Source organism: Neovison vison, chromosome 1, assembly GCF_020171115.1.
Source record: "Neovison vison isolate M4711 chromosome 1, ASM_NN_V1, whole genome shotgun sequence".
NCBI classification, from domain to species: Eukaryota; Metazoa; Chordata; class Mammalia; order Carnivora; family Mustelidae; genus Neogale; species Neogale vison.
The window spans coordinates 18543135-18808169 of NC_058091.1; the positions used below are offsets into that span (position 1 = coordinate 18543135).

At 40.2% G+C, this 265035-nt stretch overlaps 1 protein-coding gene across 1 annotated transcript; it reads left to right on the forward strand.

The window, feature by feature from the left end:
* Window positions 1–47494: 47494 nt before the first annotated feature.
* HS3ST5 (heparan sulfate-glucosamine 3-sulfotransferase 5) lies at window positions 47495–211467 on the forward strand. The gene is made up of 5 exons (XM_044244223.1): window positions 47495–47617; window positions 57218–57408; window positions 106772–106884; window positions 204976–205114; window positions 208849–211467. The coding sequence occupies exons 4-5, from the start codon at window positions 205008–205010 to the stop codon at window positions 209777–209779; spliced, it is 1038 nt and encodes a 345-aa protein (XP_044100158.1). The 5' UTR covers window positions 47495–47617; window positions 57218–57408; window positions 106772–106884; window positions 204976–205007; the 3' UTR covers window positions 209780–211467.
* The last annotated feature ends 53568 nt before the right edge of the window (window positions 211468–265035 follow it).

Sequence of the window (265035 nt, forward strand, 5' to 3'; positions counted from 1 at the left end):
GAAAGTTTGGAAAATTGAAATTATGTAGCTTGGAGCTACATAAATGCTTAGTGCAATTACCCTTTAAGTCCTTAGATGTGCTGCCTCAGTAGCAGTATAAATACAAAACACAAACTCTCTTGGGAGCTTGGAGGGTTCCCTCCTGGGAAATGTACACAGTTGGCTCCCTGTTTTAATCAGCCTGCTACCTGCTCCAAAGAAGAGATATTTCCTTCTTTCATAGGAAGAAAGTTTGGAAAATTGAAAGTAGACCTTGTTTACTCTTTCTGATTTCAGTTCTGTCCTTCTCTTAGGTAATGATACAAAGTATACAATTTGTACTTGTAGAACATGTTTGCAGGGCAAGTGTTAGAAAGTATTGCTCTCCAGGGTCTTCCTGAGAATGAGATACATGACAAGTATAAATGTCCTCAGCTGACAAACTGAAACAAGGTTATGAATGACTCAAGGTTTCATCATCTACAGATTTATAAGGAAACCAGCCTCCTGGAGTAGTTTCTCTACCACTTACCTAAGAGGGAAACAAGATGCCACAAGCAGAGGAGAATTGTGGTGAATTAACTGCATCAGTGCCTACTTACTTGCGGCCGTTTAAAAATAGTAAGAGAGGAGTAGGGAATTTGGGTAAATTGGAAGGGGAGGTGAACCATGAGAGACTATGGACTCTGAAAAACAATCTGAGGGGTTTGAAGTGGCGGGGTGGGGGGGGTGGGAGGTTGGGGTACCAGGTGGTGGGTATTATAGAGGGCACGGCTTGCATGGAGCACTGGGTGTGGTGAAAAAATAATGAATAATGTTTTTCTGAAAATAAATAAATTGAAAAAAAATAGTAAGAGGAAGGGGTGCCTGGCTGACTCAGTCCATAGGGCGTGTAACACTTGATTTCAGGGTTGTAAATTCAAGACCCATGTAGGGTACACTTGAAAATAAAATCTTTAAAAAAAATTGCTCAAAAAATACTAAGAAGATAATTGATTAGTATCTTTCAATTTTAGGTCTTCAATTTTTAAAATAAATACCCAGAGTTAGTTGTTCTTATAGACAGATAATATTTTCGTGTTTCTTGGACTTACTGTCTACTTTGCTAATTTAGAAGCAGTTGCAGCATATTTTCCTACTCAAGGAAGAATTTATAAATAGTACTGATGGGTATCCAATGTGTGTTATTTCTTTAAATGGTGACTGAATTGTCTTTATACATAAAGTATATTTTTAGTGTAAAAACTACAATGCTGTATTATGATACTTTCCATGAAGTAAATTTTAAAATGTGCATATTCCAGGCTGAAACATACAATATAACATGAAACAACGAAACTCAGTCAGTGGTTAAACATACTCATTCATCCATCCAAATGTTCTACCAACTAACATTTAACAAGGACCTAGTGTGTGTCAGGTACTGTTCCAATAAAGATGTATTGAACATCTTCTCTGTCCCAGGAACCATTCTAGGCATCTGGGCTATAAAGTTCACAAAGTACAGCCTGTGTTCTTAGGGAACTATGGATCTGTGAGGAGATTAATTAGTAGCTGACAAGGTCAGGGAAAAAAGCCCCAGGGTTAGGGCAATGATCTCCATCACTGGACAAAATTACTTTTATTTAAATCTGTGGGCACAGACTACATCTAATATCCCAATTATTTGGGGGGGGGGGACAACCAAAAACAAGTGAAAGATTCTGGAGAAGCATGGGGTTAGAAATAGTATAGGTGCCTTCTTCTCCATGAAGTCTTTAGCAGTCTGTCCTGGCAAAGATCATTTATTCACTTGAATCCACAAAGCTCTTAGGTCTTTTGTCATATGTCTCTGTATCTATATCTGTATATCCTTCTATCTGTCTGTCTGCCTGTCTCTGCAGGGCAGCTCAGGGCTTGAAGAGCAAGTGTGTCAAGAGATAGGAAGTGGATGATACCAGTTAGTCTCTTATGTCCTTTTTCATTAGAGAAAGACAAGGTTTCAAAGAAGAATTTTTTTTGTTAAGCCCTTAAATGTTGCTGTCTGCCTGCCTACCATGCCAATATACTTAGTGATATTTTTAGAACCATATTAAATTCTAAATATAATATAGTATGGGTGGTTGATGGGACTTTCAGTATATATAAAACAAAATAAAATATAGTATTGCATTGATTTTCTGATTTGCACTGTGGAGAAACACACCCAAGGAATTTTGCCACTCAGTAATTGCCCTTTGGTTACCTCCCTTAAGGAGTCTGTTTTTAGGGGTACCTAGGTGGCTCAATCTGTTTAGTGCTAACTCTTGATTTCAGCTCAGGTCATGATCTCAGGGTTGTGAAATCATGCCCCATTGGCTCTGCACCAGGGTGGAGCCTGCTTAAGATTCTCTCTTTCCCTCTGACTCCCTTTGAACTCCCCCTTCTCCTCTCTTGGGGGGGCGGGGAATATATATATATATTTCTACAGCACATTGTTAATGGAGGAAAGGATTATTTCATTGAATGCTTTTTACCTGTTGCTTTCACTGGTGTTATGCATTACCTGCAGATATTTTCTTATAATTGTGATGGATTAACTATGTATGTGCACTTGGTATATTATGTGTTTATAGAAATAGGTACAATAATTTCGGAATTTTTTTAAGCTACCCAGGAATAACTCATTTCTTCATATTTATAGTGCATATGTAAGTGTATATGTGTGTGTTAAAATAACAGCATCACACATGACTAGTTTGAATAGGATAAAATTTCAAGGACTATTCCCTCTAAAGCTTTAAGGTGGGAGAAGATGAGAAACTGGGCGAAGGGGGAGTTTTCATCTTACTGCAGTGTGTCACACAATTAGGTACTTTATGGGGGATTTTATGTCTCCTACTAAAATAGTCAGCATTGGACATTTTCAGAAATAGGATATTGGACTGATCAGATCATTGGTCAGTTTTGCTATGGTAATTTTTGTTTGCCTAAAGAGGGTGATGTTTGCTTGATTTGAATACATATCAGAAAAGAGAGAGCATCCTTTGTTTGGGCTAGCAACAGACATACTACAATATTTCTTACTTGTCAGTATGCTTCTTTCCTACATGCCCTGGTAGGTGATACTTAATGATGTGAGAAGAGGTTCGTAGTATGTTACATGGACAAAAAGCAGATTATAAAACAGTATATATAAATTCCGGTTTCTTTTTATACACACAGAGAAAAGCTCTATGTAGCAGAATTGTGGCTATGATCACAGTCTTTGGCATAGTTCAGAGGGAGGGCCCTTTTCCACTTCTCCACTTTTCAAACATGAGACCTTTGACCCTGAGCAAATTATTAAACATCTCTGTGCCTTAATTTCCTCATTTGCAAAATGGAGATACTGATTTTATATAATCTGTTCTAAATTATATATTTCATTATGTATTTATAATTTTATATGAATTATATATTTTGTATTTAATTAAATTATATATTATACTTCATAATATATAATATATATTTAAACATTTTTATTTTATATATATAAGACTGATATAGAGTAAGTATACAGTATAGTTAAAAATATATTATTAATGTATAATATTAATAGTGCTTATCTCTGGATAGTTGGGCTTAAACAGTTTTTATTTCTTCATTGTAATTGTATTCTCTAAATTCTCTAAAATGCATGAACAAAGGCTAAATATGTGATTTAAATGAGAGTTAAAAAAAGGCTAGTACAATAATTTATATTAGAAATCTTTAAGCATGACTCCAGTCATCTTTAATATCTTCTAAACAGACACTACTGTTTCAGGCTAGTTGTTATTTCCTTTTTATCTTCTTCTTAGTGCATTAAAATTGGAATATCACTAAGTTACTAAGATTTTAACAGCTCTATAGAAATAAAGGTATTAGACAAAATGTAAGTAGTTTTTCTTCTCAATGTGTTATTTATAATAAATATTAAGACAGACTTTTAATCATTTGTTATAACTTTTTAGGTTTCTTTCCAAAATTATATTTTTCATTGAAAGTGAATCACAAGAAAATATGTAAAACAAAATTATATACTTGAGGGAAAAGAGTTTAGTAAGTCACTGTTTGAAATTCCGGGTTAGTCTATAAAAAGGAAGGGTGGAAATTAACAATTTATCTTAGACATTTAATTGGGAAGAGAAACAAGCTTCTTAGCAGAACTTAACATGCCCATTTTGCTCTCTTTTTATTTTATTATACAAATTAATCAATAGAGTATGATATACTTGGCTAATAACCAAGCCAATCTCTCCTTTGTTGTAAAACTGGTATATGTATGAAAATGATGCGCAAATAGAATATTCTAGCACTTTAGAGAATGAGTCATGTAATAGCATATATAGTTTAACTTGAGCTGCAGACCAATTTTGAATTTTTGACCTACGGGCATTTTCTCTCTCTTTTACCTCTTAATTTAATTTGATAAAATTTAGTAATTTTTCCCTCAACTCTGCTGTTTGAGTGTGTCTGTGAATAGCATGTATGTGCACATCACAGAAAAACACCTTGAAGATTTACTTTTTACTTCTACAAAAGAAGTTTACTCAGGCTGTAAACTTTTAGTATGGAATTTTGCTTTCCACCATTTATTATGGAAAGTGTTACAGTTTTGTAACACTAATATTAAAGGAACTTTCAGCTCTTTTTTTCTCTTCCTCCAGTAGTAATAGCCCCAGACTTTTAGGAGCTGAAAAATTCAGTGCCCCTTGGGTAATTGTTGAGGAGGTAACACAGTAGAAAGTGATCACAGAATTTTCTGCTTCTAAGTTATGACTGAGACTAGATGTCTTGGCTCAGGCTAGCTTTTCAACACTTAGCACAGTTCTTTGGTAATGAATGATTTCACAACTGGTTTCTCACCATAAAAAAGGACACACTTAAAGAAGAGAAAACATTAAAAATATATGACTTGCAACAACTCTGCAATTAGCACCCAAAATACTGCCTTTGTAAAGTAATGGCTCAACATAGCATAAAGCCTCCAGGAGTATAACATTGTGAATGGATTTGTCAATGGAGAATTCATTGTTAATGTGACAAATGGAGTTGATATAGATTTGGTGTTAAACTTTAAAATTAATGAATTTTAAGTTTCTCTTACATGGTGGGCCCAGCATTTTCTAGATAATGTTGTATGAGCACAGAATCATTTGTTATCACCTTTAAGGGTGGGTTTACACTTTTTGTTTTGCTTTGTTTTTCTTGGCCTTGAGTGTTTAAGACCAGATTCCTGGTCAGTACCAAGGCAGACAATAATTAACTTCCAGGACTTAGACGTGCTAAGAGAGCGATCATCCCCAAAGGCAGAATTGGTTGGGTCCTCATCAGCTTTTCCAATCCCAGGGACACATGCAGTATTATTTTAAGTAAGTTCTTAATGTCTGTGTTTTCTGCCTAAATATTCCACCTGCTGCTGAAAACAATTGGGGCATCTTTTTGAAGAGATAATCTTTTTTTTTTTTTCCCCTTAAATCCCGAAACAGTTTCGGAGGCCATTTCTCAGGATAGGCAACAGCTTTCACACACTCTCTGGCTCATTCACTAGAGGACTTGTGAAGCTCCTTAGGAATTTTCAGGGAATGTATTTTTCTTCACTACCTTCTTTTCTTTTTCCCTTAAAAACAGACTCAGTGTGTACAAAAGGGAGAGAATCCCATGATTCTGCATCGTAAACCCAGTAACTTCTTTTTGTGAGCAGACATAGGAGAAAGGCTTCTAAAACATATTCAGCTGAATGAGTCGAAGTATAAACCAAAGCTGGTGTTTCTCACATGACATGAAAAACATAATAGCAAAGACATCTTAATTTACATATTACTTAAGAGTTTTGGAGAGAAAAAAAAAAAACTTTCCTGAATATAATCCTATTTAATTTTTAAGTTTCTCAATAGTGTTTATATTGTGATTCTTATTTCATAGATGAGAAAATTAAGCCTCCAAGAGGACTTGCAGGTGGTGGATGATGAACCAAACCTGGAAATCACCCTTAATCCAAGGATACCATATATCTAATCTTGATGCTGACTCTGTTTACAAAGAAGTCACAGTGACAACTCAAATCTGGACTAAAATTTAGAAGAGAGGAAAATTAGGGTTGGTATTTTAATAAGCAAAACCAAAAAACATGAATCAAAGTCTGGATCTAGAATTTGGTGTCAGAACAGCATTCGCATATATTAACTCGTAGCTTCAACAGGAAAGATCAAGAATTCGCCTATTGCTTCTATCCTAGGAGTAAAACCACATTAACAGCTTAATTTGAGGAGAAGTATATTTAAAAGTCCTGGAATTCTGGCTAACATATTACATAAAACGTATCCCTCTTTCTAAAAGAGGGTTCAGGAACAAAGCTTTATCCTCGTGAAGTTTTCGCAGAGAGATTCTTTTTCTTGTGACTTCACATGAGCGGTCTGTAAGAGATTAGCTGTAGCAAGTTCCATGAGTCACTCAGTGCTAAGCGTTCCCTGGTTCTTGCCTTTCATGATGGAAGCAAAGGGAATGAAAAAAGGGGAGGAAAAGGAGGGAGGAAAGGAGAGAGAGGGGGAAAGCGGGCAAGCAAATCTGTAAGGAGAGAACATTTCCAGGTGCGTCTCAGTGGGCCAAACCAAGCATTCAGTACAGTGTATTAACATGGGCTTGAATAATTCAAATTTTGAGACCACAGGAAGAGGCTTTCCAGTGGGAGGGAAAGGCACCATAATTAAAGCTTCCCTGGCACATGGAGGCAGCTGTATCTTCCGGCAGACTGAGAAAATTGGACATGGCCTAATAGCCTAAGAGAACAGGGAGGCTGTGGTGCAGCATTGTTTGCGAAGTGTTAGGTTTATTTTGGTGTTCTCCAATTATAAAGTCAATTCTCTGGATACCAGCGTCTTTTACATATTAATGGCCTAACCCTTGGCATATGGCAAGAATGCAGGATTCAACTCTTGAGACTGCTTGAAAAAGGAAGGGTGAGTTCAAAGATGCCAGTGGCCCCGTATTACATTTTTGAAAGCTGAGCTTTCAAAATAAACAGAAGGTGGGATTTTTTTTTTTTAATCAATATGCAATTCATTTTAGAAAGAGTATTTCTACACTTCATGTCTTCACATAAGGTGCTCAGGGGTTTCAAAATATTTGATACACACACACACACACACATACACAAGCGTATGGTTGCTGAATATGCTGTTTTAAAAATAAAGATTATTTCTGTTATATACATTCCTTCCCATAACAAATCTAAACTTCCACCTCAACTCACTCGTTTAAAGCATTCAAGAATTTGAATGTTGATTTTAATTTATCCAAATGCCATGCTTCATCAGCACGCCTTGTCTGTTTTTTTTTGTTGTGTTGTGTTGTGTTGTGTTGTGTTTGTGGAAGGGCCCATTTTTCCCCTCTAATGCACTTCCTATTTATAATTTCCTGTCCTCTCCCAGTGTCTTCAGCAAAGGAGGCTAATGCTTGTTTTCTGGGGGTTGAATGCTGCACAGGGCCTATCTGAAATAAACAATTCAGTGTATTCCTGGAGGCCTTGCCAGACTGAGAAAAGCTAACATATTGTGGCATTCCCTTGGGGACTTCACACCACATCTAGGCTAAAGAAGGTGGAAAAAAGAGGGGAGCGGAGACATCTTCCGTTTCCTCTTTCCCTCGCTGACAGCAGAGTTAAAAGCTTACCTTTTCCTTCACATTTGATTTCCCACTCCCCCACTCTCCTGACCGTCAGTGCACCTGAGAGCTCTTCTCCAGGTGGCTACAGGGGATTGGAAAACAGAAATGAAAAGCAAGGAAGCTGAAGTCCACTGCTCCAGGGAGAAAAGAAGTTTATTTCTATCAAGCAATGTAAAAGCTGGCCAGAAAGCTTCTGTGGCCTTTCAGAGAAGCTTTTCATTACTTTCAGGACAACTTAAAACTTCCGTGATAAAACTGCACTGTTCAGGACTATTATTCTGAGAATTGGATCCAACACCATAGGACTCTATTAGCATACTTTGTAAAGTATAGCTTCTATTTTCATTGAGGGGCCGTGGTATCCCTGTTAGTAGCTGTCTCGGTTTTACTACTGACTGAAGATGATGTAGGATAAAAGTAAGTGAAACACCGAGCTGCATTGGAAGTAGGGCCATTGCAGTGGCGATGTGATTGTTACTTGGAGAAATGGTCTGCCCTATCTTCGCATACATTTCCCAGTCTGAATTTCCAAATGAGATGATACCTGAACTCTCATTTTCATGCTGAAAGTCTGTTCCTAAGAAGAACTTTGCCAAACCGGTGAGACGACTGCCTTCCTGTGATCAGCAGAAACGGCCTCGGCACGTGACCACAGACCCATTGACCTGAAACTCTCACATTTACAGATTGCATTGTTAGTCTGGTGATGATGAGATGTTTTCTGATTTAATACTTACCAGTTTTTATGATTCCTAAAGGCTCTGTTTACAGCCAGGTGTCCTATTTTCCTTTTAGAGCTGAATTGTGAATAAGGAGGTCAGATCGGCTTCAAAGACATACAAATGGAAATCAGATCTCTGAAGGCTCATCCTAAAGGCACGAGATGGAGTGTAATATTTACTGCCTTCAAAAATATCATACTTTGTACTTTTTGCAAATAATTGTAATGAAGTCAACTTTAAGTACGCCATTTACAATGTGGAAGACAGAAGATGCAGTCAGAAATAATTTAATAATTTAACGTTCAGAAAGCAACATGACAGTGCAACTCGAAATGAGTCTGATTTGAGTCCAGTTTTACTAAATGGATTTGGATAACATCCCCTGGCCCTGACTCCCCTTCCCGGTAATGCATCCTGGGTCCCCCTCCCTCTTCCTGGTGTAAGGGCAGCTAGCTCCCAAAAGTCAGCTGTGGCCGGAAGTCTCCTTGGATCTGTTGAAATGCTCCATAATACGGAGCCAGACTCTCCTTTCAGACTCAACTCACTATATCTCTGTTCAATCTTCCCGACTCCCTTGGCTGCCTAATGTTGACCTGCATCATTACCTATATCCTGGAGGATGGCATCCCGTTGCCCTCAGGAACAACAGAAGAATCCTTAGCTTGAGCGTTATAAGGCCCTTCCTGGGCTGGCCTCCGCTTGGTTTGCCTCAACTTTCTACCCTCCCTGCTCCATTTGCCTCAAACAACTTTCCCCTTGCCCTGTCTTCATGACCTCTTTCCTTCTGTGTGGAATACATTCTCCAACATCTAGCTCTTCCTCTGTCTCTCATGCACACACACATTTTTTTTTTTTTTTCCCCTACAGAACGACCACTCTCCTCAGGGCTCTCATAAATATCATTTGCCTGAGAAGCCCTCTTGGACCAGTTGGGCTGCCCTTCTGTACACTTTTCTAGTTTCAGGGCCGTGCGGTTCTACTTGGGTCCTGCTTATCGTTCTGAATTATCATTGCCTGTCCTTCCTTGTACAGTGTGGGAACTCTGCCCTAGCTACTCCCTAATCTACCTGAGACTAAGGACCAGGATTTATTCACCATGGTGTACCTACCACTTTCCCCAGTGTCTGGTACATAGTAATTTCTCAGTAAACACTGGTTGAATGAATGAGAAAACCGGCGTCCGCTTGTGGCGGCTGTCTCCCAGCTGAAAAGGAGCTCCCTCTCCCACCAGACCACTGCCCCACCTCAGGAGACATTTCCTATTCCTGAATCCTGCTCTGTCCCATCCCCTCCAGGTACATTCTGCCACACCAGGCTATGCCCTGCCCATCACGAGGAGGTTCTCAGAAAGCAATGAAATGAGGACAGTCTTCAGGAGCTAATAATCTAAGATTAAGGATCTAAGAATAATTGAGGAGCACATGTAAACTGCCCAAAATGGAGACCACCCCCTTTTGGTGTTTTTATCATTTAAATCTATCTGCAATTGCAACAAAAATCTGGGACAGCTTCGTTACACTCCATCACTGATAGTCTACATTTAGAACCTTGTATAACACACAAGCACAGAGTCCACCTATTTTTTCCCTAAATAGAAAGAACAGGTTACAAAGTTGAAATTGTGCTTCTGTTGTATTACCTCATATCACAATTTGCTGCTCCTTCTTTTTCCATGTTCCATGTTAAAAACAAGCACGACTTTCAGGCCATTTCCTGAACCCATACTTCCACATTTTAAAATCACTGGATATATACGCCCGCTTTTAGTTCAACACTGATACACACCCAGCACACACATCTCAATATTGACATAAGTGCTGATTTTTCTTGCTAAGAAATATGGACTTGGAATAATCCTTACTTAAGTAGCTCCAGATTTCTTTGTCAAATTATGAAACTAAAGAAATAGATGATTTCTTGTCATTAGAATCTGTCTGGTGTTGATTTCCCATCCTATGGTGCACTGCCTGTTTCTCTAAATGGAATTGATGCAGTAAAGTAGAAACAGAATGAAAAGAGGTTATTCTTATTGTTGGGCTCCAGTCTTTATTAAGCTTTGGAGGTTTTCCTGAGTGCTGAATTCTTGATAAACTGATCTTGTTAGCTGCATTCTGTCATTTGATGTGGAGAACACATTTCCATCTGGTTTTCAAAAGGAACCCTCTGAGATCTGCGTGTGTGCATGAAATTTTATGCAAAGAGAAAAGTATGTTTTTCTAGCCTTTGTCCTTTAAATGTAGATTCACTCAGAGGTTCTTATCCCTGCCTGTCTGTCTCATCTCTACCTCTACTATGTGTTTTTTCTGCCCTCTCTACCAATAGCCTTCAACCTTCCAGTGAAAACTGGTACTCAGGAATCTGAATACAGCTGATGAACAATTAAAATGTTGGCCATTTGTTATAAGAGTTTATGGTCTCATACTTTATGGGATTTTTTTTAAAGAATACTGAAATAGTGGTATTTTTTAAATGAATATAAAAAGGCCTCACATTCCTCCCAAATAGCTAAATTCACCTCAATTTTTATTTGAGTTTGTTTTATTTTACTGTATATCAAGGAGTGATTTTTTTCCGTTCACTTTGGCTCAAACCTTGTAAGGCTGTTGAATTCGTAAGCAAAATTATGCAGAAAAGGCAACCCTTAGGCAGAGAAATTAGTAATAATGACAAGAAAAAGAATAATGCTTTAAATTGCCTACATTCAAATTCAAGAAGTAGAACTGAACAGCAAGGATTGCTATTGATTTTGATGTATTTTTTTATTACAGCACGGTGTGCATTTATGGAGCTATATAAATCTCCTAAGAATAATTGAGGAGCACATGTAAACCTGCCCCCTTTCCCCTCTGGGTCTCCTCCCTCCTGACTTAACCCCAGAGTCAGGAAGCAGCTGTCAGTCATGGGTCCCTGTGTTTGATCATCTTTTGTTTTTCCTGCTAACCTGCCTGCCTCCGAGCCTATCCCCGGTGGCCTTCACCAAAAGTAAGAAATGAGAGCCTCGATGCTCTCTCATCACTGATAATTAGGGTGACCTTTTCATGTTTGGGGGATTTAAAAATATATTTTAAAACATGAGAGCAAAAAAAAAAGTCATCAGTTTGTTCTTCTGTAATTAAAACTGTTACCTGGGCACAGCAGCCCTTGACGAAAGCTTCTTTGCCCTGGCAGGGATATAGAAATAAACTCCTGAAACTAACCCTTTTAAAACATCCTTGAATAATATCTGCATTTGGCTTTTCCTGAAGTCAGTGAAATTTCCACATACGTACTCAAGCATGGAGCAGTTTGGAATGAATTCCCTTATCAAGAACTGTTCCCTCGTTCCTTTGCCTATGAGACATTTTGTGCAGCTAACATCCTAACCCAGGAATGTATCCGTTTATTCAGCAGATAGAAATGATAAAATTGCAACACCAAAAAGGAAAGGGAAATTAAAAAAAAAACCCCTGAGATTTGCATTTATACAAAAAGGGTTTTATTATTGTTCTAATTACTGTTACTGTTTCTATAACTGCTGGTGTAAGCAGCTGGGTATTTCCTATTGGAAAGAAGCAAAAGAAACATAATTCATTTCTCCCTTTTTCCTAGATCTGTTTATTACTTATCTACTGTTGACAGTCGTTACTCTATTGATAATGGAATCCAGGAGAGCCATCTGGGTTACAGAATTTTTTAAAAGATTAAAATCAAGAATTAGAAATTGATTATGTATCATCCTTATTAGGGATGGAAGGAATTCTGCAAATATTTGCAACTTCAAGTTGAAAAACTGTGAATCTTGTGGATTTCTTTATATCTTTCTACTCGGTCTTAAAACAAAATGGAACACCAAAACCATTCTATCTACTTCCCCTTGACATAAAGGAAAATCAAATTGGGGAAAAAATAAAGCCCAAATAGGTCTCTCTGATGTTCATTCCTTGCCAAATGGGCCCCTCCCTTTAGAGGGTAGCTCCTTTAACTGGAGATTTGTCCTAATGCAGCCAAAGGATCATAATGTCTTCCAACAATGTCTAAACCAACCCATACTGAACATCAATCCATTCCATTACTTCCTTATCTAAATAGAGGGACAGACAGAGAACAAGTGCTTTCTCGAAGTGAGCTAAGTGCATCAACTCAGAAGGAGGGAACAAGTGCATGCACTTAGAAAATAGGCCTTTTTGTGCCCATTAGACCCCAATCTTAGCTGTGGAAATTGCCCTATATTTTATGAAATTTGGGCTAAGTAGAAGAAACTTGAAAAAGTAGTGCTTGGGTGCCTGGGTGGCTCAGTGGGTTAAGCCTCTGCCTTTGGCTCAGGTCATGATCTCAGGGTCTTGGGATTGAGCCCCGTTGTGGGCTCTCTTGCTTCCTCCTCTCTCTCTGCCTACTTGCGATCTCTCTCTCTCTGTCAAATAAATAAAATCTTTAAAAAAAAAAAAAAGAAAAGAAAAGTAGTGCTGAGGTCATTTGATGTGTTTCACCCGGGATATGTTTTCTTCCCTCTTTACTCTCACAGCTTTTGAAGATTTAGCTGTGGCAGATCATGGGCTCATTTACCCAAATGGAATTCTTTCTAATACAGAAACAGTGCTTTTTGCCCTTCAATGGATCCCCAGAAGAGCACCCTTGTCTTGCGTAAATGCATGAGTTACCCATCCATTAAAATGTTACCGTACCCTTATTGTGTCACTGTGCCAATATTTAAACATTAATTCATTCAACTAATAAATACATATGGAACATTCTACATGTGGGGCATTAATTGTTAACATGAGCTGCATCACATCGTACCATAGGATGGCCAAGGAAATGAGGACCCAGTAGGTCTAGAGTTCTGATCCCAGCTCTGTCACTTTTGAGATGGGTAGTTTTAAGAAAATTGCTTAATTTCTCTAACTTTTGGTTTTGTAAGGTACTGCAGTAACCGTGATAGGATGGAGGGTCTCCAGTCCCTCAGTCTGCCCTCTCTGCTACCTTTTCTTTCTTTTTGGTGATCTACCTTCCTAACCCTGTGAATTTTTGACTAGTCAGTACACAATTCTCAGAAAATAGTTTTCAGTTGGTTATGGCATTATAACAATGACCCCAAAGCAAGGGCCATGGAAACAGGAAAGAGACCCAACCTGAGCTCCCACTGACGTTGAAAACTGATATCTAACCCAAAACCACAAAGACTCTTCTTAGCCCAGACGTCAGCAAACTATGGTCTTTGGGTCAGAGACCCGGGACCAGGTTTTATACAACCATTTTTCTTTTAAATAGTTGAAAAAAAATCAAAAGAAAAAGAACATATTGTGACACATGAAAACTATATGAAATTCAAATTTCAGTGTGTATAATAAGTAAAGATTTGTTGGAACACAGCCATACGTGTTTGTTCACGTAGGGGCTGTGACTGCTTCCGTGCTACAATGGCGGAGGTGACTAGAAGCTACAGAGTCCAGACAGTGACAAAACCTGAAGTGTTTACTGTCTGGCCTTTTACAGAAAACTACCGTACTCTGTCAAAACCCTGACCTTGCTTCAGTTGGGAGCCACCTGGTTGTCATGGGCTCCGCATGTCCATGTGCTGACGAAAGCGTTCTCCTCCATGTGCGTCAGTGAAATCATTCTCCTCCGTTTCTGTGACGTGTTGTAAGCATCAGGTATCTGCAAGAGGGTGTTAAGGGTTAGTAGCATTATACAAGGCACTTGAGAGAACACCAGGCACATAGAGACAATGTAAACCTCAAATCCTTGCTGTGACTTGCAAGACTCCTCTCACCCCTCTCCAACTCCTGGTCAGTCTCTGTACCCTCTCAACTCTTAGTTCATGCCACCTTACAAGTCCTAAAATTCACATTGTAAGGCTTTTGCACTCGGTGTTTCCTGTAACTGGAATGTTCTTCCCACAGGTATCTAAATGCCCTGCTCCTTCTCTTTATTTGGCTTGTTGATCATATGTCATTCTTGTAATTGCACAATCCTATGGATTCTCCCAAGGGAGTCCCAGAGGTCTCTGTGGAAGTCTTACACGGATCCGTGGCTGAGAGCCAGGCTCAGGGTGAAACCTCCTGAGACTTAGCAGTGAGTGACTGTGGGGTAGGGTAGGGAATGGAGCAGCACTGCAGAGACTTTGATTTTCCATTCTATCCATGTTAATACCTTCTTCACATCCTGTTAACATCCTCAACATCTGAAGCAAGACTAGAAAGGCCATACTTTTGTATTTAAGATCATACCCTGCTCTTCAAAGCTTAAAAGCAGACGTGATAAGATTCAGAAGGAAGATGCTTCAAAGTTAAGTCTTGTCCAGATACAGGGCATAGAAAAACACCTTGAGTTTTCTACAGATCAGCTGTACACAGTGCCAAGGTGATCAGCCAATAATTTAACTGCCTGCTAGAACAAGATCAACACTCCTCGGAGAGAGAAAACAGCCTCTAGAACTTTTATTTTTTATCATTGTCCTATGTTTAGTAAACCAAAATTACTATGTGTTAGGAAACAGGCAAATGTGTGTTAAACCAAACAAAAACAAGAACAAGTCAATAGAAACTAACTCCTAGATGACCCAGATGTAGACTTTATCAGACAAAGACTTAAGAACCTATGGTAGGGGGGCGCCTGGGTGGCTCAGTGGGTTAAGCCGCTGCCTTCAGCTCAGGTCATGATCCCAGGGTCTTGGGATCAAGTCCCGCATTGGGCTCTCTGCTGAGCGGAGAGCCTGCTTTCCTCTCTCTCTCTCTCTCTCTCTCATTGCCTGCCTCTCTGCCTACTTGTGATCTCTCTCTGTCTAATAAATAAATAAAATCTTTAAAAAAAAAAAAAGAACCTATGGTAGGGCACCTGGGTGGTTCAGCTAGTTAAGCAGCCTGCTCTTAAGAGCTTCTTTAGCTCAGGTCATGATCTCTGTCTTCTGGGATCAAGTGCCCTGCATCATTCTCAGTGCTCAGAGGGGAGACCTCTTGAGGATTCTAACATCCCTCTCCTTCTGCCCCTACCCCTGAGTGTGCTCTCTCTCTCTCTCTCTTTCTGTCCCCCAAATAAATAAATAAATCTTAAAAAAAAAGAAGCTATGATAAATATGTTCAAAAAATTATAACATATTCAAGAAATAGGGTATTAGTATGCATTCAAAATATGATTGGTTCAGTGGCTCACCAGAATTATCTTTGATCTAACACTCTGAAAATTTCTTGCTTTTTTTAATATGTTGGGAACCTATTCATAGGTCACCAGGAAAGGTGGGAGATTTAGGAAAGGGAGAGCGTAACAGAGCAACATCTTCTTATGGGCAGGTGGGAATCAGTTGGAGAGTGGAAAAGTGTAGGATTCATCTTAGAAGGTGAGTAGTGAATTCTTCCTCTGAAGTGGGAGACAAAGAGGAAAATGACAAAAGATGTCTCTGAAGATAAATGTTCAGTTTAAGGTAGAAGACTGCTTTGGACCTCGTATTGAATATGTACATTGCCTCCTGTTCTAGAGGAGGATATTATCTGTAGACAATGAAGGGGCAAAATTTAGTGAAACTGAAAAAGAAAATTAGAATATAACTTAAGGAAAAGAGATAATGAGTCAGCAATATGTTAATTAGATTTTTGCTTTAATTTAAAGTTATAATTGGTTTTTTAAATATAAAATATATGCATGTTAAAGTTAAGCCTCCCAAAGACCTGGATTAATTATATTTATAATTTAGATTATCTGTTCATCCAGGGAAATTATATTAAGAGCTATTTTACTTCTGTAGCTCTTTACCAGTTTAGCTACTAATTTATTCTCTATATGCATCATCTCCTGTATTTTATTTTAAGAGCTCTAAAAATTATAGAAGAAGGGCACCAAGAAATGACAGGCACTGGTGAGGAAATTTCCACTGTGAATTGTATTGAGTGATAACCTCTGAGGTTCCTTTCTGATTCTAATATTCTTCAATAAATTGTTTTAATAAGGCTACTTGAAACTCTTTTTCCTTAAATGCAGTATCTCAACTAAAATATATTCAGTTTTTCTAATCCCCACTTTCTTTGTGATCATTGTTAATTCTTAACAACTCATTCTTGTTCATCTAGTTTAGATGTCATTTATATGGTTAACTCTTTGTCCCATCTAATGAGCATAAGCTTCTTAACTTCCTATTTAAGGACAAAAATGTTATGATAGAATCAAAGTTAAAATCTGAGAGCAGGGGCAAGCCTTAAAAATCAAACAGACTTCAACATTTTTCAGGAAGAAAAACTAAGACACAGACAGGCTAAGTAATTTGCCCAAGCCCCCACTGTATAGAACTTCCCTGGTCCCCATCTCTGTTGTGCATAAGGTCTCTTGCCTGTTTGTTAATTTAAGTGATTTTTTCTGCATCTGTTTATTTCAAATATCTGATTTATTTTAGTACCGCAGGGACTGTGTCAGATGACCAAGAGCATGCATCAAATTGAACCAAAGGGAAATTTTATAATTCAGTCTAGAAATTCAATTTATTTTAGCAGTTTCTTCTGAACACAAAGTCTAACGATTTTTAAATAGACTTAAAAAAAGTTTCTTAGATTTTTACTGAAAAAGTAATCAGTAGAATCATAATGCTTTCAAATATTGGTGTAGATAAAATGTTTTCATTTGCAACAGACTAATTAACTCACTGATTTTATCATTATGACTTGACTTATATTAGCAAAATTGCCACAGTCGGCCTCGTTAAGTTGCATTTGAGAAGTGCATCTTGTTTTTTGGTTTTGGTTTTGGTTTACTAATTTAGAATACAAGAGTCTTCAGCCTCATGTCAACTTTTCCTGACACTTGTCTGCAGAGCACACTGGTGCCAGACAGCTGCGGTGCCACCATAGCAAATCTGATTAGAACTCAGAAACTAAATAGTATTTGGTTATGCTGGATCAATATTAGAACTGGAAGGGACAATTTGAGCATGAGCCCAGGATTTTCTCCTTTCCTTGATTGACCATGGAAGTACAGATGATGGCCCAAAGTGACCGGCTGCCAGGTAAATGTTAAGTTCATTATCAGGCCAATGAAAGGTTATGTGGCAACGTATGAGTCACTGTAGCCCTCTGGGTCTTGGTTTTGTCATCTGTAAACTGAGGGAATCGGATTCTATGATTTCTAAGGATCTCCCAGTCTAAAATTGTATTAATGAACCTATAGTAGCCCCCGGGGTGTACTGATAACCAGAAATTATATGGAAAGCCGACAAACAGCACACATAGCTAAATGGATTCTCATATATTTCATTATTATTTAATCTTCTTCTTTCTAAGGTTTCCAGCCTTGTTCTAATCACTGGAGAAAATTGAGTATGTTGGGAATGAGCTCGGGATGCCATATGGTGGAACTGAAAGGGAATATGGCTGTTACTTTCTAAACTCATTGAGTGCAATGGTTTTTCTAATTTTATGGCTTAACCTTTGGGGATTCAATGAGAATTCTAAACTGTCCTTCCAAGAAACCACATAACCACTTGAATTTTGCATTACCAGAAGCTCATGGACCCCTCCAGAGCCATCCATGTCTTCTTCCTTTGATATGTCCCTGTTTTGATGAGTAGTATAAAATAATGGAATTTTTAGAGCAGTATCATGATGTGATAGAGCTTGAGCTTTGGAATTGGACTTCCAAGCTCTGTTCCACAGAGCTGTGAGATACTAGATAAGATGGTTAATTACAGCAAATCTATTTTCACCTATAAAATAGGAGGATAACTCCTTCTTCACAGGATTTGAGTTATAGAAGATAATAATAACATTGCCTAACACCATGCTTGAAACACATGCCTGTGTTTCTACCCTCATTGCCTTACTCCTTCCTTAAATTATTCGAGCTAAAGTGTTAACAGTGGAGAATAAAATAATCCTTATCACACTAATAACTTTAACTACTGCCTTCAGTACTTGTTACCCAAAGGAATGACTGCAGTTGACCACTGAATAATACAGAGCTTAAGGGCATCAACCCCCATGCAGTCAAAATTCCACTCATAACTCTTGACTCCCCTATAACTTAACTCCTAATAGCCTACTGATGACCAGAAGTCAAACTGGAAACATAAACAGTTGGTTAACTGTATATTCTGTATATTATATGTATTATATATAATGTTCTTGAAATAAACTAGAGAAAAGAAAACATTAAGAAAATCCTAAGTAAGAGAAGATACACTTGCAGTACTGTATTTTTTGAAAATAGTTTGCATACACGTGGACATGCATAGTTCAAATCTGTGTTATTCTAGGTTCAACCATAATTGCATGCAATGGCCTAATCTCCAATTTCTAAATTGTCATGTGACAAACAACTACCTGTGGCCACCCCTTAGTTTATACTTTGGGAAAAGGAAAATAATTGGTCAGAACAAAGCTCATGTTGTTTCAAGACAAGTTTCTTTTTGTTTTTGTGTTAGAATGAAATTTGGGGCAGGGCGGTGGCGGGGGGGGATTGACAAAGGGTGAGAGAGAATCTTAAACAGGCTCCGCGGCCAGTGTGGAACCTGACTTGGGGCTCGATCTCACAACCCTGAGATCATAATCTGAGCCAAAATCAAGAGTCAGACTCTTAACTGACTGAGCCTGCCAGGCACCCCTACAATGAAATGTTTTTTTAAAAAGCTTTGAAGTGTTGTTTATAAAAATGTTAGGGAATTCATACTGTTTCCAACCTTCTTATTTATTTTCTATTCCCCGAGCATTGAGAAAGACCAGCAAGGGCAGAAAGAAGCTGGGGCTGATCCGAGCAGTCTTCCCTCTTTATCCTTTTCTCTATGAGTACTTCTCACTCCGAGAATAAGAACATATTCTGTGTCAAATCCTTGCCTAGAGAGTTGAGTGAGCCCACACATCTGGTTTGTGGGGGAGTGGAAAGCTGCATACAATGGCATAGGCTACCTGAGAACTTGGAGGTGGTGTAAGTATCTGAACCATCCACAGACAACACACAAGGTCAAAGAAGCAGGAGACCTCTTTCTCTCCCCCCAAATATAGTGACTGTGATTGAGGAAAGTGGACATTCATGATTGTCTGGTAGAAAACTCAGGACCTGTATGTGTTTGCAAACTTAATGCTGTGTGTCTGTACAGAAGGAGAGATGATGAAGTTCTGTGAAGTAGATATTTTTTTCCCTATTCGTTAAATAAATGTGTCTGTAGAGACATGTATCATGAGAACTGGAGAAGGGGTGGCAAGTAATACACATAGTTCCAGGAGAGATGTCCAAGAAAGCCACATTTTCTGGAACTCATGAAGGAATACACTGACATGGACCCTGACCAGAAGAGAAATTGCTTGTTCTGTCCAGCTTCTGTTTCCCACCATGCTACCTCCCAAGTCCTTGGGAATCCTCTGGTCTAAAGGCAGCTTGGCCTAATTGGCTATTTGGTCGGTCCTGTTGGTTCTCTAGATTGCGCAATTTGTTCCTTTGGCCAAACCCCTCCCTAATAAAAATAAATAAGTAATATCCTCGCTCTAGAAGCTAGAATTACATCTGCTGCCCTGTTTCTAGGAAGGGGGGTCTCTCCCTTGTCTTCTGTAGGTTTCAATCTCTGCTCTGTCCTATGGGATTGGGTGTCTGCTTTACTCTCCCTCACCTCAAGACCCCCAGAGTCCCACCCTGAACACAGTGCTTTCCGGACACTCTATTCTCAATATCCTGTATAAGGGTGGGTAGTAAATACATCTTAACTCTAGCTGTACATTACCCTTTGTTCTTTGGTGCTTATTGTCATGGAAAAGTATAGCTAACCCCATCTCAAGTTTTTAATCTTCCTAACAAAGCTGCAAATTTATCCCCTTGAAAAATAGTGCCAGTGCCTTTCTTACTGAGGTAGATAGCTGGCTCGTTATTGTAAGAATGACTTCATCATACTCATTTTTATCGCTTCCATTCTTATAATTATTAAATTATCCACCAATAAATCTTCAGTTATTTAATTTTTTTCATTCTGCATCACACTTGCCAGTTTTAAGATTTTGTGTCAAGATACACATGACTGTGACTTTGGACCCAGGCTGCCATTTTTGTGTAGAGGCAAGACAATGAAAATGAAAATAAGATTTGGGAGACAGTGTCTTCTATAGACATGAGAACAATGGGTACCAAAAAGTACATCTAGTAGGCAACTAGACATGTTTTTTGCAATTGAAACTGAATTTTCCCAGTTTATTTTAACTTTGAACTGATATTTGAGTACTGGGTATGGACGAGAAGCTTAGCTTGACCAAATACTTTAATAATTTCAAATACAGATTTTTTTGTGTGTGTATCCTTTTGATAGCTTTTGATTGAAAAGTTTGGAGCAAACATTTTCTTTGAGGAAAGCTAGTACTTGTGACCCATCAAATGTTCTTGGTGATGTGTCTATGATGCAGAAAATACTGGACATGAATATTGACAAATTGTTGTTCTCAAGCCTGAATGATAAGTATTAATGTGGTTTTCTATTCTTCATAATTTGATGTACTTATGAGAATTTTTGGAAAAGAAACCCACACATTGCATTGTTAAGTGAAAATGACAAACAGTAATTGTTTTTCTTGCCTCTCTCATGAACATATACATTGACTTGTATATAGTTAGCTAATGCTTCTCCATTTAACTTAGGAAAATTTTGACTTTGTTTATTTTCAAAAAATAACCATTAAACTTTTTTAGGTTCAAATTCTTGCTAACCATTTTCTAATTTATGAACCTTATCTCTGAATTCAAGCATTTTTCCTTTAGGCAAAGTTAGGGCATCAACAAACATGAGAGAAGGGATATTTCAGGCAAGTAAATTCAAGGATACCTGAGGTATTAAACTACTTGCCTTTCCAATAGATAGCCCTGGTGCCACCTCTGAGCTTGCTTTCTGCCTTCAAGATTGACAACAACTGTGGAATAAGGCAGAGTCCAAAGACTACAATTGGTTTCATCTCTAATCCATCCTCACAAAGTTTCCAGTGAACTTTAGAGACTATGAGATGAAAATGTGCATTTTTTATTTTGTTACTAATGTCAGGATAATATCAATAAGCTGTCTCTTTATTCATTGGTCCCAACATAATATCAACATGGTCAGCCCTATTATATTTTTCTACATAGCTCTCTTTTCAGTCTCCTTGACAATATTAAACCTGCACGTACCCCAGCCATCACATCCCAAACGTGTTTTTCATCACTCTCTATGTAGACAACCTTATTTATTCAAAAAGAAAGTCAATTCTCCTTTATCTCCTTTATCTTCAACCCTTTCCTCCTCAAATCAACAGTTTAATATGGTTAAACCTTATTTGTGAGTAGAGAGGGAGAGAAAGGATTAGGATATGACCAAGGTATGTGGCTATGGCAGCTAGTAGTTGACAATAGCATTAACTTAGAGAACAGAAGATAGAAAGCAAATCTGAAAATGAAGTGAGTGTGATGAGTTCGGATAGGGATCCTTAAGTACCTGTGGGATATGTAGGTGAAGGTACCCATCAAGTGATTGGATATAAAGTCTATTTGCCAAACTTAGAATTAGGTTGAATGCATGTGCCATTGACTTATAAATAATAGTTTGCCCATAAGATGAAAAGAAATCACTTAGGGAGAGGATATTAAATGAGAAGAAATATGAAACGGAGATGGTATCCTGAAGTACACAAAGAATAGGAGGGCAGGGAAGAGATGTCCCCAAAAAAGTTTAGAAGATACACTCAGGATAGATAAGAACCAGGAGAGGCAGGTATCACGAAAGTTGAGGAGCAAAGGGAATAAGTGGTCCATCATGTTAACTGTATCTAGTATGATGAGAATTGGTCTGAAGGACATTGGTGACCTTGGCCAGAGATATGGCCAAGACTTTGCCAGAAAAGTCAATCCTTTTGCTAGAACCCATTACCTTTTACTTCCTTAAAGAAAAAAAATCACCTCCTTTGTCTTTCTCATCACTCTCCTTCAATTCAACTTTTCCTCTACTAGATCATCTCTGTCAACATGAGCTGACATCTCCAAACTTGACTCATACTATCCCTCCAGCGACTTCCCAGTCTCTCTGTTCCACTCTTACAATCTTACTACTTGAAAAAAGTGTTTATGCATGCTGCATCCACCATTTGCAATCCAGTTCACTTATTAACCCACTCCAGGTTGAATTCTGCAACATTACCACCCCAGCCTTCTACTTGAAAGAACTGCTTTGGTTGAGGTCCCTGGTGGTCTTCAGACAGCCAAAACCTATGGACATTTTTTAGGCCTCTCAACAGAGTTACATGTCATCAACACTTTCTCCATTTTCTCCATTTTTTTATTGTGACACTACGTTCTTTCTGCATTCTTCCTGCCTTAATAACAGTTTTTGCCTTGTTATTCTTTTTCTCCCTTTGCCCAACTTTCCAGTGTTACATTTCCCCCAGATTCTATGCTGGACCCATTTCTCCTTGTTTTCTAAACTCTCCTCATAGGCACTCCCTTCTGTTCCTGAACTTTAAATACCTCTCCTGGACTGCACCTCTCAGATTGAGATCACCAGCCCATGCTTATCACTGAACATCTGATAACACACCTACTAAATGGAATGAAAAACATGAAAAACTCTTACAGTAGTAAAGTAGTAAAAAGAAGGAAGAAAAAAAAATACCACATTAGGAAATTGGGAGACAGAAAAATGTAAAAATGGCCAATAAATACATGAAAATATGTTCAACCTCATTAGTAGTAAAAATCAAGTTAAAACTTGATTCCATAGAGCAAATGAAAGTGAGTTATAATAGGTATTATTATAATAAGTAATGATGAAATGGACATTTTCATATAACATGGATGAGGAATAATATGGTACATTTAGAAATGCAGTTTATAAATATGCATCAAAATGCAGATTATTCATGTCCTTTGATACAACATTACCACTTCTAGAAATGCTTCCTGAAAAAATTCCACAAATGCGTGATGTATAGACAGCGTTCTTCATCACAGAGTTTATAAGAGCAAAGGCCTGGAAGCAATCTAAATACCAATCAATAAAGAATGAGTTAAGTAAATTATGTATTATCTGTATGTGAGATGGCCATATAATAATATGGCTCTTTTTATTTTTAGAAGAAGAGCAATAGTATATTAAGTAAAAAGCAGTTTTCAAAATAATATTAGTATTATGATTCTTTTTAAAGAATATTTGTTTAGACATCCCTAGAAGAATCTGGAAAGAGACCCAACATAATATTGATAGTCTTTTTGGGTTGTGTTATTAAGAAAACTCTTTATATTCTTCTTTATGTGTTTCAGATATTTTTGCACAATAGAAAGTACTAACTAAAACCATGTTATTAGCTTTTACCTCCTTAATTATAAAAATCTATCTCCCTGCAAATGAATATGGGTGTTACTCTTTAGTTCTTAAATTACTGTTTTTTTTTTTTTTTTTTTTTTTTTACATTTCGGCTTTATTGAGGTATAATTAACATATAAAATTGTAAGATATTAGAATGTATATCATTGTGGTTTCCTGTATGTATACATTGTGAAAGAATTCCCCCATCTATTTAATTAATACCTCCATCACCAGATAGATGATAGAGATATTTAATTCTACTCTCTCAGCAAGTTTTAGTTATGCAATACAGTGTTATCAACTGTAGTTACCACATTGTATATTAGACCTTCAGACGTTATTTATCTTAGAAAGGAAAGTTTGTTCCCTTTTACCAACCTCTCTGTATTTTTCCCACCCTGCCAGCTCTGGCAACCACTTTTCTACTCTCCGTAGGAGTTTGGTTTTGTTGTTGTTGTTGTTTGTTTGTTTGTTTTTTAAGATTCCATGTACAGGTGATACTGCCCAGTATTTTTCCCTCTCTTCTGGCTTATTTCACTTAGTTGATTACTTTTGACACTTGATGTCTATGGGGTGGAAAGGAGACTATCTCTCCATAATCCATGTTCTCCTATGACCAGTTTTGCAAGTTGGCTAGGTGTGTTGTACCCCACACTCCATTAGTCCATCCCGGATGCTGTCAGGGTGGTGTCGGTTTTGTGGCCCAATAAACACACGACTTCATTTTGAGACTTTCGTTATCAGCAAGTTTTTTCACTTTTCTTTTTCTGTTTGAAACCAGTGGTAGACACTTTAAAAGAAATGAGATTCCATCTAAAACAAGGTTGGCAGAAAGCTACCTGAAAATAACAAATCCCAAAGCTTTGAAGATTAGGAGATACGTTAGAAGTTCAAATAGCTTTTTTCTTATCTGGAGAATTGGTAATTCACTGTTTAACTAGCTAAGAAGAATTTTTTTAAACTAGATTTAATGAGAAAAAGAGAGTGTATAAAATATGAGTTCAAAGCATACTGAAAATCTTTTTCTTTCCAAGTCTTTTTTTATCTGTTTTTGACTATTAAGATGGAGGTAATAGTTGTCTGAATTAAAGTGATTAATAAAGATCTTAACATATTTTACTAAAAATTATGTCTAATAGACCCAAAGTCCTGAAAAATGATTCTAATTTAGATATTGTTAAATACTTATCTACTAGAAAAAATATATATATTGTTCGAATATTTTGTAAAAATCTCAGTCACCTACGGTCCAACAGAAATATCCATTTTTCATTCTTTAATTCCATACCTCCACTGGTGATAATTAAAAGAAAGCAAACTTCCATAAGGTATTTACTGAAAACAATAACAACCTGATACCATTTAATGTTCATTTGCTCTCCTACACTCTCTACATTTTCAGCAATGCTACAAATAATATTCTGGTTATATTCATAGGCATAGTAAAATCTTTAATTATCAAAGGAAGATTCCCTTATATTTAGCATATTTTGAAAGGAGAAAGGTATTTATTTACTTATTTATTTTCAGCATAACAGTATTCGTTGTTTTTGCACCATACCCAGTGCTCCATGTAATCCATGCCCTAATACCCACCATCTGGTTCCCCCAACCTCCAACCCCCCACCTCAGCCCCCCACCACTTCAAACCCCTCAGATTGTTTTTCAGAGTCCATAGTCTCTCATGGTTCACCTCCCCTTCCAATTTCCCCCAACTCCCTTCTCCTCTCTAACTCCCCATGTCCTCCATGCTATTTGTTATGCTCCACAAATAAATGAAACCTATGATAATTGACTCTCTCTGCTTGACTTATTTCACTCAGCAAAATCTCTTCCAGTCCCGTCCATGTTGCTACAAAAGTTGGGTATTCATCCTTTCTGATGGAGGCATAATACTCCACAGTGTATATGGATCATATCTTCCTTATCTATTCGTCCATTGAAGGGCATCTTGGTTCTTTCCACAGTTTGGCGACCATGGCCATTGCTGCTATAAACATTGGGGTACAGATGGCCCTTCTTTTCACTACATCTGTGTCTTTGGGGTAAATACCCAGTAGTGCAATGGCAGGGACATAGGGAAGCTCTATTTTTAATTTCTTGAAGAATCTCCACACTGTTCTCCAAAGTGGCTGCACCAACTTGCATTCCCACCAACAGTGTAAGAGGGTTCCCCTTTCTCCACATCCCCTCCAACATATGTTGTTTCCTGTCTTGCTCATTTTGGCCATTCTAACTGGTGTAAGGTGATATCTCAATGTGGTTTTAATTTGAATCTCCCTGATGGCTAGTGATGATGAACATTTTTTCATGTGTCTGATAGCCATTCACTAAGGAAATGTTGAAAAACAAAAATAAAACTGGGGGCATCACATTACCTGATTTCAAGCTTTACTACAAAGCTGTGATCACCAAGCCAGCATGGTACTGGCATAAAAACAGACACATAGACCAGTAGAACAGAGTAGAGAGCCTAGATATGGACCCTCAACTCTATGGTCAAATAATCTTCGACAAAACAGGAAAAAATATACATTGGGAAAAAGACAGTCTCTTCAATAAGTGGTGCTGGGAAAACTGGACAGCTATATGTAGAAGAATGAAACTCGACCATTCTCTTACACCGTACACAAAGATAAACTCAAAATGGATAAAAGACCTCAACGTGAGACAGGAATCCATCAGAATCCTAGAGGAGAATATAGGCAGTTATCTCTTCGATATCAGCCACAGCAACTTCTTTCAAGATATGTGTCCAAAGACAAAGGAAACAAAAGTGAAAATAAACTTTTGGGACTTCATCAAAATCAAAAGCTTCTGCACAGCAAAGGAAACAGTCAAGAACACAAAGAGTCAACCCACGGAATGGGAGAAGATATTTGCAAATGACAGTACAGACAAAAGGTTGATATCCAGGATCTATAAAGAACTCCTCAAACTCAACACACACAAAACAGGCAAACATATCAAAAAATGGGCAGAAGATATGAACAGACACTTCTCCAATGAAGACATACAAATGGCTATCAGAGGAAGGTATTTTTGATAACATTTACCCAACAAAAACTTACAGACAAAAAGAGATTTCTGAATCACTGTCAACCTGAAAATATAATAGTTTACAATCTTCTATGCATTCCAAGTATTGGAGTTTTCATATTCCTTGACTTTCATCCTTATTGTCAAGTAACTGCTGTTTTGCTCTTTCAGTCATTTTTAAGGTGGATTATATGTATATGTTATGAATAAATTAATTGCATTTGAAATATTAAAATACCTTTGCTTTTCACTTTAAAAGTGAGAGGAAATGTATTGGCACAACTTAATCAAAAATATGTGTTATGGGATAGTTTTAGAAGACATGATAGTAGACGGCTCCAGACACAAGAGACAGAGTTATTGAGTCTTAGAGAAGAGTTTTGTAGTTTGATTCATATTGAGCCTTAGAGAAGAGATTTATAGTTTGAAGAGTTTTGTAGTTTGATTCACATCTCATGGAAAGATTCTGTATGTGATCTGTGACCCAATGTTCTTTGAAATAATCTACAAAACAGGATGGTGTAAAACAGACATTTTAAGTCTTTGCTTTCTTGTACGGATCAGAACTACATTATATCCACTTAGTGGAATTTTATTAAAAACAATATTCATTTTCTAGAGAAAGAAATTTCTGATAGGGAAATAATTGTATGAGGAGAGAATGTATAATAAACAATAAGCTCTATGAGGATGAAAAGTGTCTTCTCATTTTAAAATCATCCCTATACTACAGTTCTCACCAGCTGCCGGTTCAGTGAATGAATGTCGAGGCAGAAATACTTTCCTGCAGCGTTTGGACAAGGTTAGGAACCCTGGGAAAGGGAGAGGGAAGCTTTATCTTCTCCTTTACTTGAAAAGACCAGTTGGTTAACAGATTTTATTTGAATTCCTGCCATGTGCAAAACAGGAGGGTCTGTGGGGGCACAAAACTCCGAGAGATACGCTTTGGCCTCATGGAGTTAGTAGTCTGTGAGAGGAGATGTGAGGCATATTTATAAAAAGCTGGCATTACAATGATGCCACGTGAGTATTAAAAGAATTATGTAAGTAGTCATTAAATTTACTGTATAGAAGTAAAGATTGATGGAAAAAGCAACCATGTTACCAATTATAGATACAGAGACACCTTCCCAAAAATGCTGCATGAGATGATTAATTGCTCATGTTTTTACTGCCTCTAGGAAATGATTCTTACGTTACCTAGAACTGATGGCTAATTAGTCAATAACATATAGTCAATCTGTGAAGGATACTGAGGAGAATCTGGGAAGACACAGACTAATTTAAAGGTCCAAAGCAATGATAACAATAACAGTAATATTAATAGTTAATGTCATCCTGCCTACGGATAGACACTGTGATGTGGCCCGTGCACAGGTTACACACTGAGAACATACCCTTACTGTCTCCGGATGAGATTCTGAGCCATAAAGGAATGAAGTTTCTTGCCTATAGCCTTGCTGTCAATATTTGTTTCCCACATCATCTCCACTTTAGACCTTGTGCCTTTATTAGTTTTATTGTCTCTATGATTTCAGATAACAAGGACCCGGCGATTCGTTTGGAATCAAAGAGAAATCAACGTAGAACAGATCAGAGGCAGGAAGATCAAAAGTAGGGACCCCAGGCAGTTAAAGGAATATAGCAAGAGGTCACGACAGCCAACAGCTTTTAAATTGGGGAAAATTGGGGCCCCTGGGTGGCTCAGTGGGTTAAAGCCTCTGCCTTCAGCTCAGGTGATGATCTCAGGGTCCTGGGTTCAAGCCCCTCATCGGGCTCTCTGCTCGGCAGGGAGCCTGCTTTCCCCTCTCTTTCTGCCTGCCTCTCTGCCTACTTGTGATCTCTGTCTGTCAAATAAATAAATCTTAAAAATAATAATAATAATAAATTGGGGAAGACTGTCTGCCAGCAAGGACTGGGAGCCAGGGCAAGGAAACTGGGCAAACAGGGCTTCAATTACAGTCATAGGGCACTGTAAGGGTTCCCTGTCCCTAGATGTCCCCCTACTGCCAAGGCTTGAGGACAAAACCCTACAGCTCACCCCTATGCCCATGGCACAGCTACAACACCTTCCTCATTTTCCCTTCTTCCCTTTGACCTTCGCCTCCTCTCAAACTCTTCCTACAGCATTGGGCTGCCCTGCTAGCGTTTGTCCCGTGCTGCCAATTGTGCTGCCAGTGACGGTGGGGAGTTGGTTCTTTAAATGGAAACTTTTTTTTTTTTTCTTTTTAATCAATTCAGATTTTTGTGGAACTGGTTGGCACCCAGGATTTCAGCAGGGAATCTTGAGTCTTAAAGGTCTGAATCAGGAGAGGAATCTTGATACACTGCCCCAGGGTCAAATCAGCTCTGCAAAGGAGGCTACGTGTGGGTGAAGACAGTCATCCCAGACACCATCTTTTACTTGTGGATAAGGAAAGGCGGCTGGGAGCCTCTCCATTTAATGAGCTCATTGTTACATTTGTTGGAGGACAGACTCAAGAACGTTGTGTTTGGATTTGAAGTTCATAGTAACTTCAAATTACTTCAAATTACTTCACATTTATTTATTTATTACTTTATAAATTACTTCAAATTTATTTATTTATTTATTTATTTGACAGAGCAAGACAGAGCCAGAGAGGGAACACAAGCTGAGGGAGCAGTAGAGGAAGAAGCAGGCTTCCCGCTGAGCCGGGAGCCCGATGTGGGGCTCGATCGCAGACACTTAAGGACTGAGCTGCCCAGGCGCCCCTGAAGTTATAATAACTTATTGAAAAGAAATTCGTATGTAAGACCTATACCAATAAAGAGGTTAAAGACAAGCACAGAGCATGGACACAAGTTACTTAGTACCCAAGGGCTTGATAACAGAGATACAGGTTGCCTCAACCATGGTATTCCTGTAAGTTTCCTGTCAGTTTTCATCCATTCCTGAGTTTCATGTAGCCTGTTACCTGACAGAAGCGGAGGTGTGTGAGCCACACTGTAAACCCGGAATCCCTGGGTTCAAATCCTCCCTCTACCCTTTCCAAGCTACTTGACCTCCTTAAGACTCAGGGTCATCATATGTAAATAGGGATGATAATAATAATACCTACACCAAAGGGGTATTCTATGGAGTAAATGAGTTATTTGTCAAGAGCTTAGAATAGGACCTAGCATTACCTAGCATTTTTTTTTCAAAAATTTTTCTATTTTCTTAGGTCAAAAACCCGTGATATGCCTTGACTTCTAACTTTCCTCAGCCCACTGCCTCCATTCAACAGTCTCTGTCAATTCTACCCACTGAACAGAACCCGACACGGTCTGCTTCTCTCTCTAGAAGAGATGCTCCACTACTCAACATCGCTTGCCTTACGATGGCTTTCTCCCTGGGCTCTGTCACCTCAGCCTAGCACCCCTGCCAGTCTAAATGCCAATCGACAAACTCAGGTGTGCATTAGAGATTACACAGTTTTCCACAGCCCAGTCTAATTACTGTTCTGAAACCATATTGAGCCTGCCAGCATGGTAAGAAATGGAAACGTACTCATTTGGGAGGTCCGGGGTCTTCCGCGGTGTCCTATCATCTGGTAGGGGAGGAACAAATGGGGATTGTGTCCCTGCGCCACAATGACGGCCATAAGGCACCTACTACAGTGGTGAGTGTTGTTCTGCAGGCTCTGCTTCGTCCTTGCCACACCTGGGCATAGAAATCTTTCCCAACCTGCCTGTCCTGCCCATCCATCTTCTCGAAGCAGACATTCTTTTTGTGGGGTATTGCCTCTTCCCTAGGTAGTCTTGTGAAGAGGACCTGTTTTCCACGAAGCGGACCTCAAACCCTGTCTTCTCACTCTGGTTCACCTTTTTCTGTCTTCTCTCCTTCTCGTCCACGGGACTGCCCTTCTTCACATTTGTATTCAAAACATTTTCCCTGCGCCTCCGCGTTCTCTTCCTGTGACCTGTGTCACACGCTCTCCCAACTGCCCCAAGGCAATTTTGGATCAGAAGAACCGAAGAGAACATTTCTGTTTCTCACCTTACCATATGCCTCCCCTAAGGCAATGAGTAGAGGGTCTGCTCTCTGCTTACATGGAGAGAGAGAAAAAGAACTCCAGGGAGCGCAAATAGGTGGATACTTCAAATATCATCTCACTACGCATTGCATATGCTGAGGCCACGGAGACTGGCTGCGAGACCCAAAACACGAATTCAGTCATGTCATTACCGTGTAGGAACATGCCCAGTGGCTTCTAATTGTGTGGTGTTTTATGCCTAAACTTACAGACCTCGCTTTCCAGTTTGGACAAGTTTGCACACGCTGGCTGCCTCTTCTTTTCTGTCACTGCCTTCCTCTTCCCCAGGGTGGGCCCATATTAAACTTTTATCCCTTGTGAGAAGAGATATGCCAGCTCCTTAGATTTAAACTACAGCATTTGAATGGGAAAGTCTACCCACCCCAGACAAAATGGAACAAAACTCAGAAGGAGACGACTATTCTCTGGGTGTTTGTTGAGCCATACAAGTATATGTGGCTATTGAATGCTGGAAATATGCTACAGTCTGGGGGCACCTGGTTGGCTCAGTGGGTTAAAGCCTCTGCTTTGGCTCAGGTCATAGTCCCAGGGTCCTGGGATGGAGCCCCGCATCGTCGGGCTCTCTGCTCAGCAGGGAGACTGCTTCCCTTCCTCTCTCTCTACCTCTCTGCCTGCCTCTCTGCCTACTTGTGATCTCTGTCTGTCAAATAAATAAATAAAATCTTTAAAAAAAAAAAAAAGAAAGAAATAAAAAAAGAAATATGCTACAGTCTGAATGGAAATGTGCTCTTATTTCAGGTTCCCAAGACATAGTACCTAAAAAATCCAAAATATCTCATGAGTAACTTTTTTTTTTTTTTAAAGATTTTATTTAGTTATTTGGGGTGCTTGGGTGGCTCAGTGGGTTAAGCCTCTGCCTTCGGCTCAGGTCATGATCTCAGGGTCCTGGGATCAAGTCCCGCATCGGGTTCTCTGCTTGGCAGGGAGCCTGCTTCCTCCTCTCTCTCTCTCTCTGCCTGCCTCTCTGCCTGCTTGGTCTCTCTCTGTCAAATAAATAAAATCTTTAAAAAAAAAAGATTTTATTTAGTTATTGGACAGAGAGAGAGATCACAAGGAGGCAGAGAGGCAGGCAGAGAGAGAGGAGGAAGCAAGCTTCCTGCTGAGCAGAGAGCCCAATGCGGGGCTCAATCCCAGCACCCTGGAATCATGACCTGAGCTGAAGGCAGAGGCAGAGGCTTAACCCATTGAGCCACCCAGGTGCCCCAATGAGTAACGTTTTATGCTGAGCACAAGTTGAAATGATGGTATTTTGGATATATTGGGTTAAATAAAATAGATTATTAAAATTAGTTTCACCTGTTTCTTTTTACTTGTTTTTAATCTAGCTGTTGGAAAATTTAAAATTGCATCTGTGGCTCAATTGCATTCTATTTCTCTTGACTCTGCCCTAGACTGTGACGTGATGGAGAACAGCCTAGAATACGGAAGCTTATAAAGAGAGGATAGAGATTCTGCTCCCATCTTATCTGCTGATGATCCAAAGACAATGGTGCTTTGACACACCTCAAACAGGGTTAACCTTAAGTTGGAATGACTTTATAGGTGGTTTACATTCTTTCCAAAAGAAAGCCCTCCTCTCCATTTCTAAATACATTCAGCTCACAAACTCACAGCATTTTAAAATTTTGATTAAGAATTCTATGTGTCCCTGCAATTACCATCAAAAAATACAGTTTTCTCTTGCAGTCATCTAGAACTTATACTCGTTCCCCTCCACAGATGTTCAGGAAACTCGTAAGGAAATAGTAATAACCCAGCTTTGACTCCCATGAATTCTATGCTCCTAGTCTCCGATGTATGGCTTCCCTTCTGTGGGTCACTATAATTTCACACTCAGGCAGTCAGCTGAGGGAGGAACAGGACCACCTTAACCGACAGCTAATGAAAAATCCTCAGGGCTAAACTTGCACAAAATTGAATCAATGTATTAACTCTCAAACCTCTGCAAGTTGGCCAAGAAGCAAATATATAAGAAATAATATGCACAAAGGCACAGAGAGACTCCTAGTATTGGAGCAGAGATGGATTTTCCAGAAACAATCTGAGCAACCCTTTGTCTTACAAATAAAGGATGTAAGATCTGGGGTAGTTAAATGAATTGTCAGTTAGGGGCGAAACCGGAATTAGGTGCTAGGTATTCTTCTAGGTACTGAGATACAGCAGATAGCAGTTACAGTGTTTTCCTGTTAAAACAACCCAATAGAAAGTTGGTTTAAAGAATGAAGGAAGGGCGTCAGGCTCACTCAGTCCGCAGAGTGTGTGACTCTTGATCTCGGGGCTGTAGGTTCAAGTCTCGCGTTGGGTGTAGAGTTTACTCAAAAATAAAATCTTAAAAAAAAAAGAATAAAGGAAGTTCACTGTCGTGTAATGAGAATTCAGGCTGGCTTCAGGCAACTCTTGACTCATCTGAATTCCCTGGCATCATTGTCTCTCATTCTCCGGGCCACTTCCTTCATTGTTGGCTCCATTTTGGGAGCCTTTTCCATTACTGTCACAATGTAACAATCAGCAGTTTCTGAGGTTATGTGCTTTTGGGTACAAATCCAGCACCAAAGAGAGTCCACTTTGCTTTTAAGATTAAAAACAGAAACAACTGAAAAATAAGGACCAGCCACTTGGAATTGATTCTCACAGCTCTGATTACCCAAGTTGGATCCTGTACTCAACCCTGATTCAATTAGTGTGGCCTGGAGATGGGATACTCTGACTGGCTTGAGCCAAGCAGGGACTACTTCCAGAGTCAAGAATGGTGTCCAATCCATCCAAAATACATGCTGAGAATTTCAAGGTACTGTTAGGAAGAGGAAATGGGAAAACGATGCTGGGAAGCAACACAGAATTTTAATAATCTGTTCCCTCAAGTGCTCGCAGTGGAGAGTTTTCTGATACCCCAGTTGGTTTTTACACTCTGCTCCGTAGAGCCTTGGGAGTGCTATAGCGGTATCTCAGGGTGTGCGGGGCATCTACACCACTAAAATCCCCAGCCCTTTCCCTCTGACTGCAAGCAGAGTTAGTCCTCTTTTTGCCAGTTGTACATCTTGGGCTCACATACGAGATTTCATTTGAAGAAAGTGCTTCGCTACTGAAATGCAGTTTTAAAACCACTTTCCCACATTAATGCTACAGCAGTGGCAAAGTTACTCCCTTTTATACTTTTTGTACATTACTCTTCTCTGATTCAAGAACTTATCCCTATTGCCATCATCCTCTTCCAGTGCTAACAGAATGGAATCAGAATGTCATGAAGGCATTTCTTGGAACCTTGGTCTTAATGCTGAAAATTCCATTTAACAGGCTCTCATCTTGTGCTTCTGATATTTTGCTGATAGTCGTCATTTCATAGACATTCTTTGCATACCCTGCTCCACCTAGGTTAAGAGCTCTCATGATAACCCGGGGTCTGTGTTGTGGGTCCTCCCAGTTGTCCTAAATTGAGGAAGGGCCTTGGCCTTTGTATTCCATGTTGACCAGTCACTGGATATAAACCAACTCTTGGGGAGGAACCATACCTTCGGTAGGGCATTTGCCTTTAGTCAAGAGAAATACCCGGAGAGGGGTGCACCTGTGAGCTGCCTACAGTCAATACTCTTAGAAATTGGGGTAATGAAGACTTTAGTTCTGAAGGAGGCATTCACTTACTCTATAGTGCCCTCACCTTCATTGCCAAAAAGGAGCTTTAAGGAGTAGAACAACAAGAATATATTTAAAGAGTGACAAGGACTTCTGTTGCCATTTTATACCTCGTTCACCACTCAAACAAATTATTTCTTGTCACTTTGAATGCATGATTGAATAAAGTAAAAGGCGTTTGTTGATACAATGAAAGAACAAGTAATAGATGGTTGATAGAAGAAGAAAAACGTGTAAGAGTTTCCCTTGGGCCTCAAAGGTTAATTATTGATTAGCATGTATGTGCTAAAAGAATATTAATAAAAAAGCATAGGCACAAGGCAGTAAATTTCTAGAAGTTGACTTTTTTTTGATATGTAATATATTTCTTAGGTAGGGAGGAAAGAGAGTAAATCACAAGGAAATTATTTCATGCATTTCACTGATTAAATGGGCTAGTCTTGACAAGACTCTGAAAAGCTGGGCAGGGCTCTTACTATCAGCAGGGACCACCAAAAGGAACACAGATGTGCTCACACAGCATATACACAGAAAAACATTAAAAAACAAATCAGAGTAGATGTAAGATCGAATAAGCAATACCTTCAGTGAAAAACTTCTGTTTTTGGACAGAAACAGCTGGTAGTATGCTGCAGGCAATCCTTGCTTTGCACAGAACCGTTTTAACTGAAATTTGTACATATCAGAGCTGTGGAAAGTAAGGATTGTCATTAGCTGTGTTATTATTCGGTTATTGCAATTTTTATTTTCCTACAAATTTGGCTCTTTTTAAAACTGTTTGAAAATTTAAAAAAAAAAAAAAAGCTTTTCAAAAGTTTATTTATTTAATTTATGATCCCTGCACCCCGTGTGGGCCTCAAACCCACAGACCCTAGATCAAGAGTTTCATGCTCTTCCTACTGAGCCAGTCAGGTCCCCCAAAATATTTTTAAACTGTCTGAATCATTAGACATTAGCTTCATGAAAGAAGAGGCTTTTATTTTATCCCTATTTTTTATCCCTATTTACTGTATTATTTTACCCCTATTTACCCACTATTTTATCTGCATAGCCTAACACAGTTCCTGGCCCCATAGCAGGTATTTGATGAATGCATGAACCATCAACCAGATGAAATAGTGCATAGCAATCTAGTGACCATGCAGTCTTTCCTGGGCTGTCTGGTAAATATCTGAGTCATTTGCTGGGTGAATCTTGAAGAGCCAACAGAACTTTCTATAGTAAACTCTTAGTGCTTGCTTGCTTGCTTTTTTTTTTTAAGATTTTATTCATTTATTTGACAGATATAAATCACAAGTAGGCAGAGAGGCAGGCAGACAGAGAGAGGAGGAAGCAGGCTCCCTGCCGAGCAGAGAGCTGGATGCGGGGCTCGATCCCAGGACCCTGGGATCATGACCTGAGCTGAAGGCAGAGGCTTTAACCCACTGAGCCACCCAGGCGCCCCAGTGCTTGCTTTCTTATGTAGAGATTCAGTTTTCATAGCAACCATTCATACTGTGGTATTCTAACCAAAGATTAGTTGCCCTTTCATTTTCAACTATTCACTCTACATCTGGTTCCTAAAAATGTTAGCATCTATATAAATATGTAATCGGTAAGACCCTTAGTAACTATTTCATATATGATTGTTTGTGAATACAACAAACTTGGAGTTTGAATTTTTTGGTTTTTTTGCTTTTAATTTAAGTAAACTCTACGCCCAACAAGGTGCTCAAACTCATGACCCCGAGATCAAGAGTTGCACACTCCTTCAGGTGAACCATCCAGGCACCCCAAGGTTAGTCTTTTAAGTTCAGGTAGGAAAATAATTTTCTGTTGACTTCAAAAGCAAATAATAAAAATTAAAGTTTCTAACTCAGCTTCATGCTCATAGGCCATGCAATCCAGTATACAAAATAGAAAAAAATATAGGGGCGCCTGGGTGGCTCAGTGGGTTAAGCTGCTGCCTTCGGCTCAGGTCATGATCCCGGAGTCCTGGGATCGAGTCCCACATGGGGCTCTCTGCTCAGCGGGGAGCCTGCTTCCCTCTGTCTCTCTCTGCCTGCCTCTCTGTCTACTTGTGATCTCTGTCTGTCAAATAAACAAAATCTTTAAAAAAAAAAAGAAAAAATATAGATATTACATAAAGGATAGAAGTACAAAATGGGATGGAGTTCAAGGACACTGGATAAACTGAATAATGATTAGAAAACAAAGTTTCTTCAATTTATTTTTAACTATCAAAATTTTAAACACGGGACAGCTTCTTTACAGAATATGTTCCAATATTTTGGAATCACCAAATTTGTATATTATAAACTGTTTGTAGAAACGTTCGGGCTTTCTTCAAAACTATACTTCTGTCCGTCACTCATTTTTCAGACTCAAATCAAACCTCAAGTTTCCTGCTTTTCTTGGATGTATCTCTTGTTCTTTGTTTTTCTCCCTCTCATTTATTTTTATTTATTTTTTAAAGATCTTATTTATTTGACAGACAGAGATCACAAGTGGGCAGAGAAGCAGGCAGAGAGAGGAGGAAGCAGGCTCCCTGCTGAGCAGAGAGCCTGATGTGGGGCTCAATCCCAGGACCCTGGGATCATGACCTGAGCTGAAGGCCGAGGCTTTAACCCACCGAGCCACCCAGATGCCCTTCTCTCTCTCATTTCTGATGAAGGTACACAGTTTTGTTTCCATCACTAAGGAACGAGTAGGAAACAGCCCAATAACATCGGTGGCTACTGGGGTAACTCTCTCATTGCATGAGTTGCTGGTACTCTCGATTCAAACTGACACCACTACAAAAAGACAGAGCACTCTCCCCAAGGTTCTATATGCTAAATTCATGACCATGGAAAAACTACTGTATTGAAACAAGACTAACAATAGTAGAATGTTACCCTTTGGGTGGTATTTGGGAAGAAGAGGAAATAATAACTCACAGTTGTGTGAATTCTGCATTGGAGGCCTAGAAATAAAAGAACACATGACTTTATTTTAGGTAGGAACTCTGATTAAAAAGAAAAGAAAATGAGAAAAGACAATGTTGTTGAATCTGTCCTTACCACTCTTATTCCCGTGATAACAATAAATGAAAGCAGGCTGTAGCAGAGGATTGGAATTCACTTTTTGATTCAGAGTTACTGGTGATTTTTTTTGTTTTGTTTTAGTTTTCCCTGGGGATTTTTGTCTATGTAAATAAAAAATTGAGCTAAGAAAAGGGATCTTTGGGGCGCCTGGGTGGCTCAGTAGGTTAAAGCCTCTGCCTTCGGCTCAGGTCATGATCCCAGGGTCCTGGGATCGAGCCCCGCGTCGGGCTCTCTGCTCCGTGGAGAGCCTGCTTCCTCCTGTCTCTCTGCCTGTCTCTCTGCCTGCCTCTCTGCCTACTTGTCATCTCTGTCTATCAAATAAATAAATAAAATCTTTAAAAAAAAAAAAAAGAAAAGGGATCTTTTCTCTTTGAAGGTGCTCCTTGTCTGAGAGTAGAACAGATACCACCTATGTGCTCTTCAGTGACTCTCAATTAGTGAGCCTTATACTGGGGACGCGTGTAAAGTCTAAACAGACACACCGATGGAAAACTTGATTGTGGGTGGGAAGATGGCTTTCCTTAGGGCTATTAAGGCAGCTCGAGGAGGAGAATTTGTTCCTTTTCTCTCTTAAATAGTAGTACTGCTATACAAATGCAGCTGAAGCTGTCATTAAAGCAGCTTGGTATTTGCCTTAGCTTAAGTGACTGGCAGACTAGCTATATTCTTTTTTTTTTTTTTCCAAATTTATTTATTTTCAGAAAAACAGTATTCATTATTTTTTCACCACACCCAGTGCTCCATGCAAGCTGTGCCCTCTATAATAACCACCACCTGGTACCCCAACCTCCCACCCCCCCGCCACTTCAAACCCCTCAGATTGTTTTTCAGAGTCCATAGTCTCTCATGGTTCATCTCCCCTTCCAATTTACCCCAAAGCACATACCCTCCCCAATGTCCATAACCCTACTCCCCTTCTCCCAACCCCCCTCCCCCCAGCAACCCACAGTTTGTTTCATGAGATTAAGAGTCACTTATGGTTTGTCTCCCTCCCTATCCCATCTTGTTTCATGGATTCTTTTCCTACCCACTTAAGCCCCCATGTTGCATCACCACTCCCTCATAGACTAGCTATATTCTCATCTGTTAAACCTGGGAGGAGTAGAAGAGCAAATTATATGAGGTCTGCTTTGAACACTGTTGCTGAAGCCTTCTTGATTATACTTTAAGGCCTACAATATATGTCTATAGAGCTCGATGGATTACACAGCATCCTTGTATCTATTATCCCTTTCGATCTGCACAAAAACACTGTGACTTAAGCAGGGATGTGGACACTTCACAAAAGTCACGCGGCTCGGCCATGCCTGCCGGTTTTCAGTCATTCCCCCTGGTCATTTAGTTCAGGGAATATTGCTGTGTGACATCTTTCCCTTGGCCTGTCATTGTGGAAATAAGTGAATGCTGGACAAGCACGATTCCTACAAATTTCTGCGAAGACATTTTATTAACAGAGAGTGTAATACAGCACCTCTATCAAGCATTGTGTGTTTTAGACTGCCGTTCACTGTCGATAGCCCCTGAGAAGTCTCCGGCGAGGCCCGTCCATCAAAATCCTTATTTTGTTCACCGGCACAAGAAGCCTGAAGGTGTGTACTGCTGCATCATTGAAGCCACAGTCATGAGACTTGACTGGTCTATCTTCCCTGGACCCTTTCCCCAAAGCTTTGACCTTTCTATCACTACAAAGCACGGACTCTTTTCCAGGACATTTAGCTCTAACGTAACGGACCAGGCTGGGACGTCCTCTGTATGCAGCCTTCCTTTCCCTCCTGCATGCGCAAACGATTTCTTGGTCGTGGCTTCTGCGGCTACGGACAGAGCCCGGGATTCTGAGAGTCTGCTCTTCGTGCCAGGTCCGCTTGGTATTTGTCTTGGAAACGGGGCCACTCTCCCCGATGGCTGTGTGTCAGAGCAATCTGTCAGGTACTCTTCCTTCACAGCAGTCCCCTGCTGTCCACGGTGTACCTTGAAATTGGGCTTCAATGTCCTTGCAAGCCCGTATCTGTCCCCACAGCTTGTGGCTGTCCGCGCCGCAGCTCACCAAACCTCCTCTGCATAGTTATCCTGTTGTCATCTGTCCTTCTCACCGGTGGGGCTCTGGTGGGACAATCTGTCCTGGTGGGCTGGCTGCCTCCCAGCACATTATTGTTGATGATGATCCCGACTCACCATTTACTGCTAAGCATTATTCACAAGTGTGCAAGGAGGGCCAGGTGGGTTTTTGTAATTCCTCTCTGTCTCGCAGCTGTGGGTGAGGTCGCACGTCAGTACTTCTGTTCTCTCTAAACCCTCCCTTTGTAAGGTCAGAAGCACGATCCTGTCTTAGTGTTTTCCAGTTTCCAGAAGAGCATATTTTTCTTCTTCACCTAAATTATTCTTATATGCATTCATTGCAACCTTGGGCAAGATGCTGCCTACAGCCATCAATTCTGTATTGTAATTTGAAACCATACATTGCCCATGCCTTTTCTATAGGGCTCTGTAGAGCTAATGCAGAGCAGTGTCTAAAACCTAGATACCGCCTTGGGATTCACTGGTAGTATTGCTAAGGAAAACTAGAATTCTGTCCGACCAGCGTCATTTCCCCTGCAGTAACACTCTAGTTTTCACGTTTCACTTCTGGAAACAATATGCGACACAACTTTGGTCAAGGGTAAGCCTCTTTTCTCTTCTCCACAAAACAACTTTGGGGAGTAATGGAAGAGCATATCAGGTGATTTTTCAAAATTTAAAAAGTCCCCATAAGGGGTGCCTGGGTGGCGCAGTCGGTTAAGCTTCTGACTCTTGGTTTTGGCTCAGGTCCTGATCTCAGGGTCGTGAGATCGAGCCCCAAGACAGGCTCTGCACTCAGTGCAGAGTCTGCTTAAGATTATCTCTTCCTCTGCCCCCATGCCCTAACCCCCCCCACGTTTGCTCTCTCTCTCTAAAATAAAAATAAATAATTCTTTTAAAACAAACAAACAAACAAACAAACAAGAAGTCCTCCTAAGTGCTCATTTTATTGGTTACGCTTCCTAGCATTTCAGTCTGCTCCACCTTGGGAAAGCCTTATCAGTTATGGCTGGCAAGAAGCATAGTTCCTTTGGCCTCCCACAAAAGTAATTGTAAAGAAAACAAAGCTGTCTTTGTCAGCTGCTGCTACTGCCTTTGGAGCACAGTTCGGTGATACAGGTCAACTTTTACAGTAACTATAAGCCAAACTTTGAATTTTCACAAAGAAAATACTGTGCTCAACATATCAACTAACATTTATGTCTAAGCAATGTGATAGACATTTTAATATTCACTGTCTTATTTAATCTTGAAGACAGCCTATGGACTATATTATGGAATATATTATTATCTCTATGGTATAAGTCAAGTAAATGAGTTTTGAAATGGTCCAGCTAGGCAGCTAGTAAGCAATATGGGAAGCGACTATTGCTGTAGGTCTGATGTGTTCTTCTACTCTCTCTGCCGTGTTATGACTCCATTCTATGTTTAGCTTTTTGTACGAGATCATCGCTGGCAGAAGTTGTGATCCTCAGAAGCCAGTTTCAGAAAAGTGGTATTATTTTTTAAAAACTAATTAATTGACTTGGGTTTTCTACTTACATTGTCAAATCATGGAAGCAACAAAACCTGTAGGATCAGTTGTTAAAATTTCCTTTCCTTTTCTAACCATGGTCCCTTAAACCTTACTTTCTCTGAGTCCTCCCAGTTAAAACTTCATAAAACCTTCTGCCATTCCTGATCTTCTGCAGCTTTTTGTCTTTAAGTAAAAGACACAGTTATCCTAATCTTTCCCTTCTATATTTCTCCCCATAATTTCAATTCTCTGCCACTGTCAACATTCTTACTGAGCATCACAGAAGCCCAAAGAACCCAAGAACCCATCACACACTAGCTAGTAGGACCTTCCCAGGAGCATGTTGAGGGGAGGGTATGAGTGATTCGAGTGGGCAGCCTGTACCAACTTCAATAAGCAGTGAGACAGAACAAAGCTAGGAGTACTCATATATTAACAGCTTTTTCCCTAAAAAAAACAAAAAAAAAAAACAAAAAACAAAAAAAACCCTGGGAACAACCATAGGTGGGACCTCTTTAACAAATCCACTATTTTCTTGGAAAAATAAGAATTATGTTGTACTATTCAATTCCACTTTCCTTGATAACCAGTGAGTTATACCTCTGGAATGAATTTGTCCAGCTTCTTCTAGAATGTCTTCTCTAGTTCTCATACTTGCTATCATGGCCAAAAATATTTTATCTGAGAATTTAAAGAGGGGGAATTTCAAATATGACCTTAAGGTTTCCAGTATGAATTATCATATTAAAAAATGAAAGAACTGAGCTTTTATGAAGATTACAATTCTGCAGCAGTTGGGTATTTCAGAAGGGGCTGGATAAAACCACAAGATCATGGCAGCATATATTAAAAAAAAAAAATAAGATAAGCACGTACCTATCTCATGAGTCTGTGAGTCATTTGGAGTTGGCTGATCTAGGTCAGGCTGGGCTGGGTGGCTGTGATGATCTCAGCTGTTTGCTCCCGTGGCTTGGAATCAGCTGGGGATTAGCCCAGGCTCTACTGGGGCAGCTTAGTTCTGTTCTCCATGCCTCCCATCCTCTTCCTGCCTGGGCAAGTCCTCACCGCAGTAGCGAAGCACCAAAAAGCAAAGTCAAGAGAGCGAGCATTGTTCAAGCCTTTGGTCACATCATGCTCTCTAATGTTCCATTGATCGAAACAAGTCAAACGACCAAACCCAAAGACAGGGAGTAGGGAGAGACATTCTATGTCCTTATCAGGAGATATTACAAAGGCACATAGCAATGCACATGGATGCTGGAAGAGGTGAAGGGTTGGTGACATTGATCAAGTCTATTTATCTATTTATAAAAACTTATTTTTCTTGAGTATCATTCTATCAAAAGCTAGGTAGTGTTCATTCTGGTAGTGTTAGCTCTTGATGAAGGCACCTTTCATTCATTCAAACATGCATTTACTCATTGTTCAGTAACATGTAACACAGAGTTCTTTACATACGTGCTATCTAGTAGAAATATATTGTGGTCAATTTTCTAGTACCCACCTTTAACTAGGTAAGAATAAGCAGGCAAAAATATATTTAATAATATATTTTAGTAAAATATATCTAAAATATAAACATTTGACATGTAATCACCGTTGAAGTTAAGATATTTTATGTTCTTTTCCTTTTCCACAAAATCCTCAAAATCCAGTGTGTGTTTCTTACAGTACATCTCAGTTTGGACCAGTTTTATTTCAAGTACTAAAGCCGCAAGTGACTAGTAAAGCTACAGACTATGTAATGAACTTGGTGCTGAGGATACAAGACAGCTGCCCCATGGATCTTTCAATCTAGAAAGGAGAATTAATCTAAATGATGTCACCATTTTCTGTCTTTCTGAGAAGCTCACATTTTTAACTGACTGTTTTGGAAAAATGACTATGTTTATACCCCTTGGATCTGGTCATGCCTCTGTGTGGCAGTTTTTTTCCCTATTCTAATAGTTCTCTATTCCACATCCTCAAACAATCTCCTTAGCCTAGTTTAGTTGGAAATATTTCAACATGCCTTTTTAAAATCTCCTATGAAAAGTCATCATTGTGCTTCAAAGTCTGGCCAAAAAAAAAATAAATAAAAGATGTGGCTTTTTGCAAAATCAATATAGTGAAGGGATATTACCTGAGATCTTATTACTAGGAGGATAAATTTCCACATTATGACTCTGCCTGATAAGAGCTGAGAATCCTTCATGATAGAAAAGTTGAATGGAAAAGTTATCTTTCTCAGTGGATATCTGCTTTAAAAAAATTAATAAGAAAAACTGGGTGGTTGTAGAGAGAATGTATAATAAAAGTAGATAAAAAAGGAAAACATTGCTTCAGAAGTAGTACAAGAAATAACAGAGGCAGAGCCTGGAGAAAATGAGAAGGAAAGAAAAAGGAAAAATTAATAGTGTTTATCTGTTCTTGACCCGATTAAGTATGTAACTGCCTATAAGAATGTTTTGACTTTTCCATACTAAACTGTCCAAGCAAAGTTTATCAAAGAGGGTAATTTTTAGAAAGCAGTTATTGTCTTTTGAAGTTGTAGATAAAGGGCCTGGCAAGAATAGGGAGATAAGATACTTTCTTCGTAGTCTACAACAATCTGATGTTTCTTTAAATATTTAGGCATAATTCAAAGAACTAAAAGAGGTCTCTTTCAACTGCTACAGATCACCTTGTGATTTCTTTTTTCTTTTTTTCTTTTTTAATCCTGTTCTGCTTATTGCATGTCTTTTCAATGATGATTCATGACTTTGATTATGTAACCCATTGATATGAAAACCATTCTGGGTAGATGCCCTCACGCCTCTTTTTTCCTCTGGCAACATTGCAGGCCCTAGTGATGGTACTTGGCATAATGTTCTTGGGCAACCCAGGGCACTTTGACTTTTATCAGTGATGTAATCAATACTTGTGTCCAAAAAGCAAGTGTCTTGGGTAGTTTGGGGTGATGATGAAGGCATCTTAAGCTCTGGGATGCTCTTTTCATAAGATATTACTGAAAACTACAGTATGGTCTGTGTTTTCATACTAGACACTTTAGAAAATGACTATAATTACATAGAGAAGGGAGTCCAGATTACATGGTGGGCTTTTTTTACACTTTAAATTACAAAAATATATTTGTGAGTCTGCTCCCGTTTTTTGTGAAGCATTTAAATCAGGACAACAACATTGTCTTATGTTTAGTGACAAAGGATGATTTCAATAATTGCAAGAAATACTTTTCACCACCAGTAGATGTCTACCGATATATCCTCTCCCCATTCCCCCCACATCTGACACTCTTGCTCTTAACATTGAAATATTGTGTGTCATTTCTTTTCATTGTGATATTTTCAGATGGGAATTAAAAATAAATTGAAAAAAGTAATGCTTAGTAAACTTAGATGGCAAATTAGTGATTTATAAATTGGTGATTTATCAATGAGGGGAAAAGAGGGCAACTCTAATGAGATGTACATCATAAGGTGGGAAGCCTTCCTCCCCCAGGGTCAGAAAGTATGCAGGAGCTTTGATTAGAGTGAAGGAATAGAAAGCTGGCATCAGAGACATCATCATTAATTCAAACACAGAATGGAAGAGCTCCTAAGGTCACTTTAGTAAAGAATTTTTTTTTAAAAAGTTGTGGTAGAATGGGGAGTAAAGTAGGACGTGGGTGTGTGTATGTGTATGTGTAAAATCTTGATAATTGACTTGAAACAGTTTAATGAGTTCAGAAAATAAGTTTGTCTGCTTGCAAATTAAGAATATTTATATTCTCATGGCTTAAAACAAAGAAGGCACACCATAACATTTATTAGATGAACAAATGAATGTCATTCACTTAAATACATTTTAGTGACTGTGGTTTTACTTTTTTCTGGATATTAAACCCCGACACCCAGAAAAGAGGATCTAAGAATTGGATGCCTTTCAGATATGACCGGTAGCATTCTGTCCCTACTGTCATTTCTCAGACAGGAAGGAGTCCCACCAACAGCAGAAATAGAGGCCTGAGGCGAATATAGGTGGCAAAATAGGGCCATGGTTCTCCTATCCTGGTTTCAAACCATAATTCCAGCCCTTTAACTGTGGCCTGAGAAGTACAAATGAGAGGCGACAAAGGTCTAATTCAGATTACCCTTATTATTTATACCATATATCCCTCCCTCCTAACGAAATCCCATGCCAGTTTTAGGTTCAGAGACATTCTGGATCTTCCTTTAGCAAACCCAAGCCACTGACATTTTCCTAGGAAAGATCTTTTCCAATCATCAGATAAACACAAGGTCTACATTTAAGATGTGGGAGAGTTTTACTCATCCAGTAAATAATCATCAAGCATCTTCTTTCTTGAAATAGATTTGTCTCCTTTAATTAGACCAGTCCTCAGTATTTCTGTAGCAGTGAACTTTGTTTCCTCTATCATGATTATCTTTCTGTAGTTGCTAAGATATGCTCAGAGTGGAAAAATTATAAAAAGCTTAGAATTCTTAAGTCTGTATATGATTCTGTATGTATATGTATTCTATGATAAGCTGGCACAATATTAGAAAGTTTGTATTCTGATAGCACTTAGGTTTTATTTCTCTGCTTCTCTTTCCTGTAACTACCTTCCCTGTTAATTAATACTTTATCTGATTTGCATGCAGGGTATTAGTTGAAAATCTAGTGCTCAATAATGTAGTTGAAAATCTAGAGCTCACTAATGTAGAAAACTACCATCAGACTAGAAATGAGAGTTCAGATTGATGAACAAATTTCCAAGTGTGTGCATGTGTTCGTATGTGCACACACACGTGCACCTGCATATTTAAAAAGGACTCTCCCAGAAATCCCAGAATAATAAACTTTGGGCACTGGAGTTGCTTAGAAAGTATACATTCAGTGATTCTCAACTGAGGTTGCATATTACAATCCCCTGAGGACTTTACAAGACTCCTTTTTCCTAAGGCAGAACAATTGACCCAGCTTCTTGAGGATGGGCCCTGCACATGGGTATTTTTTTTAAATCCATGTATATTCTAATATGAAGCCAAGGTTTAAAAACCCCTGGTTTGGTCAGACCTCTTTTCATGTGGATAGACAAAATAAAAACCCTTTAGGTAGGAACTGGGTATGTCAGGTCATTAGAGACCGGATTAAAAGCCACATAACCAATGCCCATTTCAGAGCGATTTCCATAATAATCCAGCATTAATATCTTGTTAGTTTTGACTTGTTTGAACTTTCCCTTGAGAACATTAACAGAAGGAATCATGCTTCTTAATTTCTTTTCCCCCAAATACACTTGAGAAAAAAACCCACCATGCTGTGCAGTAGTATAAATTAACACATGAATTTCCTTTATTTCTCAGTGTCATTGACCTTGCCTTCCACCAAAAATATGTTAGTCTTTGATTGCTGTGAAGAATTTTTGGAACACATTTATAACTTCCATTTTTTTACAAGGCCAGAAGATATCTCAAATCATTTTATCATAGGTAGACCCATTTTTAAACTTATCATATAAAGTATGTGTAGTTCACTTCCCAAGAAACATTCTAAGAAAACAGCACTGATAACATGGCCCATAGTTAGCAGGGTTAAGATAGAGATAGTTAAACATTTTCCGGTTCTTTGACATCTATCTTTTCTGTATGGATATATCTGTTGAGCCCATCAAAGTCTAAAATATTTCAATTTCGCACAAAATTGCAGTACCAATTGTTATATGGCATATATTTTATATTGTGGAGAGATGGAAAAGCATATCTAAATGCATCATGCCTCTACTCAGAAGTAATGCAAATCTTCTGTCTTGCCAGTTCTAGAAATAAATGAAAATGATAGTAGATAAAGACTAGATACATTTTTCTCTTCTGCACTCCTGCAAAATCTTATGTGCTGTGATCATCATCATGCATTAAGCATCTGCTGTAAGCCAGACATTCTACTATGGGCAGAGGAATGTTGACGGCATCGTCTATGCCCTCAACTCTTATCAATCAAAAGCAAGTAAATAAATACAGTTTAAAGTAGGAGGGAGGAAAGAATAAACATTTGAGTAAGAAAAAACTTGTAAGTACAAAGATATTCTACAAATTATGAGTAGAGCTATGTGCATTCACACAATTTTCAACTTATTATAAGTCTCCAATATTTACCTAATTAGATAGTTAGACTGAACATGTATGTCTGTGTCTTTTGTGAATTGTGTATGATTTATACTAATTATCACCATAGTACAAGGAATTCATGAATAACAGGTTTTTTAATGATCATGTTTTTAAAAGACCTGAAAAATGCCCATGACAGAGGCGCAGACTAAAGAAGATGGGTGTATTAGAAGCAGTGGAACCGATGGCGGCCTATCATGAACCCCAGAATGCACTTGTGCATTTACCACCACTCACAATCTGAATTTCCTCATTATCAGCCTGAGAGTTAAACTCAGGGAGATGACACCATTCTGGTCAGACTTCCAGGGGAATGAACTACCTGAACCGCTCCACTTCTGTGTCCAAAATATTGGTGTCCTTCATGCTTTTCTTCTACAGTGCCTCTTTCTGACCTGGAAGTCATAGGGGGAGCTCACCAGTCAACATGGATGGTTGTGAGAGAGATGTAATTCAGATCAAATGGAAGTCTGAGGAATCTTCTAAGTAAATGACTTCTCCGGCTGCAAGGAGATCAGGGTGAGATCTTGAGCAACACTAGCAAATTTTGTTTTTAATAATTTTTTTATTGTGTTAATCACCATACAGTACATCATTAGTTTTTGATGTAGTGTTCCATGATTCATTGTTTGTGTATAATACCCAGTGCTCCAGGCAATACGTGCCCTCCTTAATACCCATCACCAGGCTCACCCATCTCCCGACACCCTCACCTCTAAAACCCTCAGTTTGATTTCTGGAATTCGTAGTCTCTCATGGTTCACTTCCTGCTCTGATAACCCCCCTCGATTTTACCCCTTCCTTCTCCTAATGTCCTTCATGCTATTCCTTATGTTCCACAAATAAGTGAAACCATATGTTGTCCTTCCATGTTTGGCTTATTTCACTCAGCATAATCTCTTCCAGTTCCATCCATGTTGGTGCAAATGTTGGGTATTCATCCTGATTGCTGAATAATATTCCATTTTATATATGGACGACATCTTCTTTATCCATTTGTCTTTTGAAGGGCATCACAGCTCCTTCCACAGATTAGCTCTTGCGGACATTGCGGCTTCATTCATTGTGTACATGTATACTCGAGTACATAGGTCCTTCTTTTCACTACATCTGTATCTTTGGAGTAGTGCAATTGCTGGGTCATAGGGTAATTCTATTTTTAACTTTTTAAGGAACCTCCACACTGTTTTCCAAAGTGACTGTACCAACTTGCATTCCCACCAACAGTGTGAGAGTGTTCCCCTTTCTCTACAACCTCTCCAACATTTGTTGTTTCTTGTCTTGTCAGTTTTTGCCATTTAACTTGTGTAAGGTAGTATCTCAAATGTGGTTTTGATTTGAATTTCCCTTATGGCTAATGATGTTGAACAATTTTTCATGTGTCTGTTAGCCATTTGTCTTTTTTTTTTTTTTTTTTGGAAGATTTTATTTATTTATTTGACACAGAGATAGAGAGGACAAGTAGGCAGAGTGGCGAACAGAAGGAGAGGGAGAAGCAGGCTGTCCACTGAGCAGGGAGCCTGATGTCGGGCTCGATCCCAGAACCTGGGATCATGACCTGAGCCAAAGGCAGCCGCTTAACCAACTGAGCCAACCAGGTGCCCCAGCCATTTGCCTGCTTTGGAGAAGTGCCTGTTAATGTGTTCTGCCCATTTTTTGACTTGATTGTTTTTCAGGTGTTGAGTTTGAGAAGTTCTTTACAGATCGTGGATACCAGCCCTTTATCTGTCGTGTCATTTGCAAGTATCTTCTCCCATTCCATGGGTTGTCTCTTTGTTTTTTTGACTATTTCCCTTGCTGTGCAGAAGATTTTTATCTTGATGAAGTCCCAAAAGTTCATTTTTGCATTTGTTTCCCTTGCCTTTGGAGATGTGTTTTGAAAGAAGTTGCTGTGGCCAATGTCAAAAAGGTTGCTGCATATGTTATCCTCTCAGTTTTTGATGGATTCTTGTCTCACTCATCCATTTAGAGTTTATCTTTGTGTATGGTTTAAGAGAATGGTCAATTTCATTCTTCTATATGTAGCTTTCCAGTTTTCCCAGCACCAGTTATTGAGGAGACTGTTTTTTCCATTGAATATTTTTTTCCTCATTTGTCAAAGATTATTTGACCATAGAGTTGAGGGTCCCTATCTGAGCTCTCTTTTCTGTTCCATTGATCTATGTGTCTGTTTTTATGCCAGTACAATGTTTCTTAGTGATCACAGATTTGTAATATAGCTTGAAATCAGGCAACATGATACCTCCAGCTTTGTTTTTCTTTTCAACATCTCCTTGGGGATTAGTGGTCTTTTCTCATTCCATAGAAATTTTAGGATTGTTTGTTTTAGCACTTTGAAAAATGTCATTTGTATTTTGATTGTGTGTGAAGTATAGATTGCTCTGGGCAGCATAGACATTTTAGCAATGTTTATTTTTCCAATCCATGAACATGGGATGTTTTTCCATCTTTTTGTGTCTTTTTCAATTTCCTTCGTAAGTGTTCTGTAGTTTCTAGAGTATAGATCCTTTACCTCTTTGGTTAGGTTTATTCCAAGGTATCTTAGATCATCTGAGCAGAAAATCAACAAAGAAAGAAGAGCTTTGAATGACACACTGAACCAGCTGGACCTCATAGATACATATAGAATTTTGCACCCTAAAACAACAAACACACATGGAACTTTCTCCAGAATAGACCACATACTGGGTCAGAAATCAGGTCCAACTGATATCAAAAGATTGAGATTATTCCCTGTATATTCTCAGACCATAATGCTTTGAAACTGGAAGTCAACCACAAGAAAAAATTTGGAAGAAATTCAAACATTTGGAAACTGAAGACCATCCTGCTTAAGAATGTTTGGGTTAACAGGGAAATCAAAGAACTTTAACAATTCATGGAAACCAATGAGAATGAAAACACATCAGTCCAAAATCTATTGGATACTGCAAAGGTGGTCCTAAGGGGGAAATACATAGCCATCCAACCCTCACTCAAAAAAATAGAAAAGTCCTGAATATACAAATTAACTTTACATCCTAAAGAACTGGAGAAAGAACAACAAATAAAGCCTAATCCAGGCATAAGAAGAGAAAAATTAAGATTAGAGCAAAGATCAATGAATTAGAAACTAGAAATACAGAAGAACAGATCAACAAACTAGAAGCTGGTTCTTTGAAAGAATCAATAAGATTGATAAACCACTGGCCGGACTTATCCAAACGAAAAGAGAAAGGACCCAAATTAATAAAATTATGAATGAAAAATGAGAGATCATGACTAACACTATGAAAATAGAAACAATTATTAGAAATTATTATCAACAACTATATGCCAATAAGTTAAGCAACCTGGAAGAAATGGATGCCTTCCTGGAAACCTATAAACTAACAAGACTGAAACAGGAAGAAATTAACAACCTGAATAGACCAATAACTAGTAATGAGATTGAAGTAGTGGTCAAAAAGCTCCCCCAAAACTGGAGTTCAGGACCCGATGGATTCCCTGGGGAATTCTACCAAACATTCAAAGAAGAAGTAATACCTATTCTCCTGAAGCCGTTTAAAAAAATAGAAACGGAAGGAAAACTTCCAAACTCATTCTATAAGACCAGCATTGCCTTGATCCCCAAACCAGGCAAAGAACCCATCAAAAAAGAGAATTACAGACAAATATCCCTGATGAATATGGATGCAAAAATTCTCAACAAGACCCTAACTGATATGATCAAACAGTATGTCAGAAGGATTATCCATCATGACCAGGTGGGATGTATCCCTGACATCCACGGGTAGTTCAACATTCACAAATGAATCAATGTGATAGAACACATAAATAAGAGAAGAGACAAGAAACACATGGTCTTCCCAGTTGATCCAGAAAGAGCATTTGACAAAATATAACATCCTTTCCTGATTAAAACTCTTCAGAGTATAGGGATAGAGGGACTATTCCTCAATTTCATAAAGACCATCTATGAAAGGCCCACAGCAAATATAATTCTCATTAAGGAAAAGCTGAGAGCCTTTCCCGTAAGATCAGGAAATGACAAGGATGCCCATTCTCGCCCTGTTGTTCAACATAGTACTAGAAGTCCTAGCAACAGCAATCAGACAACAAGAAATAAAATGTATTCAAATTGGCAAAGAAGAAGTCAAACTCTCTCTTTTCATGGATGACATGCTACTTTATGTGGAAAACCCAAGAGACTCCACCCCCAAACTACTGGAACTCATTGCAATTCAGTATTGTGGCAGGATACAAAATCAATGCACAGAAATCAGTTGCTTTCCTGTAACTAACAGTGTGACTGTAGAAAGAGAAATTAAGGGATCAATTCCATTTATAATAGCACCAAAAACCTTGATCAACACTGGCAACTTCTGATTCCTGAATTTTCTCTCCTTTACTCTCAAAGCTAGTGATGCCCAAACCATATTCCACAAAACTCTAGCGTGCTGTGTAAGAATTGTTTTATGGGAGATGAATCTTCTCAAAAAGAAAACATTTTAACTACTGTCATCTAGCCATCCCCTCCCTATTATAATACAATTTTAGCTTCTCTGATCATATTACAGTTCTGTCTCCTTATAATGTCATTATTTTCAGATCTCCTTAGTGGAGGATTAGGAGTTTCCAAACTCTTTAGTCACTCCTATTGAGAATATCACAGGAGGTTGATCATCTTGGGATAATCATGGATGTCTTATATGTGGCTTTTACTTGTTTAATTTTCATTGCTGTTAAAGGGGGTTCTAATCTTTGAGCTAGACGTAGGTAAATAAACCTTTTTGCATTTTCATGCAAGATTGAGAGGAAAACCTACATAAAATATGCATAAATGGGCACTCTCATATTCTTTATTTTAGCACTCTAACAAACATCTTTATTTCATGTGTTTTTAAAAATTACACTACAGTAGTATAGAAAGACAATGACATCATCTCATACTCTTAACAGAAGAATCAATTTTAAAAAAAATACAAAAGACTTGTACTATAATTTTAGAACAAGTATCAATTTTCATGCAAAAGGACAAATCTAGTCAATCAATAAAGAAATGAACAAATAAGATGGAAATGTTTCTCAAGTGAAATACTTCACAGTTGAAAATCATTATTCCTTTATACAAGAAAGCAGCATATGTAAAGAAGAAGAACATAAGGTTCTGTCTTTCCATCATGTAGTTAAGCTCACCTTTTATTTATTAAAGAGAAGCAAAAATAAACAGTGCCACCTCAGCCTATCCCTTGGGACTTAGGTTACAGAAAAAAAAAAAAAAATCATGTCTATACCCTGGTAGCATTTCTTATTTTGCTTGAAAAGCAGTAAAATATTAAATCATGTATCACTGCTTTCCTAAAATATCTTTTAATACCCTAAAGGAAAAACTGTAAACTGTCCTGCTCTCTGATTTTTAGGACAACTATTTGTAGTCATTCTCAAAATGCATTCCATGAAAAAAAGTTGCTTTTCTCTTATTTCTTTCCTTTTTAAAATAATTTTTACAAACTCCCTAATAGATTCAATATCCTGAGAAAACTGGAAGATACATATAACTGAACAACAGGCCTATAGAAACCCAAAGGCAATTATCTCTTGTATAAATATCCCTTAGGCAAACTTCAACTGATTTTTAGGAAACAGGTCAATTCTGCTCAAGAATTTTTTTCAGGTAGAAAATTCACATTGTCTACTCTTTTATGTCCTGGACTTTCCTCCTTCTAGGTCCCCTCAATCCTAATTTCGTTTATCATTCTCCAACTTGGAAAACATCATCTAGCCACAGCGAATAGATCAGAAGCTTTTGAGAAGCATGCCTCCCTGTCTTCCTGTTTCATTGCTTTTGGGTTGCTCATGTGTGTTCCCATTTTAGGCTACCCTGAGAAATATTTCTCTTATTTTGGTTATTATCAGTTTATAGCATAGTCTAAAATTTCACACCTATCTTTGAATCTCTTAAATTATTTTTGCATTTTCACATAAATATCCAATAACTAAGAATTAATGTATACTTGTGGTAACTATTTTTCAAAATTAGTCTCTACCCAAAAAGACTTCAGTTGTTAATTATTTAAAGTATTGAATTTTTGCTTTTATTTTTCAAAGGTAAAGACTTCTGAAGAAACCTAGAAAACATTTGACAAAATGACAGTGAAAGTTGCAAACACGATGTTTGAATGCTTGTCCACATAACTCAGGGCTTATGTGAAGATTTTCCAAGTGATGCAGAAGAACAGGTCCTTTCTAATTAACCTGTGCAAATTCCATAGAATCGTGATCAGAAATAAGTTTTCTATTTTTCACTTCCATTATTTGCACATAACAAATTTCCCCTTATTCATTTTTAATCTTATAGAAAAGTGATAACTATCCATTTTGTGGGAGGATAAACTTCAACCTTTTTAAAAGGAATCAGTAGAAATATCTATAGCAATGTAATTGAATACCTTCTGAACCTCTCCTACTCACATAGCATTCTGCTGTAGGTTATAGAGAAACATGACACTTCTTATCGTCAGTGTACTTACAAGTAATACAGAAAATAAAATATACAAGAAAAAATAACAGTGTGGTTCATGGTTTAAGAGTTACGCAAAGCAATTATCCATTTAACAAATATTTATTGTTGTGCCAAACACTCTGCTAAATGTTGGGTTTTTAAAAACATGAGTGTATTTAAAAACAGAAATGGTCATTGTCTTCCAGGGATATGAGGCTAGAGAGTTAGGTAGGGATTGGGTGATGTGGCCTTGTTCTTTACCCTAAGAACAGTGGGAAGGCATTGAAGGTTTTTAAACAAGGGATTGATATTCCACTGTGTAATTTTAAAAGATCACTCTAAGTACCCCAAAGAGAAAATATTGGAGGGAAACAAAATGTGAGATGGAAGAAAGAAAAAAATCTAAGCAGCATTCCAGGCAACAATATCTTCGTGGTGGTGGTGATGGCGGTGGAGCAAGAGAGAGAATTTGGAGGTGATATAAAAAGAAAATGGACAGAGTAGGTAGATTTGAGAACTAGGAAATAAATCAAAAGGGCTTGATGATCAAATCCTGGGGCTGGAGGATAAAAGAAGAATCAAATCTACTCTGAGTCTGTTTTAAAATGTTAAAGATCTTGGTTTTTGGCTTCTCTAACTGATGTTGATGCTGCTATTTAAAAAAAAAATAGGGAAACTAGAGGAAATCTGTTCTTGAGAGTAAGGTTTTTATTGGATTTGGTTATGGATGGATTCAGTTTGCAGAGCCTTCAAGACATCCAAGTTGAGATGTCATCTAGTCAGAAGTAAAAGTCTGGAGATAAAGAGGGGAAAATATGTGAAGCTAAAGATTTGAGAGTCATAAAGAAATGATAGCATCATATATCTTGGTGAGTGCTCTTTTTAGTACATACAGTGAAAAATAAAGTGGTTTACAGTAGGGTTCTCTCACTATGAATTAGAAAAATCTGGAAATGTATCATGGGGGAAGAGGGTTTGATCTACTTAAAGAAAGAATAGAAAAAAGAGAGAAGTAGATATGACTGAAATGGCAGAGCCGCAAAAACATAAATATACTGCAAAGTTCTTTTTGGTTGTGCGTAACAGGGGATACCAACCCAGATTGGCTTAATAATAATAACTTTTTAAGAAGAGTCTATAAATTTACACATAGCTGAGAAGTTCAGAGTATTCTACCCACAAGCAAAACTCTGTCCAGGGGGGAAACAACATGCTCTGACCCAGCTCCTCTTTTTCTATTTCTCATCTGTTTCTTTGGTGTTGACTTAAGTTCTGGCAAGTTCTCTCATGATCCCAAGATGGTTGCCAGTAGTTCCAAATGTTCCATGATCACATGTTTATGTCCAGCAAGAAAAGCAAAAGTTGTTTTTTACATAATAGGTCAAAGAAGACCCCAGAATGAAGATCATTAACCTCTGAAGGTCATGTGCTTATTCCCAATATTGTTGGTAAAGATTGAGATACACAGATTATCTTAAGCTCACCTCTTTAAGGTGCACCTCTGCAGTGAAGACATATTTTCCTACTGAACTATGTGGAGTGTTAGGGAAGGAAGGTAGGAAATCTAGAAGAATCTATATTTTAGTATTAATTTTATCTATATTATGGGGAGACTTAAATGCCAATTTAAGGAGCTTGGACTTAATCCAGTAGACCAAAAGGAGCTCTTAGATTTTGAATGGAAGAGGGATCTGAAGAAATGTTTTAAGGAGCTAAATCTTAAAGTAATTATAGGACATCCTGGAATGTTTAAGAATAAAAAAGAAGAGGAGAATCTGTTAAAGAATCTACAGCAATAGTCTAAGAAAGAGATAGTAAAAGCTCAGGCTGCGACTGAGTAAGAAATATTGATGAAAAGAAGTAATGAAGTGTTGGATGAAACAGTATTTCAAACAAAGAATCCATAGGACGTCACAAGATTATAAGAATGAATTTTTTGATGGAATTTCAAACTCTTCCACTGAGATTTCAACTAGTGTGATAGCTTCGGCACTGAAGCAAAGATGAGATCTTTTTATTATCCATGATACTGGACCCTCTACCTCCAAACCCAGCTCTAGACTAGGCATTCCATTTCATTTTGGTCTAATTAGTTACCATCATCCTCTGACCCATTATTCCCCACATATACAGCTTTCCTAGAAGTAAAAAAGGAGGCAACTTCCAGCCTTAACCAGCCTAATGAAGGCCGTCCTTGACTCCACAGAATGAGAAATTGCAGATAATCATGTAAAAAGATAGATACCACTTCCATTATAGCAGTGGCATTTACTTTTTAACAAATGTTTTTTTTCAACACTTTGTCAAGCAACGATTCTGTTAGCAAGCAACGGAAAACCCAGTAGTGTAAAACAAATAGAATTCCAGAAGAAACAGTAGTGTGGGTTCAGCTGCTCATCAACAGAAGACTTAAATCTTTGCATTTTTCTGGGCTTTCATTGTGGTTTACATCATAATGGTAAGATGACTGCTCCGCCTTCAAATATCACAACCTTATCATTCAGGGCAAGCAGTTATGTGAAATAGAGAGGAGGGACAGGAATCTCTCATCAGTAAAGCAAATTTTTTAAATTTAAATTCAGTTAGCTAACATTAGTCATTAGTTTCAGATGTAGAGTTCAGCAATTCATCAGTTGCATATACCACCAATGCATGTGCTCTCCTTATGCCCATCCCCCAATTACCCCATCCCTCCACCCACTTCCTCCCCAGCAGCCCTTGCTTTGTTTCCTATAGTTAAGAATCTTAATTCTTAGCAGTAGGGGGACTGGAAAAGTGAGCATTTTATTTGATTTTCTGTTCTCTATTTGTGAAGTATAGCGAGAAGGAAGAAAGTTGGGAAGGGTGTCTGGGTGGCCAAACATTAATGTCTTCTATGAAAAACTTGTTTTGTAGTGTACTCTATGCTTACATGTGTATTACGCTCTTGTCAGTGCGTATTTGACTTTGTATTTATCTGTATATGTTGCTTTCTCGACTCTCTAGGAGAATATTTGCACTGTCAATTACCAGTTTTAAAAACGAGATGTTTTAGTCTCTTTTTCCATTAGCCCCTACCAATGTCTGCTTAACTTATTCAGCAAACTGCTAGAATTTTGGTTTCCCTGAGGAGGCAACACATATTGACGAGAAAGATATTATTTTTGTTTATGTCTAATTATCCTGGCAAGCATTACGCATGAGAGAAAATATAGCAAAAGTACCAGATGATTCCATTGGGATTTTGTAATAGTATCATCACATTTTATCTTTTATGGGGGTGGGAGAGAGGCTCACATGAGGATGTATTTCCAAGAGAACTCATCAACCTTGACTTAGAAAGAAATTCAGCACCAAAATCTAGCATCTGCATATCAAAAATAAAATTAGTAATACCACTTGATGCAATGTTTAGAAGAAATAGTCAATTAAAGTCACGTGAATTCAACCGGCGTCCTCTGCAGGCAGAGCATCATGCAATTCTGCCTTCACAATGACGTGAAATTTTAAATGACAACTGTGCTAAATCAGGGAGCAGCAAACCCAGGCCAAGTTTAAATTTAGTAACACTGCCAGTTTACTGAAAATAACCTTCTCCATAGCAGATTCTCTATGAATTTCAGGTGACTGACTACTTATGTTTCTTTTCTGTTCAGAGATAATCAGGTGCCCAGAGGCTCCGGTATTGGTGTCTTACCTTCTCCATGGCATTTCTGGTGTCTTCTCCTGGGGTCTCGTTGGCCAGCCTTGAAATACATGGAAATTAGAGAATCCACTGCATATAGTCTTCTTGGAAATTTCCATCGTATCTGCTCAGAACTTTCTGAATAAGCATACAGATTTGAAGGTAAGTGAATTTTGGAAGGAAATCGCATTGCTATGTACTCTTAATTATATCAAAAGTGAATATTTAATATATTTTATAAAATATACAAAAGTTAAAAGCAGTTACTGAATATGGGGAAAATAGCCATCTATGTGTAGTTCTGCAGCAAGAAGGGAAAATAAAATATAAATTTTAAAAGTTGTTACATGTCATATCAGTGTAATTATAAGCAGGGTTCAGTGGTCAACTTTGATAACTGATCATCAGTTTCACACAAAAAGTCATGGTAATCGCAGTGGCTCTCAAATAGTAATGTGAGTGACAGTCACATGGTTCGGGGAGAGGGTCTGTAAAATTCTGATTTCCTGGGCGTATTTCACAGAGAGTTAGATGAACTGCACCTCAGATGTGACCCAGCAACCTGCATTTTATTTACGCACCCCAAAGGATCCTGAAGAAGGTGGGTTTGGTCCTTTGGGAAATGCTGAAGTTGACATTCAAAACGATATCTTCTAATTGTCCAAACTTTATACTCAATGGGGTTTTATGTTTGTTTCCTTCAGCTACAAGAATAAATAAGGAAGGCCATTTAGCACAGAGGTGCTAAATTAGTGCTCCAATTTTGATCCCCCGAACTGAATGGTTCATGCTCTCTGTACAGCTTTTTCAAGTTCAGTGTGATGGGCTACGTCCCAGGAGTCCCTGTCTTGCTTTCAGAGCGAGCATGTGCTCTCTGCGGTCTTTAGCTGGTTCTCTATTTTCTGTAATGTTTTAATTTATTCAGATGTTTATACTTATTGGATCAATTCTAAGAACTTTCTAAGAAGACAGAAATAATGAGCGAATTACCAGGGTTGGCTAAGCATTTTTTCATTTTTGAAGGTTTTTTTTTTTTTCTTTTTTTCTTCATTTGGAAAACTCCGCATTAGATTTTCAAGAGAACAAATCTGCCTAACACACCATTAGCTACTTATTGTCCTTTGCGGATAAAAACTTCTAAATCATGTGATATCTTTATAGTAGGTTATATGCACATTGCTTGAATATCACCTTATTATATTTCCTTATCTCATTTAGCAATTTCATCGTTATTATGTGCAGTTTAAAGTTTATGTCAAGTTTGCTTTTTTGCTCCAGTGGTAAAAATGATTAGTAGAGGCAGATGCAGAACTGAAATTGTGATGGTTCCTTAAAGGTACAACATTCTCACTCTTAGTGAAGAGTGGGATTTTTAATTAAAATCCTCTGATTGAATTTCAGGCTTATAGACATTTTATTTTCTCTCAATTTTTGTGTGCATGTGTTCATATTGTAAAGGGTTTCTTGTCAATAAAATATCAAATGGCAAAAATAAATCCTTAATAAAAAAAAGTATATCCCCATAGTGGCAATTAGCTACACATATTAGTTATTAATATTACACAAAGAAAATGAATATAGACATGCATAAAACAAGGTAGCACTTTCTTCAAGTAATCTAGACAATTACAGAATTAGATTAACTGTAATAATGAATTTTCACATCCATTTGTTGTCAGTATTGTTCTCAATAGACAATGCTCTCACTGCCACATCTGATGATAAAATCCTAAAATTGGTAGCACCCAAACTGTAAAATCCTCAAGTAGGTACCATACAAGTTTATGATTCAAAGAAGTTCTCAAGTAAGATTTAATAAAGCTTTTAGTGCAAATCTTCTGTAATACTTTTATTTCAGAGAAACATAGAAAAATACTCTTCTGCCTTTTTTTTTCTTTTCCTTTTTCCTTTGCAGAGGAGCAGGTGGAAAGAGAATGAAATAGTGTCCTCAAGTGAGTCACGTTCATTATCACAGGCATATTTTTCTGAAGTTGTGACTCCCTAAAGAAAACTTACTGTGCAGTTTCAGGGAACCTGAGTGAGACAGGCTCCATACTCAGGAGGCAAATATACAACAAAAGAATAAATTATAGAAACTTTGTTAAAGAATAGAAGCATAAAGTTTTAGAGCAGAAATGGACCATTAAGTTCTTCCTAGTCTGGTCCCCTCATATATAATCACATGTTTTTCTCTTGCAAGCTTGCTGTGTGAAAGGTTAATACAAAGAGCAGTCCACATCTGTCTGGCAAGGTGTGACTCTTTAACAAGGCAAACCTAGCAAATGTTTTTCAATAATGATTTTTTGGGTAAGGAAGGCCGAAAGGAAATTGTCATCCAAGATGAAGGTTGAAGAAATGAAGAGAGTACCTGAGTTCTTATTAATGTAATTCAACTTAAAATTGTTAATTACTTTCATTGTCAGGAGATAATCTTTCATGTCATTAATCTAAAAATGAAAACAGCCAAGTTAGGTCTACTTTAGTTTTTTTTTTTAATTTATTTTTAAATTATTTTCAACATAACAGTATTCATTATTTTTGTACCACACCCAGTGCTCCATGCAATCTGTGCCCTCTATAATACCCACCACCTGGTACCCCGACCTCCCACCGCCCCCCGCCACTTCAAACCCCTCAGATTGTTTTTCAGAGTCCATAGTCTCTCATGGTTCACCTCCCCTTTGGTCAGCTTTATATGGAACTCTGATATCAAAGGAGGAAAAGAGCTAAAGTCAGATACAGCTTTAGAACAGTAGAGCCATCTGGGGCCATTTCATACAGGAGAAAGATTTACTGTGTAACAATCTCTGGAGAGTGTTAGCGTTATTATGAAACAGTCTAATAATGATATTTGTGAGATACCTGAAAAGATTAAAATGTGTTTGTTGTTCTCAATTTAAGAAGTTGCTAAGTCATTAAAATTTATGTAGTAAAAGTATAATTATTGATGTGGGTGAAATACTCATAATACACTGTAAATGAAAGCAACAAGTTACAGACCATGTTTCGATGTAGTCCCATTTTTATTAAAAAAGCACCAGATGCATAGGAAGAAAATTGGAATGATATATAGCAAAATACTATTAATGGTTATGTTCAACTGATAAATTATGTTTGATTCTTACTGCTTTTCAGGGTATGTAAAACTTTTTCTAAATTATGTATTATTAATGTAATTTTAAAATATTTTTCAAGGGTTGGGAAAATATTCAGTTACCTGGGAAATTTACTTTTATAGAACTATAAGGTAGTCCTGATAACCTTTGTTTAAAATAGCCATAAAGCAAAGCTCTTGCATCTTGTAGTTTAAACTGATTTAAATGTGAGGATAGTACTTCCAATAAGAGAAAATGATTCTTAGATATAACCCTTCATTTGTAGATATTGCAAGACACTAAAATTTTCAAGTTTCTCTCTTCATTAAATACTGATAACTTACAATTATGACAATTAATTCCTTAGAATTATCCTTTATTTCATGTATCAGATAATTCCAATGTGCTTTCAAGAATTTTTCCACTATAATAGCTTTCTCCATTTAGAGGATAATTTTATATGTTTGGTTACATTAGTGTTAATACGTCTTTGTTCTTTAAATCTCCAGTGTAACATACGGTTAGTCTCACCATTATTACCACCAGCTGCGGTTGGCCTATGATTTTGTTCATTCTGTCTGAATCCAAAGTAATTAGCTCTTTAGTTTAATGACAATATTTGTTAATGGGTTTTTAGGGCCAAATTCTGCTGTTAGAGAGTGGGTGGTGTATTTGAAGATAGAATCTGGCCCTTATGTTTTAAGCATAAACTGTGTAATTTGATTTCAAAATGATGGTTTAGAGAGTTTGGTGAAAGAAAACTAAATCTACATTTATCTGAAGTTCCTCAATTTCAAGAAACAGAAAATGAAAGTGACAATTTATATAATTATGTAATGTAAATGAACAATAAACCCACTGAAAATTCTCTAGTACAGCTATCCTGCATGAGTCACTCCATACATAGTTAGAATGAGACATGAAATAATAATTTTCAACCAGACATTAGGTAGATTTTTGTATGTCATGGGACGTACATTAAATTCTTTAGGTGCAATGAAACAATTTTGATCATTGTATCTTGTTTAGCTTTATTTAGAGATACTTGATATATAACATTATGTCCATTTAAGGTATACAACATGATGATTTGGTACACATATATACTGCAAAATGATTACCACAGTAAGATTAGTTAACATATCCATCAGCTCACATAAGAGAGAAGAACTTAAATGTTCTCACCACACCCAAAAATTGATCATTGTATTTTTGGAGGAGTTGGTGAAAGGAAAAGAACCCTTGCCTGGCATTCTCTGGGGTTCAAGTTCAGGCTCAGCTTCCTGGCAATGGCATGACCTTAGAGAACTCTCTCTACCTTTCCTTGGGCTTCAGTTTCTTCATCCTAAAATAAGACCTTTGCAGTAGATGATCCCAGAGGTCCCTTTTATCTCTGAAAGGATTACTCTAACTTGCTTTATTTTTTTAAAGAAGTTTTTTTTTAATTTAATTTAATTTATTTATTTGAAAGAGAGAGAGAGAGAGAGCTCAAGCAGGGGAAGAAACAGAGGGAGAGGGAGAAGCAAGCTCCCTGCTGTGCTGGGAGCCTGATGTGGGGCTTGATCCCAGGACCCCGAGATCATGACCTGAGGTGAAGGCAGATGCTTAACCCACTGAGTCACCCAGGCCCCCTATAACTTGCTTTTTAAAAGAGCACTTGGGTACGGCACAAGGAGGAGGGCAAAGGAAGATGTAATTCGTTACTGAGTAACAAATCATTGAGTCTACTAAAAAGGCTTTTTGGAGACATTTTGGCCTTTAGAACTCTCCTTCAATGACTTGGTACTTTTAGCCTAGATTGGGGATTTATGTGGCAGGGATGACAGGCTGCTCCTTTGGAGGTTATCAAGGAGACCAATTTTCACAGAAGTTACAAAAAGAAACAAAACTCACCTGGTTACAGTTGAGATATCTAACAATGAAATAAAATGCCTTGGGAGATCATGAATTTACTGTCATCATAGGAAAGAAGTGGGTCCCAAGGCATATATGACCAGCCAGATTACTGTTCAAGTGTAAAAGCAAATATTCTGAGCATAGAGGAACTCAGGAACTGCTCTTATCAGTGAGCCCTCCTGGGGACCACTGTTGGAGGACAGAGTCCATCAAACCAAGAGGTGACTGCAGAATAACCAATCCAATCATGAGCATTAAACCTATGTCACCGTAAAACTAAATTTGAATTACGTATGTAGATGAGGGGGACAGAGCATACAAGTATAATGTCCTGCAGAACTAAAGCAACCAACAAAAATTAGGAGGGTGCAACAGCGATAAGTTGGTGCATGCAATAAGTTGGCTTATTGCTTTATTCTCGATATCTAGGCATCAGTGGATATCCTTTAAACCTGACAAATCAAGTTATAGAAGTATTTAAGAGTCCAAAAAAAAAAAAATAAAGACACTGAGAAGTCATGCTGTTGTCCAACCCGGGCCAAAAAGAATGGGGAGAAGAAAGAAGAAAAGAACTTCTCTGTTCTCCTCATAGGGAATGAAAAATATTCTAAAGATGTAGAAGATCAAGGTTATTACGTGAAGTTACAAACTCCGTATGTTGGTTATTACGTGAACTTACAAAGTTATAAATTAGAAGAAAATATGCACCCTATTAAATGTGCTCAAGAAACTATATATAAATAGTAAACAAGGCAAACAGACCATATAATGATTTTCAAAACCTTTAACAGAACACGTAAAATCTTATGAAAAAATATCCTGTCATATCCTTCATATTAATACATGGAAATACATTTATTTCTTTCAAAGAAATTATTATTTTCAATTAGATCACAGCATAGAACTAAATTCTCAGCTTGCATACAAGGATGGGTCCAAAACAAAGTTATTCAAAAATTTGAAAATGAAGGTAGGCAAATGCAATCTAAAGACATTAGGAGTTAGAATCTTAATATGAGAAAAGGTGATATTTAGAAGACTCTGGCTGGCTCAGTGAGTAAAGAATGTGACTCTTGGGCTTGTGGGTTCAAACTCCATGTTGGGTTTAGAGATTACTGAAAAACAAAATCTTTGAAAAAAATATTTAGAAAAGCCAAGGTGAAATTTAGGGCCAAAAAGCATTAACTAAGACAAAAGAGGAACTTTGTAGTGAATGATCATATAATGAACATATACAATTGCAAATAAATAATAGTTTTCAGGGCTACCATAGGAGTTTGTTCAGCAAATAGCCCTAACTTCTAAAAACGTCCCAAGAAGTAGCTGTAGTTCACATTTTAGGTGTTGGACTAAGTCCACAAAGTCATCTTCCCTGTTATAAAGCAAAACACTTACATTGAAATTTAGTTTCAAGAGAAAATATATTTTTTAACGATTTTATTTATTTATTTGACAGAAATCACAAGTAGGCAGAGAGGCAGGCAGGGGGGGGGGAAGCAGGCTCCCTGCTGAGCAGAGAGCCCGATGCGGGGCTCGATTCCAGGACCCTGAGATCATGACCTGAGCCGAAGGCAGAGGCTTTAACCCACTGAGCCACCCAGGCGCCCCAAGAGAAAATATTTCCGTGTCAAAGACAAAACCACCTACTAACCAAAAATTAAGTACTTGCTTATGACAATAATTTTTTTCATTATCAACATAAGGGAGTTTCAAGTTGCTTGTCTTTGGGAGACAAACAAACCAACTATAGCTCCCACTAAGACTGTACATGTGTACGTTAAACTTATTTGATTTGAAGAACAGTGGACTGTTCCTCTTCTCGCCCCCAACAGGTATTCTTAACAGCAGGATATAATTTCAGAGTCTTTGCCGTCGAGAGGTTTCTGCTGAGCAAAAATTTTCATTCCATTTAGGAATGCAGATTATAACAGCTTCCCATCCTCCTCGAAGCAGGTTTCCTGCCCTCGTTCTGCAGACTCCTGAGTCCAGTAGGGCACGTCTAGGTAACTCCAGTGCCAGGTTAACACGGCCTCCAAGCATCATGCCAGCAACACAACTTAGTTACCATGCAAAGCCGCGTAGCCTCACAAGTGAAATGGAATACAGTTCAATAGCGTTTCTAATGCAATCCCTATTTATAATAAATGCAGAGTGGTTTATGATGGCAAACTTTGTAGAGCATGAAAAATTATGGAGGGGGAAAAAAAAGCTTATTTTTTCTGACCTAAAATTGTGAAGAAATGTCATGTATGCAGCAGGTGACACTCCTATTAAAATAAAAAGAGAAAAACACTCAAAAATAAAAATGTAATACAGTGGCCTTTACGATATATTAGTTCAGCAAAAGGATTTAAATGAAATGATTATATTTCAGAATACCATTTTATTCCTAAAGAGCAGAGTTGTTGTTTTTTTTTTTCTAATTTACATAATTTCTTTCTCTCCTACTAAGCCTCAACTATGTGGGCCAAAATTTTTTTACTTTTGTTTGAGAAAGTAAAGATTGCTCAGTTCTCGTCTTTTGTCTGCTGATATCAGAATAACCACCTCTGTAATAAATGCAAGTTGAACTATGGAAACCACACATTACTAAGGTATTGGTCTTCTCCTTTGAATAAGAACATTCTAGATGGCAGTTCCATCAAGTTGGCTAAAACCAAACAGAGGAGAGGAGTGTCTGAGCCGATATTTTACAACCACAAACTGTCCTACCTCCATGCTCGTGCCCAGGTAATTCACTCTGCTCTTCTACTCTTTGTTCTTCTTTCGTGAGTAAGGTATATAAACACGAGGCCGTGACCACTGTATTTTCCTCGTGTCTGGTCAACACTGCCAACTTTAAGGACTAATTTTTAATAAAAAGGGAAGTAAATGTCCAGCCAAGCCCAGTATGAAATTTAGAAACTACACTGGCTTGGAAAGTATTTGTTTTTTAAGCATAGTACAGTGATTCCAGTGAGAAGGACGCCCTGTAGCTGGACAGGTTATAATTAATCCAATGCAAACTTCCTTTCTTCTTCTATTCAATGAGTCTTTGGTTAATCACTACTAAGTACCAGGCTGTTTTAGGACTTAAGATGCAATAGTGAACAAAATGTGGCATTTTGGGAGGGGAGGGACATGCAGACAACACTAATGAATTGTAACAAGTAAGTGAATTATGTCATAGCAGAAAGACTCCACAAAGGCCTGAAAGGAAGAAAAGAAAAAGTAAGACAGGCAGGGGGGTAATGGCAGAACAGAGTGCATATGGCAGTGGGACCACATCTGATACTTCTGTATTAGGACCAGCTCTTCAGGAGATGTTTCTCTATGTTCAGTCCGGCTGACTTAAAATCAGAGTATGTGGATTAGACGTGGAGGGTAGAATCATTCTTCGATGACTCTTCCAAATGTTCTTACGTTAATGACAGGCCTCCATGCGTTGGCACTCACACTTGAGAGCTTTACCTTAGAGTTTAGCCAAACTAAAGCAGTCAACCTTATGTGTTACCTAAGTGTTAGCACTGGAGTTCTTTGCCCTGTTTTGTTACAGGCGATCTAATCAACAAATGCCCTCCAAGTAATGCCATGGAATTTCTAGGGTCCAAATGATGAAGACTACAAAATGACATTAAATTTAATTTTTTGGTCTCTTGTCCTGAAAGCTTATGATTTATGGAGTGATTTTAAATTATGGCATCACTGTAACCATAATTCTTGTCAGGGATGTTAAGCAATGCCACATTAGTTCAAAAAGATCCAAACATCAGGTAAAAATATATTAACTTTTAGAATTAATCTGGATTTTTGGAAATATCTAGTTATGGACACTTGAGATAAGATTCTTACTTGAGTCTCAGAAAAATGAGGATTGAACTCTAAATTTGAGTGCATATTTAAATGAAATAACCTATACGGGTGCCTGAGTGGCTCGGTCAGTTAAGAATTGGCCTGTGGCTCAGGTCATGAGCCTGGGGTCCTGGAATCGAGTCCTGCATTGGGCTCCCTACTCAGAGGGGAATCTGCATCTCCCTCTGCCTTTCCTCCAACCCCCCAACTTGTACTCTTGCTCTCTCTCTGTCTTAAATAATTAAAAATCTTAAAAATAAATAAATTAATAAAAATCTCAAAAATTAAAGAAATAACCTCTAGTCATTTTTCATTTATTCATATTGTGATCCCACTTTAAGAATTATTTTCATGTTGATTCTCATATACTATCAGTGCTAACTACCAGTGCTCTCGCATCACAGCCTGTTTGAGCTGGAAGGGATCCCAGAAATTGTATTCCAACTGCTTACACTTTGCAGGTGTGGAAACGGAGTCCCAAAGAGGGACTTCATTTGTGCGGGCTAGATGGTATGTCCAAGAAGCCACTTAGTGGGAGAACAGGGATCAGAATCCTTTCTTTAAAATCCAAATCAAGTATGTTTCCAGGTACATCGCTCTACCTGAGATTTTCCAGTGCTTATTACTCAAATAATGTTTCCTTTAAAATGAGGAACACTGACCAACCATACCTTTGAATTCCACAAAGTCATCTTACCTGTAAGTGTGCCTGAGCTCCCAGAATGGCCTCCTATATTTGATAACCGCTATACCACTACCAGAGGTGACTTAAAAAAAAATCAGAGTAATCTTTAGAGAGTTTTTCTTTAAAAAAATAAGTGAAATTATTTATAAAGTCTTGAAATTACTTACCTATTCATCAGTATATAGAGCACAAATGAAATACAACTGTATTATTTTTCCGTGAATTGTGGAAGGAGAAAGTTATAAATAGTAAAATGCTGAGTTTAGAAAACAGTATAAGTAGCATCTGGGCCCGAGGTCCCTTGGTGTCTCCAGGAAATGATACAGAGTCATGTGCAAACTCGATGAACCCTCAGAAGGGAAAAATTATGTAACTGATTGAAAAATAATTCCAGTAGATTTAATAGAGCAGGGCGGCAGTATATTCAAAACACAACAAAAAAGCATTAAAAATTCTTTCTGTTAAGCCCAGGGAGTTTCATATGCCAAAAAAAAAAAAAAAACAAAAACAAACAATTAGAGCAGTATCAGTTAATTTTCTAAGACAGCTTCTACTTTAAGCATTATAATACATCTTAAATGTTGTACATTTGGTTCTTGTAAGTTGATTCTAAATTTGCTTGAAATGAAAAGATATAACCATGACTTTATATAATGACAAAATTGGGGTTTCTCAAGGCACAGAATAGAGTTTTCATAGGCATTTCCAGGCATATCATTTATTAAACCAATATAATTTAAATCTTAAGTAAATTAAAAAGTATGTAAAGCAGTAGGTACAAGAATCTAAATGATTGATGATGATGATGATTATGAAAAACAGCTGTAAATACCTAGGGTCCAGCAGGCTTAATGAGTACTTGTGAACTTATCAAGGTCTTGATGGTTTTGTCTGATAGAGAATGAAGTGAACTGTACAGTTTACCCAGTTTTTACTTGTTACTGAACACTTGTAAATCCTGTAAGTCTAAAAAGCTAAAATCTGGATCTTCTATCTGTTCTGATATTCAGAACACAATTCAGTTAAAGTTTTCTCTAATAGGTAAAGTTAATTGGAAATTATAATTTAAAACTACCTCTGGTTCTTATTAATGTGATGGCTGATTATTAGTATTCAAGCATTAAGCCTTTTAGACTAATTGTTTAATATTTTCAACAATGACAGAAAAGGATGTTTAAGAAAACACAAAGCTAATATATTTCAGATTACCAAAGAGGGAAGAAACTGTGAAAATAACTGATTTATGCTTATTTTTGATTGATTGGATTCATTTTGTCTGAAGCCTTTACTGATGTCCTTGGAAATGTCTATCCCTTTTTTCCTCTCCCCCTTCCATGAATATTTATGTGATTTAGAAGGCTCCACGTTTTTTGCATATTCTTTTCCCAAAGGAATGTGGGGTTTTTTTTTCCATTTTTAATCACTTCTTAGATGAATTGTTCTCTGATAACCAAAGGAGTTAGCGGACCAGCTTTCCCTTCTATGTATGCTTAGGTGATCAGAGTATCTTAGTTTGCCTCTTAAGGTGAATAAAATTGAATGCACCTTTGCCTTTCATTGTCTTTTCACACATTATGTAAATTGGTAAAAATAAAGTAATATGATTGAAAGTATGGTTTGACAGACAATATCGTGTAATATAATATTCAAATACTTATAAGCTAGAAATAGTGCCTCAAGGCACCACATTTATTGTGAATGAGCATTTGCATTTACCCATTTTTGTCTAGATTTCAGACTTGCATAATAAATCACTTACTGTGGAAAGTAGAATTGTTTTCCAAAGGGTAACAAAGAAATACCGAATGCAGTTTCCTCCCACAAAGAGCTTTCAATCTAATTGGGGAAGTAAAAACACAGAGGCAAACGAAGTCAGATTACACCGAATTAATAATAATTAGGAATTCTATATGGATTGAGATGACCATTATAAATTCTCTTTCTGTATTTTATATGTAAATAGTTCGGTGCATACAAAAGCTTATGCCCAAAGTTGCATTCATGTGTATTTCCTAGTGATTTGAACTCAACACAGGCAAGTTAGGTGTTGATTCCGAACAGGGATCAAATAATGTCATCTCGGGATGCCTGGGTGGCTCAGTTGGTTGAGCAGCTGCCTTTGGCTCAGGTTATGATCCCGGGGTCCTGGGATCGAGTCCCACAGCGGGCTCCTTGCTCAGCAGGGAGCCTGCCTCTCCCTCTGCCTCTGCCTGCCTCTCTGTCTGCCTGTGCTCGCTCTCTCTCCCTCTCTGATAAATAAATAAAATCTTAAAAAAAAAAATAATGTCATCTCAGGCTAGGCCTAATCAAGGTATCCATTTCCCATTTCTTCATGGTGTTCTGTGTGAATCCCAGTCCACTCCCAGCACATCAGGAGATGACATCATTCTTTCAAAAACTTAATACCTACTGAAAGACTCCAAACCCTTTCAACCAAGATTTCCTCTTTTCCAAAAGTATCAAAATTTTCAACACTGGGGTTTCGAGTATTATTTCTTTTCTGAAGGAAATTATTCAAACCAATATATATCTGAGTAAATGTCAAGGACATTTGTCACTGAAGCTAGAGCTGCTTACTTATTCAGGTAATAAAATGAAAATATTCTTTCTGATTTTGTTGTCCACCTTGGCATTGAAAACCTTCTCATTTTAACTGGGGGTGGGGTGGGGGTTTTCCCATGTTGTCCCTGGTGAGTGGTGGGAGCCATCTCTGAGTGGATTAAGAATATGGGAACTCTGGAATCAGACTGCCTAAATTTAAATCCCTAGTTCTGCTACTCACTCTCTGTGTGACCTTGGACACCTTCAATTTGCTAAGTCCCAATTTCCTCTACGTAAAGTGCAGACGGTAATGTTGCCAGCATCAGAGAGCGACTGCGGCTAAAGGGGCTGAGTCATGGAAGTACTGTGTAAGGCTCGATCGCTATCAACTAGTCACATTTCTACTATCCCACATGGTTTCTCGTCTCAAAAATAAAATCTTGAAATGCAGCACTTTGAACCCTGACCGCTCCTTCATTTTCATTGTTTCCATAAACTTGGAAATGAAGAAACTATAAATATATAACTTTATATCATCCTACAGCTGTCTACATATTATGTACATATATATATAAGCATCCAGGAATTGTGAAAAGATTCCATAAGATTGTTTAATGGGATATTTTTGCTCTCAGGATAGTGGTTGCTTTAAATCTGCAGCTTTGGAGCAGGATTTAAATGGCAACTCAATGACTTTGTCATCATAACCACATAAAAGGTCTGGCAAGATGCGTAAATCCGTGCATATGGGCATGGTTGGCAAGCCCTCTGAGTTGAAATCGAACCCACCCAACAAGTTGTTTCATCAGACGGTGCCTGGAAATGTTTGCGTTGTGCTGCATGGCCGTTGGCTTTCCAGCTAAACCCGTGAGTGGTGAATGTGCCCCGTCAGAGTGTGGGGCAGGAGACTGTGTCCCTCCAGATTGTTGAGCAGCTGGAGTGAGTCATGCTTAACTGACACTTGACAGCTGTCCATCAGCTTTTAATCATGAGACGAGCTTGGTGAGGCGGCAGCTGCCTCCAGCACCGGAGAACCAAAAGAGAAATCCAACTGCCTGAAGTACCATAGCTTCCCCCCAACCCCCCACTGCTACGGGTGGGCAGGAGCGGGAGAGGGCTTTCACTGACTCAGGAATCTCTCTCTGGCTAAAAAACAGCAACCTTCGGAATCCAGGGGAAGAGCTCTTCGGAGCACTGCACTTTCTTTCCTTTTTTTCATTTTCGTTTCATTTCCTTTCCTTTTCCCCTTCCCTTTCCCTTGTCCTTTTCCCTTTCCTTTCCTTTCCTTTCCTTCTTTTTCTTTCTTCTTTTTTTAAAATGGAGGATGTTTCTTTTCTCTGCTTCTGGACGCCCCTGAAGGTTTTCTGGGTCTGTTAAAGAGTTCATCAGTGACCATTTTGGCTGAATAGACTAGCCTGTGTGCACTCATTAGCCCATTCTCTAGCTCCCTGTTTGTAGATAATGAGACAAAGGATATGAGATGGGGAGGCTAAACCTGTGCCTCCTGTCGGGTAGATATGCTGAGGAGTGGTACCTTCCTTTTAGCAAAGATTAAATGTATCAGTGGAATGCCTCCTGATCAACATCGGTGAAGGTATGCTTACAATTTGGGGCCCACAGAGTGTGGGGGAAAAAAAAAAATTGACAGTCTGCATCATAACCAGAGGATGCTGGTTTCATTTGTGCCTCGTTTCACTGGGCTGTGCCAGATATTGTGAAGAGACCACGGCAAGTTAACAAGTCGCATGGCTGCATGCGTGATTTGATTTACTCCAGGGTCTAGCCAGTGCATTCAGCTTTATTTGTTAACCTAGCAGAACATTATTTATTAATGAGTTCTTCATGCTTTATTAAGCCTAATGTCAAAACACCTCTGTGGGACCCTACTAGGCATGTTTTCCCTTTGTGCTAAGACCTTCCAAAGAAAAATGAAAAATTATGCAGCAGTGCTCCAGTTAAAACCCAACAGATATCAGTTCAATTTCTCTTGAACCTGTCAGAGGCCATTTCTGGATCTTTGTGAAAGATCTGAAGCTAATGCAGGGTAGAACTGAAATTAAGGAATTTCAGCTGTCAGTAATTAGAGTCCCTTCAAAACAAAGCAAAGCTTCTGTGGCCCCAGGAGATGAGTGGACTCTTTGGCAGGCAGAAGCTAACAAGTGCAGTGGGGTGGGGGGTGGAGGGGGACACAGATCCAGTCTCTACAGTACTAATGAGAAAGTGTCAATTTGGGCAGATACCACAATAATTTGAAATGAGTAACAAAGTGAAATAACGGCGTATCTGAGTCATAAGGGGAATGGGTACGATTCTGAAATATGCTAGGACTCTTGCAGTAGGAACTGGTAGGAAAGGAGAAGAAGCCTTCATGACCAAGGAGGGCAACCATAGGGTATGACAGCATGAAAAATAGCACTGACTTGTCCGCTTAGCCTTGTCGTGGTTTCTTAGAGGAGTGGTCACAGTAGAGCCAGATAGGTTATCACACTCGGGAAATCCAGGGAACTGGGGGTAGCAAAGAGTAGGTGAATTGTGGTATCATGGTATGCGGCCTTAAGGACATACTATCAGTCACTTGTAGGGAGAACCAGATAAGAAGCCAGCTGGGATTCAGGGTTCCAGGCAAGAAGATTGGTGTTTTCTGTCCTGAGTCTCTTAACAGAAAGCTACAGGACAGAAACCCAGGTGTTAAGAGAGGCAAGGAGGAATTACTTGAGCTCAGTGATCTGTGCACAGTACAAAGGACAGATGAGGTCTGTTTTTCGTGAGATCCGACAACAGTTTTGCTAGATGCTGAGATTGAAGCTGCATCTGCCCTTCGGGCTGGCCACCAGGGATCCCTGCGCCATGATGAGCTCCAGTGATTTCTGCTCTTGGCACCTGGGGAAGATGGGCTCAGATACAGTATCTGCAAAGAGAGTTCTGTGTCTTACAATTTTGCCGTCTTGCCCTCTAACTTTTATAATAACTTGAAGTTAGCATAGCACACAGCTCACTATTTCATTACATAGATTTTGTTACTATTCTTTCTAATCCTTTCTGGCCCATAGTTAAGTAGTAATTATTGAGTTCTCATCATGTGCTACTGGGAATAAATACATGTCTCAGTGACACATCCTTTCAGGAAACTTAGGGTAGAGTGAGGGAATACACATGTACAAATGTGATGATTTTATATGGTAAAAAGCTGTTAAGGTCATAAAGGGTAAGGACAGGCTGAGGAATTGTCACAGTTTGGAGGAAGCTAAGTAGTAGGACAGCTCCATGCAATGTGGGATCCTGAAATGGATCCTGGACCAGAAAAAGTACATTACTAGAAAAACTGATGATACCCAAATAAACTCTAGGATTTAACCATTTAAGTATCATAGCAGTCTTAATTCCTTCATTTGCCAGTATGGTTACGTGAGAGATTCACATTCGAAGAATCTGATTAAAGGATATACTGGGAACTCCAGACTTTCTATAAGCCTAAATTCATTTCAAATTAGAAGCTTAAAAATGGATACATCCTATAGGGAAGGAGTAGATTAATACATTCAGATGTTCCGAGAAGGAAGAAAGTTACTTCCAGTTGACAAGATAAATGTTCATAAAGGGGCACCTGGACATCCAAGGATAAGATAAGGACATGTCCAGGGAGAGAAAAACAGGATGGTGGGGCAAGACATAAGAATAGGAAGAGTCCTGGGAAAAAGATAGATAAATAAATAAATAAATGCACTGCTATCAGTAAAATGAAGAGCAGTACAGCCCATGAGGAAGGCTTGGGATTTAGTTACAAGCAAAGAAAGAGGCAGTCAAGCTGATAAAACTGGGAAGAAGCTCAGTGGGCCACTTGACGGGGTTGAGTTCACCACATGGAAACTGAGGTTGTGAGGGAGGGACAGAGGTGGATTGGGAGGTCAGCGAGGTAAAATTGTGAAGGATTTTGCATGCCAACCCAGGGTTTTGGCCTGATTCTCCTAGGCCACAAAGGAGCCCTGTGTTTCAGCTCGTGCCCCTGGAGACCGTAAGTCCTTTACAACTGGAAGGGTATCTTCTCCTGAGATATCTGGGGACAAGCATGTAGAGGAAATAGCCCAGACTGGCACGTTATGAAGGAAAGGGAGGACGCTGCTGAGAAGGCCAGCATCTGCAGGCCGGAGGACAGATGCCTCGGAGAGGAGCTGGAAGAACAGAACAGCTCACAGAGGGCTTAATGGGCTGACTGTGGTGGGCAAGCGAAGGGAGTTAAAAACTCCAGGCAATGTATTGCTTAAATGTTCAGAGATAGAGAAAATCGAGAGTTCTTCAATCAAATTGCAAAAGTAAACATGTCTAATTAGAAGCCCCCCAAAATGTTGAAACATATTGAAAATGATGTGTAAACGAGTTTGATCCAGTTCATGTACTTGTTAATAAGAAATTATAAACCTCCACTGCCACTTTTGTTTTTCCCACCAGAACTTAGAGCATGTGAAGTTGGTGTCGTGATCTTAGGGTTCAAGAGGAGGAGTGATAGATTAGAGGGGTACCCATCGCTCTGGTAGTGTCAGTGAGAAAAGAGCACAAAAACATCAACAACACCATGTACGTCCCTCCCCCTGCATATCCTATAACCCAATGCCGGAAGCTCCCCCTAGGGAAGACCCAGCAGAAGTTTGGACTATCCACTGTGACCATGATAATGATTTTGCAGAAGACCAGGCCTGCTGTCCTTGGAAGCAGCTCTGTGGCTCCTGGAGGGGAGACTCCTATTAATTTGATGTGCAACTCCTGTTAAGCCCCAGGTAAGCAAACAGCTTACCAGTTCATGAAGAGAACCTCCCTTGATACAGATAGATTTGATCTGGGATTAGTGAGAGGCAGTTATAGACCATACCCGCAGCCAGGCCTAAAATATTGAATTCCAGTTGCCAGTTCTCACATAAAATCACTCCAGAGTGTGACAGTATGTCTTTCTAACGTATTTCCCTTAAGACTGCAAAATAATGTGGGGAACATAACCTGTGCACATGTCACAGGAGGGTATCTTTTTCTCCCGTTCATTATGTCTTAGATATTAGCAATCCCTTTACATGATCTTTCAACTATTTCAAAGCCTCTGAGCACTTTGAGTCTAACTTGGATTCTGTTTGATTCTTCTAGCTTCGTCTGTTACGCCAAGTATTTTCTGTACCACAACAGTGTCATAAATGGAAATAACTTTTTGGTCCTTCTGTGTAATCCAGAAACAAAAGCTGGTTTTTAACACATTTCCTACTGACGTATATAAAGTTAAACACTTGTCTTGGTAAATGAAGTCTTTCTTTTGTAGCATAATATTAATAAATACATTCATAAAACTCATTAAAAAAAGCTTCTGAAGTTAATAGAAAACTTAGATGGGGATCATATAAAATGTTTGTGTAATTTATCTTTTTTTTTAAGATTGTATTTATTTATTTGAGAGAGTGAGCGAGAGAGAGATCATGAGATGGGGAAGGGCCAGAGGGAGAAGCAGACTCCCCGCTGAGCATGTCACCTGATGTGGGACTCGATCCCAGGACCCTGGGATCATGACCTGAGCCAAAGGCAGAAGCTTAATTAATTGAGCAACCAGGTGTCCCTGTATAATTTATCTTTAATTTTACTATGTGAAAGTGATTCTAGAATGGGTCTTAGGAGCCAATGGCATCCTGGAAATCATATTTGCATATGGCATAAAAAACTGAGGAGTAACTCCTACCATGGAAGTTAGCATCGAGGCTGAGGAAGATCTCTATTGGCTATAACACTGGGCCAAATCTGGGGAAATAACATGAAATGAAGATAACTGAAAAGTTCCATTTTCCCGTCAAAAGAAAAATAAATAAGCAAAGTGCCTTGGGAGGAACTTGAAAACACACATGAAAGATTCTAGCGTTCATTTAATTATTAAAAGTATGAGTTAGAGAGATGATATAATTGCCTCCCAAAAGCTCATATGACCTTGGATTCAATTTGTAGTAGGAGTATTTGCAGAGCAAAGCAGATGACAGCCTCTCCTCTTCGAGGCTGCACACACGCAGAGCCATGCCTGAGAGACGGCATGGCGCTTGGAGAGCTCTACTCTAACTGGACCAGAGACAGTGTGCATTCAGAGCAGGGCACCCGGGACTGGGAGAGGCCAAGAAGTGCGCTGAAGGGGGTTGAGAACATTTATCTGGAAGGAAATAAAGTACAGTGGAGGACCAAAAACAGTCTTGAGTATTTGCAGGCTGCATGGGGAATGTGGAGTAGAAGCATAGGACAGAACAAGGGGAAAAAGGTAGAAGACACATGTCAGTCTTTTCTCAGTTTAAGTGCAAATTTTGTAATTATTGCAGCTGAGATGCCTTCAGGTGACACGTTAGCTCTGGATTGGTGGAAGCCCATCCTGGCTCACCATGAGAGCTGAGGGAGCTGCACCTAAATGGCGCCTGCCTGTGTGTGTGGTCAGGGCTCCTGGTCTCTCTGAAGGGCCACAGCTCTTGGTACCTCCGAAACTGCAATCGGAATGACACAGAAATGGCCCAAGCCATTTGGTTCATCTTCTTAGGAATACATCAGGGGGTCCATTTGCCTTCTGGAAATGTAATGGAACATCAGTCTAACTTCTACAGTAAGCTGTTCAACGCAGCCCCTCGTGAACCACTTCTGTCACATAGTTGGTGTTCCCCTTGCCACCGCGTTAGCTGGAGAGGTGTTGGTGGTTTTCTTGTCCATCATATTCTCAGCAACAAACGTAGCCGCTCTGATGGCTAAAATAAGCTAAAATCCCTTAAGACATGAATTGTGATCACAGAATTTTTTTGTGCATTTTGTTGTTCATTTTATTGAAGGCCCAAGACGACAACAGGCTCTTGCTTTCCTATTAGGCGATGAAAATGTGGGACACACAGAGGACTGGAGCTACGGAATCACTTCTGCTCCCATAGAACTTTTGTTTCCTAATTTCAGCTTGTAATTACTACTCGTAATGAATATTTTATCTAAGCATTTTAGCAACCTTTCTATTTTATTCCATCTGGTCTCCTCACAACACCATCTTGACATTTTTGCCACGGCTAATGTATCCATTTTGCCACCTAGGTCTTTGACAGAAAATTCAGAGACCATCAACCACCTGGGCGTGATGACGAAATTCTATGAGAATGATAGGTTCTGTGGATTTTAAAGATAGGTCAAAAACTCTCTTTATGCTATTCCTTGAGAATTACCTTGAAAGGAGGAAAAATCTTGAATTTCCTGCTGCTGCTCTCCAACACAGTCACTCACCTTTGTTCCTACTTTCTCTTTTCCCCCTTCTTCCCTTTCTTTTGCTTTTCCCCTCCTGATGCCCCATCGGTCAGTATTTGGAGTTCTATTCTTCAGTGGATATTTCTAACCAACTTAAAATCAAACTTGCACTCCAGTTCCCAGCATAAAGGATTTCAGAATAAAAACTGGAACAGGAACAATATCTTTTCCTCATCTGGGTGAACAGCTTTCTTTTCATTACAATGAGTACCCAGAATTTGAATCCCAAATTATTGATTCCAGGATCACTTAGTGGGTTGGTGAAAAGAAAGACAATACTCCGTAGAAAGGCTGAGAATGCACAGGGAGAGAAAATGTAGGAAGGGGAAACAAAAAGGAAAAAATTGGCTCAGAAGAAAAAAACGTTTGAGAATTATATGTGGGGAACATATTTTAAAAAGAAAGTTATGAAAGAGAAGATAGACAAGTTTTTTTTCTTCCGTAATTATAAAGGGAACTAGGAATGCATATTTTTTAAATATTTGAAATACATAGTTAATAATTCTCAAAGCAAAACAGTGCCCAAATTTAGTGTATGTTTTTAAAAAGTTGGTTTAATTGAATTGACTCCACTGCAGAGAATGTATGGTTTCACAGAAAATCAGAATGAAAGAAGGAAACATGATACAGATTTCAATTTGGCAATAATGACGTGATTCTGAAAATCTGCCTGCATGATCTCCCTGCCCACGGTTCCAAATTACTGTAATGGGCTAATTGATGAGCTCTCTTGTGGGTTTTAACTCCATCGTCCCTGTTTGCCCTTAGCTAAATCCATTGTATTCATTGCCCAGGAATATTTATTGAGCTTAGTGTAGGCCAGTAACCACCAAGTATAAACCTGGCACTCCTAACCTAAAGTTGGTGATTAGCAGAATTTATCAGCTGACCCCAGGGCAGCGCTCGCTCGGAAACTTCCTGCAAATGCGTATACAATATTGGGGTACCCCCAGTTTTCAGAAAGAACACATTATCAGTGCCTTGACAGTGCACGTTTAAGGTAGGGAGGTTTTCATTTGCTATAATTCCTTATTATACTAAGTCACCATTATCTATATTGTTCATTATGCGCTGATTGGTTAACTCTGAAGTGTTCAGTGATCCCTACTTTTATGAATAGTATGTTTGGCCTATAACTCACAGTAGCTATACATTAAGACATGTTATATGTTGCAGTTCAAAGATGGGTCATTCCAGCAACCTCTTGCTAAAGTAGATATTTGCACAAACTCCCCTTCAGAAATTACGTAGTATAGTATAGTACAGCATAGCATATATAGTATAGCATGGTAAGCTATAAATGTAATAATACTATACTGCTAGTATAATTTATTATACTCTATAGTAATTATAATTACTATATTATAATTTTAATTACTATATTATAATTATAGCATTATAGAATAGTACAATGTAGTATAGTAATAACATCATAGAATGTGGTATGGTATAGGATTGTTATCACCAAGAGTATTTTTTCCATTAGGAAGTGGTAACAGGTGACCTAGGTGAATGATGGGGTCTTTTCTTCCTCCCAAAAGGGCTGCCTAAAACAGAGCTGGTTTAAAATAAATAAATCAATAAATAAAATAAGAGCCACTGAGTTATAGTACAGCATAACTTGAGCAGATCTCAGGAGCCTGGACTTACTCAGAATGGTTGGCATAAAGCAGAGGGAGTGAGCTATCCTCACTATTACTGTCCTTAGGGGAGCCCACTAGGCTGTTCTAATGCAGCTCTTTGTGCCTCTGTATTTCTAATGAAGTGTTTTGAGACCCTATAGCAGAGATAATATTATTTTTATTTTAATATCAACTGTTACCTTTTGTCTACAAGGCAAAGTGTTTCATCTGTAATATTTATTATCACCTAGTCTCTGGTTTTGTTGTTGAAAACTACCTGAGTAGGTTTTTTTTTTTCCCCCACCACTTTTGATTAAGAAAATATTAGGAAGGAAGCAATAATACGAAATTGCAGAATTATAAAAAGGAAGCTCTTACAGCTAAACTTTAAGATACTCTGAGGGGCTAAAAAAAAAAAAAAAAAAAAAAGCGACCAATGCTGGGTAAGAAAAATGTGTGACAATGGAAGTATGCAATGTGATTTACTTGGCTGGCCACTGTGTAGGAGAATAAATTCTATAATCTTGCCAAAACCTGAGGGAAATGGGAATTGAATAGCAATAAATAACCTTATTGGGAAGAGTTGAATGTGATAAACTGTATCCTCCAGCCTTTATGCAGGAAAATTTCCCATTGATTAGAGCATCAGACCCAAAGTGCACTGAAGACGAGATAATTTTTAATATACTTCGCAATGTCCTTTCTGCTCCAATGCCACAGCCTCCTCAAACTTTATGAGTTGGGGACGGGGGTTGGATGGACTATGTATGCAACTCCAAAATCTTCAGCCTTTTTCAGGATTAAATAAATTCTATAGCCAATTTTTTTCTATGTCTTTTCATTAACATTCTTGTTCCGTTCCGAAGTCAGTCTTATACGTTTATTAATGTTCTATATTTAGTAACATCTTAATTACTTTTATTTGACCAGTGTTTTAAAGTTACAAGCACTTTTGTGCATCAACTTATTTGACCCTTACACTACTGCTGTGTTTTTAGAGAGGGTTTTATTTTTCATTCAGAATTAGAGCAGTTATGTGACTTGCCCAGTCACATATAGTGAGTAGTGGCCAGTCTGGGGCTCAGCATCAGGGTTTCTGCCTGCCAATATTTAGTTGATAACAATTTTGTCATATGAATTATTATAATTTATATGATAGTTTCATTTCTGCTGAAATGTCTAGTTCCATCCTATTTGTATTACTGAGCCATATTGTAGACTACTAAAAGTGCAACTTGCTTGCTTCATTCAAGCAGTTGCTCTTTCATTAAAAATTTGTGAGTATTTGAGCTTTGTGTATTGTGGGGGGAGAAAAACAGACATTAGAAATTGCCCCCAGCGAGTACACAGTCCACAGGAAAAGCAGATAAACACATAGGCTCACTATAATACCAAAACCATTTGTAGTACAATAAAAAATATATTTAATCTTTGTTACCCCTTCTGACCATTCTGGAACAAACTCTTAAAACTGTTGGCATTTTCTGGGTGACAGGACTGTCTCTGTGTCTGCTAACGATGACTAAGGGGGGAACAGGGAGCTAGAAAAACTAACCAAGTGATTCAGTAGTTAGAATTTTCACCCCACCCTCCCAATGCCAAGGGAGGGGAGAAGGCCTGTGGTTTAACTAACAATGCCTATGTATGAAATCTCAATTAAAACCTGAAACAAAGCTAAGAGAGCTTCAGGGTTGGTGAACACAGTGATATACTGGGAGGGGCAGCACAATGGGAGAGAGCAACCCCCTACCTCATCACCCTCCCATTTCGTGTCTTATACATGTCTTCCATCTTGTTGTTCCTAAGTTGTGTAACAAGTCGTCCTGAGTTCTGTGAGTCACTGTAGTGAATACTGAACCTGGGGTGAGGGAACCCTTGAATTTGAAACCAAGTCAGACAGAAATGTGGGTAGGTTGGAGACCCAGGACTAGAGACATGCATTTGAAGTGAGGGCAGTCTTGTGGGACCAAACCCTTAACCTGGGGCGGGGTTGCGGTGGTGGTTGGGGGGTGGGTGTCTGTGCTAACTCTGGGTACTAACGCCAAAATTGAGTTGAATTGTAGGATACCTAGTTGGTATCAGATAACTGAAGAATTGATGATTGTTTGCAAAAACCAAACACCAGTGCTCCCCATGTCTTCTATAAAATAACCCAGTGTGCCTCGGGCACTTCAGAGTGTCCATGGGCAATACCGTCATCTCCATATCACTTTGCATGTTTGTTCGCACCATTTGTGCTGTGTACTTACCAGTAACTGCTAGTGTTTGCCCCCAAATTGTTTGTGCTAATCATATTCTATATACTTAAATATTTTCATTGAATATTTAGTAATCTTAGGAATATAAATGTGAAGTTCAAAAGTAGTTTCTGTGAGAGGCATTGGGGTGGCTCAGTTGCTTAAGCATCTGACTCTTGATTTCCGCTCATGTCATGATCTCTGGGTCATAAGATTGAGCCCTGCTTCAGTGCAGAGCCTGCTTGTCCCTCTCCTTCTGTTCTTCCCCTCACTTACATACACATTCTCTCTCTCTCTCCCTCTCTAAAATAAATAAATAAATTTTAAGAATGTAGTTTCTGTGAAAACTTAGATGAACTCTTTTTTTTTTTTTTAAAGATTTTATTTATTTATTTGACAGACAGAGATCACAAGTAGGCAGAGAGGCAGGCAAAGAGAGAGAGGAGGAAGCAGGCTCCCTGCAGAGCAGAGAGCCCGATGCGGCGGCTTCATCCCAGGACCCTGGGATCATGACCTGAGCCGAAGGCAGAGGCTTTAACCCACTGAGCCACCCAGGCGCCCCTTAGATGAACTCTTTAGGAAGATTCACTAAAGGTGAGTTGCAGAAAATTCTACTGAAGTGGACATGAGCAAAACAACTCTAAAAGACTGAAGAAAAAATTAAAATCTTAAAAAAAATCGAAATATAACAATTCCTAGAATATAAAATTACCCAAGAAATTATTCCAGAATATACATATAAAATCACTTTTAAAAAGCTAATTATGTAAGTATGAGTTGTAGTAGAAAAACTAAATTTAAAAAATTAATCAGAAGACATCTCCAGTCAAAATTCCTCACAAGTGTCTTCAAGGGTTTACCTTAAAGCAATGAAATGAATTTGTAGATGAGATCTGGGTTGTGACCTACCGAGGAAGAAAATAAAGAACACCAGTCACTAGACCCACATTCAGAAGGCCATTATCCTCCTTTAAAAGATGATTTATGCATCTTCAGTTAAAATGAAGTGTGTAAAGTGTGCTTTAATTGTCAAATCCATACCTTAGCCAAATAATCAACCAACCATCAGTTTGTATTATAAAATGGGAGAATTGAGCGTACCTCAGCTTCATAACTCAAGTCTTCCCTTCTGTTTTGGGTTAAGAAATTGAAGTTATCACCTGTGAGCCTTGCATGTAGTGAGCCTTGGATGTAGTGTCAACATTTAAATTATTTGCAACACCACTTTGTCAGTAGGGATTTATGACCCCAGTTTTTGTTCAGGAGGAGTTAATAAGCTCCTACTCAGTAGATTACTCTCAGGTTGACTTTCAAAAAAGAGCATAACCCTCAAGTTTTTTCCTTCCCTTACCCTCCCTAAAATAATTTATAAAATAGTAGAGCTGTCTGAATCCACCAAAGTGAGCTTCATTACCCTGCCTCCAGGCTAGCTTCTCCTCATTGTGCTAGACTGTTTAGAAATGTACTCTAAATGTATGATTTCCTAGGAGATGATTTTGTGATTTTGCTCATTAACCTATAAATGAACCTGACAACCAGCCTATTGAGATTTCTTTCTGTCTGTGCATCCGATCGTCATCTCACCTACTGCTGGCTTTAAACTCTAATTTTTTTAATTTGTTCAAATATTCACTGACTACCTCCTATGTGCCAGGAGCTCTGTAGGCACTTGGAATATAATGGTCTTTACCTTCATGGTACTTAAATATTAGAGCTGGGAGGAGAGTCAGAAAATACCAATAAACATAAAGGATAAGTACATTACCTAGTGTATTAGAAGTAAGTAAGTACTATGGGTAGGGGGGATGGGATAAGACACAGCAGGAGAATGGGGATCGGGAACACCACAAATTGGGAAATGAGTTTCAATTTTAAGTAACGTGGTCAAGGTACATTCATTGAGAAGGTGATGTTTGGGTGAAAAGATTTGAAGGTGAGGAATGTGGCCATGCCAAAGAAAATTCCAAGCAGAGGGAGAGGTCGTTGCAGAGACTCAGGTGGGAGGTACCTAGCATGTTTGAATAGCAAGAAAGAAAGTGCCTGGATGTGTTCAGAGATAACTTATTGAAAGGACTGCCAGTCTAGTTACATGCTGAGAATAACTGGGCAGCAGAGAGGCCAGTGGTAAAAACAGAGAGACTAGTAAGAGGCTATTGGAATAACCAGGCAAGAGATCATGGTTTCTCACTCCTAAGAGATGTAGGACAGACCGTGAGGAGTGGCCAGTTCTAGACATATTTAGAAGGTAGAACCCATAAGATTCTCTTAGCACAAGTGGAAGAAAGAAGTCTAGGATGACTCCAAGGTTTTTTTGACCAAACAACTAGGAAATGAAAAAATTACCATCAACTGAAACAGAACAACTGTTTTGAGGAACAGGATGTGGATGAAAGATAACGTCTCGTACTAGACATATTGAGTTGAGATGCTTATTAGACATCTAAATAGCAATGTCAAGTTAGGAATTGCCTTATGGATCAAAAGTTTGGAGGAAGAGTCATCAGCATGTAAATTGCTCTGCTCTTAGAGGAGGTGAAGATGAGCCGGCCTTTCTCAACTAGAGGTTCACAAAAGAAGGAAGCCTTCATACCTTAAAGATCCCTTGTATGTAAATAAATTAAGTTCTGTCCTGTGTATCAGAAATGGTACTGGCTACATAGCATTCATGAGAAAGGTTGCTTGGGACACCTGAGCAAATTTAAGTTCTTTGTTTCTTTTACAAGCAAATTTTCTTAATTCTCTTTCTTTTTTTTTTAAAGATTTATTTAGAGAGAGAGTGAGAGAGGAAAAAAAGAGCTAGAGGAGGGATGGAGGAAGAGAAAGAGAAATAGACTCCCCGCTGAGCTCAGAGCCAGACACAGGACTGGCGCTCAGGGCCCTGAGATCATGGCCTGAGCCAAAACCAAGGATCAGATGCTCAACCAACTGAGCCACACAGGTGCCCTTCTTAATTCTCATTCTTAAAATAATCAGGATCTTAAGATATTTGAGTCATTTTACAAAACTATAAATAGAATAGTATCAACCAGTCCTTCCTAAAATGTGTCCAGTTTTAAACTGGTGTTCATAGAAAGTGTGTGTGTTGTGGGAGTGGGGGGTGGATGGGGGTAGGGATGATAGCTCAGATATGTATGGTGTTGAGGAAAATTAATTAAAACAAAATCTTTCTAACAACCCAGAAATCCTCTCCAGAAGGGTAGTAGAAGAAGAAAACATGTTTGTTTCTAAATAAGCATTAAACCAAAATGTGATATGCACCACTGGCAATCCACTGAGAGATTGCAAAGACAAAAAGGAATTGTATACCCCCTTATGTAGGCGAGCAGATACAACCCATTACACACATGTTTTTAAAAATAAATTGGTCCTCAAATCAGAGGACTTGACAGCACTGTTTTTCACACATAGTTTATCCTACCTTTAGCATCTGTGATTTTCGCCTCCGGTCATGATCTCAGGGTTGTGAGATCAAGCTCTGCATCAAATTACTTGAGATTCTCTCTCTCCTTCTCCCTCTGACGTTCCCCCGCCACATTCATTCTCTCTCTTTCTTTCTCTCTCAAATAAATAAATGCATCTTCTAAAAAATAAAATAAAGTGAGAAGAAATGACAATTATAAATTTTCTAAAGTAAACGCTCTTTGGGAAAAAAAAAGGATGGGAAGAAGTCGGTTTGCTAATTGTCAACAGGAGAATTAAACCTCTTGTTTTTTATTTTTATTTGTCCTTATAATGGTGAGCTCTTGGTATAAACCGAAAATAAACAATCCTTTACTATAGGACTTCTCAGGGCTTTTAATTTGCTCGCATGCATTATAAAATTCCGAGGGAAAAACATTTTGCAATATTTCACAATGTCAATTTCTCTATGGTCAAATATACTTGACCATAGAACTTTTTTTTTTTTTTTTTTTTTAAATGAAGTATCTCATGGGACCAGTATTCTTCAGATTAACACACTGGAAAACGCCATGCTGACCTAATACAAACCTGACCAATTCCAGAAAGAGTGGGTGTATGTATTGTGTCATAATACCTGGCCCTTATTGCCAAACTTACGTTAGTTTTGCACTTGCATTTTTTTTTTTTAGATTTTTATTTTATTTATTTGACAGAGATAGATCACAAGTAGGCAGAGAGGCAGGCAGAGAGAGAGAGAGAGAGGAGGAAGCAGGCTCCCTGCTGAGCAGAGAGCCCGATGCGGGACTCCATCCCAGGACCCTGAGATCATGACCTGAGCTGACGGCAGCGGCTTAACCCACTGAGCCACCCAGGCACCCCTGCACTTGCATTTTTAATTCGTTGCTTGTTCTCCGCGTTTATTTTGGTGTATGCTATGTTGCTCTTGTCCCTATCTTTGTGCATGCTATGATATTTTATGTTCCTATGTATGTGTTAGGCTAAAATATAAACATTCTATATTCCTCTTTTGCCACTGTGGTAATAATGGCATTAATATTTTATTATTTTAATATTTTTTTACCCCACCAGTATTTCCTCAATTCCACTCTGGACAGTTACTTTGTATCTTAGAAGCACCCAGGCATCTATCTGAAATCACACCTGATGTTTTAAGTCCATAAAATATTTGTTAGTCTAAAAGCAAGCCTTTATAGGCCAGTTCACTGCTTGAGGGTACTAAGCCTTACTGCTCCTGGAGATAGGAGGCACAACTGTACTTGTCATAGACAGGGTTTTTGGTGTCCTCGGGCATAGGGCACCATGAGAATTAGGTATACAACCCATAATTACCTCATTAATGCATTTCTTTTCTTTAAAATAAGAATTGTACCAAGTAGCTATTTTCATTAATCTCTAATTTCTACTAAATCTTTCTAAATCCGCATGATTAGCAAAGCAAAGTCCACAATAAATAGAGAATGCTTCCAAGTAAACTCAGTCATTTCTGTAATTTACTTAATTTTGCACTGAATTTTTTGTGCATTTTTAGAGCTATCCCTGGATTTCTTCATACAGCCCGACCAGTCACTTGTCATGTTAGCCTTGCTGGTGTTGCGGGGGGGGGGGGGGGGAAGGTGTGCTAATTACCCCTTAAAATAACCTCCTGCCTATCTCCATTAACTCTGAGTGTCCCATAGAATGGAGAAGTCCCAATTCATTTCATCCCAAACTAGCTGGTTCCTGGCCAGCTGGTTGGAGCCCTGGGGCTTCCCTGCTGTCTCCTGTAGCTAAAATTATCTTGTCTTTTCAAGGCCACAACCACCAAAAAAAGAACCTTACACCTTTACTACTTTGCCCTTCAAAAAAACTTTTCCTCCCTTAGTCCTTCCTTACCTCTTGTTAAATATTTCTTTTTCATTTACAAATTTGCGGGGACTTTACTCTCTCCTTTCTATTGATACCAAATCCCCTCCTTTGAAAAAAAAAAACCAAAAAACTATCTTTCAGAACACCATTAAACAGGCAACTTCAAAAAAATACTCACATAGTAGTGTACTATCAGCACACATACTAAAACCTGTCCCTAGGTTGAAAGTGGCCACTTTATAGACAGATACTCAATTCCATGGAATTTGGGATCTTTTTGTGGTGTCTCAGCCTAGCTAAAAGGTGCTAGGAAAGATGCTAGTATTTGAGCTGTAGGCCAGAAAGGGAGATTTTCTAAAGGGCCACTCACTACTTCTTTGGCTTTGTCATTGCAATTTGGGCAGTATGTTTTCTATTTGCCATTTTAGAGTAAAAAGTTAACACAAAGAAAGAATACAGTAAAAGAAGTTACTTAAAGGATGTACTGTCTTATTCTGTCACAAAAGCCCCGCTCAGTGGAAGGACAGATGGAGGCAAGATATTTATACTCCTTTGTTCACCCCCCCTTAACCCCAACTCACAAGCTAAACATAGGAGATCCTAAAAACAAATTGGCCTGGTCTAGGGACTAGAAAAGATCTCCTAACTATGGAACTCGATTCTGCTAAATTTTGGCTCTAGAGGAATTAGGTCCAATTAAACCTGTTCATGTCATCCGAACAGCCATTCCTGAGTGGCTTTCTAAACTTAAAATGACTTAAAACTTTCACATGGAAAGCAATGAAATATGGAATCTAAATGTAAATGTTGTGTATCCTGCTAACTTTTCCTGTGTCTCTCAGTAATGTCTCTTGAAGTGATCATGATCATTTAATATGATTAAGGTAGAAGGAGCAGTTTTTAGAAAATAAATTTTGTCAAGTCTTTCTCCCATTCAAATGCCAAAATTTAGTCATCTAAGATGTCTAAATCAATTAAAATTAGAGGATTGATTTCTGAGTTATTTGGCTTAAATGAGAACTTGTTCTTCTCAACATGATTCATCTCCCCAAAGACCTTACATGTCTCAACAAATACATAAATAGGTTTCTCTTTCTAAAATATATACATGGAGTATTTAGGGACAGTATGAGTTTCTTGCATTTGTGTGTGTGTGTGTGTGTGTGTGTGTGTGTGCCCATTCATCATTTGACTTCATAAATTAGATCTGAATGCCTGCGTGATCTATGACCTAGCCGTGCAGGCACCACTCACAATTCCTGAGTTGGGAAGCTGCCTTCCAGGAGTAGCTTTCTAATTGAGAGAAGGGAGGACCTGTCCAAGGGAATCTATAAGCATAATCTAATATTGCTTATTGTTTGCATGAGGACACATGTGGAGGAAATTTCACCTTAATAGTGATATCAATTACTTAAGGATTAGTTGTTTCTTTGGGGTAGTAATAATAATAATAATAATATGAGTGTTTACTGTGTGCCAGGAACTTACTAAGGGCTTTATAATACTACCTCATTAACCCCCAAAACACTATTTAGGTATTGCTATTTACCCTGTTATCTATAAAGATAAAGAAATCACGGCACAGAAAAGTTAATAAGGAACTTGCTCAAGGTCAGCACTGGGTTCACGTCCAGCGGAGCGATGACAGTCTGCCTTCCTAGCTCCATGTGACGCTACCTCACACACATGCTTATTTCCCAGCTACTGCAGTCCCCCGGCCCCGAAGTTTGTCATGTAGACCTTGTGTAAGAAATAACGTAATGAATATTAGCTAATTCTTGGGTTTCATGAGATTTTCCCTTTATCAATAACACCTTTGCTCACCAGGACCATCTTGTGACTTGCTATTTATGCTTCAAAATAGGATTCATATATCACCTCGTCTCTGAGGACTTCCCTGACTTTTCCACAGAGAGTAGTTTTCCTTCCTTATCAAAGCTTCTGTGACTCATACATGCACACATACATGTTCTCCCCCCCACCCCGCCACCACGTATTTTAGCCTGCGCCATACTACACAGGCATTGTTCGTTTATATGTCTCTCCTCTAACAAAGCTGATTACATCGGGAAGTGGGTACCTTTGATCTCCGCTCTCCCACACATTAGTGATTCATAGGAGCTTGCTGATTCAGTGTGTTTCATGGTGGGCAAGCAGGCCATTAGCCACTTAGTCCTGGTTCCATTAATACTGCTGTGATGCTGGCAGATAGAATCTGGGGAATAAAAAAAGAAAAGAAAGAAAAAGAAGAGATATATCCATTCTATCAGGTTAATTTTTTTTTTTAAAGGGAAGAGAAAACAACTTAATATATAATAATCTTCTATGGAAACTATAGATATGGACAAAAAATAATCAGATCATCTTCGTGGCATAGAAGCTCATGATATAACCTTTTTAAAAAGATTTTAGTTATTTATTAGAGAGAGAGAGAGCAGGATTGGAGCAGAGGGAGAGGGACAAGCAGACTCCGTGCTCAGCGTGGAGCCCCACGCAGGGGTACATCCTGATACCCATGAGATCATGGCCTGAGCCCAAATCCAGTTAGCTGCTTAACTGGCTGAACCACCTAGGCGCCCTTTGTGATATAACTTGTTAAAGAAGAACTGTGATAGCATGTATGTTTTATTGACATTGGAGTGATTTATTCATCGTTACTCTGTAATCCTAGGGTAAAAGCTATAACCCTAGGCCCAATTTTTCCCAAATTATAGAAATCTGAGGTTTCTAGCTGAATCACCTGTGGCCCTCCCTCCGAGCCTAGAGGCAGTCTCCTAAACCTTCAGAAATGGAATGTCACCCTTGCTGCTGCATATTGTTCTTTTCATTGGCACTTTATAATTCCAAGCTTGTAGGCTCTGGCCTTGGAGTTTAATTTTGAATTTATCACTCTTCAACTTCTTCCCCCCCACCCCCCCAAAAAAAAAAAATCCTAGCCGAAAGAAGTAAAGAAGTGATATGCTTTTTGTTTTCTTCTTTTTAAAGAGTAGGCCCAAATGAGTGGAGTGTATCTTAGATAGACAGATGTTCGCCTTGTGTTCTTGCCACGTTGCAGTGGAATGTGGGGCGAGATGTTTGCCTGTCTGAGATAGTTCCCTCTTCTGTAGAATGGGATGATAAGAGGCGTCTAGCTCTTACAGGTACTGGGAGGATTAAATTAGCTCATGTATGTAATTGCTTAGAACAGTGTCTGGCATGGGATCAGTACTTAAGGAGTATTTACAGTCCTCACCAGCAGGCCATGGAGAAATCCATGTGAATACATGAGATCGCAACAGAAGTTCCTTCCACAATTGTTATAATACTGTGCCCTGCCCTTTCTGAAGGTGAAAACATTTCTCTAAGTTTTAAAACCAATATCCAAAATAATATCCATTGTGTTATTTAATACTCAATGTGTTATTTCTTATGCAAGGATGACATGACAAACTTTGGTTTTGAATTTAGCACCCGAAACCTGTTTTCTCTCTTGAAGAACAGATTATCATTTCTAGAAGATAATGAAAATTATACGCCACCTTTTGCTTTGGAGAAGAATTTGCCTGCAGAAGGCAAGGTTTCGAGACCTTTGGAAGGAACTTAAATTTAAGTGCCTATTGCAAAGATACATGTGCTCTTATGATAACCAAATGGAAACAGAATTATATTTTGCTCACAGAAATTAAGGGGTGTATTCAGAGAGCGTGACTCAAAGATGGTCACAGGGGTCTAGGAGGGAGATGAGTTGGGGAACCACAGTGGGCAGGACCAAGCTTTTCCTCCAAAAATAGTCCCCACCACACACATCCCAGAATAACTGTGAAACCCCAGGTTTTGATTGCCACAGGTCCTGGAGTGAGTGGGGGTTCAACAGATGATTGCCATGGGTCCTGGAGCGAGTGGGCGTTTGATGGAGCAGGGTTGAGCGCTGAGAATTCCCCACACTCTACCTAGCGCTGGCATGAAAGTGGAGATAAAGGCTCAGCCGTGAGCCAGCATCCATTGCTTTATTTTCACAGCCTCGCAGTTACTCAAGACTGATTCTCATTGGATGTGGTTCTCATGTTGTCTTGCTCTGTCCCTAACGTGACATTTATTTCAGCGGGAATAAATGCAGTTCGAGGTGGCCTGTTCGGAGATCACTCTAACAAAAACAAGACACCTATTGTCATAGGGGTGGTATGCGTGTTAATAACCAACAAAGCAGGATTGAAGGACAGTAATAATCAATTTTCAGGATATTTTCACCTTATCATAATTATTGCTTTGTAACTGAAAATAACATACAGAGGGGGAGCCAAAGAGAGACCACGTCAGAGTGTTTGTGGAATATACATTTTGAAAAACTTCTTTTTGGGGGAAGAAAATGTGTCAGGTTGTATGCACTGGGATCCTTTTGTAAGTCCATGTTTTCCTTTGTCCCATATTTTCTATATTTAATGAGATTAGACCACCAGTAGGTCTGGACCAAGAGCATTTGTCAACAGTTGAAGTCATTTTCTCTTTGGCCACAGCTGCAGTTGGGGGTTATTCATGATGACCCCGTACTCAAAGGGCAGCAATAAAGTGACCTTTACCATCCAAGAATCTACTCAAACAACTAATATACATGTTAAGTGGAAAGGGGACAGATGGCAATATCAGCCCCAGAGTTCTTTGTCTTTGTTGGAGACTGGTATTCAGTTCTAGTCTAGATGATGCATTAGCTCCCCAAAAAGAAGTATCTTCACCTCAACAATGAATGTTCTAGGAGACCAAAGAGCTCCATACGTGGTTTCATGTTAGAACAGCAACGGATATTTAATATCTCAAAATATTTGGAGACCTCTATATGGAACAAATACAGAAAATTTGTTCAATTGGTAGGGCCTCATTTATATGAGGAGGATGAAAAGAATCACGTGTGGTGATGATTCCTTCACTTAGTTGGCAAATATTTGTGAGGGGCTTTCTAAGTGCCAAGCACTGTCCTCGCTGATGAGGATGCCATGGGGACCATAGTAGTGATGGTGTATTAACTACCTTCCAAACCCTAATGAAACAACTGGAAAAGAATTAGTTTAAAGGCACACAAGTATAAGGACAAAAGCAAGGAATATGAGACACTAGAATAAATCATTTAAGTTGGAAAGTCATATAGAACTTAAGCTGGAAAGTCATATAGTCGTAGAAACTGATTTAGCAAGACCAAAAATGCTGAATCCTAAAACCAGCAGTGGGCAGAGGCTAAAAGTGATGCAGTTTCCACCAAAGCCCTCCCAAAGGCTCAGGAAATGGCCTCTGTCTGTAAATCTGGAATTGGGACGTGAACATGAGCTTCATAGAGGAAGATCACTAAGAGCAACACTGGACACCCGCCGGATCCCTTCACTCATCCATGCAGTCGGAACCCTGAAGTTTTTTCCATGATTAAAGCAAAATAGAGAGTCAGTGGACTTGGGAACATTAGGGAGGAGAGAGAACAGTAGTACCACACCAAAAATAATGGACTTAAGTGGGGTTCCATATATGGAATGTTGAGATCCGCAGCCTTTGTCCCTGGACTCATGGAACCCTGGCAATCAGAATCCTCCAAGGAAGTTTGATGAGTCTTTGGGGAAGGGATTGCTTAAGGAAATAGCCCAGCCAGGTCACCCTGGAGTAATGAGCGTGACTGACCAATTTCTGTATGCTCAAAAGCTCTTCACTCATGTTTGTGAGTAGACAACAATACATCAACACATGTTTTATGGAAGGCATCTAATTTGTCATACAGACCAAAAAACAAACAGTAATACCTTCCAGAGAACAGAGATTATATGAAGAGATAAGACAAGATTTGGCCTCATTTTAATGAGAAGAGTGTTCTTATAGAACAGGCACTTTCAGAGAACAACTGAAAAAACATGCCTGGAAGTCAAAATTATAATCGCAGATATGAAAAACTAAAATAAAGGATTAGAAGGTGACACTGAGGCATTTTCCCAGCAAATAGAGCAAAAAGATTAAAGAGATGGACAATGTGAGAGAAGATTTTTTTTTAAATTAGTCTAAGGATTCTACTTCTGAATACTAAGAATTTCTCAGTATGAGAAAAAAATTTAAATGAAGGGGGAAAATCATCAAAGGAAAATTCTCAGAATTAACATGAGTTTCCCCACTGAGAGGGCCATGGAGTGCCCAGCACAGTGAATAAAAATAAACCACATTCATTGAGATGTTTTATAACACTGAAGACAAAAGAAACCTAAGAAATTCCAAAGCAAAAATACAGATTTCATAGATTGGCTAAAGTATCCTTATATTATCAGACCTCTCAACAGCAATATTGGGTAGCTAGAAGACACTAACTGCCTTCAAAAATTAGAAGAAGAATCATTTCTAATCTAGGATCTATACCAAGCGGCACTATTGATTATTTGTGAGGATAGATATATGTCACAATATTATACTTTTAAATATACAAGATTCAGGAAACTCTACCTTACATGTACCTTTTTGTAAAAAGCCTTTGGAGGATGTACTTCACCAAAGAAGGAAAAAAGTATGATACAAGGGGTTTACACAATCAGGAAACACAAGTAATGATCCAAAACGGAACTTTGGAAATTCCAGGATATATCTGTGCAGCAACTTGTTTAGAATGAAACCAGACAGAAGGCTCTAGAAGATTTCTCCAAAAGAGGAACATTGACAGAATTCCTAATATACTTAAACACATGGAGAGATTTGCACAATTAGAAAAAGTTAGGATTAAAAGAATCAAACTATTGAAAACAAACTAAAGTTTAGTTTACTCAGTCAGAGTCAGGATTTGTATGAAGGGGGGCACAAAAATAGTATACTCCATGACTCAGCTGAGAATCCATAATAATCCATAATAGTAACTCATGATAAAACTCAATAATCACGGTTGGTCTGCATTAGGAGAATGGGCTCACAGACTGTGTGGTAGGAGTTCGTGTGGGCCATGTGGCAGGACAGTGTGAAGGAGAACTAAAGTCTTCTCTTCCAAGAGGGAACTCATTACTCAATGTTTTAAAACTTAAAACTCAAGAGAAAGTAATATAAGCATGATATTTACAAAACTAGTCCAAAAACACCAAACTATTCAGCTGGAAGAATTGAAAGTAGCTGTTGCAGAGGTGAAAATGGCATTGGAGTACGTAGAGAGAGGATGTCTTTCCTAACAAGCTCCATACACCTGTTTCTTTAAGATATGTTCATTTGACACCTTGAAAAAATAAAGACCAAATTTTAAAAAAGAAAAAAAAAAAAAAAACAGCCTAGTCTTAGTTGTCTTGGAATTTACACCCTAAAGAGGCATAGGTACAATTACATAGATGTGTAACTATAACTACTAATTGTGCTAAATGCTATAACCTAAATTTCTTGTTTATCTTATATGAACCCTGAAAGAATGGGAAGGTGCCCTTCTAATGAGGTCTGTGCCAACCCCAATAGCTGGTGAAAGGTCATTATGAGTAATGAATTTCAGGGAGGAGTAAGGAACCATCCAATGTGGCATCTGTTGGGCTAGAGTCACTAACTGTGAGAGCATTCTGTTTAATAATGGCAAGGCTAGCCGCTGTGACCACGTAAAAGATAGCTCTCACCTGGAGTAACCTTGACTATTTTCTCTGTTCATGGAGGTTAACTTTATTGGCTCTAGTAACAGAACAGCTACCTGGAGCCACCAAGAGAACCTGTTAGGCGCTCTCTGGCGAAAGTTCAGCTATTCTTACCTTAGCCCTTCCCCTTGCAGCCAGGAAAACGCAGGCTCCAGAAGGTTTCCCAGTCTGCCCCAGGTCTCAAAACTGTTTAATGCCAGAGCTAAAGCAGGAACTCAGATCTCCAAGTTTTCTCATCTAGAACTCTTCTCTGTAATTGTAGAAAAGTGTATAGCTTGGCCTGATAGAGAAGCTGAAATTAAATTAAACAAATTAAAGTAATTATCATGGTGTTGCCCAACAATAGAAAACTTCATTTTCTTTGTTCAATGGTAGAAGAAAGTATTGCAAAAAATAATTACTTTTTCTATTTGAATTTTGTAGTATTGTCTAAATTTAGTACCTGATACCTGCTTAGGGATGATCAGTCTCTTATTTATAAAATAAATAATTTAAATTTTATATTCATCAGTGATTATGTGAAAATCTAATGATGATAACTTATTACAATATTTCCAAGGAATGCTTATAAATACTACAATATATATTTGACTTACACACATTCTCATCCTGTTTTAAATCATGACTTTGCTTTTACTGTGGATACTTATATTTTAATAGTTTCGATCATACATAGAAAACATACTATTGTGTCTGATGCTAATGAAACATTATATAAAGAAGTATATGCTAATGAAACATATAAAGAAGTATCTTCCCTCCAGAGGAACCTTGTAATTTAAGACAGCATGTACATATCACACACACACACACATACAGACACACACACACACACACACACACACACACAATCAGACCCCTGAATTCCCTGAAAAAAGAATGCTTGTTTTATCAAACCAAGAAAGTTCTATTTTTTTTTGATGTTCACACTGCTGCACCAGGACTCACGTGTTAGTCATGTCTACTGTAGTCAGATCTACAACAGTATTTTGAAATCTTGCTGGGGTCCTGAAACCACGTTCTTGTACTCTTCTACGGGATTCACAACCACCCCAAGAGAAGCCTACTACAAATTCAAAGAACAAGGCTATTGTTACCAAGAGAGACTGTGGAAGTCTTCTTTTTTTTCCCCCCCCCTGTCGTAAGGAAACTTTGTAATAATTAGGTTAGAATAGGCTTTCTGACTCTGAGGTCTCATTAGAAAATTCCAAGAATTAGTCAGGATATCCCAAGGAACATTTAAGGCTGTATTGACCCTGTGGTCATTGTCCACTCAGAACAGATTCTCAGTGCTACAAAGGAAAATAGCACATTGTTACGATGAGCATTAGACACAATTTAGGTCACGTGGTATCTATGAAATTTCCCTTTGGGAAGCAGGAAGGATCTATGATTTGGTAGATTTAGACAAACAATATTTTCGAATATATATTTTTGTGAATTTTACCATGTTCTCTCTGTCAATCAGCTAGAAGGAGGGTTGGCACTCAAGTGTATGACCCTATGTCTGTGTTTACCTCCATAATGCTCTGGAAAACTCTGGAAAGATCTGGGAGCCCCCTGATGGATTACTGTTGGAAGATTGCGTGACTTGAATTTGAACAGTTCTTCAAATCCAATCCATATTTGATTGAAATATGTATATTTAATCTCTAGATTACTGAGGTAAACATAGCAAGGACAGAAAAGGTAACAAAAGAGGATGACAGTGAAGTATGACAGTGAATCATGTGGTTCAAAGCAAGGAAATGGAGTGTATTTGGTGTTACTGTTCCAGATAGTTTAGCTCAGGACAGTTGCTATGGACTGGATTATATCCCTCAAAAATTCATAATTTGAAACCGTAGTCCCCGGTGTGATGGTATTTGGAGGTAGAACTTCTAGGAAGTAATTAAAGTTAAGCAAGGTCATAAGGATTGCGGTCCTAATCCAGTAGGATCGGTGTCCTTCCAAGGAGAGAGAAAGTTCTCTCTCTTTACATGTGCATGCGCCCAGGAAAGACCATGTGGGCACACAGTAAGGAGATAGCTGTCGGCGACATCACCAGAACCTGACTGCTAGCATCATGATCTCAGACTTTCAGCACCCAGAACTGTGCTACAACAAATTGCTTAAGCTACTCAGTCTATGGGATTTTGTTGTGGCATCATCCCAAGCTAAGACAACACCACAGTAGTGGACTGGGGAGGTTGGAATGTTGAAGCAAAGCCTGTATCAGGCCCAATGCAGGATCCTAAGACCAGAGGTAGAGCAGAGTTTAGATAAGAGCAGGGATCAGAATAAAGACAAGACTAAGACTGTGTCGGGGACAGAGTCATCAACCAAGGAACACTGAACCAGGATTTGGCATAGTGAGTAAGAGCTTTGGCTTTGGACTTAGCTAGGTTAACTTTTTGCTCTACCTTCTACAAGTTGCAAGACTGTAAGCAAGTTACTTAACTGCCTCACTCTAATTCCAGTACCTCACTACACATCCTATAATGAAGATAATAATGCTTCTATCACATAGCTACTGTGAGAATTAAATGATTAGTATTTGGCACAGTGTCTAGTACAGGCTAACATCTTCTTGAATTGGTAACTATGTGTAGTAGCCAATGCCAGAGAATTTGAGGTCTAATCTGGCCTACATTCATCTGTTCATACTCCAAATATTGACTCCATACATACTATCTTCCAGGCAAGATTATAGGTACGAGAGATGTAGCAGTGAGCAAAATGGACAAAACAAAACAAGCAAACAAAAAACCCTCCACTCTCGTGGAGCTCACGTCCTAGGGCATTAATGAGTCTAATTGCAAGAACCTGAGCTTGAGTCCCCAGCCATGTCCCACATACAAAAAGGTCTTGTTCTGGGCAACTCACACAGTTTCTGGTAATGGATAAATACATGTAAAAAGAGACAAAGGAAACATAGGCTGCCAAATAGCTTGTCACAGGTATGATAAATATTGCTCATTTCTTTTTCAAAAATGCATGAAGGACCCTTATTAACATGGCATCTTGCAAAAAGCTATTGTCACTCTTATTCTCTAAAAGCTTTTCTTCTCCTTCATCTCTCCCCTCTGGAAAGACAGGCTTTATATAAAGACAGCATTCTTGTCCTAGAAAGAGGTATACCTTGATCTTTCCATTGTCCCATAATGTTTCATTTGCTTTCCTGAATCTTATTTCTGGGGGAAAAAAAAAAAAAAAAAACCCACCTCAGCCTGGCAAGAAGGAAAACAGATTTTTAAACAATTTGTGAAATTAAAGCTTCACAATGATACTTTTGGAAAGGGGTCCCTTTGTGTTGCCAGCTCCCCTTCTCAACATTTGTGGAAATCTGTAGAAGACAGTTTGGGGAACCTCCTTAGTCTCGGGGTGTATGTGTGATCTCCTTTTTATATACATCTTTCCCTCTTGATTCAGAAGGCAAGCTAAAATGTGGAGACCTTGGCTACATAAATAATTGCAGAATGGATTTTGTTTTGTTTAGTGGCCATTTACCATGCTATTTGTTGTGTTTTTCATTCTTTTGTCATTGGGATGATTGGAAAATGGATTTGGTTACGATTCATAAGCCATTTCTCAGATCTAAAAACCCATTATCCAAGACACTTCACAGTAACAGCGTAGTAAAACAAGTTGTTTCTTTGTTGCTTTGGAAATATACCTTATTTTCCTTTATTATTTTGAGGCACCCTGAGTTCATGTATACGCAATCCAAAATCAAAATAGCTAAGGGAAGTGTTGAGATAAGCTACCCATCGTTTCTGCCTAAATAAAAGAAAGGGAAAAGTAAGAGTAAGTGTTTTTGCAAAACTTCAACGAATACACAATTTCAGTCAATAAAGAACCACTAGAAACAATGCCAAAAACAAATTGGACTTGGTCCAAAATTCTTTTCATGTTTAAAAAAGTTTAGGATTTCTTTTCTTCTTCCCATGTAAATGCGTACGTGTACCAGTTTTGCCCATGACAGAAAAGTAATGTTATTTTAGTTAAGTCTCCTTTGTTTGGTTTATCACCTGGATCATGGGAAGGTATGATTTTAGAGTTTGTTGTTTCAATGCACACTTACAAATTAACAGGGCCAAATAAAGATAACCCTTCAAATAGCAAATAAGAGAAATTCCTTTTTTATAAAACTAGAACACCTCTCACAGGACTAGGTCCTTTGTTAGTAAGATAAATTCTAGAAATGGATTTCAGAGTAAAGACCTCAGTATTTGTTTTTATTCTTGTGAGACCAATACAGTGTTGATAAAGAGTACTGTCAGGTGTCACCATAGTGAGAAATAAAGCACATTTAAGAGTGTTCATTATTGTTTTTTGAGGGTTGGGTATTGCTGTCCTTAGCCATGCTACCATTTTACAAAACAGCACTAGGATGGTTAGATTCACCTGAGCCCCATCTGAATCTTATAAACACTCTTTAAAAATGTCAAACCTTTAGGAATATTAGAATGATTATAATATACCATCATTATGTTCCCATAGGTTTAAGTCTGAAATACACTGACTCTAAGAGTAAAAGGATGTATTTTTCCATTGCCCTTCATACCTTTATTATTTCCTAGAAAATAGCAACCCCATGTCAGAAGACTTAGCTATTTCAAGTGTTTTTTTTGTTTTGTTTGTTTGTTTGTTTGTTTTAAGATAAGAAATGTAAACACTATTTTGATACACAGACTTGTTTCTTTAAATCTGGATGTTAGGGCACCTGGGTGGCTCAGTGGGTTAAGCCTCTGCCTTCGGCTCAGGTCATGTTCTCGGGGTCCTGGGATCGAGTCCCGCATCGGGCTCTCTGCTTGGCAGGGTGCCTGCTTTTTCCTCTCTCTCTCTGCCTGCCTAGCTACCTACTTGTGATCTCTCTCTGTCAAATAAATAAATAAAATCTTAAAAAAAAAAATCTGGATGTTAAAATGTGTAATACCTCCTGTTCGAAACACAGTAAATTTGTGTTGCAAGTTCTGAGCACAGAAGGTGGGATGGAATAGGAAAATATAACGTTCAAGCCCTGGTGAAGGGATTACTCGTTAGAGAGGGAGAAGCAGATGCACACAGGTGACTGCAACGAAAATGGGAAATTGCCAAGCAGAAGGCATAAGAGCAGGATTCTCAACTCTGGCCGCACAACAGAATCACCTGGGAGCCACCAGTTCTTGACAGTAACCAGCATGCAAGTTCAGACCACAGAAGAGAGTTGGTATGTAGAAATAAAGAGTAGATTTAAAACCCAGAGCTGCTCTCTGAGCTTTAAAAAAAAAAAAAAAAAAAAAATCTGTACATATTCAACAATTACCCCTTTCTTTGTTTTGGTGGGAGGTGGGGGTAATGGGTAGACGTTTTATTATTTACCCTGGGTAAGCATTCGGGAAATGCTTTGTTACCAGTCTGCCTCCCATTTCCAGCCGCAACCCTGCGGCGTTTAGTTGAGTAGTGTCTATACCTAAGAGTAGGCATGCATGTATATATAATGCTCTGGGTGAATGAAAAGCAAAATTAGTTCTTTCAGAAATGTTCTCTTGGTTCTGATTAACGATAAAAATAAAAGCTGTAAGTTTCCACAAATGCTACAAGTGGCTTTTTCTTGCAATGTACCCATTTATATTTTCAGCAGCATTGGTTCATCTCTCTTGAAAAAGTCCTTCATTCAAGGAGCACCTTGCGACCATAGATCATTTATGGATAATTTGGTAGATGATAGACATTCGAAATTGCTGTGACAGGTGTTTTCACATTGTTTTTGCTGATCTGATAAAAAGCATATTGCCAGAAAAGAGTGTGAAGAACTTAAATTCCTCAGAATGAATGTGAAGCACCCTTTTGAAATGAGAATTGCTATAAAGAAGCATTTTGGAAAGGGATGAAGGTGGGGGGTGGGGCGAAGTCCTTGAGATGAAAATACAGTTCAGTAAAACAAACGTAACTCTTTGATGGGAACTATATGCACGGAGCTTTAATTTATTCATCATTGTTATTGTCCTTGAAATTGTTTGCTGCTTACCATCCACATGATGGCCCCGGGAAGCCCCGAAGGGAGCAGATGAAAACAACTCCATGTTTATTCCTGGTAAACTATTACAATATTATTGCAGAGTAAGAAATAAGAATTTACTAAAGAAACACATAATGAAGGCTGAAGGCTAAAAAATACAGAGAGAGACTCTTTTTTGTATAAGATGGCCGGTCAGTGCCAACATTAATCTATAAAGCCAGTGGCACCTGTGTTAAGTAATTTGTATGGGAATAAAAATTGTTTTATATAACTTTTGCTATGGAAACTAATATTCCATAAGCTCATTGAATTTTTAATCTTGACTTAAGAAAAGTGCTCCTGTGACAGTTTAAAAAAATAAGAGTTCCACTTATCTCTTTGTAAGAGCTCCTTCTCTTCATTCTGTGTCCTTCCCCTCATACCCGCCGGCCCACACCCAACTCCATCCATCCACCCTCTTAGCCAAAGGCCTTTGTGAAATATGGAAGCACTTATGTCATGCTGTTACTTGGTTGGGGTATTCTTTATAAATGCCTCCTGTGTTTCAGAGGTGGTTTGAGGAGGTCAGCTAATGCAATTTCACTTTGATTACTTATTTGAATTTTGGATGCAAAGAACCCTGAACCAATTCCCTGGATTTGTCATAATCATAATTTAGTTATCCACAGCTGCTTCATTAGATTTAAGGTCCTTTCAAAAGAATATTGATTATTACAGCTCCTGATTATCTAATAACAATATTCATAAGATGGACCTCTTCCTCCGGCTCCATTCCCCTGCCTGACTAATAGGTCCTGATTTTAACTATTCTCCTTTTCCAGTCACAGCACCCCACCCCCATCCCCCCCACGGAAGTTACCACATCGTAATGACACAGCGATACAAAGCAAGACTTTCTGTTCTTTCAGATGTTATACATTATTCTCCATAAATCCTTTCTGTCCCCTTTCAGTTTACTGTTATGGTTGCCATCAGATGTCTGTTATCTTATCGCAAATCCTAGCGTGGCATTCCAGAGTCTAACACTCTTCTGTGGCTCCTGTTACCCACTTTGTACTTTCTGTATAGAGAGAAGTGGTATAAGAAAACCCTTGGACCCAAGTGTGAAACTTGTTTTTCCAGCTTGATGACATAATCAAATGGGAACATTAACGTTAACACACGCCAATTCAAATAAATTAATATATTTTTAAAAGTAGTTATATTTAATGATGTGTGTTACCACCAAAAGGGAAAATGTGTATATTGTCTTATATGAACTTTTCACTCAAAGGAGTCATTAAACTGTTTAAAAAGTGTTTGAGAACATCTAGAATATTCCAAGCACTTGTCTAAGCAGCTAGAGATTCAACCACAAACGAGATAGGCATGGTCTTAGCCTTCATGGAGCTTCTACTCTGTTGGCCATCCAGGGAGATAAGGAGGCAGTGACATCACTGTATGACAAGGACTTAGTCTGGAGAGAACAGGAGTCTACAAGAGCTAAAGAAAAGACACCGAGAGAGAGAGAGTTGTCAGGGAAATCTTCATGAGGAAAGTTATCTCTAAGCTGAGTTCAAAAAGAAGAGGAGAAATTAGCTGAGCTGATTGTTATAGAGCAAGAACCTGACCTACTCAGGGAATTAAAAGAAGCTCTAGATGAATGAATGAGCAAGGGTGTAGGAGAGACAGAAGAGGCCAGAAAGCAGTCATGCAGGGTCACAGAGGGACACAGGATGAAGGGCGGGTTGTTGCCTTGAGGTACATTGGGTATCAAAGAGAAGTTTTCATTAGGCAGAGCCTGCGTTGCCAAAAAACCAAGGATGATTTGATTTTGAAATCTATGATCTGGCAAGGAAACTCTAAGTTTAATTAAGAGGTAGCTAAATTTCTTGAGATTGCTTGACCAGTTTTCTAGAAAATTCTTTGACTTAGCTCCTGTTACATATTTATAATTAGCTGACTACTGTTTCTGTAGCTCTTTTTCTCAACACATTTTAGATTGTATGCTTAAAACGTATTTTACTGATGACTTAAAAGTTTCCTATTCTAATTACACACCTTTAATTTATGGGTTTTTTTTTAACCAGAAATTAATATAATTAAAAATGTTGCGGTCTGCGAGGAAGAAGTACAAAATAGAAAATGTAACAGGCTATGGCATTACACTTTGAGTCAATTCTGTGCAAGTTTAATTCCCTACGCTTGTCAAAAGTTGTTAAAACATTGCTTGCCTTTTTTGAATATAAAATGTGGGCAGACATGTACTAATATATCAAAAAATGACACTTTGTCAAAGAGGGCTTTCATGGGAGAATGTTCTGAATAAAATGTTTTCTTTTACAAAGAACCCGACCTGTTTAACATTCCAAAGCAAACACAAAAGAACACAAAATGCCTGAACTTACTGCCAGTCACAACCGTCAGTTTCATTTACCCTTTCATACTTTTTTTTTTATGTTCCAAAAATTGTTCCCCCAAAGAATTATCAGTTTTATTCCATGATAACCCTTATTTGAAGCAAAATAAAAGTAGCTTAGACCCTCCTCAAAACGGATGCCTTTCAGACTTACCAGCACTTCTGATAGCATGAAGATGATATGGTTGGCTGTGTCTACCGTTAGACTCAGTGTAATTTTGTGTGAAGCAACAACTCCCTTATCTATTAGGAACACTTGCTGAGGCTAACTGTAGTTCACTCTTTGGCAGATGAAATACAGAATTAAAATCTCAAACTAGTTTTCAAGGTTTTTTTCCACAGTCGTTGGAAAATCTTTTGACCTAGGGAAAGATGGTAGCCAGAAAAGAATGGAAAACAGATGGCATTTAAAGGCCTTAGCAAGACTGACAAAGCAGATGTGCCTGTATGTCTCCCTCTCCTCATTCCTCACATAGTACTTCCCCGTTATGATTAATCTGTGATGACTCCAATGCTTTGGATCTTCTGGGGATTTCCAGAATTAGGATAATGGTGGATAGTTTGAATGTCAAACTGAAAATCAATAGTTCATTGGTTTTGATCACAAACTCATATCATCTTACTGAAATAGGAGGGGTATCTCTATGTGTCATCCACATCCTTGGCAGAGAGCGCACTAAGTCTAACTCTCCAGTGGGGATATCGTTCATTGTTTAGGGTACCAGGGAGAAGGGCTGAAAGAAATAGAAACAGATGGCAGTTGAGGTAATTGAGATACGGTATAGCTTAAGGCATCCTGGAATGCCACATAATTGTACTAGTGTGAAAAGAAGAGAAACAGTCTATGGGACTTCATTTCACGTGGAAGCTGAGCCTGCCCAGAATTAAAATTCCTCAAGGGTGGGAGGGGATGCAAAAGTTTTGAGCTGATATCAGAGAACGGCAGGAGCAGATTCCGCCACTAGGAGGGTTCATTGGAGAGTAGGAGACCCAGACCAGGTTTTAATTAAATACCAGAAAATTCTGTGTAGATTGATATGAGAGAAGACTGATATTGGGAGCACCAGATTTTAAATCCTAATAGCTGAGTCAAATGTGGTGCCTTCGTCTTTTAATTGAGTCGCACTATGATTGCAGGGGAGAGGTATTTTGCTGTGGTAGCAGGGGTGGTGGTAAGCATCTCACAACTGAAAATGCTTCCGTTGGAGCTCTGAGCTGGTGAGCTGGGACAGTGAGACTCAGAGCTGTGGAGCGCGATTTTGCATCCGCCCCCATCACCACTAATTACACGGCCCTTGGCAGGTGCCTTAGACTCCCGAGGCCTCACTTTGTTCACCTGTAAAATGGGCCTAATGAAACCGGCTCATGAGGCATTTAGGTCAGTGTCAACACCTATTTAGTAACTAATAAATGACAGCAATATCATTAATAGACAAATTTGCACAGCTTAGCGCAGCACCCCAAGGAGTAGGCTGCGCATGGATGCTGTTCCTCATTGCACCAGGAAACCCACTTCAGTCGTTCTTGTGGGAGGTTAGAATTTCCTCCTATTCTGTAAAACAGGGAAAACTGGTCCTGTGTTACCACCTGTTCTCTCTGGGTTCCTTAGGTATATAAACTATGCTGTGTGTTTAAATAGAAGTTAAGGTCAGAACACTTCCTTGAAAACACATTCTGGTTCCATGATCAGACTGACTCAAAGATTTTTTTTTTTTTTTTAACACCAGTTGTTGCATACTTAGGAATCGTTTGCTAAAAACAGTGATTCCTCCTAAATGTATAAAAGCCGGAATTAGTTTCTAAAATTTAGATCCCTTTAAAGTTAAAACAGTCATATCCTTGATGATATAAACTTTTATTACCTAAGAGGTTAAAGTACATATCATGTGTAACAAAGAAAATGGCAGTGACATGTCAATATTGGGTTCTACTACATATTAGCCATTCTGGATACCCTGCGGTCATACCTACCACCAATGGCTCATTATGAGTTACAACTGAAACCAACACAAAATGCAGAGGAACCCTGATTTATCTTAATATTAAAATTTTACAGCACTTTTTGAGCTATTTTATAAATTAATTAATTTCAAAATGGATGAAGCAGTAACATTGAGGTTCAGCTAATTATCTGTAAATTAAATATAAGCATTTAAAATAACCATTTTAATTAAATACAAGACTCAGGCAACTAATCATTAAAAGTGGAATTGGTGACTTGAGATTTATCATTCTGAAACTACTTGTACCACACTTCTAATGAATTCTTTCCTCTACTTAAATGAAAGACAAAATGTATCTCCCCAATGTGGCAGATAACCCTTTCTTGGGTCATTGTTGTTAATTTGAAATTGACTCAGAGCAAAAAAATTTGCTTTGCTACATTCTCTTAGATACAAAACTGTAGTTACTCTTTGCTAAACCATTTCCAACATGGCATTTTTAGTTCTTTAAACTAAAGAATTTTAAACTTTAAACTAAGGACATGAATTTTAGTTCTTTAAAAATCTAAGAAAAACCCTAGTAATTATAATAGTGTTTATTAGTGCAAAAAAATAGGAATATTTTGTAAGAAAAAAAATATACTTTTCATAGAGGAGCCTCAGAGGAAGAAAAATCTGAATAACTTGTGATTTAATTTTTTAACTAAAATAATCTTTTACAACTTCAAGGATAATGAGGAATAATGCTTTGTATAGCTTCATTTTATATATAGTAACAATATACTTCAAACTTTATATTTGTCAGAATGTAAAAATATATTGCTATGTTCAGATTTCTCTATGGAATTGGTATATGTTTAAAAAAAAATAACCATTGACTAGTTTTATAGTGCAATGTAACTATCACTTAGCATGAACCATGATGCATGGTTAAGTGCTTAATAAACATTTGTAGGCTGAGTAAATGTATCGATAAGTTTTATAAAGTATCTTTTTTTATATAAACATATAATACATTTTTATCCCCAGGAGGTAAAGTATCTTTTAAAAGATTCTCTTTTGAAACTATTTATTGTTATATGATACCTTCTACTTTATTCCAAATAGTGAATAAAGCCAAAGTGCATCTCCTTAGCACTTTGAAGGCGGGATGTTGTTCTGCTCTCCTGCCAAATACTGCTTTTCTGTGTCCTGGAATTAGTATAGACGTTAAAAATCCAAAAGAGAGCAGTGCCCCTGCTGGCTGAGAGTGATGTAAAAGCAAGTTAGCTTGTTTTGTTCTTGGTGCTAAATACCTGCAATTACTGATTGTCACATTTTTCTTCTGTTGTAAAAACTGAACTAATTGAAGGTACTACCCTTAGGGGATGAGTTCTGCGATGTAACGAATGTTGAGTGCCCTCTTGAGTTTAGCATTTTAATTATTCATAATTATAATGATTTCTGTTTATATGGGAACTTTAGAAATAATCCTAGCTTCTCAAACAAATTGAGAAGCAGAGTGGTTGAGGCTTTGTTTTCCTCTGTCTCACATTGAGGTCAGCAGCCTATGAGCACGTGAGAGGTTCTCACAAGCAATGGATCTGGTTTTCTGGCTAGAAAATAGCCACTACCAATGTGTGCCATGTCCTGAAAAAACCTAATGTACTTTTTTTCTGCTAGTTCTCTGGTTTCTCTGGAACTGTTTGGGCAGGGCTGGGATAGTGAGGTGGAGAATGGGATTCAAGTGGAAGAACTAGATATATGAAAATGTGTTAATCAGAGAAGAGATACAAGAGATTTGGTAGCTGGCAATTAGCCAAGTGTATACAATTTTAAAGTCTTTTTCTTGAAAAAAGATGTGGGTGCGGGGTGCCTGGGTGGTGTAGTTGGTTAAGCATCTGCCATTTGATCTCAACTCAGGTCATGATCTCAGGGGCCTGGGATCGAGTCCCACATTGGGCTCCATACTCCGTGTGGGGTCTTCCTAGGATTCCCTCTTCTTATCCCTCTGCCCCTCCCCACACACGCTCTTGCTCTCGCTCTCACTTTTTTTTTTTTTTTAAGATTTTATTTATTTATTGACAGAGAGAGCACACACAAGCTCAGGGAGCAACAGAGGGAAAGGAAGAAGTGGGCTCCCCACTGAGCAGGGAGCCTGATGCCGGGCTCAGTCCCAAGACCCTGGGATCCTGACCTGAGCTGAAGGCAGATGCTTAACCAACTGAGTTACCCAGGTGCCTCTCTTGCTCTGTCTCTAAAATAAATACATAAATTTTTTTTTAAGAAAACAAAATTTTAATAAAAAGTATGTGTGTGTAAAAGATGAATATTCTGGCCATTTGGGACCAGAATAATCTTTATATCTACTATTAAATATTTATTAGTGATAATGATGTATTGGGACTGGTCCTGCAATCTATTTAGAGGTCATATATACTCTTAATAATAGCCTGAGAAAAAAAATAATGAAATATTCCTTTAAAAAAAAGTTTGGCATTGCAAACCTGTTTCATTGCAGTCTGTCTCATTTTCTCATCTCCTTCTTTCTTTCTTTTTTTAATCTAATACAACACTCTAGTTTCAGGGCCAAACATGGACTCTGCAGCTAGAGAATTACTCAGGTCTCTTAGTGTTCTATATTCAACTTAGGAAGAAGCAGCAAGTGCTTAATATATTCAAGTAGTAGGAAAGAAAGGTAAAAATGATTGTATGGATAATCATCATACATACATAAAAGATGGTCTGGAGATACACAATGTGGGCATCTTTAAGGAGCGTACGTTTAACCTCTCTCACCTAAAAACTTCAATTGCAGAAAAAAGGTTCTGTTGCAGAAACATTATCTGAAAGTGCATGTGGGCAGTCCCCAATTTACAAATCCATCTCTAATCCAAGGGAATTAAGGGTTCCGTATTCCAGGGTTAGGCTCCAATGTAAGCTCTGCTATTCATCTGCAAATTGTTTAATAAACGCCCTGGAAACACCCTTTAAAAAAGAAAGAAATAAGGAAATCTGATCACCCAAAATATACTTCTTCCCATAACATATTTTTTTACCCACTGCTACTGAGGAACAGCAACAACAACAACAACAACCACAAAAATTAAATTAAATTAAAAAATAAAAAATAAAAGACTAACTGGAAAATCACTTTTTCTCCGTCTCTACCCGCAGGTGCTAACAAGCAGGGAACAAGCCGAAAGGACCGGAGGTAGGTGAGAAGAGGCCATGGAACATCCACCGAGCAGATAATCATCGCGGGACCCTTGCGAAGTGTCTGAATGTAGGTATGTGTCCCGAGGACTAACACGCTCTCGGTGATGGAACTTTCGGTCCTCCCACCCCATGGGTTACACATCTGCCGTCTCATCAGCCTTTGGAAAAGCCCTACTTGGCATGACATGGCACCGTCCGTGCAAATACTCCGCCTTTCAGAAACCCCCGGTGGCTCTTCCATGAGTGGTCCTTTCTCCTCTCTGGGCTTCTCAAATGTTCTAAAAAGTGACTTTAAAGTGCCTGCTGCTCTCCAGTCTCAGTGATCCCATGTAGAAACCTTCCCACTGACACCAAGCCTTATATCCCGAACACAGAGCGTCTCTGCCCTTGCTGTCTCGGCTACTTGAAATAACTTTCCCAAATACTCCTTCCTGGTTTTAGTTCTGCCTTTCGTCTAAGACCTAAGTCACGTTCCATCTACATCACAAAAAGCGTGCCTGCCGATTTTCCATCCCGGTTATGTCCTTCCTTCGAACCCGCCATAGAACTTGTAGTTACACTGCGCTCTGACGTTTGACAGCTTGTGTTGAGTATGACTTTGTCTCTCCCTGTGCATGTGCCCTGCATCCTCGGTGTAACTATTTATTTCTGGAAAGGTGGGAACTGTTGAATTTTTTATACCAGAATCCAGGGTGAGGCGTAGTGGGCAGGTAATGAGCTGCTCTGCCAGCAAGGGGACGAAGCAAGACGGTGAGAACACAGATCCGCAGCTAGACTGCCTGATCCTGAGCTCAAGCTCCCACTCAGCCAGCTAGTAACTGGCCGAGGCAAGGTTCTTCAAAAAACTCTCTGTTTTCTTATCTCTAAAATGGGAATAATTAATACATTCATCCCCTGGAGTTATGGTAAAGTTTAAACCAGTTATATAAAAAGTGCTTTGAATAGTCTGATATGTATTCGACGCTCAAAAATTGTTACCGAGTAATTACTGTGCGTACATGTAATAGTCCATCTCAGTTAAGGTTTTCAATGATGTCATAAGGTAGATTGCATTATTCCCATTCAAAAAGGAGGAAATCTGTGGCTCTGAGAGGTCTGGTCATGGCCTAAAATCACAAGAAGAGGCAGAATGAGAGCCAACTCGTCTGACCTTAAACGCTGCATTGTTTCACACTGCACATTGCCTCATACATGACTTACTGTTGCTAACGATGCAATGTATAGCAAACAAAATTATGCTGAGATTTCACTAGCCTGGACCTTGAAAAATCTTTTCAATGTGCCATGGTTTAGTTGCCTATAAATACTTTTCTTATGGGCTAATCCAAATGTGGTGAAATTATAATTACCTTTTTTTGGGTTGTCTGTCTGGTTTGACTCAGAGGCTAAAATTCATCTCAACAAATATTTCTGTTCCCAGGCACTCAAGGAGAAAGATAGAGAAAATACCAAATGGATAGTTTTGCCCTAGGGTATTTAATAATCTAGGTGACTCAAGTCATGGAAACAAAGCAAAACACGTCACACATTTTTAAGCTTTTCTTTCCTAGGTCCCTTTGAGACTGGCTCTTCCACGCTCCTTTCCTCACCCCGTGTCATAATATGGTCTGAACACAGTACCACTGCCTATAAAAAGAACACTTTGGGGTTTGGCTGAATGTGCCATTCAAAAGTAAACTCTAATATGTATAAGCTTTTAAATCATTTTATTCTATTTGAAATTATTTGGGAGAATTTTCAAAAAGTCCTGTTAAACTTGGCAGACTAGCCCCTCTTGGAGTATCTTTATTTTCTAGAAAATCAAGTCTGGTTCTTGTCAGTGCCAAAAGTCCTTGGCTGCTGCTACTTCTTTGTGCATCTGTAGTACTTAGCACTGTGCTGGGATATAGCAGATGACTGATAAATCCTTGGTTCAATGAAGTGTTGCCATCCTAGTGATACAGTAATATACTCAGCTCTCCTGGCCCACTACTGGTTTACAGAGTAACTTCAGAGGTCCTCTGTAGACCTAAAGGAGCTCGCTTTAGGTGAAGACTCAACAAGAAGGGATTGGAAGGACTAACATTTTTAAGCACTTGCCTTATTCTAGAATTTTTATTTTACATATACCATTTCATTTAACCATCAAAGTAACTCTATGAATTAGGTATTGTTATCCCCCATTTACCAACAAGGAAGCTATAATTCAGGATCTAACCAATATATGTAAAAATCACACAACTAGTGAAAAGAATTTCCCACGTAAGTCCAATCCAAAGACCAACAGACGGCGCAGTGCGATGGGGGTGAAGTGAGCCCAAATTCAGAGTCAGGACGGCAGTGCCCTATTTGGACACTAGCTTCAAGTGACTCAGGCACATCAGATAACTTCTTCATGCCTGTTTCCTCATCTCATGTCACTTTATCATGAAGATCAAAACATTTGGTTTGTAAAATAGCCTTGAAATTATCATTGATGCTATAAACACAAGCTCTAGTTAATGGGTCTGGTAAAAATAGACACTGAAAGAGTTTAGAAGACCCCCGAGTGGTTTGATTGATAGGTCAGGCAGTGAAAGAAAGCAAAGGCTCAAAACAAACAAATGCCGTGCCTTTTTAAGGATTTTGGAGGCAGACCTAGGAAGGACTGCTCTAGCACTAATGGCAGTCCGATGCTGTCAGTCATCAGTCACTAAGTGGCGGTTTCCCATATTATGTGTCACCTCATGTTTTAAAATGTAAGTATAATGGCCACAATTACTAAACTGAACAGAGGGTAAACGGACCGAATAGAGGATAAGACGGTGGAACCGAGGGCTGTTGCATCAGGAGCTGCATACCTTGCGTAAAGAACGGCTGTTGTTAGGCTGCTCATCGGAAGGATTAAGAGCAATGCTGTCCTAGGGGGGCCTGGGTGGCTCCGTAAGTTAAGCCTCTGCCTTCAGCTCAGGTCCTGATCCCAGGGTCCTGGGATCCAGCCCCACATCAGGCTCCCTGCAAGGCGGGGGGGCTGCTTCTCTCTCTCCTCCCCACTTGTGCTCTCTCTCTCTCTCTCAAATAAATAAGTAAATAAATAAAATCTTCAAAACCAAACAAACAACAACAAAAAAAAAAAACATAGTAACGCTTGGTTCTCAAAGTACACATGTGTATGGAACACCCCAGGGGTCTTAGTGGGAACCAGCCTGTTGCTTCTTGAAGCAATCTATCCAAAAGTTGTTCAGAGCAACTCAGTACACTTCAGGTTGTGGCTGATGTCTGATTTTGACCTTGTAAACATTGAGGGAAGTAATGTATTTGGTGAGTTTAAAGCATGTGCTTCAGTTAAGTTACTATGCTGGTAGAAACAACTTCATCTTATGATCTATAAAGTGCTTTCTATTCTTGAGCATTTTTTTTAAAGATTTTATTTATTTGCCAGAGAGAGAGAACAAGCGAGTACACACAAACAGGCAGAGAGGCAGGCAGAGGCAGCGACAGAAGCAGGTTCCCTGCCGAGCAAGGAGCCTGATGCAGGACTTGATCCGATGACCCTGGGATCATAACCTGAGCCAAAGGCAGTGGCTTAACTCACCGAGCCACCCATGTGTCCCTATTCTTGAGCATTTAATTGCATGTCTTCTGAGTTTAGATAAGTAGTCATTAATCTCAGCGTCTGATCTAATCCATGATATAAGAAAGTTACCCATATTTTTACTTTTCATTTGTTTACATAATAAGTTCCAGAAACTACCTACCAGATTTTTTTTAACTGTATTTTAACCTCAGTGACAACAGTGGCATACCTAACTGATACTTTAAACAATATTCAAGAAGTCAAAGAGAAATTAAGAAAGCACTTCTGGAAGTGTCTCTTGTTAAAGCCTGACTAGAAAAGGCTTCCACTGCTGAGATGGCGAATCTGTAACCACTCAGTTTCATCTAACCAATTTCAGCTGCCAAGGATTTCTAAAAACATAGGCCTATGACATAACACATTTAACTTTTAAGTAGCTGCCTTAATATTTGAAGTTTATCATTATTATTTGTAATTAAACATCTTGATGGTAGAATGGGTTGCCAGAATAATGATTGGAGTAACCCCAGCAAAGAGTGGTTAATTTGGGGAACACTTTTAGAGCATTGTCTCAAGTTATAAAGGTGTTCTTTTTTTTTTAAGATTTTATTTATTTATTTGACAGACAGAGATCACAAGTAGGCAGAGAGACAAGCAGAGAGAGAGAGAGAGAGAGAGGAGGAAGCAGGCTCCCTGCTGAGCAGAGAGCCCGATGCGGGGCTCGATCCCAGGACCCTGGGATCATGACCTGAGCTGAAGGCAGAGGCTTTAACCCACTGAGCCACCCAGGTGCCCCTGTAAAGGTCTTTTGTACACTATAAGTCATTATACAAATATTATTTATAAGAATAACATTTATGATATCAAGTTATGCTTTTCTGCAAAGATGTGAAATACAATGGAGGAAAATTTTCCTACTTTCACTTAAAAAATACTCATAAACATAGGTTCTTTAACACAGGGCAGAGTAGCACTGAGAGAAGACTTCTAATAAGAATTATCATATGTTCTGTAACAGAGTGCTTGTTCTGTGCTAGACACTTTAAAATATATCACTTTGAATTTTTAGAGTGTCCCTGCAAGATTTCGTTTTCTTCATATACCCACCTATACAACTGGGGCTCAGATCCATTAGTAAATAGATTAAGAAACTAGCAAATGGTAGTTCCCCAAGTTCAAGATGTTTTAGACTGCTCTACTCATACTCTTTAACGATTGGGGAAGCCATCTTCCTCCAGAGGCAAGAGGAAGTAAGAAGTCAAAAGAAAAGCTCTCAAAACAAAAATGATAATCGTAGCTACCATTTATTAATGTGCCAGATGTGCGGGTAGGTGCCACAGGTGCCCTTGAATTCATTAGCCTCATTAACAGCTCAAAAGGAGTTCATTCATCTCAGGTTTTTCAAGTGAATTGGATATTAATATTTTCTCTTGCCTTGTGAGAATTGTAGAGTTCAAAGGCACTGAGTCACAGATCCAAGATGACATGCCCAGTAAGCAGCAGAACAGAGTTACCAAGTCAGGTCTTGATGAGTTTCAAAATCCATATTCTTTCAGCAGAATATTATAAACTAAAATACATTTCTGATTTATAAAATAAAGATTCTGCACTGCTGCATACTGTTTTTTCTCTACTGTTTTTTCTCTAAATTTATTCTAAGAATGATTTTAGTTTTGTTTAGAAGTTACTGAGCTTTCTGTGGCTAAGGAATTTTCAGAAAATGAGTATTAATTCAATGAATATGCACTACTTTGTGTTTATCCTAATGGTGCCCAAGTTTACATTGAAGTCATATGGTAACATTATAAAATCTCATGTGATCGACTTATATTTCATAATCTAGAATTTCACTAAGAACTTAAATATGAAAACAGATTTATTAAGCTCACATACAGAAATTGCTGCTCGGGAATTCCACAAGTTACCAGCACAACTGAGTAGCTTTCATGCTAATCTTGCAGGAAGCCTAGAGAGGCATTTTGCATTCATTCATTAAACAAGTGTCTACTGATTGCTAACTATTTTCATAACTTCAGGCTAGGGAGATTGGCAAATAATAAGAACACAAACACCACTACCCTTTAAAGAGTTTTACAAATTAATTAAAGAGAAAAGACTAGGAAACCATTAAGCAATGACAACTGAAGTTAAGCCATGTTGCAACAGCGAAATAAATCATTTTAATACCAAAACAAAAAACCAAACAGGGGCGCCTGGGTGGCTCAGTTGGTTAAGCCACTGCCTTCAGCTCAAGTCATGATCCCAGAGTCCTGGGATCGAGTCCCGCATCAGGCTCCTTGCTCAGTGGGAGTCTGTTTCTCTCTCTGCCTCTGCCTGCCGCTCTGCCTGCTTATGTTCTCTCTCTCTCTCTCTCTCTGACAAATAAATAAATAAATAAAATCTTTTAAAAAACAAATAAATAAAACAGTGGATGTTCCCTTTTCATGGCTAGAGGTGCTGACTATGGGTTGAAGTAGTGAAAAAGGCTTCGTAGAAGGAAGGCAGCTGGCTCGGCAGAGAGGATGGATGGTACCTGCCCGACAGGAGCTGTGGTAGAAGTGGCCGAGCAGCAGGGGCATTTACTATCCCGTAGCTTTGTGCAGGGGAACTAGAAAAGACGAGATGAGAAAAGGAGGTGAAGCCGGATAGTCAAAGGCTCTGATTCTAGCTAAAGACTCTGACCTTTGGCCTCCAGGTGGTGCGAACTCATTGAAAATGTTTGAGCAGAAGAATGACATCATTAAAAGAGTGCTCTAAAAAAGATGAATTTGCCAGGAGTCGGCAGGATGGGTTGGTAGAGATCGGGAGCAGAGAAACCACCACCGTAATTCAGTTCTCCGGTGATGAGGTTGTAGACAGAAGTGACAATGGGATAGAAGGAAAGAGTAAGCGCAAGAGACAGAGCAAAGAAGGACAGGAGAGAAGGTGACGACGGTATGTGGGAGAGAAAGACACAACATATACCAAGTTTACCTTCTGTTCGGGAACTTTTATATTTCACAAAGCATATAGAGTTCACCGACATTATACACACCGTTCATGGTCTGAGGTGCCACTGGGTGCCAGGAACATCTCGCTTTTATTCCCTGTAGCATTTCTTTTAGCAAAATCTGCAGTGAAGTTCTGATTTCCGAGAGATAATCAATACGATTATAAAAATGCCTGGGAGAGTAATTGTAGCTTTGTGTTGTGTTAGTCCTGCTAATGGTAACGGCTGCAGCTCTAGGATGGAAGCATAATTAGCTGCGTAATGAAACTCAACGAAACAATCACGTTAACTTACCCCCAAAATTTCAATTTCGTAGTTCGCCTGTTGTTGGTTTTGTTTTTTTGTTGTGGTGTTTTGTTTTGTTTTGTTTTACCAAATTGACTTTCAAAAAGTCATTAATTGATTGTCTGGAGTACATTATTTTCACAAATATATTAATATGACTCTCTAACAGTTTAGAGCTTATTCAGTGCTTTCCTGCTAGGACTAATTCCATGGTCTTCGTGATGTCCATGTATAGTAATTGTTGTACTTTACAAATGGAAAAACTGAGCCATAAAGTGAATTAATGATTGATCCCAAATACTGTGACAGCTCAAGAACCAATCTTACCTGTGGGCCCGCTGGACTAGAGGGATCAAAATAAAACTAGGAAGACATCGATAATCTTAGTGAAATACCCAGTTTAGTGAAATACCCAGTGCCACGCAAATGTAGTCTTCTTACCTAGAACACACACACACATGCATAAACATGTACATACACACACACACACACACACATGCATGCTCATGTACATACACACACACACACACACACACACACTCTCTCTCTCTCTCTCCATTGCATTACAATGATATATCTTAGTTACTTCAAAAAGCAAGTGTCATTTTAATATTACTTAGATCCTGTTTTTAATGCCTCGAGTAAAACATATTGTAGCTTCTAATATTAATTCATTCCCCACTTAGAATTGTTAAAAATATTTATGATCTGGTATAGAGCAAAGCATTTTGTTATCCATTTTCTCCAGCTTTGATATAAAAGCATTCTTCAGCTGTTTTCTAGGGACGGATGTTGTCAAAGTTTGATGATAATTTATGTTGTCAGTCCATTAAGTTGATTTTATGGCAACCAACACAACTATTGTCCATTTATGAGAAACCCGAGGACCACTCCGGGTCTCCACGAAGGCCGTTTGATACCTGCCCTCTCATATGGCTGACCTTGAGGGGAGTTGACTTTGGTAATTTATGGCAAACACCATCTAGGAAGACCTATTTGCAAGATTCACTGTCATTTAGTGCTAAATGATCATTGCTGAGTCCAGAGACAATCTGAGCTCCTGACAGAGCAATCCCATAAAAAATATTGCCTACCCACCCAGGTGTCCTTTCCAATTATCTGGAGTAGAAATTAATACTTTTAAAAGCTGCTAGTTTTTGAAAGGTTATTACAATTTATTCCAGCGGTTTCTTTTCCACATTATGATGAATTAGTTTATTACACCATTATTTTCCGTGTCAGCTTTTTAGAAGATTGAACCATAATGTTGAAACATTAGTGTGAATGGCAAACATACTACTTTACAGCTGAGTAATATATTTCTTTGAGAAAAATGTGCTCAGTTTTTAATAACAGGTAATTTTATGTTTATGTTCCCTAATGCTGTTGTCAGGTGTTATTTATTTCTGTTTGGTAAGAACTGGAGAACTTTCTTTTAAAATGTTAATGGGGAGTTTGGACAGATTTTAGAGTCACAGTAAGAATATACTACTTAAAAGTAGAAAATATAAATTCAAGTGGGTTTTTTTTCCTGAAAGCTAATCTTTTCTAAGGTTTTCTTGACACCAATTTAATGTATGAAGACTTCCAGGGAGAGTGATACTACTTTCAATTTTTTCCTTAAATTCAGTTGGCGGGAGATTTTTTTGGTTCATTTTTCTAAGGTCTTAATGACTTCCGAGTTTTTCTTTAATAAAACTTCTTTATCTTAAATGATATCTTTCTTCATAAATAATTTAGTGATATTCTGTCATTTACAGGTGTTTTATAAATAATACTAATTAGGACTATGATGGAGATTTATTTTTTCAGTCATTATTCTCTATTATATATTAACTAAAATAGTAAAGAAGTATGGATAATTTCCTCTTTACCAGGTATTTTAAAAATACTCATTGTACCTGTCTGTGACAAAGATTGATGAGAAACATTCTACCGAGTGCCCAGTGTAGTGTACCTTTATTCATAGAGCAAATATATTTTTAATGCTTATTGTACGCCAAACATTACACAGCTGTTCATAGTTGGGACACGGCCAGAGCAACAGTTTAGAAATCCAGTCTTTTTTATTTCTGTTACAATTATTTTTATCCCTATAGTTTAAAAAAAAAAATACAACTCCGCAAAAATTCTGACTCTTGAGTAAACTGAGCAAATAAGCAAATTCAGTAACAACTTGGAAGTTTTACATTTGCTCCCTCCAATCCAACAAATGCTTGCCAAAGGAAATACTGTTTTTTGTTTTCTCATCAAACACATTTGTTTCTTTAGCAAATGTTTTCAATATTGAAGTATTTATTTTTGTTGACATGACTGAAGCAAATGTTAGTTCTAGCAGAATTAAGATTCACAGCATTCTTAAGTTTCTCCCATGTGCCTGAGAATTTCTTGATAATGGAGGAGATGGATAACGGGAAGTGCCAAAGTTTCTCCTTTTGGGGGGAAAGGGGTATGATTTTGCTGACGTATAACAGACATGCAGTAAAAAAGATGCACATATAATAAGCATACAGCTCAGTGGTTGTTGTGAAGTGAACATACTTAGTAATCGACACTCAAAGCAAGAGACAGGGGCGTCTGGTTGACTCAGTGGGTTAAGCATCTGCTTTCGGCTCAGGTCATGATCCCAGGGTCCTGGGATAGAGCCCCATATCGGGCTCTCTGCTCAGTGGGGAGCCTGCTTCCCCCTCTCTCTCTGCCTCCTTGTGATCTCTGTGAAATAAATAAATAAAATCTTTAAAAAAAAAACCAAGAGACAGACATCACCACCGTCAACATTTCCTCTCCCTCCTCATCACTCCCCAGCCCTCCCCTTCCGTTCTTCCTACTGTTGACATCATACATTAGGCTAGACAGTTTTTTGAAATTTGTATAAACAAAGTCATGATAAAATTATGACTTCTTTTGTTCAACATTGTGGTTTTGAGATTAATCCGCATGGTTTGCACGTGATCGTAGTTTGTTTTCATCGCTACGTGGTTTAGTTCATGTGTTTATTTGCCCAGTCTACTATTGATATTCACTGGATTGATTCCAGTATGGGGTCGTTGCAAAAAACAAAAACAAAACTGCTGTGTTAGCATTTCCATCTGTGTCATTTGGTGAAAAATAAAAGCATCTCTGTTGGGTATATTTCTTGGAGTGTTGGGCCGGGACTCAGGGTAGGTAGAGGTTCAGGTTTCGTAGATACGGCCACCCAGTTTTCCTGGGTCCTGGCAATCTCTTACACTTACTAGTTATTTTCCTTTGGACCTTAAGCTTAAAAATACTTGGGAGGACCGGGGTAAGTAATTTCTAGGTTTCTATCAGGCCTGGAATACTGTAATTCAGTGCTTGTTTACAAAAGAGAACATTGGCATGGATTTGCACAAAAGGCAGATAATGAGAATCTGCTATTTGGTTTTCCATTATATTTCTCGATTTGCATTTGCATCTGGATTTGACTGTTAATGAACCTAAGCATTCACATGTGGTGCTAAGTAATGAAATTACAGTATCTGGTACAGAGAAGCTGGAGAGTTTTCTGGTTCACCCAGTCATATTCTTCCATGTATGGAACGTATTTCTTGCCAGGCTGATGGTAGTAACTGGCCAAATGCAAAACAGCGCCACTCTTCCCCATTCCTGGTTATTTTCACTGGAGAAGAGTAGCGCAGAGGTTGTGCTGATACATCTATTGTGGCATTTTACACAAAACAAGTATTCAGTACATTTTGTTGAATGCATCCATTTTATTGGATGGGGTTTCTTTGGTGGGGGGGCACTTCGGGGTTTCATGTAATCTTGGTTCTGCCAACTGACTTTGGCCAAATTGTTTATCTCTCTTAGCATCATTTTCTCCATCTGTAATTGGAGAAAATAATGGCCCTACCTCATAGGTCACTGTGAGGACAAAAGAACAGCACAGGTGAAGCTCTGCGCACAGTGCCTGCACAAGAGACTCGGGAGCTGTTGGGTGGTGGTGTAGTTTGTTTGTTTCTCTTTCTTCTTCTCTTTTAATTTTTTTTATTATGTTCTGTTTGTTTGTCTTTTAATTTTATGATGGGTGTTCTTCCAATCTCTGTCTAAAGATAACGATTCTGTTGCTCATGCTTCTAGACAGTAGGCAGACGTGCTATAAAGTCAATTGGAACTTGACCACTAGCTTTTATCCTTTCTTGTATTAACGTTGCCACAAATACTTTTGAGTCAAAAATATTTGACTCAATTGCTCCACCACAAACAGATCAGACACCAGCCCTGGGCACACAAAGCTGACATGACTTGCAAGTCCTTGGGCAGTTCAGGTGCAGTGGGACACAGTGTAAATGGGAGGTTCAGACAGTACCAGCTGCAGAGCAGGGCACTTCACTCCAGGAAGGCTTTCTGGAGGAAGTGATATTCCATTCACAGTTGACAGATGCACAGGAACTGACCAGGGAAGAGAGGAATAAGAATGTTGGGACAAAAACATACCAGGCAGTGGAAACAACATTAGAGAGATGAAGATTTTCAGAAAGACTGAAGCTGAGAAGTCTAAGTTGGAGAGGGGAGGTGCGGGGCGGGGGGGTGGGGGTGGCGGGGAAGTGTCAGGAAGAAAGAGGGAAGGCTAAAAAGGCAAGGAGGAACCAGTCCATTAAGGCCACATGAACTGGTCTTTGGACCTTGGACATTAGCCTGAGGGTAACAAAAAGCTACTGAATGGTTTTAAATTTGAGTGTCAGACCAGACTTTGAATTTGAGTTTCAAGATCCCATTTGTATATTGGAAACACCATTGTTGGTGCACAGTGAAGAATGGATTGGATGGACAGGAGCCAAGTAGAAGGTAAAGAGAGTGAACAAGGTAGAGGATGACCGTGGTCTGAGGTCTCCACAGTAGGAAGGAGAGAAGAAAAATGATAAAAAGCATCATACTTAGAAATCTAGGATCATGCACATACGCTTAGTTTGGACCATGGGATGGATAGTCATGGCGGTCACTGAAGAAAGCAGTGCAGAAGGAAGAGAAAGTGGAGGTGAAAGATGGACGTATTCCTCTGGGGCCTGTGAAGAGTGAAGCGCCTGTGTTCTATTAAGTGCCAAAGCCAGTAAGTACTGAATAACTAGCTCTGCGTTCAGGAGAGAAATCTTAAATGAAGGTGGAACTAGCATGGGTAATTGCAGCAGCCGGGCACGTAAGGCTGCTTCAACAGAGTGTAGAGAGAAGAGAGGGCCCTAGACCAGAGACCTGAGGAAAAGCCGTTCTGTAAGACAGAGATGGAAGGAGAGGAACCTCAAGGGACACTGAGAAAGAAAAGCCACAGAAGTGGTGGGAAAATCTGAAGAGTGTGGTATCATGATCACCAACAGGATAAAATGTTTCCGGGAAGGGAGTGAACGGCCATTAGATACTGCCAACGATGTGAACTAAGCTGAGTACTGAGAAGTGTAACCACCTGATTTCATAGTAAGGGGATCTGTGGAGACTTCCCCTAAGAAGAGGCTGGTTTTGAGCCAGTTAGGGTCCAAATAATAAATGGAAACATAACTAAAAGTTGAGGGAATTCCAGATGAATATGTTACTAAATAGCATGTTACGTGGCTGTATTAGTCAGACAGTTGCACTAAGACCTATTAAATATATACTTTAAGACTTAAAAACCAGATCTACAAAGTACAACAACTACAAAGTACATACCACTTTTGATCCTGCTTTTTTTTTTCTTCATAGGTGTGCATCACAGGTTGGACATTCACCTTTGCATTATAAAAATGTTCTGTAGAAGGATATGAATTTTATGCCCTAATAGAATTGTTCGAAATTTGCCTTTTAATGAAACTCAGCTGCAAATTCCAAAGAACGGGAATGAACAGGGTGAGGAAGAAATTCTCTTTGAATAAGTTCGTTTTGAACCCTTTCTGTTCATGCTGGAAAGGGTAGCATAGACGAATTCCAAATGGAAAAACAGTTCCTGTCCTCGCGTGTGCATATATGCAGAGTCAAACTCAGAGAGAGGATAAACTCCAGGAGGAGAAGTCGGTGATTCATTATTGTGAGTTAAGAGGGGACATGTTATAAATCACAAGCAGGAAAAGCACAGTTCTGTTTTCCCTGGTCTGTTCCACTGTTGAAAATTAATTTTCCTCAGGACTTTTTTTTTTCCTGGTGGCTGTTATTTACAGTATTGTCCACCCAGACCAGCTCATTCATTTACACAGGCGGTTCCTGTTGGGGCAGCAGGGTAAAGCATAGCAAAGTCGTTTAGGGGATTGTAGGAACTCTAGGTAGAAGCATTGCTTGCAGTTCGACCTGTAAATGTAGGGTGTGTTTATCCTCACAATTTCACACCAAGCCCGAGCCCAGTTTAATACGTGAGATTCGTGTTTAAAGAGCTTTGGGAAGGATAGTGTTCGGGGAATTTTCCTTTAAAAATACCTAAGGTCACTTAGGCGTGTGATATAATCGGCCCTTTCATAGGCAAGGCACCTTCTCACGGTGGCTCTGTCGCTTAGAGGGTAGAGCTCAGGAGCCGGCTGTCTTGCAGAGCCTTGAAGGGCACCCTTCACCCCTGTCTCCCACCTCCCCGTGAATGTCTCCCTCTCCAGTCTGAGCCCATGGAGCAGGCAGGCACTGGACTGAGGGCCTCGGTACCCTGGGGTCTCATTTATTCACCATTTATTAGCCAGCACCGCGAGGGAACACTAGAATAATGTCCACCTTACCAAGAGGAAAGTCAGAACCTGAGAAATGAAGTAATTTGCCTGAGTATACAATGAATGGAACTAATACAAACTAATGGAATGAAAGAGTAGTATTTTTGTTTGGTGTGGTTTGGTTGTTTGTTTTTTGCTCTTGTTGTTTTGGTTTTTTGTTTTTTGTTTTTTCCCAAGTTGTTGAATAGAGTCCACTGCCTCGATTAGCAGAAGACGCATTATTTTGTCTTCTAATCCCACCACAAGCTTCACTTTGCTACCCTATCCTTTTTTTTTTATTATTTCTTTTCAGCATAACAGTATTCATTGTTTTTCCACCACACCCAGTGCTCCATGCAATCCGTGCCCTCTCTAATACCCACCACCTGGTACCCCGACCTCCCACCCCCCGCCCCTTCAAAACCCTCAGATTGTTTTTCAGAGTCCATAGTCTCTCATGGTTCACCTCCCCTTCCAATTTCCCTCAACTCCCTTCTCCTCTCCATCTCCCCTTGTCCTCCTTTTTTTCTCTATTTTTTATATATATTTATATCTTAATTCTATCATGTGGGCCGCGTATCATTGAACAGAGGATGATGAGGAGATACTTTATTAAGTCGCACAGTAAAGCAGTATTAAAATTTAGTATCCTAACAAAAAAAAGCATAATAAATAAAGTCAAATATATTAGGGCTGAGCACGAGAGATATCATTCCACGAGATAATTAGCATAAACTCATTCAACAAATACTTCTTGAGCACCTACTACTCTCTAGGGGCTCCCCCATGTGCTGGGTCAACAACAGTGAACAAAGCAGACAGCCTGCCCTCCTGGAGCTCTCATTCTAGGTGGGGATGGGGGGTTAGGGAGCAGACAGTTGCATGTGTAACAAGGGCAGCGGGGAAAGAGAAAGCAAAGGTAAGTGGGTAGGGGGTGCCAAGGGGATGCGCAGAAAAGGGTGTGTTCTTATGAACACAGTCAGGGGAGACTTTTCAGGTGAGATCATGTTTGACAGAGGCCACAGGGAGCAAACCCTGGCCACCTATGGGTGAAGGGCATCTTAGGATGAGGAATCCTGACCAACAACTGCCTAAGAACTCACGTAGTATTTATGTGTCCCTACCCCTGCTTTCCTCCAAGGAAGGAGACCAGTGTAGCTGGAAGAGAGTAGGACAGGGGAAGGGAAAATGGCAAGCTCCTAAGTCAGATAGGCAGGGTAATGGGACAGGGTGGTCTGTTTTATAGGGCACTGTAAGTCACTTCAGTAAGATTCAAATGCAGGAAGCAACTCACCTTTACAAGTAATATTGCTTCAATACATCCAATCCAAACTTTACCGGTTTGCCCCTCTTTTGTGTTTCTTTTTAGTTATAAATAGTTCCAATTGGATTATTTGTCCTGAATCCAAAAAGAGCAGATTAGAAATTAAGCTGTCTCTCCCTTCTCGTCCCCCTGGGCAGGAAGCAGTAATTGATCATAGAGTTCTCTAGTCTGCTCTGAAGGTCAGAGCCGTCCAAGAGATGAACCATTCCAGATATAGCCCTTAATATGTGGATCCTTCTACCCCCACTTCATTAATAGACTAAGGTCTAAGACCCGTGCCTCCAGCAGCTGGATTTGCCTTTGTTTCAGGCCAGTTTCCCGAGCCAGAAATTAAAGTGCCCTGAGAACCTTCCTGACCCTGTGTGCACTCCCTCCCTGTGGGTCCCCTGGGTAATTCCTCATTGCTCACCATCGCCCATTTGAAGGGACCTGAACAGCAAAGAGCTAGAGGCAGAATAATCTTGACCTTTCCAGGTCTTAGCTTTCTCATTTGCAAAATGAGTCTGATCTTGCCCTGCCCGCAGGACTGTTGTGAGTATGATGTAGTAGCTGTTAATTAAGTGATGATGGCTAACTCCAGTGGAGTCCTTGATCTGATAGAGGAGAAAGAGAGAAGGAAAGTGGGTCCCAGAAACTTGAAATAGAAGAAAGAGAGGTGAAAATGACTTGGGTCTTGTACTAGCCTTGTAGTTTTAGTGTATTGCTGCTTCTGTCCTATGTGGCTGAGCACAGAAGAGTTAACTAGAGTGAACTGAGATGGAATATACAGTCCAGGACAGAAGCTTGATGTCTCCATCAATATCATACGATGAGAGTCTGCCCAGTTGAGAACATGAACGTGAACGTGAACACCAGAGAATTCCTGCCATCAAGAGGGGGCAGAGTTTTCAACTGGTTGGTGAGAAGGATGAGTGTATCAGTGAAAATATAGAGACAGACAACATTTGGAAAATGAGGAAGTACAACAGAATTCCAATAGAATATATAAGTATTCAACCTGTCATCACTTAATGGGGGATTGTTGAACATTATCCAGTGGCTGTGCTAAAGCAGGGCAAAGGCTGGGGCCTGGCACCCCCCACCACCAGAGAACATACTCGAGAAGGTGCATATCAGCTGTAAGTACTCTGACAAAGTGTAGTCTAGGAGCCTGGTATCTGGACAACAGTAGTCACCATGTTGCCACTACCATAAACCCTGGGCAATGAGGTATGTTCTGATGGACGGGTCAGATAGAGCAACTGGAAATATTCAAGCAAATGCGTAGGACTCAACCATTGTCTGGCAGGTCGGAGGCAAGACTTGCACACCTTGTAAAGTGGAACAAGAGGGGTGTAGAGGAGGCTAGAATAACATGCAGCAAACTAAGGGGCCTGGAAATTATAAGGCAGTTTCGGGCAAATTTAGTTAGTAAAACTGTGATCCAGTAAATCAAGACCAGGCAGAAACTGTGGAATCACAATCAGAAACCCAGGCCAAAGTGCTTAGCAGGAAAGGGGCACCTGATCCCTCCAGGCTGAGAGGGGGACACACTGATCAAGGGGCAAGCTCCTTGCGAGTCCATTGCATTTGGGAGTTGGGTCACCTGAAGAAAGTGGGTCGAAGCAGAGAAGGGAGCTAGCGCTAGGCCCCCTCACCTGACAGAGACCAAAAAATCCATTGTGCTGCAAGATGAAATTCAGAGAAGGAATATGAGGAACGTAAATCTGTAAGTCGCTTGCTTGTGAGTTTCAAGCGCTTCCTTCTTTCTAAAAATCACATGTAGCCCATGTAGTTACCGAATTATTTTTCATTATCTAAAACTTCAACTCTAACTGGGCTTCAGTGAAGAATGATGCCCTTAGAAACTCAAAATTCTGGAGTTGAAAGTAGACATTAAGACTCTGGGTGTTTTAATCACAGTTCCTGAAGTCTTAGAGTGCTGTGTGCCGGGTAGATATGTACACTAAGAGACACACAATTGGGCACTTGCAAAGACGATTCTTTTTCTTTAAAAATAGAAACTTGTGTGCTAATATTGACAACTGAGACCAAAGTTTCTTTTTGGATAAATTAAGGAACATAAATTTGAACTTGCCAGGATACAGCTAACCCAGCCACAGAGAATAGGATCTAAAAGTGGAACAGAATGTGTTGAATCGGAAAAGAATGACCTTATAAACACTGGCACGAGAACTTATGTTTTTCTATTTTAATTTACAGTTTGCAAAGTGTTGATATAATTTTATACATTTTACATAATTTGATTGTAAGTGTCTTCTTGCAAAGGGGCTTTGAGTATATTGGAATTTATTGGGCAAATGCTTATTCAGGAGTAAATGGTTATTCATCTACTTATTGGCTTCCAGAGAGAGGTTGTGCTGGTTCATTTAGGTGACTGGAATCCTGTCCACAAGAAAGCTAATCAACAAGATGGCCAGTTACATTCATGAGTATTTCTTTTAGAGGCATTTTATTTCAATCCCACAGATGGTGGCTGCAGCCCATTAGTTTGCGAGCCAAGCTTTTCCGTGTCCTATTGTACTTAGCAAAATTGCTATTGCAGCAACATGATTATTCCAAATTCAGTGAGACTCAGCAGGGCTAAAACAAAGCGATGTCATAACAATTTAATCCCAGCTCACCTTCCCCTTTACTGGATAAACAACCAAACACCTGCTGAATTCCGTTCCCCATAATGAGAACATCTGAGCAACAGAGATCAAAGAACACTGACATCTGATCTTAAAACCAATCCAGTGGAACCTCTTTTTGGAAAAGATTTTTATTACATGGTTTCAGATAGCTATTCTGTGGGTCAAATTATAGTACCCAGAATAAACAAGACCAAAAAATCCTGACTGGACATGGTTAATTTGTAAGGCCTATACCTCATCACCGTTTTTAGGTGCTTCATGCTCTCTAAATCAGCCTCCATTTGAATGACTTGAAAAATGGTCATTTAAAATTTATAAGGGGCAAGAGAATATGTGTTTTCTGATTTTAAAAAGGCAGTAAAAAACACAAGCTGAAAAGCTATTAAATATGTTTATCTTCCCAGTTACACTAGATTTTCCACTTTCAAAATCAAGTAAAATACTCTGAGCTTTGAAAATATCCCACACACAAGTTTTCCTTTTCCAATGTAATTCACCCAAGACACCTCGAGTGTCCCTCCTGGGTTTTTTTTTCTCCATACTTATAATGAATAAATAAATATGGCCACAAATAACAGTGCTTTCTTCCAGGTTTTTTTTTCTTTTAAAGATTTATTTATTGCTTCAAGAGAGGGAGAGAGAGTGTGTGCACATGTGCAGGGAGAGAGACAGAAGGAGAGTGAGGAGGGAAGCAGACTCCCCACTGAGCAGTGAGCCCTAAGCTGGGCTCCATCTCACGACCTTGAGATGATGACCTTATCCAAAACCAGGAGGCATACGCTTAACTAACCGGCTGATCCACCTGGCACCCCTCTTCCAGGGTTTTAATGTAATTACTGAATATGTCTCTCACCCTCAAATGTTCTCTTCTTCTGCGGGTCTTTTTTTTTTTAATTGCACTGTACATGGTAGAATGCAGGTCCCCTTATCTTCTTCTAGTGAACCCAAATGTGTGTAAACTCCCATATTTTTTATAAAAACTTTCCCAAATGAACCTGAAGTGGACTTTCTACTCCACACCTCCATCTAGGTCCAGTTACAGCTTTCCCTGCACAGGTTCTCTACTCTGTAAAGTGTCCTTATTTAATTTCTTATATATGAAGTGAGTACCTATTTTGAGGTACTCAGTTGGAAGGGCTCCTAGATCTCCACACATTTGCTTATGAAACTGCCTGTGTTAGAAAACTTTAGGAAGGCAAACACAGAACAACAGTCACACTGTCCCTAGAGCCTAATGGAGCTGAATGTTGTTTTTATGTTAATGGTTGTGTGGACTGGGCTATGTAACATCTAGATCTGTGTGAGTCCTCCAGTGTGTGTAGACATCTGAAACAGCTCATTGTATTGGAATTATCATTAAATTCTATTTACCTAATAATGATGAGCAAAAGGCTAGTTTTCAACAAGAGTAATTGATGGCAGCCGAGAAAAACATAGTTAGCCATTCCCTACTCCCTGAAGAATATAAATTCTAGTCTCCAAAATAACCCGGGCGCACAGTACCAGAACATTCTCCTGGCACTAGACGTCTCCTTTCTCTTCTAGCCAACGTATTCCTCTAGCCAGCAAAGGAGAACTGTATTTTAACCCTGTCTCTGTTTGATACTGGAGGGTGCAGAAGTACCAGGATTTTGAAGAATGCTTTATCTCCTTTGGGACTACCTTTGAATAGTTGATAAAATGGAACTTTTTTTACATGGAATTTCAGGATGGTGATACACCCCAGATACTAAACTCCTCACGACCTAAGAATTGATGTCTGGGAAAAATGACTTTGTGGTACCTAGAACTAAAATTCCAAATTCAAATCACTCTAGAAGCGATGTCTATATTTGTTTTTACATAAAATCATTCTGAATTTATGATATCATGCACTGGCTGCGACAAAGAGAACCCAAGCAACAGAAGCTTAGATACACTACAACGAGGTTTATTTCTCACCATCCTAACAATCTGGAGTGACCAGTCCAGGTTAGTAGGGTGACTGTGTTCCCACAGGTCATTCCAAGACCCAGGTTCAAAACTTCATGTTGTTTTCAACCATCTTCATCTTCATAATTGAAGCTGCTGGGACTCCCGCCCATGGAGGAGCAAAATGAAGTGTAAGCAACTTTCTTTCAAGTGAGTTATTTGGAAGTGGCATCCATCACTTCCATCCTCATTCTCTTCAGAAGATTCCAGTCATATGACCACATCTAGTGGCAAGGAAGGTTGGAAAACATAGTCTGTGGAGTCCTCACCCAACTTCGGGTCTCTGGATAGCCAAATCTCCATGTGCTTTCAAAGTACCCCCCCACCCCGGTCTTTGATCCAGCAAAGTTGTGCACGACTTTTTCCATTAGGACCAGAGATATTTGTCATTTGCTGGTGACCTATAAACAAGTTGTCTGGCTTTACCCACAAACCCTCTGTATATGGTGTTGATGTAGGAATGGGACAGCTCCAGTGAAGTCTCCCACTCAGAAAAGAAATAAGGCATCCCTGGTCCACACAAGGGCCCAAATGCCAAGGGAGGGACTTCAGAGACTCCCTGCCCTACTAAACTGGTCCCCTTGCGTAGACCCTGGAGGGCTCACTTGATCATCAACCTCCATGGCCTCTGACATTTGCCTCTGGGTGGTCCTCCCTTATCCATGATTCTCCTTAGCCACATCTGAGCTGAGATGGAATATCTTCTTTGGGGTCCAGTTTAGGGATCCAATGACCCCAGTCCTTCTTCTTTCTCTAATAATATGATTCTCTCAAAATTTAGTCAGGTTAGGCCAGTCTCTGCCATAAGAGAAGGACAAAGTTGGTTACTTTTTCGTTCTGTTTTGTTTCCAACAGTAGTCACTCTCACACAGTGCTCGCAGTTTGCTCTCTCAAATATCCTACTTGGCCATCTTTGTCTCGGTCCTGAGGATAAGGCTGTACTATCAAGGAATGCTTCTTGTAGAACTATGGTTTAAAGAGAAGAATTCTAAGCAGGAGCAGCTGGATTAGGAAATTTTTGTTATTTCTAATGGAAATGCTGTGGGTAATCTTATTTCCAGATCAGACATTCCTTCTACTGAAGATAATGGAGGCTTTGTACCCATTTTGTTAGCCAGGGTCTAGTAACGGTTCACTTCAGCGCAACCTGAAGAAGGTGTACCTTCCCTTCCGTTGTCCTTCGGTTTAAAGGTGATGAGGCATAATAATAACTCAGTTAAGACCACCTTCTACAAATTCTCTAAATTCAGCTATGGTTGAGTGTGACACTGTTGTCAGAATGGTCAAGCCCAGCGCAGAGGGCTGTGACTAGAGGCACTAATCCTGCATCTGCTGTAGAAAGCCAGGGCCCTCCCATGGCACACCCAGACGAGCATTTCCTCACACGTGCAATTTCCCAGGCAGCAGAGGACTGACCTCTCACTTCTGCATCTGCCGTCATCATTTGCTTTGGTGTCCTCAACCCTGCCTGCTGCCCTTAATGGGCGCATCCCATTCGACCTCAGCTCTTTGGGCAGCCGTCGTTTCCTATCCGTATAAGCCACCCTGGCCGCGCTCTCCAGTCTCCCTCCTAATCGAGCAGGCTCCAGGTCTCCCTGTGGGCATTCTCATCTTTCTTATTCTCTGATTTGGGAATCTGCCTTTCCAAACCTACTACTGTTATTTGCTCTCAGCCTTGCCTAAACCAGGGTCCACGTAGGCCAGGGCTGCAGCAGGAGCCACTGCCCACAGCACTGGAGATGAGACTAGAAGCACACTAAGCCATTTTTGAGAAAGTATCTTCCATTATAAAGAAACTCTATTCCTGGAAGAATGGTGAAAGGTCAATATGAAGTGTCGTTTTGTGTCGTATTGTGTTATTTTGCTTTGTTTTGTATTGTTTGGTTAAAGTGAGACAGTCTTTGGACTGTGTGTGAGCCAGGACTGGAAGGTTCCATCAGGAACAACCTAGAAGTACAAAGCCAAACTCTGGGTCAGAACTTAAAGGAATATGGGCAGAATACCGGAACCAGAACATAGTTAGTATAGAAGGTGTGAGATCAGATTCAGAGGCAAGAGTCTCAGGGTAAACAATGAGGGATGCCAGAAAGTGAAGGGCAAGTCAGAGACAAAGACCGAGAGGAAGAGGAGCTGGGATGAGGAAGAGGGGAGCAGAGAGAGCAATGTCCATGGGCACCAGCAGAGCGTGTTGGAAGGGCACAGACTGGATGGGCACAGGTGAGACACCACCTGCTGAAGGCTCACACTCTTCAGTTCAGGTCCTGACTCACAACAGGGTGGTGAGCCGGGGAGACTCAGATCTACTGGACAACTGTTGTATGTCAGGCACGGTCATAGGAGCTATTGCAAGGTTGCTCATTTGATTCTTTTTAACCCTTTGGGTCCTTTTGACACCACTTTGAAGCAAATGTCAACTTAGCATTTTCTAGGTGAGGAGACTAAAGCATGGGTCAGATCCCACAGCCAGGAAGAACCCAGGCTGAGATCATGGCCCAGATCTACCCAAGGACAACGGTGTTGGATTTGCCACTGAGCAGGGCTTGGAACATATTTAAAACAGTCCATGGATTTTCTGAGCCTGCCAGATTCAGTTCCATTTCTCCACTTGCATACTGTAGATGTGTTGAAGTGAGGACGATCTTCTGGTCAGGGAGTTCTCTTGTCATGAAATGGTCATGTTTGGTCAGACCGTAGGAATTCTCAGAGTTTAATGTTCAGTCTGTGTCCCATTCTCATTTTATCAAAGACAGTCCAAGGTCGAAACAGATTTCTTTCTTTGTGATGTAAGAAAGAAGGCCTTTGTCTGGCTTCGATTTTGTTTGTGAAATTGCAGCCCCTGACCAATGCGTAATGGAAAATCACATTAATAATGTCATCATCTCATTAAATATATTGGTCTAAGGTCACCCAAAAATGGTGAGAGGTCTTCAGTTGTACGCTGCTGGTGTTTGGGAACACTGCAGGCTTGTCTTTGCATAGTCCAAAACAGAATGAACATCTTACAGGCTAAGAATACAGGACAGCAGCCTTCCTGATGCTCGAATCACCCAGCTTGTCGGGAGCCATTATGTGCCCGTCAGCTCAGGCCACAGAGTGGAGGGGGCAGACGCATTGCCCCTGGGAACACTTCCAATACATCTACATTGTCTGCCAAACTCTGGCCTTAGAACAGCAACAACACTATACCTCGAATCACCTCCTCTTCTGTCTTAGACATGGAAACAGTTCCTAAGAGAAACACAAATCTTGAAGAGAAGCGAGGCGATGACTATCCCCAGTGATCTCCCCCTGAAAGCAGCGTATGTGTTGTAACAACGATAACCACTGTTTGGCCGTCAGACATTTATGGACTCTTTATTACATGCTGGCTATCATTGTAGGCACTGCATGGACCCTAACTCATTTAATCTTTCCAACAGTCTGAGGAAGTAGGTCCTGTTGTTATGCCACCATCAAGGGTGAGAGACTAAGGCATAGATCCAGTGAGTAACTTGCCCAAGACCACACACCTGGTTTTCACGTTTTAGCCCCTTTTCACTGGCTACTAAAATGACAGCTACTTTAGAATGAGCACATGGAGAAGAGTGATCTGGGGATAGTCACACGCCTAGCCCGCAAGGGTTAAGTCCCTACGCTCCTGCCTGTGGCCACCGACCCCCCCCCCCCCCGCATGTCTCCTGCTCCAAAAGCCTGACAGTTTTTCTCTGTGAATATATTTAGGAGATGAATCTGTGATAACGAGGCAGGGAATGATGAGTGATATGGGAGGATTACTTTTACCTAAAAACAGTTCAAAGGAAATGATACTGTTCTCTGCAGCCCTCAGCCGTCCTGCTTCCTTGTCCCCAGCAAACAGATAGCTGGGAAAGCTTGACTTGGGATGACTCTTTGCATGGAGTTCCTAAGATGAGATCACTTAAATGCCATTATTTTAGCCCCTTTTCTGAGACTTTGAAATAGTTTTATTATACAGAAGACATTTCCATAATGGCATTTACCGAGATGTGATTTCACATGCAAGGGCAAAAAAAAGTTTTATCAAGCTTATTGGTGATATAATTATTCATCTTGACAAATGTTTTTCAAAAACGGCCACATTGAAATTCCCTTTGCCTCCCAAGGGGCGTGTTACCTTCACCACCCGCAGCTCCTGCCCCTCCCCCCTGCCAGCGCCCCTCTCGCCCCTGACACGTGACCACGTTCAGTGCTTGCGCGTGGAGTGGATTCTACAGAAAGAAGGTCAATGGCATTCCTTCCTGATGTTATTCCGTATGACCAATTCCTTCCATTGGTGGCCAGTCCTAAACTTTTTTGGTTTTTTAATTCCTAATGGCAACTGCGCCATGGCTGTACATGGCACGTTCTTACATCCTCTGGGTGGGAGGTGGGAGGTTCCTCCGCCTTGAAATAACCAGGCAGCGATGCTCGAAGAGAAAAGCTTAAGCAATAGGAATGGTGAAAAGAGCAAGGCGGCGCATGGCTTGAAGCACTGAAGGGGAGGGCATTACGTTGTGAGAGAGAAAAGAAAGACAACGTGGAAACCAAGAAATCTCACGAGCATCACAGACAGCTGGCTCTAGATAATGAAGATTAAAAACGCGGGATCAAAAAATGAAGCTGGGACATATTCATCTTTTTCAGATAATGTAAGGATCTGAGAGCCAATAGCATAGTCTGGCAGTCATTAGCATGACAAGCCCGCAACATGTGAAGGACCATCTCAGGTCGATGGGAGGTGGCCGAGGGGTGGGGCCGGGCACGGGGAGCACAGGCGGTTCCTAACCAGTGGTGACCGGGCAGGAGCTCACGGGCAGGAAGGTCAAGCTCACCTTCCCAGCTTCACCTTCCAAATATCCTCTGCTTCCTTGGTACAATCCAGCTGAGTTTCGTGCGTTCGATATTGTACATAGTGTTAAAATGAAAATTAAAGTTGTCTTCCTGGGGTGGCTGGTGCACATTTATAATTTATCACTTTCCTTTATAGTTAAAAAGAACAACCAGGGAAATGCAGCTTATCCCTCACTCACAAACTCTCGGCACTGCATAAAGCATGCTTGGGCCTCGTAGGACAGATATACTGCACACATTTAGCATATTTATTTCTCCCCTTATGGAACTTCTTCTTATCCCGGGTATGCTTAGCTTTAAATATATTCAGAGGCTATAAATATTACATGGAATTTTGAGATCTGAAAAATAACTTCTTCATCACTGATTTACTGATATGCTGCAGAACAAGTTTAGTATCTATATTTACATGATAAAAATTTTCAGTTAATACACGGGCTGTTTTTAGCCATCCATGGCAGTGCTATGATTACATTTCAATCCTTGAGTGAAAAGGGAGGAAAAGGAATCAGTTGGGAATGATCCCAGGTTTCTGTCCTTGGTTCGTGAGTAAATGGCGAGTCTCTAAGTTTGGGGAGGCAGGAAGAGACACGGGCTTCCGTGGTAGAGTCGGTGAGTACACTTTAATGAGGAAGTAAATTCCCTGTCCTTCTGATATTAGAATCATGTACCTCATGTATTTTCAAAATGCCATTTTGGTTCCCATGTGACTAAAAATAATAGCTACCATTTATTACCCAATCTTTTGCAGGCATTGCAACACTTCATGTCACTTAATCCTTATAACAAACCTGGTGGGCATTTTTCTCCATTTTACAAATGAGGGAATTGAAACAGGGACGCTAGGTAACTTGCTAAAAATCATGCAGTTAATAAATGCAAAGAGCTACCAGGCTCTAAGCCCTGCGCCTTCAGCTCTGCCCAACACAGCTTCCCATCTGGGAACTAGCAAATGTGCCATTTTTCACAGAAGAGTCACCCATCTTTCTGGTGGCTGAATCCCAGAGCAACCCTCTCCATCCTCCTCATTGTGCTACCCTGTCCACAGTGCTCTTGCAGACCGCCCTGGGAGCAGATGTGAACATGATCCCAGTGCCCTTTGTGAGGTCCACAGCCAAGGAGGGGGGGGGTGCCTTGCTTTCTAAATCTGCATTTGCCTTACAAAGGAATCTTAGAACATTGTAACAACCAAGCGTAGGCAGACCTTAGAGGTTTTCTAATTCAACTCAAACATCTAATGTGTCTCAGATTTCAGCCAGTCATATTGACCCACCACTTTCATAATTATTTCATATACCATTTAAATAAACATTTTTACCTTAAACGTATTTTTTATGAAAGGAATTTTGACATCACTGTTATAAATGGAAAACTAGTATCACTTTCCACAAATTGAAGTTAATCATAAAAATACAGACAAAGCAAAAAAAAAAAAAATAATAATACAGACAAAGCAAAGTAATGTTATTAAATCCTAGCCTGATATTGCCCAAACTCTGAAATTGATAGCAGGGTCTTTTTTCTTGGTGCATCTTAGAAATTGTTTGAGAGATACTGAAGACATTGTAGCATCACATGGAGACTTTTCTCCTTGAGGAAACAGGAGGATGAGAAAGAGGATTTAGAAGGAAATAACCATTTTCTCCAGAGAGTTCAGTGTTCCTTAACTCTGTGTCGGTGCATTACTTACAGTTATCTCTAGCATAACCAGTGGTTTTGTGTTCATCATTTGGAACACTCTGGTCTTGTCTATTCCCCACATTTTCCCAAAGAAGAAACTAAGATCCAGAAAGGTGAGCTGGTATGCTCACGTATCCAGCACCCGGCCTTTAGTAATGTCAGCACATGAAGGAATGAGCTATTTGGAGGTATGTGGACTTTGGAATCGAATGTGGATTCTAATCCTGTCACTTATTGCCAGCACAATCCAAACCCAGCTGGTCTCTTGACCCCAGCACTGTTCTTGTTGATGCCACCTCACCGGCTGACGATGACACGTAACAAAGTTATAAAAAGTTGTAAAGACACATAAAGTTAAAAGAGCTGGATGCAGATCCAAGTTCTGCCAGGGAAGACCTAGCCTGGTGTTGAGAATCCTAGGGTTAGTAAATAAGTAACAGAATATGAGTTGGAGTGGATGGGAGTCTTGTATCCTTCATTCTGAATTCATCAATTAAATTCAGCTGCAGTTTAGGGGGCATCTTCTCTATTTACCCATATAGATCAGAATTAAAGATAAATGGGGGGCGCCTGGGTGGCTCCGTTGGTTGAGCATCCCGACTCTTGGTGATCTCAGGGTCCTGAAACGAAACCCCATGTTGGGCTCTGTGCTCTCCCTCTGTCCCTTCCCCCACTCGCATGATCTCTCTCCCTCTCTCTCTCTCTCAAAATAAATAAATGAAATCTTAAAAAAAAAAAAACAACAGTTAAATAAGATTACTCATGCTGGATTAGCACCCAGATGATGAAGCGACCTCCGGAAGTCTGCTCTGCCTGCCTCACCCTTTTTCCCCGCTTTGTGCCCCATGCCACTGGCCATTGGGAAGAGTTTTGAATCCAAATTCTTCACACACCTTTCCAACTGCTTTTCCTACTTCCTTCAATATCTTCATCCACATTCGTCCAAGAGCAACCATCATAAGCTATTACATCAATTCATTCCCAATGGCCTCGTGGTTCAACACAAAGCTCAGGGGCAATTGGAAACTAAACATTTCAGTCACTGCAGCAAAGCACAAAAGGCGTGCTTCTCAGAAAAGAGCGGGGAGAAGACGCAGGCAGTGGGGCAAAACTTTTGCTGTTGGGCTGGATTGTGGTGCTCCTGGGAGGGTCCTCTCCCCACTGCCCTCGTTGGTGGCCCGCACAGCCTGGCTCTGCATTTTAAGAGTGGAGCCCGCAAGTTTTCCTTTAAATTCCTACTCTGGATGTTCATCAGAAGAGCCACATAGGTGCGTCACCGAAGGACTGTGAATTGTGGGATTTCCAGCCCTTCAACCTCATGAGTGTGGGGCAGGTGAGGCGGGGGGAATGCTAGGAAAGAAATTAAAGTGTATATAGAATATCCCCAAATGGTTACTTGCTTATTCCAACCCAGTTTGTCCTAACCCTGGCTTCTACTTTTATTTATTTTTTTGTGTGAAAGATTTTATTTATTTATTTGACAGCAAAAGAGAGCGACAGCAGGAACAGGAGCACGGGGAGTGGGAGAGGGAAAGCAGGCTTCCCGCCAAGCAGGGAGCCTGATAAGGGGCTCGATCCCAGGACGCTGGGATCATGACCTGAGCCGAAGGCAAATACTTAACGACCGAGCCACCCAGGTGCCCCCAGGTTTCTGCTTTTAAATTTATCTGACCTCTCCCAATGTCAAGACCCTCAGCCCTCTCCAGCATTCCATCATTTTAACCAGGAGTTTCCCTAACAGCGATTACAGACAAGACCTTATTAACCCAAATACCTTCTGCTTCTAACTGTGCTGATACTATGCAAGTCCACCCCCCCAACTTTTTTTTTTTTTTTTGAAGAACAAAGGAAATCGGAAAAGTGAATTTGTGGAAAGAATAATTTTTAAGTTTACTTCAGTAGCTGAGGGCAATATGCCCTTCATTTTATCAGGTCAATGACTGTCCTGTCCCCCATACATTGAATCTGCTCTGGGTCATAATAGATGTTCAATAGGTACTTGTCAAATGAATGAATGCACATTTGAGCATATAATGAGCTTAGGAATCAGATGGGAATGTTTGCTGTCTTTCTTACTGCCACTTACTACTGGTATGACTTTAACCAATGTACCCAGCTCTCTGCACCCCCATTTTCTCATCTATAAAATATGAGTGGTACTTTTCAGATTAGGGATAACATGTGTAGAGCATCTATCCCAGTATTTGGCCCAAAGGAGGAATGTAATAAATGGTAGCTAAGTGCATCTGTGCTGTGTGCTTATTTGGGAGTTTTAAGGAAGTCTAAAAATGCCTTTTCCTTAAAGATTCAACTATTTTTAGTCAGTGCTACCAATAGGACATAGTATTGGATGCCAAAGGGAGTCATAAGCAGTGGGAAATGAGAGAAGAGGGAGAGATGTCATAGGAATAAAAGAATCCGATATAAAAGGCAGACAAATATAAAAGGCAGGAACAGAGTGACCGGCCAACAATGCATGCCTCGTTAGCACTTGGGACAGAAGGACTTACCTCTCTGACTTCTCCTTAGAGCATCCACTCCCACTCGATTACAGGAGAAATGAAACTTGGGGATTTTGAATGGGCAGCAAGAAAAAGTCTTATTTCTTGCCACTGTTTCGTGTTTCACTCTTTGGTATGACCAACTTACTGTTTGTTTAGTGTATCAATTTAGCAGACATTTGTGAAGCAATACAAAGTCCAAAATGTAGTAGTTGGCGCTCTAGTAATGAGACACTCAACATTTTTAACGAGGACTACAGACAGTCTTATCTCTGAGACATCCATTGGTGTGCACTTCTATCGCTTTAACAAAAATAAGTGGCTTTCTCATATGCAATGATAATTTTCTCATATCCAAGAGTTAAAGCCAGCATGCTGTGACTTTCATACTTTGAAATTTTTAATGGGATATATGAGAAGAAAGGGAGAAATAGGAATTGTTTTCATTAAAAGAGAAAGTATCTTTTCGAGATAACCTACTGAAGAAGAGCTCATTCTCCGGCTTCTACTTTGGAAATGCCATTATCCAGAAAGCCACTGAAATCAGATTGCTATGATGCATTATATTGTCATACCCACATAGCCAGTTAGGAGAAAAAAATACTTTGGTAACAGGTCCTCAGCAGAATATATTATGTTCTCTGAATGAATATGGTTGAGAAGGCAAAGTATTGAAGAATGACATTCTCTTCAAAAGTAATTCTTCATGAAAAAAACAGGACTTTTGGCACTCCATAAATACCATTTTTGTAACTATTATCATTAAAAGAAGGAAAATGAGGCCAGAAAAATGTGGAGCTCGATATGAAAAATACCCCCATATCTTACTCCATGAAAATGTCCAGAATGAATTTGAGTACTTGGATTATGCAAATGAAATGAGGCATTTTCTACAGTGACCTCCTTTTGAACTAAACAAGGCTTTTAAATTGCCATAAATTCCTTGAATTGTATTTTCAAGTGAGTGAGTCAGTCAGTGCCAAAACCATATAACAAGGACAATACGTCACAGTAGCCAACGGCCACACAATGTGGTTCCTTAAGGTGGAGCTGAGGATTTCAAATTAAGGCCCAGTTCAGTTTGATACAACAGATACAGGTGAACTCTTGTGTATGCGGTGTGGTGAGAGAGATGAGGCGGATACAGAACAGTTCCTGGTCTTCGAGGTCTGTAGACAATCGTAGTGCGAGGCAGGATTCAGTCATTCATTCAGACAGTAGTCCCTAGACGCTGACTACATGTCAGTCTCTACTCTGGATGCTTCAGATAAAGCAAAGACAAGTGTCCCTGCCCTTGTATGAGACTAACATATAGAACGCTAGAATAACCAAGACTAACGTGGAGAAAAATAAAGCAGAGAAGGGAAACAGTGTTGGCTTCCGTGATAAATAAGGTCTCCAGGGAAGTCTTCGTGGAGAAGATGGCATTTGAATAAAGACAGACGAGGAAGAGGAGTGAATTTCTGGAATATTTGGGGAAGATTATTCCAGGCAGGGAAAGAACAAGGGCAAAGGAAAGAGTGTGGGTGCCAGGTGGACGTGCAGAGGGCTCACGTGAGCAGGGAGCAGAGGGAGAAGGTGCCAGCAGGTAGGTTTTCTGGTATCTGACCCTTCTGTTCCAGCTCAGGTGCCGTGGATTATTGGTGTTCATTACCTCATAAAAAGCTCCTTGCTGCTGCTCTCCGCCCTTAGCCTCCTATCCATCTCTTGGTTTTCCTCCACCTGGGAAGTGCTGTGGTCATGCTGCCCGTGGCTCTGGGACACAATCCCTCCCCCCCAAATCATCCATCCATTTTCTCACCTGACTTAATTTTTCTGACATCCCCCCACCCCCCCCCCAAAAAAGGTCAAATGAAAGGGCTTGGGGGAGAGGGACAAGATCGGAGGGTTGGCTGGAGATTAAGTTGACCAAAGCATAATGTAGATAAGAACAAGGAGGACAGGACAGGAAAAATGGCATTAATACACACAGTCTTCTTAGCCCACGGTTCTTCTTCTTAGAACACCTCCCAGAACAAAGTCAAAACTCTAGTCCTCCCAAGGTTCGCTGGTTTGAAAGGGAGCCTGAGCCTCAGGTGGTAAATGGGACAGGAGCCAAAAGTCCAGCATTTAGCTCGTCTTTCAGAACTAGCAAACCTAGCCCTGGTTCACAGTTGGTATACAGGCATACTTTGGTGCAGACCTTATTTAATATTTACAGAGCCTGTAGCCATTTACAAATCCGCCTTTTCTCCTTGGACCTGGCCAAAAGTCTTGTTTAAATTGGGCCAGACTGTCTCCATTGCTTCGGGCCATAACACTGCTCTGTTTCCTGTTGCTCTTATATTATAGGTGGACAGCTTGGAAAATGCTCTGTTTGTGACCACTAGCACATTCTTAGAAAATGCCTGGTATTTGGCTGAATTTTGAATAGCTCTCTTTCTAACTACCTTGGCTAGCCAGCTACTGTGAGAATGAGAGGGTGATCTTTGTTCATTTCCAGCAATTACATGGCATAATAAAATATGTCAAACTTAACAGTAAGCCTTGTGTATAGATTGGCATCAAAAATTGATGTGTTGGGTGTCTGAAAACAGAAATCACATTTGCCAATAAATTTTAGTTCAAGAGCAAGAGATTAAATGAAGGGCATTTTTGCAAAGTTTTGCTGGGATTTCATAAAATCATGCAACAACAGTAGTTACAGAACAACGATCTATACCATGTCATACACATAGATGGTCACTCCCCAGTCCTTGTGCTCATTTTCTCTTGGCATTAGCTAGTGGACCAATGTTGGAGAAGTTCTGCCTTGGGATAGGAAGGTATGAGAATATTGAGAAGTGACTCATTAGTATGCAGAAGAAAATTTAAAAGCTAGGGTACAAATAAGATAAAGGCTCAAAACACTTATAAAGTAAAAGTATAGAAAAATTAAGCTGAAGGGGGAAAAAAAACCACGAAATGGTAGTGGAAGAAATTTCCACATGGAAGCCACACCACTCACTCCCTTGGCCTTGGTGAAAGGGCGCATGTTGGAATATCAAATATTCACAGGATTGAGGCCAGAGCTCATGGTGAGCCCTGGTAATAAATTTTAGTAGTCAGAAAGAACAACATAGAGGAAAAAATGGCAGAGTAATTTTGCAGAAGTGAAATTTATGGATTTTGATGCATGGAAAGAAACTGAATTGGACAAAGATATTTGGTATCTTTCTGACTTCTTAGGCTTCCAAGCAAACTTTAAAGTAGAATGTTAAAGTCTTTCAAAAGTCAGCTCCTGAAAGATTAAAAAAATTTTTAATCTCATATTATTCCCCCCAGTTTCCAATCATCATGTAAAAATTATGTTCCCTAAGAACTTTAAGAACCATTTTCTCTCCATTCGACATACTCTTTTAAACTACATCTCTCAAGAACTAATATCTTACGCATTTTTATACTTGGAAAATTATTTCCAAAAGTGGGAAAATGCTTTATAATTTTTTCCTTCCTAAATGTATAGGGAAAGTCACTAATTTTTTCAAAGTTCATCTCTGCAACATTTTAAGAACAAAATGTGTATTTTCTACTTTGTTTCCTATTTAAGAAATTCTCTCTTCAAATATGGTCTACTTAAATTTCATTTACCCCCTTCTTTTCCTCTTGATCACCTGTGTGGTAGATATTTGCATTAGATTGCTCCTGAAATATATGGCAATTGGAACATTAAAGTGGTTTCCACCCCATTTCCAAAATTGCATGTGCAACTTTGATGCATCTGGAAAACTATGCATTCTTTGATGATGCCTGCCCAGTTTTTCCTGTGAAACATCTGTGTGCTGGGGTAGATTTTCCTATGGGCTAGCAATTACATAGGTAATTTTAGAAGTGCATTTGGAAAATTTGGTCATGACCTTAAACTCTTCATTCATTGTGAAATGCTTTTAATAGTGAATAAAAGTTGTTTATCTCGGGGCACCTGAGTGACTCAGTGGGTTAAGCCGCTGCCTTCGGCTTAGGTCATGATCTCAGGGTCTTGGGATCGAGTCCCGCATCGGGCTCTCGGCTCAGCGGGGAGCCTGCTTCCCTTCCTCTCTCTCTGCCTGTCTCTCTGCCTACTTGTGATCTCTCTCTGTCAAATAAATAAATAAAATCTTTAAAAAAAAAGTTGTTTATCTCTCTCACTGCAGAAAACTAACACAGCTGTCTAATAGAATGTTTGGGGATGGTGAAAATATCTTTATATATGCTGTCTGATATGAAAGCTTACTCGTCATATTGAGCACTTGAAATGTCCTTAGGTCAGCTGAGGAACTGAATGTTTGATTTTATTTGATCATCATTATTTTAAATTTCAATAGCCACAGGTGGCTAGTGGGCACAGCCGTTGGACAGCACAGAACAATCAGGTGTAGATTGTTGCCCATAGACCTCATTCCACTGAGACTGAACCTGTGTTTGTGTTTTCACTTGACTTTGTGTGCACCTTGATTTTTTCATTAATAGAATGAGTGTGTAGACTACGTGATCTCTAATGTTCTCTGTACCTCAAACTTGTCTCATGTGCATCTCAAAATATCATACTCTTTGCACCCAGCTTTACTTTTATCAGAACCGTAACATCAAATGTAATAATATGAGCCTTTATATAGCATCAGGGAGAATGACTGTATACATGAGTTTCATGCACAGCTTCAGTGATCAACGTTATCACAACCACTTTTTACACAGATGGCAGAAAGTATTCTTTTCTGAACAGCCTTGGAACAATTGCAGTTACATCAAAAGCCAGCCCTGGTGAAACCTTGTCCTGCAAGACTCACCTGATTCTCCCTACCCCCTTCCCTCCCCTGTGGAGAGCTCCCCTTCAGTGACATCTCTGATCCCTACAACAGCAATTAGAAGGCTTTACTTGTTTGGCATCCCTCCCTGGGCTAGAAGTCAGAGTCTTGTTGCAGGGGTGTGTCTCTATTGTCTTTGTATCCCCAGCTCCTGAAGGGGTGCCTGGCCAATGGTGAGACCAAAGTACCAGTGAAGATACTCAGCATTTCCTGAGAGTTTCCCATGACCAGACATTGTGCTGTAAGATTTATATCTTCATTTGTCCTCATAAAATCTATGTGGTACACACTGCAGTCTCTCCTTAATAAATTTCACATTTATTAAGGGACAAAGAAGCCAGAAACTTAGCTTCTCCTTTTCTTGGAGTTTACCTTGCCCGTTGCAAGAGAAAAAAATGATAATAATAATTCGTCAGCAGCCTTTTCTACAAGGACAAGACCTTAGCAGCCGTTTTTCTTCACTGCAGAGCATATGTGACTACCTGACATCTGTAGCAACTAAATGTTGAAAGAGCAATGCTGGAGATCTGTAAAGAGTGCGGGTTCCCTCGTGACATCCACCCTGGACTAGAGCTAATGACTGACTCATTTTCCTGTGCTTTTTAACCCGAGAATTGTCTTCATCACTCCGGGATGCTGCTAATCTTGGTTCAGCACTCTCAACTCAATTGTACGATAAAAATACAAGTAGTTAACAGCTACACGTTTTGTTTTCTTTTTTCTTTTTTAATCTACTCTCAGTCGAATGTGCTGCCGAAAACCTGTATTCAGGGTATAGGCATAATGGTCTTCTTTCCAAGGCGCCCCCTGCTGGAATGTAAGCTCTATGAGGGCAGGTGTTTGGTCTGCTTTGTTCATCTCTACATATATCTGCAGTCCTTACAACACTGCCTGACATCATCCTTTAGATGAATGACGACCAAAGTTCAAAGTATTTATTTAGCTGTCCTTTGTTCCTCTACCCAATATTTCTTGGAGGGTGGTGATTTTGCCTCCTTTTAATCATGTTTTATTATTATATAAAATACTCAGAAACATGAAATAAAAAGGCATGCACCTAAAATGTGATGGGTTTTAAAATTCTTCAAATGTTAATTATTGAGCTAGACTTAGATGTGATTACAGCACATTTCCATTGCTTGACCAGGGGTGTGTATCAGAATTACCTGGAAGAGCTTTTTAAATTAACTCCATAGGCTCAGGTCTGAACCCTAGAGATTCTGACTCAATAAATCCAGGGTGGGATTGGAGAATGTTTGTTTTCATAGAGAAGTCTAGGTATTTTTTTTTTCTTTTAAAATCATCTTTTTGGGTACATTAGTCAGGGTTCTCCAGAGAACCAATGAGAGATACAGAGAGAGATGTATTTTAAGGGATTGGCTCACAAATCTGTGGGGCTGGCAAGTCTGAAATCTGCAGGGTTGGCCAGCAGACTGGAAATTTCAGCTAAAGTTAATGCTGCTGTCTCAGTCCAGTCTGGAGGCAGAATTCCTTTCTCTTCCTCTTCAGGACCTCAGTCTTTTCTGTTAAGGCCTTCGACTGATTGTATGAGGCCCACCCATATTACTGGGTAATCTGCTCTACTCAGAGTCTACTGACTTAAATGTTAATCACATCTATAAAATGCCTTCACAACAACATCGGGTGTCTGAACAAACAACTGGGTACTATAGCCCGGTCAATGCCATACATAAAATTAACCAACACATAGAGGGTATTGTGCTTAGCGAAATAAGTCAGTCAGAGAAAAACAACTATCATATGATCTCCCTGCTATGAGGAAGTGGAGATGCAACATGGGGGGTTAAGGGGGTAGGAAAAGAATAAATGAAACAAGATGGGATCGGGAGGGAGACAAACCATAAGTGACTCTTAATCTCACAAAACAAACTGACGGTTGCTGGGTAGGGAGAGGGGGGTGGGGTTATGGACATTGGGGAGGGTATGTGCTATGGTGAGTGCTGTGAAGTGTGTAAACCTGGCAATTCATAGACCTGTACCCCTGGGGCTAATAATACATTGTATTTTAATTTAAAAAATTTTTAAAAATTAACTAGCACAGTGAAGTAAAATTTACGTATAATAAAATGTATCCATATTAAGTATACAGTTAGATGAGTTTTGAAAATGTATATTCCCTATACCTGCCACCGCATTAAAGATATAGGGCATTCCCTTCCCTCTAGAAAGTTATCACCTAGACCTTTTCAACCACTATCTGCTTTCCATCACCACGGATGAAGTTTGTCCATTCTAGAATTTTCCATAAGTTGAGCCCTATAGTATGTACTATTTGTGCCTGGCTTCTTTTTCTTTTGTATTGTCGTAGAATATATATAACATAAAACTTATCATTTTCACTGTTTTTAAGTATACAGTTCTGTAGCATTAAGTACATTCACACTGTGGAGCACTATCCCCGCGGTCACCTGCAGAAATTCTCCATCTTCTCCTGCTGAAACTCTGTAGCCATTAAACACCAGCTGCCTGTTTTCTCCTCTCTCTAGTCCCCAGCAAACACCATTTACCTTCTATCTCTATGGATTTGACTACTTTAGGTACTTCATGTGGGTGGAATTCTACAGTATTGACTGACTGACTTCACTTAGCGTAATGTCTTCCAGGTCCATCCATGTTGTGTGTGTCAGAATTTCCTTCCTTTTTAAGGCAAGTGATATTCCTCTGCATATATAAGTCACAGTTTGCTGTCTGTTCACCCATCCATGCACACTGGTGTGCCCGGCTTCTTTCACTCAGCATACTGCTTTGAGATGCATGCATTTCATTGCTTATAGCTTGGTTGTCTCCCCATGTAATTTTGATGGTTCTCAAATTCTGCTAACCAAATGAAGGCTAGAACATGTGGGGATTTTTTTTTTTTTTCTCTTTAGCCAGTCAGATTTTTAAGTGTCTCAATGTTAAGAAATTTCTATGACTCAGGGCATGTTCGATGGCGGGGACACAGACTGGACTGTGGTAATAATTTACGCTGTGTAGCCCTGACCACTAACAGCACTGAGTTTCATGCCTTGTGTCTCGAATTCCTCTTAATGAACCCTGTGCTAGATCACGATCCCCACCTTACCAAAGAGCAAGCCTCTGTCATAAAGGATTAAGTCACGTTGTGCCGAAGGTCACACATCTGGCAAGGGGCAGAACCGTCACCTGAACCTAATTCTCCTGATCCAGGTTCAGAGCTCACAGCTGCCTGAGCACGTATCCGAGGGGCACAAGGCAGGCTCCCAGACAAAAATGAGCCCATCCACCAGCCTATCAAGATGCCTCAAATTCCTCGAGTAAATGGGCATCTTTGAGCCCTGAGAATTCTGAAATCCTCTAGAAATGCCTTTTCGGATGAAACGCCCTGGGAGAGCTACAGTTACGTCAACTTTGCCTGGTAGGAATCCTTTCACAAAATCAAAAAAGCAGCTGCCATTTTTTTTTAAAGATTTTTATTTATTTATTTGACAAACAGATCACAGAGGCAGAGAGGCAGGCAGAGAGAGAGGAGGAAGCAGCCTCCCTGCTGAGCAGAGAGCCTGATGCGGGGCTCGATCCCAGGACCCTGGGATCATGACCTGAGCCGAAGGCAGAGGCTTTAACGCACTGAGCCACCCAGGCGCCCCCAAAGCTGCCATTTTTTGAACCTGTCCCACTCCCCCGCTCTGTGCCAGGATCCTACACTCAAGCTAAGGAGACCCTGAGCAGCCGGCAGGAGCGAGACAGGCAGGAGCGCGGGGGGCAAGGAGCCAGAAACAGGAGTCCAGTTGGACTTTTTGCCTACGTCTGTCAGGAGCTGCCTTGAATTACTACTTATGAATGATTTGTTCTAAAAAAAAAAACTTAAAAATGCCCTCTCTGTTTTCTTTTCCTCTCCCTCCACACTCGATTCTTTCCTTGCGCAGAATGTGTACTCGGCACGTTATTCTGGAAGTATCCAGGGAGTGTTTTTGCAATGTTCTCTCTTACCGAGTGCCCTAAGGATCTGCTGATATTAATCGTGGTGAAGAAAGAACAAGAATATAAGATTCATGCTGCTCTTTGATTAAAGCTTCTTCGATGGGCTTGTACCTCAGAGCTGTGTTGTTTTAATGGCCTCCAACCGGTATGTTTGCTGAGAGGTCTCTAAGGGCTGTTTCCTCTTCCTCCTGGCAGAGCCCAGCAGCTTGCCTTATACTTCAAAGGAGCGCCAGGGTAATTTGCCTATTTCTGCATTGGAGAGCCAGTCAAACAATAGCAACGGGGCTCTCCTGTGTTGACAAGACGTCAGCAGGAAAGGCCAGTCAGCTAGTCATCAAGTTGATGTATTTGAGACTCTGGGCAGCCACTGCAGCTTGGCTTCCCTAACTGCTCTCCCCATAGCCTGCGAATCAATGAATCCGGAGGAGTTCAATTTAGGTCCCCCACATGCCATTTATTGTGTTAGACCCTTCAACGGGAATATGGGATATAAGGGTCCATTACCGAAATAAAATCCTACCTAATGACCAGTTTCCTCAGCATCCCCTGTGATCTAGATGATGCCAGAAACGGAGTGTCTTCTGATCTTGCTAAATATTTAACAACTTTCATGAAGTGAGAGAACACTGGTTTTCTAGAATGTAATGATTCTTTTTTTGTCAAACTAAAATCAAGTTTTGTATCCTTAAAACTATTTTTGATAGATTGCCCTACGTTTTAGAGCTGTTTTTTTCAGAACACTCATTTTTAAATGACCTTTAGAATGCGCCTTTTAAATTGTAGGCATGGGTAAGGGAATTTCTACCAAGAAACGTGAAGTTTCCAAATGGTATGTACTATTCTTAGTTGAAAGGGACGTGTTAGTTGCTCTTGACTTATGATACTGGAAAAGCTAAAACGCTAATTCTTTCTAAAGATATTTCACCTTTAGTAGTGTTTTATTTAAAAAAAAAAAAAAGAAAAAGAAAATCATATAATTTATTGACCATATTCCATTTTGCATATTTTAGTAGAATATCATGTCTTCCAGAGAAAAATCAATTTGCCTTTTATTTACTTTCCCCAGACTGACTTTAATGCCAATCTGAGATAAATAAACCTATATCTTGGCTGCCCATCTTAAGAAATTTCCAGCAAATTGCTTACACCACACAGCTGGAATCACCCTGTGGATCACGCTTTGAAATACTGCATCTTACTTGCTCATTTTATAGAACATTTTACTTACCACCATCAAGCAAGTTGCTGGAGAGAAATGCACTAAATGACCCCAAAACAATGTAAATCTGAAAATCGATAGTTGATTTTTAATAATATGGTTCCTTTCTTTGTCTTTGTCTTCTGAAAGAGGAGAGACATCTCAGTTACGCTGTTTCAAATGTACCGAGAAAGAAGGATGATAAACTTAACTCCTTTGTGTTGTTCTTTTTGCCATTATCGGGGTGTATTTTTCATCAACTGGTACATTTAGATTTTTTTTTAAAGGTTAATCTTGGGCAAATTTGCTTACCAAACAACTGAGCCATAAAGGTAGAAAAGTATAAGCTGGGACACCTGGGTGGCTCAGTTGGTTAAGCCGCTGCCTTTGGCTCTGGTCATGATCCTAGGGTCCTGGGATCGAGTCCCGAGTGGGGCTCCTTGCTCGGCAGGGAGCCTGCTTCTCTCGCTGCCTCTGCCTGCCACTCTGTCTGTTTCTCTCTCTCTCTCTGACAAATAAATAGAAAAAAATCTTTTAAAAAAGAAAGAAAGAAAAGTATAAGCCAAAACCTTCTCAAAACTCATTTACATAAATCAAAATATCAGTCTGATATAGGAACACAGAAACAGACGAACAAAAAAAAAAAAAAAACCAACCTAACCCATTCTTTTAACCTCATATGTGGGTGGGCACTAGTGGGTTTGGTTAGTTCAAGCTTTTACAGAGTGAGGACAGTACAAACTTTTTGACTCAACCCCAAGGCAGATTGCCTGGCCCGACCGGTATAACCTGCATTCCCAGTTTCCTCATTCCCTCTGGGCAGAAGGCAGTCTATCCTGCTCGCACAATTTGGAGCTGGCATTGAAAGGGATAGCAGCTCTAAACCTCCTGGGTAGTACCAAGAGGATAAGAGTCTGAAGTATTAGGTCCACAGTGGCAAACCCAGTCATGGAACCAGACAAAAAAGCAGGATAGCAGTTGGAAAAAATCAAAGCTGGGGAGTTCAGAAAGCCTTGCGGGGGTGACTTGAAGCCATGGGAGGAAGTTATAGGCAGCAGCTTCATCTGGGTGCAAGGGAGCTGTTAAGGCCAGCTCTGACCACCTTAGAGAATAGATGTGATGGTGACCGTGTAAAGAGCAGAAGGGAGGCAGCTGGTATCCTTGTGTAATGCTCGAAAAAGAAACCCAGACGGCAGCAACAAATTCTCCCTGGTGCATTCTAGCAAGTTGTAAAAAAAAAAAAAAAATGGGGGGTGGGGACAAAGCATTTGGAGACATCAAATGTCAACATATGCAAAGAGATATTACATTTCTAAAGTAGCATTTTGTACTTGCAAGTAAACGTGTCCCTCACAGAGTACATGTGAACCAAGGATCCGTGGCCAAAGAAAGACCCCTTTGTCTAGGGAAAACGAGGGCTGGATTTCTGAGGGAGGAGTGAGGAAGGGTGAGGCCATGGATTAGCCCACTGAGTGCTATGATGTATCTATGTGCTTCTGCTAAGATGTTAATTGTGTTTGGGGTGCCTGGGTGACTCATTGGGCGTCTGCCTTCAGCTCAGGTCATGATCCTGGGCTCCCGAGATCAAACCCCACCTTCCCCCGAATGGGGCTCCCTGCTCTGCGGGAAGGCTGCTTCTCCCTCTCCCTCTCCCCTAGCTTGTGTTCCCTCTCTCACTGTGTCTCTGTCAAATAAATAAAATCTTTTTTAAAAATGTTAATCGTGTTCCAAAATTGACAATTTGGCTGGAGAGAAGAACATGTGTTGGTAGAACGAGGAAATGGACCTTGAATGTCAAGCTAAAGAATTTGGATTTGATTTAATTGGACAGCTATTAATTAATCTTTATTTTCATTTCTTTGATACTTTTTGAAAAATTTTTCTCTTGGATATAGACCTTGCTCTTTCACTTTTTTAAGGCAAACTTCAAATTGCTTGTGGATATCCTAACTCTGAAATCAAGGAAGCTCAAGCCATTTAACCTTGGCTGGTGTTCCTCATTTCCACAATGAAAGTCTTGGGCTAGAATAGTTCTTAGATCTCTTTCAATTTACAATTGTGAGTCTAAACAGTGTTTTTAAAAAAACAAAAATAACTCTACGGGCACCTGGGTGGCTCAGTGGGTTAAAGCCTCTGCCTTCGGCTCAGGTCATGATCCCTGGGTCCTGGGATCGAGCCCCACATTGGGCTTTCTGCTTGGCTGTGAGCCGCTTCCCTTCCTCTCTCTCTGCCTCCTTGTGATCTTTGTCTGTCAAATAAATAAATAAAATCTTAAAAAAAAAAAAACTGTATATACTTGACACTGAAATAGGAAAAAAGTTATTTTCACCCACTTAATGATTTAATTTCTAAAAATAGCTATCTGCAGATTGGAGTTTGGTGGACTAAATGTTACAATCTTGTGTAAAGGAGGATAATATGACCCATGAGTCATCCCTTTTTCTTTGTTTCTGTGCCCCACACTTTACTGTTCAACACACACTCTTCCAAAGGCGGTGGGGGGGGGGGGCGTGTACAGTTGGTGGAGGCCCAGTTGGCTGTATGTATGCTAATGTATTTGTAACATATGTTAGCTAAAGTATAGTTTCAATATCCTAGGTGATTTATTTTCTTCCAAGCTTATGTTAACAAGGATTGTCATGAATTTAAAGGGAAAACCTTAGAAATAAAGCACATGGGGCTAAAGATATTAGAAATAGCTGATGCCACAATCATTCCAGACTAAACAAAACCTACCACCCTATTGAAGATGAAGATGAATTCCAGAGAGGATTTTCCAACAGGAGCAATAAAGGTGCTTGCTCTCTGCCTCTCTCTGTCTCTGTCTCTCTCCCTCTCTTCTCATAATTCCCCAGAACTTCCGAAACATGGACCCACTCCATGGAGGTGGAGATTGTGTTATTCACAACTATATCCCCAACCTCAGACAATCTTCTGAAAAGTAGGGGCTCACTAAATTGTGTGATGGGTGAAAGGAAGAAATGCTGTGAAATGTGAAATGCTGAAATGTTTAAGCGCGACCCCAAAAGTCAGCCTCAATGGAAGGCATGGATCCTGCCAAGGGGACTCCTGAGGGATCCAGGCAGTCGAGGCATGATTCCAAGAGCTCATCATACATTCTGGAAGCGGTCAGTCGCAAGCTTGGCTAAGCAGAGGGGCAGAAGATCCCAGCTGGACCTTTCTTTCAGCATTACACAAACCAGGCTTATCCCCAGGGACAGGGCTGGGCTAGGGAAGAACCGTAATTCCCAGAGGGAAGGAAAGACATAAAAGGCAGTGAACCTGGGCATCTAGCACTCAGGCTGGCCTGGGACAGGACTTAACAGCAGGTAGAAGGTAGGATAAGTTCCCAGACTAAGATCTAACACTAAGTCCTTAGTCATTGCCCATAACTGTATTCCCACCTCCTAAAGGTTATTTTTAACATGCACTTAACATAAACAAATGTACTGATACATAAATAAGTAAATAGATAAATAACAATTTCTTAAAAAATAAACATTCAATTTTTTCCCCAAAGACTGTGGCAAATATCTTTAAGGAATGATATTATGATAATCCAGTAGTAGAGACAACCTTAGATGCAAACCCAGTGATTGGCTTAAAAAAAATATGGGATAATTATGCACTACATAAAATGACTTATAAATATTCTTTTATCATGTTATTAAGTGAAAAATAAAGTAATAAATAATTAGTATCTTTTTTTTAATAAGAAGGAAATTTAATTTGACTACAAAGCAAAGAATTTAGGAAGATTTAAGCCAAGATATTATTAGTGTTTTTTGTTCCGTAACAGGATTACATTTTTTGTTTATCTGGAATTCTGAATTTTTATACAGTGCCCATGTATGACTTCTAAAATTTTCAAAAGAGCAACAAAAATTTGTAAAAACTTAATGTGCAGGAAATTTGTCCTTGATGCACCAGATTACAGAAAGTCATCGGAGTGGACTGTCGTATGTCTTTACAAGTCCTAAGAAATGGGCCGGCACTCAGCTGTGTGTGTCTTTGTTTTCGGGAGTGAGCATTACCACAGACGCCTCCAGCATAAATGTTTCCATCTCTGTTACATCTGAAGAACTTAGAACATTATTATGTGGCATATAAACTGTTAGTCAAAGCAGTAATACAAAAATATTAAGAGTAGTTTTGCTTCAAGAAATCCAACTTAATTTAAAGTGACTGAATTCCAATTTATAAGCCTGAGGTCCATTAGAGTTTGAATGCTTTTTGTTTCCTTTCAAATATACATTAATATCTGGCTCAATGCTCATAGCAAAGCTATTCAGCACCAAAGGTGCAATTTTTCTTCCAGAATGCTAAAATCAATTTAGCTGTTTGGCTTGTACTAAACGGTGAGCTGTAGTCTCCAATGCCAAATTTCCCTCCAATTATAGGTGTACATTACTGGGACTTCTGGGAAAAAAATATTAAAACCTCCCTTTTTTAATTCTTAGAATTCAGGTCCCCCTCAAAAAGAACTAATCACTCAGAGAAGAAAATTATGACCTCCAGCTATAAATTTGTAAAACCAGTTGGATCACTGCTTGTCTTTTTTAGAGAAGATTTTATTACTTTATCTAAGAATATCCTTTTTTCTATATAAAGTATGATTTCTAGACTCTTTGCTGAAAAGCAACTTAGCATTTTGCATGTGACTGACTAAAAAGATTCTCAAAATATAGCTTATAAATCATTAATGTCCCAGGAGTTTCTAAAACCATCTTCCAGTTCAACTAAAAAAAGTAAGTAAAATAACCAAAATGTAATCACATAGAAAGGTTGGGTTTTTTTTGTTGTTTTGTTCAATAAATCTATCGTCCATTTAAAGCACCCATGTGTACACACACATACAGGCACGATAACGTTTCAAAAGCATTTTTAAAAATCACATAAGCTTGGGGCACCTGGGTAGCTCAGTGGGTTAAGCATCAACTCTTGGTTCCGGCTCAGGTCATGATTTCAGGGTCCTGAGAACCAGCACTGCATCAGGCACTGTTCTTGGCATGAGTCTGCTTGAGATTCTCTCTCTCTCCTTCTCCATCTGCCCCTCCCCCTGCTTGCTCGCTCTCTCTCCCTCTGGAATAAATAAATAAAATCTTTTGAAAAAAAAAATCACAAAATCTTAGATACGAAAGGCATCAGGGTTAAAAGAACACTGATGCTGAAATCACAGAAAACTGATTTCAAGTCCCAGTTTAGTCAATTTCTATATGAATATAATAAGGCCAAATTACTTCATCTCTCTAAGCTTCAGTAAATAACCCCTACACAGCAAGCTTGTAAAACTTAGGGGAAAAAAATTATGTAAAGACCATGTCATAATCACTAACAAATACTAAGTATTTAATAAATGCTAATTGGAGCCTTATTGGTTTATTATCTGTTTGTTTGACGATACTGCAAGCTCTTTGAGGGCAAGAACTATATCCTCTTTGGACCCTCAACATTTTAGCACAATTTCTAACTCCTAGCAATTACTCAATAAACATTTATTGACTAAATTAATGGAACAATATAGTATCCTTCAAGGACTGAGTTTCCTCACTAAGATTATTTGTGACTTTATCATAACATATTAGATCTTGCCAGATTTCCAGTCCCTTTTAAATGTTATAATTTCAACATCATGAATATCTTTTTTCTAAGCCTTTTGGATTCATTTTTCTCTAAGCTGGAGTACATTTTTGATGTCTAGTGTTCCCTCTTTGGGTTGCTGTGTAATCTCCCAAGTTTTTCATTACTTCCTTAATGTTAAGTGGCTCCTTACTGAGCCAACTTAATTCCCATTTACAGTTCTCCTGACTGCCTCCCCAGCTTTGGAAAATCCCATGGTGCTGCTTTTGAAAGATAGCTGTATTTTCTGGATAAGTCAGGAATCTATCAGATTCTGTCATTTTATCAGAACAATATTTTTAATATACATCCAGTGGTTACAATCTCCCAGTGGTGGTGGTCTGAGCACAAAGCCAGTTTCACCATCTGTGTTAGGAAAACATTTGGCTGATGAATCCCTACGAAGTCACTTCTCTACGGGTCCATTTATCTTCAATCAGACCCTTTGCATTCTACCTTTCTTTTTCGGTTTCTGGGTATCCATTCATTGTATACCTGTTCATGTGCTTTGTTAATCTCTTACTCCCTTTAGTGTATCTGTTCCTTTTGAATAAGATGAACTTATCAGTTATGACTTTTCATTAAATGAACTTTTCATTAAAAACAACTCACAAATCTAAATGGTTTAATTTTTTTTTTCCCCTTGCAACCCACCACAGATTCGAATGCTCTTCTGTTCCATTTGGCCTCCATTTAGTACCAGGCAAACAGACGAGCTACTATCTGGAACACGAACTCTAGGCACCGTGGCAGAGGGGGAAAAACCGGTGGCACATAAGCTCTTAAAGCTTCACCTCTAGAGGCAACGTATGAATTTCTGCTCATATTTCAATAGCATGAGTGAGCCCCATACCATGCCTGTCTTAAAAGCGAGGGGGCAGGAGCCTCCTACCACCAGTCTAAAAGAAAAACCAGAAATAACTGGTGAAGAGATTACTACCTGAGACATAGAACTTTCTACCAATGCATTCTGTTTTGGAGTCTTTTCCCACCCACCAGAGCTCATATTTACTTACACATTTTAAAATCTCCAGTTCACTGATTTATTAACCAGAATAGGAAGTTTTCTTGAATAGAAAAATGGAAACCAGCAGCCAAGATAATGGTAGTAACCCCATGTAATTGTCTGATTATATGCAGATTGTTTTTAATACAGTTAATCCTCATCCTTAAGAAATGAGTGGTTTGAGAATCACGAGTCTACTGGAGAGACATCAAACTCTGAAGACAAAACATGAGTTGCCATCCTGTTTCTTCTTTGTATTTCCTGCCTAACTATACATCAGTTTCTTTCTATATATCATTTTTCCACTGAAAATTAGGCCTGCCTCCTGTGACATGTGGGAATGACTAAGCCAGCAAGAATTGTATACTTGGCCCATCAAACCCTCAACGGTATCACAAAATCACCTGCTTAAAAGACTGGTAAATCTGGTCATATACAGAAAACCCATAACTAGAGGAATAAAGGACTCCCCTTGCCACCAAGAGAAGGCCCTGTGAATGTTAACTTCAGCTCTAATTCCCTCTATGACCCGAGGCAAATCACTGAGTTGCTAGCTGTCCTCCTTTTCTGGTCCAAGAGTAATATTAACATACTTCTCTAGCACCTTGTGAGGCATAATATATAGAATTGGTAGCAAAGGCGTTTTTCAGAATTTGAGACACTGTAGACATTTAATGTACTCTGGATTCCCAACAGTGCTGCTGTTGGAGGAGAATGTCTGGCCAGAGAGAGAAATGTCTGAAGCAAGGGGTATGTCTATAGGGCAGAGATGTCTGTTGCTGAATTCCCAGTTAAGCAGAGTCATTTATCTATGTTGTGGATTATATCTGGGCTGCTTGATGTACTGATCTAGTCTTCCTACTTTCTTTAGGCATTTTTCTGGTTACTCTCCTAACCAGTTGGCAGAGAAGATAAAATTCAAATTAGTCCTTTTGGCCCAGTGGAGTAACTTCAAGAAAAAGTTGGTTTGGAGAGCTGGTTATAAATAATACTGATGCTTTGGGTTTAGAGGTAGAGTAATGACATATCTGTTTAGCATTTAACTCTTTGCAAAGTGCATTCACAGCACACATAATCTTATTTTAGCTTTACTGTTACTCTGTAAATTGGGCATCATCCTAATTTACAGAGGAGGAGACCGAGGTCTAAAGGATTCAGTATGTTGCCGAAGCTGCCACATTATGAAATGACAAACTCAGTCCCAGATTTTCTGATTGTGCACAGAGTAATCTTTTGTTTCATTGTTCTAGGATGCCTCGATTTTCTGGCTGAGACAGGTGCCACCCAGCTTTAAACCATAATCAGCTAGAACCAACGTAGAGTAGGAAAGGAGGAAGTTGATTGAAGAAACAGAAAGGAACTAATCATTTGAAGCCAAATTTAAGATTCTTCTGCTTAGGAAGTTAAAGGAACTAACCATTGCCTCAAGACTAATTTTACTTTTATCAGTTATGTCATTCTACTGAGATAAAATTAATCTGGTTAATTAATCAGTTATTCTTCCCCAGAACATTCAGCCAGAATGGGGAGGGAGAGACATTTTTAATTCCCAGTAAAAATGATGACTTGATTTTTTTTTATTATATTCAGTTAGCCACTGTATAGTACATTAGGTTTTGATGTAGTGTTCAATGATACATTAGTTGCATATAGCACCCAGCACTCATCACAACACATACCTTCCTTAATACCCATCACCCTGTTACATCCCCCAATCCTGCTCCCCTCTGAAACCCTCAGTTTGTTTCCCAGAGTCCATAGTCTCTCTTGGTTCCTCTCCCTCTCTGATTTCTCCCCCTTCAAATTTCCCTCCCTTCCCCTATGGTCCTCCGTGCTATTGCTTATGATCCACATACAGGTGAAACCATATGATAATTGTCTTTCCCTGCTTGACTTACTTCACCTAGCATAATCCCCTCCAGTTCCGTCCATGTCAATGCAAATGGTGGGTATTTATCCTTTCTGATGGCTGAGTAATACTCCATTGTAGATATGGACCACATCTTCTGTATCCATTCATCTGTTGAAGGGCATCTTGGCTCCTTCCACAGTTTAGCTACTGTGGACATTGCTGCTATGAACATTGGGGTACAGTGCTTCTTCTTTTCACTACGTCTGTATCTTTGGGGTAAATACCTACTAATGCACTTGTTGGGTGGTAGGGTAGCTAACATCTTGAGGAGCCTTTATACTGCTTTCCAGAGTGGCCGTACTAACTTAAATTCCCAACAACAGTGTAAGAGGGTTCCCCTCTCTCCACATCCTCGCCAACATCTATTGTTTCCTGTTTTGTTAATTTTTGCCCATTCTAATGGGTGTAAGGTGTTATTCCATTGTGGTTTTGATTTGTATTTCCCTATTGGCTAGGGATGTTGAGCACTTTTTCATGTGTTTGTTATCCACCTGTTTGTTTTCTTTGGAGAAATGTCTGTTCATGTCTTCTGCCCATTTTTTTGGGTGGGTGGTTTTTTGAGTGTTGAATTTGAGAAGTTCTCTATAGATCTTGGATATCAGCCCTTTATCTGTAATGTCATTTGTAAATATCATCTCCCATTCTGTGGGTTGCCTCTTTGTTTTGTTGACTGTTTCCTTTGCTGTGCAGAAGCTTTTTATCTCAATGAAGTCCCAAAAGTTGATTTTTGCTTTTGTTTCCCTTGCCTTTGGAGACGTTTCTTGAAAGAAGTTGCTGTGGCCCATGTCGAAGAAGTTACTGCCTTTGTTCTTCTCCATGATTTTGAGGGATTCCTGTCTCACATTGAGGTCTTTCATCCATTTAGAGTTTATCTTTGTGTATGATATAAGAGAATGGTCAATTTCATTCTTCTCTATGTAGCTGTCCAATTTCCCCAGCAACCAGTTATTGAAGAGACTTTCTTTTTTCTATTGGATATTTTTTCCTGATTTGTCAAAGACTAGTTGACCATAGAGTTGAGGGTCCATATCTGGGCCCTCTATTCTGTTCCATTGGTCTATGTGTCTGTTTTTATGACAATATAAGGCTGTCTCAATGATCACAGCTTTGTAATATAGCTTAAAGTCAGGCAATGTGATGCTCCCAGCTATGTTTTTCTTTTCAACATTCCCTTGGCAATTCAGGGTCTTTTCTGGTTCCACACAAATTTTAGGATTGTTTGTTCCAGTTCCTTGGAAAATGCCAGTGGTATTTTAATAGGGACGGCATTGAAAGTGTAGATTGTTCTGGGCAAGATAAACATTTCAACAATGTTTATTCTTCCAGTCCATGAGAATGGAATGTTTTTCCATCTTTTTGTGTCTTCCTGAATTTCTTTCATAAGTGTTCTGTAGTTTCTGGAGTATAGATCCTTTAGCTCTTCGGTTAGGTTTATTCCTAGGTATCTAATGACTTGATTTCTTAATGATTCTATCAGCCAGTGACTAACTCCATTCCCCAACCCTCCTCACCCCAAAATCATAGCAACAAGGAGAGTTGATTTTCATTCATTAATTATGCATTGATTTAATACTATTTGCCAAGAAGTTTTCATGTAACAAGTGGAGGGAGGAGGAAACAGATAAGTAAATGGATTCTTATAGTAAGTGCTATCATATAACAAAGGATGGTACCAAACCCAGAAGGAAAGGTGAAGAAAACTTCTTGGAAAAGGCAGCCAGTAAGTTGAATTAAGCCATTGCTTAATCTCATGAAGTGAGAGTTACTTGGATCAATGGTGGGGGAAATGGAGCTCTGGAAAGGAGCTCAAATGACTCTGCGTGGTAGGAGAATGGGAAAGAAGTTGGAAAGTGAAGGGGGATGGGCCAAAGAGGTAAGCATGGATTAGGCCTTGAAAAAGCTGGTATAGCCTGCTAAAAATTATACATTTTATTCTTAATGCTGTTGGAGACACTGATGATCTGACCAAATTAGAATGATGTGTGGGGCAAGTGGATTTGAGCGCCTCGTAGTAGGTCTTTGGGCTGACTCAGAAACATTCGAGCAGGTGGTTCTTGAAATTCAAGCAAGAAACGGCCAGTGAAAAGAGATTATGGTCTTCACTGAATGGCATTTACTTCATACCGGAGCAAAGCAGAAGCTAGAACTCAGCTTTTCTAATTCCTTGGCTGGTGATTTTTTCTCTCATCCCACAATGCCTTTGCTTCTCTTTGGCATTTTCTTTCTTTAGAGAACTCTTTTCCTTCATGGAACGTGTGCTAAGATGCTAGAACATTTTCAAGGTATTCTCATTCTCTACTAGAACTAAATATTTATCATGGTGATGTTAACATTCAGACACTTCCCACCAGCAATCCCATCCATGTGATCTTATTTGGTTTTCTTCTGAGAATGCCAGAGCTATCTTTGCTTCTATGGGTAAAAATAAAAATGCTGTAAATTTCTGTAACCAAATACTTTAAACTCTAAGCTTTGACTTTTCTCTATATTAGAGTTTGTGGATAAAACAAAGCAGTTGTTTTATTTTATTTTTTAGTATCAAAAGATAACTGCTCAATGTTAATGAGAATTATAGGTCCAGTTCAACTGCAATGATATATGTTCAGAGCATAAAAGATCATATATCAGCATGACCTCACTAACCTTCTCTGTACTAGCTGACAAACTGCTAGAAATAGCCTTTGGATCAGGTCACGGGCACACTAAAATACTTACCCTTCACCACAGAGTTCTATTGAACCCTATCTATCATTTACCACCTTCAATCACAGAAGCCTGCTTCAATGCTAAACAGAATTTCAAACAGAAAATAAAAGGAGAGACAACTTCCTTCAAATAGTTCAACTTCTGATTTTATTTCACGTCTCTTTGAAATTTTGAGATAATAGGGGGAAAGATCACAGCTAGTTACACTATACGTTTTGCATTTGTAGAAGGATTCTGGTATAAGGGAAAGAATAGGGTTTTAGAGTCAGTGGTTTACCCCTTCCATAGAGGCTAGCATCTTATCACTGCTATTATGATAGGATGGATGTATAACATTACTCTTTTCCTAACAGCAGAACTAGACCCAGCTAATAAAGATTTGGTTAAGCTTTTTAAGAGAACAGTGTGATTAACTCAAGCTGTTCTAAGACTGCAGGGTTCATGTTATACACACTGCACACACTTCATCCCCATCTTCAAATAAACGTCGTTGTTCCGTGTTCTGAATGTGTCAATAAGAGACTTTTCCAGTCTATTTAGAAAATCAGGATTTTAAATAAATTACTTTCAAGGAAATAAAAACATTCTTTAACCACTCTAATAGTCATGTGTTATTTTCATATATTTCTCATGTGAGAGAGAAACATTTGGGAAAGCACAAAAATTAAAATGTAGCCTCATATAGATGGTTGAACTTCATAGTTCAGCCCATAGGAGAATTATTCTAAGCAGAAGGAACAGCAAATGCAAGAGCCCTGAGGTGGGAATAAGCTTGTCTTAGTTGAGGAACAGAAGAAAGAAGAAAGAGGTCAGCATGGCTGGAGCAAATGAAGAGAAGAATTGGAAAAGATGAAATGGGAAAGTCGACAGGTGCCCAGTTACATCGAGTTTTATAGCCCAGGATGGAATCTGGATTTTTTTTTTAATTGGGTGTAGAAAAGAGTATTGAGGATTATAAGTGGGGAAATAGTTCAATTTAGTCCTTAGAAAAATCATTAAGATGGGGCACCTGGGTGGCTCAGTCAGTTAAGCATCTGCCTTCAGCTCAGGTCATGATCTCAGGCTCCTGGGATCCAGTCCCACATTGGGCTCCCTGCGCAGCGGGGAATCTCCTTCTCTCTTTCCCTCTGCCCTTCCCCCAGCTCATACTCTCTCTCTCTCACTCTTTCTCTCCCTCAAATACTATAGTGCTATGGGGAATGGAGACAGGGAGGTTATTGCATCTGTCCAGGTGAGAGGTAGAGGGGAACTGGAATAGACTCCAGTGGTAGGGATGTGAGAAGTCCTTGGGCTCAGAGCACACAGATATTACTTATACATCTGGATGTGGTCTGGGAGGGGGAAAATAGAATTAAAACGTGCACATGCTTTTCATGAGCTACTGAGCATTACTGCCATTAAGGAGGCCCCTGAGAAGTTAAGAGGGTTGGGATCTAGGACTCAGTGGAAGAGATTGGTTTTTGATTGGCTCATGCACAGTCCATCCACTACCACATGTAGAAGACAAAATGCGTGTGTAGCAATAGAAGCAAATTAGGGAAATGGTAGGAAGAAGCTCTATTTCCCAACTATTTATTTTTTTCTGTGAGGAAATAAGCACAAGTGGAGAGTAAATTGAGGAAAGAGTTGGAGAAGAAAGAAAAGTTGCAAAATAATCATCTTGGAGAAAAAGTTAATTTATAGAAATTGTGACCAGTTTGTCTGGAAGTGTCAAGTGGTCACTTTTGACATGTAGTCAGATTTTTCTAAGGTTTATTTATTTCAGAGACCCCCACGAGCAGGGGAAGGGGAAGAAGGAGAGAGAATCCCAAGCAGACTCTGCCCTGAGCGTGGAGCCTGACGTGGGCTGCATCTCATGCCCCTGAGGTCATGAGCTGAGCTGAAATCAAGAGTCAGATGCTTAACTGACCAAGCCATTCCTGTGCCTACACAGTCAACTATATTTGAAGCGAGGCCACTTAGCTTGTTGTATGGTTTTTCCAGTGATCAGCTCTGTGGGTTCTGGCACAGACTAAGTAGATAGTTGCTGGATTTAGCCATGGGTATCAGTGTGCTCCTGCTGCTATAACATCCCACAAACTTAGGTAACAAACCACAAACCAGTGGCTTTAAACAACACAAACTTACCCTAATGCCAGAAGTGCAAAATCAAAAATGAGTCTCACCAGGCTAAATTCAAAATGTCAGTAGGGCTGCCTTTCTTCTGCAGACCCTCGGGGAAAACCCCTTGCTCTGCCTTTTCTGGCTTCCTGGGCGCATTTCTTGTCTTACTGCTCCCTTCACTCTTCAAAGCCAGCGACATGCCGCCGGCCCTCCTCTTCTCCCTCTTCTGCCTCCAGTGTGGTTACATGGGGCAAGATAATCTTTCCATCTTGAGGTCCACTAATTAGCAACATCAGTTACATCTGCAACTTCCCCTTTGCCATATGACCTAACAGGTTCATCACTTTCAGGGATTAGGCTGTGGACATCTTTGTGGAACCAGTATTCTGCCCAATACTGTATCTGTCTGCTTTGGCCGCCATAACAAAATACCATAAACTAGGTGTCTTCAACAACAGAAATTTGTTTTTTCTCACAGTTCTGGATGCTGGAAATCTGAGCTCAAAGTGCCAGTGTGGTCAGTTTCTGGTGAGAACTCTCTAACGTGTAGACAACTACCTTCTTGCTGTGCCTTCACATGGTGAGGATGGGGAGCAGTGCTCTCTGATGTCTCTCCTTATAAAGACACAAATTGTATGGGGTCAGGGCCGCACCCTTGTGACCTCGTTTGACTTTAGTTACCCCTTATAGGCCCCATCTCCAAAATTAGTTGGATTGGAGGTTAGGATTGCATTGTATGAATTAGAAGGGGACATGATTCAATCCGTTGCATATACCTTGGTTGGAGTTTTGCCAGGTGAAGAATGACAAAGAAAAGGTAAGAGAGTGAGAAACTTACTTAAAGGTAAGTGAGTGTTTTCAAGGAATGGTTATAGGGCTGAACTATTGAATCTAAGCCGTAGGTAGATAGTGGGGGTTTCAAACGGCTGATTTAGAAAGGGACAAACTGGTACTATCCAGGAATGATGGATCTCAATGAGATCAGGAAATTTCTGGAGAAGGGAATTGGAATCCGTAAGATGGAAGGATAAGAAGTGATGGTCATAGAGCAGCAGATTCAAAAATGGGGTTTCAGAGACTTAGAATTATTGGAAATGGCAAAGTTGATGAGTTTTGAAACTGAAGGACCCAGACAAATTCATCACAAGTCATTTCCCTCTGAATAAGTCAGATTCCATGTATTGACCCAAGGAGGCAGTTTTCCATTGTACAATAATAATGTACAATGTGATTAGTTTTGACATATGTATGTACCTGTGAAGGTACATCACCATCATCACCACACAGTTGTGGTGTGTGTACATCACCACAATCCCCACATCACCACAATCAAGATAATAAACCCATCTATCACCCCTACAAGCACCCCCAGTGCTTTTTTTTTTTTTTTTTTTTGGATAAGTACCATTTATCCATTTTGAAAAGTAAGCCCAATTTCATATTCTGTCCCTGGCTTTGACCTGTGAGAAGGAAGCTCCTCTTCCAACCTCAGGGTGGGGGTAGGGGGGGTAGGGGAGGGATTTGTCACCAAGGGAAGCAGAGACCAGAACAGCGATGCAGAAGGCCGGTGCTCTTTGTGAGGAGGGTAGCCCATTCTATTCAGGGGCTAGTCAATGGCTTCGAAAATTATGGGTACCTGCTTCCACTAAAGTGTGGCAGAGTCATTTGGGATGCCTTCTGTGGTACCAAGGGAACATTCTGTATCTAAATTGGTAAGAAGTTTCTATTTTGAACCGAAAACTGTTTCATGGTTTATTTTGCAATACAAATGTGGGTCATCTCATTGCCGTCTTCATTGAGAGAGTCTTCTCTAGTGTACTCTGCCCAGAAAGCATTGAATTAGTTCTGCTCTATTGAAACCAGTACAGAATCGCCTGTGAAGTGCATGGTTTCCATGTCACATTATTAAAATATCATTAATGTCTTCCAGGTCTCTGCGTATACTTTTTTTCACAGTAGTACAAAATGACAGCTTACTGAATGCAAGAGGCCAGATCTGTATGTTCTCTGTAATTTGGAGGTGATTCTGAGTTGGATGAAAAAGCTACTGAACAAAATTGGAGAATAAATGGAATGGCACGGTTATGTGTTCCGAGGTCAATAATTAATTAAATGTAATGATTACAATAATATTATCAGATAATAAGGATTTGCCTTGTGCCTTTTGAAGGGGATTTAGAAACCAATTGCTGTTTTAACTAGAAACTACATCTTTTAAATATGTTGCTAAAATAATAAATGCCACTACGTTATGAATATGCAAATACAAGTTGCTGTGTTAAAAAATTCATCTGATTATTTCTGTGACACTCCTAATAGTCTCACATGTCTCAGCCCACATCACACATTTGTCCACATTCTCACATCCATCCTTCCTGCTTTCTGCTTCTTAATTTTCTGACCATCTTGCAAAGCCCAAGCTTCTCCACAGAGACTTCCTTGACCCTAAGACCCACACAGCGCTCCTCTGAGACTTGCTGTTGGCTTGGGGTTAGCACCACTCTCAAGTCAAATGGTCTCTACTGACTAGCTTTAACATTTAACAATTTAACGTTTGTAAGGACAAATTAGACCCTATACAACCAGGCCAGCCACAGGCCCAGGGTCATGGTCGAAAGCAGGTTGTATTTTTTTTTTTTAAAGATTTTATTTATTTATTTGACAGAGAGAGATCACAAGCAGGCAGAGAGGCAGGCAGAGAGAGAGAAGGAAGCAGGCTCCCTGCTGAGCAGAGAGCCCGATGCGGGACTCGATCCCAGGACTCTGAGATCATGACCTGAGCCGAAGGCAGCGGCTTAACCCACTGAGCCACCCAGGCGCCCCTGTATTTTTTGATTTAGGGAAGAACTGAAGCGTGTTTCAACTCCCCATGGCACCCTCGCCCACCCCTGCCACGAGCTTGAGATTCATTTAGTGATGGCGGTGGGTCAAGTGTCAGAGGAAGTAAAACAATATGTAGACTCTAGGCCATAGTCATATATTTCATAAATAATTTTAATTACTTTAGACAGATTAATTTAGAGTAGACTAAGGAGAAAACAACACAACTCCTCAGTAAGCACTCATCCACCAAAAGGTCATCCAAAAAGGTGAATGTTCTATAGGTAGATGGGATGTATGGAAATGCCATCACTAGAGAGCACCATTTCTGGGTCCCTACCCTTAGGAAGCTGGTGATAATTCCCGTTTGAGGAATGACGTGACACGTTGAGAGTTCCCCTTATACTCTCTACAGTTTCTACTAAATGTAAGCTCCATCATGGCAAAGACTATGTCTGTATTGTGCATTCCTTAATAACGAACCCAATACCTGCATATAGTAGTCACTAAATAAAATTAAATGAATGCAGAATTGCTCTTCAACATACAGGAGACAGAACATGAGGGGAAGGGAAGTCCGTACTTTCTAAGACTGCAAAGGTGGCAAACACTGCGGTAATTCAGCCTGTGCTCTAAATCTTTGAACGAGAAGCATCCGTGGACACCATCCTCCAAGAGAGCGGGGTCTTCAAGGGTCCAGGGATATCCAGTCACACCAGGACACTGGCTGGGGAGGGATGAGGGCAGGGGCCATGCTGCAGCCAGTAGGTGCTCAGGAGAACCAAGTCCAAGTTGAGGCTGGCCTGGAACGTTTGCAGAAGACAGCTACTTAATCCCTGGCCCCACTGGACAGGCAAGTGGGGGTGAGTTTTTTCAGTCAAAACTGGCTCCCAAACTCAAGTCACAGTGGGTCTAGAGGATTTTACTCTGAGTGAAGCAAGGGGCCTTGATAGTCAGCAACTTTGTCTCTTGGTGTGAAAAAGTAATAAACACATACAAGCAAACACCTTCCACTTAAGCTTAAGCCTCTAAAAGATGCAAAGGTTCCTTCTATTGGGAGAGGAATAGAGACATGCTGTATACATTTTTGATAGTTTTATTGATGTATAATTGACCTACAATAAACTCATGTTGTGATGTACAATGTGATTAGTTTTGACATATGTATATACCTGTGAAGCCATCACCACAATCAAGATAAGAACATATCTATCACCCCACCCCCCAGGGGGAAAAAAAAACCAAAAAAACAATTTTCTCGTGCTTCTTTGTAATCTCTCTGTGCTGTTATTGATCTATGGCCTCGGAGCTCCAAACACATCTTTGCCTGCTCCATGAAAGTGGGCCTGGGCCATTTTTGCAGCCGGAGCCTTGTTTAGCTTCGTCAGTAGAGGGTGCTGGAGAGCTGTCACAGGAGGAAAGGGTTTTGCTTCTGGATTCTGTTCCCAGTGCTGGGCCAGGCTTGCGCAGTGCCCAGCAGCCAGCAGCAACAGGCCGTCAGAAGCTTCCCCCGGCGCTCCCTTGGGCGCATTCTTAGCTGAATGCCTCCAGGAGGACACCTCCTATGGAAAGTTCCCCAGGCACCCCAGAGGATGGATCTCGGTCAGGTTGCACCAGAGCTGACACAGCCGCTTTCTTTGCTATCCAGTGAGCCAAAGCTGCCCCCTCTCCAGCAAGATCTGTATTTCAACCTTGGAAGGAGGCGAGGGGGTGGTGCTGGGGCCTACCCCCAATACTCAGTCTCAGCATACAGGTTGATAGTTGCTCCTTATATCTGCTGTTCCTGTAGAGTTCTTTTTTCCTCTTACTAGCCAGCCCTGGTTTCTCCAATCTCCTGGTTCTGTGTATTAAACTTTCTCTTTTTGACTTATTGCCTTACTCCCCTCTCCAGGTTGGACCTGGGCTATCCACCCAACTATCTGTCTGTCTGTCTGCCTGCCTGTCTCTCTGTCTATTATCTTCCCACCCTCCTCTGTATCTGCATACCTGTTATAGCTAGACAAACTCCTAACCATCCCTTTTTGCTACTCCTGTTTCCCCTAGGCAAACACCGATGTGCTTTCTGTCACTGTAGATTCGAGTTCATTTTCTAGAATTTTGTATAGATGGAACCCAAAGATTTTCTCCTGTGTTTTTGTTTCTCCTATACACTTGAGGAGTTTCCTATAAACTATAGAAGTTTCTTCTATAAACTTTACAATTGGAGGTCTACACTCAGTCTAGGATGCTGTGAGCTGATATTTGCGTCTGGATCCAAGTTCTTTTTTGCGTATAGATATCCAGTTGTTCTAGCATGGCGTTCTGGAAAGATGATCATTTCTCCACAAAATTGCCTTGTACCTTTGCCCAAAAGTAATTATCCAGATGCATGTGAGTTTATTCTGGTCTCTCTGTTCCTTGCATCTATATGCCTGTCTTTATACCAGTGCCACACAGTACGGTTATATAGCTATATATGGTTAGTTAACAGAGCTTTATAATAAGTTTGGAAATCAGGGAGTATTCATCCTCTAACTTGTTCTAATTTTTCAAATTTGCTTTTGACTATTGTAAGCCAGTGAATTTCCATATGAATTTTAGAATCCTCTCAGCAATTTCTACCCCCCCCCAAAAAAGGATTCTGAGATTTTGACTGGGATGATGTTGAATTTATAAATCAATTTAAAGAGAATTGGAAGCTTGACAATACTGGGTTTTCCAACCCATGAGTATATATCCCTGTTCATTACTGGGTCTTCTTTAATTTCCCTCAGCAATATTTTATAATTTTTGGTTTACAGGGTTGCATATCTTTTGTCAGATTTATTTCCTAAATATTTCATATGTGTGTGCTATTGCAATGACATTGAATTGCACATTGATCACTGCTAGTATATAGAAATACAATGGATTTTTATGTATTGACCTTATATTCTGCAATCTCAGTAAATTCACTTTTTCTGGTAGCATTTTTATAGGTTCCATCAGTCTCCATAATCATGTTGTCTACAAGTAGAGACAGTTCTACCTTTTCCTTTTTCTTTTTCTTGCTTTATTATCATCGCTAGAACTTCCCAAACAATGATGAACAGGAAGGGGGAGAACAGACTTCCTTGTCTTCTTGATTTTAGGGAACAAGCATTAAATCTTTCATCATTAAGTATGACGTTAGCTATGGGTTTTTCATAGGGGAGCTTTATCAAGTTGAGAAAATTCCCTTCACTTCCTCATTTGTTGGGAGTTTTCATCAGGAATGGATGTTGGATTTTGTCACATGCTTTTATAGTGTCTATTGAGGTGAACACACGGTTTTTCTTTTTTAGTCTATTACCATGGTAAATCACATTACTTCATTTTCAAAGGTTAAAAGTTTTTCATTCTTAGGATAAACCCCACTTGGACATGAGGTCATTTTTTTAAATATTTTGTTGTTTTTCTTCTCAAAAAAGGCAGAAATTGAAACTCAAGAGAAGGGAAAGTAAAATAGGAAGGAAAATGTGGTGTTTTCTCTTTCATTCTTTACTCAATTTTAGTCAGTAATTTGGATATTGGGGAAGACTATAATTTATGTTTGCTGCCAATTACTTCTCACTGTGATTTCCAACACAAGTCTTTTTGTGCAATTTCTGAGATGTGGCTAATAGAATTATTTTTAATATGCCATCTGCTAGTCTTCTAATTTTAGCACCAGTAACAGAAACTAAGATTTGGTAAAATATGTAACAACCTTATAGAATTTGTATCTTATTTGTAATTTTTCCACAACAGAAATAATATTCAAGTGGTTTTTCTCTGTATTGGGTAAGAATAGCGGGTTGTATACTTTCTCAGAGCCTTATCTTCCTTTCCAACTTTTGCCATGGACCTGATATTTCATAATTATCACGAATAAGTGAATTCTTACATAAGCCTCAACTGTATTCAGGTATGAGCTTCAACTCTAAAGTACCAAGGAATTTTTGTCGAAAGTTTCAATTTCATCCTAAGTATTCTCCCATACTGTTTGGACATCTCTTCTGGGCAGTCATTTTACCTAGATTTGTCACACATCGGGACAGCATTTTTTTGTACTGAATAAAAGAGCTAGTTATAGGTAATCTGTTTAAAATGTGGGTATATGTCCGTTATATATATAGCTTTGGTCATGCTGTTGTTCCTGGCAAAACGCAAATAGAACATATTACAAATGGAGAAGGAGGAGTGCCTTTTATGCAAGTCTTTTTCGTTTATTCAGTTCAAGGAGCGTTTGGGGAATGCCAACTCCACACAGGGTTCTTTTGTTAATAGTATTTCTTAATTTGTTATCCCTCTCCTAAATGATGGTATTTTATCATTTCATTTGATAGGTCTATTTTAACAGAGAGATGGCTACTCTTAGATTAGTCACATGATGGATGATCACATAATTTATTTCATTCAAGTAGGGTGAGTTTTTGCCTTTCTGGAAATCCCATTATCCTTAAAACTTTGCCCTATTTTCTTCTTTTCACAAAATTACCTCCTTAGCTTAATTACAAGTGTAGTGTTTTCCCACAGGCAATATAATATCTACTTACCCTAAACACCCCAAAGTCAAGAAAACTTAGAGTGTTAAGTAAAATTGATCTGTTCGGTTCAGATCGAAAACAACATTACAGCTTACTGGTTAATCAATGTAAATTTTGCTAATGCCATAAGGAGTCAAGTCCATTTATAAAAGAACACGTGTGCAACCTATTTCATCCATCTGTCTCTTTCCTGCAATGTTAATTTGATCTCCCTACGGTAGTTTTATAAGACAAATAAGAATATTTTCTCAAAACTATTCTAGTTGGATAACATGAGATGTGTCCAGATGAGGAAGAAGACGTGTGCAGGATTGTATGGAAACATCTGTTGACATGGAAACCTGCCTCTGTTCAGGAATTTCAAACCTGAGCAGCTAGTTTTAATGGCAGATTTACATGTTCTTCCTAAGGAAAATGGGGACAGTAGAGATCAGAAGAACAAGGGGTCCACCCTCTTCACCAAATTTAATTCTTGAAAAGTAAGTCTAAGCTGACAAAAATATTTCTTCACAGGGGAAAATGTTACTGTGTTTCCATTTCCCGACCCAATGAATGTAAATAGAAAGTATAATCCATATCATACACAGCAGCAAAGACACCACTAATAGAAACTTCGATCAGATAAAATAGCAAAATATTGCTACCCTTTGTATAAGCCAGAAGAGATGGACTACTTCGGGTCCCTCACAGAGGAGGACAGCCCTACCTCGAGATACCAAACAATATCGCCTCAAGCAGTAATACTGGGCTAACACAAGCCTCAGTTAAAGTTTTACTCAAATTCCTTTGGCTTAGAATTCAGGAAGGCTTTTGAGGGATCCTGTGGCTTTTTCAACTCCCCTAGAGCCATCCATAGACGTCTGGCTTGCTGCCTTCTTTTTCCTAGCGTATTTTTCCCCCTGCTAAGCAAAACTTTTCATTCCCAATTATCCTCTTAACCTTAAAATCACCTCAGCATAATGTAGCCGCTGTTAACAGCTAGGAGAGTGCTTCACACTTCACTGGGAGGCCGTAAAAAAAAATTCACGGGGCCTGAAGCTCAGACTTTTTAGGCTTTTCCTACAGAGGTTTGCGGAGCTTTGAAAGTGCTCTTAGGAACTGAGGAGGTGAGAGGTATCGCAGAGAACACGTTCTGGCTGCGAAATCGGTCAGTTTTCAGTGTCTGGATGGATGAAGGGTGCCAAAAACTGAGCTCTTCATTCAGCCTGCAGTGAGGAGAAGGATATTCCAAGCCATGGAAATGTCCTCTGATGGACACTTCATCCTCGGGGGATTTGAACCAAAAGCCTTCTCCTGTTCCTTTGCATTTGGCCCCGTGTCCTAGTTCTTCAGAACTAAGGAAGGGTAAAGAAGTCAGGTCGGGCTTTGGGAGAGCTTCCATAGCTTTTTAAGACCACCGCCTGCATCGTGCAGACCTAACAGCTGAACAAAGTCAAGTCAAGTGAAGTGTCGGGATAAAATCGGCCCCGTTCCAGTGGCACCAAGAGTGGCTCTTGAGAGAAGGTGAAGTGTAGGATTCTGCAGGGTCAGAAAGAGTCTAGGGAACAAGGACCCATCCTGGGGAAACCCCAGACTGAACAAACTGGAGAAAATGCAGAGTGAGATGGCTACAGGGGACCCAGACGCAGGGACCCAACACAACTGATGTAAACATTTACGGATGCTCAGAAAAGGAGATGAACAGCGTGAATTTGTAGCTCGCAAGGAGTAAATTCAACCTGTAATTAGTCAACAGAGGTAAAAGGCAAGGAGTGTCCGTTTGCCTGGAAGTCTGAATGCGCATAGTTCCTCAGCTGGTAGTACTTTTTCCAAATACACCCCACAGACGAGGTATCAGAGAAAGGGGGTACAATTCCAGGCTTTGTCACTTGCTTGTCATAGGATTTTAGAACTTATACAAATCTCTGTGGTTTAAGCATTTTTGAAATGCAAGTCAAATGCTTCTGTCCTTTGGATCTCAGGATTATTTGAAATATCAAAGGGGACACAATGTGTAGGAGTATGTTGGAAATTAGAGCCCTGAATAAGATGCTAAGAATATAGTCAATCAAGGAGTAAGGAATTGCTGACTGTTCTCTGAAGTCAGCTAGGTACTGTGGAATTACAGCTCGCAGATGTGAACACCCTTTGCGTTTTCATGAGTTCTTGGTTTTGTTTTGTTTTTTAATATCCTCCTACCACCTATATTATTTTCTTATATTTTTTCTGTAAATCAGATCACCTTTTGATTTCTTTTGTGATTATTTATGTCTCACCCTAAAAGTGATATTCATTCTTTTTCAGAGGTTGGTGTGCTTCTTATATCATTGTAATACATGTTAAAGTAAATGCATACTTGTTTTTTTTAGATTTTTTATTTATTTATTTGACAGACAGAGATCACAAGTAGGCAGAGAGGAAGGCAGAGAGAGAGAGAGGAGGAAGCAGGCTCCTTGCTGAGCAGAGAGCCTGATGTGGGGCTCGATCCCAGGACCCTGGGATCATGACCTGAGCCGAAGGCAGAGGCTTTAACCCACTGAGGCACTCAGGCGCCCCAAATGCATACTTATTTTAAAAATTTAAGTTCTCCTTATCTCTTGGTTTCATACACATTGCTAGAGAAGAAAGCCTTAAAATTCAGGCAAGAGGTTAAAACTGGACAAAGTAAAAAATGAAAGCTCTCAAAGCTTTTGGCAATTGTTATTTGATCCTTTTTCAAATATAATCAGTCTCCTCCTAAAAAGCGCGGTATTGATTTTTAACGTACAGTGAGTTGGAATTTTATTTTGAAATGTCTTTACAATAACTAAGTCATAGGAAGTGTAGAGTTCCAAGAAAAATTTTTATTGAGGTTTTTAAAATTCTGTCTTGATCCAGCAACTTCTGTTCCCCAGAAGAAGGGCACGCTGTCATAGTCTACAGTTCAGAAGGGTGGGCTTTTCTGAAATGCATGCTTCCGAAGGCAGATTTTAAATTTCTTCACACCGTCCTAGCTGTAGTCCCCCAGGCTGGCATTATAATGTAATTTTAATGATAGAATTTAAAATAAGGTTATATTCTGTGACTGTTTGGCACAGACATTCAATCCAAGAAACTGAGGGTTCTAAATGGGGAAACCAAGACCGTGCAAATCCACTCAAGCCCGAGTGCCTCACTCTTCCTTTCCAGGGTTTAATTACTGCCATCAAGGTTTATTACCACCTTTCAAATTACCCAGGTCGGCACCACCCTCCATGAGGATAGGATTCTTCCTAGGCACCTAAGGCGTACAGGGCCCACCCCCACCTTGCCCAAAATGTGTGGAACACCAGTCATCATGCTCCAGAGGTAGGGGTGAGGAGATAAACAGTAACAGGCCCTGCAGATCTATGATCTGCTCCCATTTCGGCACCGAATATAGTGGTTCCAAAACCAGCTTATGTGCCGAGAGAATGCCTGATGTCCTGACGTAGGCTGGGTTATAGGCAACCATTTCTAAGCTGGAAGTTCAATAATATATACCAGGACAGTTAGGCAGAGAGGAAATGCTGCAGTAAATACACAGTCTTTTTCACTGAAGGTATTTTTGAAGGCTTTGCTCTTCCATTAGGCACTATAAATCACTAAGATGGGGTGTTTCATCTCTCAAACTGATTTTACCGCATACTTCTTTTTTAGGGAGTATCTGAGGAGACCAGTGTCCCAAGGGACCACTGCTCTAAAAAGATATCATTGCTATTTGGGGATAATATAAAAATAATCCAATATGATATCGGAGGTTACCTCTTCATATATTTTTAAAACATGTTACTTTTGTGCTGTGGAATTGCCCTAGATAAATATATCGTAAACCTTTGTGAGCCTCTGCTTATTCAGCTTAATAACCTCTTTCTTTGTGGCTTCTGAATAATGTAAGAATTTGATTCATTATTTAGAAATCTGAGTAGCTACAGTAATGAGGTAGATATTACATTTAATCGAGACTGCCAATCTGCAGAGCCCGCCAATCTCGCACGGCATCAAACCTAACTGCATTTTCATACTAGCTTAAAAATAAAAGAAACAAGGAGAGAAAGAATTCACTTTCAAAAGTCAGAAGAAACCCTTTGTCAATGGCTAGTGACCCTGGATGTGGCTTTTCACTTACAGAAAGGCACAGATTAATTGTTTTCAATCCAAATGCCAAGACTCTTCGCTCCCATGTTAATTTGAAACAAATCTAACCCTCCATCTTGTCCACAAAACCCTACCTACAAAGCGATAAGGCTTGTAATGGCTGTCTGGCATGGTGTCGACTTTCGAAGCCGTATACTATATATGTTTTGGAACTAAATATTTCTTCTTCCCATTGACTCTTGACCCCCTCAGAACAACTGTCGCCTCCTTCCAACACTTTGACTAAGTAAAAAGTCAATTGGCTGTAAGTGGTGATGAAGAAGATGTCATATGATTAATGCTACAGTTTAGGCTATTGTGATTAGTCACAGGAAAAACAGTTAAACTTCCTCCCTGAGAAACATGGTATGTTAACAGCAAATGGCCTGCCTGAAGCCCCATAGTAAGAAAGAGTTGGGCAGTGTTAAAAGCTGCCTATTGATTTGTGCCCCAACTGAAAGCCATGCGCTGATGTAAATGAAAATGTGTCAAGAGTTGATATCGATTTTTTTTTAAATCAGACCATCTCTGGGGAAATACTGCTAGCCATACTACTGCTCTTGTCTATGAGTGAAATAAGGTTCCTTTCCACAAGACTACACATGTCCAGACATCAAATTTTCCTCTTTAACTGAGGTAGGGTGGGATGCTAGTCCATGGGCTGCAGTCTCTGCTTGGGAAAAAAAAAAAAAAAGAAAGAATGAAAAGGCCCAGAGTCCCTATATCCAGGAATAAAATAAGAAAGAGAATATAAAGCTTAAGAAGGATGTGTATGTGGGAAGGTGTGGGGATCCATGCACACCTACCCACCGACTGGCCTGTTGGTATACGGCTTGTAACATACACATGGGCTAAAGCTAGGAATTTTTACCCCGTGTGTCCCAAAAGAAATCATTTCTGAAAGATATGTTTATTTTTAGATAATTCGATTCAAAGATAACCATAATATAGGGTGGGAAGTGAAATCTATTAGCTTATAGACCATGAAGTTAGGGCTTTTCTTCTCCTTCAGTTGGTAAGAAAACTAGCCACACACACACACACACACACACACACATCCCAACCCCGTAGAAATAACTTCCTGAGCAGTGCTTTATTCATAGACCGCAGTGCCTGTAAATATTGATGAACAATATAAGGAAAGGCCAAGACTCATAATAATCATGCAGCTTTGGGTCAGATCTGTGGGGGTTTCAGCTGCCCTTCATGATCCAGCTGAGGTAGGGCATGGACTCTAATATTGGGCAATTAAAATGGAAAATTAGTACGGAAGAGGAAAGAGGTCATCGTCTGCCAATATATGTGAACTATTTGAAATCAACTATTGGGATTAGAGAAACCCTAATAAACTAATAAGGGAAAGGCCATTCCCTCCATGGTAGCTTAAAGAGCTAAATCCACTTAGTTTGATTCACTGGCTTTAGGCACACACTTGTGATTTAAAAAAAAAAAAAAAAACATATTGCCAATTGATTAACTTTTGCTGATTACTCAATGACCTTTGAGATATTCCAAATTTTATGATCTATATACTTTGCCTTTGAGATTAAAGGGAAAACAATAATCTGAAATGGACCTTAGGGGAATGAGAATTACTGTGATGAGATCATTCTGTACTCAATGTCCTGCGTTAAAATTTAGGAATGTGTAGCAAAAATTTTCAGAAGACAGTTAATTACTTTGCTCGTAACATGTTCTAAGTAGATAGAACTGTTCTGTTTAGGCCCCCTGTCTTAAAACAGTTAAAACTGATCTCTAGCTCTTAAACCAGGTGGCTTGCTGGACCTGTAGTTTAAGAAACTGAGGCTTTTGACTGAGTGTCTGGGGTTTCCCTAAAGAGGCGACCAGGGCAGCCCTCTGTGCAGCTGGGAAAACCAGGACAGACCCAGAGATCTTTGCCCGTGGTGGTTCGAGACCAGCTCTTGGCTCTTCTGCCTCCTCCTATTGTTGTCTTGTTATTTAACCTTGGACACATGTTCATTAAGTTCTCTCTGACAACACAGTAAGCTCAATAAAGACAGACCCCATGCGTTGTAGTTCACTAGACTGCCAGCAATGCCTCACTTTATTACAGCTCAAGGAATAAAGTTACAAATACACACGCATGTGTACATATACAGACACAGGTGTATCTATGCATGTATTTATTTAAATATGTGTGTAAAAAGCAAGATGATCTAGCCATCCCTGTGACATTAAACTACCTAACCACTTTTCACATTTGAAATTAAAAATCTATGTACATACCAGTGGCCTTACACAGTTTGCATTCAGGGATAAGCTCAAATCAACTCAGAAAATGTTATTCAGAATGAAAAATGTGCTTCCTTTCTTGTGGTTTTTATATAGCTGTTTAACATACACATTCACCAAATAATTCTAGGATGCCTTTCTCTCATGCTCAGGAATATAAATATCACTTTCAAATATATATACTTGAGACAATGAGGTAAAATGATTCGAGAATAGCTATAAAGTCTGAAAAATAGATAATACTAATTTATTATCTATATGTGATATAATATCAATACATCATTTATTATATGTTTGCCTCTTCAGATTTAGTGGCCACCCAGTATTTTCAAATGTATTGTCTAAAAGTATACATTTAACAAACTAATAGATCTTCTGATTTTGACTTCAGCTGCCAAATTAAAGGGTTTGGCTTCATTGATTTTTAAGTGTTAAGTTTCAGAGGAAAAAGTTTAGCAGAAGGTTGTCACAGCCAAAAGCTTCCAGATTAAGCAAAAGATCATAACTTTATCATAGCACCTTGAATGTTTTAGTATGTTCTTTCACTTAGGATACAAATCCGAGTTAGACAGTATATGTTAATATTTAATTCCCATCCTTCCCTTTTAGAAACCATCTTTGCTTTGTCAAGCACTCATGAAAAGGACTGACAAGTAATGTCTATATATAAGTCATGTATTTGTTTTTTGTTTGTAGAAAAGAAATAGAAAAAATACACATGGATAAGCCTAAAAATAAGAATGTATTACTTGCCAGCCCACAAAATTTTTGGTTCGCTGGAGATAGAATTAGCTTTAAAAATCTGTATTTAAAAGCATCCCCCCAAATATTTCTGATTACTTCTGTTCAAAGGGTACATGTTTTCCAGACAAGATCAGGAGTTTTCAGGGTGGTATATGGCTGTAGACCAGAGGGTACATATTTCCCAAAGCACAAAATGCACTCCAAAAATAGTTCTATGTGGAATTTTCAGATATTCACACCACAATATTTGACAAGACTAGAAACAAACAAGAAATATGTAATGCAGCACTCATAATATGGACACATCTGAAAGTCTGTGGAAACAACCACGAATCACAATATACTATATAAAGGATGCTAAATATCCAGTAGTTCCTTTCCTAATAATGCTTTGGGTCCTACATATGATTTAATGTTACTGGAAAAAAGTTTTTAAATGAGTTTTTCTTTTTACATGCCTTAGAACAGTAAATCCAATATACCCTAATAATAAAAGTAACCTTTTCTTCTAAGGACATCTATGTAGGATCAAGACTTTCAAAGATTCCTTTAATGGGTAATATACTGGTATTCACAATTTAAAATGTTTATTCTGCATATTCTCTAAATAGAGTTAAACAATCTAATATCCAGTTACATATATCTATATTTATAGATATTTATTTTATACCAATAAATAGTGACCTATTAATATGGTAGGCTAATTCAGGTGGTAAAAACCTTAATCTTTTTACTCTGTATTACTCAGGAAGAAAAGTAATCAGGAAGCTAGATGGAGTTCTATTTTTCCCCCTTTTACTACACTAAAGAGATTGAGTTCAGTGAAGCATATTATGCCTTTCTCTGTCAGGTGCATATTTACATTTGCATTGCTAAATTATTTACCATAAATACATTTTTAACTCTAGCAAACCTTAAAATAATAAAGTTCCATTTTCAGGCTTTATACATGCAAATGTTAATGTTACTAAGGAATATACTTTAAATTACAGAGCATTTTTATTCATTATTCTATTGCCCCTGCTGTGATGTGAGTCAGGTCTCCCAACAATTTTGGAATGTTAGGGGGCCCCCTAGTGGCACCTGTATTCCTAGTAAATTTACAAACTCAAGAATAAAGTTAGTGCTTTTCTTTACTAACTCCTTGGACCAATTCTCCTACCTAAACATATTTTTGCTGACTTTTTGCCCCAAGTTTTTAACCCTAAGTGGACTTCTTTTCATGTCCCGCATATGTGGTGTACATTTCTGGCATCAAAAATATAATAATTCTCGTCTCCAGTTATTCCAATGCGCAACTGCTAAAATCTCTTCTCATTTTTTCTCATCTTGTATAACCTTTCCAGTCCTCTCAGAAGCCACTTAGAGATTCAACATGAAAAAATTTTTCGTGGGAAATAAAATACCTATATTAAATGATAAAAACACACATCCAACCCGAATAGATGTGTGTTTTAATGTTATAGTGGTACAGAGGCATATCTTCATTCTACTTTCATCTAGCCAAAAAAAAAAAAATACAGAAAATGATACCTAGACTACGTTATCATTGGGGCAGCCGCATAATAGGTTGAGAGCTTTCTAATATTACTATTAAGTGTGGTGATGATTTGATGATTGGCTGAAGAGTGATGTTCCCTTGGATCAAATGAGCAATTTGCAATAGTTCTAATGCCTTTCTAACCATATGCCCACAAAGCCTCTCTTCCAGTCTAGACAGATCCTCCTCGATAGGCAAGAGAAGGCTTCCTGAGGGTTATAATATTTGCACAGACTCTTAAAGGACGAGGTGAAATCAGTCTCAGAATTATGGAGAGCATCCCTCACAATGAACACCACTTCAACAGGAATATGGAGATTAAAATAGCGTGGATTTGCCCTGAAACTATTATTAAAGTGATCAGTTTCACTGAAACACAGAGTGTGAGGTGGGAATCACTGGAGGCACGTCCAGAGATAGAGCAGGGCCAGCCAGTTATGGAAGGGTTGGGGGCCACGCTAAGGAGTTGGAAATTTATCCTGAACACAGTGGGAAATATTGTGATATCATCAGATTTGTTTTAGGAAGGGAGTCTAGGACGATAGTAGGGGATAGATTTGAGGAGGAATGAGATCTAAGTCAGAGTGAATATTTGGTCCAGGCAGGCAATGATGAAAGCTGGTGCAGGAAGTTGTAAAAGTGCTTCTGCAATAAAGTGAGGTCATTTCTGGGCCACCAATGCTTCAGGCAACAGTGGAATTAACTGGGATCTGAGCAAAGGCCCTAGCACCTCCCTGCCTCAGCTCAGCAGTCCATCAGTTCTGTCTTTGGTTATTCACCCCTTCCTCTTGGCAATACCGCTGCCTCCTGTTGTGTCTCTTGAGAGTGAGCGCAAGTGAGCCCCTGGTAGCCTTCAGCCCTAAGACGGACACGGGTTGTGTTGTCTAAATTGTACTACTGTGGAGGGTGTGAGGCATGGAAAAGGACAGAGTAAGAGTTGGGTCGCAGATTGTTGCATAATGGTTAGATGTTAGATGTTGGGCGTAAAAGATGAGGAGCAGGCCGGGCCGGGGGTTGGGGGTGGGACTGGGAAGATGGAAGCACTCATCACTGGTTTGTAGAGCCAATAAGAGAGAAGGAGCGAACGTGAACTGTATCAGTTTGCAGGATGTGTAACAAATGGCCACATAGCCTCTTAAAACAACACATTTTTATTATCTCATCATTCCTCTGGATCAGGAACCTGAGAACGGCTGAGCTGGGCTCTCCAGTCTTGCCTGGCTGCAGTCAAGGTGCCAGCCAGAGCTCAGTTCTCTGGAAGCTCACCTAGGAAAGTGTGAGCTTTCCTGACAATCTTATATAATGCAACAAAACCACAAGAAGGCTGGCCCATCATCTTTGCCATGTTCTTGTGGTTAGAAGCAAGTGATAGGTCCCACCCACACTCAGGTGGAAGGGATTATACAATGGCACAAACACCAGGAACCAAGGATCATGGGAGCCACCCCAAGATGTCCATCATTGTGAGCCTTTTATAAAGCTTAAAAATGTGAGATTTCTGGGTGTCTTTACTTCCAACTGTCAATTCAAGGAAATTTCACTATAGTATAACTTTGACCAATATTACACTGGGTTAGGATCATAAGAAAAAGAATATATATCCTGGAAGTACATACTGTCAAAAGGTGGGAAGAAATATATTCTTTCTGATCTTCAGTATCCACTCAGGAGGGGTTATGTCATACATCTAATAAAAATTTGGTCTTTGGGCTTTCATATGCCTCTGAAAAACCTCAGTTTATTGTTTGGATGCTATAAATGACAAAATCCAAAAACTTCTCCTACCAGATGATGTTACACAGAATTGTTGCTAGTTGCTTCCGGTCCACTCTGAAGTTTGGCTGATGTGAATATTTAGTGAAGCATTAGAACTGACTTTAATTCCCTTTTTTGGGCACCTCTTTCTTGATCTTCCCCTCAAAAAAACCCATGACTTTTTGAAAACTAGAGACAATCCTAAAATGCCTTATATTATACTTCTTCCAACTTCTATTTCTCTTTTCTTCAAAATACCTTCTGTACTCAACCTTCTCCATTCACATTTCTACCAAGGGAGAGCTATTAAGCGTCATGTCTGGATAAATCAGCATCGGTCTCCTGCCTGCTGTCCTTACTCTAATATCTCCTCCCCTCTCTGTCACTGCTATTCCAGACTGAATTATGCTTCTATATAAAAACTTCTAACAAGCAGTTTTTTCCAGTCATTTGTGCTGTTGCTCTGTTTCCTACCCTACCATCTACATACACTTATGTCTGGCTTTTTCAAAGACCTGTCATTTAATACACCTTCCATTCAGTCTTACTTCCATTCTTCAGTACAAACTATCTTTACCCTTCCCCCACCCCGAATAATGCCCTTCTGGTCACTACACAAGGCAAGCTTTTTTCTGTTTCCTTATCACTCATATTGTGCTCCCAGCTTGAATCGTTCATACCCTATCATCATGCACACTCTAAGTACAATGAATAGAGTTCAAATAGACTCCAGGTAAAAAATGAGGGAAAGGTAACATGTATATAATAGAAAAGAGAAAGAAAGAAAGAACAAATGTATAACATAACTTAGAAGGTAGTGGACAAGGCAGAGCCAGAAGGTTAGAAAAAATTGGGTAGAATGAGCAAGGATGTTATGACATCCTAGAAGTCAAAACCAATCCCTAGAGTCAAGCCAGCTTGGTTAGCCTGGATGAATGTATGTATCAAGAGCCAAGATGAGCAGAAAGGGGTGGACAGAAAGTATCCAAGAAAACAAAATCCCAGGGGATGAGAGAGTTCACGTGCAGGGTTTGCTCAGGCTCTGTAGGGATAAGGTAAGCAAAGAGGGTAGGAAGACGCACATTCACCTGCTTGATAAAACAACAGCTTGATAAGAGATGCACTATTCTGCGGGAGACCCAGAATCTCCCCTGACCCAGTGTACTTCCCATGCAGGCAGCTAGGAACGTCTGAAGATCATGATCTTTAAAGCCAGTCAGTCATGGCTTTTAATTCCTTTTCCATCATTAGTTAGCTGTGTGGCCTTGACCTACACAAGATAATCTTATGGAACTTCCTCGAGCCTTCATTCACTTATCAGCAAAATGTGAACGATATGGTTTTATAAGGCTCAAATATATGTATTAAGTGTATGTGTACATGAAGTAGCTGACGTCTAGCAAGTATATACACATTTATTTTTCTTTGCCTTCGGCCAGAACCAAAATGGCTACCGAATCACATCTGAAATCTGCAGGACCTTCTCTAAGCTCTTGCGATCCATTCAGCCAGCCTCCCACATTGTGCCATTTGTCACAGAATGCTCTGTGGGTTCTCTGAGTTTCAATTATTTAAGCTAATTTCCCCAGTGATATTATGAATTCCTTAAGGAGAAGCTTCCCACTGCTAAGCTCATTATAAAGACTCAGACAGCAGTTGCTGTTACAATGCATCTCAATGTCCCTCTTCATTTGTTCATTCAGTCAACAACTATTTGTTGAGACCCCACTATGTGCGATGCACTATGTGGGATTCGTTAACAAGAATAAAGGTGTGGCTTCCCGGAGCAAGACCTGGATTACATCACCACGGCATGGGTTAGATCTTAAAAACGGGAGAATCTGCCAGAGCGTCTAGCCCAACTCTAATTTTACAAAGGTGCGATTAAGAATCAAAGAGAGGACACTTGACTTTTAATTTATTCTTCACTAACCCCTTCTTTGCCTATGAAGTCACCATAATTTTGAAAAATAAAGAGAAAACTCTAGGATTTTTTTTAACTGAGTCAGAGTTTGCGAGTCCATTGTTTGCTGTCTGCCGTGTCACTGTGTCCGTGAGCCCCCTCCTCTCAGAACACTGCCAGCAAATGTGCATGCCATAACCTGCACAGATCTACCAGAAAACTCTGGCTTTTTTGCTTTTACCCCAGTGTGCAGGAAAAAAAAAAAAAAATCCATTACAGAAACAGAGGCAGTTCCAGAAATATGCAAAGACATTTGCTACTTTCTTTGCTAAGGAGGGCCAAGATGGCGGCTTCCTCCAGTGGCCAATCTAAACCATCATTGATTAATACATTTGAAAAGACATATCTAAGCATTTATATAGAGAGATACCTTTGAATCAATAATATGGGACTGGCATCTGAAGACTTGGTGGCTTTAATCAAAGTGTTTGCTCAACTTTCTTCAATACTTCAATACTTGATCCACAAACTTATTTCAAGATTAGAATACCAAGGTGAAGATTAACACCTCTCATACAGTGGGACTAATGAGGCACGACTTATTAATCCTCCAAGAAAATCTTAATTAGACATTGGAGCACCGCTTATTTCATTGTTAAATACTATCCAATCCCTGAAGAATTGGAAAATAAATAAGGACTAAAATAGAAAGTGGTGTTATAATTAGGCCCCCTGAAATGCAAGCAATGCTTATTTTCTTCCACATAGAAAGTATCCGTGACTTTTTTCCCCTAAATAACAGTATTAGCATTTGTAACAAAAATTTGACACATTCTTGAAATCGCTAGACATGTGGACATTAGAGAAATAGCAGATGATGACAACAAACTCCAGTTTTATTGCTGATTTTCAGCTGCAGCAATATTTATCATGTCCGGGTTAATTAGCAAAATGATTCATTATTTACTTCTTGTTCATTTCGTAGTTTCTACCTAGTAAGAGACACTAGGATTTCATAGTGCAAGTCCATGTCTTTTCGAACGGCTTCTTTTTATTTCATCCGCACTTTTTTCAGTCTGTCCATCATACCCTAAAGGGAAGCAGGGGGATGGGAGGAGCAGGGCTGCAACGTAAGGCAATAGCAGACATTCACTCCCGCTTCCCAAACAAAATGGCGGAACATAGCATTCCCGTGGTAATATGCATGAGTACCAAGTTTCCATGAGTAAGTTCATGATGAGAATGGAAAGGAAGAAAAGAGAGGAGAGGAGAGCAGAAGGGGGGAGAAATCTTGGGACATTCATTTACCACTTTAGAGTAAGTCTTCTTGCTGAGATCTAGGTGGGGAAAATGTTGGCATTTTACATACAATTACTTACAAAGTAGACTAATAAACCAGATTGTCAGATTGTGTCAATCGCATCTAATCCACAACAAGAGAACAGCCTTACACAGATGGAAAATGCGTAAAATGCACAGATCTCCTGTGTAAACAACCTCAACTAAGATCTATTGATTAATGTTGTCTTACTTCTCATTCTGTTTAAAAGCATAGCCTACATTCTTTTCACCTTTTTTTTTTTTTTGAAAGAGAAAAATCATTAACGTCTAAGCCTCACATTTCAAAATCTTCAAGCTTTCACAGGTCTCCTAATCTTTAGCAGAAGGAGAATTGTACAAGTACAGGGTTCCCAAAAAATGTCAATAAATCTCTCCCCATTACTGGAGTTTCAGAAATATAGCAAGTGGACCCTCAGTATAAAGTTTGGGGGAGTCAATTTAACAGTTATTCTGGTTGTTGTTATATTAGATAAAATTAGAGAGGTTATTTTCTCTCCACTCATACTAAACCCCAAAAGTTGTTTCTCCTTGTTTTAAAGAGAATATTCTGGGAGCACCTGGGTGGCTCAGTTGGTTAAGCTTCCAATTCCTGTTTTTGGCTCAAGTCATGATCTCAGAGTCATGAGATCCAGCCCCAAGTCAGGCTCTGTGCTGGGCGGGAAACTTGTTCAAGACTCTCTCCCTCCTCCAACCTCCCTCCTCCTATGACAAAAAAAGTGAATGGAATGGAATGGAATAGAATAGAATAGAATATTCTGAAGAATAAGAAATTAACTGGTAAGGCTAAGGTTTGAGGTTGACCCTCCACTCTTGCCTCGAATAATACCTCTTGCCCCAGCTATAATGAACAGGTGTTCTTATTCATAAGTATCTTATGATACTCATAAAAGTATCATAGGGGAAGCAATCAGAATATTTAAAAACAATGCTGGAGACACATACAGCCTCATTACTTCTTAGCTGTATGATGTTTGATCAGATTAAGTTAACTTCTCTGAGTTCTACATTTCAAAGAGGGGGTTGCTAATAATACCTAATAAGTTTGCTTTGAGAATTTTAGGATATAATATATGTGAGAGGAGTTCTCCATAAGATACCAACCAATAAATAAATGCACAAAAGGGACCAGGACAGGAAAGATCAAGGGAAATCCATGAAAACCCATCACTGCTATTTTTCAAGTAGCTGAAGGCTCATATTCTCTTCTGCGCAGATCCGGAGCAGCAAGATAAGCACTACCACCTTGGAAGGGTCATCGGAACAGGAAAGAAAGTTGTCATTTACTCTTGTAAATCCACATATGCTTAGATGCTACTGACGGGGAAAAAAATTAAAAAATTAATTTAATGCTTGACTAAGAAGAATGTTTTAAACATACTTCCCTATTGCTTCCCAACTTGCCTCCCCCTTTCTGTGTAGAGTCGAAATCTCGCTACTCTGAATCAGATGGATAGTCTAGTTTCAGTTCATTAGGTCTGGTTACCTTGTATTATTCATTCATTCACTGGACCAGTGTTCATCGACTCCTGCCTGTCAGGTCCTGCACGAGGCAGGCGCAGTCTACCTTGCACATGGCTTACATCTAGCAGGATCACTTACCTTCTCCCACTGGAGCTCCTTCATCTGTAAGACGAGGGAGGTGGACATAATGCTCACCACAGTCTCTTCCCGTTCTGATATTCTCAGTCTTTTTTCTCTCTGTGGATTTTCTTCTTCTTTTTTTTTTTTTTTTTAAGATTTTATGGGGCGCCTGGGTGGCTCAGTGGGTTAAGCCTCTGCTTTCAGCTCAGGTCATGATCTCAGGGTCCTGGGATCGAGCCCCGTATCGGGCTCTCTGCTCAGCAGGGAGCCTGCTTCCCCCTCTCTCTGCCTGCCTCTCTGCCTACCTGTGATCTTTCTCTCTGTCAAATAAATAAATAAAATCTTTTTTTAAAGATTTTATTTATTTATTTGAGAGAGAGAGAGGAGAGGGCAAGAGAGAGAGCATGAGCAGGGGAGAGGGGCAGAGGGAGAGGGCCCTGCTGAGCAGAGAGCCCAGTACAGGGCTCGATCCCAGGACCCTGGTCACAACCCGAGCCAAAGGCAGCTGTCTAACTGACTGAGCCACCCAGACACCCTTCTCTCTATGGATTTTCATTCTTTATTCTTCCCCAAAGACTCAGAGTCTTCATGGTGATCTTTTCCTCTTTATTAAATTATGAAATATTTATAAGTATGTGTGTGTATATATATGCATGTATACACACACACACAAACATGTCAGTACATATATACACATATGTATATGGAATATAATCTGTTTCCTAAATAGAATTCGTCCATTCCCTTCATGCATCACACATTTTTTGAGATTCACTGAAAAAGACACTGTGCTATTATTTGTGGAGGTATATACACACAGATAGACTTGTTGACCTGTCCCTGTCCTCTAAGCACTTATTTTGTAAAGTTTCACAATTATATATTCACAATTATATAAATATAATTTATATTCACAATTAATATATTCACAATTAATATATTCACAATTATATTCACAATTAATAAAATATCAGGATCCTCCCTTTAGAAGAAAAAAATTAATTTTGGTTGATAGGACCAGAGAAGGTTTCTTATAGACAGTGGAGCTAGCTAACAAGAGCCTGGAAGAAGGTTAAGCAAAATGAAAGCTAAGAAGAAAATAGTCAGAGCAGAGGAAGAGAATAAGGACAGAGTTTCTGAAAAAATTACTGGCCATGATGGACATTTCATGTGCAAAACATGAGCGATGAGATTCTTAGAGGACATTGAGGCCACATGTGAATCACAATGCCAAGTTCAGTTGCTGGAACTTTATGCCGTTGGCCAGTGCTGCCTAATGCAAGCCATAGAATTATTTTTTTAATTTTTATTTTATTTTTTTTCAGTGTTCCAAGATTCATTGTTTATGCACCATACCCAGTGTTCCATTCAATACATGCCCTCCTCCTATCACCAGGCTCACCTAACCCCCCATCACTCTCCTCCCCTCCAAAACCCTCAGTTTGTTTCTCAGAGTCCACAGTCTCTCATGGTTTGTCTCCCTCTCGGATTTCCCCCAATTCACTTTTCTCCATTTCCCAGTGTCCTCCATGTGATTCCTTATGCTCCACAAGTAAGTTTCACTTACTTGTGGAGCATAAGGAAGTCAATATGGTAAGGAGTCAATATGGTAATTGACTCTCTCTGCTTGACTTATTTCACTCAGCATAATCTTTTCCAGTCCTGAGCATGTTGATACAAAAGTTGGGTATTCGTCATTTCTGATGGAGGCATAATACTCCATAGTATATATGGGTCACATCTTCTTTATCCATTCATCTGTTGAAGGGCATCTTGGTTCTTTCCACAGTTTCATGACTATAGCCATTGCTGCTATGAACACCGGGGTACAAATGACCCTTCTTTTTACTACATCTGTATCTTTGAGATTAATACCCAGTAGTGCAATTGTAGGGTCATAGGGTAACTCTATTTTTACTTTCCTAAGGAATCTCCACACTGTTTTCCAAAGTGGCTGAACCAACTTTCATTTCCACCAACAGTGTAAGAGGGTTTCCCTTTCTCCACATCCTTTCCAACACTGTTGTTTACTGTCTTGTTAATTTTGGCCATTCTAACTGGTGTAAGGTGGTATCTCAATGTGGTTTTGATTTGAATCTCATATATATAATTTTTATACTTTAGTGGCCTCATTAAAAAAGAAAAAATGAACAGGAACAGGTAAAATTAATTTTAGTGACACATTTCCTTTTACCCAGTACAAGCAAAATATCTTCTTTAAAAAAAAAAAAAAGATTTTATTTATTTATTCATGAGAGACAGAGGCAGAGGGAGAAGCAGGCTCCCATGGAATAGAGAGCCAGATGTGGGACTAGATCCCAGGACCCTAGGATCATGATCTGAGCCAAAGGTAGACGCTTAACCCACTGAGCCATCTAAGTGCCCAAGGAAAATATCTTCTTAACACATGAACAAGAGAAAACATTATTAATGAGATAGTTCCTATCTTTCTATACTGTGCCTTTGAAACCCATGGGTATTTAACATTTCATCGCATCTCATCTTGTCTTTATGTCTCTTGACTGGTGACTGGCATTCTGTGCAGTGTAGCTTCAGGCTTCTGGGAAGCACTGCTAGGTGTTGAGGTGGACAGTGACTCAGTTAAACCAATTTCTCAGCAGCTGAATAAAGTTTTAGTATGTAGAGTGGACACAAGATGGGGAGATGACCTGTTGAAATTATCTGGGTTTGAAGTGATTGAGGATGGACTATGGTGGTCCACTCACAGATTACACAAGTTGAGAAAAAGGTAAAGTCTATGCAATCCAGTTGAAGGACACAGCAGTGATCAATGAGCTAATTCATACAGTTAGAGAAAAAGCAGACATATTCTTTGTCATCACCTAATTATCTTGCTCTTCTCACTAGACCCAAGCTTCTGTTTTACAGACGTGGATCATACTTCTATTATTAATGAACTGTGCCATCTTTGGGGGTATATATATATGTAGAGAGACAGTTGTTTTTAAGGACAGTAATTTAGCAATAACATAGGAAAAGTGAACATTTATTTACACAACAAAGAGCAAAAGCTTTGGGAACACGAGAGGGAATATACAGTTCTGCCTGGAAGAATCTAGAAAAGATTCATGGGGGAAGTGACATCTGAGCTGAATATTGAAAGGTAAGTATAATTTCTGCAAGTGGAAATGGAAGAGTGGAAAGAAGAGCATGAGGAAAATTAGGAAGGTGTCAGGCATGTCTTGGAAATAATAAATATTTGCCAAAGTTACAGTCCATGTGGGCATGTCATAATAAATGAAGCGGGAAAGGTGAAAGAGAAATCAGGGGTGGGGCAGGTCAACATCTAGGTAAATGCACAGCGTTCCACTGTGCTGCACAGACCTAGAGCATCATCTGGGAGAGAAGCCACTTCAGACCCACATATGTGTTGGGGAACATGGATTTAGCTTGAGAAAAAGACACAGAGGCGTCCGTTTCTAAGGGAGAAATATGAAGACAGTAGTTTGCACATTATAACTCAGAGTACTGACTTGGTGTCAAATGTAATGATCTGCCTTTTCACTGAAAGGTATTCAGCATTTCACTAAATTGACCTTTTCTTGCCAATAGCAAACATAATTGCATTATAGCCTCCCTTCAAAGTTTGATAAGTAAGAGCTAGCATTGTAAGGGGTACAGTGTATCTCTTGAGCTTCTGCTGTTTGGCACTCAGTACTCCCTGCGAAGAAAGCTTCAGGGGAAAGTCACCACTGATTTTTTTTTTTTAAAGCTACTGATGATGAAGAGATATGCCTGTATTAGTTTTTCAGTGCTGCATAACACACAGTGACATAGAACAGCACCCATTTATAAGGCCACTGTTCCGTAGATCAGGAGTGCAGGTGTAGGAGCGTCCGTGTAGCTCAGTTGGCTGGGCATCCAGCTTTTGATTTCCGCTTTGGTCATCATCTCAGCGTGGTGGGATCAAGCTCCACGTCAGGCTCTACTCTCAATGTGATGTCTGCTTGGGATTCTCTCTCTCCCTCTCCCTCTCTCCCCGCCCCCCCCCACCTTGCTCCACACTTGAGCACTCTCTCTCTCTCTCTTAAATATAAATAAATCTTTAAAAAAATAAAGTTGCAGGTGGGTTCAACTAGAGTGTCTTTGGAGAGTCTCATAGGCTGGTATCACTCACTGATACCAGTTCATTGTTGTTGACTCATCTAGATCCTTGTGGTTGAAGGAGTGAGGTCACTTGCTCTTTCTGGCTGCTGGTCAGAAGTTGCTCTCCGTTGGGAGAGGCTGCTCTCCAAGTCCTTGCACCTTCCAGCTCCTAGCAGCATGTTGAACACTAAGCTACCAGCTAAGGAGAACTTCCTGCTTTCCAACAGTTCCTCTGATTAGATTAGATTAGATAATTTCCTTATCTTAAGGTCAACTGATTAGCAACCTTAATTACAATCCACAAAATCTTTTTGCTCTGTATGATGACATAATCACAGAAATAACATCAGGAGCAGAGGTCAGGGAGGACATGAGAAGTCCTTCCCTGCCTATAATGCCCTTTGCTATCTGGTCAGAGCACATCCACATGAATCCATCTCCTTTTCTTCTTAAGTCGAAAGAAATTTTTGGCCACTTTACAAGATAAAACAAAGAGATAACATTTCTTTGAATGTCTAAGAAGGGAGAGATTTTCTGCTGGCTGAGTGATTAAGGAAGTGAGCAAGATATTTGTGTAAGTTTAAGGGAAAAGGGATAAAATAAAAGACACTTTAATTTCTGGCAGTATGGTCAAGTAGATGGTCTGTGTCACACTTGCTATTGAAATAACTAAAGTCTATGGTGAAATAACTAAACTAAATGTCCATCTCTATAAAAGTAAGAAATCAATAGAGTAAGGAATCAATAGAGTAAGGAATCAATAGAGTCCCAAAATGAGATAAAAATCAGGAAATATGATTGGCAAGTAAGTTCCAAAATGAGGATTACTCTGAGGATTTCTGCCAAACTGTAGGATCCTTAAGCGTCCACTTTGATGGTTTTGTGGGCTCAGCTGTGAGGAAAAAAAGCAAAGGCAAGGTCAGTGCAAGGAATCTAAACTGAGAACTCATAAAAATAGTATTCTAGAGGATTATACTGTCATTGAAAGAAAGAATTAGAAATAAAACCTAATTCCATAAGGAAATCAATTTGGACCCAGGATAAAAGGACCAAATTCCCTGAAGATTCATAATCACAAATTTTTTCTCTCTTGAGTATGGGGTTCTCATTCTTCCTACATGTATGGTCTAAAAAACCTCAAGCATGACCCCAGAGGACCATGCCCTCAGGCAACTGGCAGAAAGAAGCAAATTTGTAACTCCTTTCAAAAATTCAACCTCAACCCGGGCCTCAAGGAATACCAAAAAATAAACCTCCTTGGAAAATGAACAACCCAGAGTGAGAATCAGAACAAACAAGGAAGTAAGATATTATGAGTAAAACAACCAACCCAAAGGTCTCAGATAATGAGATTTTTTTTTAAAGATTTTATTTATTTATTTGACAGAGATCACAAGTAGGCAGAGAGACAGGCACAGAGAGAGGAGGAAGCAGGCTCCCTGCCGAGCAGAGAGCCCGATGCGGGGCTCAATCCCAGGACTCTGAGATCATGACCTGAGCCGAAGGCAGTGGCTTAACCCACTGAGCCACTCAGGCACCCCAGATAATGAGATTTTTGACATAGAGTTTAAACTAGCTGTGTTTAATGAAATTTATGAAAAGCTTGGAAATATGAGCAGGGAACAGGAGACCATAAAACAATGACCATCCGTCTTCCAACAATATTAGATTCTAGAAGTAATATATAATCATTGAAATTTAAAATGCAATGAATATACTAACCAAAAATTAGATATAGTGAAGATAGTGAACTGGAAGATATCTTAAGAAATAAACTAGAGGGACACTTGGATGGCTAAGTCAGTTATGCATCCAACTCTTGATTTCGGCTCAGGTCATGATCCTCAGGGTCGTGAGATGGAGCCCTGCTTCGGGCTCTGCACTCAACAGGGAGTCTACTTGAGATTCTCTCCCTCTGCCCCTACCACCATTCTCTCTCTCTCTCTCTCTAAATTAATAAATAAAAATCTTGAAAAAAAAAAAAGAAAAAAGAAATGAACTAAAATTCTGTCCAAACAGGTAGAATATTTAAGTGAAGGTCAAGGGTTATAGAGAATAGAATGAGACGGTTTGACATAACTTGCATCAGCTTCAGAAAGGCAGTAGAAATAACAGAAAAAAGGAATACCCGGTGAGATGATGATTCCTATTTTTTCCAAATTTATTGAAACATATGAATCCCAAGAACCAGGAAACCTAGCAATCCCAAATCAGATAAATGAAAGTTTTCTTCTACACCAGGACCTACAGTAAAGCTACAGATCTCCAAAGTGAAAGAGAAGATCTTAAAAGCAGAGTGAAAAGAGACATTGCTTTGAAAGAACTGACAGCCTGATTGTCAACTTTGAATCAGCACCAAAGGAAACTGGAACACAGTGGTATAACACATTTAATAGAAAGTGCTTCAAGAAAATAGCTACTTCCCTTGAATTCTATACCCAGATTTCCTTATAAAAGTGAGCATGAATGATATGTGGAATTTAAGAAATAAGGCAGAGGATCATAGGGGAAGAGAGGGGAAAAATGGAATAAGATGAAACCAGAGAGGGAGACAAACCATAAGAAACTCTTTTTTTTTTTTTTTAATTTATGTGAGATAGCATGAGAAGGGGGAGTTTCAGAGGGAGAAGCAGACTCCCCACTGAGCAGGGAGCCCAGTGCAGGACTTGATCCTGGGACCCCAGGATCATGACCTAAGCCGAAGGCGGTTGCTTAACCAACTGAGCCATGCAGGCATCCTAAGAAACTCTTAATCATAGGAAACAAATTGAGTGTTGCTGGAGAGGAGGGCGGAGGTATAACTGGGTGATGGATTTTGGGGAAAGTATGTGATGTAATGAGCGCTGGTATTACATAAGACTGATGAATCACAGATCTATACCCCTGAAACAAATAATACATTATAAGTTAATGAATTGAACTTAAATTTTAAAAATAAAATTAAAAATAAATAATTTTTAAATAAGCATGAAAAAAAGACATTCATATTTAAACACAAAGTCAGTGAATATTCACCTAAAGACTTTTCCTAAAAGCAATTCTCTTTCAAATAAAAGGCAATGATCCAAATGTTTACTGTATTAAACAGTAACAAAGGTAAAAGTGTCCGGTTAGTAGGAGGAAAATTCAGGCTAAGATGATAATCAGGCTAAAACTAAAATAACATCACTGTTAAGAGCCCAGGCTTAGAAATAATAGGGTTCTTGACTCTGCCACTTGGGCAAGTTTCTTTAAATGGTTATGACAGTAACCAACTTCACAAAGCCATTAAAAGGTACCATGTATGTTAAGTACTTAATACTTAACATACTCACATAGTGTAACGGGCTATACTAAGTGCCCCATAAGTAATAGCCACCACTATTACTCTTTTTTTTTTTCAATTTATTTATTTTCAGAAAAACATTATTCATTATTTTTCCACACCCAGTGCTCCATGCAAGCCGTGCCCTCTATAATACCCACCACCTGGTACCCCAACCTCCCACCCCCCTGCCACTTCAAACCCCTCAGATTGTTTTTCAGAGTCCATAGTCTCTCATGATTCACCTCCCCTTCCAATTTACCCAAATTCCCTACTCCTCTCTAACACCCCTTGTCCTCCATGCTATTTGTTAGGCTCCACAAATAAGTGAAACCATATGATAATTGACTCTCTCTGCTTGACTTATTTCACTCAGCATAATCTCTTCCAGTCCCGTCCATGTTGCTACAAAAGTTGGGTATTCGTCCTTTCTGATGGAGGCATAACACTCAATAGTGTATATGGACCACATCTTCCTTATCCATTCATCCGTTGAAGGGCATCTTGGTTCTTTCCATAGTTTGGCGACTGTGGCCATTGCTGCTATAAACATTGGGGTACAGATGGCCCTTCTTTTCACGACATCTGTGTCTTTGGGGTAAATACCCAGGAGTGCAATTGCAGGATCATAGGGAAGCTCTATTTTTAATTTCTTGAGGAATCTCCACACTGTTCTCCAAAGAGGCTGCACCAACTTGCATTCCCACCAACAGTGTAAGAGGGTTCCCCTTTCTCCACTATTACTCTTAATGATTATCCAAGAAAATTTTGGAACCTCTGTTTTGATTTACTAGTCAAAAAACAAACAAACATAGGATTCAACAACGTGCTCATGCAGACCCGTGCCCTACCGCATGGTAGGAACTGACAGAGACTCTCTCCTTGACTGAACTCCAGTCAGGTTCCTTTGACCCTCTTCTCAGTGAGTCCTCAGCCTTACTCCATAAGAACTGCAGACACTCAACACAAACATTTTCATCCCCCCTCCCCCCTACCACCACAGCACACCACACACACACACACACACACACACACACAGTCTTGCACAAACTCCAGCCTGGCTTCAGGCAGCCTCAGGACCTGTCCCTAGGATAACCCCAGCCCTGCTTAAAATGTCTGCCTACAACAGCTCAACACCGTCGAAGGAATTTACTGTTTATTCCACCAAAACCTGACGTAGGCCCATGAACTCCCTCTTAAAGCAGAAACTAGAAAACTTATAAATTCTTTCTCTTGACCCTTTGAGATATAAATCCATACCCAGAACTGTCTTCTTAAGGATCTGTAGATGCAGACCTCCAGGGAGGTGGCTCTCGCTCTCTTGCCTCCCAGACCCTGGGGGAGAGTAAGAGCCTAATTTGTTGGGTGCCTTGCTCCAATTTGCAAAACTACTTCTTATCCCGAAGATACAAGAAGTTTGTTCTTCCTCCAGATAAGCACCAATTAACAAACCCAGATGGCTTAATCACAGTGACCCACCCCCTTCCCACTCAATAATTGTTCACTTTCCCGACTCTACTAGAGCCCCCCCCTTCTCTGCCCGCTCCCTCATTCTCCCTTTTATTGGAAACTCCCAGTCACCTCTCCCCATCAGAGGTAAGCTCAGTTCTGTACTGAACTCTCTCTCCTGCTGCAGTAGTAGTACTGAAAAAAATCTGTCTTGACCACTTTTAGCTAGTGTCCAATTCTGTTTTCTTTAACACCACTCAATGACATCTCAGTACATCCCCCTGGTCCCAATGAAGTTGTTTGCCTCTTGGTGCTGACTGCTTCCCCAGCTATTTTCTTTATGTTCTGGAGGTGATTACTAGCCTAAGAGCCCCTTACTGAATGCTAACCATCTTAAAACCCATTTTTTTAAAAAGACTAATTTTGGAAGAGAACATTTTAATAATTTGTTATTTTAAATGAAGTTTCAGCTCACTACTAATTCAACAGCTAAAAAATCCTTAGATCACTAAGGGAGTAAACATATAAACATATAAGGCAGTAAACATATAAAAGAAAGAAAGAAGTACTTCCTGTTTTTCCCTTTGGGAAGGAAAAATGGAGGAAGATATTTCTGCAATGAATATGAAATGTCACAATGTTTATTTGCTGAATGGGAGGAACTTGTACTTCTGGCAAAAGGAAAATGAGATACAAGAAGGTAGACTAAGGCAAAAGGGGGATGAGTGGTTGCCTAGGGCTGGGGGAGAGATGGGGAGGGGGGCTACTCAAAGGCAGTGTTTCTTTTCAGGGTGGGGAAAATGTTGTAAAATTGCTTGCGGTGTGGTTGCACGAGTCTGAATATACTAAAATCCATTGAATTTATACTTTTAAATGGGTGGATTGCATGGTATGTGAATTATATCTCAATAAAGTTGATAACAATTAAAAAGAATAGTGTCTGAGGGTAAAAGAAATGTAGATAAATCCAAACCAACATTAATTGTGCAAAACAGTAATAATGAAAATATGTGCAATTCATAAGGGGTTGAGGAATCAGGCTAGAATGAAAATCCTGACCAAAAATATACATACTAGTTGGGAGAAGGTGATTGGACTTAATATTTTAAATTCACAATTGACATAATGACTATTATACTCAGGAATTAGCTGGTTTATTTCCTCTTTTTCTATTCTTGATGAGTCTACTATAATATTTCTCCTACCGGGATATTTTTCTGAGAGGAATTGATGATCCAACCAGAGAGACACAGGAAGAATATTAACACTTGTTCATCACAAATTACCTTATATCTCTTTCCTTTTATCCAAGTCATATACTTAAACAAAAATTACTGTAGCTCTCTTTCAAAACCTGTAACATCCAGTGATTAGATTTGCACTAATGAGTGAACATCAGGTCTTGATACTAAAATTAATGCCACATCTTCATAGAAAGAGGATGAATTTTCCCAGCACCAACACTGAAGTTCAATACAGCTATATTTTATTTTGAACTCTGCCAGTCCTTAGCTGCGTGGACATGGGTACCAGACCTGATCTGGGCATTGGTTTTCTCATCTATAGAGTGGAGAAGTAAGTAGGTATTGTTGTCCCTCACGTCTTTGTTGTAAAAATCCAATAAAATAATGTTTAAACTATAACTTTAAAATCTGTAAAATGCCACACAAGTGGATAGTAGTATATGGATTGTGCTTTTATGATGATTTAGTGGAGAATAGGAACTCTTTCTGTAAAGGTTTCAGGAAGTTGTACCCATTCAAATTTCTCTAAATTTTACATTAAACTTGTTGAATTTTCTGAGTTAACTTGGTAACTTAAACGTGTACATTCATATTTATGTATAATCAGTCTACTAATGGTTTAGTTCTTCACTTAAAATGTTTACTGTTAAATCAGCATCATTTTCAGTCACTATAAAAGAAACGTATGGCAGCGTTACAGAGATTAAAAGAGGAAAAAGTCACTGCAGAGAAGGGATAATGAGAATGCCAATCAAATAAAAAATTAATGATACATTATATGTTAATAAAAAAATTTAAAAATTAATGATAAAAATACCACCATACTTCTAGTTTATTTATGACTTTAAAAGACATCATTTCTGGGGCACCTGGGTGGCTCAGTGGCTTTAGCCTCTGCCTTCAGTTCAAGTCATGATCTCAGGGTCCTGGGATCGAGCCCCGCATCAGGGTCTCTGCTCAGCAGAGATAAATAAAATAAAATAAAATAAAATCTTAAATAAATAAATAAAATCTTTTTCAAAAAGACATCATTTATTTGATCTTCACCAAAAACAAAACATTTGTGAGAATGGAAATAAGATTTGAAAAATAACCTTCTGTCTGGTAGTGACTATTACACTTGATTTTCCTGGGCAGGAAGTGGGGGAGGTAATAAGTAGAACTAATATTACTATAAAATTGACCTTAGCTATGAAAGGCAGAGGGAAGAGCTTGTCCAGTGAACTTCATCTTTTTAACAGCATGAGCCTAAATTACTGGAATGAGCTGCTTGGACCGTGCTATATTAACTTAAATACCAGTATACTTGTTACCTCTCCAACTCACACTTCTCTGTATAAACACTAGATTAGAGAAGGAAAGATTCTACTTCTAAACTCACCAGCCGGACAATTTACTAAACTCCAACAACTATTTAATGAACCGAAAAGAAACTTTCAGGGGAAAGACACTCTTCTTCCATAAACATTAGTTACATATAGCAATGATACTGAGATTAAGAGTAATCAGAATTCTATGCCAAAATACAGTTCAGCTCCCATCTCTTTCCTTAAGACATTATTCCACTAAACGAGACCCCTGAACAGAAGCAGAATTAACTGGCTCCTTTTAAGTTCGATCATTACAAATGCAAAATGAGTATCTTCCTGCAGACAGAGAGCCAGAGGACCACTCAAGCTAACACAATAATGGGAGCTGCGTGTGATAAATTATGTATGCATGATATCAAAAGCTGAATGGAGGGAAGAAATGGAGAACCCATTTGAAAATTTGGAATTTGCTCAAAGCTGCTCCTGCAGTATTTCCCAGGAGGATAAGCACCAAACGCAGTGCAGTAATAAACTCCGCCGTTCTGTATAATTTATCAACTTTTTTCCTTTTCATTTCTAACATTGACCCTTCATGGTTAACTGAAGAAACAAAGAACTAAATAGCTTCCTCAGTCATTTGATAGAGCAATTATGAGCGTCCTGACTGATACATTTTCTGCTTAATCTGCTAACAAATGGTGTCCATTTCCCTCTTAATCTACACCCTATCTCCACATTCGACTTGACACACGCAGAACACCGCTTCCATGCCCTTGTTCTCGTGACTCTTCATTTGTTTCTTTCTCATTACAGCTCTCTTATGTGATCATTATAATAGAAGAAAAGCGAATTCTTTATGACAATTTTCCTCAGCTGCCCTTGGTTAATTTTTTTTCAAAATGTGATTCCTGTGGGTTCTCTGACAGCTGGGCAAATTGAAAGCTAATCAGTAGAATCTTTCTTAAGTGTCCGTATCTTTTCAAAGAAATTTCATGTCTTAGAACGAGAGGATTGTTTTTCACAGGAATAGGCAGTATAATGTGCTGTAGCCATCTTGAAAGGGGTCAAGCTGTTTAAAACTAGGGAATAATAAGAAAAATTGAAATTTACCTCAGGCACTAATTTCCCTCCCACTGCAATTGTTTTTACTTCCTTACCCATTAATCTGTCATTATAAGAATACTCATCTGGTGGCATCCCTTAGATAAGGGAACTTTAGACCCAGAAGGGATTGCTGAACTCATCATTTCAAAGCACTTTCCTTCTTGCGTGAAAAAAAAAAGATATGGGAGGTTAAAAGATTGACCCACAGTCGCATAGCATAACTTCGTTTGAACTCCCTAGGTTGTGTTTTTTTTTGGGGTTTTGTTGTGGTTGTTGTTGTTTTGTCTTGAAGGGAAGAGGGGAAGGGGAGATAGTTTTCTGCCCACGAGAGGAGCAGATGCCTATAGTCCTTAAGTCTCTTTGTTTTCTCATTTGTATGTTACCGATGATGATACTGCCCTCTTCATCTCACAGGATTTCCCCCCACTAGTCTATTGTAATGAAACCCCTGTGCTGTTGTGTGTGCAAGTGTGTGTGTGTGTGTGTGTGTGTGTGAGAGCATCATCTTTGTATGGCACTTGCCCCATTGTGGATGTTGTACTTAGGACTGTAAAGCTTTGTGTGTCCTGAAGGCAGACGCCATTTTCGGTATTGGGGACCCAGGGAAGATATGGGCCGCAGGAAAAGTCACAGAACTTAAAGAAGTGAAGGGGAGTGGAATTCCCAGCTGTGTAAGATGACCTAAAGATTGGTGTTCTTATGTGATGGGGTTAAGACAATGTCTGCTTCCTGAAGCCAAGCATCTGGAAAAAGGAGGCGCCACTGTAACGAGTTATAGTCAACACACAAGTGATCTATTCTTTGAAGGCTGGAAGATTGGACTGCAGCACTCTGTACATGATCTGTACAGCCCAGCGCAAAAGAAAAATGTGGGGCCTCTTGTTCAGAAATTGAGGATCTCAGGACTGTGGCAAGAGAGCATTAAAAGAAGCATGGCATCCTTCTGAGTACAGAGCCCCATACAGACCCACAAGTCACATACCCATGATGCTAGCGCTGTTTGGTCACAAGCACTCAATTTGGCCAAGTCTGGTCTAACTATGCTCGGTGAAGTCTTCACTCAGCAAAGGGTTTTGAGAAAAGGAGTCCTGTTAAAGGAAGAATAGTACCTTTTAGAGAGTGGTTTGCCCGTTGCAACTTGGATAGGAGGCAGGAACATTCCACTGGTAAAGTGGGTCTTAGGGCAAAGGGAGGAGTCTCTGAGGTCCTGCAAACCCTGCGCTCCTGGGAATTTTCCTTCACTGCCATTTAGAGGATCTGGACTCTTGTTTAAGGGAAGATGCCGTTTCCTTGCACTTTCATCAAGGATTGGCCCTGACTGCTAGAGGACCACAACAGGCATGGTCCGTGTGTCTCTTGTTCTCTGTATTATCCCTGGTGTCTGCAGTGCCTTACACGTGGTAGGTGCTCAGTAAACCTTTGTTGTTGACTAGTGATGTACGTGATTATCTTAGTGTCAGAATTTGGTGGAGCCCTTCTTGCCTTGAAAGGAATATCTGAGAGTCCAAGGAAAGAGGTATCTCTGATAATAAAAAGAGGAGAGGGGTTTTTGTTTTGTTTTGTTTTGAAGATTTTATTTATTTATTTATTTGACAGAGAGAGAGAGACAGTGAGGGAACACAAGCAGGAGGAGCAGGCGAGGGAGAAGCAGAGAGCCTAATGTGGGGCTCCATCCCAGGACCCTGGGATCATGACCTGAGCCAAAGGCAGACGCTGCATGACTGAGCCAACCCAGGTGCCCGGAGGAGAGTTTTGAAGCGTGTTAATAATACTGCAATTTAAGAAAATGGTAGCCTGCCAAGCCTGGACAGCTTTTGGCATAATCTTGCATACAAACCAATATAGATTGTTTTATAGATGTGTTCAATAGTTTTAAGATTTTTAAGACCTTCTGCTGTACTGTTCTTTCGTTATCAATGTTGCTATAAATAATAGCACTGTATTCTTTTTTAAGTTCTGTTTTTTAGAGAACATAGGCTGTGGCAGAAGCCGGGAGAAATTGGGAGGAGGCACGGAAAGCTGAGGAGAGAGACCTAGAAAAGTGAAAACAGTAAGGGGCCTCAGAAATGAAAACGGACCCCTACAGAGCGGCAGGAATATGAGGAAGCTAAAAGAGAAGGGGAATGCAAGACGGAGGCCCCCTCTCTTTCCCTGACTACATCTGGTACCACACTGCCCATGAAGCAGGCACTCGGGAAAGACCTGATTAATGACCGTGCTCAGGAAAGTGAATGGAGTACAATCAGGGGTGTGCCAGTAAATACTTAACAGCCAGCTCTTGGGGAAGGGGATCATTTCTAGTAATTGTCAGTTTCAGTTGTGTAACTCCTTTCTCCCACCATGTCCAATGTTGAGCTACCAACGTGAATTCACTGAATGTGAAATTAGAGATGCACAGTAGTATCTTCACTGTACAGAGACAGTGGACTTAATCTCAAAGCATAGATAAGAGTAAAATGTAGTATGATAATTGGGAAGTAATGGGTTTAAATATTTATTGCCTTTGTTTTAATTTATTTAGTAATGAATTCCTACAATGTAACTCTTAATCATGGCATGAACAACTGACTTGTCAAGTACAAACCAGCCCCGGCACTCCAATGGATGGGCCATCCCTGGATGCTATTGATGTTATATAGAAAGAGATTTTCCAGTTCTTTTTTCATTAAAGAAACTGAGAAAAGTAAAATATGAGACAGGATAAGAAAAGAAATATAAGTTATTTTCTGTGCTAAAGGTTGTAGATGGAGGTGTTGGGGGTTGTGCCGAGCTGCAGTGGAAAGGAGCATGGAGTCTTTCAAAACCACGCAAATGATAAGGACACATTAAAGTGTATTAAACTTGGGGCGCCTGGGTGGCTCAGTGGGTTAGAGCCTTTACCTTTGGCTCAGGTCATGATCTCAGGGTCCTGGGATCGAGCCCTATATCAGGCTCTCAAAACCCCCCTTCTCTCTCTCTCTCTGCTTGCCTCTCTGCCCGCTTATGATCTCCATCTGTCAAATAAATACGTAATTTTTTTTTAAAAAGTGCATTAAGCCTGAGGGCAACATGATCAAATTTCTGTTCGGAAAAACCACTCTGGCATCAGTAGGGAGAACAAACTGAGGCAGGAACAAAAGTAATGATGGGGAGACCATTACTCCCATTTAGGAGCCCGTAATACTCTAAGGGAAAGAGAACATGGTTTGAAGCAAGGCCATCACAGATGACAATGCAAAGAAGTAGGTCGATACTAGTAGTATTTTGGAGGTAGAATCTTACTGGCTGATTGAATGTTAAGGGCCAGATGGAGCCAAGAAGGAACTCCAAGGCTTTCAGTTTGGGCAACCCAGCGGGCAGAGGGGATGCCATTCACTGAGATGGAAAGGGGAAGAACTGAGAAAGGTAGGATGGGTATGAGGTGATAACAAGAGGTCACTAACAGATTTAACCAAGATATTACGGAGATCAGACATAAGAATCTGAATCAAGCTGCAATAAAAGCAATGTTATTTTGGTAATCTGCTATAAAATTTATCAAAAGGAAAGTCAGTTCTTAAATTACGGAGAGGACAGATGAGGTTCCCATGATCTGGTTGGTTTAATGGTGTGGTGAGGAACCTCCATACCTTTTCCACAGTGACAGCCTCAGGTTGCGTTCCCACCAGTAAAGCATGAAGGTTCCTTTTCCTTCACATCCTTGTGGTTTGCGTTCCCACCAGTAAAGCATGAAGGTTCCTTTTCCTTCACATTCTTGTGGTTTTGATTTTAGCCGTTCTGACAAGTGTGAGATGATATTTCGTGGCCCTTTTGATTTGCATTTCCCTGATGATGAGTGATATTGAGCATCTTTTCATGTGTCTGTTGGCCATCTGGATGTCTTCTTTGGAAAAAATGTCTGTTCATGTATTCTTTCCACTTTTTAATTGGATTATTTGGGGGTTTTGGTGTTGACTTGTATAAGGTCTTTATCTATTTGGGATATTAACCCCTTATTGGATATATTATTTGCAAATATCTTTTCCCACTGAGTGGGAAAAGTTGGATTCTTCTTTCATTGATGGTTTCCTTCACTGTGTAAAATCTTCATGGTGGTTTCTCAAAAAATTAAAAATAGAAGTACCACATGATCCAATAATTTCACTACAGGGTATTTATCCCCCAAAAATGAAAATACTAATTTAGAAAGATATATGCACTCCTATGTTTATTGCAACATTATTTACAATAGCTAAGATATGGAAGCAACCGCAATGTCCATTGGTAGACAGATGAGTAAAGAAGAGGTGGCATATATATATACACACAATGGAAAATTACTCAGCCACAAAATGAATGAATAGTGCCATTTACAAGGATATGGATGGAGCTAGAAAGTGTAACATTAAGTGAAAAACATCATTCAGAGAAAGACAAATACCATGTGATTTCACTCGTACGTGGGATTTAAGAAACAAAAGAAACAAAGAGGCAACCAAAAAATTGATTCTTAAATATACAGAATAAAGTCGTGGTTACCAGAGGGAAGGTGGGTAGTGGGGGGAAATGGATGAAAAAGGTGATTAAGATGACACTTATCATCATGAGCACTGAGAAAGGAACTGTTGAATCACTATATTTGTACACCTGAAATGAATATAACACTGTATGTTAACTATACTGGGAATAACTATACAAATAAATAAACATTCTAAAATAGAGAAATAATCAATCAGGGACATTATATTGACAAATGACCTCACTTCCCCATCAATCCAAGAAAAAAAATCTGAGAAGTCTATAAAGAAATTAAAAAAAAAAAAGTCGTAAAGAACGTAGCAACCAAAAACAATAGAAGAAGCCAAAGTAAAAGAAATCATATGGTGAATATGAAAACCACTTTGCAAGGTTTTAAAAACATAATTTTCCCATAGGAACAGCACCTTTCATTTTCATCTTCATTATCATCACTTATGAATATTTTCCCTTCGTTTTCCCAGCTCAAAATATCCAAAAATGTCTGTCACCTGCCCCCCACCCGCCATGGGAATTCTTTTCCTCTTTTACTTTCCCTCCACTCCCCATCTCCTCCTTCAAGGTTTGGTGTCAGGTAATCTGGGTGGCGCTAAGTGGTTTTGTCAGCTCTCATCAATCAGGAAACAAGTATTTATTAAGAGTCTCCCAGGGGAGCATCCAAAGCTCCACGAGTGGCATTGCCATCAAGGGGCCACATGCTTTGGCATCAGCTCATTGTGAATTTAAACTCTCCTTCTGCAGTTACCAGCCACATGCCCTTGGGTAAATGACCTGCTCACCTCTCTGCTCTTCGGTTTCCATCAGAAAATATAAAATAGATCATACTAAACGGTCACATCGTGTAACATGAGATGATAAATGTGAAAGAAAGTAACCGTATATTGCCCAGTTAAATGTAGTTCCTGTCCACTTCATAAGGCTCCTGCTATGTGAGCTAATACTCAACAGACCATTGTGATTTCCTCGGAATAATTCTGCTACGGGAGTTCAGTCGCTTTTCATGAACTTCACTGCTACTGTTTCTGTTGCTGTTTTTACTGCTACCAGGGGCTTGTGGTAACCATGTCTACAAGCTTTTGAGCAGCACTTGAATGTATCTTTATTATTATTATTTTTGAGTTCCCTTATTTCTTTGTTTCAGCTTCGCAATCATGTCTCTCTTTGCTTAGTGCTGCTTTTAAGAAACAGCCAGATGTCTATACAATGTGTCGTTTCTGGACACATACTCTGTTATTTAGATACTCTGCTTTGTTCAGCTAAGATACCGTGTCTATTAAAGCTTTAGTAATCTAGGGAAACTAATTGTTCTGTTCTTGGCACACCAGATGAAAAACACTGAGAGATTAAAAACTGGAGATGAAGGAGGGCTTAAATGTCACTGCAGGTCTTTAACCTTTATTTTATTCATAAAAGGAAATAATAAACTTTTTTAAAACGTTAATATTATATAAATTGCCTATTACCAGTATGCTTTCTGTGATGAAAGATTATTAAGATATCCATTAAAGCTGGCGTACCTAAAGGGAAGGAACTTGGGGGTTGGAAGAGCGGTTAACTTTCTCCCCAGTTTAGCTCTATTTTCGGTAAATCTGGGATGGTGTGACTTCTCTTTAGCTTGTGCATGCTCTGACCAAAACCAACAACTCCCAGCTTTTCAGACCCCGTCCTGGTGGATGCTAAGGCACTTCATGATGGTCTGAGAAACCAAAAAGGCATCTTACATGTTAGATCAACCAAGCACCTTTGGTCTTCCCCGAGCAGGGTTTATTCAGGGGCTGCTAGGATACTGTCTCTTAGTATATAATCTGAGACTGACTACAAAATAGAATGAGATTTTACTTTCTGTGCCCTAGAGACACTTACTAGAAACTATTGGCTTGGACTCTTCATTTCTGAAAAATTCCAAGTGATTTCTGCCTAATGCAGTAAGTGTTGAGTTTTTGTCTTTGTTTTTGGTAACTCTTTGCTTTGCCAAGCTTTGCCATCTCGCTTTGAAGAGAGAATATAGTGTTAGGATTCTAATAATTAACAGTAGTTTCCATTGAAAGTTCTTTAAATTGGGGCGCCTGGATGGCTCAGTGGGTTAAGCCTCTGCCTTGGGCTCAGGTCATGATCCCAGGGTCCTGGGATCAGGCCCCGCATCGGGCTCTCTGCTCAGCGGGGAGCCTGCTTCCCTCTCTCTGCCTGCCTCTCTGCCTACTTGTGATCTCTGTCTGTCAAATAAATAAATAAATCTTTTTTTTTTAAAAAAAAGTTCTTTATATTAAAAATGTTTCTATTTTTCACAATCTAATTATATTGTTAGTGGGAATGCATTTATTTTATTCTCTTCCTCTTGAAAATGCTTTGCAAGAACAAATATATCACCCTCCTGGTGATATTTGTCATGCTTCATTTTTGTAAAGTACCCAAATATTCATAAAGTTCTTTTTTTTTAATTCATAAAGTTCTATCCCACATTGTCTTACTCAAGGCTTATGTAATAATAATCCTGTGAGACAGACATTACTATATTCTTTGCACAGATGAGGATACCAAAATTTGGAGAGTTTCCATTATAAACCTAAACCAAGATGTTACTCAGGGTCTTTGACTCCCAATTCAGTGGTCTTTGCACCTCACTGCAGACGACTAGTTCACATGAGCCGAGCTCTTCCATGAAAACTGTGGTTCTCCTCAACATCCTCAGCTGACAAGAGGATGCTTTGGAGGGTGCCATGGGCCTGTCATAAGGAGAAGAGGGGATGTAAACAAATGATTGGAGATTCCCCGGTGAGCCTATTTAAGGCATCCAACGGAAGCTAGACTGGCAGTAGAAGCTTACCCCATGGAGCAAATCCTCCACGGTGACAGCTGGACTTACCATAATGGGAGGGTCTGTAGGTGGAGTATTGGTGCTTTTGACAGTGAAAGATCCTCCTGGGTGGCAGAAAAAATAGTGGAGTCATATTCAGTAAGGTTTCATAACCTACTGTTTACCAGATGGCCTGTGCATCGCAGTAGAAGATTCAATAGCTTGTGATATTCTTGTAAATCTTGGGCTCCTTCCCCCATAGCCTTCATAGCCCCGGTCATTCCCCCGCACATGCAGATGTCTTCCCAGTGTTATCCCTAAGCCCAGCGGTCACCCTTCATTTTTGTAATTATCTACACAGTGGACCTGACCCACTCCCACCCACTAATGGACAATATATTGGGATTTCTCCCCAAGTTGCCCATCCACCAGGATCACCCTCTCCAGGAAGTTATTAACAGGATCTGGAAGTCTCGAAGGAGGACATGGAGGAAAGCCATTCTGGGCCCCTGAGGAAACTGATCAGAGTGAAGAGGTGTGAGAAGTAGTTAAGAGCTGACCGGAAGGCCACAGAGGCAAGTGTTGGGGAGTGACAAGAAGGAAGGAGGCTGACCATCCAAGCTGGGCCCTCAGAGGGAAGTACCTGTGCTTTCAAGAAGAGATTGGACTTGATCCAGCAAATAACCAAAAATCAGATGGACAGAACAACCTGTATGAGAAGAATAATCAGACTATACCAGCCATAGGAAATGCACAATGAGAACATCCCCAAATGTTAAGAAATAAGGGAGACATTAAGTTTCTCCCTAAGACAAGACAAGAAGAAATTAAGGAGAAAGACTTTACTAAACTCTGGTGACTCAAGAGGAAAAAAAAAAAAAGTAGAAAATGACTATGACTAAGGTTTGTGTGTCATTCACTCCACTGTTAAAAAAAAAAAAAAAAAAAAAGGCAAAACATGATGCAAGATTAATTCAGACCCATCCAGTTGGAATCTCTAAAGGTGGTGGCAGATATGTTTTTCCGAAGTTTCCGCTGTACCATAGAGACCCCGGAGCCTATGTAGCAAAGCAGAGCGATTCCAGGCTCACCACCCTTCAGTTAGCCTTCTGGTACTTCTGAGCCAGCGAGCACGGCTAGCCCATTGCTGGGAGATGTCCTGATACCCACAGACGAAGGCAGCCGCTCACACTCACCCAGCACCTACAGCAATGGAGGGCTCACTGCAGCTGTGGCTGCCCAGACCCCCACCACGGGAACGCAGAGGCGGTTGGAGATGACCACACTGGGCTGTCAGCCCAGAGGCCCTGCCTCCGGGAACTGGGAGGTAGCCCCAGCCTTAGACACTGGGTGACCTGTAGCTGAAGACCTACCAGGGCGCCAGTGAGTCGGGGAACGTGCCACAGAGTGTGAAGCAGGAGAGTGTGGGCACTCCGTTCCGGTAGTGGAGGAGGCCAGGTGGCTTCCCCAGCCTTCCTCTGAGGTGCTTCTCTGTATGGGGCTGCTGACCCTCCCTAAGGCCACGGGACAGGCACATTTACCTCTCCTCTTCTCATCTGTCCCATTGGTAGCTGGCCTTCTTCAACTACATAATAGCTCTTTGTTCTCTGACCGTGGATACATGTGAAATTCATTCACACTAACAAAAGACGACACATAATCCCTTATGTTAGTATCATAGCAATAAATCTGTGTCCAGTGATGTTCCTGGTAGAAGCCTTGCTTCATTTTCACCGTGGGCCTACAGAGTGGGGAGGTCAGAGCCTGTCCCCACTTTATAGATAGGGAAAGAGAGGCGCTGGGCATCGAATCAGCCCCACAGACGATCACAGAGCTACTGGAGGAAACCATGACTAGGGGACCCGAGCAGTTTTCTTTTCTCCGCTCTGTTGCTGCAGTATTTGCATTTCAACAGGGATCAGAGCCCCCCTGCTAATGGCCTGTAGCTCCAACTGCCAACTTCAACATTAGACATTAACCTTGAGACACAAAATTGACTCATTCGGGGCATCCCTGAGTCACACAGTGCAAGTTACTGCCTTTGCCTTTGCGTTACCTCTGCCAGTTGTGTGATCACGGGCAAATTAGAGAAAACTGCCTGAGCTTCACTTTACCTGTTCATAAAGTGGAAATAACTTCATTGAGTTTTCTTTTTATCATCATCATCATTATTATTGTGTTATGCTAGTCACCGTACAGTGTACCATTGGTTTTTGATGTAGTGTTCCATGATTCGTTGTTTGTATATAACACCCAGTGCTCCATGCAATATGTGCCCTCCTTAATATACTCATAGGGTTTTCTGAGAATTTCCTGAAATACCTCTTTTCCTTCTCTTCCCCACTTTACCTACACACGACACAGGATGTGCTCGGTCAGAACCAACAGACTCACCCACTGTCTTCAAAGACCCTTTCTATCACCTCCTCTCTGCTTTGGCTCCTGGCCCTTCCTCTGTCCCCCTCAATTCCTGTGTCCAGTCACCATCTTCCTTAGATTCTCAAACTAGCCAAGCCTTCTTCCCCGTTGTTATTTTTGTGCACACTGTTTCCTCTGCCTGAAACCCACTGTGCCCTCGTCCGCTCTCCTTGCTTCTTATCCTCAGCTGTCAGACAAGGTGTCACTTCTTCAGGAAAGACTGAATCACGTCCTCCTATTATTCTTTCCCATTACTTCCTATGATTTTCCTCTGGTAGTACAACTTGTAAGCATATGGGAATCTGATGCTTACTGGTTTAATATCCGTCTTCTCCACTAGACCACAAACTCCCATGTTGGCCACCATCTATCTCTTTAGCACCCAGGAGAGAATCTAGCTCATAAGGCACGTTCCATAAATATTTGTTGACTGTTGGATAAATGCTTTTCTGACCTCTCTCCTTTGGGTTTCTTCCTAAACTCTCCTCACCAGATCATGCACTATATTCCACAGAAAAAGCATTCCCATGGAACTCACCTCCCCAACCATTTCTTTATTTTCTTTCCTCAACAATAATGTATATATTATCATGAATTAGGTTGTGTTCTCTGGTTGTTTTGCGATTTCTGCTCCTATAATTAGTTTTTCAAGGGCTAGAACTCTTTCAGGATCTTTTTTGGAATCCTCCATAAATCTAATAGAATCGCTGGAAATGTTCTTGGTGGTCGATAATCTCCTGATGAGTGGATGAATAGACCAGTCAATCAATCCTAGCATATCCCTTTCCACATAGCAAACATGGAAATACCATTGCAAGAAAATAATTTCTACCCATGGCCCACTGCTGGAGTCCCTCTTCTCAGGTTACTATTTTGAGTTTCAATAAGAAACAAATAATCTTATCTTGAAAGGGGGATTGGATTTACTTTGTAATAAGAAAGACTGAATTGGAAGCTTGCATTTTCCCCCCAAATTTAATAATAGAACTAGTAAAGCTTTACACTCCTCAGCCAGCCTTACTTCAGGAATAAGAGTACAAAGCTTCCCGGTAAGCTTTTGTCATGATAGAAGAGTGAAACCCATATCACCAAATCTGTGTGAATTCATGGAGAGCCAGCAGGGGGTCACACAGCAGGGGAATCTAGTCTGCGCATGTTTCCAGAATCAGTCAGTCCAACCCCGGACTCAGTAGAGGGGACAAAGGGCAACATCAGGTTACTTGGAGCCACTGTCCTCCTACATCTGAGGTCCTGATAGTCATCACTGATGACCTCGGAGAGTAAAGAACTAGCTTTTGATCTCACCCCCTTTACAGTTCGAACAAAACAAAAAATCATGGAAGTCAATATATAGTATAATATATGCATTAGTTCACTTTGACAATTGCCCAGCAGGTTCTTCCTAGTTAGTAACTTCCCCCTAGTTTAGCATTTGATCTTATACCAATGGCCCAGAAAAAAGGAAGGCAGGATTGGGTAAATACCTATAACTGAACATTATCAAGGTCAGAATGGGATCTTTTCTCTATGACGCATCACTTAATCACCTGTGCTCCCCCTCCATGGCTTTGTGACAAACCACAGAGCCTATTAAGACAATTGTTGATGAGTCCCCTTCTCTCCCTGTCTCTCAGACTGCAGAAGTCCTGAAGGTTGATGGAGGGCCATGCTATTCAAACAGCAGGCGTGGCTCAGACAGAAGCTGCTCGTGCTGGGAAGCCTTGCGGTTGGGAGTCTGCTGTATCTAGTCGCCAGAGTTGGGAGCTTGGATAGGTAGGTAATCAACACATATGTATGCCCGTGTGACTTCAAGTGTCTCTTGATTTAAACTTCCTTAGGACAAAGGGGCACCTGGGTGGCTCAGTGGGTTAAACTTCCTTAGGACATAATCTTAAATCTATCCATTTGTTTTCTTCTCTCAAAATTCCCAAGAATCGGGCTTTCCTGCAGTATTGATTTTGATTTATTGAGCCTTTAAGAGGAAGGGCTCCAAATTGCTCAAACCAAGGTGTTCGTCAGGATCCATTTGTATTCTGTGTGCCTTGACATTTGTTTTCAGAGAAGGGATAAAGCCGTATACAGTAAAAATGTCATTTATTAGAGCTTACTGTGGTCTGTGTGCATCTGGTTGTTGACCTCTAGCCATCGCAAAATTGTGATGTTGTAGCGATTTATCTTCATTTTGCAGTTTATGAGGGAGCAATTAATGTGCTACTGTGAGAGTTAAGATTATGTATGAGCCTGGAAAGGAGCTCATCAAGTTTGGAATCCATTGCCTTAGAAAGATGGCTGCAGGCTTGGGGAGTTTTAACTATGTAAATTAGGTCTGGTTTCCAGGAGCTGAAAGTACCAGATGAGGAGGCTGCCGGTCAGGGTAATTGCCCAGAGAACAATGGAAAATCCAGGGAAAGGAAATTTACAGAACTAGCACTTGACTGTAAATGAGCAAACCGTTGAGAGATACTAGACTTACAAAAGTCCAGGCAAATATCAGCCGCCCTCCCACTGAGTACTTCTGGACTGTCTCACATTCGGTGTGATTGGAAGAGACAGAAAAGTTAATTTCTGAAATGCGAAGCTCCCTTCTTTGCCCTTTAAAATGAATTATTGCACTGGAAAGACAAAAGTATGTTCTCTATGACTTCAACTCCCATTTTTCATGAATATCCAGCCACACTTACAATGAAAATACCTTCCTTACAGTTTTCCTTTTCTAATCTATAGATCTTATCACTAGGTTATTTAACAAATAATATTGCAGTGGTTTTATTTTCCTTCAGCCAGTGTTAGTTTTGACTGGTAAAGTGAATCCGTCTGATGCTTTTCAACTCAAAATTCCTAAGTGAACTTCCCACTCACTGGTTGCTAAGTATGGGAAATGGTATAATCCAGAGCTTGCCACTGACTTTAAGTAGTTCTCTAAAATGGTACTTGATTGTTAGTGAAAAGCCTTGAGGTGGGCACCACTGTCCTATGTCCCTAATGGAACTTTTATGTCAAGTTCGTTCCCTATGCTTAGTTAGCTTCCAGTCATTTCCTTTTTGTTGAGCAATTGATTCAATGATCATTAGCACAGTAGTTATTCAGTTGCAGATTCTTTTCATTTTTTAAAAGATTTGATTTATTTATTTGTCAGAGATCACAAGTAGACAGAGAGGCAGGCAGAGGGAGAGGGGGAAGCAGGCTCCCCACTGAGCAGAGAACCTGATGCGGGGCTCGATCCCAGGACCCTGAGACCATGACCTGAGCCAAAGGCAGAGGCTTAACCCACTGAGCCACCCAGGTGCCCCGATTCTTTTCATTTTTAACTTGGTGTCTCTTCTCTCTAATGGGATGGGTTTGGGCCTTTCCCAAAACCTCTCATTTGAGAATATAGACAAAATTACGTCTGAAATCAGCACACACTTACTTAGCCCTATCCTTCAGTAACTGAAGACCTGCTCTCTGGGTGAGGGGCTGAGCTCTCCCCCTTCCTGTCCTAAGAGCCCATGTTTTTTTCATATCTGAGGTCCATGCTCAGAATCTACTCTTCAGGAAATGATAATAATGTATTTTCTCCTATGGTGAGTTAGGAAGTCAAAAAAGCAGTTGTTCTGCAGGGTTTGAGCTCCCAAAGTGGAAGGTAGAAAGAGGAAGGAAGGAAAGAAGGAACGGCCCTTTCTAGAAGTAGAGAAAGTCTTTCCTGCCCTAATAGGACAGAAATGGTCTATTTCAGCCTCTCTTTGCCAGCGTTCTGCAAGAGAATTAAGTCCTTAGAGAAAAGGATTTGACTATTTCCTCAATTCTCCCAAGGATGGTACTAACATCATTCTAGATGCATTGGAGAGAAGTCCATCCTTTACATCCAGTGGATGCTGTAGGGAACTGGGGCTTAATTCTCAACTACCCAAGAAGAGCTAAAAGATGAATTTGTCATATCCCCGTGTCACCATTTTAAAAATATTTTTGACTATGTATGTGTTGCTAATTTTATATCTTCCATGTAGAGCTCTAGCATACTTATCTTAGTAACAAATTTGTAAAAACAAACTTCATGTTAACCTAAAACATTAAATGTGATTCCCATTTTTATATGATTCCATATTTTCACATTTTTCACAATGAGCAAGGATTGTTTCTAAAATCACCATAAACAAATAATATATAAAGCACAGTTTTCCATAAGCCTTATGATAGATAGACGTCTAGACAGATGGGCAAACTCCTTTCCCTCAGTTCTGTAGAATGCTGTGGCATAACAAAGTTTTCCTCTTCTCTCTTTAATTATAAACATTACAGAAGATGAGAATGGTACCGTAGGTCTCTCGGGAAAAGCAAGAGACAGCCTCATTAGCTAGAAGCTTCAGCTGCAGGATTGGCTTAGCAGCGTTTTGACTAATCTTATACCCTTTAGCAAGAAGGCTGAAATGCCTTTTCAGATAAAGTTGGGGAAGTTATAATGAATTTCAGCTAGGTTCCAGACTGTTACCCAAAAGGAAACACCATATGCCACCCCTAGACATCGGCCATGCCAAATCAAGCCGTGACTCTAATCTAATATCATTATGATTGTTACCATGCCTTTCTCTCTGAAAAAAGCAGTGGTGGTTGTTCATTATTTCGGGCAACGCTGACGTGGAAATCCTCCTTTCTGGTTCCATCCACTGCATTCCCTCCTTCCTATGCTTGAGTCCCTGATATCCTTGGGCTTGGCAGTGAGGACCCACAGCTTCTGGCTCTGCCAAGGTCTGGTTGATCTCTGGTCAGGCGTGGGAGGTGAGAGACGGCACTTGGGGATGGCAGTGGGTTTGTTCTCACATTCAGCGGAGTCAAACCATAATCCCGACCCCTTTAGACAGAAAGAGAGAGAGAGGCAGAAGAAATACAGCATCTACCTAGCTGTCCCCAAGGCCCCTTTCTCATAGAACGAATTCTCATAGAACGAAATTCTCATAGAATGAAAAGTTCAGCAAGTCCCAAGATTGGATTTTTGCAGGTTGACGATACAACTAGCCACAGGCTGAGACCAGGACCTCTATTAGATTAGATCTCAGATTTCTAAGAGCCACATGAGTGCTGCAGAGTTGCCAGGAAGTCATACCCCACGGAACCCAAAAGACGTGGCCTCCTAGCCAGCCTTCACCTTCCCAGCTGAAGAAGCTCCTCTTCTGCCTTTCACGATTCCTAAGTGATGTTAACTGGTGAGCTGTTAAAAGTCTATTAGTATGGCTCGTGTCACTTGCCTGTCCTGTACTGCGAACATAAGTACACGCTGTAGTCAATTAAGTACTTGACGAATAAAAATTTTAAGGAGCACTAATAAAAATAATCCCATCAATTATGTGTGCTCCATTTAATACAGGGTTGCTTAAAATAAAATTTCCCAAACATATGTTCGTTATGGATTGCAGCAGGCTGGGAACCAGTGGTTTTATTTATGCATTTAAAGTCTTACTCCAACTCGGGAAGCAGAAAAATGACACGTTAGTCACCATGAGCTTCTAAAAGCTTCTGTCTGTTGCTTTCAGGCTGCAGCCCATTTGCCCTATCGAAGGCCGATTCGGAGCCCGCAGCCAGGCCGAATTCCCTCTCCGAGCCCTGCAGTTTAAGCGTGGCCTGCTGCACGAGTTCCGGAAGGGCAACGCTTCCAAGGATCAGGTTCGCCTTCATGACCTGGTCCAGCAGCTCCCCAAGGCCATTATCATTGGGGTGAGGAAAGGAGGCACCAGGGCCCTGCTGGAGATGCTGAACCTCCATCCAGCTGTGGTCAAAGCCTCTCAAGAAATCCACTTTTTTGACAACGATGAGAATTATGCCAAGGGCATTGAGTGGTACAGGAAAAAGATGCCTTTTTCCTACCCACAGCAAATCACCATTGAAAAGAGCCCGGCGTATTTTATCACGGAGGAGGTTCCGGAAAGGATTTACAAAATGAACTCATCCATCAAGTTGTTGATCATTGTCAGGGAGCCAACCACAAGAGCTATTTCTGATTACACTCAGGTGCTAGAGGGGAAGGAGAGGAAGAATAAAACTTACTACAAGTTCGAGAAGCTGGCAATAGACCCCAATACCTGCGAAGTGAACACAAAGTACAAGGCCGTGAGAACAAGCATCTACACCAAACATCTGGAACGGTGGTTAAAGTACTTTCCGATTGAGCAATTTCACATCGTCGATGGAGATCGCCTCATCACGGAACCTCTGCCAGAACTTCAGCTCGTGGAGAAGTTCCTAAACCTTCCCCCGAGGATAAGTCAATACAATTTATACTTTAATGCCACCAGAGGGTTTTACTGTTTGCGATTTAACATTATCTTTAATAAGTGCCTGGCGGGCAGCAAGGGGCGCATTCATCCAGAGGTGGACCCCTCTGTCATTACCAAGTTGCGCAAATTTTTTCACCCTTTCAATCAAAAATTTTACCAGATCACTGGGAGGACATTGAACTGGCCCTAAAATAGTAAGTCCTATAACACTATGTGTTGTGGCTGGAGACACACAATGTCTCCTCTAGATTAAAATATGCACTTTTCTTAGACACAACTATCCAAGTCATTTTTTCCATGTATACTTGTACATACACAGTGTGTGACCAAATATGAGATCAATTCTTTTTCTATTGAAAAGTTACAATAATTAATTTGCTCTCCAACTAGTTGCATCTTTTAAGCTATTTACAAAAAGAAAAGGTGGTGGTATTGGGGGAAAGTGACTTCAGCTCTTCTCAAAAAGCTTAGTCTTCCTTTGAGTCAGAATTTGTCGCCCGCCATTTTCATAGAGTTAAGCCAAAAGATTATGTGTGAAAACGTACCAATGGCTGTGAAGCTTCGGGAAGTAGAGGACCCACTTATGCATTCTTTTCGAAGGGAAAGCTGGCTCTTTAGTTCAGCTACTGAATCGGTGCCGTGAAAACAGAAAATACTGTTTTCTTATTATTTGAAAGAATGTCATATCTCATAAAATTGACATTGTCCCAAAGCTCCTGTGGTGATTTTGCACTATTGTTTTCTCGTATAGATCATGGTGTCACTTGTAGCATGTCAATCACACTTTGGAAAGTTAAAGTCCGTTTACTTCCATGTTCTATGTCAACAAAGAGAAATGTCATGTACATAATGTATATTGTTGTAAATACTGGTTTCACACTAAGTAATTCTATTTTGTAAACGAATATGGCTATTTAATTTATTGTGAAAATTAAATTTATCGTGGTATTTAAAAATGGAATGGATTAAAATTACTCTATGTGCAACCTTTTTTTTTTTTTTTTTTTAACTCATTTTGTTTTACACGCCCCCTGCTGGCTCCCCAAATCGAAGCTGTTCCTGTGCGAATGAGCACGCTTGGAAAGATAACGCTTCTCCGCTGGATTTCTGTACCCTTGTGAAAATGTTTTTATGAAGTGAGGTTGAATATATTAAAAAAAAAAAAAACTCAGCCATCTGGAAATCTAGTCATAGAGCCACCTCAAAGAATACTAGCTCTTCTGCTACAACTTTGTAACAATTAATTTACATGCAATTGCTTCTGTGTCAGGAGAGAGACAGAAATATTTGAACATAATCAAGGCATAGAAGAATCACAATTTTATTTGAACCTCTAATCAGAGTCAGACCAGTGGAGAAATTAAATAAAATAAGATTAGGAAACTTGTGTGGCCTCTGTACTGAAAGCTGCTGATGCTTCACAAATGAATACAAACTCTCAGAACTCCCTCTTTGAGATGAAAAAAAAAAAAAAAAATCAGTCTGCTCAGAAATGATCAAATGCATAGTGCTGCTGTTACTAACGTAAACATATGGCTTCTATTTCCATCCAGAGAAATTAATGCTAAATTGGGTGTGTGCTAATATCAGATACTCTGTATCATGCTTAAATATAGTTCCGAAAAGCCTGGAAAGAGGTGTGTCAACAGCAACACAAAGACGGATTTTTTCCCAATCATGGCTACTTATCCGGTAGAAGATGTTTGAGTGTTTGAGGGAGTTTTGTTCAACATCACCTTGAGTGTGCCTAGAGAAATCAGCGAATTACAATGGGTTCCCTTTTGATTGTAATAAGTGTTGATTTTCTCCATGAGTTGTTTCTCCTGTCCAGTGACTTGATGGTGAACTTTTCTAAATAAATAGCCCTTTCCCCTCTGGTGTCGGTATATATTGCTTCTCAGGCTACAGCCTTAGTGATCATCTCTCCCGTTTCCATTAGCCGTGATGCTGTTCTCCCAGCGTGGAATAGACGTGCACTAGCACAGGCTGACCGGCCAGCGTCTCCCTTACCATGCAGCGACTCTGGAGAGAGGGTCTCGGGTCTAGATGCCAATCCCTTCCCCCTCAAGCCATGAATGAAATCAAACATAATGAATGTAGCATTAGATTTCCTTGTGCCTCAACTGTCAGCAAGCTCTGAATACTACACTCGAGGTCGTAATTACATGCCATCATCAATTCTATTGGAGCTCTTTCCAGCACACTGCGTAGCTCGTACCATTATTATAACAGTAACTGTGAAATTATGCCCCACTGGAACACAGGTGTTTCCTAAAGTCAGCCTGAGTATTCCACCAATAAAACTGATAAATGGCAGCCTTTCCTAGGCAATGAGAGAAATTTTTCTAAAACAATGAATAGAAATTTATCAGTGATCATCTTTTATGTTCGACATTTTTCTTAAATTTTCCTGCAGTTTCCAACAATGTGTCTCTCAGAGTTTATGCAAAGATTCTATTTGACTTATACTGACTTTTCTCATTGGTTATTTTTGGCCCAGGAAGCCAACATTTCTTCATCACACTCAGGAAAAAAAGGGTCTGTGATTTCCAATAGTTCTGCTTCCTGGATAAGTTTGAGAATTGCTTTAAACCTTGGAGCCTCCCCACAGGGGCCTAAATCAGAAGGCCTGGACTGGAAGGATGTTTTGGAAACAGGTTTCACTGCACTGGGGAAAAAAAAAAAAAAACAGCCACAGCCACTGCTGACTGAGCAACGTAGAAGTAAAAATCCTATAACTTAGTAGCTGACTTCCACTGGAGGTTTTAAACCTCCTTGTTTAGAAAAATGTTTCCTGTTGTCACCAAACAGGCACAGACCTCTAGAGAAATGCTCAGCTCATTACCTTAGCCCTACCAGGGCTCTCTTGAATAAGTCATTCCTTTTACATCATGAAATCTCTGTGTTCCTCCTGGAGGCTTGGTGGCACCATACGGCTTTGTGAAATCGTTCTAACTGCAAAGAGGGGGAAAGAAAAAAAAAACCTTTAAGCAATGGTGAAGTTTCTGCTGGACCAAAAATGCTGAAATGACACCATGTTGGAAAGCAAGGAATTCTGATTACAAATACACAAACAGGAACGAGAGTCCCAAGGGATCAGAGAGGAAAAGAGACCTACAGAGCCAGAGGCACACATCCCCAGTTCCACGTCTGTCCCCTACTCAACCTGAAATCACCTCCCAGAAGCCCTCCGTTGATGAAAACACTCACTTTCCCTACTAACGTCACTGCCATACATGAAACACCTAAGACATTAGGGTCCTTACTTGTGTATGAGAAAGCAAAGGCGTGTGAACCATCATAATCACATCTGATCTTAGACTTGGCACCTTTCATGTGGCAAGACCAGCAAGAACCCTCACTGATTGCTGCAAGGCTGACAGGGCCTCACGAGAGCACTGTTGGGCGCCGCACCTGGTAGAAGGGCCTGTGAGGAGCATTACCCAGGCCCGGGGGGGGGTGGGGGACGGGAGGGCGCGCGGGGGGGGGGGGGGGGGTGTTGCTGCTAAGGGAAGGTGGGAACCCAGGACAAGGGAAGTCCACATGCCAGTCCCGCCAGTAAGCATTTGCTTTCTCCAATTAGCAGTTAGCCAAATTGGATTGCCTCCATAAACCTGATTTGAGAATTTCCCAGGGATGGAGAATTTCAAATGATCGTCAATAGTGTCTTCCGGCTGAAGTCTCTTGTACTCTTTTGGCACACTCAGCAGCCGTTCTCTGCTCAGGAGAACAGTCCACAGTGTAAGCAAAAAAGAAAACTTCGCCGAAAACATTCCCCCTAAAAATGACTAAATACGGCAAAATCCTAGCAACTGGGGCTAACAAGGTAAAAATAGAGAATATCTTCAAGCAAACTCATGAGTGCTGCAGAGTTGCCAGGAAGTCATACCCCAGAGTTGCCAGGAAGTCACACCCCAATTATTCCCAAGTGGATGAGCCACAAAACTACCCTAACAATATATTGAAAAATATCTAATTGCATCCGCTTTATGGAATAAAAGCCTCTCGATTGGCATAATTTTTTTTTCTAAATTGGTGTTCCTCAAGTATTTCAAAACAGTCCGTTCTCATAAGCAGGTTGCTCAGGCCCTCTAACATCTGTTTATCAATTTTCATAGGAAGCCTTTACAGCGAGGCCAAGGATGAAATTTAGGCCCAAATAGGGTCATTCGGTAAGATTCTAATCAAGGGTGTCTTACGACACATGTTACAAATATAAATGCAAATACACTTTCAAAGATTTCTTTCCAATGACATTTTAGGGTACCTTTTAGGAATAAGAGTGCTGTTTAATAATAATTCAAAATGGGGTGGAGAGCAGAAGAGGCAGAAGTAAGCGGACGACAGTATGCATTCCCATAGAAAGTCCCTGACTGGTATCCCAAAGAACGAGTGTCTGTTATTTACAGGCAGCTCAGCTGAGAAGAAACACTCTTTCAGGTACAACACGTCGGCAGCAGCAGACTTGGTACCCGACAGGCCTTCTTCTATCCCTCCTGTGTCCATGAACCATGTCAGTCTACCAGGTCTTGGGGAGCCGTTGGTGAAAGGGCTATTGTTTCTAAACACACAAGCCACCCACACTTTTAACAGCAGTCCGCCTCGAAGGGGAAGGCTTCCCCATAGCCTGGTAACTTTACAGAGAGCAGGCTCACCTCCAACATTTCCGAATGCACAGAATTCTGCTTCCCCTGTCCTTTTCCGACAGATGCAACATTGCTGGCTTGGACAATACAGGGAGGGAGCCGTGAGCCCAGGAACGTGGGCTGCCTTTAGAAGCTCGAAAAGGCAAGGAAATGGATTGCCCCTAGACCCTCCAGAAGGGAACACCTGCCAACACCTTAATTTTAGCCCAACGGAGCTTGTGTTGGATTGCTAGACCGACAGAAACGTCAGATCAAGTTTGTGTGTTTCTAAACGACTGACTTGATTTGGTACAGCGGCTGTAGAAAACAATCACAAAATAAGGAGAAACAGAGTCCTCTCCAAAGTGCTGGCATGTTTATACAGCTGATGCTCCTTCGTCTTCACAGGGTAATAGAGCAGCAGGCATCAGTCCCAAAGGGCATTTCCAAACAAAGCAAGCAGAAGTCCTGAAGGACAGGGGTCCCCTTGCAAGTTCCCAAGGGCAAATGCAAGCAGAGTGACCCTTGAGGGGACAATTCCCTGGTAATAAAAACCAGAGCAAACCTCATTCCATCTGGGACATCCCCCTGAAGCTCAAAGGGTACAAAAACAGCTTAATGGTAACTCGCAGAGAAGCTTATGATAAGGTATACATTATGTAACGTATCTTTAACATTAAGGTTAGTACATTAGAAAGAGAAAATATTTCCAGTCTTTTCACAAGTCCACAGAATCTAGCCTTGATCCAGAATATCCAAAGTCTCCAAAGCTCAGAGCCGGGAGACTTGGGTCTTTTTCAAATTGGTCCCAGGACCTCCTCCAAATGGCCTCAAAAATTATCCTGTAAAGAAAACAAAGAGCTGAGATCCTTTCTCCTGGGTTTAATGAAATTCAGAGGCACTTATTGATCACCTAATATGTTCCCAGCTTCTGAAAGATCTAGCAAGCAATGACTAAAGGTCACTAGAAAAAGCTAGCATTAGAGGAGTGACCAGAAAGCCGCCCTCCAGAATTCCAGCCTGGGACTACTTGTCAGGAAGTTTCTAAATGGTTCTCTTTATTATTTATGTCTGCCTACTCCCTAAAAGGATTTGAGGTGGTGATTTTCTAATTAAAATTTGTTTCTAATCTCTTTCTAATCTTGTTTTATTGGCTGCATTTCATCCCTCTTGTACTTAATCAACCTTGAATAGTAACATGTATTGAGTCTGTATAAAAATATGAATTAGCATTAAAATTAAAATGTACACACATTTATTACACATGTAATATGTATGGGCATATTTGTATTTGTAAGCTTGTTGAAAGAAGCTAATGATAATGGTTCATTATGGGAATAACCAAAACCATTCTTTTGTTAGCGATTACCTATCAAATTTGCACAGCTGCCTTTTAAAAATTCCATTCCAAAGGTGTCACAGTCCAGCCAAACAAAATGAATATGCATAAAGAAAAGAAAAACTCAATAAATTCATATTTCACATCAACTGATCTGGAAACAAATACTTTGATAAAAGAATACAACTTGCCTAATTAAAGCATCGCTACGTCGAATATAAGAAGTATTAATGGTAGAAAGACATATGTCTTGCTAATTCGAGGATACGGCAGGTGCTCACGCAGGAAGAATCATTCACGCCACGACCGTGTGCATGTGCATGGACACACGTGCATGGCTGTGATTCTCAGCAGTTCTGGAACAGTGTCTCCTCCCCATGTGATTATCGCGTTACTTTGGCTTGATCACCGCCATGAGTCTCCCACCTGAACTGTATCAAGTTTCTCTGAAAGCACAATTAAATTGAAAGATAAATTTAAGAACAACATGTTTACTTGGCATTATTATCTGTAGCTGTTGTGTTTGAGGCACTCATGTAAAAAATGGAGTGAAGTTCGTACGGACACAGAACGTGGAATTGACAACTCCCGGGGTGGGGGGGGTAGGGGGCATGTTTTTGGGAACTCCGTGCTAAAGGTTCAAACAGCAAAGGAGGCAAACGGCATTTGAGGGGAGTGGTCAGAATCACAAGGACAGAATAGCCCCAGTGCTTGGCTTTTCATCCGCGGCCCCCTCAGGGGAAAGACTACAAAGGGAGGAAACTCACACTGAGTGTCATCTGTGTTTATACACACACACTAACCAGCTGAATTCAGCCACACAAACCCTCATTTTGAACAGTATGTTAAATTGGCCAAATTATTGGTGACTAGGATCTTCTTCAAAAAAGTCACTTTAATCTTTTCAAGTTCTCCTTCCAACAATGTCTTTGAAATATTTGGAGAAATAACCTAAAATTCTTTATGCAGGGACGCCTGGGTGGCTCAGTGGGTTAAGCGTTTGCCTTCGGCTTTGGATCAGGTCATGATCTCAAGGTCCTGGGATCGAGCCCCACATCGGGCTCCTTGCTCAGTGGGGAGCCTGCTTCTCCCTCTGCCTGCCGCTCCCCCTGCTTGTGCTCTCTCTTTGCGACAAATAAAAGCTTTAAAAAATGTTTTTAATTTTTTATGTGAAAATAATTTTTATTTTATGTGAAAATAATTAATAACAATCTCTTTGGCTGGCTCATGCCCGACATGGGTCCCAGCCTCCGCAACGTGCTCTCAAAGCATCCCCAGAGGTCCTCAAGAGCGTCTTAGCTCTGCTGACGAACAAGCCAGCCCACACCACGGAGCACCTGTCATTTATGGCTGTCTCTCACTCAGCACCTCAGCCAACTTTGCAGCCGTGGACATGGAGGGCTTTTGCTGGGCTCCCAAATGCCCATTATATATTTAATGTACTGTACGATACAAATGCTAAGTACCAAGGGCTGCCTTCAAACTCTGTTCTCTGCTTTCTCCTGCCAGGCACCAGTGAGACTGCTCTCTAAATGTTCTCTATTACTGTTAGGTTTTACATTTAATGAAGCACAAATTAAAATTGTGAATTTCAGAAACAATAAACTAATTTCCACGTTCATCATAGTAAACCATGCTCTGAGTTTCACTGTTTAGGGGATTATAATATGCGAGCAGCTCAGTTCACTGGTGGTATAGAAATAGAGCTCTTTGGTTTTGTTTTCAAGGACACTTGACCTCTACCTTTTTGCATGTGAATGCATCATAGTCCGGGAATGTGCAGACACAGTATGATGGGCAATATAACGGATGAGATGTAGACAGTTCACGAGCCCCCAGAATACTGGGGAGTAACAGGGATCTACATATACACAATAATGCTCCTGCCTTCGAGCAGGAGAAATACTTCCTTCTATTTGCTTTGACGTGTTTAGAAAATCATTATTAGATACTAATGAAAGAATTATATTAATTGAACTTATTATTAAAGGCCCTGTATGTACAAGTAAAACAACCAAATGATAGATGACCCAATTATTTCTTTTTTAAAAAATATTTTATTTATTTATTTGAGAGAGAATGAGAAAGAGAGAGCATGAGAGGAGAGATGTCAGGGTGGGGGTCGTGGGGGAGGGAGAAGCAGACTCCCTGCTGAGCAGGGATCCTGATATGGGACTTGTGGGAGCACAGGAATCCAGGATCATGACCTGAGCTGAAGGCAGTCGCTTAACCAACTGAGCCACCCAGGCCCCTAATCCACTTACTTCTGCTAATGGTAAAAATACTTGCAACTTGAAATTGTCATTCTACGAGTCTAGCTGATTCTTGCATCTCGGTTGGTTGGTTATATCACACAGACACGGGCACACCTTTGAGGAATATACTTTGGTGAATGAATGATTTGGGAAAATTCACCAACTAAAGAGGCTATGACTATGCATAGAAGAAATGTCTTGACTTGACTTTCTACCCAAGTCAATGGAACCACACCTGTCAAGGCACATGGGTAATATGGCTAACGCCGACCCTCTGGGCTGCTTATTTCAGTATCCCACCAGCAGTTCTGGAAGAGACGGTAAAGAAATGTGTAGGTCAGTTCCTATCCCTTGTGGTACAGACAGGCCCAGGTGGAGAACCACTATTTTCTATCCTAAAATGTGCATGTTGACTTCATTGTCTTAATCAGTGCGGTATAATTAAGAGAATGGTGACTTTGACATTTCTTCTGTATCAATAAGCAATTTTAGGATAAGGATTGTATCGTAGACACCTCCCCCTCCCAAGCAGGCCCGAGACTCATACCAGAGCAAATGATTTTTTTTTTAATTGTGAATGAAAAAAATTCAACTATTTAAATTATATAAAAAATACCGAAAGATCACTGTTTGCCGAAAAGTACTTCTGATGCCCAACGCCACTCAGGGCATTCCTACTACTCCTTCCCCAAATACGGACCCTCCGAGATGCACGTGTTTGATGTAAGGCTCCTCACTTGCAGCAGGAGGTCAAAGAAGGGCCACCGGCTCCAAGCCTCCCATTGGCAAAGAGGTCAAAGTCAGACCAGCGGCATTACCTCCAGGGAGGAATAGACTGCAGTCCCTGAAAAATTCAGACACATATCACATATATTGACATATTCATTTTTTAATACACCCGCACCTTCAAAACATGGTGGCAGGCCCCGTAACCTCTGAGAAGCGACGCCCTCCTACATCTGAACCTAGACTCCTTCACAGCAGGATGGGCAGGATAGAGGGCGGGATCCCTATAACATACTCACGGGGCTTGACCTTGTCAATCTGTTCGGCAAACCCGAGCGTGGGACTCACAGGTCTGCACAGGAACAGAGCAAAAGCCAACGGGAGTAGCAGCACCGGAATACTAATCCCTATTCCTATGGAAATGCTTGGGTAATCCTTTTGAAAAACGTAACTTCTCTGGTAAGTTGGTCACACTCCAAGAGGAATTAAGCTTGAAAGATAACAGAACTTCAAAAGCCAAATTGAAAAGACCAGACCCGAGGCTGTGAAGGGCATTCAGAAGAGAGAGGGGTTTTTAACTCAGCCTTCAGAGCAGGTTCTCCCTCCTCTTTGAACGTTTCTGACACTCGGAGTGTTGCTGAAGATTTTCCCACCCCCGACATCTTTCATCAGGAAACCATGAAATAACAAAAAGCCGTTTCTAGTTAGAGCAGTGGGAATGTGAAAGTTAAAGAAAGTTGCTTCTTGTGCTGTTCATTCCAGGGGGAGTATGTGTGCGCATGCGCGTGCGCGTGTGCACGCGCGTGCGTGTGTGTGTGTGTACATACGACTCTGTGTGTGTGTGTTCTGCTTCTTGAGCCTAACAGTCATCTCTGAGAAAGCTCCCTGAGCCTTGCTTTTCTCACTGCAAAGACACACCTTCTACAGCCAGTGGAACCAAGTCCCCCAACGTGTAGCCCCCAATGGTAAATAGAGGTCTCAGCAGGCCGCCAGAAAGGTGTCCCCATGCCCCACTGGCCAGGGAGGGCAAACAATCTGAAGGGCAAATAAGAAGAGAAAGGAATAAAAGTAGGAGGCGGGGGTCAATACACAACTCAACACTTACATTCCTGCCTCCTTCCGGTTACTTCTTTTACCCAGAATCCTGTTGCCTGCATTTCCCTAGGGAACCTCTGCTGCCCCTTTGAGATTCAACTGAGAACCATTCCATTTACTCCTCTGTGCCAGACCTGGTACTAGGCACAAGGAACCTGAAAGTGCACAAGGCGAAATGCGGACCCTCGGGGGAGCTGTGAGCCAGGCTCACAAGCGGGCCCCATGAACCACGTACCAAGAAAGCCATTATTCTAAGCTTATCGTTTGGCACAAAGAATGCAACAGCGCACGATACAAGATGCCTGCCCACAAGGAGCTGAGCACCAGACTCAGCGCTGGGCACATGGGAAACAGCAGTGCACAATCGATCTACCCCTGAGGGCCTGCGAGCTGGCTGAGTCCTGAGCATGAGGAACTGGACGGTGCACGACACTGGTGCCTTCCCCCAAGGAGTTGAAGACCAGGCTCCGTGCCGGGCACCCGAAGCCCAACGGAGCAGAATGAAATGTACTCACCTGGAGGGAACGGAGTCAGGCTCGGTGCTGAACACCAGGATGGGAGATGTGTGCCAGCTTCTTTGCCAGCAACACGAGCAAGGCAGGGGCGCCTGGCTGGCTCAGTCGGCTGAGCGTCCGCCTTCAGCTCAGGTCATGATCTCGGGGTCCTGGGGTTGAGCCCCATGTCTGGTTCTCTGTCCAGCGGGGAGCCTGCTTCTCCCTCTCCCTCTGCCTGCTGCCCCACCTACTTGTGCTCTCTCTTACAAACTCTCTGTCAAATAAATAAATAAAATCTTTTTTTAAAAAATGAACAAGGCAATGTACAAGGCCATATGCCTATCCTCAAGGCACTGCCTTCCTCGAACCCCCTGACCTGATAATGGCTTATACACCTCCCATTTATACCCTGATAAATAGCATCACTTTTGAGCAAAAATTTTCAGGATCTACTTCCCCTCCATGGACAGTAAGTGTATTTATAATTTCATTTATAATTTATTTGTCTTCATATCCCCAACACTAAGCACAGTGACTCCCAAAAAACAAAACCACTACCACCAGGGATGACACAGATGTGTGTGGCTGAACATAATTACTACATTTCTGCTCGAAACAATTGTCAGTGAGGTTTCGAAAAAACAACTCCTTGGTATATTTTTGTTAGTCCGTATGCTTCAGTGTGCGTGAGTGATACCGGTCTGCGGTTCTTGCCTCCTGCTGTCTTTATCTGGCTTACAGATCAGCATTAAACTTGTTTCCAAAAACGAATCAGAACATTTTCCTTCCTCTTCAGTATATTAAGACAGGTATCAACACATTTTTGCCATAACGGGTCGAGAGTGACCGTAAATATTTTCGGCTTTGTTGTCCACATGGTCTCCTTTGCAACAATTCAACTTGTCCCCAAAGCAGCGGTAGACAATGAGGAAACAAGCGGCCGTGACTGTGACTGTCCAGTTAAGCTTGATCTATAAAAACAGGTGGCAGTGAGCCCAATTTGATCCTGATCTGTGGGACTGGGCTTGTTGACACCTGTTTAGGAATAATTTATAGAGCATGTGAACCATATGGTCTTTGAAAGTGTGGTAGAAACGCGTCTGTATCTGATCTTGGCAGGAAATCTCCGGTGTTTCCCTAGGAAATAAGATCATCGGGCATCACCGGTTCATCTGTAGTCTCCCTGCCCCGGTTCTGGAATGACCCACTTCTCCAAGGAGCCAGCCCCAAACTCTCTTATTTATAGAGGCCTTACAGGATATTTTAATGTGTGGTAGAGCTAGTTGCCTTTTGTAGTTCTACTCTTTTCATATTTTGTCACAGGATCTGCCCCGCCTCAACCAACCGCAGAAGGAGGAGGCTAGCAGGATACGTGACCCCGAGGCAAACTGGGAGGGAAACAGGCAAACAGGGGCCGGGAGGAATCGGCTCAGCCCGGCAGGCCAAAGGTGGGAGTTGGTAGCTTGAGTATGGCAATCTTATAACCATGGGTGCTGGCATGTCTGGTCTAGAACGCTGAGTCGAACAGTGAGGGGCAGGCTCTGGGGGCAGTGCAGCCACATGCAAGTGAAATCCTGAGACTCACTCGTGCTGGGTAGGCAGCAGGTAGTAAAGATCTGCCACCAGCAGGACGCTGTCCCTGCAGCAGAAGATTAGCCTGGCGAGGACAAGGCAAAGGCCGAACAGTAGAGATTCAAGGTCCCGAGACAGGGCCCCTGGCAGGGCCAGCGAGGGAGATGTCTTGGCAATGCTGCCAGATCTCTGAGGAGTGCAGTGAGGCCCAAAATGAGTTACCAAACCTGGGGCTTGGGACAGAGCTGACAGGGACTCAGGTCGTGATCTCATGGGTGGTGGAATTAAGCCCCAAGTTGGGCTTCAGGCTGGGCAGAGTCAGCTTGAAGATTCTCTCCCTCTGCCCCCAACTTGTACACTCTCTAAAACGAATGAATGAATTGATTAATGAATAAATAAACAAACAAACAAATAAATAAATATTTTTGGGAAAAAAAACAATGAAGACTTTTTTTCACCACGATATTCCGTATTCTACACTTGCACACTGCCAGACACTTCACGTACATTAAAGGGAAGAAAACTAACATTTTTTTTTTTTGTTACCAGTGGTGTGTTGAGAAATGTTTAGCCACCAGCTCTTTTCAGGAGGATAGAGGAAAGGGTCGGGGTAGGGGGGAAGCCCTGATTTGTAGCATTTTCCAATATCTGTGGTACAAATACTTCCACTGAGATTTCAAGTCACCACCAAGTAGTCATTGAGTGCAGAGCTGAGAAGACAAGTGCAATGGACCATTGTTACATAACATTTCCCTCCTACAGATCCAAGAGATACGAATAGCCTCAGAACATAGACAGATAATAACAAAATACAGTGAAATGATTAGAAAGTGATTTGTTTTGTGTATATTTCAATATAACTTATTTTGTTGTAGGTTACCAGCTCTCAACATTTCTGATCATTTATCCATCAGTTCCTGACAGCTGATATAGGCCATGTGCAACACACCACTTGCTTACTGTCTGCCTGGTGCCAGGATTATCATTTGAGATACATTGTTTCATGAATCCTCACTGTGATCTTCTGAAATAGTTGCTGTTTTCCTGATGAAGAAAAGGATCTCAGAATGGTTGAGCAACTTGCTTGGAAGCACGGAGCTCAACAATGGTTGTGTGACCTCCACCCTCCAAATCCTTATAATTCTTTTTTTTTTTTTTCAATTTATTTATTTTCAGAAAAACAGTATTCATTATTTTTTCACCACACCCAGTGCTCCATGCAAGCCGTGCCCTCTATAATACCCACCACCTGGTACCCCAACCTCCCACGCCCCCCCCAAATCCTTATAATTCTATTCTACCGCACTGTCACTCAGATGGCAAACATTTTGATTTTAACGTGTTTTATTCTTTAAGAGAGCAGATTGTGTTCCACGGATGCCGAGGTCCACTGAATTCAGCGAGTCTGTGAACACGGGTATGTGTGGAAGGTCATCGACACTGAGTCAGTTTGGTTTCCGAAAGTGTCATTGCGCTGGATATGACGACCAGGTTAGGCAGAGCATGACCTGTGTCATCATCTAGAGGAGAGTGATAGATCCCCGGCAAGAAGGCTTTCCAGAAACACCTCAGGCCCTCTTCTCATTTTCCTTTCCTTTCCCTAAATTCATTCCAGTCCACAAAATTAATTTAATTCTTTTTAACCAAGTCAATGTCTTATACAATGAACCTAAAGATGAGTATCCAATAACATTTCAACCACTGTTTTCAACGAATTCAGATTTGCTATGGTTGTGATTTTTGTGATCAGTTACTTTTTCTTGTTAAAATATGATGGTGTGGGGGCGCCTGGGTGGCTCAGTGGGTTAAAATATGATGGTGTTTATTTTTTAACAAGCAACGTCACTGTAAATTTACAATAGGAGCCCCTAGGAACAAAATAACTTTAAAACATGAATTCAGTTACTTCTCACGACAATCCTATGCAACAGGAACTATTATTATTCTAACTTCATAGTAAACTGAAATACAAAGAGATTAATAATTTATCCAATAGCATGTTATTTGTCTTAAGACAAACTCCAGATTCCTTTTTGTTTTCAATCTCCATAATCTGGCCCCAAATGCCTTTTCAGAATTAGATCTCACTCCTAACTGACAATAGCATACATTAGGACTTGCCACATCTGCTTCTTGCCTCTAATCTTCAGTCCCATCACTGTCCCCAACCAAGATGCCCTCTTCCTTGCCCTTTGCCTATCTGGATCCTCCCATCACAAAAAAAAAAAAAAAAAAAAAAAAAAAAATTTGCTCTAGTGTCATCTTTTCCATGGAGACATCTCTGACCATTCTCACTCAACGACACCCACAGCCCACTCTTGCCCATAGTACCTTGTAACATCTCTCAACATATTGCCTTAAATTGTCATTTAAATCTCCATATCAGGGCGCCTGGGTGGCTCAGTGGGTTAAGCCGCTGCCTTCGGCTCAGGTCATGATCTCAGGGTCCTGGGATCGAGTCCCACATCGGGCTCTCTGCTCAGCAGGGAGCCTGCTTCCTCCTCTCTCTCTCTGCCTGCCTCTCCGTCTACTTGTGATTTCTCTCTGTCAAATAAATAATAAATAAAATCTTAAAAAAAAAATAAATCTCCATATCAAAATCTGTCCTCCAACAAGAATGCTAACGTGCTATAAATCATACCTCCACAGTGCCTAGCACAATTCTAAGTAGGTAGTTAACCTCAATACTTTTTGTTACATAAGCTCTAGGCCCAGCGTGGGGCTCAAACTCACCCTGAGACTGAGGGCACACTCCTCAGACTGAACCAGCCAGACAACCCCCTCAATGCCATTTTCATTAATGTATTCTGTGGCTTATGCAAGAGCTATTCTTTTCATCCGAAATGCACTCTGTTCTCAGACTCGTACGTCTCCGGCATGAAAATATTTATATGTCTGAAGATTGTATGCATCCTGGTAAAAAGAATTGGTGAGAGTAATCTATGAACCGGGATATTTGCTGCCTCAAAGTCGTATTATTTTTTCTTTATGTTTATATGCTATAAAAAATAGAATATTAAAAAAATAGAATATTAGAAAAAATTGACCCCTTTAACAAACAGGTTAATGTAACATTAGAAAAACTCACAGCTTAGGCAAGAAAAGAGAAACTGGATATTTTTTCTTTTAATAATGCACAAGACCAAAGGGAAGGCGGGAGTAGAGGAAGTAGAAAGCCACACTCTGCTGGAGTTATTTATAATAACGTCAAGAGTCCTTGGAGAAAGGTAAGTTGCAAAAGTTAAAATGAAGAACAAAGGGGTTTTAAATGGCAGATTAATTTGAAAGTTTGGAAGACTGTTCAGGACAGTAACTCACAGCTTTTTGAATGTATTTAAATGAGGTGGAAACTGACAAAATGGAATTGTTTTAGAAAACTTGCCCCAAGCAGATAAAGAGCAGATGGGCTGGAGGACGGCAGTGAACAGAAAGCTACTTAACTCCAGTTTGGAAATGGACCATTAGGCTAAGGATGAGAGAGAAAAGAAAAAAAAAAAAGTCTAAGTCAAAATGAAAGAAATAAACAAGCTTAGCTACTTTCAATGTATTCTGCCTGATTTTACTTGAAACTGCTCTTTAGGGGATCAGAAGTACATCAACTTCCGCAAGCAGGCAGGGGAAACCATCTTTGTGTTCCTCACAAGGCTCATTTGCTCATAAAACAAGAGAATGAACAAGACGGCAGCGTCGACACTTACTGGTCACGTGGTCAAAATTAGTGTTCATTCATCTTTAAAAGTCCTGATTGGCCAAAGTTATAACACAACACTGAAACACTAAGGTGATTTAATTGGTGTGCTATCGGTCAGGAATTCGAGAGAAATTCTCAAGGAATTGAATCTAGGTAACAATGATAAAGATCCAGGGACGCTCTAGGTTCAGAAAATTATAGACTGGCTGGTTTGTCCTAAAGAAAGTAGTAGGCTTTATTTTTAGGAACCCATCAGGAATACTAATGGACAAAGCTTCCCTCCGTTAAGGGGAACTAACCTGGTTGCAGAAAAATATGGCCTCTCACTAACAGAGGTAATACGAGATGTCGTTTCAAGGTAGTAGAGCTGAGGAAGACAAAAAGGAAAAGCCAACATCATAATTAGATTGCCACAAGGAGTATGAAAGCATCTCACACTCAGACGAAAGGTACAAAGGTCAGAGTCAGCGAACCGCTAGTAATGACACTGCCGGCACTCGTGTTAACCCTCAGATGCAAGACGAAAAGATTCTGTAACCTCCGACTCTTGGAAGGTTTGGGTAGCAGGACCTTACATGGGAACTTATTATATATGGAGGATCGGTTTTTATTAAATATAAATAATAGATTACAACTAGCTTTAAAGCCCATTATGATGTGATAGACAATATAGTACTAAGACCCATGTAACAATGTAATAGACAATATGATACCAAGAACCGTGACTGAGTAGTGAAAATTCAATCCAATACAAAGCATGGTAAGTTGGGGCTATATTTTATCTGCACTGCTTTCTGGAGAAGGCATAAGCAGACAAAAGCACATACATAGAAGCTTTGGAGCAAAAATAAGTGCCTTATATTTCTTGTCACAGACTTTCACTCTTGAAAAAAATACATTTTACTTGGAGCAGAACATCTGGCCAATTCAGTCCAACATTGCATCAGTCTTAGGAATGTTCCCAGGCAACTTGAGTCATGACTTTTTTTACGTATTGACTCTCCATTTTGGTGTCATGGTATTATTATACAAGGACATTTTTAAATTTTCTAGACTTTGAACCAGGATATACTATACTAGATTTGTCAACATCACCAAACATTTTTTAAGAAGACAAAACCAAAATTCACATGAACATGAATTAAAACAACAAAGTGGAATAAAATATCTACCAAATGAATGCTAAAGAAAACAAATATCCCAGAAAGAGGTAACACTGGTTTGGAAAAGTCAAGAAAGAATTTACAGAAAGTGAAGTCATGAAATGAGTTTGAAAATCCTGGAAGAATTAAATAAATGGAGAAGAGAATATAGGCATCCAGGGAAAGGAAAATGTGTCAGCCAATCTCTAGAGGTTGTAATTCACCTGGCTTGTTCAATCTAAATACAGTGTAGAATTCCTGTAGCAGGTGTAACGAAAAATAAAGTTGGAAAGGTAATTAAAAGCAGAATGACGTCATTTTTTGAAAGTCAGGCTTAGCAATTTGTACTTAACCCATGGATAAACGGATTGAAGATTTAGAAAGTTTGAAGGGAGATCTGTGAACAAGATGGGTCAAAAGGACGGAGGTGGAGAAATCACTAAGACTATTGCAATAATCCAAACCAATCAAACCAAATTCATACACTGGTAGCCCAAGGACCCAGTCTGGCCCACAACAGATTTTATTTAGACTATGTACAATTTATTTTTTTAAATTGATATGATTGGCATATAACATTATGTAGGCTTAAGATGTACAAAGTTTGATTTGGTTCATTTATCTACTGAAGTATGATTACCACAGTAGTGTTAGTTAACACCTCTATCATGTCTAATAATTATCATTTCTTTTTTGTGGTGAGAACGTTTATGACCTAGTGTCTTAGCAACTTTGAAGTATATAATAGAGTATTGTTGACTATAATTATATTGTGCATTAATTCTCCAGAACTACTTCATCTTCTAGTTGCAAGTTTATACCCTTTGAACAAAATCTCCCCAATTGCCCCACCCCTAGCCCCTGGCAATCACCATTCTAATTCTCTTTTTTATGAGTTCAACTTTTTTTACATTCCATGTATAACTAGTATCATGTAGTATTTGTCTTTCCCTCTCTTATTTCCCTTAGCACAATGCCTTCAAGGTCTATCCATATTGTCCCAAATACTTACATACATTTTTTAAAAATTCAAACAAATAAGTTGCCAACATTTAAAATGAAAACATTTCCCACTAAAAACTGAATTTCCAGCTTCTCCAGAAGAACTGTTCAAGACTATCATGGTCCCTAGGGACTAGGCACTGAATTTGGCAACCCAACCCCATCTTCTGTCAAACATCGCCAAGAAAACCCAAATCCCACATTAAGTATAATCTGTACCTCATTGTCTAAAAGTCGATTTGCATTTGATTAGTTGATAATGTGTTTGGTTTTGCAGACACTTAATTAAAATACTTATTAATTTTCATTTCCAGTTTTGTTCTTAAAGTCAAAACCTTGGGACACCTAGGTGGCTCAAGTCAGTTAAGCGTCTGACTTCTGCTCAGGTCATGATCTCAAGGTCCTGGGATGGAGCCCCAAGGTAGGCTCCGCACTCAGCAGGCAGTTTGATGGTCCCTCTCCCTCTGCCCCTCCCCCTGCTTGTGCAGGTGCTCAGCCTCTCTCAAATAAATAAATAAATAACCTTAAAAAAAAAAAAAGGGAGGAATGACGCATTTCATTTAAGTAGGAAAACCAGAAAGAAAAAAGGAACAGAATGAATCATTTTATATGTGTTGAATTTGAGGTATCGGCAAGAAAAATCAAAGTCCAAATACCCAACAGGCCATTGCCGACGCACAGTGGAAGGTTGAAAGGGATGGGACCAAGGGATTTAGATTTTATAGTCGTTTACACAAAAGAAACCATGGAGTCATTAAAAACGAGCCTTGGAGAACATGAGGATTAGAAGGCTGAAGGCAATGGAAGTCAGTGAAAGCGAGAAAAAGGCAAATGAAGCAATGTAATTGTCTAGGGTTCGAAAGCCAGGAGAATACTGAGCTTCCGGGGGAGCCCAGCTGAGCCCAGGGAGGCCCTTCATACACATTAGCTTATGTAAACTACACGGCAGCCTTTTAAGGGGGCATTATACCCATTGGACGGGTAATACCAAAACATAGAGAGATTTTCTAATTAGCCCCAAATCACACAGCTAAGAAGTGGTGAATCTAGCACAGTGTTTCTCAACTATGGGTGACCTTTTCCCCCACCATGGAACATTGGGCAATGTCTGAAAATTCTGAGTTATTACAGCCTGGGGTGGGGGCTTGGGGGGAGAGGTCACAAAGGGGATGAGGGTAGAATTTCGACTAGGGGACAGAGGTCAGGGATGGTGGTAACTACCCTAGAAAGCACACATCAGAGAAGAGCCCGCCCACACCAAAGAACTACCCAGCCCCAAATATCAATAGTGCTGCTGCCGAGGAGCATTATTTAGCATCTAGTGTTTGAAATATGGTATATAATCTTTTCACAGCATCATTGTATCCACACCTCAACCAGGTTGCTCCACTATTGCCAACAGCGTAAGGGAGCTTTGATGGAAGTTTCTGGAATATCTTTTCTGTGGTGTGCACAAGACTGAATAAGAAACTCTGGGAGTAAGCCCCAACTATCTGTGCTTTGAAAATCCTTCCATGGGACACCTGGGTGGCTCAGTTAATTAAGCTGCTGCCTTCGGCTCAGGTCACGATGCCAGAGTCCTGGGATCGAGTCCCACATCAGGCTCCTTGCTCGGCAGGGGGCCTGCTTCTCTCTCTGCCTCTGCCTGCTTGTGTGCTTACATGCTCTCTCTCTCTCTCTCTCTCTCTGACAAATAAATAAAATGTTTAAAAAAAAAATCCTTCCATATGATTTTGTTACACTCTAAAGTTTGAGAACCAGTCTTTTTTTTTTTTTTAATGTCTAATGAATGTGGTCATTTATAAACCATCACTGTCTGCTGAAAGTGTACCTTTTGAGAAAGTGCTGGCACCAGAAACTAGGGCAAGAGAGGACAGAGCCCTGTTGCATGGGATGGCTGCAAAAATCCCACTGCAGACAAAGAGGAACTGCACGGAAAAGATGCTTCTTAAGATCAGAAGATGAGTTGCAAAACTAAAAAAGCATTTGTCCCACGTGCAAGTTGCAAGAGTGCCTTCTGGGCAAGGAAGGCAGAGCAGCAAAAGTTAAATAGGCCGGTGTCAGCCTAGCTTATGACTTAGAGGGCAGCCTGGTAAGTTCTGCAGAGGGTTCAGCTCAGTCTGAAGTGCAGGAGTGAAGAGCTTGGCCGTGGAGGCTGGAGGTAGAGCTAATGAAGGGGGTTGGGGGGTGAAGCTTCAGGCATGGAAATGCCTCGATTAGATATGCATTTAAAAAATGGGACTTAGCAGCTTTGGAGGGTACACTTCAGTGGGATAAGAGGCTAGCAGAGTCGGAAGGATGCTCTTACAGCCATTTCTTTCAGCTGAGGTTTCCAAAACGGGAAGGACATACCCCGGGAAGGGCTGTAGACTGATCTGCTGCGGTAAGGGAAGGGACTATCGGAACTTGTTGATAGGTATTTATTACATTGTCTTCTAGAACAATTAAGGCTTACTAGCATTTAATATATGAATTAATGGGAAGGCCTTCCCTTTTTCTGTGTGCCAGAGGGCCGCAGTCACTGTGATAGAAGAGTAGAGAAAGTTCCATGACGATCCCACGGGGCCCTCCTCAGCTCACACGCTTTAGACTGTATAGTGCACCTCACAAGGGCCTGGTCAAGAGCATTTATGGCTTATGTTATCTAATTCTGCGAAACTAGCCCTGTGAAGAGAACACATGGTTGAACACACGGTTTTTAAAAGATTCCTGCAAAGAGACATCAGATTGTAGAGGATACGAATAATTCAAGCCCAAGGAAATGGCATGGCCAAACTTCTTCTCCTAGCTGGAGCTCTCCCCCGGCCACGTTGGAGGCCTAGATCGGGCGAGACACTGATCACAATAGTTTCAATGGTCCATAATCCTTGAAATATTACTTTATAGCAATAAAGAAAGCCTTACCTAGATGGTAGGTTGTGCTTTGAGATGTTAGCTATTGGTAGGGTAAATTCCTAAAAACTAGTAAGATGTCTCAGGGATGAGAATGCGAAAATACATTGTTATTCACAACATGAATTTTCTCAGAAACTTTCAATTGAGCAAAAAAGGCCAGATGCAGGGAGGGCGCCCTATTTGACTACTACACCGCAATTTGACTACTACATAAAGTTCAAAACAAGTAAACATTGTCTGCGGTGGCAGAGGTCAGGGAGGTCAGGCCAGTGGTTATCCTTGGCAGCGGAGGAAAGGGGACTGTATGGAATAGAGGAGACCACAGGAGAGCTTCTGGCTTCTACGAATGTTCTATTTCCTGAACCTAATTTAAATTACACGGTCACACACCTCTGTTCACTTTGCAAAACTTCATAGAGCTAGAAACTTAATGATTTGTCCTCTTTTCTCCATGCATGTTAAATAAAACTAAATGAAAGTTTACATGCAAACTTTTTAATGTAAGAAGTTTAATGAAAGTAAACACGTTTCTATAATTTGTGGAGAAAATTGCTTTTTGTGCTGTCACTACATTCAACTTTTAAAAAATTATTGCATCATTCATCTGTATCTAAAATTTATCTTTACAAATGTACAAAATGTTGGGCAAGTGGTGCATGGAGTTCATTTCATCAAGTCTAAAAAATAATACATTGGGGAGATGGGATGGTCCCGTTTACCCATGCACTCTGGCAGAGGTTGGTAAGAGCGAGCTCTCAGTGCACTGGGGAGGAGGAGAGGGAATGGTAAGAAGAAATGACAAGGAGACAGGGTCTACAGGACTGATAACTGGCAGGATTGTGGGACGTGTAAAGGGGAAAAGAATCCCTGAGGGCTTCCAGGTGGAGGTGTGCGTTTTGGCATGGGCGCTCAGAGGCTGATAAGCCCGGCTCCAGGAGAGGAAATCCAGGATGACAATAGGTGTGGAGAAGGTACATTAAGAATATGAAAGGTGCACTAGTTTTTTATTTCAATCCACAATCACAACCCCCATGTTATGTAGTCAGCACCACAAAATAATTAATCTATTCTTTTCAGAAGGCACACAAAGAAGTGTCACTTGTAAGAAGAAATCCTGACTAATTAATGTTATACGCTATGGTTATATGTTAAGTATCATTTACTTTTGAAAGAAAGTCTAGGAAAAATTACTCTAAAATCAAGCGCCGAAATGCTTTCTGTAGGTGTGGAAAACAGTGCACAGTATTGTATTATGAGGTCTATGGAAAAGGACAGTGTAATTAATCCTCAATTATAGTCTTAAAATTAGGCTTCCTTTAAAACATAAAAGTCAAAGAAATGCATTTGTTTTTAATTGAGGTTTTAAGAATTGTTTTAAATTAGCATCGTGGAAATGTTATTAGGACAAAAGTCATTTGCATTTTCCAGAAAAGACTCATTCTCAGTAACACGCAACAAGTGTGTCCTCTCTAATAAGACTTCACCTTTACTTGGCTCTTTTTTCGATTCAAAAAGCTTTAATTTCTTTACAGATATTTATCCAGCTCCCAGGTACCTCATTCTCTGAAAGATTAAATTGACAAAAGAATGCCCTCCTTTCCTTCCAGCCACACCGTGATAGACAGACTCGGTGGGGCAGGCGGGAAAGGACACGTCAGGCGACACTTCTTGGTAGCCCGTGTTGCTCCTTAAACTACAGAAAAGTTTATTCTCTGAAGCTATGAAAAGCAGATGGAACCCTCTAAAATGTGTTGAAGAACACGAAAAATAACCCCATAGAAGAAAAAAACAAAAAAACAAAAAACACTGGAGGAAAAAAGGACAAAGTAGCTCTCACCTTTGACCCATCACGTTCTGCCATGGTCTCTCACTCTTGTTTGAAGGCCTTGGTTTCTGCTAGATTCATCTTCTGTACCTGTCTGAAGTCTCCTTCCCTTTCCTCTCCCTGCCTCCACTTCCTCCTTTTTCTTTCTTTTCTCTTCCTTTCCTCTGCTGATCACTGACTATAGGTGGTACCAAGCTGGCACAAGGGATACCAGCAGGTTCATGGTGCCCACCCTTGAGGATCTCGGAGATTAGTAAGGCACTTATATCTTAATCAAGGAAAAGCCATGCCTCTTTATAAATTTTTGCCCACAAAGCATGTGGACGCTTTCGTTTGACCAATATTTCATGAAGCCTCAAAACCCTGATGGATTGGCATTCTAAAAAACAAATGTCTTTTTGGACTGGTCTTCTAGGACAAATCCCCTCTCACAAAGGATTGAAAGGCAAAGAAAGTCTGCTTTACTTTAGGATGATGTTTTCCCAAGGCTGGAAGTGATTTTTCAATATAATTATTTTTAGTGATATCGAAGCCGGCAGGAAACATTTCAGGCATGCCATCCTAAAAACCCAGGCTCATAGGTACATAGTTTTAAAAATCCTAGTTATTTACCTCCTCCCTCCTCATTCTTTTTTTTTTGTCATTCTAAGACTATCTCAGATAACAAATGACAGACACTCACAAGCACGTTTTCCTTTTTTTTAAAAGACTTTATTTAATTATTTGAGAGAGAGAGAACACACGAGCAAGAGAGAAGAAGGGAGAGGGTAAAAGAAAGAAGAATACTCCCTGCTGAGCAGGGAGCTCAGCTTGGGGCTCGATCCCAGGACTCTGGGATCATGACCTGAGCCAAAAGCAGATACTTAACCGACTGAGCCATCCAGGCCCCCTGCATGCTTTCCTTCCAGTGGACCCTGCAACGTTCCCGGACTATGGTTTCCTTTCTTATTCCTCAACTAGCTATTCAAGTTGAGAGACTTGGTTTTCCAGGCATAAGCCAAGGATCTGGGGGGAGGTCACCTTGCTTTGGGATCTGGGGTCTATACGTGTTTCTTTCTTCACGCAGAGACCACCTAGTGTTTGCAAGCTCCAAGGCTGATGTTGAAGGCATCGAAATGGCTAATGGAACATCAGACGGTGCCCGAGTGTCCTCCCTCAGGGTTCTGGGGTGTAGCAAGTGCTCTGAGGCAGGGGGAGGATGGGACACCCCAGAGGACGCATCTACTCCCCAGCACACAGTAAGTGTCTTCCAATGGCATTCTCAAATGAAATGGAACCACAGTCATTGTGCAGATAAAGCGGATTTTTGCCTAGTGGCCTGCTGTTAAAATGTAATCAGAGCTTTCCTTTAATGGACTGAAAATCCAAACCAATTAGAAAACTGTCCGACCCAAACTGTAGTTCAGTTCAGACTATGAGAGAGGCTATTGTCTTTAATGTACTTCACCTCTCCCCCGAAACCAGCTCTGCTACTTTTGAAAAGGTTACAGTTATGCCCATGCAGCAAAACTATAAATGGCTTGCCTGAAAGGCGCAGACATCAAAATGATACCCTGAATCCTTCCCCACAGCAAGATGAAACCATAGACATGGAAAAAGCATGGCACACCATTTTCAGGCAAACGATCTGAAGACGTGAGGAAAAAGAAACTTTAATAAATTGATATTTATTAAAATAATAATGAGGAGATTCAGTTTCAGTATGTTTTATAGCCCCCCTCAGGAGGAAAGCACAAACCTCTGTATGTCCACACACAGAGAGAGAATCAGTCTCTACTTCCTGAAGGGAGATGTGTGTGTATCCTGGAACCGCCATGCATCCCGGGGCCTAGAAAATCAAACTGAGGGTACAGTGTGTGGGAACGGCAGGGATAAGAGCTCTGCAATCCTCCCTTTAAGGACATGATAAGACTGGGAAGAAATTAACTGTGGAAAAAAATTGGGGTAGACTATATGAACCCAAATATTGCTTTCTCCAGCTGAATCATCTGCCGCCCCATCTGGTTACATGGAAATCCTAGGCAGACCGACAAAAAGACTAAAGCAACTGTTCTCTAATTGTATGTGGGAGAAAATGTACAAGAACAGCTAAGGCAGGTTCTGAGACAGTGAACTTCCCAATGTTGTGGAGAGGAGACGCAGGCGCAGTCACGATCACCTGCTTAGGGACGGCCTCATGGGCCATTCTTACGTTGGTGGGCCAGGTGTTAATGGGCTGTCTCACAGCTCCAAATCCACCCTTTTTACTTTTTTTTAAGATTTTATTTATCTGACAGAGAGAGACACAGTGAGAGAGGGAACACAAGCAGGAAGAGTCGGAGAGGGAGAAGCAGGCTTCCCGCTGAGGGGAGAGCCTGATGCGGGGCTTGATCCCAGGACCTTGAGATTATGACCTGAGCCAAAGCCAGTTGCTTAACCCACTGAGCCACCCAGGTGCTCCTGCTTTGTGACTCCGAAGCAGGTCCCTATAAACACATCTCCTTTGCTGGCTAGATCATACAGGCTTGGCCAACAGAGGGTACTAGAGAGACTCTGCAAGAGCCAGAATAGGAGGCCGAGATTTTCTTTTTTTTTTCTTTTCTTTTTTTTTTCTTTTTTTTAACCCGGTGTGAGGTTTCCACTAGGCCATCGGGGGATTTGGCATGTGTGGTGAATACTTCTCAGTGTCCTTCGTGTGCACTCTCTCTCAGCCCAGGGATGGGTGCTGCTTTCTGTACTTAGTACTTCTTTACCTCTTGGAGTCCATTTTTGCCCCTTTTAGTTGTCAATTTCTTTAGCAAGCTAGCAATTCTTCAAATTAAGTTTTCCCCCTTCACATTGCTGGTGTAGGGGCGCCTGGATGGTTCAGTCGATGAAGCGTCTGCCTTCAGCTCAGGTCATGATCTCGGGTCCAGGGATTGAGTCCCACATTGGGCTCTCTGCTTCTCCTTCTGCCTGCTGCTTCCCCTGCTTGTGGCTTGTGCCATTCTCTCTCTCTCTGACAAATAAATAATAAAATGTTCAAAGAAAATTTCTACCTCCGTGAAGACCCCATGGAAATAAGGTCCCCAGTGGTCACCATGATCCAGGGTCTGGTACTTGTCTTTGCAGACTTATAAACTCAAAAGATGATGAGGAATTTCAGGTACGCTTTCTCATTGGAAAGACTTGGATTCAAATCTTAGTTCCTCCACTTTCTAGCTTTGTAATCAAGAGCAACTTGTATAATATCAATTCTACTTAGAGGAGATAATTCATTTATTCAAAAAAATGTGTTTATTGAGATTCTACCATGTATCGGGTGCTACTGTAGACATGAGGGATACAGAGGAAAAGCCCTGCCCTTGAGGAGCTTATATTCCGGTAGGGGAAGACTGGCAGTAGATAAAAGCAATGTGTGAAATACGGAGCATGCTCTGTGGTCCGGAGTACCATGGCAAAAGTCTACGCAGAGAAGGGCAATGGGAAGCGTTGGGAAGTTAGAAGCTTCAGCAGAATGACAGAGAAAAGCCTCTTTGTGAATACAATATGGGAACCAATCTTGGACAGTGATGAGAGAATTCGCCACAAGGATCCCTGCAGGAAAGGAATTCCAGGCTAGGAATTATTTCCGAACATGTGGCTTCCGGAGTTCGTGGACCAGTGACAGGAGCAGAACGAATAAGGGAAAGAATCCTAGGAAGCAGGGAACAGAAGGTAACAGCGGGAGCCACTAGGCCATCTCTGGACGGTGAGCTCCCAGCAGAGAGAGCTCATCCCAGTCTCTTTGGAATGGCTTGCGCCTCCCGTAGTCTCCAGCTCACAGAAAGTGCCGAAGGAATGATGGACAAATTATTTACTGTAGGGACACTCCTGGCACTGTGACATGGGGTCAGAACATGAAGTTATTAATAGATAACATGGGATCCCCACTCTAATGCACTGATGATGTCAGTTGGCTCTCCGGGACTCTTCCTACCGGGTATCAAGGGGGTTAGGTAGCCAAATGAATCAAGAGAAAACTGTTTAATCAGCATGAAATAAGGTCAGAGAATGCTAGGGAATCTTAGGGGATGTTACTGTCTTCCCTGCCCTGGTGATTTTACATACCAGAAGACATGTCAGAGTTCTTTGATCAAAGCAGGAAATGAAATAAGCTCACAACAGGGACCTTGTTAGTTGCCTCTTCAAGACTCATCCCCTCTCCCCATCCCATGGTTCCCAGCTAGCAGTTACTGGAGGCCCCTGTCCCTGGAGTGAATCACAATTGATCTAAAGCAATCACAGTAATCCCCATTCTCCTTGAAGGGATTACTTAACGCAAAAGCATATGACACAATTCTAACAAACAGGACTGTGACCCTAGGACTATGGGAGGGGGAGGGAGTTGGGGGATGGGCTTCTGGAGGAGCTTTTCATTCAAACACTTTGCAGGAGGAGAAGCTGGCTTTTCTGCTTCTTAATTGCTGTGAGCGGAAGTAACACTTGGACTGATAACAGCTCTCCTGCCTCCCTGCGTGGACAAGCCTAGGGGTTAGAAGTCAATATGCTGAGCATAACAGACTGGAAAATGGAAAGAGCTTGGCTCCTGGTTCACATTATGGAGCTGTTAATTAGTCAGCCTTGGAAATGTCCTAACTCTAGAACGCTCTCTGTTATATGGGATGATAAATTTGCTTACATTTAAAGCAATCTTCTTTGGATCTCATATTAGTTTGCTAGGACTCTCATAATAATATACTGCAGACTGGGTGGCTTAATCAACCGAAAAAAATTTTTTTTCACAGTTCTGAAGTCTAGAAGTCCAACACTGAGGTGTTGGCAGGTTTATAGAAGCCTCTCTCCTTAGCTTATAGATGGCCACCTTCTTCTGTGTCCTCACATGGACATTTCTCTGTGTGACGTGCCTGATGTCTCTTCCATTTCTTATAAGGACATCAGTCATTTAGATTAAGGTCCCATCTTTATGGCTATATTTAACTGTAATTGCCTTTTTAGAAGTCCTGTCTCCAAATGTAATCACATTTGGGTCAGAGCTTCAACATATAAATGAGGGCTGAGGGTGGGGAATGGGACACCATTCAGTTCAAGACAGGTCTCCTCTTACAGATAATATACCACCTCTTGGGTCACTGTGACAATTTTAGGGTGTCAATGCAAGCCTACTGTCACAACAGCTAATGGCAATTACAAGTTGCCTGTCAAACTTTTAATTTGTATAATTGGATAAATTACTTTCCAAATTCCTCCCAATTCCAAGATTCCATGAAAAAATTGTTTATTATTAACATTTTAAAAGTTATATATCAGCTGAAGTACTCTCAGCTTCAAGGAACAGAAATATCTAGAAAAATGCAGCTAGAGGAACTTAAGCCACATCACATAAAAAGAAATCCAGAGTCCACAGTCTCTCATGGTTTGTCTCTTGCTCCGATTTCCCCCAGCTCACTTCTCTCCTTCTCCCAATGTCCTCCGTGTTATTCCTTATGCTCCATAGGTAAGTGAAACCATATGATAATTAACTCTCTCTGCTTGACTTATTTCACTCAGCATAATCTCCTCCAGTCCCATTCATGTTGATACAAAAGTTAGGTATTCATTTTTTCTGATGGAGGCATAATAGTCCATTGTATATATGGATCATATCTTCTTTATCCATTCCTCCGTGAATGGGCATCTTGGCTCTTTCCACAGTTTGGCGACTATGGTCATTGCTGCTATGAACATTGGGGTACAGATGGCCCTTCTTTTCACTACCTCTGTATCTTTTGGGTAAAAATACCCAGCAGTGCAACTTCAGGGTCATAGGGTAGCTCTAAATTAAAATTATATTAAATTAAATTAAATTTTTAATTTCTTTTTTTTAAGATTTTTATTTATTTATCACAGAGATCACAAGTAGGCAGAGAGGAAGGGAAGCAGGCTCCCTGCTGAGCAGAGAGCCTGATGTGGGGTTCGATCCCAGGACCCTGGGATCATGACCTGAGCTGAAGGCAGAGGCTTTAACTCACTGAGCCACCCAGGTGCCCCTCTATTTTTAATTTCTTAAGGAATCTCCACACTGTTTTCCAAAGAGGCTGCACCAACTTGCATTCCCACCAACAGTGTAAGAGGGTTCCCCTTTCTCCACATCCTCTCCAACACTTGTTGCTTACTGTCTTGTTGATTTTGGCCATTCTAACTGGTGTAAGGTGGTATCTCAATGTGGTTTTGATTTGAGTCTCCCTGAGGGCTAATGATGATGAACATTTTTTCATGTGTCTGTTAGCCATTTGTATGTCTTCTTTGGAGAAGTGTCTGTTCATATAAAGACAAATACTTAACTGAGCTACCCAGGCATACCCCTTCCATTTTATTTTAAGAATGAAGAAATAATTCCATAAAATTTCTCCATTAGGTTTCTTCCTAGGCAGACTCCTGTCACATAAATCGGCAGACTTCCCCTCAATAGTTTTCAGTAAATTAACGACTAAAACATATTCGAAAAATAGACACTTTTAAAACAAGGAATCCATGAAGGAAAAATAACTTTAAAAGGTTATTGTTGGGGGCGCCTGGGTGGCTCAGTGGATTAAAGCCTCTGCCTTTGGCTCAGGTCATGATCCCGGGGTCCTGGGATCGAGTCCCATGTCGGGCTCTCTGCTCAGCAAGGAGCCTGCTTCCTCCTCTCTCTCTGCCTGCCTCTCCACCTACTTGTGATATCTCTCTCTGTCAAATAAATAAATAAAATCTTAAAAAAAAAAAAAAAAGGTTATTGTTGAGAAAAACATGAGAGGTCATTGATGTCCAAACATTTCCTTTCCTCAAGGAAATGTAAAGGATTTCAGCTAGTCATGACTCAAGAGTGCTATCCTCTCTAGAGAGACAAGAAGTAATGGTTCACAGAGATTAAGCCATTCAATCCTAGCCTGTTCTGTGCCTGGACAGTTATCTTGCACACTGACCATATGCTCAAAAATCACTATCTTTCCACATCATTAACTCATGACACCACCAGAATTTCCTGAATAAATGCATTAATTAATCTAAGTGGAAAGGAATAGGCACCCTTATTATCTTTTTTCTAAGAGAAAAGGACCAATCAACAATAAGCATTTAAATTAAACTCGATCAGCAAAATATACTCACTTATCATACACAGTCGCATTATATACCCTGCAATTACCATTTGCTAATAGTAATTTAATTGTTTAATAAATAACACCAAGGAGAGTAAACATTAGTGAAATGGTGAACACTTTATATGAGTCCTTCTAGTTTTGTTTCTCAAAGGCAACAATTATACTCAGCAATTTACAAAAGAACATTAATCAAAGAACATTAATCAAAGCCCGAGAATGACAATGAAGAGTTAGTCGCATGGCTCTTGACGATTATATGGCCAAAGAAAATAGCTAAATCTGGAAGTGGTGTTTGGGGAGAAGACCTAAGTATAACAACACTTGTCAGGTGTTTTGAGTATGAGCTCCGATGTTAACGTCATTGGGTAGGACAAAAAATTGGTTAGGAAGAGAATGCACAGAGATTGTGCACACACGCCTGTCCTCATACCTTTAAGCTGGCACCTCAGCTTGGTGGCAGCTTGCAAGGGGTTTCTTTAGGAGTTATCTACAGAGCAGGCATCGATCTCAAAGATTGTCGAATGATATCCTGGAAATACGGGTTTGGGTTTTCCTTACTCTTATTTATTTATTTATTTATTTATTTTCTATTTTTTTTTTAAGTGAATGGCTATGGCTTGTACCCACACACTGGTGAAGTGGACACAGCAATGAACATAGCTGATTCTCCATCTCAGACTGGAAAGGCCACTGTCCTAAGGAAATTTCCGGCCCAGGTATTGGGCACATACAAACGGGATAAAGGAAAAAGAAGGCCATAGGTATACAGAAACAGGAGTCAGAGTAGGGTTCAAGTTCAAGTCTTGGAGAATAAACTGAAGGGTAGGTCTTAATCCAGGATTTCTCTGGAGTCCTCCGCAGTGATAGGTCTTCGCCGCGGTGCTCCACAGTCCGCAGAGTGCCAAGCCTTCCCCACTTGCCTTCTGTTTTCTCTTTGCACGAATTCGCTTCTTCACTCTCTAATCTCTGATTTTTTTCTCCGTCTTGAGGTGTCTGCTCATGCATAACTGTAACTCATGTATAGTTTTATGTCACTCATGACCTAGCTCTATCTCAACCCCTTTCCATTTTATTTCTTTTCAGTGTTCCAAAATCCATTGTTTATGCAGCACACCCAGTGCTCCATGCAATACGTGCCCTCCTTAATACCCACCGCCAGGCTCACCCAACCCCCACACCCCCCTCAAAATCCTCAGTTTGTTTCTCAGAGTCCACAGTCTCTCATGGTTTGTCTCCCCCTCCAATTACCCACCTCAACCCCTTTCACTTTCTTGCCCTATTGCTAACACACTTATTCTCTTGGCACATCCCACATGAAATGCCCAAGAAAGATTATCTAATTGTCTCAGATTACCTTTTTTGTGCCCAGGTGACTAATGCATACACTGACTGCCTTTGGGTCAAGTGCCCATCCTACTATGTAACCATTTACGTCCAGGAGAGAGAAGGATGTATAGTATCGAGTATGACTGCCCAGGACTCTTTCCTCCCTAGGTACTGCGGATGAGGTGCTTCCCTCAGGAATATCTGAAAGGTAGCCAAGAAGTGTGAATGGTATCTCTAATATAAAAAATAAATAAATATTTTTTAAAAAACAAAACACTAAATCAGGAAAAGTCAGTTGGAAGACACGCCCGTAGGTAGCTCTTATCTCGTTGGCAGATCCTCAGTGAGTCAGTAAATTGCATAACCATCCCATATTTACTTTATGTAATATAATCATAGTCTATACTTTTTTCAATCTGAAAGTAAATGCCAGTAATTACGAGAGATACTTTTCAAGTGCACTGGAGTCCTTCTGCAACCAGCTCTTTGAACCAAAACAACTAGAACAGTTAGAGACCCATGGAAATCTACAATCTTCTCTAACTCCCAGGAAATAAACTCCCTTTAGAACCCATGAATCATGACTATCCATTCCACTGTTAATAAATTCTGTAGGAGACATTTCAAAATAGAGGGCAGTTATTATTTATTGTTTGTAATGAAGCCTACTGGGCCCAGAGGGACATCGTGAGGATCACTGTCAGATTTTGTAAAATGCCTTTTGGCTTTTCAATGGAAAGGTACTATATATGATAATAAAAGAAATAGCAATAATATTCTTGCACAACCCTGACACTGAGTTCATCTTTGTCTTAAAAAATAAGATAGTTCATCTTTAGGCCTTTTGGGGATTACCGAATTCAATTTGCTCTGAGGATGCTAAGGCAGATGAAAAAGACTGCTCATTATAAAAGCACTTTCTCCAGTTCCTGTTCTGCTCAATGCAGGTTGCTCCTAAAGTCCATTGATAGTGAAGAGTTGACCATCATTTATAAATACACAGTCGTACTAATTGGAATCTGAACCCTATAACACTTCCGTGGTGACATAGAAAGAACTGTTTAAAAAATAAGGCATCAGAAACTTTGCAGCTATGCTTGGCCAGAGGCACTCTTGGGCTGATGAGGTTAAATATACACACATGAGATAGAGACATGCAGAGGCAAGAAAAGGAGCTCTGTAGTGAGACTTTTTTAAGACTAGTACTTCTTAAAAAAAAAAAAAGACTAGTACTTTAATCACGCATATATGGGCTTGCCTTGCTTTACCAAGCATTTTGGATACAGTAGTTCATTTGGTTCTCACTGGAAACCTTGGAGCTAGGTAGAGAGATGAGGTGTGTCCAGCTCCCTTGCTCTGAGCCCTGCGAGACCCAAAGACACTCAGACGATATCCAGAGGACAGCAGGACTGCGGGGCAGGAAGAAGGTGCATGGATAGTTTCCTACTGGAGACAAAAGGAGAGATGTCATGGAAGCCCAGACAGCCAGCGAACCTGGACACTAGCGTTCTCCTGTAGGTCCCGATGGAGATTTCCAATCGATTTTCCTTTAACCCCACACGGGCTGGGGTGAGGAGAAGGATGTATTTGTGAGGCAGTGAGATTTGAAGGGGGTGGATCATTTGGATCTTTCCTTTCCAAGCAGTTTTCAGGAACCAGCGGAGATTGAGATAATATAAGCCTCGGTGCTGGAAGGAAGGCACCCTGAGGAAGACAAGAATGAGGGGTCTTTAGAAATCCCATATTCATGCCAGGGTTCGTGCGGTCAGCTCTCCACGACTAAGTATTACCCGCATAATTGATGTGCAATTAACCTTCTCCAGACACACAAGCTATTTTGATCAAATCCCAACAAGGAATCCAGGAAACGTCTCCAGAGGAGCCGGGCCAGCCTTGTCTCTTCAGATCCTCTGATCAATGCCTGCCACTTATGAAATAATCACCCTTCTCTGGCTTTTTTGAATTCTCACTTTTCAGAATTTCCAGGCTGTCTCAAATGTGGCAGCCTAGCAACTTTCTCCCTATAGAAAACTTCACTTTGTCATTCTGCCATTTCTAAATCCAATTTAGAACTGCTTTTCTAGTTTCTACAACTCTTGCTCGATTTGCTCCTCCCTCCCTTTCCAAACGCATTTCTCCTTATCTTCATCAATCTGTCACCCCCAGACCCGCCCCCTCACTCCACTTCTTGGCTTTTCAGGCAGTTACCGTTTGAATGAGAAGATTGAAAATCTCATTTATCACTTTTGAGAAGTCTCACAGAAACATATTGCAAAGCTTCCCTCACACCCGACAGAGACAGAGAGAGAGAGAAAGCGTGACACCTAAAAATGAATCTCTAGAGAGGGAGGATCCCTAAAATAGAGCAAAATAATAAATCGATGCTGTTCTGCTTTCTTACAAAATGAGACAACCCACAATGGAACTTTCCCTTTGCAGATGAGCTATTACCAAGGTGCTCGACACCGGAGAAATTCCACAGATTGCTAAATTCCCTTTAAAAAGGGAATTTAAAAAAAAATAAAAATTAAAAATAAAATTAAAATCCCCCCAAAAAAGAAAGAAAGAAAGAAAGAAAAGATAAAGAAAAAAAGATTAAGAATGAAACTAAAATCTTTTCAAGAAAATAAAAATAAAATAAAATCCATGCTCTTCAGACCACCGCAATGAGCCACAACAAAATGGCTGCAAAGACGAAGCCCCGCCCTCTGTCACTTCCTCACTCCATACCAACACTGCCCAGGTGTATGCCACACCACCGAGAAGGCCGGGCAGTTCGAACATCTGTTCTAAGGCGCACCCTGTCAGAGCTGCTACCTCAGCTGACTCTTCTTCCTTCCTCCCACAGGCCTGACAGATGGATGTGTCCCTGATAGCCCCAGGTTACATCCAAATATTGCCACAGCCACTTCCGGCATAGCAAACACTGCTTTCCCCCCAGGCAGCAAAACTGAGAGAACAGGACAGGGTATACAGTGCTATAAACTGGGGAGCTGGGCTCGAGACCCAACATCTTCCCTGCAGGCAGCAACACCAGACGGTGGTGTCTTCATCCCGCCACAGTCCTCCCACTGAGTGACTACAGGCAATGAAATGCAGAGGAAAAGAGAAAGATATGCCCCTCGGGGTCTCTCCCAAATGCTGGCCAAGTGTTTTATTTGAACTCCCCTCTGGGTTGTGGGAAATGGAAGTGTGAGTTCCAAAGAAGACTGCCTGCCGCCATGTTAGGATCTTGACTGATTATCCCTGAGGCTCCTTTGTCTCCGGAGTGCGATGAAAAATTCCTCTCCTCAAGGACGGTCGTGTAAACTGGGAAATGCAGACTCCTGTGTCAGAGTCCTGTGGAAAGATGTATTCTGCTAGCGGGCTTCCATTTCCCTCTGTGACTAGAAAGGAAAGAAAGGAAATTTCTAGCAAAGAAAAGAAACGAAAGCTGCTGCCAGGGAAAGAACTATCACCACAGCAACTGGATGGGGTCTCCCCTTGCAGACGGTGGTTCACATAGTCTATGGATTAAACTGTGCTGCCATACATGCTCTCTTTCCTCTTCTTTCCTCATGGTCTTTTCTTTCTCTACAATTCTCCAATTTTGCTTTTTTGCTCTAGGTTGGCCTAAGAGTCAGATTTCTAAGGGTGTCAGGTTGTGAGGATAGAAACGAATTTCATTCTAATTTGTTTTTCTGTTTGAAACTTTTTTTTAAAGAATTTTTTTTTTTTTAAATTTGACAGACAGAGATCACAAGGCAGAGAGGCAGGCAGAGAGAGAGCGGGGAGGCGGGGAAGCAGGCTCCCTACTGAGCAGAGAGCCCGACTCAAGGCTCCATCCCAGGACCCTGAGATCATGAACTGAACCGAAGTCAGAGGCTTTAACCCACTGAGCCACCCAGACACCCCGTGTTTGAAATTTCATATATATGAAGTATGTGTGCGCCATCTTGAAAGAGGCTGTGAAGAATTTCCTTCCAGTGAAGGCTCTGCTTCCTGGAGCTCTGTGGCCCCTGATGCGATCAAAGAAGGTAGTCCGTTGTTATTGACATTAAAATTTATTCAGAGTTTTGGCATGTCCCCTTCTGTGATGTGTCAATATTCTTGTCTTAGCCACTATCGAAACCGACTTAAAAACATTTAGGAGGCTGCGTGCCACTCAGCTTCCACGTTCCCCAGCGACACACTTGTCCTCTACACCACCTTTCCCCTCTTGCCAACTGCTCTTCCCATTGCCATTTGGCTTTTCATTTCATTTTCCCCAATTCGAACATTTCCATTTGCTTTCTTCCGTCCCTCATTTCCCCGCTAATTCTCTGGAGGGGATGAGATTCTATCACTGTTATTGTTATTTTCTTTTTTCTTCTAAAGACTGGAAGAGCGGAGCTGAAATATTTGGGAAATGACTAGTTCCATAAACATCAAGACAAAGGTAATCAGGGGAAACTGGTACAGAAATTCTAACTCCTAGATAGTGGTCTATTTTTAGTGACTCGCATTAGATATGGGTGAAGATCCAAAATCCAAGTGCTCTTATTAATTATTCTTCTGGAGTTGAAATCATATCAGGTTTTTCAATTATACATTTATTAGAAAATAAATTAGTCCACAATGATAACCAATTGATAAACCTTATAATTCAGTAAGAAGTTCTCAAGAGATTTCTGTAAGTGCCATAAGAATGAAACCCCAAGAACGAAAGTGGTTTAGTTTTGTTAGGAAGATAGAGCTCTCTTTTTTTTTTTTTTTTTTTTAATAAAAAAAGGAACAGTCTGAATCAGTGGCTAAAAAACCTAGTTATAAGCTGCTTTGGTAGAGTTCAGTGGAGGTGATTTTTTTTTGTTTTAGTGTGAGATTTGAAATGGTTACCCTCTCCAAGAAAAAGAGGGTATGCTTGCAAAAATGTAAATGCAGAACCAAAGCCCGGCCTCCCAGTGGAGGAGCTGGAGCCCACAGGTGCCCCCCCCCGGCCGGTCTCCACTGTGTGAGCGGAGAGCAGAGCGGTGAGCAGACCGCAGGCCAGGAGCCAGCAGTTAAACACAGCAGGCGGAGGGTGACCTCGGCTGGGAGAAACAAGAAGTCTCTCGGGTGGAGGAGAGCTGTGCTGTAGTGCTCTTCAAAGACTGTTGCCTTTCCAGAAGGAGCAGAGGGCGGGTGTTCTCAGACAGGAGTGAGCCAAAGAATCAGACCAACTGCTTAAAAATTCAGATCCCCCTCTGCACACCTGCAGACACTTGGGGCCTGGGAATCTTTATTTTATATCATCAACACAAGTGATTCTGATGCATCTATGCCAGGAGCCACAATGTAAAGATCCCTGGCTGGCGCGCAGCATCTACGACTAGAGGACACAAAGATGGTGACAACTGTCCAACAGTGCAAGCGACAGGACTGCGTATTCCTACATAGGGATCCTGCTTCCTCTGAACCTTTTAAAACACACTGCTTACCCATGGAATTATTTGCGGGTTATTTAATTAAGACACTTCCATTTTCTGGTATTCTGACCTTTTGTCAGACTGTCTGTCATGATTTGAGATGCTCTAAATATGATCTTCATTTTTATTTTTTTTAAAGATTTTATTTATTTGAGAGAGAGAGTATGAAAGGGGGTGGGGCAGAGAGAGAAGCAGACTCGCTCGCTGCTGAGCAATGTGCCCGATGTGGGGCTCGATCCTAGGACCCTGAGATAATGACCTGAGCCAAAGGCAGATGCTTAACTGACTGAGCCACCAGGCACCCCTACGATCCTCATTTTAGAAGAAACCATGCTTCTGCTGTTACACCAGTTACTTATTTTTTGTTGCTGTTTCATTCTGAAAAAGTGAAACTCACATGAAAGGAGATACCAGGTCACCTGGGTGGCTCAGTAGGTTGAGTGTCTCCCCTCTGCTCAGGTCATGACCCCAGGGTCCTGGGATCCAGCCCGACATCAGGCTCCCTGCTCAGTGGGGAGCCTGCTCCTCCCTCTGCCACCCCCCACCCTACTCATGCTCTCTCTCTGTGAAATAAATAACATCTTTAAAAAAGAGACATACCCAATTCCTCTTTCTCTCAGTTACTTAGAAATAAAAAAAAATAATAATCTGAGCTATAATTGAGCCTGAACTATGATGAGCCTGTCTGATGGCCACTGATTGAAATGCCTGCCCAGGACCTTGAAGGAGAAATTGTTCTCCCAAGGATTCGCTACATATAATGACTGCCATTTCCTACCTGGTTTCTGCCACTCAGGAAGGCTCGTCTTTATTGGTGTCCATTCTACCCACTGCTTACTGTGGACCTCAGAGTTTAAAGATGGGTTTTACCATAGCACGAGAACACCATCTTGCGATGCACATTTTTTTGTGATCAGATGGAGAAGGATGTGAGCGGCACGAGATTTAGTAACTTCTAGAAACAAGAGAAACAAACCGAAAGAAAGGAGGAAAAAAGGTTATATGGGAGTTCCTTTAACCATATGCACCAGGTTGGCAACATTTCTTAGGTTGTTGCTGGTGGAAGAGGCAGAAAGGACAGTGCTACTGCCCTCCACAAATTTCATATTCTGCTATTGTCTGCAGGTCAAGGTGAAAGTCAGCTCTGAAAGAATCAGCTCTAAATCTAATAAATGGCAAAGAAACTAAGATGGTTTTATAGAAAAGTAAGGTTTTTTAAAGACAGCCTGCAAAAAAAGTGCTGACCTAAGATCAGCAATTACAGGGTAATAGTCGAGATATGCAAGAAAAGTATTGAATTTTAGGACTTTTCAGAAACACAGACACAGATATATGAAAGTATCTTTTTTTCAAAGTGGATCATCAGTATATTATCCCATCACTGGGAGATTTAAACACAAACATGAAACCTTGGAGATATGTAAACATTAGAGATTTCTGCTACATGGGGTCTTTGGTCTTTTGGGGGAAGGCTTTTCAACCTGATGTCTTATGCTGCATCTCCCTTGGCTACCCTCTGGAGCAGTGCTATAGCTGAGGCGATGAGCGAGTTGAGAGAGATTAGTCTGGGAGGGAATTAGTGTTTTTCCTCTTGGTAATCAGAGAATTGAATGTGCACCCCACTTCCTACGTTTCTTACGGTTGCCATAGACACTGGCCCAGGGCTGATATTCCCTTTCATCTTCACGTTCTCTCTCCCGGAGCACACACAGACTATATCCCAAGGTCGATGCTGAGCCTATGTGCTAATCGCTGACTAGGAAAAGCTGGATGGCATTAATTTCAAAGGTGCAGTGGTTTGAAAGATCCAATGAGGAGTTAAGAAAATGCCAACGCCATCTCTCAGCCCCCTGGTCTCTGGATGGCGGGCCAATGAGCAGCCTCTTCTAGAGGCTACAGAACTGAACCCTTAAGGGAGGAGTAGGAGAGTACATTTAAGGCAAGGAGCTTGAGGATGTAAGGAAGTTACTTAGGTATCCATTAGAGGGATGCTAGACAAATGCTGTAATAAATCACCTCGAAAACGTCAGTGGCTAGTTTTCTCATATCCAGTCCATTGCAGATTATCATCATGGGCTGCAACTTGACCTTGTGCAGTGGTCCCCAGATCCAAGCTCCCTGTATCTTGGGGCTCTGCCAATCCCTAAAACGACAGAACCCTCCCATTCAGGTGGGAGTAAGAGAGCAGGGAAGGTGCAGATTGCTTTTCAAAAAAACCACCTGGAAGGTGACATAAGTCTCTTATTCCACTGGTGAGAACTAGTCACATGGCCACATCTGGATGTGGGAAGGGCTGGGGGATGCAGCTCCTGGCTGGACAGCCACCTCCCAGTGACATCTCTACCCAATGAAAGAGAGCTGAGTGCTGGGGAGCATTGACTGTCTCTACCACACAAAGGTTTGAGAGGGGACAATAGATAGGACTGAGCCGGAAACTAGTAACCAAAGAAGCCGAGAACATTGTGGGAACTAGGCAAGACAGTTAACTGAAGGGAATGCCATTTCCCTGGTGGCCTTTATAACAAAGATGCAATGCATGATTAAACTAATTACCATTGACCTTTGGGAGCAAGACTGACTACGAAATCAGGTATGATGAGGTTGAGGAGACAGTGCTGGGTGTTCAGGTGGAATGTAATCAAGAACTAGGTCCAGGGTCTCCAAAGAACTTCTTTCCTGATTATAAAAGAGAATTAACTCTTGGCTTGTCCATTTCCTGAAAAAAAATGGCTGTTTGCAGTAGCTGGGGTGCTTGAGGCTTTTGGGGCTAGAGCTGGAAATGGCCATAGGCTAGATGAGAAGTGTCCAACAGAAATGTCTGTGATGATAGGAATGTTCCACGTGAGCTGCCAAATACAGTAGCCACCAGCCCCGGGAGGCTATCGGGCACTTGAATGAGACCAATATGACTGTGGACCTGAATTTTTCATTTTAATTCTGAGAAATGTACATTTATAACGAACCACATGTGGCCAGTATCCATGTCCTACACAACCTGGCTCTGTTGGGTGGGGGGGCAGCTCGCATGTTGTCTTCACTGGCCTCGCCTTTCTCCCACCACAAGTTTACTCAGGTGGCTCTGCACAGCCAGGTTCAAATAATTTTTCCTCTTTGTTGGCCGTGGTTGATTAAGTCTGGGATAAGCACTGTACCAACATGAGTCAGTCACTGTCCTCTCCTAGATGCGGGGCAAATGACAGTGAATCAGGCTCTCCATGGGGGGGTTCAGGAGCTGAGGTTGGCCATGGTTCCTGTGGGGGGATGAGGGAGGCAGAAGAGGCCAGTCTTCAGAGAGAGAGATGACTGAGGCAGACTTGAAGAAAACAATGAGATGAGGAAGCCCTAATCCTTGCTCCTGTCCCCACCACCCTTGATCTGGAAGTATTCCTAAAACAGGACTGCCGCTGGCCCTTTTGTTTGTGACACATCCCTGAATTCTTTTAATAAACTCTTCTTTAGTAGAAGCCCCTGTTACTTATAGTAAAGAAGCCCTAACTGTTAAGAAGCATTTGGGGAAAACACTCCTTGCTTGGGGAAAGCATAGGTAGAAAGGAGGGGTTTGGCCGCCTAGCTACACAGCTACTAGACTCACAGCAGACCCTCCCCAGGGAGGACACCCGAGGCAGGCTCCCAGCACACCCCTGAGGTCACCACAAATCCTGATCTGCCTCTCTCTGCCTCACACATGGGACTGTTGATCCTTTCAGCTCATGCAGACCTGAAAAGGCTCTGAGGACTGAGACAATCTTCCAGACTTGCAAATGACTGATTGCTAAGCAAGAAAAGCCAGAATGCCAACTTCTTAACGGCCTACCTAGGAAATAATAGTGGTGTTAAAAGTCTTTAATGACCTAACCTCATTTTTTTAAAGCCTTGATTTCCTCCCATATATCCCACTTTCTGCTGCACACAGAGGCCATGAGTTTTTCCTCTATTTCTTTGCTTCTACCATTAACTTAGCCTGGAAGGTCTGACCTCCGTCTCCACCTATCAGTTCTACCACTATTTTAGAGCCCATTTCAAAGATCAAATCTTCCCGGCCTTTTGGAGTCAGCCGTCTCCCATTTTTACTTTGTGACTCCTTGAGCACACAGTCTACACTGTTTTAGAATTATTTATGAATGGCTCAGAAGTTCAAAACTCCAAAACTTTCATCAGACAATTTTTTTTTTATTAAAGCAGTCTATAATTGCATTCACTTTTCTGGTAGCTACTTCGTATCTTCATCTCACACTGAGTTTTTTAATCAATTTAGACCTTAAATGCCATACTCCTTGAGGATTTTAGCCTAGAATATGCTGGACGTCATTGGCAGGCTGGTGAGAAAGTAGAAAGGGGGAACCAAACAGTAGGGAGCACAGGAAACTTGGAGTCACGGTAAGGGTCTGAACATTGACTGGATCTATTGAATGGAAAACTGCAGCAGATAATTCTGGATGGTTCCAACAGCTGGAGTCACTTAGCTAACCACTCCATAGTCCAGCGGCCCATTAAACTCGAAGAAAAACCTAGTCAGCAGCCAACAGGATTTGGGGAAGGAGATCCAGGCCTGACCAGCTGAGAGTGGCTATTAAAGGCATGATGGGCTCTGGGGGCTCAGCAAGCAGACGAGTGAAGTAGAAGCTCTAGCTTTGGAGCCAGAAAGACTGGGGTTCCTGTCTTGGCCTCACCATTCACCTCTGGTGAGACTTGGCACAAGTACTTGTGCCTCTGGGAGCCTCAGGTTTGTTTTTTTTGTTTTTTTTAAGATTTTTATTTGTTTATTTGATGGACGGAGATCACAAGTAGGCAGAGAAGCAGGCAGAGAGAGAGGGGGAAGCAGGCTCCCTGCTGAGCAGAGAGCCCAATGCGGGGCTCGATCCCAGGACCCTGGAATCATGACCTGAGCCGAAGGCAGAGGCCTCAACCCACTGAGCCACCCAGGTGCCCCAGTTTTCTTATCTATAAAAGGACGGGAAACTATTCTTGCTTTCACAGAACTGGGGTTGAGATTCCCTGAAGGGGTGAATGTGTGCCTTACTGAGGGTATCTTCATCTCCAGCACAGGGCTTGGTGGCATGCAGGTGTTGATCTAGGCTGGATTCCTGGCAGAACCTATCTTGTAGAAAGATCAGAAATCAAGAAAAAAATCAAGGCTGCTAGCCAGGTATGTGGCCTAAAACAGCGGGGGTTAGAAACTCAAATAGAAAATTTGGGTCAGAAGAAGCATGGCAGTTCCCACCAGCTCCTGACTCATGACTACCAATCCACTGGACACTCAACTGGGTCTTTCACATGTGATTGCTACGTCCCCCAACACCAACCTCTCTAGCCCCTCTTGGCTTCCTCATCTCCTCCAAAACCACACTGTCCCGTGGCTTCCTGCTTGTCCAACTAGTTCTGCGGGCACCTATTTGCTCCTTTTATAAATATTGGTGCTCCTTGCCCTTCTGTCATGGGTCTCTATCTTCTCACTTTGCATGTTCTCTCCCCACGACTTCATTCTTGTAGAATTGACTGGTTTTCAACGCTTTGCTGCTGACTCCCAGACCTGCATTTCCTGCTATTGTCACAGTGCAAAACCTTCAAGGTTCCAATAGAACCTTGAGATTAATTTACATTGAACTACAGTTATCCCTCTACCCTTGTGCCTGTGTCCCCCTACTTTTCCTGAAGAACTGGAGCCCTGGCTCAGAAATGATTACTGAGCATCTAACGTCATCGCTGTAATCAATCCCATTATATTATCAGAGTATTAAAGATTGTGAATCATGACCTATTATTAGGACTAGAATTAACTTTGAGAGTTACAACCTGCTCCTTCAAGCATAGAAGAACATAGGGGGGCCTGAGCAGCTCAGTCGGTTAAGCATCCAACTCTTGATTTCAGCTCAGGTTGTGATCTCACAGTTGTGAGACAGAGCCCTATGTTGGGCTCCACGCTGGGTGTGGAGCCTGCTTGATATTCTCTCTCCCTCTCTCTGCCCTTCCCTATCCCCTTCAAAAAAACAAACAAAAAGAATGGATAGCATGGAGTAGAAATTGCAGAAAGCTTGCCTCCCTAGTAAGAGCAAGTATTAAGATTTTTTTGTTTAGTGTATGGGCATTGGTCACAATTAACATTTTAATTTTTCATTATGAGCTGATACATATATTATAGACAAAAGTTGAGTACTGACTGGATTAGGTCACCATCTTCTTCAGAGAATCCCAAATCAAACTTTAGGAGGAAAGATTTAGGAATTATCTGGGTTCAATGACAAGCTCCCGTGCTGACTAGTGTGTTTCCTTGGACAAATTACTTTACCATTCTACTTCTTAATTTTTTTAATCTGTAAAATGGTTATAAAAATACTAACTCCTGGGCGTCTCGGTTGGTTAAGCATCTGCTTTTAGCTCAGGTCATGATCCCAGGGTCCTGGAATCGAGCCCCATGGCATGGAGCTCCATGATCTGTTGGGGAATCTGCTTCTCCCTCTACCCCTCCTCCCTGCTTGTGCTCTCTCGCTCATGCTCTCTTTTTAATAATCTAAAATCTAAAATAATAATAGTAGTAATAACTCCTCATGGGCCCATTGTGAAGATGAAATGAATAGAGTTATTGCCGGATATGGGTGAGTGCTTTTTTAGTATTAACTACTCTTAAACAGTGAAAATCTAAATAATTTATCAAAGATATTAAAAACATAGAAGTACATGAGAGCTAACCACATCGAGGCATATTTTATGTCATCTGGAAACTGACAAACTCATCAGATTATTTCATGTTTTTCATGACATGACAAATATGGAAAAGGATAGTGTTCGCCACCGTGGGATAAAGGGATAGTCCACTCTGGCTGGAGATGAGTGGCCAGGTGTGACGGTGGCTTCCGGGCAGGAGTCAATGCCAGCCTCAGGATCTGAAGCGATCAAGAGCTCTACACGCGACCCATTCTCAGCACAAAGTGAGCAGGACTCTAAGCCAAGAGGTGTATGCCTTCTCCATGGCCATGTTACCAGTTCCGGGTGGGCCTGTGATCTAGTTTGGCCTAGAAAGCTGATGAGAAAGATTTACAGCCCATTGTGTCTTTTTCTCTCCCACCAGATAAGAGAAAGGGAGCCCACTGCCCACGCTGATGCCAGCCTTAGGATGGGGGTGGCTTCATGGAAGGCAGAGAAAGTGAACAAAGGAACCTGGTCTCTCACCGAATGGCTGAGTTGCTGAATCAACCAACCCCAAAGGGTGCCCTTTTCTGAATTCCCTATTTAGGGAGGGATAGTAAGTGCATTTATTATTTAAACCATTTTTTGAGTTAGGATTTCAGTTACACCCAACACAAAGCATCCTAACAGATTCAGTGTCTTGCTCTATTTTACAGATTTTCAAACACTGTAATTCACGAAATCTGGACTGGGAAATGCAAAGTGTCACACGTGACTTGAGTGATCAGTGTTAGGGGACACAGAACTCTCAGATCATTGCAAGGGTTTATATTTGGGTTTTCGGAGGAGGATCTTCTCAGATCCTCATGCACCCTTCCACGGCAGAGATTTCCAACTAAACACTGCTCCGTCTTTACCTCATTTAGATACTGGTTTTCCTTTTGGTGGACTCAAGTGTCCTCCCACAGGTCTGGATCAGTTCAGGGCATGAACCACTGGGACCTACAGAGTCACTGTCTGTGTCAGCTGGTTCCTTGGCTAGCCCCGGGGGGGAGCTCGCTCCTGGAAATGCCATACCTGCTGTAGAAAGACTGAAGTTCGTGAAACTCAGTAGCCGAGAGGACATGGAGTCCCTGCTGTCTAGATGGTCCGTGACCGACTGTGCTTCCTCTGTTGACGTGACCTTCTTGAAGGTGTCACAGGTGCATGACGGTGGCAGACGGGAAGAAGCCAGCAGGGCAGGCACAGGGGGCATCTCTGTAAGCTGCCCACGGCTCTCCCGCCTCTTCCTCAGCCTGCTGCCTGGTGTCAAATGTTTGGGCAGGAATGGAAGCTGAATCCACGGAAGGAGCAGCTGGAGAATTCCTGAGAACCTCCTTTATCCCCACCGTTTGGGAGCCTCTCCTAAGTGACAGAGGACAGGCGATGGGTTCTGGCCCCAGCAAGGGCCCAGCAGGTAAATGTGTGCCAGAAAAGAGCACGGCACCAAGTTGACACCCAACACGGAAGGGTGGCTGGAACCTTAACACAATTTTGAAGCAGAGTTCACACTGTCCCTTTATGTGGAGGCAACTCCGGGTGACAAATGGTGGCACACACGTTTCCCGCCCTGCAATCGCTTAAGAGACTCCTTCCTCTTCTCCACCAACTGAATTTATCCTGAAGCAGCCCACTAAGGCATGAGAAGGACTCCCGGCAGCGGCTAGTTCATTCCTACACTCTCCCTACTGCCTTTGTTTTTATTCTTAGTATTAGAAACATTTAAGAGCTTCAGAGCTCTGCAGACCACTGGGCTCCCCTTAGCTGGATCAACCCCTGGAATTTAGCATCCACACAGCACCTGCCCCGGGGAAGGGTGACCGGGATGGGACAGGTTCTAGGAAACTTCACGAGGACCTCTGAATTGAATCACTTGAAGGTACAGACAGCATGATCCTCCGCCAATCCCAAGGCCAGTTCCAAATTTTTGACCCTGTAGTGTGTGATGCTTCTTCAAGGAAAACTTGTTAAAATATTTACTTTTCAACCAGGGAATGGCCTTTTGTGCAGTTAATGGCAATTTCAGTTCCTAGAGATGAAGACACCATTACCTTTGGGTTTGCTGCCATTCATTTTGGAAAACTTCAGGGAATTATTTACACAAAAATAAAGCTAGCTAGTAACCATCCATTGTCCTCAGAAATTAGTTTGAGGTCACCTTAAATCTGTGACAGATGTTACAGCCTAGGATTTTAAGGATTATAGAGAACAATGAGCATCGATTGAGGGTAGAGTTAGTCACAATCTTCCCTCAAAAAAAAAAAAAGAAGAAAAGGTTTTCAGTAAAAGGAAATTTAGGTGGTGGCCCTCTTTTATGGTTATTTAATATGAAATTATATTATCAATTAACATCGAATTATATTATCAATTAACAGCAATGCTTTTCTTGGCCATTTTTATCCCCTAACCAGTGAATTAAAACCTATTCATATTACAAACATGTGTAATGGGTATATACATTAGAGTACATAGTACTCTTTACTTTCCACTTAGAGATATTAATCAATGAACACAAAACTGTATATATTCAAAGTATACAATTTGTTTTGTTTTTGTTTTTTTAAATATTTTATTTATTTATTTGACAGACAGAGATCACAAGTAGGCAGAGAGGCAGGCAGAGAGGAAGGGAAGCAGGCTCCCCACTGAGCAGAGAGCTTGATTCGGGCTAGATCCCAGGACTCAGGGATCATGACGTGAGCCGAAGGCAGAGGCTTTGACCGACTGAGCCACCCAGAGGCTCCCAAAGTATACAATTTGATAAGTTTTAATCTATGTTCTATGCCTTGAATAGGAGGAGACTTTTCCAATTTCCTCCAAAAGCTTCCACTGCTTTAGGAATCTCGCACATGGAACTTAGAAGGGCTTGGGGAGGAAGGTGCAAGAAGTCAATTGTTAGATACATACAGACCCCAGCACCAGAGCATAAAAGTGCGTATAATGGGAACGGAAGGGCAAGGAGATGAAATACCAGCCATTCTCTGTCTGTGTTCTCTTCTTTGCCTACATGGCTCAGAGGAGTGGGCCACCTCCTCCATCTGGATGACAGCACTGGGTGGCAGCGAAGGGCCCACAAGCTGACTGGGTCCCCAACAAATCCACTGGAGGTTAAGGCCAGGGTTCTCAGAGGCCTAAAAGGACTGACCACACAGTGGGAGGGCTGGTACTGCTTGGAGAAAGGGCTACGAGTCAGTAGGCATGGTGCTGTCTCGCGTGCCACACAGCATCTTCCAAAAATTGCTGTCAAGACTTGCAATCCATTTTTGTCTTAAAGGTGACCTTGACATTCTACCCATTGTGTAGTGGGCTCTATATCCCCTGGCCTTGAATAGGGGTGCACTTTTGTAGCTGTCCCATGCAAGTTGCTGTAGAAGTGAAGAGAAGGGACTTCTGAGGCGAGATCATATTTTTTTTTTTTTACTTTGTTCTCTTGATATGTTCATACATAGAACTCAGCCACTACGCTATAAGAAACACCGAGCAGCCACAAGGAGAATCTCAAACTATCTCTTCACAAATAACTTACTTGCAAGGGGAAAAATAAAAACTATATAGTGAAGAAACCCTGTGGACATTACCTTAACCAAGTTAACAAACCAGTTAACATGACTTCTAATGAGGAAAATAGATATTATGTGTCTCCAGACATAATGCACTTGACAAAGACACAACATCACTCAGTGGTATTTCTGCAAAAAAAAAAAAAGAAAAGAAAAGAAAGAAAAAGAAATTTAATAACAAGAGACATCAGATAAACAAAGAGAAAGATGTTCTATAAAATAACTGTTCTGTACTCAAAAATGGCAAGATGAAGAAAGATAAAACAAGACCAAAAACTGTTTTGAATTAAAGGAAATGAAACAGGCATTTTAACTAACAGGATATGATCCTGGATTGCATCTTAAACTGGGGCAGGGAGGGATGAGGGAATAACTATAAGAATATTATGGGGATATAGAAATTTTAACATAGATGTTGGATTAGATAATAGCATTACATAACTATTGTTACCTCCTAATTTTGATATTTCTACTTTAGTTGTGTAAGGGAATTCGTAGTCCTTAGGAAATATAGATGGGAATGTTTCTAACCTACTCTTAAATGGTTCAGAAAAAGGAAAATGTATGTGGGAATAATTGGCAAATTTGGAAGAACGGTATATAGAAGTTTCTCATTAGATCCTTGCAACTATACTGGAAGTTTAAAATGATGTCAAAATACAAAGCTCTTCCTGGACCCCCCCCCCAAAAAAAATGAAAAGGACATAAATGTTTAGGGGATGGGGCTCATTTGGGCACAGGCAATACTTGCTTCTAGAAGGTTCTCTGAATCCCAACAACACTTACAAGCTGGTTGTGCTTTAGGAAACAATGGGTGATTGTAGGGAATGGGAATAAACTACGGAGGATGTCATGGATGCTGGACAGGAATCTGGACCAGCACGGGACTCCCAGAGCAAAGTGATGAGTGTGTGCAAGCTCTTCCTTTTGTGACACCGTGTGGCAGTGAAGAGCTACTGCAGATTTGAGTGCCATCTCTGTTCGCCAGGATTAACCTCTGAACTCAGTTACCTCCCACAGCTGGGGAACAATTTGGGAGAAAAGACCTTAAGGAGACATTATATTTCCTATTAAATATAGTAGGTGAGTTTCCAAACGACAAAGTGGGGAGAAAAGAGATGTCACAGCGTCTGTATTCTGAGTTCATAAGGTGATGACAGTCCTTAGCTTTGTCGGTTCCTGTCCCACAACTATGTCGCAACCAGAGCAAGTGCCAAGAGAATAGGACGAAAATACAACTGGATAAGTTCTCATGAATGGGAAAAATGCAACCGCAAAACAAATTATGTAATAGTCCCTTGGCATAATGTTGTGTTCTTGAAAAGTTATGAGTAAACTGAATTTGTATAATTGAAATCATATTTTCTTTGCACTGAGAAGCATTTAAAAAATATTATAGAATAACATTTTTAAAATGTAAAAACATTCAAACTTTCTAGTTTTGTAAGCCAAATTTTCAGTCTCTGAAAACATCATGTTTCTGTAAAGGGCAGTATTCCTGCAAAGCCGAATGTTTAAATAGGTAGAGACTAGTGATAAGTCATGTAAGCTTGACAGCAGAAATTCTGTGTTTTAAAATAATGGAGCACATGATAGAAAATAAATGTGTGTATAGCTATTACGATAATTTATTGATAAGACTGGTTAAGTCTTTACAACTTTTATTTTTTTATAATGCTTCATGTATTGTCAAGACTGTTTTGGTTATAAAGTGAAAAAGATCCAAATCAACTAGTTTAAGCAAGAAACAAAACAAAAAAGGAATTTATTGGCTTATACAGCTGGGGAGTCCAAGAGATGGTTCAAACTCTCAGGCATGGCTAGATACAGAAGCTCAAGTATTTCCTTCCTTGTCCCCCCTTCGCTCCCTCCCTCGTTTCCCTCTGTCCTTCCTTCCTTCCTATCATCTATCACTGTTCTATTTTCCTCTTTATTTCTCTCACTCTTTGTACAAACAGCCTTCTCCTTAATGCCAGGGAAGACAGCCAAGAGCAGATAGAATAAGTCTCTCGATTTGCTCTATCAGCAATGCCTGGGGTAATAGTCTGGTCCAATTTGGATCACAAGCACATCTCTGGGAGGGGAGGAGGGAAGCCACATGACTTATAACCCTTCCAGGATCCCGGTTCTAGATGGGGGAACGGAGTAGTAGGTTACTAGGTGTAGTTCACTTAAAGAACCAGGAGAAAAAGGGGAAAATGTAGTACATACAAAAACTATAGCTAAAAACCCCCATGTTTGATAAAGGCAGAGTTTTATAATGTAATTCTAATGGACCTAAACATAGGTAACCATGTATCAAAAGCTCTTTAAGGTAAATACTGAGCAAATGTATAAAGATCCATTATAATAGATTTAAAGAAGGCACAGTTTTATAAGAGCCAGAGATTTTTAAAAATCTAATGGAGATTTGGTTAAACAAATCTTACTTTATTCATGAAATAGCTTTGCCATTTATTTATATGCAAATGTATTACTGAGAGGAAAAGGTAAGTTTAAAACAGTATACATATATAAAACAGTATATCAACAGTTTTATTTGATAAAACTATTTTCGTTTTATAATGTATTTTCTTCCTGCTTACATAGCTTTATGTCCATTTACAAAGTAGGACAGTATATACAACAAAATGTTACAAAGGCTATTTCAGGCCAGAAAGAGATGAATGATAGATGATTTTTTTTTGGCCTCTTTATATTTTTTTATTTTTCTATAGAACTACATGTAAAACAAAGCTTAAATTCTGTATAATTCAAAGTTTTATGCATCAACTTTAGTTGCAAGTGCTAATCCCTTTCAAACTAGCATGGGGCCTGGAGGCAGTCAGTTTCACAACAGGTCGGTGTCAGGCCTCACTCCTTCACCTGGATAATTTGGACAAAGTGATTTGGTCAATAAGAAATTGTAACTGTGCTGGGGCACCTGGTTGGCACAGTTGGTTAAGCACCTGCCTTTGGCTTAGGTCATGATCTGCAGGTCCTGGGATGGAGTCCACTTCGGGCTCCTAGCTCAGCGGGGACCCTGCTTCTCCCTCTGCCTCTTCCCCTGCTTGTGCTCTCTCTGTCTCTCTCTCTCAAATAAATAAAATCTTAGAAAGGAAGAAAAGAAGGAAGGAAGGAAGGAAGAAAAAGAGAGAGAGAAAGAAAGAAAGAAAGAAAGAAAGAATGGAAGGAAGGAAGAAAGGAATAAATTGTAATCATGCTGACAAGAAAGGATTGTCATACATCCCAGGGACTTTATATTACGCTTATTATCAATAGCACAGATCTTTTTTCTAACATGAACACTGATCAAAAAATTATGGAGTTGTCATTAAACATCTTTGACTTGAAAAATAGAATAATCATATTACATAAATGGCTTCAACATTTTTTTTCCAGTAGAATACTTCCAAATTTTTCGGGATCAAAATTCATAAAATGCACAAAAATTCACATTATAGAAATCATTCTAGGACTATAACAATGATATTAGCAAAACAGCCTTGAAAGAATAGATAATTCAGAAAGAAAAAGAAAGAAAGGAGGAAGGAACAAAGAGGGAAGGAAAAATTTACTAGAATTTTTCTACGTGCCAACTAAGCTCCTAGGGCAAGCACTATTATAATCAGAAAATGCCATCATGGTTACTTTTTAATTATTTAATATACAATTTTAATATGCCGAAGTTCAATTTGCAAATTAACTTTTGGGGAATCTACAATTTTAAGTTATTTCTTATTATCTTAAAATTTTAGTAGAATAATAATTAAATGAGGAAATAAAAGCAAGGTAAATAATTAACCCAACTTCCATTCTACCTAGCCAATGAGTGTTTGCAAGTAATGTAACGGAAAGCAGTAAGTAATTAAGGAAATAATTTAGTGGGGAAAATGTTTTTAATAGAACAAAATAAGCTAAGCTAAATTCTGATAAATCTTTATTATAAAGATGTTGAATAATTTTTCCATTGGGAGTAGCAAAAATCTTTATTGCCTGTTATAAGCACTTGGAAATACAGTGTAGAGGGAAATTCAGCAAAATACAAAAACTGAATTATCTATTCAGTTATTTTCTTCTTTGGTTTCTATTAGTGTCCTAATAGCTTAAAGAAAGCATCAACATAAGAGAGTTGTGGTTGGCCAGATTTCAGTCATGTAACACACAGCTTATTCTTCGGTGACATAGGATTCATTCTATCTTTATGATTTTATTAGTCAGGGTTCTTCAGAGAAACAGAATAAATAAGATGTGTGTATCTATAAACAGAGACTTATTTTGAGAAATTAGCTCCTGCAGTCATGGACGCTGGCATGCCCAAAATCTGCAGGGGGGGTTAGCAGGCTGGAGACCTAGGGAAGAGTTGATGTTGTATTTCAAGTCCAAAGGCCATCAAGCTAGAGACCCAGGAGGAGTCAGTATTGCAGTTCAAGTCTGAAGGCCATCTGCTGGCAGAAGTTCCCTTGCTCAGGAGGAAGTCAGTCTCTACTGCCATTTAGAAGCCTCAACTGATTGGATGAGGCCCACCCACATTATGGAGGGCAATCTGCTTTCCTCAGCTGACTGATCCAAATGCTAATCCCATCTAGAAACACCCTCAGAGAAAGACCCAGAATAATGTTTAACCAAATATCTGAGAACCCTGTGGCCCAATTAAGTTGACATGTAAAACTAACCAGCATTCAGAAACATCCAGAATATTGTCTGGCCACATCTGTAAGCACTAAGTCCAGCCAAAGTGACACACAAAATTAACCATCACAATGACAAAAGTTAGATCTGATGCCTGAGATAAACAGTAATTTTTCTTTAGTTCCTAAACAAATGGCTTAGTTTCTCATTGAATATAAGAAAAATTAAGTTTTCCAAGTTATTTTATGAAAAGAAAGGAAGACCTTCAGGATAAGAGAAAACCATCAGAGTTACTTATATCAAAAGGCTAACATCTGAGGTGGACACTTTTGGGGTGACCAGCATTTTGACCTTCTTATGTTTGGACAGTCTGCCACTCATGCATTATGGAAGCCAAATTCTCATCTTCTACTGAAACGACACACTTGGCTCCCATTGATTCCTGATGGCTAGAGCATATAACCTAGGAACCATTTACTGGATGCTCCTCCTCATGACTTTTGTATTGAAGTAAACACACAGAGAAGGCAGAGAAAATGCATGACCCTGGCATGACAGTGGCAGCTGACTCCAAGGTCTTGGGCTGGTATTGGTGATGGTAGCAACGACAGTTTCCAATGCCCACTGAGGAAGCAACAACGTAACCAGACCCCTCCCATGAAGATATTTAGCTATGTTTCATCATCTGTCTCACTGGTTGATTCCTGTCAATTTTTCAGGCCTGTCCTCTGGCTTTCCCACCAACTTTGTGAACCACCTATACCCGTTTATTGTATTTCTTTTTGTTTATTGTACATTTCTTTTTGTTTATTGTAATCAGAAGTGGCAACCAAGAGCCCTGACCCTTGTAATCCCCTTTCTAGGAAATTTCAAATTAAATTGTTTTGATTATATTTTATAGAGTAGTTACAGCATAAGTGGGGGTATTCTGATGCACTACAAAGCCTGGATTAATTTTAGAACATAATGGTGTGTGCATTTACATCTGTTATCCAAAATCTGCATTCATATAAGACAAGATTCCCTCCTGTTGTGCACTGACTTGTGTTCCCTCAAAATTGTGAAGTCCTAACTCCCAGAAATTCTAAATGCAACTGTATTTGGAGCTAGGGCCTTTAGAGAGGTGACTGAGTTAAAATGGGGCTGTCAGGGTTGGTCCTAATCCGAAATGACTGGTGTCCTTACAAAAGAATAGGACGTTAGGACATGGACAAAACAAAAGGATGATCATGTGAGGACACAGCAAGAAGAGAGCCATCTGCAAGCCAGAGAGAGAGGCTTCAAAGAAACCAAACCTACCAACATCTTAATCTTGGACTTCTGGCCTCCAAAACTGTTTCTATTGTTTAAGCCATGCAGTCCATGGTATCTTGTTATGGCAGCTCTAGTAAACTAATAGACATGCCCTGAAGTATCTTACAATTTTGTAAAGAGAGATAAGCATGAGTAAGAAAAAAATACAGATGCTAAGATATAAATTGCACATGGCATGGTGGAGGATAAAAGGGAGAGTTAGGGAAGAAGGGTTAGGAAAATGCTATGTGAATTTAGATATTATTTGTCTTATTTTTAAGCAAAATCTTTGCTTGAGCCAAACTTCATATAAATACTAGTTGCTTAAGCTTAAGAAAAATGAAAATGTGTTTGGCTAATTAACATACGATCACAAATGAAATGCAATAAGAGCAAATTATAAAGCAACTGATGGAGGGAAAAGAAGAAGAAAAAAAAAAACCGAAACACCAAAATCCAAGCCTTAACATCCTGTTTTTAAAGCTTTGTCTGATGAATTTTTTTAACATATTAATATACCAACAAATGTAAATATGTATTATATCAATAGAAAAACTATAAATCTAGTATCAACTTATTCCTGTAAAGCAGGGTGGCAAAATTTCGTACCAGGCCATCAGCTGTGAACATCCTATGAAGCAAATCTCCCACTAAGTAAACTAAGACCAGAATCTATAGGGGTAGTTTAATGCTTCAGAAAACGAGACTTCGCTGTAGAGGAAAGGAAAGCACTAAACAATGCAGTCTCTGCCATTATGCCCACTCAGGTGGAGGTCACTGCGATGTTAAGGGAAGTGTGGTAATCTCCTGGGGCACGGCAATGTAAAATTTGGATGAAAAAGGTCATGGGTCCACTCTAGCTCAGTGGAACTAGAAACAAAGAGAAAAAAAAGGTCAGTTAGAAAAGAGCAAGAGAAGGTAGAGAGAAAAGTTGGCATAATCTAACCTTCACTGCTCCTACATAATATCTGTTCTAGGTTGTTAGCATTCCCGGTCCAGGTTCATAAGAAAAAAGATACTGAAGTTTCAATAATTTGTGGTTCTAATTAAGTGCTTTTGTTTAATACCTCAACTTCCTTGTATTCACATTAGCACAAATGGGATAAAAGTGTACCAGTTTTTCTCTGCTAACTACTTATCAAATTCAGTTTCCCAATTAAACCCATCTGGAGCTAATATGCAGTTTTCTAGGAATTTTCACATTTCTCCCTCAAGATGGCAAAGAAGAATCTAGAACTCACCCTAAACTGGATATATTTGTGGGTTCACAGTGTAAGGAAACATTTCTCAGTGCTAACAACACTTCATATTGGTCACAAACTCTGGAGCCATGGAGATTTTATCTCGTCTTGCAAGCTAATTAAATTAACTCCTTAATTTCTCGGACTCTGGCTACCTCAGGAGATTCCTGGATCGGACCCAAAGTACTTCACTTCCCACAGCACAGTAAGCTGCATGAGCATCAAGTTGCATGAGCTGCAACATCAACTGGTGTCTGTTGCTTTTGCCCCCCTAAGTCCCAGAAAGAACACATAATGGACCCAGAGGACAACGTGCACACACAGTGGGTTGGACAGCAAAAGAGAAACCCACGACTAAGGGCCCAGATTTCAAAGCAGGCAACCAGAAGCCAGTCTCTCCTACCCTGAGAGTGAGTCGTTAGTACTGACACATTAGCCAGGATATGGTCACCATCTTAGCTAGGCATCCATTGCGACTAGCTTTAGAAACTGCCCAGTCTCAGGAGACAGAGAAGCCTAGCCATCTAGCATACTCAGCAAGAACGTGTGGGACACTTGCCAAGAACGTGCAGGGGCCAGCCTCTTCTAACAATCCGCCCCACGAGATCTTCATGGAACTGACATTTTCACATGAATATACAACCCTGTTGACCACTCTGATTAATCTGACTGGCAGAGGCTTCATTCAATTTGTCTCATACAGCATTTAATTAAGGCCCTGTCACCAATAGCCAAGTGGCAGGATGAGACTCATCTGTCATATTGATCTCAATCATGTCCCTAGGTTCCTGGAATCTCATATGCCATCAGCATCTACCTTAGAAGGCCACCGCCTTTCTCCTTATGGCTCTGATCTGACCTTCCTGTCTGCTCTGAGGCATTAATCCAAGTTCAGCTGATGTATTGAGGATGGTCCAAAATCTGCCTTCTAGAGCAATTCTAGTATCTAGAACAACTCTGGCCAGTGAGTTGAGGCAGACCTGCCTTCTAAGGCTCAGGCGGCATCACTGATCACTCTAGCTAAACTCAGGGACAGATTTCTTACCATCTTTTCTAACTGACTGACTCACATCATCAGGATAACAGAGTGCACATAAATGAGTCCATTACTCCTGTGGGGAGTTCCTCCAAGTAACTAAGGGTGGCTCTGTTTTAGAGAGATCTCCACTATCTTCTGGAGCCTATGCAATCTATTGGTGCGTCCCTAAATACTTGAAAATCTCTTATGACTACAGCTAGGATGCAAGTTACTGTGATCCTGGAAGCAGTAAAACTAATGCTGGCTTCCATCCCGTAAGTACAGTCCTGGGAGTGAATAGGGTATCCCCAGAAAGAAAGTGTTGATTACAGTTGTTGGGGATCCCTAGCGAGATCACCCTACGTCTCAAAGGACAGGTCAGGTTGACAGTGTCTCTGACATGGTGAAGAAGAACCCCCCGCCAGGAGGAAAGTTACACAAGAAGGACACTGTCCAGCCATCTGTCTGTAAACCTACTTCCTGGTTGGTGTTCCTGGGTCGTGCAGTCAGTTAAGTGTCTGACTCCTGGTTTTATCTCGGGTCATGATTTCAGGGTTGTAAGACTGGGCCC

Bases quoted from the DNA above. Each gene is read 5' to 3' on its own strand.
- HS3ST5 (XM_044244223.1), top strand. From the start codon at position 205,008: ATGCTATTCAAACAGCAGGCGTGGCTCAGACAGAAGCTGCTCGTGCTG. The intron at 205,115-208,848 runs GTAGGTAATCAA...TGTTGCTTTCAG, and splicing joins AGAGTTGGGAGCTTGGATAG to GCTGCAGCCCATTTGCCCTA.